This window comes from Microplitis mediator, chromosome 7, assembly GCF_029852145.1.
Source record: "Microplitis mediator isolate UGA2020A chromosome 7, iyMicMedi2.1, whole genome shotgun sequence".
In the NCBI taxonomy this organism is placed as follows: Eukaryota; Metazoa; Arthropoda; class Insecta; order Hymenoptera; family Braconidae; genus Microplitis; species Microplitis mediator.
In genome coordinates, this window is record NC_079975.1 from 7,184,053 (window position 1) to 7,472,410 (window position 288,358).

Sequence of the window (288,358 nt, forward strand, 5' to 3'; positions counted from 1 at the left end):
ACCAAAAAATTCAAAAATCAGCGAGTTATTCACAATTTCCCAAGGCTCAAAAAAAGTCCCCTCGCTGCAGGGATAGCGACCTTCTCGCTACCGGAAAAAACCAAAAAGTTTATTAAACTTGAAGGTATTTTCTGTACCCTGACCCTAGGGCTAAGGAATAAATTTAAATTTAACAAACTGGCGTTTTTTAATAAATTCAAATTTCGCGCGAAAATTTGATGATTTTTGGCCGGCCAAAATTACATTTTCTATCTGATCGTAGAACTGGAGGTTCATAGTACGTAGAAACATAAAAGAAGCTGCAATTCGAATCAAATCAATCAGATGATTTGTCTTCGAGTTATAACTGCAGCAATTTTGAAAAATAAATTTTTGAAAACCGATAAGCGGCTGCTCTTATCGGCGGTAACTCAAAAAAACCTTCTGAGATATGCATTAGAAATTTGACTATGTTATTTTTGAAGCTATAGACTATCGAAATAGGAAAAAAATTGATTTTTTCAAAATTCCACACTAGCGGTCTCCCTTAATAAAAAATTAATTAAATAAATTAACTGGTTGATATATTAGACGAATTGAACGGTTCTAATAGTAACGGCAATCGATCGTTATAACAATTGACCAAAAAAAAAACATTCGTGCGTAGGTTATGTAGGCTGAGATATATATTTAGAAGGGATGTATATAATACGCCAACGCATTTCCTTTTGGGGCAAAAAATGATGGCAAGAGAAACCCGATCGACTGTTGAGTTGTAGTGTAGATATAAAGGAGAGAGACGAATCGAGGTCACGAGGGTAAAATCGAGTGAACTCAATAACATTCGATAGATCGACAAATGAGGGAGGTTCTCATGACCCAGAGCAAAACAAATGTAGAATGAGGCTTTCAATGAATAGATAGCGGATCCTTATACTTACGGATGCTTCCTGTTGATTTTTTTTTTAGTTAAAAAAATTTTTTTTGATGATCTCGGTTACTCCCAAGGTCTCTTTGTGCTGTAAGCGTCTTTGTGGGCGCGACAGATATTAACCGTTATATTAGGATTCGCGTAATGTAGATCAAAGTGTATGCAGACATTTATATTTCTTTGTTCAGTCATTTTTTCCGTTAACATATGCTGCCGGTTTTTTTATTTTTATTCACTTTATGTTCGTATCAATAAAATATAATACTAGCGATAATAAAGGAGTGAATAATAAAAAACCGTTTACTGAGGGTACACAGGGGGGGACAAAAAAATGTTATTGTTATTTTATAGACGATTAAATAACATTGTAATGTCATTAACTTTAAATACAATATATCTTGGCTGAGATGTTGTTAAGTTGATGGTGATTATGATTATTGTTTTCAAAATAATCCGAGCGCCATTTTTTCCGGAAAACATTTTTATCATCTGATGCAATTTGACTGATACTTTGTGATTATTGATTACAAAATGATACACAAGTTATATATATAACGATAAAGTTAGCAGACATTTGAAATTTAAATAAATTTTTTTAAATAGATAAATAATTTAAAAAATATATTTCTAAAAAAATGCACATGTAGAAAATTTAATAAACTATATGTGTAATTTTTCAAAATATTTTTTTTAATATTTATTTTTTTGTTAAAAAGAATCAAAATATTGTTAAATATCTGCTAACTTTATTGTCATGTTATATATTTCATACATATCAAAATATGAGAGCAAGGGCAAGAAAAACGGGAATGAGTGGGCAAAACGGTCGGCCCTAAAATTTGGTAAAAATATTATTTTTTTCAAAATTGCTTTTAATCGTCGGTATAATGACTCCAATTTTTGAGTGTCCGAAAATTAAAAAAAAATATTTTCTTAAAAACTGTTTCTCTCTCTAATTTTTTTTTCAGTAATTTTTCAGTGAATCCAATGTATTGTTGGCAACAAAAAATACATACGATATCTTTTTCGCTAGTGTAAAAAAATTGGGCGGGAATTCGAATTATATTTAAATCCGAATTCCCTTCACTCGAAGTTCCGGAGTTTTAAAAAAAATCACTTCGCATAGGAGTAAATGAGGCGCTTATTTTTTTAGTGGAGTAATTTCGGAGTGATCTAGATTTCAATTAAACGCATTTAATCCGATTCAGAGTTTTAATTTAATTATTATAAAATTTGGCATAGAAATGAAAAAAATTTCAAATTTCATGGTCATAAATTTTTTTAAATTTTTATTAATATTTCAAAATCTTTAGTAATAAAATAAAATTATTTAATGGACATAATTTGTCAAAAAAATTCTATATAAATTAAAATCTTAATCATCAGAATGTTTCTAATTCTGTCACAGATGACGTTAAATCATAAAATGCGTCATCGACGCGACAAGATAGACGGAAAAAAGAAGTAAATGTAAGATATAAATTTAAAAAAAAAAATTCATATGTATATGTTAGACTACGGACATCCTGGAGTCGTTAACCGGCGCCGACTAAATATTAACCGATAATAGAAAAACTTTTTAATTCAACAGTAATTACATCAACATCAACATCAACATCTACATCTGCAGCGAAACGATAGTATTTATATTATAAATAACAAATATCATTATAATTGTAATTAAAGTTATATATGCATATGTATATGTATATATATATATATATATATATATATATATATACATTACCTCACAACGGTCTTGATAGACTTATATGGATTATATTTGATTAAGGAACTATATTATACCTTTCTTACCTAATTAAATGACGTAAATTGTTTTTTTTTTTTTTTAATGGCATAGCTCTTGAATATGAACGCGAGACGATTCGCGACGCGATCGCTGATTGGGGCCAGAGAAAGTGGACGATGAACCCGGGACTCGTGTATCATCGTTACGCTACTTATCTTATTTATTTCCGGTTGCCGTACAAGTCAATTGTTGTGGCGTATCTGTAACTATTTTGGTAGTCGACCTGTCTCTTTAATTATGTTCCCTCGAGATTAATATCAACCATTTTAATTCACTTTGTACCATTTCTATAATTACCATTATCTCTCAGGACATCAAAAAAAAAAAACGGTACCTAAATTACGGCATTTTGGTAACAACCTTCAGTTCCTGGGTTTCCGGGTTTCTGGGCCTTAGACCCGAGGACCCGGGACTCTGAATTACATAATTTACGTTTTACAAATCGACCATAACCTTTCGTAATTTTCCATCGGCAATAACCCATTAGCTAATTCGACTCTTGTCTATTTATTATTTTTTTTTGTAACAGTTATTAAAGAATGTAATAATAATTTGTTTTTATTATGTATATATATATATAAGAATATAATTTAATGATTCATACAGTGATACTGTCACTGGCATAACCAAGCAAGCATCGATTATCCAGCTTAGCTGTAATAGGAGAGTGGCACGCAACTGCGGAAGCCGGAACGTAAGAGAAAGTTGACCACGACCCCCGAGAGTTAACATCAACATGTGACGTATGCTAGTTGATTTGTCTACTATATACTATACTATCCCGTTCCATATATATATATATATATATAATCTCAATACATACATACATACACGTGTGTAACATGTTCTATAAGAATGTCAACGAATTAGTTATGTGATCATTGAACTCGAAAAAAGTCGACATTTAAATTCAAAAATTTTTTTTTTTACCGTTGAATTAGAAAATGACTTTTTAATTTAACGTCTCATATTTTTTTAAAAATATTGTAGACTAGAAGTTTATGTACAGCCAAATAGAGGTCACAGTGATTTCAAGTTTGTTGTTGATTTTTTTTTTTTTAAATAAAGAGAAATTACCGTTGAAATAGAAATTGCAGTTACATTAGTGTTGGAGTTAGAATAAAATAATTTTATTTTTCAAGTACAGCTCAGTTAGATGTAATGTAATGTAATTCATATTTTTTCGTATCAAGAGTATCCTCTTTTCATCAATTTCGTTACGCTTTCTTACCCTTTCGGGACGTAATCCCTTCTATTTGCGTTTTATTATAATAATAATAATAATGAAAATATTATTTGCTATTAAAAAGTGATTTCACTTATACTATTTATTGTCAACTTTTAATTTCTTTTAATTAAATATAAATATAAACTATAGGTTTCGTTCACGGTTTCGTAATTTAATGTCACATGTGTCCTAGATCCGATAAATTTTTAAAAGTAATACGAAACCAATTGTAACGACAATCATTACAATATCTATATACAATTGTTCTCAAAGTTAATTGAATGTATACTAATATATCCCCGTATTAATATATAGATATATTTCATAACTTTTTTTTTTTATCAAGGACATCGACCTCATGTGTATGTTTTCAAACCACGTGAATCTGCTGATTTTACCGGATTTGCCTTCGTAACCGCTGACCACAAGTGTACAGTATACTTTTCTGACAAACATTTCCATAGTTATTATAATTATTATTGCTAACAAACATCAACACTTTTACTTGGCTAAATTACAGCATTTCCCTTATTAATTGTAGCCTACAACGGTCTTACTTTTTTTTATTTTTGTACATGAAACATAAAATACTTAATGTACCTAAAGAAAGTCCATTAAAGTAATTTTATATATTTTATATATAGGGAAAGGGGGGGGGGGGGGTACTTAAGAAAATATTAAGGTTTCGAGGACTCAAATACGCTAAATCTTTTTGTTTTTAATGATATTCAAAGTAAATAAACAAAAATTTCAGTTGTTGAAACAAAAAAATTGTTACTTTTGCGGGCAAAATGGGATATCCCCTTAAAAAGGTGAAAAAAAAATTTCCGCATATTAAATAAAATTGATTAAATAAAATTTTTTTGTAAGTAATTTACATAAAGAAAAATTACATTTTACATAATTATTGGATGCAAAGCAAGAGAAAAAAAATTTTTATTGGTTTTTTATCATAAAACAAAAGCCATTAACATTTTTCGACTGACACTCGATTTTTGAAAAAGTTTAACGAAAAATATTCAAAATAATGCTCAATTATATTTACAAGTGATTTTGGAATGTTTAAAAAACATTTAAAAAATAAAATTTTTTTTATAAAATTTTGGGGGTTACTACGTTATTTTAATGAAAATATTATTTCAATGTTAACAATTACATTAAAAAAAATTGGGAGTGATCACGGATTTTTATTCAATTCGAATTTACTCCATTACTCGAAGTTTAAAAAAAAATCATTAAGCATACGGAGTAAATTGGGAGTTTGTTTTTTTAAAGGAGTGATTTCGGAGTAATCTGGATTTTATTTAAATCCTTATTCACTCCGATTCGAAGTCTAATTTTAAAACGAACCATTTTTAGAAGTGAATTCCACTCCGACCCCGAGTTTTAATTTTAAATTAAACTCCTCTTCGGAGTAAATTTTGCAGTCGTCCGCTCCCCATTCACTCCGGATTTTGATGATTTTTAAAAAAATATTCTTGTATACAGAAAACTGTTAAAAAATATTTTTTCAAAATTTGGTCTAGACTTGAAACATTTCACAGCAGCCCGGGAAATTATAAAAAACAATTCGCTTGAAAAAAAAATGACTACTTGTTGATTAATTATCAATAAGCATCATAGATATATACTTATAATTATCTAAATTATCAACAGCTCAAGTGTCGGCTCGCTCTTCCCTCGTTGTGGAACGTTAACTAGTTATGAAATACACTTACAAGGTAACAAATCTACGGGCATACGTATCTACGTATGAAGGAACGCTTTCGCGAGCGCTCTCTCGCATCTCCGAAGAAAGTTTCCAAGTAAGTGCATTTGTGCATTCGAAAGTACGGGTTTTCTTCTCATACATCCTCGGTATCTATACCCCTCACAATAATTACTTTATTATAACTATTATTAAAGAACTCAATCATATTGTTAAGTAATTTTGAATTATAAATAAAAGCATCAAATTTCGAGCGCCTTTTTTTTTTTTAATTTCATCTGTATGACTCGGTAATAATTATGAACATGGGGTATATATTACATATATGTTGGGTGTATAAATATGATAAACAATTGGCAACATCTTTAACGGATGCGTTCATTTGTTACGTCCTGTCGGATGTTTAAGTAACATATATATATATGTATGTATATTTATATATAAATGTGTACAATAATATAGTAGCGCCCTCTCCCCGGATTACATTATTAGGGGAGAGTATAAATCGACGAATGATATATATATATATGTGTACATATATGTAACAAGCACTCATGCTTTACGTCTTATTACCACAGACTCAGGACATTGGCCTTCTCTATAGTATACAGTAGTTCCGAGTTAAGAGTTTATGTAAGCGAGAGTTTATATATCATATATATTTATACATATATCTATATATATGTAAGTGACCTCTCAATTTCTTTTTTATTTAAATAAAGAAAATATTGTATTTATTAATAATGTATTTATTTGAGAAATAAAAAATAATGATAATAATAATAATAATAATAATAATAATATTGTTGATTAATTATTAATTATCATAAATAGTAATTGGTGTATTAAAGAAATAGCGAGACACTAAATGGGAAAGTAGGTCGCAGAAAGCAAGGCCACTGACACTATGACTTGTTCACACTTATTTACAAGAGAGAACTCGAAACAATATTTTATGTTTTATAAACACTCGAAATTTGTTCATTTTTTTTTTTTATAAAATTTTGTTTGGGAAAAATTACGGGAGTTAATTGGATTATAATGAGGCAGTGAAAGGACTTTATGTACGCATTTTTTACCTTCCCGCCATGGAAATTTAAAATTTTCATGGCGGGAAGTTATTGATTTCAGTCCGATTTTCGAAAATCGAGTTTTCATCAGATCTTGACATTTTAAAGTCCTAGGAAGCTATTCCGACTATTTCCGGATGTGTGTGTGTGTGCGTCTGTCTGTGTGTGTGTGTGTGTGTGTGGATTACTGATTACATTTTAAGGCAATGCGGACAAGTATTTTATGAGTTCTATGAAAAATAATTTTTTTTAGTTCTATTGCTCGTATTACTCGTTAACTATTCGACCGATCGACTTCGAAATCTGATCCAATTTAAATCTTGATGAACCCTTTCGATTGCCGTACGACAAAAATGAATTTTTTTTGGTTGATCAACACAATAAATATTTTTTATTTCGAAAAACTCAAAAAATTTCCGAATCAAAACGTTTTCGAGTTTTTTGAGCTCGAAAAGAGCGGGAAGCTTTTGGGTTGGCCCACTCAAATTTGTAACAACTCTAGCCAACTTCATTTTATTCTCCATTAGTGCTACATCATCGCCATTTTTATTTTATATTTCGAATTTAAAAAAAAAAATTTATTCTTATCACTTTAATTATCAAATTAACTACTTACTGACATCTCTGAATTTATTTACGACCCAGTAAAGAATAAAACACGAACCTTGACTTTATACTGATAGACACTAGCATTTTTCAAAATTTTTTCACTTTTCAAATTCACTTACTTCACTCACGCACTAAAAATAATTTACTTACTTTACTACTATCACACACACAATTTTTACTGAATACTCTAATTAAATGTCTTATTTATTTCGATAACAGTAAATTTAAATAAAGTGACAATGACTGACCCCAAAATGCTTACGCTAGACTGTGAAGTGTGAAACTAACCTCCCTTAATTTTAAATTACCCACAAGACACTGGAGTCCGTTCAAATTTATGATCCTGAAGTTAGCAGACAATTAGCAATTTTCGGATTTTTTTTCAATAAATCAATTACAAAAGAAACAAAAAATAAAAAAATGCACATGCAGAAAATTAAAAAAACTACAGGTGCAATTTTTTCAAATACTTTTTTTATGATACTGAAGTTAGCGGACGTCTAATAATTTTTGGATTTTATTTTAGACGGTAAATTAAAAAAAAAAAAAATTGAAAAAATTGCACCTGTAGTTTTTTGAATTCCCTACAAGTGCATATTTTTAGTTTTGATTTTTTTGTAATTTATTTGCTGGAAAAAAAATCCGAAAATTTTTAATTATCTGCTAACTTCAGGATCATCTTTTTTTTTATAATTGTTTAAAAAAAAATCAAAAAATTATTAGACGTCGGCTAACTTCAGTATCATTCAAATTTAAATAAATTTTTTTATGATACTGAAGTTAGCGGACGTCTGATAATTTTTGAATATTTTTTTCAAAACGATAAATTATAAAAAAAAAAAATTGCACCTATAGTTTTTCTAATTTTCATGTGCATATTTGTTTTTTTTTTTTTTGTAATTAATTTGTTAAAAAAAAATCCGAAAATTTTTAACTGTCTACTGACTTCAGGATTTATGAGAGTGAATGTAGCAGACATCAGATAAATTCAAAATTATAAATAAATTATTTAAAAAATAATATTTTTAAAATATGCACTTACTAATTTCAAAATTTTTTAAATGCGTATTTTTTCAAATTTTATTTTATCAATCATTTACTCGATTTATCAATAATTTTAAATTTGTCTGATGTCTGCTACATCACACTCATGAATTTTTACACCGACACCAACACTCACTATTACCATTTTTTATTTTTTTTTAAATTTTTCACTACCACTCACTTCATTTATGACCCAAAATTACTTAAATCACTTCACTATTATCACAAATAAACTAAACACTTTTCACTTGACACTTTAATGTATTCAAATTACAATGAATTTTAAAAAATTAATAACCGAATTCAAGATATCGACACTGCACCGAACACTGAGTCTGAGTTCTCATCAAAATTTACCTCCCCCTAATTTAAAATTTACCCATACGTCACTGCGCGGTTTTAAATTTTTTAAATTTCATTGGTTTACAAACTAATCGATTTTGAAAAATTTAAACCAATGGGTGACCGTGAAAATGATGAAGCTCGAGCCAACTTCATGTTGATGCCCATTAGTGCTTCATCATTGCCATTGTTGACATCTCCGGTAATTTTACTTGATCTAATTAAATCAATAATTAATTAAATAAATTTGTTAATTAATATTTTGACATTTATTTTAAATTAAAGACATAATTTATTATTATTTAATTATAATCAAGTTATAATATAGTGTTTAAAAAAAATGCTGGGCAACAATGGATCGATCATTGTAAAACAAAAAATAAAATACCGGAATAAAAATAAGTAGAAGTGACAAAATAAATGTGTTAGTGAATGTTTAGTGCAGTGAATAAAAGTAAAAGATGTTTTTTTTTTTTATTTTATTTTCAACGAGTAAATGAAGTCAAGAGTTGATCGATAATTTCGTGGAAAAATGGCGGGCTAGAGTTCTTGGAATTTCTTTGTCTAAAATTTTCTATTGCATTTCTATCTCTGTTATATTTAAATGTCTCAGCCTCAGCTCAATTTATTTTTTGTTATTTTAAACGTCTATTCAAATGATTAATTTTTTTTTGAATTAAAAATATGAGGGTGAATGATGCAGACATCAGACAAATTTAAAATTATAAATAAATAGAAATGCGCATTTAAAAAATTTTCAAATTAATGATTGCATTTTTTATAAATATTATTTTTTTAATTATTTACTCTATTTAATTCGAATTTTAAATTTATCTGATGTCTACTACATTCACACTCGTTTAAAAATTGCAAATATTAATTTTTTTTCTTCTGGTTTAAATTTTATGATACTGAAGTTAGCCGACGTCTAATAATTTTTAAATTTTTTTTTCAACAAATAAATTACAAAAAAAATAAAAAAAAAAATATGCACATGTAGAGAATTCAAAAAACTACAGGTGCAATTTTTTAAAATATTTTTTTTTTAATAATTTATTGTCTAAAAAAAAATCCAAAAATTATTAGACGTCGGCTAACTTCAGTATCATTAAATTTTGTGCCATTATAAAATATTCCGCCATTTTTTCACTTGAAATTTTAAGTTTCGATTCGATATAAAAAATAAAGTGTCGTGATATTTAAATTTGTGTAATCGATAATTAACAATCGCGGAATTCGATTTTATTTTTTTTTTCAGTCAGTTGATTAGTAAGTGAATAATTAAGTGAAGTTTTATTTCAATAGTGAGTGAAGTTTTCTTTTAATAGAAAGTGAAGTTTTATGATTTTGAAGTTAGCTGACAATTTAAAATTTTCGGGTTTATTTTTTTCAACAAATCAATGACAAAAAAAAAAAAGCTATAAAATGCATGTATAGGAAATTCAAAAATGTATAGGTGTAATTTTTTCAAATATTTTTTTTCGTTTACAATTTATTGGTTCAAAGAAAATCCAAAAACTATTAGATCTCGATTAACTTTAGAATCACGAAGTTTTATTGCATTAAAAGCGAAGTTTAATTTTAATCGTGAGTGAAGTTTTATTTAAAAAGTGAAAATAAAAATTTAAAGTAAATGGACAAGTATTTAGTGCCCTTTTGTCTTCGATTCCTTGACGAAATGAATAATTTTCTGCTGTCATCGAAGACATCGTGACAAAAAAAACAGCAAATGGTGAGTCAATTTTAATTAAAATTAAAATTTATTTCAAAATTTATATGAAATTATCCATGAGTGTGAATGTAGCAGACATCACACAAATTTAAAATGATTAATAAATAGACTAAATAATTAATAAAATAAAATTTTTAAAAAATGCGCATTTAAGAAATTTTGAAATTAGTAAGTGCATTTTTTATAAATATTATTTTTTTAATCATTTACTCTATTTATTTACGATCCTGAAGTTAGCAGACAGTTACAAATTTTCGGATTTTTCTTTTCAACAAATAAATTACAAAAAAAAAAAAAATACACACGTAGAAAATTTAACTATAGGTGCAATTTTTCAAAATATTTTTATTTTCTAGTTAATCGTTTTTAAAAAAATTCAAAAATTGTCAGACGTCTGCTAACTTCAGTATCATATTTATTTATAGTTTTAAAATTGTCTGATGTCTGCTATATTCACACTTATGATTTTTCACAGTGATACAATTTATGAATTAAAAAATTATGCATTTTGTGATCATGATAACATATTGTAAATAGAGTCATATATTTTAATATATGATGTTTACATATCGATTTTGAGTATGAGTTTAATAAAAAAATATGTAGTTAAAAGAAAATGTAAATGATATTGGGCCATTGACTGTGCGTTCCTTCGTAACGAATTCTCTCTTGTGGAACACATCAACTAAACTTTCACTCTAAAACTCTATATATATATACATATATATGGTTGTCTTTATTCAGCTCTTGGTTTGTAACCTATTACATCTCATACTTTTACCTCATTCACTGGAACATTCGAATAAAGTACACTTGAGATGATGGTGAACTGTATTACAGAGTATTTCACATTCTTATTATTATTATATATATATGTGTATATACATACGGCCTTTCATTTCTCGTGACTTTATTCTCGAGGCTGCGTGAATCCTCACTGTCAATGCCAAATTCCAAGGGGGGCAATCGACTACTTTCTAGATTGTGGTTCCGGCACGTTTTTTTTCGGCTAAGTACAATGACCTTACGCCAGTGACATAATTTTACAATTGACTTATTTTTTTTTTTATTCTTTAATTTTTTTTTTGAATTAACCGAAATATTATTTGATAACCCAGATATTTAATTATTGTTTATAAAAATTTAATTAAGACAAATTATTTAATTGTTAATTAAATTAATGATAATTATATTTTTTTTTAAATTTACTTTCCAAAATCTGAATACGATTATGTTTTTATTTTTTTAAACTTTCTAAAAAAAATTACTGACGTTAAGAGATAATATTTAATTAATTAAATAATTTTATAGTTCATCATTTTTAATGATAATTTTAAGTTGAGTTATAAATAAAAATATTTTATAAATAATTTTATTTAAACTTGAACTTTATTTTAAGAACAGAGGAATTTTAGTTTAAATAATATCATGAAATTTTAATAGTTAATAAGAAAGTACTAATTAATTATTATTTGAGAATAGTTTAATTTTATACTGATTTACTTAAATATCAAGTAAGGAATCTGTGATATTTTTTGAGTGATTAAATTTTTTTAAATGACCCGCCTTTTTTTCTTAAAAGTCGCCATTTTTTGTACTACTGCCACGCCAATGCTGCTGCTTGTGTGCGGTAGAAAGCAAAAACAGCCAAAAATATAAATATGTCAGCTTAGATTGCAACAAGTCGTCTGTTTTAGACTTGATATATTTATTTTAATTAAACGAAACGGATTACAGTAGTCATGTTGGGTAGAGCTCTCTTCTTCAAAAATCTAAATATAATTTTTAAAAAACCAGGACAATTTATTGAGTCTTTCGGAAGATTCCGTGGCCGCGTACATACGAACGGACTAGTCTTCAATGAAAATAAAAAACAAATTAAAGTTTTCATTATGAATAAACAATCAAACTGACCTTAAATTGTGCGAGACTCGTTTATTAGAATGTCCCCTGTGTAAAAGTGGGTTTGCTGTTCTATATTAGTGTAGTATATAAATAATAAATGAGATTTAATGTCAGTAAATGAGCGAAAAAATTTAAAGCGAAAGTTGCGCTTCGCATTCGCGGTGCGCAAAAAATTTTTTCTTTAATTGATCAAAATTTCTGTTTTATCAATCGCTAATTTACATACGACTATTACAAAATTTTAATTACTTTCTATGGCTTACGCTTCATAAAAAATTAAAACAAAGGTACTAATTACCCACGTGAAACTATCAAATAATTCATTAATTTATAAGTTTAAATTAAGTGACAAGGGTTCGAATATAAATTTTTTACAGGGATCTGCTTTACAATAATCTAGAGCTCACGCAAAAAAATTTGTCAATTCATTAGAAATTCCGGAGTAAATCGTGTTTACATACATACTAATGTAAGAACAAGCCAACAGTTAACACCAAAATTAAAAATTAATTTTATTACTCTTACTTATACTTATAATTATGTCGATTACTGTACATACGTTCCCACAATTTATTAATGTTTTCATAAAAAGTTTATAGAAACAATAATAAAAAATTTGTTTTCTCTGCCCTAATTTTGGACCCGCCAATTATTAATTAAAAAAAGAATTCCACAATTAAATCCACCGTAATTTCGATTCTTTAGAACAAGTTTTATTATTGAGCTGCGCAAACAGAATAATAAAATTACCTATTACTAACAAAATTGCCGTCAATTAATAATTGAAACAAAATATTCATCTAGCGCGTTCGCTATTAAACTAATTAATGAATTTTAAATTATTTAGTCGAGTAAATTTTCAAAGTTTGATCATTAGTAAGTTCAAGACGTAGAAGAGCTTCGATAACTAAGTCATTAATTAAGACATTAATATCATTATTATTATTATTGTTATCATTATTATCACTATTACAGTAGAGAAATAATAACAATGTTATTTGTTTCCGAAGTATCCATATAATGACTCGAACACTGTTTCCGTCAGGCAATAACATAACTGATACTTGGATTTAAGTTTAACTAAACGTGTTTCTCTGTTTTGCTTGACTGATTATGTTCACCTGACTTAATAAATTAGACATTCATCGTGTCAAGTACGTCGCTCGTAATATGTTTGATTAGTGCAACAATAAAATTATCATCAACTCGACTCAAATTAAAATAAAAGGAAATGTAACTTTACTATATTAATATTTTGTCTTTTTTCTTTGTTAATTTATTTAAATGCCATTAAGTAAATAAATTAACTACAGCTTTATGAAAATAATAAATTCAACACTTAACTTTTTCTCAAGATAATATACAAGGCTTTACAACGTCTTTTGATCTTTTATAAACACGATTTAGTGACTCGTAGCATCACAAAAGAGCATTCATTGGTCAAGTATGCAAGTTTTTTTAATTTTTAAATATTCAATTTGCATATTTTCTTTTTTTTCTTTTGTCTTTTACTGTCTCCAGTTGTCTGCAAATATATTTATATTTATTAGGGGCAGGGTGGGTAGAACAGGAGTGTGGGCAAAACGGACAATGACACAAATTTGGTGAAAAATATTTATTTTTTCAAAATTGTTTGTCGAGGTCATTTATGACTTTTACCATCATGTTGATACAATTTTGATGATAATGAAATTAGCCGATGTCTAGTGACGTCTTGGATTTTTTTAAAAACGATAAATCTAAAAAAAAATATATATTTCGGAAAATTGCACCTATAGTTTTTTAAATTTTCTACATGCTCGAGTCGAAATTTTTTTTAACTTATAAGTTTATAAACTCTGTTTCAACCTCGTATAGTTTTTAGTCTGTACATTAGGGTGAAATGGGTTTTAGAAGATAAAGAACTCCATTGAAATTAAACCCTATTTCACTCCAGTAGCGACATACGTTCGTTTTTAGACGAGTTAGGTTGAGCAAGGTTTTAAATTTAAACTCTCTTTTGGCCCTACTCATGTTCGTTTCCAGATGAGTTAGGTTGAGAGAGGGTTTTAATTCAAACCCGGTTAGACCCTAGTTATCGTGACCTACATTTTTTCCACTAAATTTATAAATAATACAAGAAAATTATAAATAAAATTATACTTCTTTTTCGAACTTATTTAAGGCGTACTAGGATGAAACAGAGTTTTAAACTTCAAACTAAACCCTAATTCACTCCTTACCCGAATTTCAGGCGAGTTAGGTTGAAAAAGGTTTTAAAATTGAGGCGGCAAATTCCCACATCAAAAGGAAAATTGTTAATTGTCTGCTAACCAGGATCATAAATTTTGAGTGCCTTAAAATTTTATTTCTTAATTTTTTCAGGTTTTTTTTGGTGGACCTTTTTGATTTCGTTTCTTGTATTTTGATAATTTGAAATTCGATTTAATTTTTTCAAAAACAAGTCAAAAAAAGATTCCCGTATTTCTGTGCAAAAAAAAACCATTATTTTTTTAGCGGTCCTATTTTACCTGTCCCACCCCTAGAGTTTAAATGCCAACAGTTCAAATTTTGATTTTCTTATGAAAAAAGAACTATTTTATCTTATAAAAATTATGTGGTACCATAATGCTAGTAATAAATATATTTTACATTTATATAAATGTATGTATAACATACGTATTTATATTTATATATAAATTGGAGGGGAAAAAGTTATTGGATTCGGGTAAGCAAGAATAATGTTTTATAAAAGATTACAGTGGGTTAAAATACGCATGAGCAAAAAAACGAGATAGCAATACCTAGGACAGGTCAGTGACAAAGCAAGGTCGTCTCCGAACGTCTCGTTATATTTTTCTAAAAAAATTTTGTCTGTAATGCGTCAGCAAAAAAATTATCTTACATATATTTATATCAAAAAAATAATTTATTTCTTGCGTTTAATCTCAATTTTTTTATTGTAAAATATTTAAATTGGATTTTGTTCTTATGAAAACATGTTTATTAGTTGTCTGACTATTTTTATAACCTGCTAATAAATTAGCCAATTTTTTTTATTACCGGCTAAATTACTACATCGAATTATATTTTTCTTATGATATTTGACGGTCGTAAAGTTTCGCTCCTCAATATATTAAAAATTTATAGGAGGGGTCGGATCAAAAAATTAAAAAAAATCAAATTTTATTTTTACAAAATTTCATAAAATTTTGATTACGCGCATAAAAAAATTGAATTTTATAATTTACCATTTTTTCAATTATTAAAATAAATTGCAATTTAAAGTTAAAAAAAAATAACGAGTATCCATCTTACCCCTATAAATATTTAGAAAAAATTATTTTTTAAAATAAAAACTTCTCTTTTCATCTTATCAAGTTTAAAAAATAAAATCAGTAGTCATATCTAGTTATTACGTCACCTATGATAGATAAACGTCACTAACTTATTTATTGTTAACAGCAATGGTCATTTTTTCATATATGACCCGTATGAAAATAACTTATGTGTAAAAATATATGATAAATATCAGAAAATATATGTGGCCAATTTAACTATATTTTCTGATATATTTTTTATTATATTAAAAAATTTAATATTCATCATATACGAGTTCATATATGTTTAGCATATATAAGTATATATATGTCAATTATATACAAAAAATATATTTTTATCATATATGCAAATATTTATTCTCGTCATATACGAAAACTATATTTTTATCATACATCAAAATATATACTTCTATCATATACGAAAAATATATTCTGGTCATATATAAAAACATATATTTATATTGTGTATGGAAAAGAAAACTTTCTTATTCGTATGACCAACTCCAATTAAATTAGATCTAATTTTTCATGTACTCTTTAAATTGCAGTTATAATTTTCAAAATTAGTTAATTTGATGCGAATATATATAACCCATATACATATACATACACCGAATAAAATATATGCTCAAATCTAACAAAAAAAATATATGGTGCCATGTATAATATAAATTATATGCTACCATATATTTCATTTTATATTTTTTGAATATAAAAGGAAATATATCAATACAATGTATTATAAGGTAATTGTAAATGTATATATAGCTTAATATAAAAAACACATGTTACATATATGGAATACATATATTTACTACTGTATATAATTTCATATTAAATCGGCCAAAATCTCTATATGATTTTTTATAATATACAATATAATGTATCACATATTTTTTGTTGCAAACATATATGATTTTATATATTTTAACCATATATTTTTTTTTTCATACGGGGAAAATTTTGCGTAATAAATTATTGATAGACCGGCTCAGTAAATTGTAAATATTCAAAATCGCTTGTTAACTAAATCGAAAAATTTTTTCTGCCGGATCGAATGTAAATTAAACTCCTTGTTCACGTAAAGTTAAAGTCCAAAAAAAAAAAAAGAGTAATATTTGGCATTGAGTTTTAACCAGCGTATATTTCCGACAGCTTATTTTGAAATAGGGTAAAAAGATTGTTAATGACATTATTATTTTTAATAGAATCATGTGGGACGTTCATGGATATGTCGAGAGAAATCACTGAGACGGAAATAACTCCCGGGAAGACATAGGTCATCAACTCTTGCTGTCGTATCCATCTAGCGACTCGTGTCTCATGTCGGGACGTTATGGTTACGCCTCATATTCATGTCTCTGATACACATATATATTACATATGATATGAGTATTATAAGTAACGCAATGACTGCTGTAATCTATTGATAACAAATGGACTCATTGCAACTCTATTACATCGTTTTCAATCTCTCATATTTTTTAACACAGAATAAATATATACTATGATAATAATTAAATAATAAACCATCTGTGTATATATATGTACTGGGAAAAATCGGGAGTAAATCCCTTGTCACTCGGAGTCCTAGAGTTTAAAAAATATATGACCGCATAAGGAGTAAATAGGGAGTTTTTTTTAGAGGAGTAATTTCAGAGTGATGTGACTTTTATTTTAATCCACATCAACTCTGATCCGAAGTTTGAATGTTGAAATGAACTTCCCTACAAAAAGAATTTCACTACGAAAATTTCACTCCGTGTTCACTCTGAAAATTTTTTACAGTATATATATATTTATTGATTATTATATAAATTATCAATTAAATAATTTTTTTTCTTTAGTCATAAATTTGAAAACGGATGTCATGAAAACTCTATCGTACCCCAGTTTAAAAATACACTCATAATAAATAATATTTTAGTATTCATGTTTTACTAATTAACATACCTATTAATTATTCAAACAACTGGAAGCTTAATTATGCAATTGCATTTAAAATATATAATTATTTAAAGACATATATATGTAAAAAGAAAAACGATAATTTATTTATAGGATTTATTGTTTTTTATTTTTATTTATTAAGTAGACAATCATTTCCTGCGACACGTCATTAAATTCCGGCGGTGCATCCGTCTTAAACCCACTTATAAATCTTGATAACGATACAAGATAATCGTAATCAGTTTTTTCAATTTTATATGTATTTTAAGTAACAAAAAAAATGCACATTACGATATGATAGAGTCATCGTGATAATTATTATTGATATGAAGAGAGGGTCGGGAAAGTTAAATTATTATATTCAACCCAGAAAACAAAAAATTTGCAATATAGTCAGTTGTAGAGACGTCAAACTGGGATTGTTACCCAAAATTACGCAGAATCAATAGTGAGATACAAATCTTTAAAAACCGTATTTGGAAAAAAAAATTTCTTTAAGTACACTGTCAAAAAAAAGGGGTAAGTCCAGGCGGTGGAGGTGTTAAAATTTTCGGTGTTAAATTTGAACACCGAAAGCGGTGTTAAAATAACACCGCAAACGGTATAAATATTCTTTACTGCACTGAAAAAAATAATTGGTAGCAGCTACCGATTGGCAATTGGTAGCAACTACCGAAATAATCGGTAGCTGCTACTGATTAATTTTTGGTAACAGCTACCGATTATTTCGGTAGCTGTTAGTGATTGGAATTGGTACCAGCTACCGAAAAAAATCGGTAGCTGTTACCGAAAATTAGGTAACTGGTACCGAAATAATCGGTAGCGGTTACCAAAAAATAATCGGTAGTGGCTACCGTCTGCCAATAGGTAGCTGCTACCGAGTATTTTTTTCAGTGGTGTCAAAAAAATTTCCCAGTGTTAAAATATTTAACTTTGTAAATATTTTTACTTACTCGGTCACTACAGTTAACACAGTATTTTTATTAATTAATTAAATTAAATTAAATGAACAAATCACGGTTTTATTGGATAAAATTATTTTCTTGTTATTATTTAATGTTTGTTTTTAATTTTTGTACTTAATTAAATTATCGGTGATTGAAATGGAGGTCGTAAAATTCTGTAATTTTTAAATAAATTGCGTATAACACCAATAATTATTTAAATAAGTCCACAGCAAAATTGAAATTTCCTCCAGATAATATTCATTAAATGTTTATATTTTTTTCGGTGTAATATTTTTTTTCTAATGTCTATACGTGGAATTTTTTATCACCAATTTAACACCGGTATTTTAACACCGCCTACCCCGATATTTCATTTTAATACCGCTCTTTTTATACTTATATATAAGTATAAAAGTCTCATATAATAAGTATATAAAATAAAATAATGTAATGCAGTGTAATAACAATGTTACATATTTGTGTTTAGATAATAATTTAAATGATAGTATTATTAGAATATAATGGAATGAATAGTACTAGTATGTGATAAAAGCATTTACTGAAGCCTTGATGCATAGTTGGTCGTAAGCTTTGTGATGATCTTGATCTACATCCAATTATTTTTTTTGTTGGTATTATGACAGTATTAATTTTGAATAATGGCTTTTAAATATACGTTAAATTGTTGATGCATTAAATGAGTCGGGATTGTATGCAATGGACACAACGGTATTATGTACAAGAAAACGCGAGGATAAGTGAACAAAGAACTACGACGACGACGGCATCAAGGTTATAAGTTTTGAAATACGCACATATATTATGGATATTTATATATGGATGTATATATAAATCAGAGAGTAGAGTAGAGATGACATGAGGGTAAGCGAGGTGGAGTGTAAGAGTGAGAGTAAAAGTGAGTATACCCTCACTGAAATAATTTGGCCACTGCCACCAAGAGTGTGGGCAACGACCCCGCAAGCTCCGCGAATTTCTAGAGTCACGCCAAGGTCGATGAATCGCTAGCTATATATGTAATAATTTCATTTTCTTTATTCTTATCTTGTTACATTTATATTTTTTTTATTTTGTTTTTATGTAAAAAAAACTTGGGGTAAAATGAGACATCATTAGGGAAGTTTTTTAATTAAAAATTTTTTTTTCTGAACTTGTTCAAATTACCCCGGAGTTTTATTTTTTTGTTAATTGATCATCAAATAAATAGTAGAAAAAATTTTGGCTGCATATCTTGAGGTGGCCAACTTGCCCCATTCTACTGTAATTTCGTAGATAAAAATTTTTTTGAAAAAAAATTGATTTTTTTCACTCCAAATGGTTTTATTTTCCTCTACGATCTCCTATAATAGAAATTAGAGGGTAAAATGGGCCGATCAATTTGTTTTTGTAAAATGGAATTTAAAAAAGACACAATAGATCTTTGAAATTAAAAAAAAAATGTACGGAGAAGCAAAATAAATATCATGGGGTAAATTTGATCAGGTGAAGTTTTAAAAAAAAATTTCAAAATTTATTTCTGCTAATTTAATTAAAATTTTTACTTAAATAATTATCAGTTGATATTTTTGTTCGAAGAATTTAATCTTTGATAAAAAAATATATATTTTAAATCAACGGTTTATATATTGAAGGTTAAAAAATCTTTATCATTAATTTTTAATTTAATTATTTCGTAAAATAAAATTCAAAATAATGAGAAAGATTTTGAGTTGAATTTTTCCCTATACCCGTTTTGCCCCTCGGACCCTATAATAATTTTCAAAATTTAAAAATCTGAAAAACGGTGACTCTCGACCAACCCCGAAACTTCCCGAAGTTTTCGAGCTCACAGACATAAAAAATGTCATAATTTCTAAATTTTTGAGCTTTTCGAGCTCAAAAACACACAAACCCACGGAAATCTAAATATTTTCCTACGATCTCAAAATCTCAAATTCTGATGAAAACTTGAATTTCAAAATTTAACCAAAACCAATAATTCCCTTTATTTAAAAAATTTTTAATTTTCATCGCGGGAAGTTAAAAAAAACGAACATTTAAAAGTAAAGAAATTTTTTTTCATTCAGTAATAAAATTTAGTCTATTTTATAAATCATCAATAAAAAAATAGATAAACAAAAAGGAAAAATTATTAATTAAGACAGTGAAGCTATTAATTATTTATAAATTTTAATGACTCTTTATTAGACTTAAATTAATCATTAATGATTAATATAAATAAAAATAAGAATCGAAATAAAAAATTAATTACATCAATAAAACAAATTTGAATGGAGTGTAAATTTATAAGAACGTCATATTAAATATTAAAGCATTTTTATTTTATCTTTATAAATTTATCAGTTGATTATTTTTATACAGTTTGTAACATAAAATATTTAATTTTAAATGTTAGTTAAAACTTAGTCAACGATGATCATAACCGGCGTTGATCTTTACACACGCAGTTATAGACACAAAGGATCTGCTTATCGTTATTCGCGACTTGCATAATCCTCATTCGTATTATATCTTGATGTTAGTTATTCACTCTCGCTTCTATACTCTCTCTTTCATTTATCCCCAACCTGCCGACTAATAATTCCTCCATTATCCTATAGCACTCGGTCGATTCGAACCAGTCAGCTCAAGAAGCCGAGACGAGTAGAGTAAAATAACAAAACTAAATAAAAAGAAACCAAAAGAAGAATAAAAAAAAATAAAAATAAAAATAAGTATACTGTAGACAAAAAAGTAGCATAAAAAAATGATAAATAAAAGCGAAACTAGCCAAACCTAGCCTAACTAGTTCTTTGTTTCTCCATCACACACATCGCGATTCTCCCTACCACCGTTTAAAAATCTCAAGTTCACGGATTCGCGAGTCGTATTACTGCATCATCACTAAAAAGATGCGCATGACGAAATATTATCAAGAATGAGACAACACTTTTATGCTCCCACTCTTATCTGCCAGCCAAAAAATCACCCGAGTCGTATTGTAATTGGGTGTGTTCTCATCATATGTATCAGTGTTTTGCTTACACACACATCCAATACGTGGGTTGCTGAATTCGTCCTGCATAGGGGGCATCGGGACATTACCCGGGTGACCTTGGCGGGTTTGACTCGCCCGCTGTTTGTTCAACACGTTCAAGTAAAGCCATTGCACCTTGCTCTATCATAATCATAAGCATTTAATAACTGCTTTTTTTCTCACATTTTTTTCCCCCTCTCTGTTTATTTCTCACAATAATGTATGTATGTATTAATGTATGGATGCAATATATACGACGCAATGCAATATAATGTGTAAGATAGAATAATGTAATGCAATGTATATTTAAAAATAATTGCACTACAAATAAAATACGTTCGTCGACACGTACGTCGCTTATGTCAACGTTATGTTAAATAAATTTAACAGGCTACTGTCCTCTCTTTATTCTTATCAATTTATTGTCTCGTTAATAAGTATTTAAATTAATATAAACATATGTTTATACTTGTATACATATTTATTTCCAGTGCATTGAGAAAAAAACTACGGGTATATTTTATATATATACAGAAAAAAATAATTTCTTGGCTTAACAAAATTTTTACTTGACCCAAGAAATTTTTTGTATTATGAGTTCAAAATGAAAAGTTTTTTGAGCCAAGAAATTTTTTATCGTTCTAAGAATATTTTTGTCTTCAATTTATAATACAAAGAATTTCTCACCCCCAGAAATTATTTTTTTCTAATGTGGACCAGGGGTAAAATGAGATATTATTCTGTAGATGAAAAAAAAAAAAAATTGTTTTCTGTCTAAAAAATTTTTATTTATTGTTTCTACATGGAAAAAACAGAATGTTAAAAATGAATAAATAATAGTAAAAAGTGGAGTCTGTTATTAATAATTAGTACTATTATGTACTTAATGCAAATTAGTTTACTAATTTTTGTAGATTCCTAAAAACTACTATCAATTACTTCAAAAAGTAAGTAAATATTATTACATTAAGGTATATAAATACGTGACTTATTAGTGAAAATTAATTGATTTATGGCATACATCTATTAAAAAGTAATGATTGGTCAAATTAACAATTGCTATCTTAGATACTGATTTTTCCAGCCGAAAATTGCAAAAGTTACAAACTTTTATTTTATAAATTCGATATCACTGATCAATAATTAGCTTAAAATATCATTTATTCATCATTAAAAAATTAATTTACAATATACATAAATCGAATAAGTGGTAAATAATAAAATGAAAAATTAGTATACTAGATACTGATTTTTTGCTCATAAAAATACCGAAAATTTTTAACTCTTATTTTATAAATTCTATCCCATTGACTAATAATTAATATAAAATGTTATTTATTCGTTATTATAAATTAATTTATTATACACATAAATCGAATAAGTGCTAAATTTTTTTAATTTTTCTGTTTATTTGAATAGTAATAAATAACTGTAGATACCAATTTATCGATTCGTTTTCATATTAATTTTAATATACGAAATTACAAATTTCGCTCTTCTATATGTATCAAATTTTAATATAAATAATAGCTATTTTGTAATATATAATGATCTTGGTTTGATATTAGTATCGAATATACTAATTTTAAGTCAAAAATAAACTACAAACTATTAAAATTTTGAGCATCATTTTTTTCCGTGTAGAAAAAATGGGGTAAGTTGATCAGCCTGGACAATGTGGGAAATTTAATATTGTAGAGGTAAAATGGCCCATGATCGTAAAAAAAATTTTACACAAATTATTAAACCAAAATAAAATTTTGTTGTCTCTAAATCAGTGAGTCATTTTGCCCCGAGTTCCCGTTAATAAATTACAGTTTTTTATTACAACTTATAACTAAATATGATCAAAGAGAGTTTAAGCAAAACTTGTTTATTTGTTATCTCATATTAACAGGATGTTTTCCGACGTCATGTTTTTTTGATTGGCCGTTGAAATTCTCTTTACATATACTCCAGATTATACATATGTTCACATATATACATCTATATAAATACATACTAGATTAGAGAATTTACTTTGACGCAACATCACGTGCTTACGCTCTTGATATGATAGAAAACGCGCGATAAGTTAAAAAAAGAAGTAATATAATAAATAAAAAAAAAAAAAAAGTAAACCCAAGTAGAGTCGATACACTACAATCAGACGAGCGCGATGCACTTTCGATGAGAAGGCCAAACGTCCGGACCACATTCTTCCTCCGTGAGATCACCAATGCTTTTAAATCCATTGTTTTTATTTTTTACATAAAAAATTTATCCCCCAGATTAAATCCTTAATCATTTCATTGCCTTAATTATCAAAATCTAATAATAAATAACAAATTAAATAGTATCATATACTATATACCATATGGTAATTTTATTGTTATATAGTATAACTTATTATTAGTTAATAATAATAATAAAAAAATTATAGCAGCTGTTAAAAGTTTTAAGTCTTGCAAGGACTTAGTAACATCTCTCTTGACTTCTTCCCCGTGTGCCGGAGGTTATTTATAAATATGCAACGATACAGCCGACGGACCTTCGCCTCGAGTTCGTGTATCGATGTATATATATTTATATACATATATATATTGTGAACAGGGAGGATATATAAGTGTTTAAAAGTGCATTCTAACTTGACGCAACATATATATATGTATGTATACATATACATATATTGTTAGTTATACACTTGTTATAAACATATATATGTATATATATATAATAAGCGATGAATTCAACGACTGGCGCATCGCCCCAGACGCACTCTGCCGCATATACGCAAGGTCACACGGCCACCGCTCCAATGGTATTAACCTTTATATAGTTATCCCCTTATATATATGTATGTATATGTATATGTAGTCGCGCCTAGACGTCCTGAACTATCTTTCTTTCTTTTCACGATCGGTTCTTTCTTTACTTGGTGGTGGGTTATCCATTCCACTCGCCATTCTGGAATGATCTGGAGCTAAACTTTTTTATTTGCTAACCCAAAGTTATACGCCAATAAGATCCTGTTTATTATTATTGTTATTATAGTTTACTGTCTGAGAATCCTGGTCTTTACTTTATTTAACTGATGTATAACATGTTAATATTTGTTTATTTGTAATAAAGTAGTGTAGTTAACTTTTTTTTTTATTAATACTTGGGTTTTATTTGTTATCAGAGGATTGATGGATGGGTATTTGAATAATATGACTTATAGTATAGTATGCTTGATGTTATGCAATGAGTTCGAGATTTGAAAAAGTATTTATTGGCTATTTTTATTAATCATTTATTATTAGATTGAGGGAAGGGTAAATTACTTATGGTAATTATGAATTTTATTTTTATAATGCGGCTTAAGAGCTTTGATTGATATATTTATATGTTATTAGTTTAAACTTTTACATATGAAGATTTAATAAAATAAGGAATGAAAATTTTTTTTTTAATTGATCTCATTAGTTTTAATAATTTCGTTTAATTGTTTATATATTTCGTTGTAAATTTTGTGCAATTCATGATTTTTGTTCAATACTTAGTATAGTTATTATTATTATTATTATTATTATTATTATTGAATTTCGAAAGCGTAAGATAAAAATGTAATAAATCATTTTTATCTATTTATCCTTTCATCCGTTTAATAATCAATAAATCCAATTATTTATGATAAATTTATCTCAACTACATAATTTAATAACCGCATTGTTCTTATATTAATACAATTAAATAAAAAAATATATATATCGACGTTCTGATTAGCAAATTGTCTAACTCCATTACAGAAAATCTTCCCAAAAATAATTTAAAATTTTTTTTTCATCTAAAAATCAATTCTATATCTAGTATATGTATAATATCTGTGTCTATAGGTTACTCAAATAATATTTTTTCTGACAATTAGTATCTGAAAATTGCAAGAATCATCTACTAACATATATTAAGTTAGACAATTTGCTAATTAGAACGTCGATATACAAATCTATTAAAAATTTTTAATAAAATAAAATCCACTATTTCTTCATATAAAAGAGGGCTGAGCGAAATGGAGAGAATACTAAAAATTTTTAACTGTCAAAAAAAATTGTTTTTCTCTTCTGTGGGCAAAATGGGTTAGTCTAAAAGTTTTTTTTCCATATCTTTAACAATTATTGCAATTTACCAATCAAAAAATAATTGCAATCAAATTCATCTACACTCAAAAAGAGCGGTGCTAAAAATGGACTCATTTTAATTCCACCCGGTGTTAAAATGAAATTACACCGGTGTAGGAGGCGTAATTCGGCGGTGTTAAAATACCGGTGTTAAACCGGTGTAAAAGCGGGGTAAACTGCGTCCGCTTGGAGTATTAACTTTAAAGATTATAAAACACAAAAAATGTCAGTTCTTTATAAAAATTAATAAAAAATATCATTTATTAACAAGTAAGTAAAAATATTCACAAGGTAAAATATTTTAACACCGGCAAAGAATATCTACACCGGCGGCGGCGTTATTTTAACACCGATCTAGAACATTTACACCGGTGGCGGCGTTATTTTAACACCGGTACAGAATATTTACACCGGCGGCGGCGTTATCTTCACACCGCTTTCGGTGTTAAAACTTAACACAGCCGATTTTAACACCTACACCGCTTGAACTTACCCCGGTGATTTTTTACAGTGCATAAAAGTATAAAAAAAAATTTTTTTCATAAATTAATCCTGAGGATCTGACAGTATAAAAATTGCAAAACCAGTAAATGAAGACTTTAAGTAATTGATCAAAAAAATTTTTTGTACCCAATTTTTTCCGAACCCCCGCAGATATATACAAAAAAAAAAGTCATATTCATATCCATTGCATTATACGTGATCTATTTATCAACAAAACATGAATGAATCATCTATAACAACTAGAGCAGCGAGTAAGAGAGAAAGAGAAGTTGAAAACAACCGTTGACTTGTTACGCAACGGGCAGTGTGCGTGCAATGTAATGTGTGTACTCTCGGGCAATCGGTCGTACCTCTTTTACCTCTTAAACTTTTTATTCTTATATTCTTTTTTTTATTTCATATATATATATAATCCACTATAATATACTATATCTCAATGCCTAACAAGTATATATATATTGCATGCTATACATTATATACACACATATATATAATACTCATATAAAGCTAAACTCCTGGAATGCTCTTTGTGCTGCTGACCTCCCTCTTTATTCTTCTGGCCGGCTGCAGCCCTTGATGACCTTGATGCTAAACTTGCACGACTTGCATCATGGATGTGCTCATATGCACAAGCTACTACTTCTTCTTCTTCTTCTTCTTCTTCTTATTCATTTACTCCTTCTCCTTGTTATTCTTCTTTATCTAGTTATTTTACTCCTAAACTTCTTAAGACCTGTTTCGCCGTCCACTTGCAACTTTTATTTTATATGTGCGATATTCTACCGTCTGGATATTATAACCACCTACGCATATATAAGAAGCATTGTGCCTCTTGTGTATACATATATATGTACAGATATATACTACATATAAAGCAGTATACATGAGGGGGTGGGAGTGAAAATCCGGATTGGAATAAATATAAATAATACTTAATTTTTAACGATCTAAAAAATATCAATAAAATAATAACTTTTTTTTTTATTTTATTTATTTATCTGTAGTATAGTGAAAGTATAACCGTGAATAAATGTAATAATTAGTATGATAATTATAAAAGTAAAATTTATTCGAATTATCAGCTAAATTATACATGTATTATGATTGAGTTATACATGCATATATATTTATATATAGGGAACTTTACTTAAAAACATGAGTTAAAATTACTTAATTTATATTGTAAACTTAAAACGCTAGAAAAATTGTGTAATTTTTACTATCGTGAGAAATAAAGTTTTATTATTTGAGTATGCCGATAAATATATAAACTGCATTAGTAAACTTGAATATATGTTTAGTAATATTTACTATCTAACATAGTAAAATTTTACTATCCAGTTTAGAAAATATTAATTTTTTATTAGTCTTTAAACTTTTTATTATTATTATTATTATGATTGTTAGTCATATTTATGAAATATATATTGTATTGGCATCAATTTTTATTTTTAAAAATTATTTGACTTGACCGGGATTTGAACCCTGATCTCCCGCGTGTGAATCTTGACATCAGTCTGTCGTTCCGGTGTCTCCTTTGAATGAAAATCTTTGAACTTGTAATACATATTCGTACACTAGCTTTGGAAAAAATACAAACCCTCTAGTAATTTTTAGTTGTCGTATACCGGGTCACAATATCTAGCCTCATCGAACCCAAGTAAGCCTCAATCCAGCCTCACTGAGTAAAAAAAGTATTTTGAGCCTCAAATAATACTAATCGAATTTAAATTACATAGTCGAGTAATAGATTCATTTGAGGCTCATTGAGGCTTCTTGAGGATCTTTGAGAATAATTTGAGGCTTTTTGAACATCATTTGAGTCTCAAAATGCTTTCTTTACTCAGTGAGGCTGGATTAAGACTAGATATTTTGACCCGGGATAACATTTAACACTACGATATTCATCTGATTTACAGAAATTACTAAACAGATTGTAGTTTTGGATACTGTAGAGTATTGAATGCATGTTTTTAGTTAATTTTCATATTATTATTGATCAAAAATCGTATAGCAAAATGTATGACTCAACGTTTAGTAATAATTTAATATACTCTTTATAAAATATTGCTGTTCTGTTAATAAAGAATACGAATGAATTTGAAATAAAAATAATAATACAGCAATTTTTCAAATAAACATTTAGTAATTATTAGCACTTTGATTTTTACAATACATTTATAGTAATAAATAGTAAAAGTAATGCATTTATTGCTATGCATTTTGATTGAAAATTAATGAGTAGTTTTATTATCATAGTCAATATGGATAAGTTATGAGTATAAATATATTTTATGTATTTTTATTATCGTCAGAAATCTGGCGAAAGTTGGATGACCGAACTTCTTAGTATTTATGTTTTAAAATAAACAGGTAACTATTTTTTTTATGATCACTGAAAATCAGTTAGTGATTCTCTAAAAAAAAATTTTAAATAAGAGCCATTAATTTGAATTTCAAAAGGTCATTTATAATTTTTAAATGTGAGCTATAAAAGAAGAAAAGTTTTTTATTCCTAAAACCAACTCAAAATTTTATCATTCGCTCCATAGTGAATAAAATTTTGATACTGCATAAAAAAGTATAAGAACAATTTTGTAAAAAATTTAATGGCCTACAAGAAAGGTCTTATGGAGTAAATAAATTAATTCAAAATTTGCAGTAAAATAATTTTGTTTTTTTTTTTCAAACTTAAAAATTATTTATTCCAAAATTTTTTTGACTGATTTATAAGGCCAGAAATTTTTTTTAGCAAATAATCACTAAAAAAAATATTTGCTTACAGTAATTAAATTATATATATCAATAAATTTGGAGCGATATTTGAAAATTTAAATCAAAGACTAAAATAAATTTTTTTTTAAATTAATAAAAATTTTAAGTGTAAATTTAATGACTAAATTTGAATCGTTTATTTGAGAAACCCATAAGTCGTGTTTTTTTCGAAATTTGGATTTTTGCATTTTGGGTTCTTTGGATGTCCCTCCATAGAAATCAATCAAAACCCCATAAGTCAATGACTTAAATAAACATGCAGTTTTAGTTTTACAGAAATAACTTTTTTTTTTTTAATTTAAAATTCGCGCTTTTTTGGGAAATTAATTACAAATGTTGTTTTATTGTTGACTGTTATATGACTAATTAAAATGTTTAAATTAATTATAATTTTTTGTAATTTCTGAGTTTCAGAGTTCAAATACATATTTAATACTTCATTTTATCAGTGTAATAAATGATTTGAGTGGAAACATTTAAAAAAACAATGATTTTATAACTTTTTTTTTCCGTTTGGTTGAGAAACCCCATAAGTCAATCAACTTTAAATAATTTTTTTAAGTAGTTTCAGTTAAAAAATTAAATTTTTCTTGTTGGAATCTTTTTCAGAGACGCTAACTTTATTGTATTCAATTATTTATTTATCATTTCAATGTCAAGTTTTTCCAAAAAAGTGTTTCTTGTGTTTCCTGAAAAATTTTGTTTTCTTGACTTATGGGGTTTCTCAAATAAACGATTCATTTGTACTTTTGATTTTTATTATTTAAAAATAAAATAAATTTGTTATGTGAATACCGAAGATTTGATGGTATCTATATATGTTTTTATGTATTTCGTAGTTTAATAATAATAATAATAATAATAATAATAATAATAATAATATTAGCAAAAGAGTGCATAAAACGTAGACAAGAAAGAATGATCACAGAGTAGTATATTAGTGTGCAGACGACAAAGAGGCCGAGTAGTGAGGGAGAGTGAAAAAGGAGAAGGAGTAGTAGGAGTATGAAGAGGGGGGGAGCCGATCGAATGTAAGAGTTGAGAAGTAGAGGGAGTAAACAGCGGACGCCCTTGAAGCGACGGGCAATGCACCGTGTGAGGTTCAAGGCAGAGCGACGGTTGCCGTCGCGACTCCCTCTCTCCTTTCCCTATCATATATTTCCTCCCGATCCTCTCCTTCACTCATTCTCATCCTCTCTTTCTCTGGCCTCCCCCTCTCTCACACTTGGCCACCCACCCTCACACACTCCCACATTTATATCCCATCTATATATGTATATATATAAACATTACATACTCATACTCATACTCATACTCATACTCATATTTATATTCACACTCACTTACCTCACATATTTATGTGTCAAGTGATATATTTACATCTGATTCAACACACATCCAACATTACCTACTCTAGTCCTTTCTCTTTCATTAAATATTTTTTTTTCTCTCTCTTCTTAACTATTTAATTGTATTGTATTGAGTTATATAAAGAGTAAAGTCGAGTAGAGTAAGAATTAGTAGCCCAACATCCATAACAAGGGAGACAATATCCTGGGGAGTAAAAGCTCCCATAAATATATAATACTTAACAATACATACATATATGTTATGTGTAATGAAAGTCCATCGCCATGGCATTCTATGGACAGAACATATACGAGATTAAAGTATATGACGATATTGAATCACTCGAAAATGTTTTATCGTATATATATAACGTCACCCACACAGCGAAAAATTCAGCACTGTGGGCAATAGGGTATATATATATATATATATATATATATATATATATATATATATTTGTGTAGAGGATGAGTGTTGATGCCCCGAGTAAACTCTAAATGTTAAAGCTGAAGGTTATTGCTAGGGCAAATATCATTTAAATGCTGCCAGTGAACCCTGTCGCTTTTTTTTTCTTTCCCCAACTTTGTTATTACACTTTAGATAACATTAGTTAATTTAGTGATTATGATAAAAATACGTGACGTCTTTTTTATGAGCATAACTTTTTTTTTTTTATAGAAACTGAGTGAATAAAAAATTAAACGAACTTTAATTATAGACAATGCGATATAGAGGAGGAGGGGGCAAATTGGGCCCCTGGGGGCAAAGAAGGCCCCTTAAAATTTTCAAAACTTCAAAAAATTTGGGGGCAAAGTGGGTCCCTCAAAATTTTCTATACGCCAATAAATTCGGACGGGTAATAAGCTTATCGAAATTTCTTATATAATGAGGGCTAAAATAGACCAGCAAAACTGTTAATTAAATATAATTTATTAAGAAAGTTAAAGATAATAAAATTACGCTTTGAAGTTATATCGCAGCAGACTATTAAAATGACTTTTATGTTATTAAAATACAATTGTCTTATAGTTATTTGCAAATATCACACGTGTAAAGAATAAAAAATATCAAATCCGAAATTTTTTGGACGGCCCACTTTGCCCCTAATTTTTGATTTTTCAATTTTAATGGACGCAGCATAATGAAGTGAAAATGAGTATCAAGGGTCTGAAAAGAAGTAAACGCGTAAAAAAAATTAATGATATTATAATTATTTTCCTTAAGGGACCCACTCTGCCCCCCTCGACCCTATACATTGTAAAAAATTTGCGAAGTGGATGACTGTTTATTTATTTAATCCCCTTGGAGTGAAATTTACTCCGAAGGGGAGTTTTGAAATTAAAACTCCGAATCGGAGTCAATGCGGATTTTAATAAAATCCAGAGTACTCCGAAATTATTCACCTGAACAAAAAACTCCCTATTCGCTTCGTAAGCGGAGTGATGTTTTTTTAAACTTCGAAACTCCGAATGACGGATTGAATTCGAATTTAAAATCCGTAATCACTCCGAATTAACTCCCGATTTTTAACAGTATACTTGTTTAGAAAAATTGGTTCAAAAAATGTTCCAAAAACTTTCATGTCAGTGAACTTGAAAAATTGAAACAATTCTGAACTTTAAGTTGAACATTTTTAGAACTGAAAACTTCTCAACTGGTGTAGGTTTTTCCGGCGCGATTTTTTTAAATTGCTGGCCAAAAATAATTTGATTTGACAATTTTTTGGACTTTTATTAGAATTTTTGGGAAGGTCAGTTTTTTTTTACTTTTTGAGTTCAAAAATAATCAAAAAAATGATTGTTTTGAACTAATTATGAAATTATGAACTCATAAAATTGTCAATTCAAATGATTTCGCTTAAAAAATTTCAAAAAAAAAATAGTAACCCTCAAAAAATGTCTACACTCGTATAAAATTTTCTCACTTCTAATTATTTGAAAGTACCAAAAATCTAAAACTCAAAATTCAGAATTGTCTCAGTTTTGACAGTTCACTGTCAGAAAAATTTTTGCAACGAATTTTATTTACATGGATATATATATTATATATGTATGTATGTATAATGAAGGAATTTTAAAATGCAATAAATTATGTCAGATTTGGGAGTTTAATTTTTTAAATAGATTTGTGATAGATTACTTTCATCGCGTTCTTTATTCTTTACATTAGTTAATTTTTTTTTCTACTGTTGACGTTGTTATGTTAGATCTTCAGTTATGTTTTTATTTGCACGGAGGCTCTTTATTTATTTGTTGGTCGGTTTCTTTCGGCGAGAGCGTCAGCGCCAGAGGGCTTGTGCATGTGTAATCCAGACGCATATTCGTCATCAGGAATTTGTGGAAGCCAGTACAGAGTGTGGAGTAGAGTGGATGAGTTTGAGCGCGTTGGCCGGGCGTCCGGTCTATGACTCAGGAATGACCCTTGTTGAACTGAAAGTTGGCAGGCGCCGAAATGCATCTGTAGAAAAACCGCCCTTTCTCAAAGCAAAAGCATCGGCACCAGCGCTAACTTCTATCTTATTTTCACTTGTGTACGATCGTATGCATTTTTAGCTTTACCCAAAAATAAACTCTTTATGTACTTCCTTTTTTCACAGACTTTATCTTTGTGTTACACTCTACTCTTCATACATCAACGCTCATGATCATGATCATGATTTCCATTTCATTTTTTTATCTCTTTCTACGGATATGTAACGAGACTTTATATCTGACATTAAAGTCAAATAAACGAAAATTTATTTTTAATTTTGGTGTTGACTGTTGGTTTGTTCGTACATTAGTGAGTATGTAAACACGATTTACTCTGGAATTTCTAATGAATTGACAAATTTTTTGCGTGAGCTCTAGATTATTGTAAAGCAAATCCCTGTAAAAAATTTATATTCGAACCCTTGTCACTTAATTTAAACTTATAAAATAATGAATTATTTGATAGTTTCGCGTGGGTAATTAGTACCTTTGTTTTAATTTTTTATGAAGCGTAAGCCATATAAAGTAATTAAAATTTTGTAATAGTCGTATGTCAATTAGCGATTGATAAAACAGAAATTTTGATCAATTAAAGAAAAAATTTTTTGCGCACCGCGAACGCGAAGCGCAACTTTCGCGTTAAAATTTTTCGCTCATTTACTGACATTAAATCTCATTTATTATTTACATACTACACTAATATAGAACAGCAAACCCACTTTTACACAGGGGACATTCTAATAAACGAGTCTCGCACAATTTAAGGTCAGTTTAATTGTTTATTCATAATGAAAACTTTAATTTGTTTTTTATTTTCATTGAAGACTAGTCCGTTCGTATGTATGCGGCCACGGAATCTTCCGAAAGACTCAATAAATCGTCCTGGTTTTTTAAAAATTATATTTAGATTTTTGTAGAAGAGAGCTCTACCCAACATGACTACTGTAATCCGTTTCGTTTAATTAAAATAAATATATCAAGTCTAAAACAGACGACTTGTTGCAATCTAAGCTGACATATTTATTTTTTTTGCTGTTTTTGCTTTCTACCGCACACTAGCAGCAGCATTGGCGTGGCAGTAGTACAAAAAATGGCGGCTTTTAAGAAAAAAAGGCGGGTCATTTAAAAAAATTTAATCACTCAAAAAATATCACAGATTCCTTCCTTGATATTTAAGTAAATCAGTATCAAATTAAACTATTCTCAAATTATAATTAATTAGTACTTTCTTATTAAGTATCGAAGCCTTACATCATTAAAAAAAAAAATTAAAATCCAAAATCCTCATTGTGATCATTCAAAAATTAAAATTTATTTCGGCCAAGGTCCTGTGAGGTCTTTTTAAATTCTATATATTTTATCGTCTGTAGCTATTACAAAGTAAAACATGAGGATTACATATGCTGTAGATATTTATCCTGTATTTCAGTTGTCTATCACTTAGAGCGCGTGATATAAGTGAAGTTAATTTATATCAGCAAATATACATTACGGTCAAAGTATAAGTTTTAGGTCGTAAGTTTTACCATTGACTTATAGTGTAAGCTCGCGAATTTGGATCCTGTCCCAACACGTGACCATTCGCTAGAACCAGTAAATTCATCTTGCCGGACTAAACATTCTTATCTCAAATGTTTTATTCACATGACTTGTATTTTACAATGTAACCCCACATTATCCTCTGCGTTGTTACATGACCCATAATTCCCCTCACTTCCCATCTAATGAATAAATTTTATTTATTCGCACTTTAACTTTGTTAAAATCAACCGAAGATTTACACTCCCATATTTTTTTAATATTTTCTACGTAATAAATTTATATGAAAATGAAAATAAAAATATAAGTGAAATATCATCATAAAATTATATCTGTGTATATCATAATTCATCTTATTTAAGAAATTAATAAAAATTAATTATCAACATTAATCTTTCAATTAAAATTATCTTTTAATATTTAAATTTTTTTAGGACTGGAAAAATTTTTTTCTCGACTCAAAAATTTTTTCTTCCCTCCCCGCATGAAAATACCATATATGATAAATATATATGGAAAAATATATAATCAATATGGGACCATATAAGTGGCCAAAAACGATATATATTTTCTTATATATAATGTAGTAAGTTTTAATATAATTAATTATATACGTAAGTTTATAAGTTAATACATGTATTATATATATTTATAATCTATATTTATCATATATGTAAATTTATAAGTTAGCACATATATGTATTACATATATTGATAATTATATATGTAAATTTGTAAGCCAGCACACATGTATATATATATTCTGAACACAATGTTTGAATCTTATAACAGAGAGAGGAAGACAGAAAAGAATAGATTTTATTTATTCTTACATATATGGGGAGACTTATATGGTTCTATATATCGAAAAATATACAAAAATTTATAAAGGTAAATACATGGTACATATATCGTGTCATATAATGATGAATTATATATGTATATATGTATTCTTATTTGTTTCCATGTATAAATAACATTTATTTTCGAATATATTATAATTATAAGTTTTCAAATATATAAATAATATATTTAAGTTATACGGAAATATATGAAATCATATAAGAGAAAACATATATAGAAATATAATAAAATCAGCCAAAATCTATATATACTTCTAAATAAGATTTCATGTATTGTCACATATATATTTATATCTGTAACATATATTTTTTAATATATGTTTACCATATATGATATTTTCATGCGGGTCACGATAATTTTCATTTTAAATTTATAATGCGAAAAATTTCTTGGGTAAGGAAAAAATTTTCTATTTAATTTATCAATTTATATTGAGCGGTTTAATTTCACTCCCATGGAAAGTGACCGGGTAATGAGTCTTTTACCTCAACAGAAAATAAAAGAAAAATTTTCTTATAATTATTTAAATAGACGTTTAAAATGAATGTGGCGGATGCATTGACGTGTGTTTACGTGTGCATTATGTCGTCGAATGTATATTACACATGCATATATATAATAGAGTATGGGAGTATATGTAGTAATATATAGGGATAGTGGCAGATGGGAGTCAGTGAGGAAAGAGAGCTTTATTGGGAGCGTCTGGCTCCGGTTGTAGTTTGCCCGTCCGTGACTACTACACACTCGAAGGTCCCTGGAACGTTGACCATGCGACTGTTAAAGGATTGCGCTCCTCAAGGTCACCTATTGAGTCGTCCACTGCACATATATACCATCCACTTTGCTACATATCATATCCCACACATTCTCATAACCAGCTTTTAAAACTTTTTATTTCTTTCCGCCCCAAAAAAATAAAGAAATAAAAAAATTTATCCCGCCGACAATCATCTAATCTTTATAAACTCGTAGCTCATAAAGAAATCTCCGTTGCATAATTAAACCCGCAATTATAATAATTAATTACATTTTTAAGTAAAACTTTAATTTTTAAATCTAAATAGCAATTAAATATTTAAAATAATAATAAAATATAATATATGAGGTAGTAAATAAAGACAACTTTAACTAGTTTATAACCAACAAAGTATTGTAAATTTATATATTATATATTTTTAGTCCAAAAATAAATAAAAAAAATAACATTTTTTTTAAGAGGGTGAGTTCAGGGTCTCGGTGACCCCGTAGCCTTCGACCAAACATATAAAGGCTAATACACTAAGAAGGAAAAATAATAATAAAAAATACACTACACTAAGTGAAAAAAAAATTTATATATACATATATATATGTACAAATGAAAGTGAAACAAGAAGTAGGGATCTGAAAGATTGAGGTGGGAGTGAGGATATAATACAGTAAAAATAAATATATACATATGTATGATGGTATAGTAATGAATAATGATAATGATAATGATAATAATGATGGTAGTGATGATGAAGGTAATGGGTGGGGACAAAAGCATTGGAAAGTGCGATGCAGCAGCTACGATGCAATTAGGCGAGTTATGCAGAATGACGTCACACTTTGAGCCTGGGGTAACTGTGCTGAGTCAAGGACAAGAGGCCCCAAGGCCCTAATGCACCACGACTGAAGGTCCAATCTTATTCCCTACTGCTACATATTTTTTTTATTTACTACCCTACTATATAACAACAACTGCAACTATTATGTACGACTACTAGCTATTACTACTTACTACTACTACTGCGGTTGCTGATGTATCTGGTGCTAGGCTATACTACGAAAATTAAAAACCTTTCCCTATATCAAACTATATATGTATATCGCGACTGGTATATGTGTATATATATGTTTTAAAGCAGTCGGTCGGCAGTCTTTCTTTGTTTTCGCGGATTCACGAGGGCTCAAGGTGAGTGGCCCGACGTCTTTAGCTGTCTCTCTCTATGCCGACTGACTTACGTCATGGCCTGCAATGCCAGCCTGCATTTTGTTATTTCTTTTATCTTTCTGAGAATTACACTTTTTTCTATATTGGTTATAATGTCTTAAAGATATCCAGGGTCTCATGTGTACGTTTTGTATGCTGGTTAAATTATTTTAGTTGTCATAACTTTATGGCTGATAAATTTTTTTAAAAATAAAATATGCGCGGCATTAATTTATTGTTTTTTGAGATATAGATACTCGCTTATTAACTCACAATTATTTTTATTTAAATTAAAAATTTGATACGCGGACAAAAGAAGTCACCAGAAAAAATTGATTTGTAAATTTTTTTCGGCCCGAAAATATTTTTTTTTCAATTCGTAATGCAAAAAATTTCTTGGGACGAATAAAAATTTTGGCATTAAGGTAAAAATTCCTATACACGCTCAGTACCATTAGGCGCTCACTTTAACTGTTTAAGGCGTTTTTTTATAATTTTTATAAAAAAAAAGTACAACTAAAAATATTATTATTGATAAATAATTATTTGTGAATCGAAATATATTAAAATATGATGTATCAAATTATTTTATAATAGATTATAAATTTAAATTAAATGACTGTTTTCAAAATCGCGTAAAGCCGGGCATTTTTTACTTTAACGTTCATTCGTTAGATTAAATTTAGGCTACGTCAAATTTTTTAAGAATTGTTATAACTATATCTTATTAAATACATTTTTAAAATTCATGAAATTTTATATTATGAAAAAATAAAGTAGTATAATTTATAAATTATTTGTCCAAATCAATAAACTTATCATAGTTTAATTGATATTGTCTTTGAGCGACTATAGGGCCATGTGTTGGTCGAGTAATGGTACATCACAACTTTTAGTGAGCGACTATGGGTACACTCAAGGACCTTATTTAAAAAATTAATAATAATTAATTATCAAGATTATTCTTCAAACTTAAATTTTATTCTAATACTCGAAACTTCAAAAAATAACTATAAAAAAAAATATGGTTTTTCATTTTATTTATTAATTTATATTGAGTGATTTAATCTTACTCCAATGAAAAGTGAGCGGGTATAGGGACTTTTACCTTATATCAAAAAATCCTTTTTTCCTGTGCGCTTTTTTTTAACTCCGAGTGACAGAATGCGAATTTAGATAAAATTCGTATCTACTCCCGATTTTTTAGTCTAACATTTAAATGGCCCAAATTACCCCAGCTATCAATTTTATTTTCTCACAGAACTTAAAATAAAAACTCAATAAATTTTATTTTATAAAATATTTAACCCCTTACCAATCAACATTTTATAATAAATAAAATTAAAAAAAGTTAATAACCTAAAATGCGTCAATGTATTTTTGAATTGCATCATTTTAAAATTATAAATATTTTTATTATTTCAGTGCATGCGTCAATCGCGAAAAAAATATTTACTTATTAAAATATTACTACGACATTTATTTATTAGTTATAAAACAATTAATAACATCCTTATAATTATTATTTATTATCATTGTCAATATAATCTTTTTTTTGTGAATTTTTTTTTATTATTAAAATGATAATGCACCTCAGTGTGTACAGAGTCGCGGTCATTCGCGTAATATATCGTTCGTTAACCTTTATCATATATTGTTAAAATTTTTTTCTTTCTTCCTTTTCCTTTATTTCATTTATGTATACTATTCAGTATATATTTATCATACATTTATGTATATTTTTCTTTCGCGGAAAATATTTTAGTCACTAAGTAAATTTTATGACAATGGTATATTTTATTTAAAATATGTAAACAAGTTAAAAAATATGACAAAGAAAAATCGAACTGGCCAAGCTAAATGACAGTAGTACACACACGCACACATGCGCACTACACAATAAATTATATGTCATATTTATATTAAAATGTTAATGTTTTTAAAGTTTTTTCACCTCTACGAATTCTGTGATATCAATTGTTTTTTTTTATTTTATTTATTTATTAACCATTATCATTACATGAGTGTATATTACATTTATATTGAGACGCAGTTTTTAAAATGATAAGATATTTACTTAAAAACATCATAAATTTATTTAATCGTTTTATCAAAATTACATTTTTATTTCATAATTAATTCTTTTTTATTAGACGTAATTTAAGGGCATTCGCAGACAGTGCCTCCCACTTTTTTTAATTATTCATGACTTTCAGCTGTCATAATTGTGGTAAAAGTTGATTAATTAATTAATCAAACAAATATTTAAGTGTTAATTTAGTATAGGACGGCGTAGTTAAAATTTCGCGGGAGAGATTTGAAAAAAATTATGATACTGAAGTTAGTCGACGTCTAATAATTTTTAGATTTTTTTTTAAACAATAAGTTATAAAAAAAAAAACATTTGAAAAAATTGCACATGAAGTTTTTTAAATTCTCTACATGTGCATTTTTTTTTTTTGTAATTTATTTGTTGAAAAAAAATCCGAAAATTACTAATTGGCTGCTAACTTTAGGATCTTAAAAAAATGACTGATAGTTGTCATCAATTATTGTCATCAAATTTGGTACATAGATTTAAGCCTACAGGATTAAAAAAAATTTCTTGGCTCAAAAATGATTTCTCGCTCCAAGAATTTTTTTTTTAAATTTATAATGCAAAAATTTTCTTGGGGCAAGTGAAAATTTTTTACGATCTGGAAATTAACAGACAATTCCAAATTTACGAATTTTTTTTTTTACAATTTAATTAGAAAAAATATGCACATATAGAAAATTGAAAAACCTACAAGTGCAATTTTTTAAGATATTTTTTTTTATTAAATTGATCGTTTTTAAAAAAAATCCAAAAATTTTTAAACGTCAGCTGACTTCAGATCATAATTTTTTGTGCCAAGAAATCCTTTTTTTCTGTGTACAAAATTTGACATTTTCACTTTCGATATTGACATGAAGATTCAACTGAAATTTATTTAACAAATTTTGTTTAACTCCGAATCTCAATCTATATCTTGGCAAAAATGTAACCACGTTTTCATTCTTTGAATTAATGTTTAACTTTTTTTTAATCAATTGATAAAACATTGATACGGCTACGGCAGTAAGGTCATTGAATAATTTTTAAAAGTGGGGTGGGGGTGGGGGTACTGTCTGAGAATGACCTTAATATAAATTAAATTTTTTTGACAACTAAAATTTATTAATATTTATAAAATTTTATTAAGGAAATAAATAATTTGTTTTAAGAGTAATAAAGTCTAGATGGACGTGGTATTGAGTTAAACTTACGATGTGGCCAACCCAATTATACATTAACTCTCTGTAATGTCGGGTTGGCCATGATCTGGCTGCTGCATGCAATAACACTCTTTTATAATCGTAAGTTTATGCAATTTAACTACGGTATTATGTTACATTCAAGGATATTCATTTATAAATATTTTATTTTTTGTTTAATATATTATTTTTTTGACTTTATGTGACTGAAATTTGAAGATTTAATTTAAAAAAAAAAAACGACGTAGTCAATTTTTGAAAAATTTTTAAATGGGATATAGATAAAAAAAGATTTTGAATTCAAAGTTAAAAGCTCTATTCAACCCTCGATAATTTAGTTTACTCTATATTTAAATTTTAAAAGTTCAAATTTTCGAATCCACATTTACTCAATTTAAATTTCAAATAAATTTTTTTTCCCAAAATTATTAGCTCGGACTACGCTCGAGCCATCAATTCTCCAAATTTTCTCAAACCCCCAAATTTCAAAAAAAAATTATTGGTATCCTGTATTTTTTTTCTTAATAAAAAATATATCCGGTATAGTGTAGGGGTTATCAATAAAAAATATATTTTTGAGCTCGAGCTTCAAAAACGTCAAGTAAAATATCTATGGTAGAGCGTAAAAGAAAAAAGAAAAAAACTACACACTGTTAAAATTTTTGGACTCGATGCAGGGTACACGGAAAGAAATTTTTGGTAACCGTTCAAAGTACGTTTATGAAATATCATCCCATACCGTTATGGTAATGATTACTTGAAATTATGGGATATAGGCCCATACTTTCTGGGAAAAGTTCCCATAAGTATGGGAACTATTCCCATCATTATGGTAACAGTTCCCATATCACATGTGAAAGAATTATGGTAATGATTACCATAATATTATGATAATGATTACCATAATATTATGGTTATGGTTACCATATATTATGGTAATCATTACCATAACATTATAGAAACCATTACCATAATATTATAGGAACCATTACCATAACATTATAGAAACCATTACCATAATATATGGTCACCATTATCATAATAGATGGTAACCATTACCATAATATTATAGGAACCATTACCATAACATTATAGAAACCATTACCATAACATTATGGTAATGATTACCATAATATATAGTAACCATAACCATAATATATGGTAACCATAACCATAATATTATGGTAATCATTATCATAATGTTATGGTAATGGTTTCTATAACGTTATGGTAACGGTTACCATAATGGCAACCGTTACTATAATATGTATGGGTGACGTACCTCTAATCAACGTTTCAAAAAAACCGGTTACCATGCATTATGGGAACCATTTCCATAATATATTGTAATTGTTACCATAAATTTCTCTCCGTGTCAATGACTCGGTGTTAAAATTTTGATGTGAAAATTACACTGCCGTGTAAAGTTCTCGGGCGATTTTTACACCAAAATTTCTTACATCAGTACCAAGTCAATGTTTAATCTTTTATCATACTTAAATTCGATAAATAAATTAAAGTGAAACGGTAAAAATTGTATTGACGATTCAAAGAAAGTAGTTCAAAGTAATTTAAAAAATTAATTTATTATAAACATATATATGTATACACGTATAACTAGTGTATGTACTTGTATAATACGTATTATTACGGTTGATAATATTTATGACCAAGTATTTGTTAAAATGTAATTACTTATTTCTTCTGGTTAACCACTGTCCCTAATAATCGTTCATCAGTAAAAATCACCGGCAACTATAAACTGTAGTCAAGTATCCATAAAAATTATATATATATAAATTTTTTTTTTTAACTATAAAATAAAAGAAATTTGTTTATTTTAAATAATTGTTTATTGCTTTATTTAACACCGCGAGCTACTCAAGTGCTAAATGTGTTTAGACTCGGATATAATATTTGTAATTTTATTTTTCTGAGATAATTATAACATCTCTGAAGAATTGCATCCGACATAAAGATAACTTACAAATCCTTATTTATTTTTTTTTTTTTATTACAGCACACTGTAGTAAGTAGTAATTACCACAGTGTCTGAGTAGTTTTAAAAGTCATTAGGTCATAAATTTATGGCACCATTATTTTTTTTTAAATTATTTACTTTTGTTTATCCAGTTTGCTCTTAAACTTTTTTTATTTAACCCTGAAACGGAAAAGATTAAAATTTACTTTGAATAAGAATTCAAATTTGTTTCTTTTACAGGTGGAAAAATTTCGCATTCAAAATTATTATTTAATTAAAAAAAAAAAATATGTATGAAGTGATAAGAATGCAAATTTTTTTCTGTACATATTTTACGTAAGATATTGACTTTTACTTAAGTAATTATTTATACAATTATGTGCAGTAATCACACGTATGTATCGCGTAAGAATGTTATCATCTTTTGATTTTGAACAGACATGCTCACAAAAGAGGAATGCGTAGAACATCAGCACGCGATTCTGCTTTCTTTCGTTTTATTGTATTAGTTTTTTTTTCCTAATTAACAATTTTCCTTTCGAGTCATTTATTTTAATATAGACAACTTGTTTAAGCCACTAGTATTTTATCTTATTTTAGTTCATCTTAATAAGCGGGCCGTCATCAGCACAAAAAAAAAAACTCAGGAAATTTAATTTCCATTCCCATGAGGTCTTTTTTTTCTGTTCAAAAGAAGATGAGTTTAAAAAGTAGAAATGTTTTACTTCCAGAAATTTTCTTTATTAATATTTTTGTGAATCATATGTTGGACCTAAATGCCAGCACACAGTTAAAAATTTGTGTATTTGTGTTAAAAATTATTTGGTTAAATTTTTTGTTTATTTCCAAACAGAAATCTGTCAATTTAACACAAACCGTTTGTGTTATTTTACTTTAACAGATTTTTTATGTTAAATGATTAGAAAATCTGTAATGTAACAAATTTCTTGTGTTATTCGAAAATTAACACAAAAATTGTGTTATTTAGCTAAGCAAAACACAAATTCGGATTTGAGGCTTCAAGTTCTCAGCAGTATAGAAAGTTATCCTAGTTTAGTCCTCAAAGTAGTAGTTACGACCAATTTTACCACTTTGAGGACTAAACTGGAATAACCTAATCTAGATTAGAGCCTCAAAATACTCAAAACGTACAGGAATAATTTTATCCACATTTGAACCTCAAAAGTCTCATTTGACGTATTCAAATGATGACGTATTTGACGTATTCTCTCCCCTCCCTTTTCTATCTAAAACTTTTAAAAGTCCGAAATATAACTTTTCATTCGTTGAGGATTTTGAGGTCTTAGTTATAATTCAAAATTTAGACCTCATAGTTCTCATTGAGGATTTTGAGTCCTTAAGTAGAGTTACTTACTGAGCGGCAAATAAAACATCAAAAGAATTGAGGCTTTTAAGGACTAAAATAGAATTTGTTCTTTGACTCGGGTTGTCTGCAAGGAAACTTGGATTATAATTGACTTACAATTAAAAATAATCATAGATGACTTTCATATTTTTATCATCAGGTTCAATGATTTTTAATTCTCATTTTACGGGAGGATTCGTAACTCCGTTTTTTATAAAAATCACAGAAAATCGATCTAATTGTTTGGTAAATTGATATAAGTTGTACTAAGGGTAGATCAGTATACTTGAGTTGGTTACGTTATGTGCTTATATTTATTAGTTAATTTTAACACGAAAAGTCTGTTAAATTTACACAAATTTTCTGTCAAAATTGTGTTCGATTATTTAACATAAAATTTGTGTTAACGATCAACACAAACGCAATGTGTTTAATTAACAAGAAAATCTGTGTAACCCGTTTGCCCCACGATTGGTGTTTAATTTAACACAAAATTTTTAACTGTGCCAAAGTCCTCAAATACAAAAAATTTGATAGATAATAAAAAAAAATTATTTTAAAATTTTGAGGTCATCAAATTTTGATAACAAAATTTTTTTCAAAGATGTCAAATTTATTTTAATTTTCAATAATAAACAAAAAATAAAAAACATTTTCAATGTCTTTGTCAATGATTTAAAAGCGACGAATCATTGAACCTGTGACTCAGTCTCAAGAGTACCCAGAGATCTATTTACGTCTTAACTTACGTCGAAATTTTTTTTTTAAATTTCAAGATTGCAAGTAAGTTGCTAAAGGTATCGAGCAATGCAATGCAATACAATGCAATGTGACTCACTTTTTTCGATTTTGCATTCTATCACTGACTCCATGTCCCACTGGTCCACTCACCAGTTAAAATTCTATTGTTACACACGTTACATTACCCCTCCCTCATTAGATCGTATGCCACACGACATAAAAGGACCTCACGTTATTTTAAATTGTTATCTGCTTTTACGAGCTCGTCTAATTTTATTTTATAACTTTTATTTTATTTATTACCTTCCGATTCTATTTAAAATAAATCATTATACACATTACGTTCTACATATACTCATATATATATTTATATATATATATATAGGGCATTTGAACCTAAATCACTGAGTTAGTGACAAGATGGACATAGGGTAAACTCGGCCAAGAAAAATTTTTAAATCTAAAATAAAAATTATTTTTCACTGTCCATTCTTTCTTACCCCCTCCTCTATATATTTTTATAGATTACAGACTTTAAATAATAAAACATTATCAGTAAAAACGTGTCATATTTAAATAACAATCGTCAATTGAATTTCCTCTAGTGCCAGTTAAAAAAAAAAAAAAATAAATAAAATCTTAATTTAATTTTCATAAAAAAAAAAAAATATGATCAATTCAAGGCCTTTGGATGCATATCATCCATCAAGTCCAGCAAGACGTGTGGACAAGAAACAAATAAAAAAAAATTGAAACAATAATAAATGATATTAAAATTATACACGACACGATAATAGTCCGAGTATGTTTAGCAAAATTGTTTAATCAAATATGAGCGTGAATCAGCTGATAAGTCACGACTCAACTCGTGTTTCAAATAACCATTTTATGTTTTTTATTATTTTTTATTTTGTAAACTACTGATTAATCATCTTTTAATACTAATATAACACATCAGTGTTTTATAATTGATAACTTATTAATTATTGTTATGGTTGATTATTCAATTATTTTTTTTAAATAAATAATATGAATTATTATACATACAAAAAATTATAAATATATATATATATATATATACTGCAAAAAATTTTTGGACTCGATGTTCTGTAAATGGTTCGGTGCAAATTTAAAAATCACATCAAATATTGTGTTAAATTTAGGTGGTGTAAATTAAAAATTTTCACACCGTCAAGCGTGTAAATGTGTGATTTATGATTATTTTCATAAATGTAGTCATTGCTTAAATAATTAAAAATTCTCAATGATCATTTGTTGCTCTTTAATCAAAATTATAACGACTAAACCGGAATGGTGTAAAAGAATTAGATTACACCATGTTAAAATTACACGGATTGATAATTTACACTATGGATTTTTTACACTACCGTGTAAAGTTCTTGGGGACCATTTTTACACCAAAATTTTGTTTACAGTGTATACAAAAGTTATACACTGTACCATATATATAAAAAAAAAGTAGGCGCTGAAACAGGACTTTCATGTTACAGTAATAGTTATCCTGTTGCTCCCACAGGATTTTGTCCTGTTGCAGCACCAATTTTTTTCGTGTACAGTCCAAAGTTGATACACTGTGAAAATCACCGGGGTAAGTCCAAGCGGTGTAGGTGTTAAATTCGGCGGTGTTAAATTTCAACACCGAAAGCGGTGTAAAAATAACGCCGCCGCCGGTGTAAATATTTTGTACCGGTGTTAAAAAAAATCCCCGGTGTTAAAATAACGCCGCCACCGGTGTAAATATTCTAGACTGGTATTACTCCGCTTTTGCACCCGTTACCTCGCTTTAACACCGGTGTAATTTCATTTTAACACCGGGTGGAGTTAAAATGAGTCCATTTTTAACACCGTTCTTTTTACAGTGTAAAGTAACATTTACACCATTGGTGGTGTAATCATTCCATATCACACGGCCAAAAATTTAACACCATGCGTCGTGTAACTTTCACACCAACGGTGTAGAAAATTTTCATACCACCCCGCGGACTCAAAATTTTTTACAGTATATACATACATATATATGTTATAATATTTAAACATAAATTGTAATAGTAGTGAGTTAATTTTATTTAACTGCTCTCACTCACTTAAATGTACATATAAGCGGTTGCATTACGCGATGATTACGCATCAACTGCTTTGTTAATGTGCACGACTCGGAGAATTTTAAATAATGTAATAAAAAAAAAATATATATATATATATTAGGGTGGTCCTTATTTTGGACATTTTCGAATTTTTATGCTCCCAGAGGCTTATGTGGTTCGAAATAAATAAAAAAAAACATCCTCAAAGTTTCAGGTCTCTATCTCAATTTCAACCCGTGCCGCACAGCGATGTAAGTTTCCCATTTAAATAACACGGGGTTTTTGGCATTGAACGATTAAGTTTTTATTCCGGCTAAAGTAATTGTTCAAAAAATTTGAAACTCTGTAGACTTTATCCTCATATTAGCAGCTACGCCTCAGAATTTTTACAGATTTTTAGGTACTATAATTTTGGGGGTAAAGCATGATGAAAAAAAAGAAAAAAATTATTTTTTTTATTTTTAGCTAAAATTTTTTTCAGTTAACATATCAAATCAGTCTGCATCCTTATCAGAAGTTCTTACTTTTTTTCATTATCGCACCTAAGTGGGTGAACGGTATATCTTTGTTGCACTAATACAGTAATCAGGAACTTTGCATTAGTGTGCAGTAAAGTGTTCCTTAAAAGGATTATTCAAATTTATTACGATCACCTCACAAACGGTTTCAATTACGGCAGAAAAAAATTCCCTTAAAGTTTGAGCTCTTAATTCCAACGGGACCACGTGTCGCAAATTTTGTTTTTGTGATTTTTTAAGTTTATTACATTTATTTATAAAAGAGATCTATTTTATTAATAATTTATTATAGTTAGAAAATTGTAAACAAATAATTATTTCGATATTATAATACACAAAACTATCAACCTTTTGTTTATTATTTATTGCTTAAAACAAATAATAAACTTAAAGGTTACCAACTTATTTAAGCAAATATTGAAAGAAATTTAATTTATTGATAATATTTATCAACTGTTAAACTGGGACATAATATGATTAGTGGCATTGATATACCGATCTCAGAAATCAATTGAATGCATTATGTATTTTTGAAAAAGACACAGAGTCAAATAACATAAACAAAAATATTTCTTGAAAAAATCACAAAAAAAATTTTGCGGTAACTCATCCCGTTAGAATTAAGAGCTTAAACTTTAAGGGAATTTTTTCTGTTGTAATTGAAAAAAAATGCTCCTGATTACTGTATTAGTGCAACAAAGATATGCCGTTCACTCACTTAGGTGCGAGAATGAAAAAAAGGAAGAACTTCTGAAAAGGATGCAGAGTGATTTGATATGTTATTTAAAAAAAATTTTAGATAGAAATAAAAAATTTTTTTTTTTCTTTTCTTTTCATCATGCTGTAGCCCCAAAATTATAGTAGCTGAAAATCTGTAAAAATTCTGAGGAGTAGCTGCTAATATAAGGATAAAGTCTACGGAGTTTCAAATTTTTCGAACAATTACTTTAGCCGGAATAAAAACTTAATCTTCAATTCCAAAAACCCCGTGTTATTTAAATGGGTAACTTACATCGCTGTGCGGCACGGGTTAAAATTGAGATAGAGACCTGAAACTTTGAGGATATTTTTTTTTATTTATTTCGAACCACATAAGCCTCTGGGAGCTTAAAAATTCGAAAATGTCCAAAATAAGGACCACCCTAATATATATATATATAAAATTGTTGGACTTGACTTGTAATACCTTGATAATATTGAGGTAGGTCGTGATTTCTTTGAATTAAATTTAAAATAAAATAATAATATTATATATTATATAAAAATATTATTGCTGAGGTTATTGGAAAGTAGGTGTACTGTAGAAAAAACGTTTTTTATTTTTTTATGTATAAATAGATAAATAGATATGAATAATGTTGGGAGAGGCAAACACGATCGTGTTAGTTGATGATAGCTGGACTGATCGTTGCACTTTCTTCTCCGTGGCTGTAATCGGCGAGTAGTCGGTGTACTGCTGTGCGTGCACTTCACCTTTCTCTTTCGCTTCTATTCAATGTAATGGGAATTGTCCCTGACAGCTTCCGACAGGTAATGCTACGTCGATTCGCGGACACGCTCATGACCCTCTACGTGACTGCTATTATACACTGTAACTTTTTATCTTACTTTTTTTTATACCATTGTAATTAAATTTGTTTTTTTTTGTTCTCGTTTTAATCAATGTGTGATCTAGTATACGTTAGAAAAAAACTTTTTTTTATTATTAATAAATTTAAATTGATTTTAATACCAGTATTGACAGGAAATATTTTTTTTACATTTATATTGCAGATAAAAAAAATTAATTGACTTTTTATTGACATAATTTAATTAATTTTTTTGGTTTTAATTTAGATAATAAATTTTTGGTTTTAATTTAGATAATAAAATAAGGAAAGGCAGGAAAAGCAAAAAAAAAAAGTTTATGAAAATATTAAAATTATTTAATGGAATTTTAACGGCTTTTTTTTCTTATCTAACATTTGCTGCACCTGCAGCTAAAGATTTGCATACAGGCAACCAGGTGTCAAGTTTAAACAATAAAACATTAATCAATTTACAAGCTACATATATTTCATTTTCTATGTAAATAAGTCAATTGATATATTTATATATATGTGGGTGGCTAAAAAAAAACTTTTTAGTGTATGGTAAAAAAAATTTCCACTAAATTTGAGCTTTGAAATTTATTTGTAAGAGACCCCCATAACTTTAGTTTCAAAAATAGAAGAAATTTGAGTTAATCTTCAAAATTTTTTCAAATCATCAAATTCATATTTTAAAGTAAAATTTTCAGATCATTTATTTTTTATTTAGTAAAATTTGCTTTAGCATAGAAAATTAAAACAAAAGTTCAAATTCTTGAACATTTTAAACAAATTTTTGAGCAATACTGCATTAAGAAATTGTTAGATCAATAGCACTTTGTTTGCCTGAGTTGAAGTTGAAATGGGTGCCGTCATTATTGAGTGTTTGTTCTATCATTGATCATTGATCCTCTTTTGTCAGTGTTACTAGATCCCCATCTTAAGTTATGCCCGTTGAAATCGCCTGCTACTATGAAAGGGGTTGGTAGTTGAGATATGATCTGTTTGAGATCTTGATTGTTTACTGTTCTGCTGTTAGGGATGTATATGTTACATATAGTGATAAGATGGTTTGAGTTAATTTGAACGGCAGTGGCCTCCAACTCGGATACTAGGTTAATAACTTGAATTGGTATGTTGTCTTTGATGTAAGTTGCGACTCCTCCACTTGCACGACCTGCTGGTAAAATAGAACCAGGTGAACAAACCGGACCACCCCAAAAAATTTTCCAAAATTGTTTGTAATTGTAATCAACGACTTTCATAATAATTTTGGTACAACTTTGTGTATCCCAAAAGTTTTTTTCAAAATTTTCATCCAGAATTTTCCATAGAACTCAATGTATTTTTGACCACAAAAAATAGACACCCTGTCTTCGCTATATTTAAATTTTCAAAATTATTTATCTTCAATAATTTTTTTTTTTTGGCATCTTTATTTACTAACAGTATCAAAAAAATTTTTTTTCACAGATTAGATATAAATTTCATTAGTCACTTTTTTAGTAAAAGAAAAAAAAAATTTTTACCTTCGGGACTATCGGTTTTGTCCGCCCGGAAAAAAATGTTTCAATTTCTTCAAACAGAAGTCAAAAATAAGATCCATCGTATTCGGATGCACAAAAATCCATTATTTCCCTAGTGGTCTATTTTTACCCTTCTTCCCCCATGTATACATAGAAAAAGATGAAAGTTGTGTGTGATGCCTACACAAGCATTAATCGGCGACAGAGATAATGTAATAAAAAAAAAGCATATAGGCGTCTATCTAGAAACTATTCTATAGACATGTTCCTTTTATAGCGACATCCACACAGACCAATGGAAAGCTGAAAGTTTTATGAAAGTGCATCGCGTGTCGACTTTTAACCAAGTAACCAATCTCGCTAAAATACAACAACTTATTATGCATTTTTCCTAAACAAAAAAAAAACAAACATACAAACAAAAAATATATATTAAGACAAGTATGAAATAACTATCAGCCTATTATATTACTACCCCCGCTACTTGACGTCTGTGTTCTTAATTCCCACTGTCTTATTTATTAAACTAATCTTTCATATATTCAATTATTTCCTTTCATGTTTCTCCTCTTATTATTTCTATGCCTAATGAAAAAATTTGCTTTTCACTATCGCACTCTAGATTCTTGTATTATGTTTCGATTACTAGTACACTTATAAAAGTAATGTTAAACTATATATATATATATATGTATATATATACACTATAATTACGATGAAAGTATGAATTATAAACTACTTGGATAATAGCTGAGACAATTTCAAAAAATAATTGCACACAATTGTTATGATTTTTTTATATTAATGTAATGTACATAAGAATTTTATTACTTAATTGTGAAAACTAGAGAATTGAAAATAAAAAAAAATTTCTGTAATGATAATAATGAATATTGTATGTAATTAGCAGTATTAAGTATACTGACAGTGATACAGATTTATTATTTTAATGGAGAAAGTCATGATGTATTAATGATTAAAAATTTTTTTATTTTAACTGACATTTATTTTATTAATTTAAATTAAATATGAAATTTTTTTTTAATTAATTAATTAATTTTAGTTCATTTAATGCAACAAAGTCACAATATGTCCATATGATACTTAATTATTATTAATGAACATAAGATCAAGTAACTTTTTAAATAATTTAGTTAATTATTAAATTAATATTTTTTTAATTTACTGAAATTAAAGTTTGCTCTTTTATATTTTATTTGTGTGAAAATATTTTTTATTTACTTTAGAATCATGATCTCAATTTTTGTAATTTCATTTTTTTTTTTTTTTTGAGAAAGTTTTGTTCTTTCTCTTTACTTATTGTTGTTTTTGCAAAAAAAAAAAATTTGTCGTTAATATTCTTTGTATGGTTGAAAATATTTTTAAAAAATTTTTAAGTTCTTTGTCATTAAAAAATGAAATTTTTTATTGTTGATGTTTTTTTAATTTTTTTTTTTAATGGGGTTTGTAAGGAATGATGAACTTTTTGGAATCTTGTAAAGAAGTCTGAGTTAATTAAATTTATTTACTTATTTTATTAAAATAATAAGAAATTTTAATTTTTGTAATTTAAAAAAAAAATTAAAATTGTTAAGAATTAAAGTTATTAGTACATTGAATTCACTTCTTAAGTAGTTTAAAAAATATTATTAATGAAAGTCGTGCAACAAATGGGCTTGAAAGAGGGTACTATCTAATTTCACTCAACTATGGGACTTGTTAAAAAATTGCAGTTAACCTACGGAAAAAAACTTTCTAATAGATAATTTATCTAAACGTTTACTTGGTTAATTTCAAAATTAACTTATAATTTTAATAGCAGTATTTATGGTGAAAAAATTTTTTTAAAAACGTTTTCTAAAACAAAGTAGATTTGATTGGCTACAAATTTAGTTTACGGTAGCATTCAGAAGATTTTAGAAGTTAAAGCCGCGAAAAACTTTTTAACTTCCCGCTAAGAAAATTGTAAATTTTTTAAAATTCGGGAAGTTATTGGTTTCGGTCCGATTTACGAAAATCGAATTTTCATCAGATGTCGACGTTTTGAGGTCCTAGGAAGCTATTCTGACTAACTTCAAGATGATGTCCGAGTGTATGTATGTATGTATGTACGTACGTACGTATGTAAATACCTGTATCTTTTGAACGGATGAACCGATTTTGAACTTTAAGGTGTCATTCGACGCGGCTTGTCAATACCTTGAAGTTAAAAGAAAATTGAGCTTGATCGGTAGGGCTCGTTCAGAGAGATTCCAAAAATAAAATTTTTTCAAAAATGTTTTTTTCCGATAACTTTTAATGTGCTCGATGGATTAATTCCAAAATGGACTGGGCTTTAGAGCTTTATAAGCCGCGTCGAATGCCACCTCAACCATCAAAATCGGTTCATTCGTTCAAGAGAAACCGTTGTCGAAAGAATTAAAAAAAAATTTTTTTTTTATTTTTTTTTAAATATTTCAAAAACGAGTCGATGAATCGAATTTAAAATTTGATCAGCTTTAGAACTTGATAAAACGCGTCGATTGCCACTTCAAATGTCTCAATCGGCTTATTCGTTTTAGAGATATCGATGGAGAAAAAATGGTGAAAAACGTTTTTTTTTTTAAAACAACAGCATACAAACGTATTTTCGAGCTCGAAGAGCTCGAAAGTGTATTCACATTAATGTTTTCGAGGTTCTTGAGCTCGAAAACAGCGGGAAGTTTTGGGGCCGGCCCGCAGGGTCAACTGACAGACCGATTTTTTTTTATGAATTCTAAGTCATTAAAAGAAATTGATATTTTTCAATGTCAATAAAAATAACGAATTAAAATTTCACAACCACAATTTAATAAAAGTTTTTTTTAATACACTGTAAAAAATCACCGGGGTAAGTCCAAGCGGTGTAGGTGTTAAAATCGGCGGTGTTAAGTTTCAACACCGAAAGCGGTATAAAATAACGCCGTAACCGGTGTAAATATTCTAGGCCGGTGTTAAAATATTTAACTTTGTGAATATTTTTATTTACTCGATCACTATACTTGTTAATAAATAATATTCTTTATTAATTTTCATAAAGAACTGACTTTTTTTGTGTTTTATAATCTTTAAAGTTAATACTCCAAGCGGACGCAGTTTACCCCGCTTTTACACCGGTGTAATTTCATTTTAACGCCGAGCAGAGTTAAAATGTCCATTTTTAACACCGCTCTTTTTACAGTGTATTAATCGAATATAAAAATTCAACTCACTCAATTATCGTTAAAGATAACGGTAAAGAAATTTTTCCTTAAATGGATTATATCTAAATTATTTTTCGTGATTATAAAAAAAAGTATATTAGATATGCGAATATAGATGATATAACTGTTTATACTGTACGTCCATATAAAATGTAAAAAATCACCGGTACGAATAATATTGACAGCTGAGATTACGTATTTATAATTATTTACAATAATTATCGTTATTACAATTTGATAAAATGAGAAAGTTTATTTATTAGATTATTTATTAAAAACGAAATATTAAGGTAATAATGAAAAGAGAAAAAATAATGATATTGATCCTTGTAATTAAATTTCTATTGCATATCGTTGAAAAATAAAAATAATTGCAGATTATAGTCATAAATTATTATAAATATTTAATAGAAATCACATGAAGCAGTTATGTAAAAAAAAATTGTTTTTAGATCGTGAGACAGCTGAGAAGAAAGGTAAAAATTAAAGAGGGTCAAGTAGAGATGGGTGAGCAGTAACAGCTTTAGCAGATCAGAGAGAGTCCTACTTTTAATTCTCATCAGAGCTATAAGTTTCAGTTCAGAGCAATATTACTGGACCTTTCTAATCGCATGGCCTGTTTTTTGTTTAAATATGTCTGAGTAACGACTATCCTCATTTCACTATCCAATCACTATCTCGATTGTCTACAATCACTTTAATAAAAATATCATTTTTAATATAAACTAATTTTTATATATTTTTCGCACCTCAAGCGCGAAGCGAAGAGTGGGCTAGTGTACTATCATTACACTGGAAAAAATTTTCCCAGTGAATGTGGATTAATTGTTATACTGAAGTTAACTGACGTCTAATAATTTTTGAATTTTTTTAAAAACGATAATTAAAAAAAAAAAAATATTTCAAAAAATTGCAACTGAAAATTTATAAATTTTCTACATGTGCATATTTTTACTTATTTTTTTTTTAAATAAAAATGTTGTAAGAAAAATCCGAAAATTTTTGTCTGCTCACTTCAAGATCATGATTAAATCCGGAGTGGAATTAACTTTGGAGGTTAATTGATTTTAATATTTAAATTTGAAATCGGAGTAGACGTTGATTGAAATAAAATCCACATTCACTCCCGATTTTTTCACTGTGTATCGTTATAGTATAATTTTTTTCCACTACTCAATTTAGTGCGCGCGCATGTAATGACGCCATTTTATCAATCAGTTACCTCCATTTTACTTTACTCAAATTTTAAATTCCGGGACAATAATTCCCTTATATTTCTTCGTCAAAGCCATGGTAAAAAATACTTTTTATTTTATAAAATTAATTACACTACTTTTATAAATATAAACTGTTATTTTTTCATACCTCGCTTACTATTAATTTCATATAAAAAGAAATTGCCGGTATGTCAAAAATACAAAATTAAAATTCTCTTAAAACAAAACATTCAAAAAAATTACAGTTCCATTTATAAAATTTGTCTGCATAAATGATAATTTTAAAAATCGTAATTTTTTTTTTATGTAAAAAAAAAATACCTCTCTAACCACAGATAGCAATAAAACCTCTTTAATGAAATAGACAAACATTCAAATCAAATAACCATAAAAAAAAAATAAATAAAATTCGTGTATTTACTGAAAACGATAATTCCATAAGTACTTCCGTTGTTGCATTGGTTAAATTGGATAATGAACAATGGAAAATAAAGTGTAAAACAAGGGGGAAAGTGTACATAATATATATTTAAGCTAGTGTTGTAGTGGTTATTAAATGCATTGTCAGTTATTCGCAATGGTCGAGGTCGCTTTCACCTTGCGTGCACTGATAAGTACTGGAATTACAATGCTAAAAGAATAAGGACACGTTAACGTTCCAGCAACTATCTATAGCTAAACTTGAACAAGCAAACCAGCAATGAGAAAGCCACCGTGAGAATTATCTAATCCCTATAGATATTATTATATATTTTCTCATTAGTCCATGTTTATTTTTATTCTTCATTACAAATATGGAGAGAAAATATATATATATATTTTATAATTACATCTACACTTACTATTTATTGTTAAACGTTATTATTAGACGCGTATATATAATAGGGTAATTAATAAATTTATAAAATATAATAATTATGTATTTATAACAAATTAGTGAGAAGAGTGACGGGAAACGGAAGAAATTATTATAATGTTTACTGGAGAAAGTACATAACTAGTTTCATCTTATTACTTTGATATTCTATACAACATTGTATTACATTGTATATTTATTGTAGTATACTGTTGAATACTTTTTTTTTTTTTTTTTTTCTATAATAGTAGTAGGGAGAGTTCGCCAACGATTTAAACTTTTAGCCTCTCTCTTGATCACGACCTCGAATTTATATTGAGGTTCAATGTCCTGATGTATTTGAAAATAAAAGAAATTTATGTATGTTAACCCAAAATACGTGATCACTGTATTATATATATGTATGTGGATGTATGTATGTAGAATGTATATATTTATTATAACGTTATTTCGTAACTTAAACTTCTAGGTTGAATGATGTGGGAATTATTATCGTATTTGACAGTAATAGGTGGCGTAATTTTTTTTTATAATGCGTCGAATTAAAGACGTGACTCAAATTTCAATGACATTGAAAATTTTTTTTTATCGAGAGTGACAATTAGTAATTACGTTTGATAATTATTTTTTTTTATGAAAATGATGATAACTGTTTATAATAATATGTACACTGTAAAAAGAGCGGTGTTAAAAATGGACTCAATTTAACACCGCGCGGTGTTAAAATAAAATTACACTGGTGTAAGAGGTGTAATTCGGCGGTGTTAAAATACCGGTGTAAAAGCGGGGTAAACTGCGTCTGCTTGGGAATTAACTTTGAAGATTATAAAACACAAAAAATGTCAGTTCTTTATGAAAATTAATTAAAAAAATCATTTATTAACAAGTATAGTGATTGAGTAAGTAAAATTATTCACAAAGTTAAATATTTTAACACCGGTCTAGAATATTTACACCGGCGGTGGCGTTATTTTAACATCGGGGAATTTTTTTTAACACCGGTAAAGAATATTTACACCGGCGGCGGCGTTATTTTCACACCGCTTTCGGTGTTGATATTTAACACCGCCGATTTTAACACCTACACCGCTTGGATTTACCTCGGTGATTGTTTACAATGTAGTAATCTGCACACTGTAAAAATAGCGGTATTAAAAATGGACTCAATTTAACACCGCGCGGTGTTAAAATAAAATAACACCGGTGTAGGTGATTTAATTTAGTGGTGTTAAAATACCGGTGTTAAATCGGTGTAAAAAATTCCACGTATAGAAATTAGAAAATAAATGCATTACACCGAAAAAAATATAAAAATTTAATGAATATTATCTGGAGGAAATTTAAATTTTATTATGTACTTATTTAAATAATCATTAATGTTACACCAAATTTATCTAAAAATTACACTATTTCACGGCCACCATTTTAATCACCAATAATTTAATTAATTAATAAAAATACTGTGTTAACTGTAGTGATCGAGTAAGTAAAAATATTCACAAAGTAAAATATTTTCAACACCGAAAAATATTGTAACACTGTGAAATTTTTTTAATACCGGTAAAGAATATTTACACCTTCGGCGGTGTTATTTTAACACCGAAAATTTTAACATCACCGCCTGGACTTACAACGGTTTTTTTTACAGTGTATTAAAATAAACTCTTTTTAGGAGCGAATTTTACTCCGAACGCGGGTTTCAATGTTAAAATGATCCTTCGGAGTAAATTTTAATTCAAGGGAACTAGATAAATACACAGCCACCCGTTCCGCATTTACTCCGGATTTAATGCGCGATCGAAATAAAAATTAAAAATAATTAATTCAAGTGATAATTAATGATATAATTTTTTTTTGCCCCTAATTACTTAAAATGAACTTCACTAATTAAACAATATAATATTTATCATTAAGAAAAGTCACTGAGAAGTTATCTACAATTAAGGAAAAATTTGATTACACACAAATTTAGTCCATAAATAAGTTTATTAACATCAACGAACAAATAAAATGATAATGATTTAATAATAGTATCAAAAATTAAAAATAAAAAGTTATCAACAAAATTTTAAATAATGTCTCGTCACTCAACTTGATACAGTATTATGACATTAACCATCAGATGTAATTTAAACTAAAATTGTTTGAAATCCTAATAAAAGATCAATGTCTGACATATGTTATAAATATCACTCGTCTGAGTTAAAACTCATATAAACCATTTATACTACCGCAATAAAAAATTTAACTCGCGCGCACTGGGGTACTGAAAATTCATTAATGTTAAATAATTTAACATATGTAATGGCAATGTAATAAATAAAAAAAAAATTATATAACAAATGAAAAAATGAAAAAGTTGACCTGGAAAAATCTTGCCGATTACTCATCAGTAGACTGAAAAAGTCAGCTCACCTCTTTGTATTGTCCTGTGACATAATTTACAGAACAATAAAAGAAGCAAGTGTGCCGGTGAGTTTGTAGGTCAGACGTCGCGATGTCGCCCACCAAGTAGCGGTAAAACCAATTTGTGGGTGTTTAATATATATATATATATATTTTGGACTCATAAATTATTGTAACTATCGGACATTAAATTGAATCGTTTATTTGCGAAACCCCATAAGTCATGTTTTTTACGAAATTTGGGTTTTTTGCTTTTTGGGTTCTTTGGATGTCCCCCCATAGAAATCAATCAAAATATGCATCAAATCAGCGTTTAAAAAAAAATTAACGGGGTGACAGCAATTTCATTTAATTGAGAAACCCCATAAGTCAATGACTCAAATAAACATATACAGTTTTAGTTTTACAGAAATCATTTTTTTTTTTTTTATTTAAAATTCGCGCTTTTTTGGGAAATTAATTTCAAATGTTGTTTTATTGTTGACTGTTATATGACTAATTAAAATGTTTAAATTAATTATAATTTTTTGTAATTTCTGAGTTTCAGAGTTCAAATACATATTTAATACTTCATTTTATCAGTGTAATAAATGATTTGAGTGGAAACATTTAAAACAACAATGATTTTATAACTTTTTTTTCCGTTTGGTTGAGAAACCCCATAAGTCAATCAACTTTAAATAATTTTTTTAAGTAGTTTCAGTTAAAAGATTAAATTTTTCTTGTTGGAATCTTTTTTAGAGACGCTAACATTATTGTATTCAATTATTTATTTATTCTTTTAATGTCAAGTTTTTCAAAAAAAAATGTTTTTCGTATTTCCTGAAAAATTTTGTTTTCTTGACTTATGGGGTTTCTCAAATAAACGATTCAATTAGTATCCTAATTTTTTTTCTTTGGTCCAAAAAAAAGGACCAATAATTTTTCATCAAATTTTAGAAAATCACAAAATAATTTGAATATATTCGGGGAAAATATTTTTAGTTTGAGTCTGATATGAGATCTTAAAAATTTTAAATTAATAAGAATGAATAAAAAAAAATATGAAGTGGATAAAATTTCTCTTGAAGAAATTGATATAATATGAAAGACTATAAAACGTCATATTGTTAGTAGGTCAGAGACATTTTCGATAGTGTATGACGCATGTAGATGGATTCATTGTTATAAAAATATATAGTAAAGTGTATAGCGGTAAAGAGATCGCGATAGGTGGGTGTCATAAGGATACATTACAGTATAGTATTGCTAATATAAGAAAGCGCATGGTGTAAGTCGGTGTCTAAGAGTTAAGTAGAGGATTTAAGTCGGAGGTTGTGGGGTGTATAGATATATGTATATATAGATGTATATTGTGTAGATAGTAATGGTACAAATGTAATGCAAATGAGTAGAGCGGAGGATGGTAGGATAAATGCGGTAACGGAGAAAAGGGCGAGGTAGAGGGTAATGTAGGTCAGTAAATGTATAAGCCAGCACTTTCTCCGGGCGGGGAAAAGAGAGGGATGACGCGCGAGTAAGAGCTAATACTCGAAAACAGGCTCAAGCTTATATTATATTGTATTATATTATATTATATAGTAAACGTTATATTACGGAGTCTGTTCTTATGTTACTGTATATTATACTGTACTTCTTGTCGTAGTAGATATATATATATATATATATATATATATGGATCCACTTGGATACTCATAACGGTATACAATCACCAAATATTTTTCTGCTACATAATTTATATAATAAAAGAAAGATTCAAAGAAAATTTTTTTTGAATTATTTTTATTATTACCATAACTACCCGACAAAAAATAATCAGATATGATCATATATGGTCATGTATGAATACTCAGATATGATCAGATTCGAAAAATTGGTCTATCTGATCATAGTTGTTCATATATGGATATACTTGGCCATATATGCATAGCCATGATCATTTGTAAAGCTCAATGGCATCGTACAAGATCATGGTCATATATGATGTCAGGTATAGTCATATATGTAAATACCGCGTTCTAATCAAATCTCGAAAATTATCTTCTGATCATATCTGCTCATACATATACATATCTGTTCATATATGATCATGTACAGTCATGTTTAAATTTGAACCCGATCAAATATGATCATATACGCTCATATTTGATCAGATTCAAATTTAACCATGACTATACATGATCATATATGAACTGATATGTATATATATGAGCAGATATGGTCAGATAAGACAATTTTCGAGATTTGATTAAATCGCGGTATTTATATTTGACCATATCTGATATCATGTATGACCATGATCATGTATGATGCTATTGAGCTTTATATGTGATCATCCCTATGCATATATGGCCATAATCATGTATAATCACGTTTAAATTTGAACCTGAACAAATATGAGTATATATGATCATAAGTAATATCATATATGATCATGATCGTGCATGACCATATCTGATTATAATTGATCAGATTCAAATTTGAACGTGACTACACATGATCATATATGATCACATCTGAGTACTTTTTCTCAGATACACAGTTAGAAATTTTATGTATTTGTGTTAACAAATTATTTGGTTAAATTTTTTGTGTTGATTTTCAACACAGAAAATTGTTAATTCAACACAAACCGTTTGTGTTATTTTACTTTAATAGATTTTTTATGTTAAATGATTAGAAAATCTGTAATGTAATAAATTTCTTGTGTTATTCGAAAACTAACACAAAATTTGTGTTGTTTGAGTAAACGTTTCCGCGCGATTCTTCATTACTATAACCAAGCAAAGCATTGTAGCAGCATTTTCTGCAGGGAAATTTGGATTATAATTTATTTACAATTAAATATATACATTTTACAATTAAATTTAGATAACTTTCATACCTTTTTGACCTGGTTCGATTGTTCGCTAAATTGACATAAGTTCTACTAAGGGTAGATCAGTATACTTGAGTTGGTTAGGTTATGTGCTTATGTTTATTAGTTGATTTTAACACGAAAAATGTGTTTAATTTACATAAATGTTCTGTCAAAAGAACAGATTTTATGTGTTCAATTTTATTTAACATAAAAGTTGTGTTAAAGATCAACACAAACGCAATGTTTTGAATTAACAAAAAAATTTGTGTAGACCGTTTGCCACAGACGATTTGTGTTTAATTTAACATAAAATTTCTATCTGTGTAATATTTTCGTTACTATATTTATTTATTTATTTATGATTAGTTAAATTAGATGAGATTATAAGAGAGATTATATTAGAAAGATATTAAAGATTATGGCGACTCTGTCACGGTCAAACTTTCGCAAGGGAAATCGCTGTAATAGAAGGCGGGAAAGGTGTATCTACATAGATATATATAATGATAAAATAAAGTAGTAAGTAACTTTCGTAGTATATATGTAACTAAGCAGCTTACAGCGAGCGATGAAATTATTATTGTCGATGAAAGTCACCAAGAAAATAACTTACTGGGAGTAGTGAGTAGTGAGGTAAGATGAGAGAAGTCTCAAATGCACTCAGTAATGAGTCGTTATTATTGCTTAGCTAGTACGAGAAAGTTTTCTTGATTTAAACTTTTCAAGCAAACAAATGTACTGCAGGTAAATAATTATAATAGTTGTTGTAATAAATAATTTATTGCAAGAAAAATAGTCTGAGAAAATTATAAGCAAAAATTAGAGATTGTCTATTAATTTTTTGTATGGATATGTTTTTTTTACATTTGTTTAGTAGGGCAAATTTTGTTGTTGATAAAAATTTTGTGAATGTTTTTTCATATTTACGAATTTTAAATAAATTTATATACATTTACATATTTAAATTCTAATGTATAAATGATCATCTAAAAAATCATTAATTATTTTTTTAATTTAATTAGTCATAAAAAAAATTATATATTTTTTTAAAAATACATAAAATTGAAATTGAAATTCCGGAACCTTGAATTTTAAAAAATTAAATTTAATGATATTAATCTCAAATTTTACACGTCTGCGACTTTCAACATCTGATAATAAACCAATGAAATCACGAGCTCAGTAATGAGTATATTTAGTAGTAAAATCTCTTTAGACTGAAAAAAAAAATTGCGGAGTGAATGCGGATTAAATTTGGAGTAGATTTCGAGTGAATGGAAGTGGATGATTTGAAATGAAATTTACATCACTTCGAAATACCTCCGCTGAAAAAAACTCTCTATTGACTCTGGATGCGGGCTGATTTTTTTTTAAATTCCGGAACTTTAAGTAACGAAGTGAATTCGCACTGAAATAAAAACTCTATTTACTGCTGATTTTTTTCATACAAAGAAACCGTACAAAATTTGCGGAGCGAAATCGGATTAAATTCGGAGTGAATTCGGAGCAAATGACTGAGTATGTATTTAATTCCCTTTGAGTGAAATTCACTTTAGGGGTTTTATTTAAATATTAAAACTCTTAACCGAAGTGAATGCGGATGAAATACAATTCAGATCTCTCCGAAAATACTCCTCTAAAAAAACAAACTCCTTGTTTACTTCGTATGCGGAGTGATTTTTCTTAACTCCAGAACTTCAAGTCCGGATTCACTCCCTCCCCGCATGAAAATACCATATATGATAAATATATGTGGAAAAATATATAATCAATATAGGACCATATAAGTAGCCAAAAGCGATATATATTTTCTTATATATAATATAGTAAGTTTTAATATAATTAATTATATACGTAAGTTTATAAGTTAATACATGTATTATATATATTTATAATCTATATTTATCATATATGTAAACTTATAAGTTAGCACATATATGTATTACATATATTGATGATTATATATGTAAATTTGTAAGCTAGCACATATATATATATATATATATATATATATATATATATATATATATATATATATGTATATATTCTGAACACATTGTTTGAATCTTATAACAGAGAGAGGAAGACAGAAAAGAATAGATTTTATTTATTCTTACATATGTGAGGAGACTTATATGGTTCTATATATCAAAAAATATACAAAAATTTATAAAGTTAAATATACGGTACATATATCGTGCCATATAATGATGAACTATACATGTATTCTTATTTGTTTCCATATATAAATAACATTTATTTTTGAATATATTAAAAATATAAGTTTTCAAATAGGGGAGGGTGGGGCAGAGCGGCCCCCATGGGGCAGAGCGGCCCCCCTGAAATTTTGACCAAAAAAAAATTTTTTTTTTTTCGACTAATTACTATAAATCCGATATGTTTGCGCATTTTTACCCCTACGCATGATATTTGGGGCAAAATGGACAAGCCCAAAATTTTGAAAAAGTGATTTTTTCATATTTTTATCGTCAAATTAAAAAAAAATTATTATAATTCCACATTTCTAGCCCTACGCATAACACCTGGGGCAAAATGGACTAGCCGAAACTTCCGAAAAAATTATTTTTTCATATTTTTCGGCCGTTTCTCTATGTAAGAGGCAAATTTGGTCACTAAAAATTTATAAAAATTAAATTTTTTTTTTTAGTTGATAAAATTTTGAAACAAAGTAAAATTATAGAATTGATTTTTTTTTTTATTAAATAACAATTAGTAATTAAGGTAATCGAGAATGAACGATTTTTTACGCTTTAAAAAATTTTTTTCGAGTAATATAAAACCAAAAATAGTTGTCAAGAGAAAGAAGTACATTCTTAATGATAAAAACAATTAAAAAAAAAAAAAAACGAAAAAAAAAATTTTTTTTATCACTTTTTGAAGGGGGGCCGCTCTGCCCCACAAAAAAAAAAAAATTATTTTCAGAATTTTGGCAAAATGTCCATAAATTTGTTCGAAATAGGACAAAAGTAAAGTGATCTTATGGTTGAAAGCCACAAAAAATAATAATTGGCTTAGGGGGGCCGCTCTGCCCCACCCTCCCCTATATAAATAATATATTGAAGTTATACGGAAATATATGAAATCATATAAGAGAAACCATATATAGAAATATAATAAAATCGGCCAAAATCTACATAGTTCTATATAAGATTTCATGTATTGTCACATATATATTTATATCTGTAACATATATTTTTTAATATATGTTTACCAGATATGATATTTTCATGCAGGGATTTTCCAGTATAAAATTTATCTAAAATTTTACACTGTCAATGTTATCCATAAAAAAAAAATATTAAATAAATTGGAGTTATGCAAGCAATGTCTTGATTAATATTACACTGTATTGAAGTCACGAGACCAAAGAAGTTGACCTTATTACATAAAATCTGAAGTTTATTTTAAATTAATGTGTTATCAGATCGGTAATTGCACCGATGTTATGAATAATTTTTTTTATTACTTACGTAAAAAAATTTAGCATAAAAAAAGCGACTTTTTAATTGAATTATTCTAAGTATCACGAAGACAATAAATATTTAAATTTATTATGCATTTTATGAATGCACATTTGTAATTTTTTTAATTTAACTTAAAAAATCCATTCACTTTAAATTCATTAATTAAATGTTAAAAAATAATCAATCGATAAATTTCTTATCAGTTATATGTAAAAATATCAATTAAAAAAATTTCTTATCAAGTATATGGTTAATTATCGACTAAAAACATTTGTGAAGATTTCGACAGACATTACATTAATTAAGTAATTAACATTTGAATAAAAAGTCTTGCAATTTATAGACACAGGTTCAAAAATAATTGATTGAGTAATAGGGAAGGTTTTATGATTTATTGAACTAAATACATTTTAACGAGTAATATACAGTAACAGTTATGTATTAACACTTGTGTAAATAGTTTTTATAAACATCAAAGTGTATGACAATTTAATAATCACAATATTACACTGTATTAATTAACATAAAAAATAATTAATTAACGTTATTTAAATGTTCAAAAATTTTTAATTTGCTTCTCATGAATTATTTATTTTTTATTTTAATTAGAAAAAAATAACTGTAGTTTTTAAGTTTCATTTTAATTTTACAAAATTTATAGTCTATTTAATTCTAATCTTTTAAATAAAATAAAATAAGGGAGGCTGGGGTACGTCGGTCCCCCTAAGCCGCTAATTATTTTTATGGCTTTTGAAAATCGAGTACGAGTTTCTTGAACGATGTTTAATAAATTCATCATGATTTTTCGTAATTTGAGAAACAAAATTTTTATTCGGGGCACGACGGACCCCCTCCAAAGAATAATTAAAAGAAAATTTGGATAATAGTCCAAAAGTGGGACTTCATCTACTTTTGCCATAAAAATAGGAGAAGGGGGGGGGGCAAAGCGGGGTACTTAAGAAAATACTAGGGTTTCGAGAACTCAAATACGCGAAATCTTTTTGTTATTGACGATATTCGGAGTAAATAAACAAAAATTTTAGTTGCCGTTGAAACAAAAAAATTTTTACTTTTGCGGGCAAAATGGAGTACCCACTTAAAAAGGTGAAAAAAAAATTGCTGCATATTAAATAAAATTGATTAAATTAAATTTTTTTGTAAGTAATTTACATAAAAAAATTACATTTTACACAATTATTGGATGCAAAGGAAGAAAAAAAAATTTTTATTGGTTTTTATCATAAAACAAAAGCCATTAACATTTTTTGACTGACACTCGATTTTTGAAAAAGTTTAAGAAAAAATATTCAAAATAATGCTCAATTATATTTACAAGTGATTTTGGAATGTATAAAAAACATTTTTAAAATAAAATTTTTTTTTATAAAATTTTGGGGGTACCCTGTTTTACCCCCTTCCTCTACTTGTTTAAAGACTTTTCCAAATTTCAAAAAAAAAAAATTTTGATGAAAATCGATCTGCTGAGCATTAGAAAAATTAAAAAAAAAAAGAAGAAAAGGTCAAACAGAAGCGATTTCATACCAAAAAGTAGACGAAGCCCCACTTCTAGACCATTACCAAAATTTGGGAAAACAAAATTTTTTTCTATAACCGCATCCTTTAGTTTTGCTTGTATTAAATAAATAATTGATTATCTATTTGCATTAGTGGGACAAAATAAATTTACATTCCTGCGCAGATGGCTTTACTCTAAAATACAATTTTTTTTTAACCAAAAAATATTTTTGTTGAAGAGTAAACTTGTAAATTAAGATCAGACTCATAAATCTAGATTATGGAAAAAATTCTAGTCTCCCCTATATATATATATATATATATGTTTTTTTTTTCATACAAAAAAACGTGGGTTAAAATGAGACATTAATTTTTCAAAAATTCCAATTTGTTTTTGTTACAAAATTTTTAATTACGACGTCTTCCCCCCCTCCCCCCCATATGTGGGAAAATTTTTATAGAATTCAAATTTACTAATATATATGAATATACAAATTTTTTTTTTCAGTAGCCCATTTTACCTTATTTGCATTGTTTTAATCCTCTCTGATTCCAACAAAATCCTGACCAATTTACCCCCTCCGCCATTAGAACCCAAGCAAAACTGATTTTAAAAAATTTTTTCTCTAAAATTGCGTCTCATCTTACCCCGATTGCCTCTAAATAAAAATCGTATGCTAATCAACCGTAACTGTAGATAAATATTTAAAAACTCTTGGAAAAAAATCTAATTAATTAAAAGATAATCCAGTTACTTAAGTTTTAGTTTTATTTATTGAAATAAAATAATTTTATTTAACGATCATAAACTCATTAAGCATAAAAAAAAATATGTTTATGTATATAAATGGATGTACATAAAAAAACGTTATAAATTGTAACATGTTATTTATTTGTTTGATATAGCAGATCACAAGACGAATCCCGGATACTGTATAAATTGTAATGTAGAGTACAAAACCAGGGCCATTGCCGTGAACAGATAAGTGTGACAGTCAGCGGAGCGTAAGCTGCCGGAGAGAAAATCTAACGGTAAATAGTTGTCGGATTGGCGTATATAACACTGCTACAGATGATGGTGTGTGCGCACACAAACACTCAAACTTCGCCTACATCGCGTTTGTGATATTACGTCCTCTGGTTTCGTAACACATACCCCGTTTCATAACTGAAACTTATAGCGGTTTACTCCAATCTGCCACTATTCATTCTGACGTTTGTCTTGGCCAGCTATTGTATATCACACACACACGGACACACACAAAATTTTTAAGACCACAGATATAACATCTAATGGCTCATATATCGCATTTTACAAAACTTTTTTTTTTTAATTCTTTAATTATCTGCTCACACTAAACTTTTTTCTTATTTATTTTTTCTGATTAATTAGAAAAAAATTAAATTGATAATTTTTTTAAATAAAATTCTTTATTGTGTGATAAGTAATTAAAAAAAAATTCACAATGTTAAATATTTTTACACCGTGAAATTTTTTTAACACCGGTAAAGAATATTAACACCTTTCGGCGGTGTTAAAATTTAACACCTATACCGCCTAGACTTACTCCGTTTTTTTTTCAGTAAACGGAAAAAAATGATGCTCAAAATTTTAATAGTTTGCAGTTTAATTTTGACTTAAAATTAGTATATTTGTATACTAATATCAAACCAGGATCATTATATATTACAAAATGGCTATTATTTATATTGAAAATTGGTACACATAGAAAAGCAAAATTTGTAATTTCGTATATTAAAATTAATATGAAAAAGAATCGATAAATTGGTATCTACAGTTATTTATTACTATTCAAATAAACATAGAAAAATTAAAAAAATTTACCACTCATTCGATTTATGTATATAATAAATTAATTTATAATAACGAATAAATAAAAGTTTATATTAATTATTAGTCAATGGGATAGAATTTATAAAATAAGAGTTAAAAGATTTCGGTATTTTTATGAGCAAAAAATCAGTATCTAGTATTCTAATTTTTCATTTTATTATTTACCACTTATTCGATTTATGTATATTGTAAATTAATTTATAATGATGAATAAATGATATTTTAAGCTAAGAATTGATCAGTGATATCGAATTTATAAAATAAAAGTTGGTAATTTTTGCAATTTTTCGGCTGGAAAAATCAGTATCTAAGATAGCAATTCTTAATTTGACCAATCATTACTTTTTTATAGATGTATGCCATAAATTAATTCATTTTCACTAATAAGTCACGTATTTATATACCTAAAATTAATAATATTTACTTAGTTTTTGAAATAATTGATAGTAGTTTTTAGGAATCTACAAAAATAAGTAAACTACTTTACATTAAGTACATAATAGTACTAATTATTAATAACAGACTCACTTTTTTCTATTATTTATTAATTTTTAATATTCTGTTTTTTCCGTGTATACATATAATGATGTGTAATTTCAATATAATCAATGAATTAATTAGTTAATAAACGTTATATATATATATATTTATATATAACATGTCTCTAATAATTGCCGTTATAAAGTCATGTGCTTAAAGAGATTAAGTTACAATGCCGCGGCTTAGAAACAAAAAATATGTAAGTAAAGACGACGTTAAAAATTCAGGGATAACGTTTAACGTAACACATATTTATATATACATATATATGTATGCATCATAGTAGTCGTATCGGCAGACTTAGAACTTTCACATTGGCATCTTCACGGATTTCTTGTACTCGCGAGCTCCTAAGAAAGTGTATATATGTAATACTTACATATACATGTGTATATATGTTACTGAATACCAGCGATAGCATTAGTGAGTAAACATAATCAGTGGTCTTGTCGAGTGAGTGAGCAGAGTCTAGTCGCGAGTTTAGGTCCCGTATTAATAACATATGAGAATACGATTTATTAAATAAAATATTAAATAAGTAAACTGTTGAGTACGTGACGTCTTAGAGTTTGAGAGAACGAATCGATGGGTAAATTTGCGCAAGTCACAAAACTTGCCATGCTAGAGCTGTGTCAATGTCAATGTCAATTCCAATGCCAATGTCAATGTCTACGGTCACTCGGACATTCAAAAAAAATATTTCGTAATTGAGATAATAAACGATTATTCTTTTTGCTTGTATTTTTTTAGATTAATGGTTTTATTTTTGTTTACTGTAAGTAACTGCTCATTCAATATTTTATTATTGAATTTTTTTTTATCTCACGTTAAACTTATTATCGAAATACCCCAGCTTCATCTGGACCTTGATCTTTAAATAATTGTAAATTATTTTTTTTATCTGTCAAAAATAAAAAAAAAATTTGTTTATCAAATTTTATTTTATTACTCTGTAACAAAAACCGGGGTAATCCATGTAGGAAAAAAGTTATTTACAACGGGGCCTATCTTGGTACAATATTGGGCTGCCCCAATCAATTTCGGCCCAAGGTCTAGCCAATACTCAACTACCAATTCATGGTTTGTGAGCTTTGGCCCAAGATCTAGCCAATATTCAGCTACCAAGTCTTGGTTTGTGAGCCTTGGCCCAAGATCTAGCCAATACTCAAGTACCAAGTCCTGGATTATAAGCCTTGGCCCAAGGTCTAGCCAATACTCAACTACCAATTCATGGTTTGTGAGCTTTGGCCCAAGATCTAGCCAATATTCACCTACCAAGTCTTGGTTTGTGAGCCTTGGCCCAAGATCTAGCCAATACTCAAGTACCAAGTCCTGGATTATAAGCCTTGGCCCAAGGTCTAGCCAATACTCAACTACCAATTCATGGTTTGTGAGCTTTGGCCCAAGATCTAGCCAATATTCACCTACCAGTTCCTGGTTTGTGAGCCTTGGGCCAAGATCTAGCCAATACTCAAGTACCAAGTCCTGGATTATAAGCCTTGGCCCAACGTCTAGCCAATATTCACCTACCAGTTCCTGGTTTGTGAGCCTTGGCCCAAGATCTAGCCAATACTGAACTACCAAGTCCTGGTTTGTGAGATTTGGCCCAAGGTCTAGCTAATACTCAACTACCAAGTCCTGGTTTGTAAACTTATAAGTTCAGGCGGTGTAGGTGTTAAAATATTTGGTATTAAATTTCAACACCGAAAGCGGTGTTCAAATAACACCGCCGAAGGTGTAAATATTTTTACTGGTGTTGAAAACATTTTACTTTGTGAATATTGTTACTTACTCGATCACGAAAGTTAAAAAGTATTTTTATTGATTAATTAAATTATTGGTGATTGAAATGGTGGCCGTAAAATGGTGTAATTTGTAAATAAATTACGTATAACACCAATAATTATTTAAATAAGTACACAGCAAAATTTAAATTTCCCCAGATAATATTCATTAAACTTTTATATTTTTTTTCTAATTTCTATACGTAGAATTTTTTTTTACACCGATTTAACACCGCCAAATTACACCACTTACACTGGTGTTATTTCATTTTAACACCGCGTGGTATTAAATTGAGCCCATTTTTAACACCGCTCTTTTTACAGTGTAGTAAGAAACAATTTTATTTATAACGGTCATTTATTTTATAACAAATGATTACAACATCGTAACAGGAAATAATAATAAAAAAAAATTTAACAACGGTAAATTGTTACCCCTGGCATGGAAAGGACGCAACCAGCAATATCTGACGTAACAATGCCCCAAAAATCTTAAGGCCCAAACCGTTGCGCTGGCCGATTTGGAACGAACCGTTATGGTTTACTTGTATTATGTCTGTTGTATATATATATATATACGTATATAAACGCCGCTATATCTTGTTAACTTATGTCTCTTTGTCACTGCTCTTAACATTTATTACCATAATGGAATACAAACTAAAAAAAAATTATTTCAACGTAATTAGAAAAATTTATAATTTATTACTCGAATTTTGAATATGAGTAGATTTCAATTTTTAGGCTGAGTACCACGACAATATAAATTATTTAAAGTTTCTAAAAAAAAAGTACAAATAAAGATCATAAAAAATAAGTGTTCTACTTTTGTATTTATAATGCGGCCTCTACCTTCTTTTGGTCTACTTTGCAATCCATCCGCCAACTTAAGTATCAACATTATGAGTATGAACTAAACTATGTACTGAGTATTTACAACTACTTGACTTGTATCTTCAATTTTATCTAGGAGATAGTACTTTTACTGGATAATTATTACTATTTATTGGACAAGTTAATTTTTTTTATGATCATCAATAATATAATATATATATTACTGTCTAAAGAATCCAATATCGTGACGCAAAAGATATTTTTCTTATGGAATTGAATCGTTGGTTTATTTGTTTGAAGCTGTGAAATTGAGGATCAGTTATTTTGGTCTGTTCAAAATTTTGATTGTGATAAATGGATTGAAACTATTGTTTTTGGGCACGAATAATTATTTTATGAAGTAATTAGAACAATGTGGGAAAAGATGCAGTGGGGGAAAATTAGATGCCATTTATAGAAACTCAAAAAAAATTATTTTTTGTTTGCGTAGCGTTTGTAGAAAAGTACGGGGCAAGTTAATTAACTCGAGCATGGCGGGTAATTTAAAATTTTCATGAGTTAATTTTAAAGTTCATAAAAGTTAGCTTCTAAATTTGAGACAATTCAGAACAAGAAATCCAGAATAAGAAATTCAAAAGTAAAAAAAAATTCAATTTTCAGACCTTGATCTTGAAAAGTTTTTATAGTCAAAAAAATTCACAAGAGCGCATTTAAAAAGTACTCAGTTAAAGTGTTTTTTTACTCCTGAATGTTTTCAGAGTCGAAATATGATCAACTCAAAGTTCAGAACTGTCCAAAATTTGGAGGTTTATTATGAAAATTTTCATAGCCAACTATTTCTGCATAGACAAGTCAAATTTGACAAATGCCCAGGTAAAAAAAATTTTCGTTCATAATGAATTTAGATCTGAATTTCATGACGAAACTCAGATCGTGACACAAATATGACTTTTATCATAAATTTACTCCAACTTTTCGTCTAGTAAATCAGTATCAATTATAAAATTAATTTATTACGTCTTTTAATTGGACTTGGGATGATTTCGATAGAAACTTGACTGAATTTTTACTGAATTAACCTTTTGTCAAATTTATCGATTCAGAAATTACCAATAAGTTTCTTCTATCAAGTACTTGAGTTACGTAAATTAGTTTCGATTGTAAAATTAATTTAGTGAATGAACTTCGGATCACTTGGATTCAAATTTTACTGAGATTTTGATCATAATTTTTACGTGATTAAAGTTTTTGATACAAATTGATGATGAAAGTCATATTTGTGTCACGATCTGAGATTCGAGATAAAATTTATATCTAAATTCATTATGAACAATAATTTTTTTACACGGGTGGATGCTAAGTAAGTGAATTCATCCAAAAGCAAATTAAAAACACGTGTCATTTTGATTTATTGGTTTTGGTTTAATTGACTTGAATTCAAATTATTTTTTGACCCGGGCGTATTAAAATTAAAAATACATTTTATAGGGTCCTTATATATTTAAAAATGTATTTATAAATTTTATAAATGTCAAAGAAAGTTAAGTAAATAATAAATTAAAATAAAGTCTCAATAATTAGTAGCCCGTCAATAATTGAATCTTAAAAATAAAAAAAAATTAATGCATAATATTTTTTTTATCTGTTTGGTTATTTATTAATTCATTTTTTAACACACACATACACACATATATAAATATATATGTATATATTGTCTTAAAAATTGTTGATTATTCTCTTTCTCAGTCGTTTGCGCTGCACAATCACGTCTTAACGTTTGTAAATATTTACAGTTAACGGTCTGTATTACATAATATATACTTATGCATTTCAAGACCAAATTTACTGTATATTTAGTCATATGTAATTATAAAATTAAACATTAATTAATAAATGTTGATTTTTAAATGTATTTTTAAATTAATAAAATTTATATATTCATACACGGAAAAAACAGAATATTAAAAATTAATAAATAATAGTAAAAAGTGGCATCTGTTATCAATAATTAGTACGATTATGTACTTAATGCAAAGTAGTTTACTAATTTTTGCAGATTCCTAAAAACTGCTATCAATTATTTCAAAAAGTAACTAAATATTATTACTTTTAGGTATATAAATACGTGATGTATTAGTGAAAATGAATTAATTTATGGCATACATCTATTAAAAAGTAATGATTGGTCAAATTAAGAATTGATATCTTAGATACTGATTTTTCCAGCCGAAAATTGCAAAAGTTACAAACTTTTATTTTATAAATTCGATATCACTGATCAATTATTAGCTTAAAATATCATTTATTCATCATTATAAATTAATTTACGATATACATAAATCGAATAAGTGGTAAATAATAAAATGAAAAATTAGTATACTACATACTGATTTTTTGCTCATAAAAATACCGAAAACTTTTAACTCTTATTTTATAAATTCTATCCCATTGACTAATAATTAATAGAAAATTTTATTTATTCGTTATTATAAATTAATTTATTATATACATAAATCGAATAAGTGGTAAATTTTTTAAAATTTTCTGTGTTTATTTGAATAGTAATAAATAACTGTAGATACCAATTTATCGATTCTTTTTCATATTAATTTTAATATACGAAATTACAAATTTAGCTCTTCTATGTGTATCAAATTTTAATATAAATAATAGCCATTTTGTAATATATAATGATCCTGGTTTGATATTAGTATACAAATATACTAATTTTAAGTAAAAAATAATCTACAAACTATTAAAATTTTGAATGCTACTGAAGTTAGCAGACGTCTCATAATTTTTTGATTTTATTTTAGACAGTAAATTATAAAAAAAAAAATTTGAAAAAATTGCACCTGTAGTTTCTTAAATTCTCTACATGTGCACATTTTTATTTTTGTTTTTTTTTCTGATTGATTTGTTGAATAAGAAATCCGAAAATTTCAATCATCTGCTAACTTCAGGATCATAATTTTGAGCATCATTTTTTTCCGTGTAATAAAAATAATTATAATAAGTATTTAATTATAAAAATAAAATAAACAAATAAATTAAAACACGTAATGTGCATCACATGCAAGGAAAATGTCCTTGCCTACCAGCATTTATCGTGTTAAGTATGTAAAGTTTAAAAAATGTAACCATGCCTCACGGCATTTTATATTTATTTAAACCCATTGCCCGGAAGGTCATAAAAGTCCATTCTCAGTATTACTATAGACTGTCAAGGATAGCCGGGCATCTAGAGCACAATATGATTAGAAATCGTCATTACTGTCAACAATTATTTTATTATTTTCCATTGGTCATTAATACGTGAGTAAAATATTTATTTACTCATTAATAACAATAATAATAATTGTTATTACTGTGGTTATAATAATCGTCATTGTAAATGTATTAATTAAAGTACTATACAAAGTATAAGCTGTAATTGATATGCAATGGATATATATAAGTATGACGTTAAGTAATTACACAAACATGCGAATTACGGAAGTAAATAATATAAAAAGTTTGTTAAGGTAAGTTAGCTTTAGTTGTGAGTTAAGACACGGCATATCAGCTTCAGATAATTTATTATTTTGGCCATGAAATTATATATTTATACAATGGAAGTTTTTTTTTCGTTTCCTTAATTTGTTAGCCGTTGGAAATAATCAGTTTGTTTTTAACTTCCCTTCATGGAAATTTGAAATTTTGAAAGTAAAGAAGTTATTTGTTTCGGTCCGATTTTCAAAAATTCAGTTTTCATAAGATCTCGAGGTTTCGAGTTCCTAGGAAACTGTTCTGAGCATTTTCAAATGGACTCCCGTGTGTATGTGCGCTATAGAAAATTTTTGGTGTGAAAATGATCCCTGAGGACTTTACACGGTCTGCAAGGTGTGAATTGATGGTGTGAAATTTTCTTGTAAAATATCAAACTGTGTACTTTTAACACGGTATGAATGTTTTCTTTCACACCATTTGGGGCATTGTATAAAATTTAAGGTGTGAAGATGGTCCCCGAGGACTTTACACCTTCTGCTTGGTGTGAACTGACGGTGTGAAATTTTCATGGTGTGAAATATGAAGCGGTGTACTTTTAACCCGGTATGAATGTTTTCTTTCACACCATTCGGGGTATTGTATAAAATTTTAGGTGTGAAAATGGTCCCCGAGGACTTTACACCCTCTGTTTAGTGTGAACTGACGGTGTGAAATTTTCTTGGTGAGAAATATCAAGCGGTGTACTTCTGACACGGTATGAGTGTTATATTTTACACCGTTTGGTGTTACTAGCTCAAATATAGTCTGGTAATATAATCTGTAGTTAAAAATTATCAAATAATTTATGATTGCAGCAATAATATATCATTATTATTATTGGTGTAGATTATTTTGAAATAAAAATTAATTCTTAGGGTCGAAGTAATCGAGAGTTTTAAACAAATACATTTACACCATTAGTGGTGTAATCGATCTAATTCACACGGTCCAAAATTTAACACCGTTCGGCGTGTATTTTTCACACTGATAGTGTTGAAAATTTTAACACCAAATAATTTACCCCACACCGTGGACTCAAAATTTTTTACAGTGTGTGGAGGGGGGGGGTATGTAAATTTGTTGCCAAATTTAGTTAAATCTAAGTCTTGTCGTTGGACAAAAATTACCTTTTTTCAGTGGGGTGCAAATTTTTTCAGTCCCACCGTTTTTGAGCTCAAAGAGCTCTCAAATTTACAAATGATGTTTTTGAGCTCAGAGAGGGAAGTTTTGGGTTTGGTCTATAGGGTCAATCGTTTTTCATATTTTTTTCATTAAAAACATCCTATCTTTCAAAAAATAGATTTTATTCTTATGCCGATTCTTATAACCAGTTGAATATATAAAAAAATAATGAACTTTTATTCAAATATAGAGACGACCGAATTATCTTACAAGTGTTCCATTACCGGTACATTAATAATTTAAAATTAAATGAAATACATGAGAGCACTCAAATTTTTTAAGTATCAATTATTTCTGTAACCAGATTAAATCACCTAAAATAATTCCAATCCACTGGATGTCAATCTTATTCATAACAGTATATAAATTTTTATTAAATTAATTTGAATTCTCATCAGTAATATAATTACTGCTAATAAATTTATACAAATACTTGCAACGATTTATAAAAAAATTGTCTAATTATACTCGTCATATTCTCCATATACTCGCGTCCATTATTTAAAAAAAAGTGCTCGTATTACGTGATTCCTGAATACCAAAAATAACGTTTTAATGTACGGAGACGTAAGAGAGAAAATGTAGCACACTCGCAGCTGAGTTGGTGATCTAGGGCATTGGGTCATTCGAGTATGAGTTTCCCGTTTGACCCTGCTATTGCGGTTGTGACGTTGTTCTACTCATTGCTGATGTTATTATTATTATTATTATTATTATTATTATTATATTATACTAAGTGTACTTGACTTATAAGCTGTTTGTGTTACATTACATTAGCGAGAGAAGATGTAATGTAACAAGATCTTTGGTATCGATCAGTGCTTTGTCGTGTGACTTGTATTGCGCTGGTTCTCGTTTATATACCAGTTAATTTACCATCACTTAAACACTAAACCGTTGAACGTTACGAATGTTGAGGGAGATAACGGCATGTCCCGGAAGACCTGGGCACATTTCGACTTAACTCTCTTTATACACACTTTCGTGACGGGACTTAAAATTTTTTTATTTTATTTTATTCATTTCATTTATTTTCTTATCCTTATTTTTTCCTGTTTATTTTCTAAGATATTTTGTAGCAAACCCGCAAAAACTTATTGGAGGCTAAAATTAATTAAAAGAAAAGATGTTCGTAATAACCTATTTTTCTCATACTTTTTCTAGAGACTACACTGTAAAAACCGGGGTAAGTCCAGGTGGTGTAGGTGTTAAAATTTTTGGTGTTAAATTTCAACACCGAAAGCGGTGTTAAAATAACACCGCCGAAGTTGTAAACATTCTTTACTGGTGTTAAAAAAAATTCACGGTGTTAAAATATTTTACTTACTCGATCACGAAAGTTAAAAGTATTTTTATTAATTAATTAAATTATTGGTGATTGAAATGGAGGCCGTAAAATTGTGTAATTTTGAAATAAATTACGTAGGGGAGAGGGGGGCAGAGTGGGCCCCTTAAGGAAACTAATTATAATATCATTAATGTTTTTTACGCGTTTACTTCTTTTTAGACCCTTGATACTTATTTTCACTTCATTGTGCTGCGTCCATTAAAATTGAAAAATCGAAAATTAGAGGCAAAGTGGGCCCTCCAAAAAATTTCGGATTTGATATTTTTTATTCTTTACACGTGTGATATTTGCAAATAACTATTGGCTCCGTGCGCTTACGTATACTACTATAGAAGTAAATGTGTATTGTGTATACGTATTATCCTCCAGAAGTTCCGATCCTCCTCTTTGGTGGCGCTGTCATTATGCATGTATATGTCTCACACTGATGATTTAATAGTATTAGTATTTTCGTGCACAGAGCCAATAAGACAATTGTATTTTAATAATATAAAAGTCATTTTAATGGTCCGAATTTATTGGCGTATAGAAAATTTTGAGGGGCCTATTTTGCCCCCTCCTCCCCTATAACATAAATAATTATTTAAATAAGTCCATAGCAAAATTAAAATTTTCTCTAGATGTTATTCATTAAATTTTTATATTTTTTTGGGTGTAATATATTTTTTTTTACACCGATTTAACACCGGCATTTCAGTACCGCGACATTACATCGCCTACACCGGTGTTATTTAATTTTGACACCGCGTGGTGTTAAATTGAGTCCGTTTTTAACACCGCTCTTTTTATGGTGCATAAATGACAACTCACAAAAAAAAATTTTTGGTAAAAAATTGATGTATCATTTTACCCCACTCTTCCCTAAATTGACTATTGAATTGCATTAATCAAACAAAAATAATATTTATTAATATTTATTGCAATATATCTTTGAATAAATTGAGCTGATAGTAAATTTACTTAAAAAATTTCTCCCATTTCCCAAAAATTATCATATCCAACAATGGACAATCCCGAAAATGTTAGCATCTGTCACGCAAGTAAACCGACAATGAAATAATTCCCCCTGGCGAACTAAAGTGAATAATACTTGGATTTCTTAGCAAATAAGTTAATGCAGTTGCCCTGGATACGGTTGATGGCGTTCTACATCCCGACGAACCGTGCAATCTAGAGCAAAGGTCAAGACTCCCACCATCATCGTTGAGCGATGGGTTTTGGTTCATCTTCCTGCAAAACAATTATATACATCCATCCATATATTTTATTCAGTATTCAATAGTTAAATTTTTATCTTCCTTATCACCGGTAGTATCCCGTTAAAGTTATGCACTGATAGTTCAAAAGCCATGACCGTATACCCGCATATTAAAGCTGATGCACACGAACCTTCTGCTTAAATAAATCAATCGGTTGTCATCATTAGGTAATTAAGTAATTACTTAATTATCTAAGAATTCAGGAGTTTAACCAACAGCTATTACATCTTTTTCCTATAAATTATCTATATATATATAAAGAAAAGTAACGTTAGATATTTAGCTAATAATGTTAATGGTACATAATAATGTTAAGCCATCGAAACTGTCCGATAAAATGGTGATGGTGCCAAACGGGACTTGAGTTACTGTTTGAAATGGTACCTTATTCTCTCACCGTCACAAATGTTCAGTGTTTGATTTTCATTTAAATTTAAAGCAAATAACTTTAAGTTATTAAAAAGGACCAATAGTGTCAAATTTTGAAAAATCAATTTTTATTTTTGCATATTTTGATAGGCTTCAAAAAGAACATAGTCAAATTTCTAGTGCATATCTTGAATAGTTTTATTGAGTTACGAGCACCTGAAGAGCAGCCGCTTATCGGTTCTCAAAAATACATTTTTCAAAATTGCTGCAGTTATAACTTGAAGACAAATCATTCGATCGAATAGAAAATGTAATTTCGCCAGGCCAAAAATCATCAAATTTTCGCGGGAAATTTGAATTTTTTTTTATAAACGCCATTTTGTTAAATTTCAATTTTTTTCTTAGCCCGAGGGTCATGGTACGGGAAATACCTTCAAGTTTAATAAACTTTTTGGTTTTTTTGATTTCCGGTACTGGGAAGGTCGCTATCACTGCAGCGAGGGGACTTTTTTTTTAGCCTTGGGAGATTGCGATTAACTCACTGAATTTTGAATTATTTAGTCCAAAAATTTTATCTTGTATTCATTATATATCTACAAATATATCCTTGAAACATTAAAATATTCTATGCAGTAGTTTTGTTTCAAAAAATTCCCAAAAATCATCGTTTTTTCAGGCAGTCACACTAGTGGACCCCCTTGACACCCGTGAAAAAAGTTTGAAAAAATGTTGACTATTCTAAACTGCAAAACGTGACGCAACACGGAAAATTGTTTCAACGATTTTTACACTTTTGGAAAGTTTTTCACAAAGAAAAAACAATTTAGTTGATGCTACAACTGATGGTTTTTTGACTCTTTTGCAAACTTTCTTTGACTCTCTGTTAAAAAGGTTAAATTTTATCATTTTTTTCCGTGTGAATATGGTCAGAAAAAGCTGAACGATTTTTGAGCATATTTTGATATTTATTACAATGTAAATCGACAAGATTCGTAGGTAAAAAATATGAATACAAATTTAGTGTTCAATCAAATAACAGGTTTCATGAATTTTTTTAAATTTGAATTTTAAAATATACACGCGAACTTACTTAATTGCTTTAATTAATACGTCATTATTGAGAAGTTAGTTTACATCATACATGTGATGAAAAATAATAAAACCACGTAATTTAGTATTAATAATTCTCTAATTAGCACATGTGGAGACCAGATTCACATGTGCTGATTCGAAAATCATTACTTCGATAAATTATTTAAAAAATTGTTATTTTTAGTCACATGTATGATGTAAATTAAATAACGAATGATGACTTATTAATTAGAGCATTTAAGTAACTTGGTCTTTGCTTAACAATTAACTTAGATGCTCAGAAGAAGTTCAAATAATTTTATGAAACGTTGGTTAAGCAAAAATAAATTTAGTATTACATGTCGTTCTTTCTGTAAATAATCCAACGAAAATAATTTTTTATAAATAATTATTTTTAATTTTTGTATGTACCATTGACGGTACAAGACCCAAAAATATATGAATCCTGTGTAAAAAAAAAAAAAAATTAATTCCAAAAACGTTCCAAAAAATGTTTTTTTATAATGGATTTCCAAATTTAAGAAAATTATCTGAACTTAAAGTTAATCATTTTTTTAATTTTAAAAAAATTAGAGTAAAAAAATTTTCAATCGTATTGAAATAAAATCCAACTCCCGCCAAAAACACTTCGCAAAAAAGTCAAACTCCCCCTTTACTCTGTATGCGGATTGATTTTTTTTTAACTCCGGAACTTTAAGTAACGGCGAATTCGAATCAAAATAAAATCTCTATTCACTCCTAATTTTTTACAGAGTAAACCGAAGACTATTTTGTCGCTCATTAATTTTTCAAGTTAAAATATTTCCAAAAAATATGAATTATAACAATTAAACAAAACTAACAAAAATTGTTACATTTATTCAAAAAAATCGTCATCAATTTTTCAAATTTTAAAGAACCATTTTCTTTGCCCTAGTTTCCATTGCACTTAAATAAAATTGCTCTACAATATTATCATCTACGTAAATCTGCATTCATTAAACACTCACACATCATCATCATTCACCCATACTAGATACCAGGAACGATGATTCCTGTCACCCAATCGTCTAAATTAGTAATCCTCAGTAGTTTTAAATAAGTCATCCATTTCGGTCAAGTGTCACCTCATCACTCATCAAAAAAATCTCCTTTTACTCCTGCCCAAAATTACTTGGCAAATCAATCGTCGCCTCAGCAAAAAATAAAAAAATCACCAGTCACCAGATAAGAGAGAAGTGGATCAATTTAACTCTCGTGAATTCTTTAGATATAACGGCGATGAAATACTTACCGTTACAAATGACTCGATCAGATTGATTGAAATCATCATTGATCTCACAAACTTATAAAGAACCAATTTTACTGGATTCTGCGCCTACACATTTGCCCTCTATATTTCAATACATACATCCATACATATATACATTCATATATATAAATATATCTGGTATCTTTTTCTTTAAACGTCGAGATTAATGCATATGAGATACATCCAAGATCCACGTGTACGGTACTCAGGATAAATAGAGGCTTTGAGAGTAAATGTGGTCTCCATAATTCCGTTATGCCCACGACCTGATGCCTGATGCCCAGCCAACTAACTCGATTACCATGTACTGTCTGTCTATCATTCTTACTTTATACCGTTAGATAGCTATATATATTTTTTAAATACATACATCCAAACCTACCTGTGTATATACAATAATATATTTATCTTAATGTATATCTATTATTTTATTACGCAACCTAAATTTACACGTGACCTTTCGCTACCACATCATCGGCAAACTGATTAAGATTCCACTTTCATGTGTCATGTCTCTGCATTTCGATTTATGAAAAATAGGTTACACTGTATCATCATCATCGTCATCGTAATCATCATCATCGCATAGTCATCTCTTACTACCAGGATTACGTAGCCTAGGAATCAATCAATTCAACATCAGTCTTCAAGTTCAAATTTATCCATCTCGGATTAATATCACATCGATTAAAAATAGTTATGCTATAACGAGTAACGCTACTAGATTATCATTATTTATTATCTAAGAATCAAGGCTTCATTATTTTTATTATCGTTATTAGTTAACAGTACTATTGAATAATTGATATTTATTTTATTTAAATAATTTATTATTCACTTTGTCCCGTTATTTGATAATTTATAAGGCTCATAATTTTTAATTATGACATTTTAATCAAAGGACGAGGGAAGGGAGAAATTTGTATACATTAAAAATATGAGGGGCAAAATAGGCCAATTTTATTACGAATTGGGCGAAAAAGTAAAACAGTACTGAGGTAATATGGACACCTACAACTACAAAACAATTCTGTTAATAATTTTTGCTGAATTCACTCCTTCAAAAGTTATTCCAAGTTATTGAAGTCGTTTTGACTTAACTTCAACTTTTGAACTTCCGGATACCGATTTTTAGATGAATTACAAAATTCGAAACTTGTAAAATCATACCAATGTTCAAGGCATGATTATAAGGGAACGGTTCATCTGACGAAAAATTTTAATCAGACCTTTTTTGTAGAGCATTCAATTTCCTTCAAGAAATGTATTTGAGAAAATTTCGTTTATCTCGATGGCTTGGAAGTTATGAGACAAAAACGCTCAGTAAAAAATTCAAAAATTGTGATGTTAGACCTCTTAATATTAATGTTAAGGGCTCAAATTTTCACAATTATTGTTTTTGTCGTCCCAAATAATGTTTTCGATATACTTTAAAAAAAAACAGCAGTCGATTTTTTTGAACCAGTCTTATATATGTCATATAATTTTCACATACATATTTTTTTACATTTTAAGTGTGCACGCAGAGAAATATTAGTAAAAATTACCCGAAGAGTTTGATACTGTGAGGACATATGGAAAATATCAAAATTTTTCCCATGCACATTGTAAAATATACTACTCGAAATCACGTAAATGAAGCGCAATTTCTACTAATAACATAGTAAAAATTTAGTTACCCTAGATGTCCTTACAGTACCAAATTTTATGGGTAATTTTTACTCAAAAATTCTCTGCGTGTTCAAAATTAAACATAAAAAATCGGTCTATCAGTTGACCCTACGGGCCAGCCCCAAAACTTCCCGCTGTTTTCAAGCTCCTTGAGCTCGAAAAAATTATTTTGAGTACTCTTCGAGCTCGAAAATACTTTTGTATGCCGTTCTTTTCGAAACAAAACGTTTTTTAGTATTTTTTCTCCAACGATATCTCTCAAACGAATTGACCGATTGAGACGGTTGAGGTGGCAATCGACGTGTTTTATTAAGTTCTAGAGCTGATCAGATTTTAGAATTAATTTATCTAGTCGTTTTTGAGAAAATTCTTTCGACAACGGTTTCTCTTGAACAAATGAACCGATTTTGATGGTTGAGGTGGCATTCGATGCGGCTTATAAAGTTTTGAAGCCCAGTCAATTTTGGAATCAATCCATCGAGCACATTACAAGTTATCCAAAAAAAACATTTTTGAAAAAATTTTATTTTTGGAGTATCTCTGAACGAGCCCTACCGATCAAGCTCAATTACTCACAGCTTCAAGATATTGACAAGCCGCGTCGAATGACACCTTAAAGTTCAAAATCGGTTCATCTGTTCAAAAGATACAGGTATTTACATACGTACGTACGTACATACATACATACATACACACATACATTCAGACATCATCTTGAAATTAGTCAGAATAGCTTCCTAGAACCTCAAAACGTCAAGATCTCTTAGAAATTCGATTTTCGAAAATCGGACCGAAACCAATAACTTCCCGAATTTTGTGAAAATTTTCAATTTTCTTAACGGGAAGTTAAAAATAAAACTTCGTAACATTTTCAAAAATTTTTATTTAGGCTCTTTTTGTCCCTCCTCAAAATTTCACTCTTTTTACAGCTGGATCATATTGACAACGAATACTTATTTGGCGACTCCAAAAAAATTACAACCCGACACAAAAATGCAATATCAAAATTTTTCTACGAAAAATTATTGACCCTTGCCCCCTTTCCCTTCATCTCAAAATAAGTATTATATAATTTCTATTTCAACAATAAGACAAAGAGAATTTATTTCAATAATTTCAAAAAATTATCTGATAAAAAAAATTAATTGTTGCTGATAAAACGCCCACTTTAGCAGGTGATGAAATTTTCTATTGTTAATTTTCGTCATATATATTATTAACTATTACTAAACTACTTACACTTGTATATATGTATACGATACATTGTTATATATGACTATTGTAATTTAAAAAAAAATAAGTAATAATGTCCTAACAATGTGGAGAAAGGTCACCACTAATGTAATATATAATGCAAGTTTATAATCTCTGTATTATAAAAGAGTTATGCATTATATAGTAGAGTATGTAAGGGGATTTGCAGTCATATAAGTACGTATGCGATAAATATATACACACATCCATGTAATATATAAAAGATATTTAGCCATTGAACAGCAAGCAGTGAAAGCCAACAACCTTGATTTAATAATAAAGGTTCCAATGCTAACTCGCCCCTATGTAATGAACAACTCTCGTTATTTTTTATACTTACCGTCGTTTATTATATTTCTGTTCCGAACATGCTCATAAAAACTTTAAAAAAACGTTACTAAAATAACCTCATTGCGTGTATGATTTACATACAACCATCACATCTTAAAACTCTTGCACATGATCGAGTTAATTTTGTGTACTCAGAAGAAGCGTCGGTCGGTCGGTTTTTTTTTATTTTATATTTAACACTTCTACCGACCGTCTAATTTTTTTTTTTTCGAGTGTATGAACAAAGGAATTAAACCGGATATTTAAAATCTCTTCAAAGATATTTATAGAAAAAAATGAAATAGATAACGGGATAAGATATGAGATGTTTAAAAAAAATAAATTAGCTTTCAGCAAAAATTTTTTTTATTAGCGTTAGAAAATATTGTTTGACCCAGTTAAGGTGAGTATTTAAAGTTTGTAAAGTAAACGATTGTTTGTTTGTTGAGTTGTCAACTTGGGATTACGTATTTTTTATTATCGGTTTATTTTTTTTAAAGCTATTGAAATTATAATTGCTGTTAAGAAATATATCATCACGTGTATTATTGTGCTATAGAAAAGTTATGATGTATTAATGTTAAAATAAATTATATGATTTTAGTCCAAAGTGCAGACTATCCACTGTAGAGGGTTGTGTAATACTCACGTTTTAATGTTATCACGTGCGGTACATCAGTCAAATACACGTTTTTCTTATCGATCTAATGCTAAACACGCGTTAAATACAATTATGGACTTATATATTTAATCTATAAATATACGACAAAAAATTACTATTGTTTATTATTTATTGAAAGCAATTGTACATCGATTGGGTTTGGGTTTTTTTAACTCAGATGATTTTTTTCATGAAAAATTAAAAAAAAAATCAGTATGCGCATAACAGTGGAATTTTAAAACAATGAATTATGGCGAAAATTGCCGATAATGTAGAAATTCTTTATTCACTTACAGCACGGAGAAAAAGTGATGGTAACTGATTGTAGTACGGTTATAAAATATAAACCCATCAACTATATAGGAACAATTCCTCATTATGGTAAAAGATATCGTATTGTAATTGAATTATGGTAATGATTACCATACTCATGAGAATAGTTCCCATAATCACATAGGAATGAATTCTATATCTAAACGGAAAGAAAATTATGGGAACTTTTGCTATGCGTTATGGGACTAGTTCTCATAATGGTATAGAAATTGTACCCATACTATTATAGGGATGATTCCTATAATATATGGGAATAGTTTCCATAAAAGTATGGGAATAGTTCCCATACCATTATGGGAACCATTCCGATAATATTATTGGAACTATTCCCATATCATTATAGAAGTAGGAAATTCCCATATTATTATAGGAGTAGGAAATTTCTACACTGTTTTGCAAAAAATTTTTTTTATGATATTATAGGAATGGTTCCCATAACATTATGGGAATAGTTCGCATAATATTATAGGAATGATTCCCATAATATTATGAGTAGAATTCCCATAATTATAGAAACTGTTCCTATAATTATGGGAAACATTTCTATAATTATGGGAAACATTCCTATAATTATAGGAACTGCTCCCATAATTCATGGTAATAATTCCTATGTTGGTATAGGAAAAAATCTTATAGAATTATGAGAACTGTTTCCATAATTTTCTTTCCGTGTACATTGAAACGGTTTCTAGGTGATTATAGGAGAGCCCCTGTATATTATGGTATTCTTTTCAATACTACTATGGTAATCGTTCCCATACTAATATAGTAAAGGTTACCATATATTATGGCAATGATTCCCATAATATGAGGAATTCTTAAATGTTATAGTAATCGTTACCATAATGCTACGGTAACTATTACTATAATATCATGGTAATAATTATTACTGTGACTTTCTCTCCATGAACAGTATTTACGATGCGCATATTAATTTCAACTAAACAAAATATGCATTTTTTTAATGAATTTTTATCAACTGTCGTAGTAAAAATTATGGTAAACCATAATAATTAATAAATATTTGTTTAAGTATAAAGTAAATAACCTATTAGATTAGAATAAACGAGAGGCGCCGAATATTAACGAACAAACTCGAATCATAGATATTTTTTATGAAACTGCCGCGTAAACGAAAAATTCGACCAGTCGAGAAATTGAAAATTTTGACTATTCCTGTGGTTAAAATTTGATTTTGTCTATTCGAGAAAAGTTTTAAAAGATCGACAATTTCGAAAGTCGACTGGTCTTTTAGTTTTCACGAGTTACGATGCTGTGTCGTAGAAATAAAAGTTTTAGAAAATTTGAAATTTTAAGTTGACCAATTTTCCATGCGCGTTATTTTTTTTATCACAAGTTTTTATTGTAAATTGTAATATTTAAACAAAGTAACGGATTTTGTTGATAATCATTTACGTAATACAGTAAAAATACTTATCTTTCAGAGTGTATGTTAATTCAATTTTATTTAAAAATACTTAAACTAGTATAATACTTAGAAATATTGAGTTGTTTCACTGTAACCTAAAATTTTGAATAATAATTTTAAGCATAAAATTATCCGCGCGTAAATAAATAAAGGGCTGGCATTTTGCGCTGAGGTTAGAGATAAATTTAAAGTAAGCCTTCTCAGATATCATTTTTTATTTGATAGTATAACGGGACATAGTTGCGAAGCTATGGACAACGAAATATTTAAAAGCGTGTGAACATATTATATATTAGAGTTTACTAAAAAAAGTAACGCAGGACATCAGCACACACTAAATACCGTTAAGTAACAGTGGATATATCTTTAATGAAATCATTATGAGCAAGTTAACATTCTTTTTATCTAATGCTTCTAAATTATATATGTTTACTGTGCGTAGTTCTATTATAATTTAAAAATAACTAGAATTAGGGAGGTGGGAGGCGGAAATAGACAAAAAAAATGTCACTAGTATGTACAATGTCCATTTTGCCTTCCATGATTTTAGTCTGCATAAATAAGAGACCATATTTTTTCTAAAGGGCTCATCTTACCCTCTTATTACGACTATGATTTTAGAGAGTGGGGGTGGCTTTGAATTATTTATTAAATAAAATTTGTAGAGGCAAAATGAACACCTGGGGCCATTTTCTGTGTTTTAAAAAATTTACTTAAAATTTAAAAAAATACTAAGTATTAATAAAAATTTAACGAATAGAATTTTTAAAAAATTGACCAGATGTTAATAATATAAAATGATACGGATAGAAAAGTATTCAAAATTAAGATTAAAAAAAAATAAAAATACTAATTATTAAAATTTAATTTTAAAAAAATGATTGAATGGTTTTTTATCAATATTTTAAGATGCCCTACTTAGTCTTATAAAAATTTCGTTAACGAAAAATTCTAGAATGATTAAAAAATAATAATTATAATTAAGCAGGCATTTCAAATAAAATACTTTATTAAGTAAATGAATATTAATGAATTAATTTAACGATATTAAAAATGAGGTTCAACAAACTAATTGAATAAAAAATAATTTACGTAAAAAAAAAAAAAAATATGAGTTCTAAAAAAATTTATTATCGAATTTTAGTTCTCTAACTATCTAACTTAGCCCCGTTTTAAAAAACCTTTCGTAATCAATTGAACGTGTATACGTTAAACAAACAATTGGATTTGAGGTCACGAGATATAATTCTAGCAAAATTATTTACAATACTATCTAATCATTAAAACATTCTCACATAATACTTGGACATTTTATTATGTTTGAATTTTTTTACCCACTATTTAAATTATTAGTAATCAGTAATTAGTGATTATCGGAGCAAAACAAATTTTTTAAATTCTTCAGGCTAAAAAATTACCAATAGATCAACATTTTACTTGTCAATGATTTGAAATGAAACACTCATTAAAATTTTTTATTTTTAGCCGAAAACCTTTAACGAGTTCATTTAACCCCACTTACCTTCATTTTTGACTATCAAAATATCCATGGAATTAAATTGAGTAAATATGAAACAAAAGAGCGAGAACGAATACAATTGTATTTATTAAAAACATACGATAATTTTAATAAAATTTATTGAAGGCACTGAATCACGTTTTTATCAACGTGCCTCATTGCTTTATTGTTCATTGAATTTTTTTTGCTTCCTGCAAATAAATATATGCCTCTAAAAAAAATTTTTATTTAATATTTTCCTTAGGGGAGAGATTTTTGGGCTAAAAAAAATTTTCTCTAGCGATTTATTCATGTGAGTAAAATTTGAACACGTGGAAAACCATTAAAAAAATAAGTTACAGCAGTTTAATTTTTTTTTATTAATTTTTAGAGGTCAGTTATCATATTTTACTTTCCCCTATGCCGAAATATAATATGTGCATAAATTTAAAACGAATTTCCAGTTGCCATGGAAAAATTTTTTATTCTCTCGGAAGGTCAAAAAAAAAAACTAGTTAAATTTTTTATATCCGATTTGATTAAAAAATGAAATTTGCAATTGTTAGTAAATAAAGATGTGAAAAAACGAAATTATTGGAGATAAATTACTTATAATACAAAGTTTAAATATAGACAGAAGACACCGTATTGTTTGATGATCCTGAAGTTAGCAGACAATTAACAGTTTTTGGATTTTTTTTAAACAATTTAATTTTAAAAAAAGAAAAACTAAAAATATGCACATGTAGAAAACTGAAAAAACTATAGGTGCATTTTTCTGAAATATTTTTTGTTTTTTAAATTCAGGGTTTAAAAAATATTCAAAAATTTTTAGAAGTCGGCTAACTTTAATATCATATTTTTTGTGATCAACAATACTTTGAGTTCAATGGAAAATTTTGGAAAAAAATTTTGAAATTAACTTTTGGACACTTAAAATTTTGAAAAAAATTTTCATTAAAAAAAAATTTTGAAAAAAGTTTTCTATCAAATTTTTGGGGTGGCCCGTTTTGCCCGCCCTCTTCGTGTATGTTACTTAAGGGGATACGCTATCGGATCTCTTTCTCACACTCAGAAAAATAAACAAGACTATCTTTGTTGCACTCGTAGAGTAAATGAGAATTTTAAAACAATTTTTCTTGGAGACGAATTAGAATTTTTGAAAATACGAAATTTATTGCCTTCTATTAAGGTTTCAAAAAACGCTAAAGACTCTTTATTTTAGGTTTCCAGTCTTTGCCCGTGAATTAAATTTAATTGAAAATTGGTTACCGTTACCCCTTAAGAGGGGTCGGCTCTTTTTCTCTCTCACACTCAAGTCAACGAACGGTACTGTCTTTGTTGCACTTGCGCAGTAACCGGAAAATTTGGCCACCTTTTTCTCTTCAACAAATGATCATTTTTGAAAAATGAAAAGCCGCGTTTCTAATTGTGCGTTTAGAAGTTTTGTTTAAGAGAAAAACGAACAAAAATTACAGAATAAAAAAAAAACCCTCCTTGAGGATCATCAATACACGAAGAAAAAAAGTGGTTTAATTAAATCAATAGTATATAGATGGGTGTTTAATTAAATTACAACAACGTGAGTGGATTATTACCGATGGTATAACAATTCACGTGCTCCCATAGATATACTGTTAATAAATTTTTCGTTATGCAATTATCTCAGAGTCAATTTAAGCAATTGTTTAACTGTGACACCTATTGTTTCAAATACCACACGTTTATCACGTAACAACATAAATGCTATCCGGTAATTTATTTAATTATAGAGAGGAAAGTAGAAGGGGTGCAATAAACCAGTGAAATTTCGCATAAATCGATATTTCAGGCATGTGGAAATCTGTTTTTTTTTTTTCTTAAATTTTATGAAAGAGCAGTACGTGGACTTTAGGGGGTAATTTGGGTCATACAATCTTTTATGATTAAAACAAATAATAAAATTTCGATAAAAATTCAAATAATCTCTATTGCAGTCATTCAGAAAATTTTACTCATTCAAATTTCGAACGCTCACTTTACACAAAAATTGTGGGAAAACAAAATTTTTAATTTTTTAGTTGAGAAATTTGAAAAAAAGAAGAAACTTCCAGAACTAAAAATACAGCAGCAAAAAATAAATATTTCGTAAGTGAAATTTTTTCAATTAATTTTTATCTCATAAATTATTTGTTCATTGATTTCTTCTCTTCAATGAAATTGGCCAATGAACTCCGTCCAGTACAAATAAAATTTATTCAAATCGAAAAATCAAAATTGGAAAAAACAATAATTTAGAAAAAAGTTAATGTTAATTTGCGCTATAGGTCTGACTTACCCAAACTTATTTGTTGCTTCAAAGAACCATTTGGCCCGGGCAAGATACAAAAATCAAAAAATTTAATTTTATTCTCAAATTTTTTTGAGGGAGTCAATACCCCACCCCTTTTAAAACTTTCGAGATCTATCGCATAAATAAAAAACTTATTTAGTCGATCGTGATAAAATGTTCCAGTAAGTTCGATATTAAACTAATAAAATCCTTAAGTGGGCCGTCTTACCCCCACTCTTCTACTTTAATGACGGATATCTCATAAATTAATTACCATACAGACATTTAATGCCACGTTTCAAAATTCATAAAATTCGTTATTTCGATTATATCGAAGGAATTAAATTCTTATTACGTAAGTTACAATTAACTATCAATTAAATTTATTTTTAACACAAATTAACACTTGAAAAAATAGTAAAACCATTCCCTGTTACATTCAATACCAGATATTGAACTTACATAAGCTCATTTTTTTTGTATGATAATTTTAACAAAAAAAAACATAAGATGATTTTTTTTAGACGACCCATTTTGCCCCTACTTTTGATTTTTTCAGCCGGGTAATATTAACATTAATTACTTATTTAATAATTAATATAAAGGAGGAATAATTTAAAAAAATACAATCACCAGATTTTACCCCCCCCCCCGCCTTAAAATTTTATTTGAAAATTTATTAAATTTTTTTTACAGTACATATTATTTTATTTAATTTATTAATGTGTTTTTCAACGGTTCATTTTAACGACCCCGGAAATTTCATTAATTAAATTTATTATAAATCCGATTAATTGCGGAATTTGATAAATTCAATTAAATAATTATTTAAGATAATGAGTAAATATTCAATTTGTTAATATATTTACTTTTTTGAGTTTAATTATTTATTTTATTGTTTTACTTTAATTAATAATTATTACTATTGATTACAAATAATTAATTTAAAAAAAATTTAACTATTTTGAGTTAATTATTTATAATTTTTCTCGATTTTTAAATATTAAAAAAATAATGAAAAAATATTTATTAATTAATAAAAAAAATATTAATAAAATTATATAAATTTAAACAAGTGGAGCTCAATATTTAAATATATATACATTAAATATGGTGAAATTTTTATTGCACCATTCAAAATTTCATCATTCACTAAGTTAATTTATAATTAAATATAAAATATATAAAAACAATCGTTATCTTTAATGAATTATAAATATGACAAATATGACCGAAGAAGCTTCTGGATTAAATTATTATTTGATATATTGATTCACTTGATTTAATATATATTTTATCAACGGAGTCTTTATTTATAAATTTTTATTCTTAATTAAATTTAAATTATTATATTTGTTAAATTTAATTATTAAATTAATTTATTTATATAATTTAATAATGTGTAATTTTAAAATATTTAAAAAACCGTTAATCAAATTTAATAAATAAATATATTAATCATTAATTTTATAAATACCGAATATGCACACCCCACATAAATATGTCTATCATTTTTTTCCTTATATAAAATTTTATTCCAGAAAAATCCGTTAAAAAGTTAACACAAAAAAAATTAATCGATTCATTTTTTTTAGTCAAAAATTACTTTGCCAGCACATACGCACACATAAATTTTTCAATTGACATCACTGATATTTAAAATATAACATTATTATATATTAATATTGCACACCTCGATCGCGAAGCGTTAAGTTGTTTTATTTTCACTTAAAAATTTTTCACATATTCACTGGCATTATCTTATTTTTAGTTTATACATATCACACTTATACGCAAAGAAAGCTCACATTAAAAAAACACTTTATTACACTATTTTAAGTTAATTCCTTTGAATTGTCATTAAAAAAAAAATACTGCGCTCCGTATGTGGGTGCGCACAAAAGATGCCATGAATCGATTTAATTATTTTTGTATTATCTTTTAATATATATAAGAAATTACCCCTTCTTAATATCACTATTGTAATACTGTTCGTTTAAATATAATAAATATATTAAGTAAAAAAAAAAAAAATGAATTTTGATTATAATTTGATCTGCAATGAGGTGACTGTCAGCAACTGAACGTTTAATTATGATAAGAAATTTGGAAAAATAGCAAATATAGTTTTGAAAGTACAAAAAAAAATACAAATATATATGTATGTGTATATGTATGTGTATATATTTTGTAATAATGATGAAAATTAATATATATTTGGGATTGTATGTCCAATTATTGGTACGTTAATTCACTAGACCAATCACCCTATTAAAAACTGTTGCACACCTCAAGCTCGAAGCGTTGGGAGTGATCTGATCTCAGTTAAAATTAATATTTTCTACCGAGTACCCCCAATAGCATTGGCGCGGCAGTGGTATAAAAAAAACAATTCTAACCATGTGGTAAAAAAAAAAAAAAACGTCATATTTGATTTTATACAATTTAAATATTTCTCAATGATTGTTAAATTTATTCCTTTGTAAGCTATCCGTGAATAAATTTCATTCGACGATTCAATATTATAATTATGAATATGTTATCACTTATCATTTATTGCCACATATAGGAATTGCCGTAATAGATCGTTCGATAATTTATCTTACCTTTTTATTTAATTTCTTTTAATTAAAATTCACAATTTTTAATCAAATATATATTAGGGATTTCCATAGTCATATCTTTGATCAAAATTAAAATGCCTGAACTTGGCGCTTAAGATGTGACATTTTGAGACCCTATTTTGACTATTTTCAAAATTATGTTACTGTAAATATATATATAACGGTTGGATACTTTTCGAAGGAATTGAAGGATTTCGTAACAACATTAAAAAAAAAATTTTTTTAAGAACTGGATCTAATCTAAGATCGATTCTAAAATTAATCGGCTGCAGTTTATTGAATACTGGCGATTTCCGGTGATCAATTTTTGAGAGGAACGTCGGTAATAAAAAATAACTTTTCTTCAAAAATTTAATAACTTAATAGTCTAATGATATTCATTCTAAATTTTTTCAACTTGAAATCTCAATAATTTTTTCCGATCGCTGAAAAAAACGATTTTTAAATGAAAATTCATTAAATTATTTACTCTTTACTTCCGTACGAGTTCATGGATTTTTCAAATTAGGTCCGAAATTTTGTACTTATAAAGACTGTAGAATTTCTAGTCTGCCCCCCCCCCCCCCCATGATCAATAATTTTTCAGATTTCTTTACTGCTGTTTCTTTTTAAACTTTACTACAAAACAGTTTTTTACGTAAATACTTATTGACACATGTAAATCGCACATAGTATTCAAGTACCACTAATAAAAATTTCATCAATATCTGAAAAATTATGGGCTCATTGTTTATCTGGATCGCATTGAATTCTTCATTCTTTCGATTCCGAATAAAGCTCCAAGAGAACTTAAAAATTATCTTTAAATTTATTTTTTACCCTTCCACTTCACTAGCTCTTTTTTTTAATTAATTAATTATTGACTTTGATAATAAATGAGACCAATTAATAAAATTTTTGAATACGAATAAAAAACCTCCACGTGCAAGCCACTTCATGTTAATCAGACAGATCGTCGACACCTGAAACATCATAAAACAAGTATTTCGACAAATCAATTCAATGTCAACTTTGAATTTCGACATCGCTGACTGTTTCCCCACTCCTTCTACCTGCGGTTCAAAGTTCTTAAAAAAATATTATTTGGTAAAAAAATAATTTTTAATACACTGTAAAAAATTTGCGAAGAGAACGCAGATTAAATCCGGAGTGAATGCGAATTGAAATAAAGATTGTATTTCATAACTTATAAGTAGGACCAGGATTTTAGCATTTATTCAAAAATAACAATTAATAATTAATGGTGTCAAATTTTGGAATTACAGTAGAAATATTGGCTGTATAGAAAATTTTTTCAAATAAAAGTTGTAGGAAATTTTATTTTCTAGAGAAAATGTCTCTTATGATTTTTTTATACAACCAATATTTTCACCGTAATTTCAAAATTAAGATTTTCATAATTAATAAAAATTTGAATAATTCATTATGAATCTCAATTTTGGAATTACGGCGAAAATATTGGTCATATAAAAAAATCATAAGAGACATTTTTTTTATAAAAATAAATTTCCTACAACTTTTGCTTAAAAAGTTTTTTTATAAGACCAATATTTTCGCCGTAATATTAAACATTTAAACCATGCATTTTGAAGTTAAGGCAAAAATCCTGTCCCTACTTATAAGGAACACTTCTAAATGTCTATAGGAAGTATTTCTATATAAGTATGCACTGAAAAAAAATTAACTTTTGTAAAAACAATATTTTGTCAAGAAATAAATCAATAAAAAATATCAATTCCATATTTAAATTGAAGAATAATTTTCATGACAGAATTTCTAGCTGACCTCGGATTTCTTTGATAAAGAAAATAATTTTATAAAATCTTCAGATTTTTTCACTGAATATATATCAGATCAAAAATTACCAATATCATATTTTCTTGTACCACGAAAATACAAAATTTCTGTCATTTTTTCTCTAAACATGGGTTCGATTCCTATATATGCATTAAAAACTGTTTTCATAACTTTCGTTTCGTGTATTTAGAATAAACTTTATTAACTTGATTTATAAATTAATAAATTTAAATCGCAATATCGTTGTTATTAATATAAATGTCATATAATATACCCTATTAACAAATATCATTAAGATAATATACAAAAACTATGTATACATATTATAAATAAAAATATAATGTAACATTTAAAACGACTATAAAATAGTAATAATAGGCGTGGAAAATAAATTGCAACAACAATAACAACAACAACAACTATGTAGTCTGTAATACACAGACAATATATACTTACATTCGATTAATTTATCTAATTGAAACGTAAAGTCTATTGACTAAAGAGCATCGATCTCTCAGCCATCGAGTTCTAACATTCGTCTATATATATATTTATATGAACGCACACAAAGCTAAATATATATCAACATATTACTGAATTAACTATTTTCCCCTCTCTATTACATACTTCCACTCACACTCGCATACACACTTACACACTTATCTCGAGTCTACGATCCGGGTATGTTGCATAATCTCGTTGATATGCTAAGCCTTGGTACATGAGGTTACAACAAACGTTTAACCGATTCCGTAATATGCCATATTGTTTAAGCAATTTAATAGTTTTATTATATATCTGCTTCTTTGTTTATTTTAATTTTACTTATCATTACTTTTATCTATTAACTTAATAATGTTATACAATAATAATCATTTTTGTGTTGAAGGAATAACGGCTTTACTGATCTGCTTAATTGACAAATGATTTTTTCGAATTTAAACTGCGTATGAGTTATTATATGTGGATTAATAATGCTAAAATGCGTCATTTCAAATGCGCACTGTAATACCATACATTAATTAAATGTATTCTAATTATCGAAGATGTTAATATTATAAATGCGGTTTCACCCCAAATATATTTACTGGGCTCATCAGTAAAGTTGATGCAAATACATTCTACTTTAGACCGTTTCAATGATGTTTAAGTGTTAATCCACATGTAATAACTCATACGCAGTTTAGATTTTGAAAAATAATTTGAGAATTAAGTAGATCAGTAAAGAAAAAAAAAAAATATTATGGTTCATTTCTGTAATCAAATGTTGGGTAAATACGTTATTGAAAATAACAAATTTCGATAACGGCCATATCATGCTGATCAGGCACCAGTTCTCGTCCGATCACTGAAGTTAAGCAGCATTGAGCATGGTCAGTACTTGGATGGGTGACCGCTTGGGAACACCATGTGCTGTTATCATTCTTTTTTTTTTTATCGACAATTATATATTTGTATCCAAGTAAAATATTTTAAAAGACCAAAATTATAGTAAATAAACAAAAAATACTTTTGTTTAATTAAAAATTTTCTAGCAAGTCTCGTCTCTACCATCATTTTAATATCAAATATCATTAGTCTCCAGTAATTATTTCATTTGTCCCTTTCCATAGTTTCAGATGTTTTTTATACGATTATTAGTTCAATATCACGACCTGTAACCTGCAGTCACTACGTGACTGCCCAAATATCACTACTAAATTGATAAAATACGCAGAAAAAAAGGATTTCTTGCCGCAACAAAATTTTAATTTGCACCAAGAAATTTTATGCATTATCAATTAAATACAAAAATTGTTTTGGGGCGAGAAAAGATTTTTTTGGTCAAGAAATAATTCTTTGCATCAAGTAATTTTTTCTAGTTCTAAATAAATTTTTGTTTTCAATTCACAATGCAAAAAATTTATTGGGGTAAGTAAAAATTTTCTTTAGGCGAGTAAAGATTTTTTGTGTCAATGAATCCTTTTTTTTTCTATGCACATTTTTTTGGCTTTGAGAAGCTTCCCAAAACCAAAAGGGAGCATAAAAATCTGTCATTTTGGAATAAGTAACGCGATATAAATAATATAGCTATAAATTCAGTGACATTCAGTCATATTTAGTGACAGAATAATTAAATTATTAATTTATTTAAAGAAAATAAATACGCTCGCGTTTTTTCCCGCGTAATTTAAATGTAATTCGAATGATAGATAAGTCTATTTATCTCAATACTTGGCAATTAAAAAGAGTTTAAACTATGAAAAGGCACAAATTCAAGTCAAGACCTATCTAATGATACCAATTTCAATAACATTAACTAATTCTATCATATAGATATGGCGGGAACAAAATTTTCCTTATTCTCTTAATAATATAGATAATAATAATAATAATAAATGAATAAAAATAAATAATTAAATGTTAATATAAGACGATAATATTTAATCCAATGTCACAATCATTGGATTTAACTTATCACACATTTAAAATCTTGGCATATAAAATTACTTATGTGTGCGAGTATGTACATGTATTATATTATGAATAAGTATATGTATATATATATAAGAGTCTTGCATCATGTAAGCAAGACGACCTTGTCACTTGTAGCGGCCGTCGAACTCACTGCACTGAGGGTCAAAAAATACGTGAGCTGAGTGCAGTACACGCGACAATATCTTAACTATTGTATTTTTGTATTTCATTGTATTGTATTGTATTGCATTGTATAATTGCGTATTAATATGCATGCATTTATTTTACTTCTTTATTGTTATTATTATTATTATTATTATTATGCATTCAAAAATAAATTAACAGAAGTTATTGGTATTTAAATTATTCCGGGTTTTCAAAATTATTACTTATTAATTAGTTTTTTTTTTTGATATTACAAATAGTTAGTGAATAAATTAATGTATGTATGTATATATATCAAAGAGCTTATAATGAAGATTAAATAAACAAGTAAGTGCTTAAGAAGTGCTTGCACAACGAATTGCAACGCCAATTCCACGTGTTTTGTGAATGCGTAGTTTATTGAATAATAACAAAATTTAAACGCAATAACATAAATGCGACTTTGTTTATATTTAAAAATTATTACAATTACACGTGTAAATATTTATCACTTATTTATTTAGTTATTTTTAACTAAAGTAAAAAAAAGTTTAGATCTATGATTCAAATCTAAACAAAGAAAGGTATCAAATTTTTATAGAAAAAATAATTATGATCTGACAAAATTTTCTTAGTATTAAATTTTAGATCTGCATTAATACACTTCGGAGTTAAAATTTTTCTGTTCAATTGAAAGCAAATAACTGGAAATTATTAATGAGTTAAGATCAGTTATAAATATGATTGTAAATTAACTTATTAATATACTTTACTTTTATATAACTTTATATTTTAAAGTCATAAATGTCATAAAAATTAAAATCACAATTTATTTTATTTCGTTTTAATAATTTTTATTTTAGTGTCCATAAGTCAATTAATTATAAATAATATTTAGTTTAGTATAGGTTCCATTACTACACGATATCGAAATAGTTCCCATGATAATTATTGTAACCGTTACTATCTATTTTGATAATGATTTCTATGGCAATGATTCTTATAATCTATGGGAATTATTCCCATAATGTAGGGAAGGGACTCCCATAATGTATGGTAATGATTCTCATAATGCATGGCAATGATTCCCATAACGTATGGTAATGATTTCCATAATTTATAGTAATGATTCCCATAATGTATGGCAATGATATCCATAATCTATGGCAATGATTCCCATAACGTATGGTAATGATTTCCATAATTTATGGTAATGATTCCCATAATGTATGGTAATGACTTCCATAATCCATGGTAATGATTCCCATAATGTATGGTAACATTTATCATATTATTATGGGAATATTACACATACATTATGGGAACGGTTACGATGGTGTACACGATCATTTCTATGGACACCTTAATTATAAAAAACTGATTGAGGTTCAATACTGTGTTTTTAAAATTTTTTAATTAAAATCCAAACATATATTTTCAAATGAACATACATTTTCAAATAGTCATTGTATTTTCAACAAAAATTATACACGGAAAGAAAATTATGGAAACGGTTCCCATAATTTTATAAAATTTTTTCCTATACCAACATAGGAATTATCACCATTAATTATGGGAGCAGTTCCTATAATTATAGGAATGTTTCCCATAATTATAGGAACAGTTCCTATAATTATGGGAATCATTCCCATAATATATTGGAATGAACCCTATATTTTATAGGAGTCATTCCCATAAATTATAGGAACCATTCCCATAACATTATAAGAATGGTTCCTATGATAGTATGGAAACTATTCCCATAATGATATGGGAATAGTTCCCATAATATTATGGGAATGGTTCCCATATTGGTATAGGATCTATTCCCATACCATTATGGGAACTATTTCTATATATTATGTGAACCATCCCTATAATAGTATGGGTACAATTCCTATACTATTATGGGAACTATTTCCATAACGCATAGCAAAAGTTCCCATAATTTTTCTTCCGTGTACTTAAATTTTTTACATTTTATCCATTAAATGGATATTCACGTTAATTAATAAATTTATTTAAATTTCCATGACAAGTGTCCTTGAAAATTAAAAAAATTTTTATCAACGTATAACCGATAACTGGAATTGTATCCATAATTAATTAATTATTTATCAAATGATAATGCAACTTAAATTAAAATTGCGTTATTATTCCGATAAATTATACATATTTATTAATGCAATTTTGGTGTTATTAATAAAGATGAAAGTAAACAGTTGCACAATGTGATGCAATCAATTTATCCGAGTAGCTAACGACTGCACTTTGATTATACATGTCCAAAGTCGCATCGTTTATTAAACTCAGTATCACCATCGTTGTTTGTAAATGCATGCAGCCAAGAATAATATATGAAGGGGTATAGTATATAATAATGCATCAGGTTCAATGTCCTGTTAAGTAAACTGATTATTTAAATAAATTTTTATTTTATAAATTATTCAATTATTACACTTCAATTGAATTTTATTTAATATAATTATTTTCATTTAAATATATATTTATATAAATATTGGCTCTCATTAATTGTAATGACGTTGCTATATTTAATTGATAAATATTTTTTAATCATTTATTTCAATTGTCTTTAACTGATCACCCAAAATTATGCATTTTTTTTTTCTTATGTACGTCAGTGTACTGATTCTTAAAACTAATCCATGAATATATATATATATATATATATATATATATATATATATATATATATATATATTCATACCTACTATAACTTATGCGGCGTCATATTATATAATTATGATCTAAAGCGACTGTCAGATAATTTACGTTGAAATACGTCATCGCCTTCGTCACAAGTAACGATTCTACGAATTTTTTTTTCATAAAAAACTGAAAATTGAACACCGCTTTTGATGTTGAAATTTAACACCTACACCGCCTGGACATACCCTAGTTTGTCAACAGTGTTATTCAAAATATTATTATTGTTTAAAATTCTATGGTGTCATAGTAAAGCCGGACCATGGTGACCCTCTGAAAATATTAGAATAAACGCATGAAAAAATTACTACACAGTAAAAAATATTGTGTATCTGTGTTAAAAACGGTTTGTGTTAAATTTTTTGTGTTGATTATTTTGTGTCAAATCAACACAATGCTCTGGGTTACTTTAAAATTTTAAATCGATCTACTACTCAACACTTTAAAAGTGTTACCTAGTACAAAAATCAATATTATCAACATTTATTAAGTGTTACTTTAAAATCAACACGAAAAAAGTGTTGAAGCGACAGTTGAAGTGTGTTAAAAAAATTTCTTTCTTTTATTCACGCGGGAAGCGCTATTAAGCATCAGTTGTGCTTGGTTAGTTATTATTTTTGTGATATTGATGTTATTTATATTCAATTAGACGTGAAAAAATAAAGTTGACAAAGTTAATGATTCATATAGCTTACAAAAAAAAAAAATTGCATCTGTGGCTTTTTTACTTTTCTACGTGCGCACATTTTTATTTTTTATTTTTTTTCGTAATTGATTTGTTGATAAAAAATTCAAAAATTGTTAACTGTCTGCTAACTTTAGGATCATGTTTACTATCACAAAATAGTTCAATGTTAAATAATAATTGTTGACACTTTTGATAACCTAAAAATAATTCATGGTTCAAAAATAAAATGTAAAAGTTAACATTTTTTTTTGTGTCACCATTAACATTTAAAAAGTGTTGAAGTTACTTCTCATATTACTTGAAGTGTGTGTAGAAATTTTAACACAAAGTTTGTGTTAAAATTCAACACAAACAGTCTGTGTTGAAAAATAACACAACTATTGTGTGGACCGTTTCTAACATACATATTGTGTTGATTTTAACACAATATTTTTTACTGTGTATGGCCACAGTAAAATTAACAATGATTGCATCAAAAATTACTGTAACCACTGGTAATTTGACTACAACCGTAAGAATTTTTGCATGTGTCTATTTCAATTTTTGTCAGGTGGCAAACATGGACCGGCTTTACTATGACACCATAATATTTCAAACAAAAATAATTTCTCCTTGTATTATTTATGCCGAGGCATAGACTGTATGGCAAAATTTGTACATATAAATAAGTTACTAATTTCTCGAAGGCGAGTTACAAAACCCGAGTTCATCTATAAAATTACACTTCTATAAGATTAATTAAATAATCAAAGTCATAGATTCGTCGCAGGCCAAAAATAAAAATATTCAAAAAATAATATATAGTTATATATATATTTGCATATAAATTGTATGTTGCACATTGACTAGACTACTTACTGCAACTTATAATTAGTTAATAAAATACTTAAAGACCTAACACAAATAATTATATAATTTTCGTAATATATGACATTTTTATTTAGCAACATAGTTGCATATAAATTTCTTACATATATTAGTGAATATTAGCATGAAGTGTTAGTATGTTCTTTACAACCTACCGCTTTATAAACTATAAAAAATTGCCTTTTTTTCGACCACGCAATAGAAAAAAAAATCTAGTACGCACATAATGACACAACATTTAATCCCCTGAATGATTTTAATATAAATAGTATAATAGATGATTATAATTTATTTTTAACTATCTTTTTATATATATATTTTAGCTAATAAAGCATAAAATGATAAAATAGTGGTTTTATGCTCACTTTTAACTATTTTAAATCATATTTAATCGATAACTCCACCCTATTACTAAAAATATACACAATGACGTTACAAACATTAAATATATATGTATACATATATAATCTACGTTAATAAAAATATACGCTACCTTTCACCCCAAATGTAATGTATAATTGGTTATTGTTATTATTATTATTATTATTATTATTATTATTATTATTATTCATTTTGTATTTATACAGAATTCAATGGATCATTTCATGCATTATATACGCGGGTATATTTTGCCAGATGAATTTTTAATACAAGTTACAACAAATTATTATTGAAATAACATAAAACTATGTATTTATAAATATATAACAGTTTTATATAATTATTTTAAATTGATTAATAAATAAATCGGATCAAAATAATATGAATTATCATTGTGTTTTTGTTTGGAGTTAAATTCTCATCTGTATATATATGTTTTTTATCTGTTATACGTGATTACATTTTTAATTACGTCACTGCTATTTTGTAATCTCAATGCTTTAATACTTGTCATTTTTTTAATTTATTTTTTATGTTGTTTTTCAATGTCGATATATGACATTGGTAATATTTTATCATTTTTTCATATCTTAATTTTTTTTTTTCAAATTCATTTACACTTTCCTACAAGCAATCAATTCATATATATATTTCTCAATTATAATTTTGGATTGAATGTTAAAATTATTTTGATTAAATTAAAAATTTTTAACATTTGTTCTGAAATTATAATTGAGAAATTTGAATTTTCTTAGAAATCTTAATCATTCATAAATTATTGAAAAAAAAATTAAAATTGATCACTAGCTAAGATCTCATCTCCAAAATTTGAATCCATATCAAATAATTTCGAAAAATCAACTATTTCATTCATTTCAAAATTTTAAGTTTTGAATTCATTAGATTCCAATTCGATTATTCAGTCCAAATTTGCTGTACTCAGTCTTGTCATACATTTGATTAATCAAAAATTTTTCCAAAAATTCACTAATTTTTCAGGTGTTTTTAATTGTTTAAAATTTTATGAATAATTTGAAATTCGTATTGAATATTAACATTTTATTTGACAAAGCAAATAATCTACAAAATTTAATTATTCATACCTTAAAAAAGAACAATATATAGATATATAGATATATAAAAAGTTCATTAATATTCATACTAAAGTTATTTTGTATTCTTCATGGGAATATATTTTTGAACATGTTATCATTACATGCACAAGGCAAAGTTACATAAATAATAAATATATATAAAGATTATTATTTTTTAATTTATTCTGTCTAAATAAAAACAATAAATTACATCATATGTTATTATTATTGTATAAAATAATTGACAAGCCTACCTCACTATCATCGCTGTTATTCTCAACTTAATTTACTAAATAATAATAAAAGTCGTATTGCATACATAATACATGTATTGTTTGCTCGATTATTTATTATATTTTTATATTTGATAAATGAATTAAGAGAAAAAAACACATCACAAACAGATTACATCTGCAATAATATATGTAATATATGTCTGTTTTTTTGTTTTTACTTATTTTTCGTAAGGAAAAATATATATTATACAAGTGTGTAATAAAATTACATAAATTTTGTATTTATCATAATAAAGATGTATATATTTTATATAATGTTATGACATTTTATTTAAACGTTTTAATAAACATGAAAAATTTATCTGTTGATACTGTTTACTCCAATGTTATAAATAATTTATTTTCAAAATTACTTTTAAATTCATAAGATGAAAAACCAAATGTTCTTTTATGATAATCGACTTTATTGATGCAAATAATGTAAATAATTCAGTAATTTACTGTTACCCAATATATGATTTTTTCAAAATTTCAAAATTTTTTGAAAGGATATAAATATATATAGAAGAAAAGGGAAAGCAAAATGGGCCGCTATGAGGAGATAATAGATTTTTGTTCATTTGAATACGATGAATTTTAAACTTCCCGCCAAAAAAATTGAAAATTTTCAAAAAAAAAAGAAGTTATTGAATTTGGTCCGATTTTCGAAAACCGAGTTTAGAACAGATATCGACGTTTTAAGGTCCTAGGAATCTATTTTGACGATTTTTTAGATGATGCTCCAGTGTGTGTATGTGTGTACGTACGTATGAAAATATTCTATAACTTTTGAACGAATAAACAAATTTGGCTTTTTGAGGTGGCTTCTTAATTCCAACTATTTTTATTTTATTGACTTCTATTTCAAGCAATTAAACCAAATTTCCAGTGGCCATAGAAATTTTTTTTTCCCCGGTCAAAACGGACCACCCCAGAAAAAATCAAAAATTTTTTTGACCATACCTGCACCAAAAGTTAAAATTTCTACCCTATTTATAGAGAAGAAAATCGTTCTTTGTTTTATGAGAAAACAAATGATAATAATTAGCGTATGCGCCATTTTTCCCTGAAACAGCTTCAAGAATTGGAACTTTCAGGCGCAGATCTGGTGAAAAATCGTATACACACCACGGAGGAAGGTAGGACGTCCCAATTTACGTGTTTACCACCCCCGCCTTCGGCTAGAGTAGGAAATAACACACACGATTCGGAATGTACTATTTTCCTCCCTTAGTGCGTAAGATACTATTTCTTTCATTTGAAATAAATGACTGTAATAAAATTGTCAAATTTAATCTCAGTGCAAAATGAGATTCGCAGTACTGTTAGTAAGTAAAAATGACGAAAAAACAAAATTATTGAAGATCAATAATATACATGAAATTTAAACATAGCGAAGAAGACATCATATGTATTTTTATGCCCAACAATACATTGAGTCCACTAGAAAATTTCTGAAAAAAAAAAAAACAATTTTTCTAGAAAACTCGGTCCCATTTTGCCCGCCTTTCCCCTCTCTATATATTTATATAATTGGACGCATGCCACTAGAATGAGGTAGACGAACTCTGACACTCAGTTGTCAAAAATAATAAATTAATATAAATTTATTATAATTATTAAAAAATACTGTCTGTTAACACGACTTTTTTCCTGATCAGTTAAAGTACGCCGGGCATTGACTCATTTTAATTGATACCATGCAGGCATGCAAATTAAGCGAAAAATAAACGTACATGTTAAAGATTAATTATATTTGCTCTTAGAATTATTATTGAATGGATGAAACGTATTAACAACGTTTAAAAATGGGGACCAATAACTGGTACAGTTATCAGCAGGCACGTGGCAGTATGCGACCCATATGTTATATTCGCTCTTAAAATTATTTATATATATTTAAATTATAATATTTATATAACGATCAGAATTTTATTAATTTTTGTGTTATTATTAATATTATAATATTTGTACGATATATTTATATTTTTATAAACCATTATTTGATATCTTTAAGAAATATCTTAATATTGTTGTTTGTAAACAAATACCCCGTGTAAAAAAAATTCGTTCCAAAAAGATTCCAAAGGTGTTCCGCATGTGGAACTTCTAAAAATGAGACAGATTAGAACTTCGAATGAAATTTTTTTGGAACGTTAGTGATTTTGATGGTAAAAAAAAAGTTTTTATGAGCAAAATTAGAGTAAAAAAAAGACGTTTTTTGAACTTTTTCGAAATTTTATATGGGTATTCCAAAAAAGTTCCAGAACCATCACTTTTGACTGTTTTGTGGACTAAAAAAGACATTCCAAAATATTCCAAAATCACTACTTTTGCATCCTTTGTAGACTAAAGACATTCTAGACACATGTCAAAATAGTTCCAAAATCACTACTTTTGAATTTTTCATAGAACAAAAAAAAACGTCCATAAAAAATTCCAAAAAAGTTCCAAGAACGTCCCTTTTTGACTTTAAATTTGCTCATTAAAACTTTTTTTTACCATCAAAATTACTAACGTTCCAAAAAAGTTCCATCCGAAGTTCTAATCTGTCTCATGTTAAAAAGTTCCACATACGGAACTTTTTTGGAATCTTTTTGGAACGAATTTTTTTTACACGGGTACATGATAATTGTAATTATTATCTAATTTTAAATGACTTAACTTTTTACGGTCACAAGGGATTCAAAAAACCCCATAAAATTTTAAACTCCAAATATCTCAATAGCTATCAAGTTTAAAAAAAAAGTACAAGATATCTTTTTTGTAGAAAATTTATAGTTCTACAAAAAGGGTCATTTACAATTTTTCAAATAATTCAATATTTACAGAGATATTTGCAAAGAACGAGTCTTACTTTTTTTTTGAAAACTTAAATTTCGGTTCAAAAATTTTTTACTTGATTTACTAAAATTAATAAAGTTCTTAATTTTTTGGAAAAATGTATTTTTTCAGATTTTGTTTTCTGTCAACTATTTTTTCTTAAAATCAAAATTTATAGTAGAAATTGATCTACTAGCATTCGTAGAAATCTTTAAATAATATCTCTATAAAATTTCCCGCTAAAAGAACTCAAAATTAAAAAAAAATAGTCCAATTATTTTCAGTTTGATTTTCAAGATCAAATTTTCGTGAGACGCCGAAATTTTGAAGTTTGAAAAAGAATTTTTAACCATTTTCAGGATGAAATTATCGAAAATATTCCCTCAGACCTCGAAATTATGTAAGAATTAGTGACCGATTGACCAAATATCTGTGGAATGTTTTCCAAAAATGATAAAATTTTTTTGAATAACAAGATATATTCGATTGATTGATTTTACTAATCAGTTCAAAAGCTCAGTAAACTCCTTTGATTATCGCAAGAACCACCTCAATCGATTAATTTATGTGAGATATCAATGACGAAAAATTATAAAAAATAATATACAATAATTAATACTTTCCTTATGTATTTAGTCAAAAACATTTGTCAGTTCTTATCAATGTTAGCAAAATTTTTATTACCGTTGGAATCATGTCAATTCGTTGAGCAAGTAATAAAGGAAATATTGTCAATGAAAAATATAAAAAACAACTGTCTGTTATTTTTTCATTCCATTCAATTCCTTATAAATTATTGATCTGAATGATTTCAAAATCTTATCAATTATTATCTTTGTCAACTCTTTTAATTTAAATATATATGAATCATACGATTTTTTAAAGAGTTATCTTTGTATCGTACCGTTTATAAATATTCATTTTAATTCAAAGAGTTCAAAGATATATTTTAGTAGTAAACACTATCGTCTTCTTTTTTCTGCAAAATCGTAAACAACGGAAAGTTTTGGAACAGTCCAAAAGAAATATATCAATTCTACTTGATTACACTTTGTGACGTGCAAATAGCTGACGCAGTCAAATGTTAATTATCTTAGTCATTAAAAATAAAAAAAAAATTATTCAAACATACGCTGACATAATCCAATTGCGTTCGTATGTTAATTTATTAAATTTTAACATGAAAAAAAAAAAAAATTTCTACGCATTCCTGTGAGAGCAAAAGGACAAAATCCTGTTGTAGCAACAGGATTTTCATGTTTCAGCAACAGAACACATCCTGTGAGAGTAACGGGATAGAATCCTGTTGCATCAACAGGATTTTTATGTTACACCAACAGGAAACATCCTGTGGGAGCAACAGGATTTTTCGAAAAATCAATAAAATGAGGAACAAGTTTCATGTATCAATTTTTTTTGTCAGTATAGTAAAATTTCAAAATTTGAAAAAAAATTAAGTTCGGGAAAAAAATCCACTTTTAAAATTAAAACTTTTTTTTTCAAAATTTGAATTTTTTTCATAATTTGAGTTTTTTCTAAACTGAATTTTTTTTTTAATTTTTAAATTTTACTATACTGACAAAAAAAATTGGTACTTGGAACTTGTTCCTTATTTTATCTATTCCACAGGAAAAATCCTGTTGCTGCGCCTAATTTTTTTATCCGTGCGGCAATTGAAAGAGCTCATCAAAACATAAAAGGGAAATTCATTAAATTTTGAAGTCGACTATCTGAGTATTTGCTAAATTATTCAGGGTAAAAATTAAAAAAAAAGTTGTTTATTTAGGTTTTTATTACATAACTCGTTAACCACTCGATGATTAGCTTCAAAGTTAAGTCTCGAAAAGTACTTAAGATTGGTGAAAATCTCATGGAAATAAGTCGATTTGTTCCAAAGATATTGACGGACAAAAATTACTTTTTTTTAGTAAAATATATTTGTCTTTAGTCCAAGTATTATTTGAACTCGAATAGCTCAGAAGTTTATAGATCATTAATGTTCCAAACTTTCTGAACCCGAAAAAACGGGAAGTTCTTGGTTAGCCCGACGGTTAACCTTTTTTCAGCTTTTCTTTTCTGAAATCCCGGGAAAAAATGTTCAGACCTGATCAGACATGAACAGTTATAGGTCATCAGCCCTGATCAGGCATAAGCAGGCCTGATCAGGTCTGTTCATGTCTGATTAAGCCTGTCCATGTCCGATCATTTTTCATGTCTGATCAGGTCTGATGACCTATGCCTGGTTTATTTATTTTATTGTCAATTATAAACCTGAAGACTCGTGCTTGATTAGATCTGATCAGGTGTAATTATTCTTTCTAGGTCTGAAACAAAATAAATTTCTTATTTTTACCTTTCTGAAAGTTGTAAATATACATTACATTAGAACACCTAAATATTCTATAATGTAAATTGATTATAAAACAGAGTATAAAACATAATATATATCATGCATAAAATATATTCAAAAATTATTTCGAGTTACCATAAATTATTATTTGATGCTTATACTCATAATTGTTTTCTTTATTAGAAAATCATAAAACCAAAATAATTTTTGTTCATTTATATTTTAGTAATATTCCGAATATTAAAAAATACATTAAATTTAAAACATAAATTTAATGATAATCAATTGAATTTCCGCTCATTAAACTTTTTTTTTTTTTTTTTGTAAAAAATAATGGACATCTGTCATTCTATAAATGCGTCAAAGTTTTAAACATTCATAAACACAACATTATATGACAGCCAAAAACTGTTTTCGTCGATTACTTATCAAACTTCTAAACGAACATTAAAAAAATTTTTTAAATTCCCACTAACCTTTAAAAAAAAAAAATACTTCCGGCATAGTGTGATTAATTCCATCCACTCTCATACAAGTATACGCGTAAATCTTAAGCTGATTCAAAAAAAGGCTTTCAAAGTTATGCAAATTTACAACAAATTTTTTTTTATCAAAAAGTTTTGTTTTATTGCGTAACCAAAAAATTTTTTTTTTACGATAAAAAAAAAAATAAAGAGACGTCATAGTAATGGCGCAAAATATAAGCATGTGTGTTTACTTCTTGATAGTAACATTTCATATCCCCTTTACTTAAAGAATTCAAGGCTGGATTGTCGTCATAAATTTAACACTAATCGCTGTACACATTAACGGAGAAAAGTTATTGAGAGGGAGAAACAAAGATAATAATTCACACAATTTATAAAATGATAGTATATATATATATATATATATACATTAACACGTAATAAAAATTTTTAATAAAAATAAAAAAATTACGTACTTTAATTTACTAACAATAAAAAAATTTTTATCGTCAACTGAAAGATAAATTTATTAAATATAAAAAATATAAATTGAATGTCGCGAATTGCTTACAATGTCATATATACCGATGATGTAATGTGCTAAATTCGTAGACTTGACCTAACATAACATGAGTCCATTTTGATTCTTTTATTTATTATCATTTTTTTTTTTTTTTTTTTTTTTTTTTCGTTCAAGTTCGACGTGAATATATTCACTTTTTTTCAAACTTGTTTCTACATATGTTATGTACATATATGTACATACGTGTGTAATATTGTAGTACATCGAGGTATGGATTTATTGATTGACAAATAATAATTATTATAAAAATTTGTTGTTGAATAAATTTTTTGTCACGACCTTACTCAATCATAAATTTCAATTCCTATATCTCTATTGAAATAAAAGTCATATATATATCATTTTTATGGGTTTGATACTGAAAAAAAAAAAAAAAAAAAAAAAAGTGGAAAATTTTTTTTTTTTAATAACACCTGCAAAAACATAAACAAACTCAGACACTAACTGCAATGTCAGAGAAAGGACGCATTGTTTACATGTATATTTTTTTATATTTACATATATATATATATATATTTTTAAATATACAGAAATAATATTTAAAGATTACGAAACTGGTAAAAAAATTTACGCATTATGCTAAAAGTGACTAATAAAAATTTCCATTATTTATTTATTATGAAAAAATGAAATAATATTTTTGAAATTTTCAGTCAAAATTTTTGATATCTTATAACGAAAATTACTTAATTAATGTCATAATCACGAAATGAATTATTTGATTAAGATTATGTAATTATTATTTTATCTCAAGATGCTTAAAAAAAAAAAAAATTATGAAATTTTTTTATCAAAAATTCTGTAATTATTATTTTTTTTTTTTATAGAAATTAATTAACGTGATAAAAGTAATTAATGTTTTTTTTAATGATACATTAATTATATTTTAAAAACTAAAATATATTATCTATCATTAGAGGATTTAATTAAAGATTAATTTTTTAATTACAATAAAAAAATTGAGTGTTATCAATTACCTCATGATTTCTATTTATCAACAATTATTAGATCAATGCCAGTATATTTTTTTTCAATAATTAAGGATAAATGTACGTAAAAAAATTAACTACTACACTGTAAAAAGAGCGGTGTTAAAATGAAATAACATCAGTGTTGGCGGTGTTAAATCGGTGTAGAAAAAAATTTCACGTATAGAAATTAGAAAAAATAATGTATTATATTGAAAAAATATAGGGGAGAGGGGGGGCAAGGTGGGCCCCTTAAGGAAAATAATTATAATATCATTCATTTTTTTACGCGTTTACTTTTTTTTAGACCCTTGATGCTTATTTTCACTTCATTATGCTGCGTCCATTAAAATTGAAAAATCGAAAATTAGGGGCAAAGTGGGCCCTCCAAAAAATTTCGGATTTGATATTTTTTATTCTTTACACGTGTGATATTTGCAAATAACTATAAAACAATTGTATTTTCATAATATAAAAGTCATTTTAATAGTCTGCTGCGATATAACTTTAAAACGTAATTTTATTATCTTTAACTTTCTTAATAAATTATATTTAATGAACAGTTTTGCTGGTCTATTTTAGCCCTCATTATATAAGAAATTTCGATAAGCTATTATCCGTCCGAATTTATTGGCGTATAGAAAATTTTGAGGGACTCCCATATTTTTTAAAGTTTTGAAAATTTTAAGGGGCCTACTTTGCCCCCAGGGGCCCACTTTGCCCTCTCCTACCCTAAAAATTGAATGAATATTATCTGGAAGAAATTTCAATTTTGCACTTACTGAAATAATTATTTATGTCATCCGTAAATTATTTCTGGATTAATAATAAAAATATCATTCAATTAATTAATTAATTAATTAATTATTGTAAAATTTTCGAACTTACGATTATTACAATAAATCAAATTAAAACGATTTATAATAAATATTTCGTCCAACCTTGATCTTTTGAAAAATCGTATTACAAAACGTAAATAAAGTACTCATCCGAACTATTGCTTAATATGTTTAATATACATATATACAAAAATATTATACTATTACTAACACTAATATATGTAATAGTAATACTAGATATCACAAGTATAGTGCAGTGTAGTGTAAAGATCGTTAGTTCATCTTATGGAATAAATTACTCAGTTACGTAATTACTACAAATGTGATGTAACCCTCAGAGTCATTGGTTATAATAAGTGTGTCTACACATGCACAAGCACATACACACACACACACACAAGGCACTTAGGCATTGAGGAGCGATGTATCATGATTAAATAATCGTACACTACAACTGTATCGAGTATGCAATCCGTTAAATTGTCTGAGGGAATTGTTGAAGACAAAAATTGAGAGTACAATTTTAATGTCATTCAAATATTATTCTTATCAAAATTTGAATTTCTACCCTTCTTTTACAATTATTATTACTAATTAATAATCAATTTGATTAATAAATAAGTGCGACGAGCTGTTATTTGAATTCGAATTCCCTCCATCACTCAAAGTTCTGGGGATTAAAAAACAGGCCATTTATGGAGTGAATATGGAGTTTTTTTGTTCAGCGGAGTAATTTCGGAGTGATGTGGATTTCATTTCAATCTGTATTTACTCCAATTTGGGGTTAATAGATAAAAAATCATCCACTTCGCATTCACTCCGGATTTAATCCGCGTTCTGTCCGCCAATTTTTAATGAATATTTAAGTGTTTAATTTTTAACGACATATTTATCAATTATATATTACACTGAGAGAAAAAAAATCTTTTCGAATCAGATACTCTTATATCAAGAAAATTATGATATTAAAAATTTTCAATCTGATATATTTTTGGTGCAAAAATTTGAAGATTTCATTCAAAATAATTTTCTTAATCGAAGAAACCCCAGAATACTCGATCACTCATGTATTTGTATATATATATATTTACTAAGTTTTACTAAATATATCTATACAAATTCATGGAGTGATCGAGTACTAGTTCCTTGATCGGGTAGTGAGTCTCTTACCTTAGTGTAAATAATTTTTGATTTTCTTCTGTTAAAAAAATGATTGTTCGCGCTAGATATAAAATTCATAATGGAATAATTTGTATCGATTTAAGGTAAAAGCCCCTATATACCCGCTCACTTTTCTCTGAAGTGAGATTAAATCACTCGATATAAATTAATAAATAAAGTGAAAAACCATATTTTTTTTTATACTTATTTTTTGAAGTTTCGAGCATTAGAATAAAATTTAAGTTTGAAGAATAATCTTGATAATTAATTATTATCAATTTTTTAAATAAGGACCTTGAGTGTACCCATAGTCGCTCACTAAAAGTTGTGATGTACCATTACGCGATCAACACATGGCCCTATAGTCGCTCAAAGACAATATCAATTAAACTATGATAAGTTTATTGATTTGGACAAATAATTTATAAATTATACTACTTTATTTTTTCATAATATAAAATTTCATGAATTTTAAAAATTTATTTAATAAGATATAGTTATAACAATTCTTAAAAATTTGACGTAGCCTAAATTTAATCTAACGAATGAACGTTAAAGTAAAAAATGCCCGGCTGAGCGTGATTTTGAAAACAGTCATTTAATTTAAATTTATAATCTATTATAAAATAATTTGATACATCATATTTTAATATATTTAGATTCACAAATAATTATTTATCAATACTAATATTTTTAGTTGTAATTTTTTTTTATAAAAATTATAAAAAAACGCCTTAGACAGTTACAGTGAGCGACTAATGGTACTGAGTGGGTATAGGGGCCTTCACCTTACCCGAAAAAATATTGTTTTCACAAAAGTTATTTTTTTTCTCACAGGTGTATTTGTTTATTTATTTATTTATTCAGATTCCGCTAATTACGAAGCCATTAAAAAAATTCTAATAATAGTAAATAAATATTATTATTAATATTATTATTATTATTATTATTATTATTATTATTATTGTAATTACACAACTAATTATTAACATCGATATTACTATTATTACTATAACTAGTACTGCTACTAAAAAAAAATAATAATAATAATCATTATTATTATTATTAAATTATATAGAACTAAAGATTACTTAATACAAAGAGAGCGATTATGTCAAACGAATCTTAAACTCAACATAAACAAGTGCTGAGTAATAGGTTGACTGAGAATTGATAAGTTCAGCTGGTATCATAATAATAATAAATATAATATACATTCTAATGTTACATTACGTTTGATGTCTCAACGCTCCAACGAAATGATTCGTAATAAATTGTGCTCTTGGCCTACTTCAAATTTTTTTTTCTTTATATATTTTTTAAAAATAAAACGCGCAGTAATTTTGCCCTTGTTAGTGCTATCTCTGACCACGAGACAAGCAAATATTCTGTTATATTTTATCGGTTTGCTCTCAACTTGTGTGCTCTCATATATTTTATATATATATGTATATACAAGTTCGATTTTCTGACACAGAGAGGACCTTCGAACGGAATCTTTGCACCACAACCATTGCTCTAGTAACCTACATTTTATTTGTGGCAATGCCACGATTTATTAAGATGCTTCTCAACATCCTCAATGTTTTTATCATTATAAATATATATATGTATATATATTACACATTTTATTTAGCAACAATAAATAATTACACTTTATTATCTAACAATAAAAATATTATTGTTTTATTTTCGTCTGTTCATAAATTGTAATTATTATTGGCAACAGTAATTATCATTCGAAAATATGTCATTGAATTTTTGTAGTCTAACATAAATAAAACATGTTATCTAATTGAGTTTAAGTAAAACGATCAATGAAAACAAACTAAATAAGTAAACAATATCGTCAATGAAACTTATATGTATTATTATTTAAATAAAAAATACGTGAAGTAAAAAAAAAGTGCTTTGTTGCCTCAGTAATCACCTCGATATAGACTCTGACGCAGGTAAAAGCTTTAAACAATTCTTCATATTACGGTTCAATGCCCCAATTACGCAGGTTCTAGTCGCCAATACTTCCGAAAGTACAAAAGTATCTTTTAAATTTCCCGCCATTCTTAAATGTCATGGGTGTTTAGTTGTCAAGGATTTTGGATAACTCGTCTATTTGTGACTGCTGGTGACAAAAGAGGAATTATATAATCGAGTCATAAAACATGTTAATACTACATTTTTTTATCGACGAATATGCATAATAATTTTTGAATTCCGCGTCAGGGGGAGGGGGGGGGGGGGGCATTGAGACACAAAAAAAAAATACAGTCGACTACCCGTCATAAGCCTCTTCCCCTCAATCGGGAGTTACTGAGTCTAAACATCTTCCCCCACTTAACTACTCAAGAGTTCGTACTAGAGAACTCGTTAGAAGCCTCCGTCAAAATTGTCTAAATTATAAACTAACAATAGGAAAAAATATACAAATTAATGATGAAAATTTACTATCTATGTTTCGCGGATATTAATTTAATCATTATCGAGTAAAATATAATTTGTTATTGATAATTGTAATCATGAATTATATCCAAAGCTTCTGTTACAATTGAAAAGTTTTATTGAGCGTTAAGTTGATCAATAAAATTATTATTTTTATTATTACTGTAACCAATGCCGTTATCATTATAATTTTTTGCATTTAAATTATTATTAGTGTAAAAAGATAAGTATTTATTTTAGCGCTACAAGCACCAAGAAAATTGGGACAGTCGTGTATGTAACAAAATGTAAATATGACGTTTAAAATAATATAAAATAAAACAGGCTTACAACGGGTAGTCGAGAACAAAACTAAACGTACGGTAGTGTGAAAGTCTGAAATTTCAAGAAAAATTTCCGCTACGTCCCCTAACAGGCTTTTTTGACTTTTTTTCTTTTTCTACTTTTTTTTTAAAATCAAATTTTTCCAACAGAAAGTCCGACTTACCCCAATAGACTGTAATTTTTTAACGCGTAATTTTTTTTTGTCAAAATAGAAAAAAATTTATTTTTAAAAAATTTTCTGTTTTTTCAAATTTCGTTTGTAAAAAAATTCAAAAATTATCGGACGTCGGCTAACTAAGAGATTGAAGTTAACCGACGTCTACTAATTTGGGAATTTTTTTTTAAACGATAAATTATTAAAAAAAAAAATATTTGAAAAAATTGCACCTATAGTTTTTAAAATGTTCTACATGTTCATTTTTTAGTTTTTTTTTTTTATAAAATTAAATTGTTGAAAAAAAAATCCAAAATTTGCTAATTGTCTGCTAACTTCAGTATCATCAAAATTATTGAAATTTTTTTTTTTTCATCGTGATTATATGTAGGATGCTAACAAAATCCTTGACAGGTCTATCTCCCCCCCCCCCATATCTCTATTCCAACAGCCAACGAATTATTAAAAGAAATTCAAACTAAAAAAAATTTTTCAAAAGGACAATTTTATTAAAAATTAAAAAATTAAATATATTAGTACTAAAAATTACTACGGAGACTTACTAAAAATATCTCACAATGATAATTTTGAATTAATTATCAATCTAAATTTATTTTCTTAGAAAGTCTTTCTCAATTCCTCCTCATTATATTAGGAATGGATTGATTTCATAAAAACAGTTAATTAATCAGAAATACTAACATAAATATAATTTTATCGTCTCTATAATATTTATAATTAAGCAGTCAATCTTATGTCAATTGATAAATTTCTAAAGCTGAGGAAATAATTAAAGCACCCCTTTAATATAATTGTAAAAGTATAAATAGATATATTGTGCCAAGTAATATCCTTTCAAAGGATTAATCAAAATATGAATGTAATTATTCAATTATATTTAAGTAACTCTCGTGCGACTAAATATGCTCACCGTAAAACGTGCTTTTCACCACGTGGTTACTATTTATCGCCAACTTAACTTATTAGCAAGTGACGTAAAAACAAAAACAATAGTATTAAATTTTTTTTTTATTTTTTCGAACGACGTCACGGAAGAATACTATCGCGAAACGTGATTTTAAATATAAACACTTATTACACAAGATTCGTGTATTATACCGGAGACACGTGCTTTTGTATATATTATGAGGTGTATTATAACATATCTATTAATATATATATGTTACCTTATTGTTATTTCATACATTACCAAGCAAAAAAGTTTAGATCACACTAAATCTATTTGATTCTATTTTTTTAATTCGTTGATAAAAGGGAGAGGGGGGAAAACGCGACTAAGTGGGAAAAATGGACCACCCCACAAATTTTATAAAATTCTCTTGGTCTCGATATATCAATTCAGATCTACAAAAATTAATGAGAACTCTGATTAAAAGACTAATAGATTGTAAATACTTAATTTTGAATGTCTTACAAATTTTGATTTTTTGTTTTTTTTTTAAGTAATGGATAAAACAAGACGAAAAACTATTAAAAATATGAATATTATTTGATTATAAAACAATTAATCTCGAAATTTTGCTAAAATTAAAAATTTGAATAACTTTAAGTTCATATAGTTTTCAAAATAATAGTTTTATAGATATAAGTCATCGAACCTTTTTTATAGGAAACTAAATTTCCTATAAAAAAGATTGTCTACTTTTTTTCTCTAAACTCGACCGTTCATGAGTTAACAGCAAAAAACCATCAATTTGATACAAAATTTGACATTAAAGACTCATAGGCGAGCTAGAGTTGAACTCAGAGCTAAGCTGATATTGGCTTTTTTAAAGAGCATACAATTCTCTTTAAGAAAAACTTTGGACCGATACCATACATAAATTTACGGCTGAATTTTATTCATTGAAAATGAAAAAAACTAAATTTACGTGCTTTTAGCATGGAAAAACTTCGACGACGTTGTTCCAGTGGTTAATATTAATATTAAGAGCTCAAAATCGGACTAAATTTTTATTTTAACATAGAAAACAAGATTTTTGATGGGGAATAAAAAAAAATGTTCGTTTCAAACGGAGCATCCTAATAAGTATATTAGAGTAAATAATTTAAGTACTAGCGAAATATTTTGCGATCAAGCGCGCGCGTGTCGTTTTTCACATATTTATTTTAATGTATATTTTTGTGTTGTTTGTATATATTTTTTTCCTTTCAACCAATCACGTTACGAATAGTTTGGCTTCACATATATTTCATCTAAATTTTATTATAGGATAGGGGACGGGGGGCAAAACCGGGTACTCCCAAAATTTTATACAAAATTTTTTTTTATAAAATGTTTCTCAAACATTCCAAAATCACTTTTGTAAATATAATTGAGCATTATTTTGAATTTTTTTTTGTCAAACTTTTTAAAAAATCGAGTATCAGTCCAAAAAACGTCAACGACTTTTGTTTTATGATAAAAACTATCAAAATTTTTTTTCTTCCTTTGCATCCAATAATCATGTAAAATGTAACTTTTCTTTGTGTAAATAATTTACAAAAGATTTTAATTTAATCGAATTTATTTAATATTCAGTAATTTGTTTTTCACCTTTTTTAGGGGTACCCATTTTGCCCGCAAAAATGACATTTTTTTTTTTAACGACAACTGAAAATTTTTCCTATTTACTTTGAATATCATTAGAAAAAAAAAGATTTAGAGTATTTGAGTCCTCAAAAACTTGATACAACCTTGAGTACCTCCACCCCCTCCCCTATTTTTGAATTATTTGATCTCAGATTGTCGACAAGCCACAAAATAAAATTTGTTTCTATTCATTGCAACTGCAGTCATTGAAATTCCGTTTAATTAATTCCATTGTCACATAATAGTAAAAAAAAAAAAAATAAAAAAAAAAAAACAATTTTATATTAATAATTATTTTCCACTTTTATTGAATTAATAAAAAATATTCCATCGTTAATTTATATTTATCAATTGGGTTAAATACTTAGTAATAAAAAAAAAACGTATTAAATTGTTAATTAAATATAAAATAACAATAAAATAAAATTTATTACCGCTCAATGTGAGATCATTGATAACGAAAGACAGTGTATGAAATAAATGATACTTGGATCTGTCAGTCTTTTATATTGGAACCCTGGAAGAAAGTCGACATTAAATCATGAGTAGCATAACGTAAACTCGATAATAAGTGCATTCACGCGTTAAATCGGGGCCGTTTAATGAACAATAAACGCGGACTTCGCTCACCAATACAACAATTTATTGCATATTTAACACGAGTACAATAATTGCAATAAAATTAAAAAAAAATGTAAGCTCGACAAATCATTCGCGGAACGTTTATTACAAAATATACGCGCGCCGCAGCTTCTATGTGAAGTTTAATATAAAAACAATAAATAAATATAAACAATGATAATCATAGGTACGTGTTATATACCGTGTCATAGGCTTAACTCGGCGTAATGATGATAAAGAGACAGACAGACAGACAGACACAGACAGTACGTCGTTATACACGCGTACATTTGCGTGCCATAAATAACAGCCCGAGGGAAGTGTTATTTTTAACTCCCGCCCTATGGTGTAAATGGTAAAGAGCTTTCAAATTGTATCTCTTACATTACTTTATATATGTATGTACCTACTCCATATACAAATTTTTTTTTTCCTTCGTTTCTTGAAACCAAGACATAACACTCGTTTGTCATATTTTATTATTCTTTCGTTGAGAAAAAGTCTAAATGGCAACTGGTAAAATTTTAGTAACAATTTTTTTTTTTTACTAATTAAATATTTTTATGCGAAGGGTAAAATTTTAAAAAATTTTAATTAGGATTTTTATAGAATAGGAAGACGGAGCAATCAGCCTTTAAAATTTTTTTAAATTATACATGGGGTAATATGGATTATAGGGGCGATTTAGGCCACCGAAAACTGATTCCTCTTAAGAAAAAGAAGATTAAATTTAAAAAAAAAATTCATAAGTTTATTTTTTTAGGGGGTCCATTTTGCCCTACATTCAAAAAATTTTATGGCTGGTTCATATTGTCATTAAATATTATTCGCAGACTAACAGAAAAAGTAGAACTACGAAAAAAAAAAAAAAAACAGTTTTCTAGGGGGTCCATTTTACCCCCCTATCCTTATTAATTTTTGTGACCACTCGTTTCACCTCATTTTCTTTTCTGTTCTTTAAATAAATTATTGACAATATAATTTTCTATTGATTTCTATATAATTAAAATTCATTGCCTCGGTTATAAAATATAAAAAAAAAGGCAAATCAAAATTATAGCAGCAACGGAATGTAATTTCCTTATAACGATAAGATTATGTATAGTGTCAGTGAGTGATTGCAATAACGATTGCGTAGATCGTGTCGTGTTGTATGCCACACGTTTCATTAGCGCTCATGATTTTCCCTCTTTTTTTTTTATCTCACTCTATCATTTTAGTTTTTTTATTCAGTTTATTATGCTCATACTGAGGATTGTTATTATTTCAGTCTGCAGTCTAGTGTAGCTAATATGTAATATAATGTAATATAATCTAATGTAAGCGTAGAGTAGTTGAATGTATTGTGTGTATGACTACTGTACTATTATGTCACAACAGTTCTTAGCAAGGTAGAACCAGGCCATGAACCCAACACGTTGCTTTTAACACACGTGACTTTGCTCTACTCTGTAACCATTCTTCAGCATAATTTATACACCAGTCTATTTTTTTTTTTTTTTTTTTCTATTGCTTGCTCATTAACACGTCTTCCGATACTTAATTTATGATAATTGAAATTAATTTATTTAAACAATTTAAGTTATTTAAAATTTAGATTTTGACCTATGGAATTTATTTATTTTTTATAATTTACAATGCGGCTTCTATGGAATTTTTTTTTTTTTTTTTTTCATAATGTTTACTTTGGTTGAGTAGGTCGGGAAGTCAATGCAGCTGTGGGTTTTAGGGGCTTATCTTTTTTAAATTTCAATCTTAAGTTTAGTTTCCTGTTAAAAATACACACGTGTATGTATTACAAATTTTTTTTTTGTTTTGAAAAAAATAACAAATATTTTTCTAAGAATTATCTATATTAATTTATTATTATTATTATTTTATAAATAAATGTGTAATTGTTAAATAATATTGTTATTAATAAAAAAATAATAATAACAACAACAACAACAACAACAACAACAACAACAACAACAACAACAACAACTACAACAATAACTACAATGATAACAACAACTATAACAACAACAACAACAACAACCGCTACAATGACAACCACAACAACAACTATAACAAAAACTACAACAACAACAACTACAGCCACAACTACAACAACAACGACAACCACAATTACAACTATAACACAAACTACAACAACAACAGCTACAACTACTACTATAACAAAAACTACATCACCAACAACAACAACAACAACAATTACAACGACTACAGCTACAACTATGACAAAAACTACACCAACAGCAATAATAATAATAGATTATAATAATTTGTAATCATAAACATTTACATGTAGGAAAATGTTCGTTATCACGCACATGTACTCGTTTATATATTTATAACCAACAGTTACGTGACTTTATAGAACTCTTATATCAACGTATATATATTAATTGTTATTATTAATGTAATTATTATTATTATATTTTAATATATACTTGAAACAAGCAACAATCTAATATCTTTAATTATAATATCAAAAATTATATTTAATTATGTAAACTGATAAAAATTCATAATCAATTTTTTATAAAATCTAAATTATTTGACTAATTAATTTTAAAAAATTTGAAGCTCTATACCTTGTCTCTTTATGGTGATTGATTTTAATAAATTTTTCTATTATGATATTAAATAATACATAAAAAATATTTTTAACTATTTATATAACTTAAGATTGCGTGCTTTGTTTTTATTACCATTCAACCCCAAGTATATAGGATTAGTTTCGTTATTATTACACATTTATTAGTAGTTTTATGAACGACTGTTGATGTTCCGAGGACAGATGTCGAGACATCGTGTATTACGCGTCTGAAATCTACAGAATAACCGTCTTATATTTAAGGCATTAATAAATACTATTAATCATAATTCAAACTTTATCTCACTCCTTATTCTGCTTATGAGTATTATCAAGATTTCAAAGAAAAATACACGAGCACCCTAACAGCCTCCATCAACTTCCAGTGACGAAGATAAGATTCTCTTTATAATGTTATGGAGTAGTCGTTTCATTCTAATTTTACGCGCTGCAGTATGAAATATATATTCTTTACTGAAAGATGTAAAGAAGTTCCAAACTGGCTTAGAAAGTAACATTAATTTTTTTTTTTTAACGACATTTTCATACACGCAGATAATTTTACGGTATTTTTTGCATGAAAAATTTATAGAAAAATTAGTATAGTCATAGTAACATGAGGACAGTATGGAATTATTGTACAAATTACTGATACTGTATAAATTTTAAAAATACATCGGACAGAATTTACAAGGTGCATTGTAATTTGACAAAGCAACAGAAAAAATTGATACCAACTGCATAGTAAAATTTATTAGGTTAGAACAGAATATTAAGTATACAGTTGATATAAATTTAATCTGTTGCTTTGTCAAAATTACAATGCACCTTATAAATTCTGTTCGATGTATTTTTAAAATTTATACAGTATCGGTAATTTGTACAATAATTCCATACTGTCATCATGTTACTATGACTATAGTAATTTATATATAAATTTTTGATGCAAAAAATACCGTAGAATTCTCTGCGTGTATTATAATTTGGCTGCCGACCCCTTTATTGTGCGAATTTACTTCTCTATTAATAAATAATAGAATACCCGAGGTAAAATCGGCCACATTTAAAATTTAAAAATTCAATTTTGAAATTTTGAAATGGTCAAAAGTAGTTGGGGTAAAACGGGTCACCGAACATTTTTTTTTTATTTACGTGGAGAAATAATTTTTTTTCATTAAAAAAAAATGTTCAGTATAAGGTCCGAAAAAAATTGTAATAAAAAACTTTTTTTTTTTGAATCTCGTTGTCAAAAAATTTTTTTTTAAATGATTGTTAAGTGATAAGTTTTGTTACAAAAAAAAAAAGACGTACGCAAAATTTACTTGCTGGTATTCTATCATGCCCCGATTACCCCATCAATTTTAAAAATTTATTTACTACTAAATGATTATTACATATAAAATTATGATACAAAAAATTTATTTAGACTTTTTATTTAAATTACAATTTCCGAGTACATATTTTTAATAAATTATTCATGATTTTATTGACAGACATAAAAATAATTACATGTATTTTTAAACTTTTAACACTTTTCAATATTTGAATTATCAATTACACAAAAAATCTATTTTTTATTAATAGTATATCAATTCATTAACAATTTGTTTTATCTGAAAAAATATGAGTCATCTAATTACTTTGTTATTGTTTATATAAATCTATTTTTAAATAATTTAATTGATTAATTACAGCCTTGAAAATAATTATAACTAGTAAGTCATACATTAAATTAAATTTAAACAAATTATGTATCTAATAAAAAATTTTTTATCGCCAAAAAAATGTCTTCAGACATGGAAAATTTTTTTAAGTAATAATATAAAACCATGAATCCATTTATTTTATAAATTAAATATTTATGTAATTAATGGCCCGCCATTAATAAAAAAAATTAATTACCAGACAATATTATAATTATTATTTTTTACCGAACAAATTTTTAAAAATTACCAAATTTTGGCAGCAACAATTACGTCGGTTTTTCTTCGAACCCGATTAATTATCAACATCGTAACCAGTGGATGAGTCATCGCCTGAATATTCTGTACATAAATAAACATAATATATAAATATATAAATTTTTTTTTTCATATTAATATATATAATATATATAATAAGTAAACAGAATAAAACCTTTGCGATGTGATTTTTTTTTGTGACGTTTACCCTTAGCAGCAATGGCGGCAGCTCGTGCCGCGGCTATTTTTTTTCCCCCACGTTTTCGGTTTGAACAGTTACACTTCCATGATTCTGAATCATCGGACTCGGTATCATCATCATCGGTATCACTATCAGAGTCAGTAGAATCATCTGATGAACTAGTAGTGTCTGAGTCATCATAACTGCTAGTTTCTGTTGAAATTTCTGATGAATTTTTAGTGGTATCTGTTGAAGTATTATCTGATGAAGACCCAGTAAATGAATCATTGCTACTAGAATCTGTAGAGCTTAAATCCTCAGCAGCTGTTCCGCAGCAACATCCTTTTTCTTCAACTTTTTTATTATTAGCTGTCTTAGTTGGTAATTTTTTTTTATTTGCGGTTTGATTTTTGGTCTTTGCTTTAACGTTTTTTGTCTTTGCTGGCGCCATTTTTCTATTAAAAATAAACAATTTAACAATTCTAAATAATTACTCGTTTATATATAATTTATTGCGTCGTAATCATTACTTACCATTCAAAATAATTTCACTCAAAATAATTATCAAAAATTTAATAAAATTGTATTAGTTTATTAATAAACGATAAAAAAAAAATTGCCACGCAAAAAATTTAAATTTTGATGAAATTTTAATAGTAAATATGAGAACAAATATAATAATTGGTAATAATGGCGTCTATTTGGGTTAGACAGAATATTAACACGAGCATTACAGAGTAATGTGCGGTAGTAAATGATATTGATAAGAGGTACAATGTTCGCAAAAGATTGACTTAACTATAACTGAATAGAAGCTTCGTTGTCGATAGACTAGTCACTAATGCCAATGGCTTAATATTTAAAAGTATTTCTAAGTAATATAATAAAATAAGCCGAATGTACTAGAAAAATTTACCGCTTGTTATTCATTGGATTATTATTTTTGGCGCTAATTTATGAATTTCAAATTTAATGGCATTCACTTTTTTGATTGTTATATATAAGGAACTGCACAAGTAGTGCAGAGACAATTTTAAGATGTCTTTTAAAAAGACAAGAAAAATTTTTTTATATAAATAAGACATACAGAAGTTGGCCTTACACAGAAAAAAAAGATGCCTTGACGCAAAAAATATTTTCTCGCTCCAAGAAAATTTTTACTTGACTTAAGTAATTTTTCGCATTATGAATTGAAAACGAAAATTTTCTTGGGGTGACAATGAATTTTTTGAGGTAAGAAAAAATTTTCTTGAGCCAAGAAATTATTTCTAGTCCTAAAAAAATTTTTGTTTTCATTTTTTAATGTAAAATTTTTCTTGCGCCAAGAAATCCTTTTTTTCTGTGTAAGAGCCATAGAAAATTTGGGTTCTTTTTTCCGTGTGAAAAAAGTCACAAATTAACGAATCGATTAGAGGACTTATTGGATCATTATTTGTAATTTTTTGTCATCACTTGTATCATTTTTTAAGCAGATATTTTTTCGATGACAAATTTTTGATCGCTTTGTCAACATTTTGGTGCTTTATCAGTAAATCAAAAAACTGCTATCATATAAATGTCACAAAACCAAGTCTGCTACTTGGAAGAGGAAAGAATTATAAAGTGATTACAGATTTATTTAGTGTATTATAGAATATTTGAGCGAGTATAACTTGATGGTTTTTAACACTGAACATAATTATTTTTTGTACTCCAAATAAATCTCTAATCACTTTATAATTATTGTAATAAAAAGGAATTTATTTTGTTGGCGAGATGAAAAATTTTATTTATATTTTTATTTTCTAAAGTATTTTGAATGTCCCATTATATCCTAAGTATTTAGTATCACTTCAAAAACTATAAAATATTCTCAAAATAAATACAAATTTTTGATTTTTTTTTTTTTCACAAATTTTAGAGTGACCCATTGAACCTTGTTTTTCGTTTCACTCTGAAATTTGTGAATGTCAATAACAAAGAAAAATTTTTCTTCACTTAATTTTTAAAAACAACAATAAAATAAAAAAATTTTTTCGTAATGTTTGAAAATAATTTTGACATTAAATCCGGTACAAAGAAAACGATTTTCAAAAATTGTATTCAACATTTTTTGAAAAAAAATTATCAAAAATTAGATTTGTCTAGTAAAAATAATTGAACGGAAATTATTATTTCTTTTAATTTTTCCCGCGGGAAATTTAAAATACATTTTTTTTACTTTGCTGTTTATAATTAAAATTTAACAATAATTTCAGTAAAAAATTACATTGATAGCCGTGTTCTATGTCAATAAATGATCGCTAGCTCATTAATGAAAAGTTAATTATTTTATTAATTAAAATTAAATAATTTAAATATGAAATAATAACTTCATAATTTATAAATCAAATTTAATTACCACCTAGTCATTAATGAAATTGATTGTTTATTGATAGTGATTTCAATATAAATAAATATTTGCATATCAATAAAATAAAAAAATAAATAATAATAAATAATGACAGTAAGAAAAAAAAAATAAAAATATTTGAATCAATTATTAAACAATCAAGGTGTGATAAAATTTATAAATAATAAATAACAATGATAATAAAAAATAAAACTAATAAAATAGATATTGTTAAATCCATGGTAATTATCATAAATTCATAACATAAATCATTATTGAACTGGAACTGTAGATTCTAATCATTATATATGACATACAGCCTCGATGCTTAAAAAAACCGTTATTTAATTCATGTAATAACATCAACAATACGACATAACTATTTTAATACCGGTAAGCTGACATTGGCTTGATTATAAATTATATGCAAAATTATATAGATATATATATAAATGTAATAAAATTATTACTATGCAAGAGTTAGTTATCAATGTAAATAACTTGCTTATATTACTACATAACGTTGTAATCAGCATTGATTATTTTTTTCTTTATTTTTTTTTTTTTTTTTTTTTTTGGTTACGTAAAGTATTTACACCATACATAATACCTTTTTGTATTCTTTTCAAGCTCATAAATATTTAATGAACGATAGTCATTGATATAAATTTATTATTGATTTTTAAAAGTATTTACAGTAATTTTTTTTTTATTTTTTAGTTGAAAAACAGTTAGAAAATTATCTTAATTATTCAAAACTAAACATTATTAATTAGTCTTCTTACGTTGATATTTAAAAAAAATAAATTTTAGAGTATAAACTGATAAGTCAACCAATTTAGTCACAAGTATTTGATTTTGTATTTTTAGGGCTGCTGTTTAAAGATCTGCTGCATAATTTCAAATCAAAAATTCAAAATATATATTTTTAAGGAGTAAGTATCGAAATTTTGATCAAAGTTAGTTTACGTTTAGACTTAAAACAAAAACATTTTTTTTTAGGAGGGTTGGCACTTTTCGCTATTTCATTCAAGTGGACAAACGGAACTGTCTTTGTTGCACTTGTACAGTAAATGGCTTTGTCCAAATTTCTTACGCAACTGAATAGAAACTTTGACTAAATTGGACCGAGAATCACTAGATTATGGAGTACTGCATCAAGCCGTACAGGGTAGAAGTAGCATTAGTGCCATTGCTACATTTTTGGACATTTACTGCTTTATTTTAATTAATGAAAAGAACAAAATAAAATTCCCGTTTCAATAGAGGGATAAAAGTATCTTTGAACACATTTTTAAAAATAAATAATGTCTGTCCTGCCTTGTTATGACAAAACGACGTATCTCGAGATACAGTGTTTTGTCGTTACAAAGCTAAAAAGGTTTATTTTGTGTCACTTAATAATAGGGTATCATCAAAATTTTACTAATTTAATTAATTATGCTAATAATATTGATCAAATGTGCGTATAAAAGAAATGAAAAAAAAACGTATATTTTTTGCATTGGAAATTACAGCGTTTTGTCATAACAGTTTCATCTATTTATCAAAATAAGCATTAGTTTATTACGATACAAAAAACGTATCTCGAGTTACAACGTTTTGTCATAACAGAAATTAATTTTTCTGTTAAATTTTACTCAAATTCTGTTAAAACTTTAAACGCTATTTTCTCGAAACTATAATTTTTGAGATACGTCGTTTTGTCATGACAGGGCAGGGTATTCTATAAAGTATTGTATTTAAATTTTTTCAATGTCCAAAACCGGCCCTAAGTGGCCAAAAACGGTAACTCTGCTCCATATTTTCACGGAGATATTATTCTTGTTTGAAATCCTATGGTGTCAGAGTAAAGTCTGAGGTGAAAATGGCGCCTGTTATCACTCAAGGGTTAAGTTTCAAATTTCTGTTAAATTTTTGCTCACCTATTTTAAAAAATTTTATTTACGAATGTTAATAAAAATATTTTTACATCACAGGAAATTTAAAAATCGAATTGATAATAAATCACGGGGATCAAATACTCTTACATCATGCAAATGAAGCGAATTTTTTTTTAAATTTATTTTTATTTTCTTTTAAAAAAATTTTTAAATCCTGTCACTAATGCGCATAACAATGCAGGTCACTTTCTAAATATCTCTGGCACCCTGTAGATTAAGGATAAAAAAAAAAATAATCTACGATGAGTCATAAGTAAAAGTTGGATGATGTAAGAAAAGATCTAGTTTTTTTATTATTATTTTTTTTTTTTCTTAAAAATCAACTATTCAACCTGTTGAATATATAAGGGTGTGCCTTTTTGTATATTTGGTAGGTATATGTATATATATATATATAGAAAATAAAATGAATAATTCAAAAAAAAAAGTTTTTTTTAAATAAAAATAAAATTCATTGATATGAATTATATTTTAGTCAAAGTGATTTGTCAGTGTTAAATTAATTTGACTTGTTGATTAAATGTTTTGTATTCATGAGGTGTGTCGTAATAAGTAATAATGTTACAGTGCGATCACTCCTGTTCTCAGGAGCAAGGATCACCGTTAGCGGATCTCTTTCTACGCTCGAGTGGCTGTGTCTTATATTATTTGCTATTACACATACACACACACACACATATATGTATAAAGTTCAATAGCAAATACGTGAGTACATTCAATTGTTTGTGTGCAATGTGCATAGATTTAAATTCCTTATAAATCGATAGGATCTACTAGGCCTTAATTTAATTAGCAGTGACATGATCATTTCGTGACTGGAAATTTGCTCGTTGCCCTTTTTTTTTTTTCTTATGTTTTTTAAACAGAGAGGTGGGAAAAAGTGTTCAAGTTAAATGAATTTTAAAAAATGATTTTTTATTTTAATTTAAAAGTAATTTCAGGTAATTATGAATAAGTACGCGTTCACTTATTTTCAGTACTGTAAAAAAAAAATAAATATTTAAAAAATTTTTTGAAACAATAGTGTATCCTACACAGAGATAAAAATTCTCAACTGAAGAAAGTCGAAGCCTGCTCTGTAAAAAGAGCGGTGTTAAAAATGGACTCATTTTAACTCCGCCCGGTGTTAAAATGAAATTACACCGGTGTTAAAATACCGGTGTAAAAGCGGGGTAAACTGCGTCCGCTTGGAGCATTGACTTTAAAGATTATAAAACACAAAAAATGTCAGTTTTCTATGAAAATTAATAAAGAGTATCATTTATTAACGAGTATAGTGGTCGAATAAGTAAAAATATTCACAAAGTTAAATATTTTAACACCGGTCTAGAATATTTACACCGGCAGTGGCGTTATTTTAACACCGGAGATTTTTTTTTTAACACCGGTATATTAGAATATTTACACCGGCGGCGGCATTATTTCCGCACCGCTTTCGGTGTTGAAATTTAACACCGCCGATTTTAACACCTACACCGCTGGGACTTACCCCGCTGATTTTTTACAGTGTGGTATAAGGGAAGTAGGGGAAATTTTTCTTGAAATTTCAGACTTCCCACTACCGTACGTTTAGTTTTGTTCTCGACTACCCATTATAAGCCTGTTTTATTTTATATCATTTTCAACGTCATATTTACATTTTGTTACATATGTGTATCGCGTATACGCGACTGTCCCGATTTTCCTGGTGCTCATAGCGCTAAAATAAATACTTATCTTTTTACACTAATAATAATTTAAATGCAAAAAATTATAATGATAACGATATTGATTACAGTAATAATAAAAATAATAATTTTATTGATCAACTTAATGCTCAATAAAACTTTTCAATTGTAACAGAAGCTTTGGATGTAATTCATGATTACAATTATCAATAACAAATTATATTTTACTTAATAATGATTAAATTATTATCCGCGAAACATAGATAGTAAATTTTCATCATTAATTTGTCTATTATTTCCTATTTTTAGTTTATAATTTAGACAATTTTGACGGAGGCTTATAACGAATTTTCTAGTACGAAACTCTTTAGAGTGGTTAAGAGGGGGAAGATCTTTAGACTCAGTAACTCCCGATTGAGAGGAAGAGGCTTATGAAGGGCAGGCTTATGACGGGTAGTCAACTGTATTCTTGATTCAAGAAAAATTCTTATAAAACCTCAATTTTGTCAGATAAAATAGAAATTTCCTCTGATCAAGACAAATTTTCTTGGCTCAAGAATTTTTTTCTGGGATCCAAAAGTTCTCATTCGAGTGGAGTCTATGGGAACTTTTGGATATGGATGACCTTTGAAAAATGATTTTGCTGTGAAAAAAACTACTCAGTTATCAAAACCGTTGTTTGATTATTCTCAGGATTTCCTCTCATACCGAGTAATTGATTTTTAATAAGAATTTAATTTTAAGTTGACACAATTTCAGCATAAGTTATTTTTACATCAATGACGTAAATTACTTTACGTGTCAACTACATGAGAAGTAGATAATAAAATCTTTAAGATGCAATGTGACTCAACTATCACGTTCATTCATAATGTTGAATAACAAAGAGGTACACGTGTTGAATCTACTCAGTTCTTAAGAAACAGCAGCGATATGATAACCAAATACGTCAATTGAGGAAAGCAATTGTTGTCATGATTAAATACATTTAAGATTATGGATTGTTTTAAAAATACATTATTTTAAAATTTCCGCACTCGTAATCAGATTCGAGGTGACGTCATTGACTTGTTTGGAAAAATAATTGCATTTGAATTTTAAATTAAGCTGCTCATTTAGCGGACAGTAAATCATAAGCAGTTAATTTTTTTTTACTTCTTCATTAATTATTAATAATTGTTATTAAATTGTTGAATCGCGGGAATTTCCGGTTAAACCGGGACATTGGTATTGAAATTTTTATTTAACCTTTTTTATGAGACATGAAGTGACATCTAGATATAGTGAGGGAAGTTTTAGTGGTTTTATCAACAGTTGGTAAAGTTAATTTCTGTATGTATGAAATTCTTGTTACTTTTTTATTTAAAAAAGAAAAAGAATGTAAATATAATAAGGAATTTCTATTTTAAAATTATTAGTATTTGCATTTTTTACAAATAATTTTATTTTATTACGGGTTCGGCTGCTTGCTCTGAGCCGCTCCGAGCAGAGCCGACTAATACCGAAAGAATCCGATTGTCAATTTGAAAATTAGGAATTATTTTACTCTCAAAATTGGCGAAAACTCAACTCTGCTCAAAATTTTCATCAATGTTAATTTTAATAACGATTTAAAAAGTGAAAATCAATCGCCTGCGTTGAAATAAAAAACCGCAGGGGATTAAACTTCACAAGAAAGGCCGGGTATGGGCGCACCCATGCGATAAAAATGGTTCACAATCACTCGCACCTAAAATGTTCAATTATTGATCAATTGGATCGATCCAATACCAACATTTTTTCTGGGGATCAATTGGCCTTAAATCGTTTCCGTGGGCGCGCAAATGATTAAAATAAACCCAATCAATGGTCAAAAAAATTTTTCAGGTGGCCCGAGATAAGTTACAGCATCTCACAGTAGCTCATAACACAAAAGTGGCCCTCTGAAGGGTCAACCCAGCAGTAAATTATTTTTTCGGGGATCGATCTTTGAATTTAAAATTTCAAATTGGCCATACTGTCCAACCTGATTAACTTCCCATTCTTTTCTACAAACGTAACTACACTGTAAAAAGAGCGGTGTTAAAAATGGACTCATTTTAACTCCGCCCGGAGTTAAAATAAAATTCCACCGGTGTAGGAGGAGTAATTCACCGGTGTTAAAAATACCGGTGTTAAATCAGGGTAACCGGTGTAAAAGCGGAGTAAAATCAGTGTAAAAGCGGGGTAACCGGTGTAAAAGCTGAGTAAATTGCGTCCGCTTGGAGTATTAACTTTAAAGATTATAAAACACAAAAAATGTCAGTTCTTTATGAAAATTTATAAAGAATATTATTTATTAACAAGTATAGTGATCGAGTAAGTAAAAATATTCACAAAGTAATATATTTTAACACCTGTAAAGAATATCTACACTGGCGGCGGCGTTATTTTAACACCGGTACAGAATATTTACACCGGCGGCGGCGTTATTTTCACACCGCTTTCGGTGTTGAAATTTAACACCGCCAATTTTAACACCTACACCGCTTGGACTTACCCCGGTGATTTTTTACAGTGTACGTACTTCTGAACAAAAACGCAACTTTTTTTTATTTGAATAAAAGGTGTTTCAATTTGCACACCCCCTACATAGAAAACTATTATTTTTTAAAGTTCCTAATATTAAAATTAATACGAGCCCTTGAATAAAAAAGCTCTCAATAAAAAAATCGTTTTTCTTCGCAATCAAAATTTTCAAATTTTTCCAATCGCTATCACTCGTAGACAGAAATGACCAAAACATGTCCTGTAAAAAATAAAATTTTCTAAAAACTAAATAATTGTTTTTCTCATACAGACAAACAGAGACCAAGTAATAAAAATTAAATAAGACAATTATCCATATCTATAATTATGAATTACATACATATATAATATGTGCGCATATCACTATGCAGAGCTTATCGACTTTTCGTTATCACGTAATCTGTTTCCGTGACCAGTAAGTACCTTAGCAATCGAAATGTTTTACTAAATTTTTATACTACACTATCATAAATATTAATATTCAATAAAATACTCATATATTTTATTAATCAAATATTTATTTTACTATCTACTCATTGCCTATGGATTAAATTTTTATTTAGAAAAATTCATCAGTATTTTTATTCGAAGTAATTTTTTTTTTTTTACCACAATCGTAATTAAAGTTCAGCATGTAGACTTAAGTATTCCGGTATATTTATTGGGCTGCTTGTACCTGTTAAGAAGGGGGTAGCAACCCTCAGGTAAAACGACGTGCGTGATACAAAAGCGCAAGCGCGTTGACCGCTGTCCACTTTGTCTATACAAAATTATATTCCCAACTATACACTGGAGTACATACGTGTGGATTTATTATTAAATATAAACAGTAATTATTTTTAAACAATTTTTAGTTTTGCAAATCCTTAAAAGTTTTCCAAATTATTTAAACAGTGTTCAGTAAATGTTAATAAATTTATGGAAATTCAAATTTAACAGATAATTTTAACGGTAAGTTATATATACATATATATATATATATATATTAACAAATAATTTATTAATATATTTATAAACTTTTTACTGCTTTGGTTAATTGATAAATCGACTGAAAAGTTTAAAAAGTATTTGAGTAGTTTTAAAAATGAATGAAAGTTAAAAATACAAAACAATATGAGCCTTGACCACTAAAGTATATTTAATGATTAAATATAGTTTTACCGGAAGAATTTAATCGTTGAAACATATTACAGGCATTTGCACTTTACTATTTCATGAAATCAATCAATGAAAGCTTTTACTGCCCACGATGTGGGCTCTAGATATATTTTAGTCAGTAACTATTTGACCGCGATCATAAATTGTTATAAAAATTTATATATTTTCATTTACTTCATTAAGATAATTTAAAAATTTAAGTTGTTAATTAGAAATTTTTTATTTATAATTCTGAAAAAGTTATAGTAAAATAGTAAATATATGATGTTCATACGTATCAGTACGTGTTTCAACAGGTTGTTACCACCAATGGAGAAACCGGGATCTTCAATAGGTCCGGAAAGTGGCGCTGAACTTGAAGATAGAGATCCTAATAATTTAAATCATCATCTACAGGTTTTTTAAAATATTATTTTTATTATTGTTAAAAAAAATTTAGATAGGTAGGGGAGGGAGAGGCAAAAGGGGGTACTTAAGGAAATACCAAGTTTTCGAGGACTCAAAAACGCTAAATCTTTTTTTTTTTAATGATATTCAAAGTAAATAGAAGAAATTTTCAGTTACCGTTGAAAAAAAAATTTTTCATTTCTGCGGGCAAAGTGAGGTACCCCCTAAAAAAGGTAAAAAAAAAAAAATTTCTGGATTTTAAACGAATTTGATTAAGTTGAATTTTTTTTTAAGTAATTTACATGAAGAAAAATGATATTTTACATGTTTATTGGATACAAAAGAAGAAAAAAAAATTTTAATAGTTTTTATCATAAAACAAACATCATTAATATTTTTCAACTGACAATTGATTTTTGAAAAAGTTTATCAAAAAAAATTCAAAGTAACGCTTAATTATATTCACAGAAGTGATTTTGGAATGTTTAAAAACCATTTAAAATATAAAATTTTTTTTTATAAAATTTTGGGGCTACCCCGTTTTGCCTACCCTACCCCCTTTTGCCTCCCTTTCCCCTATAGATTTATTATTATTGATATTATTAATTGGTACACTGTAAATAATTTGGGGGGTGAACGCAGATGAAATCCGGAGTAAATTCGGGTGGATGACTGTATTCATTTAATTCCCGGAGTAAAATTCACTCCGAGGGGGGGTATTTTAATAATGAAACTCCGGTTCGCAGTGGATCTAATTTGACGCAATGAAATCCTACACGCAAAAAAATAAATGATAAATTTTATTCGGATTTTCAATTGATTTTTATTGTTTGAACAATAAACCCGCACCAAAGAAGGTAATTCATAAATAATATAATATTGAAAGCGAAAAAGTATAAGAATGATTCCCTAAAATATATTGATATGAAAAAAAAATAGTCACTCTTAGTCTTTGAATTTTATTGTTTGAAATAATAAAATACGTCATCTTGCCATATAGATATAGCCGCGCATCAGTAATACTTTAGGTTAATTCTTTCACGTACATTAAAAGCTTACAAACACAAGTAAAATTTTATTGTTTCAAACTATAAAAACTGATGCGCTTAAGATATACTTTTTGACAATTTGAAGAAAGTAATAATTATATACCGTTGTACATAAAATCAATTGTTCGACACTGAAAATTTTATTTATCATACTAAATGTTTTTTTACTTTTTTACTATAAACTTAAATGTTCCAAACATCGAATGTTGAAGCTGAAACGTTAAATTATTACAATTTCATTTTTTTATCTACCAAACAGTAATTTCTATTACTTGTAACATGATTTATTTACATATAAACTTTAAATTTCAATATTTAAATTAAGATTATTATAATATATTCAATAAAACCACGAAATTACTGTTTGAAATGATATTAAATTGTGACCACATTCTAAATTTGTAGTTATCAATTACTAATTTTTATAATTCATTTTTTTGCGTGTAAAAGGAGTTTATTTCAGTATTAAAATACGGAATCGGAGTGGATGCGGATTTAAAAAAAATCAAAATCGCTTCGCTAGAAAAAACAAACTCCGTATTCGGAGTAATTTTTTTCTAAAATTCCGGAACCCCGAGTGAATCCGGATTTAAATAACATCCGTAATCACTAAGAATTTATTACCAATTTTTTACAGTGTATAGTTGTCTTGAATATTTTTTTACCCGTTAGAATTCTAATCAATAAATTTATGAGACTTAATATTGACTAAGTTTTATACTTGGCACCTAAATTACAGTTCTGAGGTAATTTTAGAAAATAAATAATTAGTTATTATGAACAGAGTCCCAGAGCTTAATTGAAAAAAAAAAAAAAAAAAAAGAGATAATGATCTTGAAGTAGAGTGGATAGTAAATAAATATTTCATTTTTATTTACATCATTAAATTTTAATTACAATTACATGAGGAAAATAATTAACTGCTGTTTGATTAACTACTTCCAGAACTTAAATTCGAATTTTGTTGAATCCTTGAATATTAAAAATTTCATAATACGATTGTTCATTCACTGGTCAAGCGTTCATTTTCTGGCTCAGTTACCCGAATAAATATGTGAGTTTACAAGCTAAAATATCTTGTCAATAAATTACTTGGGTCACAAAGTGAACTTTTATCGGCATATTTTTAAATTTTTGTAATTTACTAAAAAAAGTTTTCAAAACATAATAGACAGAGCTCTACTTCTAGATCTATATAAGGAAAAAAAAAAGTTTCGTTAGTCAACTAGTGTAATCAATAAATTTTGTTTAAAGAAAGGGTGGAAAAATAAATATATTCTTCCACCCCTTCCCACTATAATAATTCTCATATACTTGAAAGATATAGGACACGTCAATTTCAAAAGTAATAAATAACTATTTGAATTTTACACGGAGAAAAAAATTAAGTAATTTTTAGTAAATTTGAAAAAAAAATTACAATCCGAGAAGTAATCTTGAAATGTTGAAAACAAAATCAAAACTTATACAAAACTCAAAGTAAAAATTACAACATATTATTTAGAATAATAATTTCTATTGATTATAAAAATTACTACATTCAAAATAAAATTTACTAGCGACAAATAAAAATTATAATGTACCAATAATTTGTACTATTGTACTTAATAAATATTAGTTAATGCGCTTTGTGAAAGATGTATTCCAGGGTTGCGTAACAGTTCAACCAGACAAAATAACCGCGACAAAATAACCACGACAAAATAACCGACGACAAAATAACCGACGACAAAATAACCGACTGACAAAATATCCAAATGACAAAATAACCACCCTTTTATCATGGTTTTTGTGTGTTTTGTCGTCGGTTATTTTGTCATACGGTTATTTTGTCATTCGGTTATTTTGTCGTCGGTTATTTTGTCGTGGTAATTTTGTCGCGGTTATTTTGTCTGAGGTTATTTAAGCGTGACACCGTATTCCAGATAGTAATTTTTACAATCTCAAATAGTAATTTCATCTCCCGGAGTAGCAATTTGTCTTACCGACATTCTAAAATGTACAGTAACCTACGTAGAATTACATTGGAGATGTAATATTCATCAACTACGAACAAAAATTGCGACTAATGTACTAACTTTTAATAATTCTGAAAACAATTTCTACTTTTTGTAACATTGAACTATTTTCATATGAACAAGTAAATATTTATTTTTTCCAAGCGAAAAGTTAACGAAGCTGTATTGTAATTAATATGATAAGTGAAAATTACAATTTAGATAGTAATAATTGAAATAAAAAACTAATTTTCTACAAATCATCGTAATTTTTTTTATGGATTGTAATTTTTTATTTGAGATAGCAAATTTTTTATTGTGATTGTAATTATTATTTAATTTTGACTTGCATTTTTCTCCGTGTAGAAAAAATAATTTTTTTTTTTTTACTAAAATTTTAAAGTGTTCCGTTTTACCCAGTATTTAATTTCTTCATACTCAAAGTAACATACAGTCATATATTACTGATCATTGAATAAAAAAATGTATGATTGAAATCAGGTACAGTGGGATGATGTTGTGGGTGAACCAGACGGTATCAGAAGTCCAGAATGTGCATGGAGACTAAGCGGCCATTGTTTCCGTCTCTCTCGAGGATGCTGCTATATCTTCCTTTCAGTTCTCATAGCTCCTATTCTTGGACTATTATTAGGATTTACATTCGCTTGTTTATCATTTCAAGTACGTAAATCAAAACAGTGATTTAGTGATTAGCAAAATTACATGTACAATATTTTAGTACAATTCCCTCGTCAAAAATAAAACTTTATTTAGACTTGGTCGTCTTACATCGTGACTAAGTAAGACGACCAAGTCTAAATCAAGTTTTATTTTTGACCCAGGTTGCCAACAATAATTGATTTTTTTCTTTTTAGCATATCTGGTGTATTGCACCCTGTTTAAGAATCTGGAAAATAACATGTGCAGCAACCCGAACATTTTTTACTGCATACACACATGCTATTATTCGACCATGCACTGAATCACTTGGTTATTTTTTTCATAATTTTCGTATATTTAATCAGCGATTACCCGACGGTCCTCATCACAAAGAAGATGCATTGATAGTTTAAATATGTATATGTTTATAAATATTATATATGTGAGAGTGTGGTGTTAACAATAAGAATAGACAATCAAATTATCTGTCCATGGTGAAGACCGAACTTTAATCGAGTGGTATTTTTAAACATGGGGAATAGAGGAACCGTTTTTGGCCACTTAGGGCCCGTTTTTGATACTTTAAAAATTTGAATAAAATATGTGAAATACGCAATGACATAATTAATTTCTGAAATGTATTCAAAGATACTTTTATCCCTCTATTGCAATGGAAATTTTATTTTGTACTTTTTAATTAATTAAAATGAAATATTAGATGTTCAAAAATGGATACTGAAGTACTACAGTGGCCACAAATGATACTTCTACCCTATGCGCTGTAAACAAATCGGAAGTGAATTCAGAGTGAATGTGGATTTTATTTTCATTTAAATTCACTCCGTCACTCAGCTCTGGAGTTTTAGAAAAATCACTCAGTATAAGTTCTTTTTAGGACACAGTAAAACAAAATTGTGTATCTATGTTAAAAACGGTCCGTGTTAAATTTTTTGTATTGATTATTTTGTGTCAAATCAACAAAATTCTCTGTGTTACTTTAAAATTTTTAATCGATCTACTATTCAACACTTTAAAAGTGTTACCTAGTACAAAAATCAATATTATCAACATTTATTAAGTGTTACTTTAAAATCAACACAGAAAAAGTGTTGAAGCGACAGTTGAATTGTGTTAAAAAAATGTCTTTCTTCTATTCAGGCGGGAAGAGCCATTAAACATCAGTTTTGCTTGGTTAGTTATTATTTTTGTGACATTGATTTTATTTATTTTCAATTAGACGTGAAAAAATAAAGTTGACCAAGTTCATGATTCGAATAGTTAAAAAAAAAAAAAAAATATTAAAAAAATTGCATCTGTGGCTTTTTTACTTTTCTACGTGCGCACATTTTTATTTTTTATTTTTTTTTCGTAATTGATTTGTTGATAAAAAGTTCAAAAATTGTTAACTGTCTGCTAACTTGAGGATCATGTTTACTATCACAAAATAGTTAAATGTTAAATAATAATTGTTGACACTTTTGATAATCTAAAAATAATTCATGGTACAAAAATAAAATGTAAAAGTTAGCATTTTTTTTGTGTCGCCATTAACATTTAAAAAGTGTTGAAGTTACTTCTCATATTACTCGAATTGTGTGTTAAAATTTTAACACAAATTTTGTGTTTAAATTCAATACAAACAGTCTGTGTTGAAAAATAACACAAATATTGTGTGGACCGTTTCTAACATACAGATTGTGTTGATTTTAACACAATATTTTTTACTGTGGAGTGAATTTCAACTGAAATAAATGAAAAATCATCAGCTCGGCCCGGGTCAAAAAACAAATTCGGATTTAAGTCTCAAAGTTCTCTATGCTCTCTAAAAATGAATCAGTGAAGTTCACTTCAAATTAGTGAATATTCACTGAGTACCAACTACTAAACTGGAATAACATAGTCTGGATTAGAACCTCAAAATACTCAAAACATACAGGAATGATTTTATCGACATTTGAACCTCAGAAGTCTCATTCGACGTATTCTCTCCCCTCCCTTTTCTTTCTAAAATCTTCTAAGTCCGAAGTATAACTTTTCATTCGTAGAGGATTTTGAGGTCTTACTTATAATTTAAAATCGATAAATTATTCGCATTTACACCTCATAGTTCTCATTGAGGATTTTGAGTCCTAAAGTAGAGTTACTTTCTGGGCGGCAAATAAAATATCAAAGAAATTGAGGCTTTTGAGGACTAAACTAAAATTTGTGTTTTGACTCGGAGGAATTCACTCTGATTCAATTAACTCCATAAATTTTTTACAGTGTACACGAAGAAATTTTTCTTGTTTGAAATCCTATGGTGTCATAGTAATGCCGGACAACGATGATGTGATAAATTACTGAACCATTGGAAATTTTACTTTATGGTCATAGTAATTGTTACATGTGTTTATTTCAATTTCCATAGGTGGCACAAATGGTCCGGCTTTACTATGACACCATAGCATTTCAAACAAGAATAATATCTCAGTGTACTAATATATGTACTGTAAAGTTTCCATAATTTGTAACATTGCTAAGTAAATCTCATAGTTTCATTCTCGTTAATTTTATAAAATTATGGCGGCAAATGTACCACGTGATATTCCACCAATAATAAAATAATTATTTTATTTTTCAATCTTATTACAGTAGACTCTGGTTATAAGCAATGTTTCTGTCTATACTCTTACTTACAGGAAAAAATGAAATTGACGTGAGAGTGAGTAGAGCGTCCGATGTAACTTATAACCAGAGTCTACTGTATTTTTTTTTTTTAAATTATTATCATCATTTTATAAAAGATAAAACTTCTAAAATATCTTTGCAATATATATATATATATATAAATATATGTCACGCGATAAAATATACGAATAAAAAAAAATGATCGATTCTTATGATTTTTAGTTTATACTGAGTTCTGTATGTGATAACAGCTGATTGTAACATTCATATTAATAATATTAATAATAATAATATTTGTTAGTATGGCAGTACGTGCGCAAAGTTATTTATTTAAAATAGTTAATGGATATTATTCATTAAAATCAATAAAACGTATCCTTTTTAAATCATCATTCAAAATGCATAATTGTCATTGTTCAATTAATTTTAAAAAAATTGATAACTATTTTTCTTAATTGTTTAAATAAATAAATAACCAGATTTTTCTGTTGCGGCGAGTTTTTATAAAAAATGTAAGTCTTTATTTTTGTAACATTCAACCGAATTAATCTTATAATATTATTGTGATCTCAAGTATGTATTGAATTATAACATGTAATACATCTATATTAAGAAGTGCAATGATAAAAAATATTTATATATATTGTCTTGTAATTTGTAGACATTATTTTTACTACTGAGTACTTTTATTTATAAATTATTGATAATAAGGTCAATGATCTATATCTATATTATCCAGCGATGGTTAAAATTTTATTTGAGCGCCGTTTCCAGTAGATGGCGACACATGTTAGAAAAAAGTAGATCTATTTCTGATTCCAGGGGTCCGTTGGGATTGGAAAAAGACGGTTGGACGTGAAAAACGCAATTGATTAAAATTAAAATATTTTGTGATTTAAAGAAGATTTTGATTAAGTCAATTACTGAATTAAAACGTATGCGCACACGGGACACTATTTAGTGTTTCGTTTAAGTTTATATCTTTTAACTTTTTTGTTTTAAATCCAGTTAGAGCATAACCTCAACCTTGACTAGGGCTAAGAGTCAGAGGGGAGGGAATACTCCCTCCCACAAGAATGAGCTAGTGGCGGATAAATTATTTAAAAGATATCTTGAAGCTAGAAGAGCTGGAATTGCAAATTTGAATTTTCGTGAGTTTGCAGAAGTTATGACAGCCAATAAGAAAGGAAAAGATAGAAACGGCGAAGATTTGACAGGGAAGCGCACCAAGAGATATAAAGTCAGCAATGAAATAATAGTTGATGACCCGAATATGGATCTAGAGGAAACGGCAAGTAGCAATAGCAATCAAGATGTTAATTTAGAGAATAATCAGCCAATATCTCAGGAAAGCCAGGTGAAAATATCATCATTAGACAGTCAGTTTAAGTATAACTCTCGGGACAAAGGTCCCTTTGCAGTTTTTATTCGACTGTGTGTAGATGATAAAGAAAAGGTAAAGGAAAAGGAAATTAATTTACTAGAAGTTGCACGTAAGTTAACTCGTGCTTCAGTTCGTTTCGATAATATTTCACGAAGCTCTAGGAATGTTTGGAGGCTTACTTTTAATACAAGAGAAAGCGCTAATGCGTGTTTGTCTAATCAACAGCTTAAACCTAGTGGACTTGATGCATATGTCCCAAGGTTTATTGTTTTCCGCAAAGGGGTTTTACGTGGTGTGCCAACTGATCTCAGTATGGATGAAATTAAAGATACAATCACTAGTGAAAATTCAGGTATGCGGGTAGTAGATGTTTTTCGACTTAAAAAAAGAGCCAAGCAAAATTTGTCTAGCATTCAAGAGAGTGGCACAGGCAGAGAAACAAAGTGGATTGACTCCTCTTCAGTCTGTGTTACATTTGAATCTACGAGTTTGCCGCATCAAGTAAGAATGTGGGGAGTTTTACTGCCAGTTGCTGAGTACGTTCCACCGGTACGAATTTGTTACAAATGTGGTCGTTTGGGACATATCAGCAGCAAGTGTGTTAATGAAGAAGTCTGCCTGCAATGTGGTCAAGTTCATGCTCGTGCTGAGGGAGAGAAATGTGCAAATACTAAGAGGTGCGTAAATTGTGGAGGGGTTCACAGTGCTTTAGACTCTCGATGTCCTAGTAGAGCCAGGGAAGTTGAGATTAAACAAGTTATGGCTCGTGACAATGTCTCTTTTACCGAGGCAAAAAGAACTCTGCGATACATAGAGAATGGGGAGGATAGTAAGAAGAGTACTGAGAAAAGACAAGTTAGTAGATCATTAAAAGACTTTCCACCATTACCAGAAAAGGCGGATATTAGTAATGTCCAGTTCCAAAGTCAGAAAAAAGAACTGAATAGAAAGTCTGATTGGAGTCAGTCTCTTACCCAGAAGTCTAGTAATAACCATCATCAGGAAGAGCATGATAACCAGCACGAGTCAAGTGTTCAGAATCAGAGTACGGGAGCAAATTTGGCTGAAGTTATTGGAGAAGCTTTACAACGGCTGTTTGAAGCTTTGACGATGGCACCGGATGCTGGGCAGCTAATTAAACGTATCATGAGAACAGTTCAACTTCATTGTGATTATGGCAATACCTAAACGTTCTAACCCAAATGTTATTAGTATAGTACAATGGAATGCGAGGAGTATTAAAAATAAGGTGCTAGAATTAGAACGTAATTCAACTAATATTGATATTTTTTTAATTTCAGAGACGTGGCTCAAAAATAACAAAGATACTTTGTATTTGAAGAACTTTGACGTAGTGAGGAAGGACCGATATGGTAATATTGGAGGTGGGGTGGCTATTCTGGTAAGAAATACTCTAAAATATACGGTGGTTCGGGGTCTAGGTGACTGCAATGGCAAGATGGAAGTTTGTGCTATTAGACTGGGTCTTAGTGGTGGCTTTATTACAATTGTTTCCTGTTATAGACCTCCTTTGTCTGAACAGATTGATAAAGATGAATGGCTTGAATTTTTCAACCAGTTTTCTGGTCATTTCTTAGTTGGGGGTGACCTCAATGCGCATCACTACATGTGGGGTAGCTCTCATGATTGTAAGATAGGTAAAGCGTTAGCTGATTGTTTAGAAGAAAATGTTGCTTTCTGTTTGAACGATGGTAGATCGACTCACCTGTGTCCTTCTTCCGGTACTGAGTCAATGATTGATTTAACCTTTGTTGATTATCAATCGTCCTGGTTTTTTAATTGGAGGGTTAATAACGATTTTTGGGGGAGTGATCATTTTCCTATTATAATAGAATATAAGGCGAGGGCTCAAGCTGGTTTAAAGTGTAAATCCTCGAATAGATTATATAATCGGTCAGTGGATTGGTCGATCTTTAGGGACAACTGTCTTAAAAACACTGGAGACATTGCTGATTTGCTACGTTCAAATTGTGAGTTACAAGTTAAATATTCCACGTTCTCAGCGGCGTTAGAGGAATGGGTTCGTTCGGCAACTCCAAATCTCCCGAAAAAGAAAAAGAAAGGAAAAAACCCACTTCTTGCTCCACCTAGAGAGAAAGGACCACCTTGCGTATGGTGGAATCAGGAATGCGATAAGCTGGTAAGATTGAGAAGAGCAAGTCTTGAAAAGTTTAAGTTTAATAGGTCCGCGGAGAATTTTCTAGCTTTCAAAGAAATGCAGGTTCAAGCTTCATTAGGTTTAAAACAGATTAAAGAATCGAGTTTTAAGAAGTTTTGCGAAAGTCTTTCTAAGGATACTAATCCTAAGTTTCTTTGGAGTCGAATCAAAGGGTTTCAGAATAGATGGAATTTCAAAGAAAATATGAATGAGTATAGTGAAATTAAAATTATGGCTGTTCGCAAAATGATTGAAGAGCTATGTCCTCCGTGGGTGAAACCGCAGAAGCCGGATTTTGACTACCAACAAGGGGATTTATTTTTGGACGTACCTTTCAACATGGAAGAATTAAATTACGCTATTGCTAACTTAAACTTAAGCTCAAGTCCTGGACTGGATGGAATAGATTATAATATGGTGCATAATTTGCCTGAAGGTGGTAGGCGGTTGTTGCTTGAATTATACAATCAGGTTTTTGAATCGCAATCTTTTCCGATAGAGTGGAGGAAATATTCGATTTTTTTTATACCTAAAGCAGAAGGAAATAAATATCGTCCTATCTCTCTTGCACCGTGTCTTTCCAAAGTGATGGAAAAAATGGTTAATAACCGGATAATGTGGTGGTTGGAGTATCAGGGTAAATTACCCGAGTCGCAGAATGGTTTTAGGAAAAATAGGTCTTGTGCAGACAATCTTACAATCTTGTGTGCGGGTATTCTTAAAGCATTTAAAGAAGGTTTAGTCACTGCTGCTCTATTTCTGGATATTAAATCTGCGTATGATAATGTCTTGCCAGATGTTCTTGTCGAGAAACTAAAGTGTCTGGGTTTTCCACCCAAAATGGTGTCATTCGTATATAATGTAATCTCAGAACGGTGCCTTAAATTCCAATTCGGAGAGATTGATGAATCTCAATGGGTTTATCGTGGTCTCCCGCAGGGTAGTGTCCTTAGCCCCATTCTTTACGCGATCTATGTAATGGATTTAGACGGGATTGTAAATCGGAATGGAGCTTGTGAAGTTGTTCAGTATGCTGATGATGTTTGTATTTTCTCATGCAATAAATCTACTCAAATAGCCATTAATAACTTAGAAAATATAATGATTGAGATTTGTCGTGAATTAGATCGGTTAGGTTTAGAACTTTCTGTTTTAAAAACTAAGTTTGTCATTTTTAGTAGAAATAACTCGGAAATACAAAAGAAAGAAAACGGGAAAAAGGTTAAAGGTCGCAGAGTGTGGAAAATTAATGTTGCTGGTAGTGAAACCGAAAACTGCGAAAATGTCCGTTTTTTAGGAATGCATCTGCATTCTGCTCTCAAATGGAGTGACCACATTAAGGAGGTTGGTAAGAAATGTTGTAATGCACTAAAAACTATAGGATGTCTACGACGAACTTGGTGGGGAGCAGACCCATCTTTGCTTCTGGGTTTATACCGGGCTTTAATTAGGTCCAGAATAGAATATGGTGGCTTCTTGTTCCATAAACTCACTAAGTCTGATAGTAATCTGTTAGACAGGATCCAGTTCAGAGCATTGAGGGCAGCTTTAGGTTTCTCTTCGACTACGCCTACAAACATCATTCTAGCTGAGGCAAAGGAGCCTACTTTGGATTTAAGATTTAAATACCTAGCCCGTAATTTTTTAACCAGAGCATTTGCAAGGCAGGACCATAAGGCTATAAGGAGTTTATATGACATCATAGACATTGAGGATAATCCAACTGTAGTCAACAGAGAAGGACCCACCAATTTAACTACCTGTTTCCGTGATGTTGAAAAAGTTAGTCATCTTATTAAGACTTCTCGTAGTCCAGAATGCCTTAGTTATGAATTGGAATCGGTTTGGTTTCACCCCATAATCTCGTTTGAAGAAGGCGACGAAATTAAAGGCGCGGCTGACTGTCAAGGGCTCTTCAGAGATATCTTTCACGATTTTTTAAATGGTACGACGTGTTTCTTTACGGATGGATCTAAAGCTCCAAATAAGCCTTTTGGAGGCTTCTCAGTGATTGAATGGGATGAGTCGGTCGAACATTATTTCAGGGCCCCAAAGGATGCGTCAATTTTCACCTTAGAAGCTATGGCTATCGTTGAGACTTTATCTCTAATCGAAAAATCGGAACGTAAGTGTTTTACAATTTTTACGGACTCGAGAAGTGTCCTTCAAGCCTTGATATCAGATCGGAATGTGGGTAATAAATCTTATCTAATTTTTCATTTACGGAGTCGGATACGAAAGCTTACAATTTCGGGTAAACGCATTAGACTTTTTTGGATTCCTGCTCACTGTGGGATCAAGGGGAACGAAATGGCGGATAGAGTTGCGAAAGATGCGATACTCGTAGGCAGAGATACTTCGTTGAGTTTACCAGGGAGTGATTTTAAACGGGAGTGGAAGGAGATGCTAAGAAATGACTTTGAAAAGTGGTGTGTTGATTCCGGGGCCAATAGAGGAAATTATTATTTCCAGAATTATTATTCTAGTTTGAGCAAGCCTTGGTTTAGTCATATTAAATTGAATAGACGTGCTACTGTGTCTATACTTCGTTTAAGAAGTGGTCACAGCTCCCTGAGATCCAGTCTAGCAAGATTTAGTATAGTTCCATCTCCATTGTGTCCATGTGAGGGGTCTGAGGAGACGCCGAACCATGTGTTTTTTCAGTGTCCTCGTTTTGAGGTACAAAGAAAAGAGTTGATGAAATCTCTTTATAAAACTATCGGTCCAGCTCCTCATAGCGTCGAAGTTCTTCTAACTTATATGAGCCACGATATTATAAAAATTTTGAGTAGATTTATTAACGCAATTGATATTTTTATTTAAGCATTTGATAATTTTTGTCTAAGTAAAATTTATTTTATTTTATCAACAATGATGTGCCTTAGATAATATAAGAGCAGTAGTATTACTACTTTATATAATTAGTTAACTGTAAGTGATAGAGTTAAGTAAGGAAATTGATTTGTAATTTGCGCTCCAAAATATGTGATGTTACCAACAATAAGTAAGGTAGTTTACATATGCATAGATTTACTTATGTGAATATAGATATAAGTGATATATTTTGTAAGTTGGCTGTATTGGGAACTCCCAAAGCCATGTATCAGACTTTATACTTTAATAAAAAAAAAAAAAAAAAAAAAAGATCTATTTCTTAGGCCTAGGTCTCTCGAACTTGATCACTGGCCAGACGTGGGTTCTAATCCCAGCGGTCGCCGAAAGAATTTTTTCATACAAAGAATGTGAGGTCTTTCGGTCCTGAGGTGTCCCGTCGCCGATCCATGAATTCGATCTAGTTTCAAAAGTTGAATTTGATTTGGTTGAGGCGTGAATTTGATTCGTATATGAATTCGACTCGATTGGCTAGATTGGGTATGCCCAAGGCCTCATAATATACATATATATACTGAAAAAAAAGTAGATCTATTGCTTTGAATTCGATCTAGTTTAAAGTAAATTGGATTTGATTTAAATTTGAAAAATTTTGATTTGAATTTGAATTCGACTAGGTTGGCCTTGGACTAATATATATACATCTCACGAAAAAAAAAATAGATCTATTTTTTTTTTAAATACCCCAGGTCAAAAAATGTGATCTGTTTTAAATCAAATAAAAATTTTAAGTTATTTCTATTTAATTTTACTTTTTATTTGTAATTAATTAACATCTGAATTTAATCGAGTTTTGCCCATACTAGTCCTTATTTAGACTATTTTCAGACTTGTTTTCGACAATTTTGAGTTTGGTTTTTGTCGCTTCGAGAACTAAACCAAACTTTTTTTTAAAAATATTTTGATTTTATTTAAACCAAAATTAGACTTTTCACCGCTGATTATTTTTAGTGGTCTATTTTTGATCGTCTTTAGATCAAAAAAAGCTTCAAATTTTTATAAAAATTTAAAGACAGACCAATTAGTCTAAATATAATCTGGTTAAGGTAAATTAGATCAAATTTCGCGACCTGGAACCCGAAACATTAAATAGTTTTCTTGAATAAATAAAACTTAAGATACAACTTTTTGATCATGACAAAGAAAATGATTAATAAGGATTTTTTTAGCTACATTTGATTGGCAAGATCCATTCAAAATTGAATCACAATACAATCAAGATGAAATAATGGTACGGGATCAGTTCCACGCTTACTGTCAGGAAAAATTACAACCGCGAGTATTAGAAGCATTTAGAAATGAAAATTTTGACAAACGTATAATAAAAGAATTGGGAGATCTTGGGGTTTTGTGTTGCACTTTAAAAGGCTACGGAGCTTCAGGAGTTTCATCTGTTGCATATGGACTTATTACTAAAGAAATAGAGTCTGTTGACAGTGGATACAGGTCATCATATTCTGTGCAAAATCTCGCGGCGGTCGCTATCGATTCTTGGGGTAATCAAGAGCAGAAAGATAAATATTTGCCAAAATTAGGTGATTTTAATGATATTTTTCTCAAAATATTAATAATTTATGTTAAGATTTGTCCCTGGTGGATCCGAATTACGGATATATTTTTTTTTTAGTTTCGGGTGATTACATAGGATGCTTCGGATTGACAGAACCAAATCATGGCAGTGATCCAGGATCAATGGAAACACGAGCAATTTATGATTCAAATAAAAAAATTTATAAATTACGTGGGAGTAAAACATGGTCTATTTTTATTATCAATTAAATTAAATTGTAAAAAATCGGGAGTGATTTTATTTAAATCTGCATTCACTCAAATTTAGAATTTTAATGCTAAAATAAAATTCAGTTAGAAGTTAATTTAAATTAACTTTGAACCGGAGTTTAAATATTAAAATAAACTCCCCTCTGGAGTGAATTTTACTCCAAGGACATAAAATAAATACACAGTCATCTGCTTCGCATTCACTCTGGATTTAATCCGCGTTCACTCCGCAAATTTTTTACACTGTATCAAATATTTAGTAAAATTAAATGCAATTATTTTTTTTTTAGGATAACAAATTCACCAATCGCAGATTTATGTATCATATGGGCAAAATGTGATGACGATAAAATACGTGGCTTCATAGTTGAACGTAAAGGTAATGAAGATACATTGAGTACACCAAAAATAAACGGCAAAGTATCATTACGTGCATCAACTACGGGAATGATTATTATGGATGACGTAATTATTCCGGAAGCGAACATGCTCCCAAATGTAAACGGCCTTCAGGTAAAAAAATATATAATTAAAAAAATTGAATGTACATTAGGATGGGTTGAAAAAAAACTTTTTTTTTGCTTTTCTTAGCATGGGGGTAGAATTTGTACCTTAAAAAAAAAAAAATTTTTAAGAAAAAAAAAAGTTTTTTACTCAACATTTTGAGGTGGCCCACTCGTTTTTAAAATAAATAATTGATCAAACGGGGTAGTCCCAACGAAAAAAATTACATGGTGTTCTAGAATCTGTAGGGTGTCCCCTTGAAAGCTAATTGAAAGTCAGAAGTTGAAAAAATTTTTTTCCTATTATTTTTGTAATTTAAGTAAAAAATCCAAAATGAAAAGCATTTTCTTTTGAATTAAAATGAAAGTGAAGTGAAAAAAAATCACATTTGACAATTATTAGATGTTTTCCACAATATTAGACAAAAAAAAACTTTGTTCATTGGAACTACTCTGTTTAATCAATTATTTATTTAAAAAATGAGTGGGCCACCTCAAAATGTTGAGTAAAAAAATTTTTTTTTATTGAAAAAATTTTTTTTTTTATAAGGTACAAATTCTATCCCCATGCTAAGAAATACAAAAAAAAAAGTTTTTTTTCAACCCACCCTAATGTACATGTCAATTTAATTCAAAAATTTACTCAGGGACCTTTCGAATGTTTGAATCACGCGCGCTATGGTATAGCATGGGGAGCATTGGGCGCAGCCGAACAGTGTTTGAAAATTGCAAATACTTATGTAATAGACAGGAAACAATTCAAAAGGCCGTTAGCGGCTAATCAGTTGGTGCAAAAAAAACTTGCTGACATGATCACTGAAATAGCTATGGGTTTGCAAGGTTGTTTGAGAGTCGGTAGACTAAAAGATGAAAATAGGTATTTCAATTGAAATAAATTATGTTCACTTACATTAATAGTAAATTGTCTGACAAGGGATGAAACAAGACGATTTCAGACTAGGTGAGTTTGGCTGCCCGAGCCGCAGGCGAGGGCTGACATCACTCGCAGTCTGAAATCGTGTTTTATCCTGAATCACACACCATATTTTTCATGATTACCTGCATCGGAACTTGAAGATTCAGTGTCAGCAGCCAGTAAGAAATATGTTAATTTCAAGCCGATGATAAGGAGAATGTTAGAGAATGAGAAATATGTGATTTACATTCACTTATTAAATAGTTAATAAGACGAAAATATTATTTTCACTTATTTTTTAGTAATTCTATTTAGTTAATTAAAACTGTCACTTAAAAAATAAAATGAGTACACTGAAAGAAAAAAAAACTTTTCCCAAGTATAAATACTTCATTTAAAGAAATATTTACTCGGTACTATACAAACAAATAACATTCTTAATCATAGTAAATATGTACTTCAACCGAGTAATATTTTCTTGATTTAAGAATTTCTATACTTATTTTAAGAAAATATACTTGATCAGAGTACATTTTTACTAAGATTAAACAAATATTTACTCGGTAGGATACAAACATTTATATACTTGAAAAAAGTTTTTTTTTCTCTCAGTGTAAACTGAAGTGACAAGTAAACAAATGAGAGTAAAAAGGCTGCAAATGAACATCAAGTATAACTGATACCGGGCAGAAATAATTGTAGTTCTTCCGTTGGGACGAAACACGCATGTTTCTGCCCGCTGTATGAAGGTATTTTTGAATTACGAATTCGCTAGCAATTGTTTGGAGCATCGGCTTGAAATTAGCTTGTTTCGACGGGCTGTAGAGACACCGAAACTTCAAGTTTCGATGCTGGTGTCATGAAAATTAAATAAAAATTTAAATAGTACATTGTGTGACTGGGAATGAAACAAGACGATTTCAGACCTGGGTGAAGTTGGCTGCTGGTGATGTAGGTGAGGGCTGACATCACTCGCAGTCTGAATTCGTATCAGTTTCAGTTTCAGTGTCAGCAGCCAGTCAGAAATAAGTTAATCGAAGAGCAATAATCTGATCATCTATTAGCGTAATCGTAAATTGTGATTTTTAATTTACGATTATGTTGAAAAAATAAATAATTTTTATTATTTACGATAATTTTTATTAAACTTAATTACAAAGTCAAAACTGTTATTTACGTAAGTAAAATTAATGGTCTGAAATTACTGTTAAATAAATGACAAGTATCATAGTTTAAATGACGAATGCCTTCAGTCAGCGGGCAAAATCATTATTCGTTTCTGATCGCTGACAAGGCATTCACAATTTACGCATACTCTAATATTTACTTGCGGCATTGGGCTGAAATTATCTTGTTTCGACTGGCTGTGTATAATACACTGATAGAAGGATTTATTAGTATTTAAGAAACCATTTCTTAAATACTAAGAAATCCTTCTATCAGTATAGACTAATAAAAATTAGTATATTATACACCAAGGGAGAAAAGTAGGACATTTGCCTACCCGAGCTAGAGGCGAAGGTCGCAAAAATTGAGACGTCATTCTTTCCTTCGTGGTGTGCATACTATTTTTCACCAGATCTGTACTTGAAAGTTTAAATTTTTGCCTCTACATGAAAGAAAAATGGCGCATGCGCTAATTTTTGTCATGTATTTTTTCATAAGAAAAAGTACAACTTTTTTCCCTCTAAACAGGGCAGAAATTTAAACTTTCAGTGCAGGTATGGGGAAAATAATTTTTCTTGGTGTGTAATATAAGTATATTGTAATGAATATTTTATAAAATATTATAATGAGAGTTTGAAGTGCGCAATTTTTCATTATAATCGTGTAGGTTTTTTATAATTACAAATCATTTTGTTCAAAATATAGAGCTACGCCAGAAATGATTTCACTTATTAAACGGAATTCCGCGGCAAAAGCAATCAATATTGCTCGGACTGCCCGAGATATGTTAGGTGGTAATGGAATATCTGATGAATATCATGTTATAAGGCATATGGTTAATCTTGAAGCTGTTATAACTTATGAAGGTAAATTATAATTTATTTGTAATATTGAATTATAAATAAAAATTACTATTTAAAATTTACATTCTACCGTATTGTATTTTAAAATAGTACTGATAATAATAATTTTTGATTCAGGTACGGATGATATTCATGGTTTGGTTCTGGGTCGTGCTATTACTGGAATTCCTGCATTCGCTGGATAAAATGGATATTTTAAATTAAGAACAGTTTGATTTTTTTGCTGACCATTTTTGAAAATGTTAATTTTTGTATGAATTATATGGTTACAAATTTAATAAATGTTTATATTTTTTAATAAAGAAATTATTTTTAAATGACAAATTTTATCAAGATTAAAATTTGCGAGTCAAAAAAAAATATAGATCTTTAAAATTATCTTAATTTTTTTTTCTTTTCGCTAAAACAGCCCCCAGACATTAATATCAAAAAATTTATGATTAATGAATCGTTCAATTGATTATTTTTAACAACAAAAACTTTTCGTTTTTAAATTTTATTTAAAAAAATTTCCGTACACAGAAAAAAAAATTTCTCGGCACAAAAAATTTTTTACTTGTCCCAAGATAATTTTTATTTGCTCCAAAAAATCTTTTGCATCATAAATTAAAAACAACAATTTTGTTGGAGCAAAAAAATTTTGTTGAGGCAAGAAATTTTTTTTAATCCTAAGAAAATTATTTTCTTCATTTTATAATGCAAAATATTTCTTGCGCGATAACATTCTATTTTTCTGCGCATTATTCATAAAAGTTTAATAATAATTATATAACCCAGAGAGGAAAGTACGACGGACCCAGGTTTGGCGCAGGCTTGGCCCAGCCTTGGTAGGACTTTGGAATGATAACATTGGGCCAAACCTGGTTGCTAGACCTGGCCCTGACTTTTTTGCCAGACCTTGCCCATGCCTCGAGGAAACGAATAAATTTAATTTGAAAAAAAATTATCTTATTATTAACCTCGTAGAATTTATGATCATTAACGTTTAAACTATCTAAAGGAGGTAAATGATGTGAAAAAAACTCGATGAAAATTCTGCTGGGCTCCGAGCGTGAACTGCCGTCCTTCTGATTGCTGCTGGGTCCGAACGATAACTATGGGACGAACCTACTAATGTTGAACTGATACATTTATATGATCTACTTATTAAACCATAGGTATAGCCAAACTTGGGGAATTCAACCTTGGCCCAAGTCTGGATTGCCATTGCATGGCCAAGGCTAGGTTACCCAGTCTTGGCCCAAGCCCGGGTAATCATTACAACGGTCAGGACTGAGTATCCAATCTTGAGCCAAGCATGATCCAATATAGATGTGCCAAAGCTAGGTTCCCCAGTGCTGAGCCAAGTAGGGCCCTGTCGTTCAACTCTGGCGGCTCCTGCATGGGAAACACTTTGATTATTAATTTAACACAGAGTCGCGACATATTTAAATATAAAAACTTCCCAAGTGGGCAGAGGCAGCCAAGCGGTTCTCGTATGGCTCGGGCGATCGCCCAAGTTAAGCAGCATCGAGCATGATCGCTAATTGGTTGGGTGACCGCTTAGCCATGTGTTGAGCTCGATCAGAGGTCTCTGACCGTTAGGATGGAAATGGGAATTTTATCAATCACTAGAGCCTCACCCAAACCAAAATGTAGTGGCAATGGTTTTCTCTGTGGTTTCCCTTGCCCCTATACTCCTACAGCCGAGGTGGGGGGTAGGGTATCACCGTAATGGTACAGTACAGTATAAACACAAGTTGGGCCACAGCCGCACAATGAAAGCAGAAAAAGGAAGCAGTTGCGATATTAAGGCAAAAAGTCTAAAAGGCCGTTAATGCGGCTATACACTGGAACAATAAAAAAAAAAAAAAAAAAAAACTTCCTTACCATGCAATACTGAAATTTTTAAATATTTTCCTGTTATCATATATAGTATGCGCATTTATCTCCTGCATTAGTCACACATGCAACGCCGCGTAGTCGAGGTTGTTGAGCCGGTGTTGTACAATAAATATATATAATCTCGTATAAAATGCGTCTACACTTCTGTCTTCTCCATAATATAACTCCAATTAAATACTTTCTATCCATTAAAAATTACAGTGAGTATATTTACAAAATTAGTGTTATTTAAATTCCACTATTATATTTTCCACAGTAATATTATTTCACGCGTATGATTAAAAGTTACTTTTAATCGCTACGTACTTTTAAAATAGTTTTTTATTCATTTTTAACCGGTTCTATGTTGCTTTATACTCGCGCGAATTTAAATACATTCAATATTTATATGTGTCGTCAAGGTCGTTTGCTTAAATATCCTTATATTTAATTTTTTATTGCTAAAAATTTGTGATACTGAACTTAGCCGGCGTCTATTATTTTTTTGATTTTTTTTTAAATAATAAATTTTGAAAAAAAAATATTTTTAAAAATTGCACCTATAATTTTTTTAATTTCTTACATGTGCATATTTTTTTTTTTTTTTTTTTGTAATTCATTAATTAAAAAAAAATTCAAATATCCTTAATTGTCTACTAATTTCAGGATTATCAAAATTGTTATCCATTTTTAATTTAGAAAAAATTATATATAGATATATATTTCCGTGCAATGTTTTTTTTTTTTTTTTAGTAAAAGAAAACTCGCGTTCGAAATGATCAGCAATTAATTATTAGAAAATTGAATTATAAATTTATCATTATTATACCGTTCCAAGTACTTGACATATACAATATCGTATACTTTCACACTCTATAATTGTAAGGTCAATGTTCTTCTAAGCATATCGAAGTCAACAAGTAAATGAATGAAATAAAATAACTAAAATGAATGAAATAAAAAAAATTAAATTAACGAATATGATCGATAATAAATAATCTGTTGAATTATTTTAATAATTCAAAATAAATAATTTCACTAAATTGTTAATGAAAAGTATGTTATGTTATTTGAGTGCGTTTTTGATAATTTCTCCTCATTAATAGCCATTGTTTATTTATTGTATGTATTTTTTAAGTTATAGGTCATGCTGGAGAGAACCAATGTCAGATAAGACGCGAATAATATACTAAGAAATTTATTTTTTTTTCTTGTCGATTGTTTATTATTATCATACTGAAAAATATATAAAATGGCACTATCTGTAAGATCGAAATTATTTAGAATATTAAAAAAAAATCCATCGGCAAGTAGAAGATGTATCCTTTTCTATATTTATAATTTAAAAATATTGTTGATATTATTTTACTTAATTTATCGAAAATTATAAACTAGGTTTCTCGTTGTCTGCGATTTTGTATAAAAAACGTAAGTTTAATTTACACTACTCAAAAAAATTAAGGAATCAAAAATTAAAAAAAAAATTTTGTGATTTTATGAGAAGACTGTTACTAAAATTTTCAATTTTGTATTACTGAAAATTACAAAAAAATTTATAACGAATGTTTAAGTCGGTTTTTTCAAAAGATTTCAAATAAGCCTGAAATTTTATAAACTTTATTATTTTTTTTTATGTTCCGAATTTCGGAGAAATTCTTCATTACAAATAACTCATTACTTCGGAGCTATAAATTTTTTTTTTAAATTAAAAGTCCCACGACTTAAATTACTGATCATTTTTTAAATTAATAATCCGATTAATTTGAATTATCCAAACAAGAAAAAAAACTGTTGCTGCAACAGAACATGACTCTGTGGCAGCTATAGGACATAGTTCTGTTGTAGCTGCAGGACTTGCTCTGTAGCTGCAACAGAAAGGTCACGTAGTATTCACAAGATCCACCCTATTGCAGCGACAGTTCTATTCCTATTGCAGCCACAAGTATATTCTTGTTGTAGTCACAGATCTAATCCTGTGACTGCAACAGGAATTGAGCTGTGGTTGCAACAGGACTGATCTAGTAGCTGTAAAAGGTGGGTCTGTAGCTGCTACAGAACTTTCCTGTTGCAGCAACAGTTTTTTTTTCCGTGCATCAGTAAAATAATTAATAATGCAATTTTTTTTGACTTACTACTTTTGCAACCCAATATTGTTTTGCACTATTTGTTTTTTTTCTTCATCAATATTAAGAGGTTTGCCATATTTTAAAAAAAAATTTTACAGAATTTTTCTTCTTAATTTTTGAAAATTATTGCAAAAATTCTTTACTGTTTTATATTTTTTTCGGCATCTATACCATCAAAAATCACTTGAAATTTAATAAAAATTTATTGATATCTTCAATTTCTGAACTATCCCAAACGGTACCAAAAAATATTAATTTTTTTTTTGTACTTCTTCGTATGAATTTTTATTCATTTAATTTCTAAAATTTACAAGTACTAAATTCTTTTAATAGCATTCAATTATCAAGACCCTTTCAATATTGAATCGCTGTATACTGACGAAGAAATAATGATAAGAGATCAAATGCGTTCTTATTGTCAGGAAAAATTGCAACCTCGTATATTAAAGGCATTTAGAAATGAACACTTTGATAAATCAATAATGAAAGAATTTGGTGAACTTGGTGTACTTTGCTGTACTTTAAAAGGTTATGGTGCTGCCGGTGCTTCTTCGGTCGCTTCCGGTCTTATTAGCAAAGAAATTGAAGCTGTGGACGGAGGATACAGGACATCACATTCTGTGCAAAATCTTGTAGCTGTTGCAATAGATTCTTGGGGTAGTCAAGAACAGAAAGATAAATATTTACCGAAATTAAGTAAGTTTTTATTCATAACTTATTTCTTTTTTTTTTGCTAAATATCGTCTACAAATCAATCACTGCTAATTAAATATTTTATCCCTCATCACTGAGAAAAAATAGTGAAGGTGATTTAAGTTAACGACAACCCTGCTTTTACATTTGACGACAGTAGAGCACTACCTCTCCGCTTCGCGTTCGAGGTGTGCAATAACTTTTTGAAGAGTAGGCATTTTTAAATTATCTTAACAAATTTAAACACTAGCTTGATTTAAATTCAAGTAATTTTTGTTGAAATAAAAAAATTGGTTGGAAATTTGAAGTATACACTTCTCACATACAAGAATTAATTTTTTTGAGTTAAGAAACAGATAATTTTTTGGTCCAAGAAAGTTATTTTCTTTAAAGGAATTTTTTATTGCATATCACTGACTAGAATTTGCAGAAAAAATCTTAATTAGATATTAATTATCACGACTAAGATGACTTGTAAATCAAAACTATTTATATAAAACTTGAATTTTTATATTATTGATATTTTTTAAAAATAATTAATTTGAATATTTCATTTATTAAATAAAGTTTCTGGAGATATAATTGGATGCTTCGGACTGACTGAACCAAACCACGGAAGCGATCCAAGATCAATGGAAACACGAGCGATTTATAATTCAGATAATAAAACTTATAAATTAAGAGGCAACAAAACATGGTATTTAATTTTAATTTTCATTCTATTGTTATAAATTAACAGTAGATTATATGATATGACAAGGGTCGCAAAAGATAATTTCTGATTTTGAAAAAAGTAATGCCATAAAATTTTTACCACAAAAGAGCGTACTACGAGTGTTTTCTGTTTTTACCCCCACTCTGGGTGGTCTATGTACTAAATATTCCCCTACTTTTCTTTACGCATGCGCAGTATATAAATTTTCGGTAGGGGGAGCGATTTCTGAGGTTCATTCTCTCTGAAACGAATTTACTTTCCCAATTCGGATTACGAAAAATGAAGTATATTTTCGGATTAAAAACTTGGATTAAAATTTTGTAATCCGATTCAATCGGAAATTTCAAATTGAATCCGATAGAAAAATTCCTATAGTCGTTCCATAGAAAGTTTGGGATTTTGCCCTATCACAATTATTCCTCCTCTACCACAATATTTGGATTTGCGTATGCGCAGAATATCTTTTTCACAATATTATACTAGAGGGAGAAGGAATAGTGGTGGGAAAAAATCCCAAGCTTTTTTCGGGAAGACTATATAGGATTCAATCGGAGTTTATAATCAGAATTTTCGCCCTTACCTTACAATCTACTATTAATTTAAACAAAAAATCATAATTGAATTTAAAGTAATACAGCATTGAAAATTTTTTTTTAGGATCTCTCATTCTCCGATTGCAGATCTCTTCTTAATTTGGGCACGTTGCGATGACGGGGAAATACGCGGATTTTTAATCGATCGTGAGGGTAATGAAGACCATATGAGTACACCTGAAATAACGGGTAAAATGTCAATGAGAGCTTCTATAACTGGAATGATATTAATGGACGATGTTATAATTCCCGAGACGAATCTTATTCCAAGTGTTACAGGTCTCAAAGTAAATTTATAATAATAATAATTATTTTTATTACTGTCAAGCTCCATTAAGCCGGTTTCCATTAACTCGAAACTTCCTCTCAATCTTGATCCCCACTACGAGCTACGCTCTCCCACCCGTTGCCATACATTTGTATGGCTCTGTGTATATTTATAACTGCATTCATGTGATGTGAGCGCATGCGTGTAGTTTACACCTTAAAGAAGAAGGGGCATTCGATAAGTCGGAATTTTCCGGAAATTTCTGCTTCTCCGTCGACTGACCGTCCGAGTTAATGAAATTCGACTGCATAATTGCAAATAAAGAAAAAATTAAATATGAAAATATGTTGGTTATATAAAAATTTATATGTTTAGGGACCGTTTAGTTGTTTAAATCATGCACGCTATGGTGTTGCATGGGGAACACTTGGAGCAGCTGAATCCTGTTTGAAAATAGCAACGGAATATGTATTAGACAGAAAACAATTTCAAAGGCCTTTGGCTGCTAATCAGCTGATACAGAAAAAACTCGCTGATATGATGATTGATATTGCCATCAGTTTAGAAGTTTGCTTACGTGTTGGCAGACTCAGAGATGAAAAAAAGTATTTACTTAATTACTTGACTAATTGATTATTATTTTATACTTTTATTCATCAATTGTTAATAACTTTATTTCTCTTTCTTTATCTCTAGAGCGACGCCGGAAATGATTTCGATAATAAAGAAAAATTCAGCAGCTAAAGCTATTAATATTGCAAGAATAACGAGAGAAATGTTGGGAGGAAATGGAATTGCAGATGAGTATAAAGTTATGAGACACATGGTTAATCTTGAATCTTCAATTACTTATGAAGGTGATTTTTTTTTTTTTAATATGCACGGAAAAAAAAAAATAGTAGTGGCTACTCTCTGGGATAGTACTGAGTACTTTCTGTAAAAAAAATATTTTAGACAGTACTGTATGCTATCTAGACTGTATCCACTACTCTCTGGAAAGTACTGAGTACTATCCCGGACAGTAGTGGATATAGTCTAGACAGTAGTGGATACAGTCTAGATAGCATACAGTACTGTCTAAAATTTTTTTTTTACAGAAAGTACTCAGTACTATCCCAGAGAGTAGCCACTACTATTTTTTTTTTTCCGTGTGGTGTCTAAATAAATATGAATATTATCTCAGTGATTTTTTTTTTCCGACTTAAATGATGAGTGTTTCGTTTCGGGAAAGTGTTTAATTAAAAAAATTTATTTAAATTGGAGCCAAAAAATTTTCAAACCAAAAATATATTTAAGGAAATAAATTAAAGTCTATCGAAAAATTTTGAAAAGTATTTTTGAACCTTCAAGTATTCATTTTAACTTCAATTACATGTACGAAAGTCCAATTTTGAAACCCAGTAACTAACAAAAATGAAATTTTTCAGAAAATTAATGAAATATATTTTTAACTTCCCGCTGAGAAAATCGACGATTTTCAAAAAATTCGGGAAGTTATTGGTTCCACCCCGATTTTCAAAAACAGGGTTTTTATCATATGTCGACATTTGAAGGTGCTAGGATGCTCTTCTGACATTTTCAGAGCGATGTCTGTATGTATGTATGTATGTATGTATGTATGTGTGTGTGTGTGTGTGTGTGTGTGTGTGTGTGTGTGTGTGTGTGTGTGTGTGTGTGTGGGTGTGTGTGTGTGTGTGTGTGGATGTAAACTTCTCATATCTTTTTGATGAATGAACCGATTTAGATGGTTTTTGCGGCATTCGAAAGATATTTTCTGAACTTAGATTTTCAAAAAAATTTTAGACCATTTAGTCAAATAAACTCTGAGATATTTAAGAAATACGAAAAAAAAAAAAATTTTTTTTTTCGTTTTTTTTGGATATTGTGAAAACTGTTGGATCCATCAATTCCAAAATCTAATCAGCTCTAGAACTCGATAAAAGCTTTCGATTGCCACCAAGAACGTCTCAATCAGATAATCCGTTCAAAAGATATCGTCGACGAAAGAAACAGTAGGAAACGGTTTTTTGCAAATATCGTCGAAACGACAAAACCAATCATTCCCAAAATTTTATCAGCTCAAGACCTCAATAAAACACGTCGATTGCCACCTCAACCGCCTTAATCGGTCAATTCGTTTACGAGATATCGTTGATTAAAAAAATAGTGAAAAACGTTTTTTTCCAGATATCTACAGAAAAATTGAATCATTCGATTTTGAAATCTAATCAGCTCTAGAACTTAATAAAACGCGTCGATTGCCGCCTCAACCATCAAAATCGGTTAATTCGTTCGCGAGATATCGTGGGAGATAGAAATGCTAAAAAATGTTTTTTCAGAAAACAATGGCATACAAAAGTATTTTCGAGCTCGAAGAGCTCGAAAATGTATCCACAATACTGTTTTCGAACTCAACACGGGAAAAAATGCTGGAGTAGAATTTACTACACCAAACTAGTAAAAATTTTACTACACTTTGTGGTCGCCGCAATGACAACTGTAGTAACAAAAGCCACAGTGTGCGTTATATTTTACTACTATGGGAGTTCTGCTTACTACTGTAATGTGGTAAAACTTTGTAGTTTCCACAACTACTCAATGTAGTATAAAATACTTATTTTGTGGTTTTGGGAACCACACAATTTTATATGAATTGGGATCTGTTACTATTTTTGGAGTATACAATACCAGATTACTTGTACAATCTACGCCAATGTGTGGTAAAATGATCGAAAGAAAAAAATAACAGCGCCACCTACAACTTTTTTACTCCATTCTGTGGGTATCCTCAACTTGTGTCAGTGTATTTAATATTATAAATAATATTATAAAACATTATAAATTATAATATATATAATTAAAAATATTTAGGGGAAGGGGGGGCAAAAGGGGGTAGGGTAGGCAAAACGGGGTACGTCTAAAATTTGATAAAAAAAAATTTTATATTTTAAATGGTTTTTAAACATTCCAAAATCACTTCTGTAAATATAATTAAGCGTTATTTTGAATTTTTTTTGATAAACTTTTTCAAAAATCAATTGTCAGTTGAAAAATATTAATGACGTTTGTTTTATGATAAAAACAATTAAAAATTTTTTTTCTTCTTTTGTATCCAATAAACATGTAAAATATAATTTTTCATCATGTAAATTACTTACAAAAAAATTCAACTCAATCAAATTCGTTTAAAATCCAGAAATTTTATTTTTTACCTTTTTTAGGGGGTACCCCATTTTGCCCGCAGAAATGAAAATTTTTTTTTCAACGGTAACTGAAAATTTCTTTTATTTACTTTGAATATCATTAAAAAAAAAAGATTTAGCGTATTTGAGTCCTCGAAAACTTGGTATTTCCTTAAGTACCCCCTTTTGCCCCTCCCTCCCCTATATATATAATTAAAAATCGAGGCGTGCAATTATAATATACACTAATGCAAAAAATTAAAGGAGCAGAAAAATTTTATAAATTTTTTAGTGATTTTTGGAAGGCTGTAACTTGGTGAAAAAAAATCGTATCGAAAATTGAAAAAAAGCATTTTATAGCTTGAAATCTCTAGTTTAGGTGTATTTTTTTCAAAATTTTTTAAAAGCTCCGATTATTGCGCAAACATGAGAAATACCGCGAGCCAAAAAATTTCTAAATTTTTTTTTTTTTTCCGAAGAGCCCACGGACCGCGGAAAAATTCTTTCAACTAAACGAATGCATACATCGTTTAGCAAATTTATTCAGCTTCAATTTGGTTTTTTTTTTAACCTCGTAGGACGATTTGTCGCAGAGATATCAGCCTTCAAACAGAAAATGATCCTTTTGGCTTTGATCTTCGATATTTCAGGTACCAATGATCGCACAGAAAGTTAAAGGGCGGCGTTGAAAACTTGAATAAATTCCCTACAAGTCCCTGTCATCATTTTTTAAAAAAAAAATTTTTTTTATTTTTAACATCCATTAGAAGAAAGTACAAAAAAATGACTTTTTTTGGTTTTTTAGTAAATCAACCGCTACTCTGCAAATATCGATAAAAAAAATAATGTTGCCAGGGACTTTTTTAGCTTGATGTACCTCCAAGACCCCTGTAAATTTTTAAATTGATCTATCGAACCGTTTTTTGGGAATCATCGATCAAAGTTTAGCTACACAATTAAAGGAGCAAGTTTTGTTCCTTTAATTGTGTAATCATAATCGAAATGAAAAAATTTTTTTTTTTCGACTTTTCTCAAATTTTTGCGTTGGTAACTCAGCAAATGCAAGGAAATGACAAAAAAAATAAAAAATTTCCAAAAAATGTCAAAAAAAATCGAAGAAAAAAAAAAATTGAAACTTGTTTTTTGTGTTCTAAATTTTTTGTTTGACATTTTTTGGAAATTTTTTATTTTTCTTGTCATTTCCTTGCATTTTCTGAGTTACCAACGCAAAAATTTGAGAAAAGTCGAAAAAAAAAAATTTTTTCATTTCGATTATGATTACACAATTAAAGGAACAAAACTTGCTCCTTTAATTGTGTAGCTAAACTTTGATCGATGATTCCCAAAAAACGGTTCGATAGATCAATTTAAAAATTTACAGGGGTCTTGGAGGTACATCAAGCTAAAAAAGTCCCTGGCAACATTATTTTTTTTATCGATATTTGCAGAGTAGCGGTTGATTTACTAAAAAACCAAAAAAAGTCATTTTTTTGTACTTTCTTCTAATGGATGTTAAAAATAAAAAAAATTTTTTTTTTAAAAAATGATGACAGGGACTTGTAGGGAATTTATTCAAGTTTTCAACGCCGCCCTTTAACTTTCTGTGCGATCATTGGTACCTGAAATATCGAAGATCAAAGCCAAAAGGATCATTTTCTGTTTGAAGGCTGATATCTCTGCGACAAATCGTCCTACGAGGTTAAAAAAAAAACCAAATTGAAGCTGAATAAATTTGCTAAACGATGTATGCATTCGTTTAGTTGAAAGAATTTTTCCGCGGTCCGTGGGCTCTTCGGAAAAAAAAAAAAAATTTAGAAATTTTTTGGCTCGCGGTATTTCTCATGTTTGCGCAATAATCGGAGCTTTTAAAAAATTTTGAAAAAAATACACCTAAACTAGAGATTTCAAGCTATAAAATGCTTTTTTTCAATTTTCGATACGATTTTTTTTCACCAAGTTACAGCCTTCCAAAAATCACTAAAAAATTTATAAAATTTTTCTGCTCCTTTAATTTTTTGCATTAGTGTATATAATTTAAAATAAATATATATATAAAAAATATAATACAAAAAAATTTGTTTTGTAAAACCTGTCATTCTTCTTTTTGCTTACCTCACCTACAACTTCTTCTATTAAATTTTATTTCTATGCTATTATCAGTGAATCGTGATTTTAATGCAATTTTTAAAATCATTGCTTATTGAGTATTTGTTATTTATTAGAATTATAACTTTTAAAACGATGTTTTTTATATTTTCTATTAATAAAAATTAATACTCAATTATTCTAAGTTTATGCTTATACGAGAATTTATAGATTACAAATATATTTTTAAAATTATCCTTATCAGATATTGATAAAAAGTAAGCTTTTGAAATTTGGGTCCTTATTATTTTAAGTTATTCATTAATAAATTCATTTTTATATCATTTTGATTTGATAAACTGTAAGTCCGAAGAATCTAAAATTAATTTTTATATTTTTAAACGTTTTCAAAATCATAAAAACTATAATGATCGTTAACTAACAGATATTTAATTGATACAGTACGAATAAAATATATTCTATTATGTTGTGGAGTAAAATGAACCACAGTGGTTATTTAATGCTAGTTCTCAGGACTACTTACTGTAGTAAATGGTACTACAGGTTGTGTACCACAGTGTACTAGTAACTGTTACTAAACGTGTAGTTATCCTATATATTACTAGTCAGTGTAGTAAATGGAACTCCATTTGTAGTAAATTTAACTACACATTTTTTTCCGTGAACGAGCTCGAAAACAGCGGGAAGTTTTGGGGCTGGCCCGCAGGGTTAACCGATAGACCGATTTTTGTTTAGCTGCAATAAGTGCACTTATGTGAGTTTCCCAAAATTAATAATTCTACACGGAGAAATTATTCTCGTTTGAAATGATATGGTGTCATAGTAATGCCGGACCATGTTGGCCACTTAATGAAAATTCAAACAAACACATGTAAAAATTACTATGGCCATTAGGGTGGTCGTTAAAAATTAAATTTTCTCAGGCGCCCCATAAAAAGCTTCTCTTAAGTGAAAAAATACGGAGGGAATTTGGTGTTTTCGGTTTAAGTAAAAAGAACACGTGCCTCAGGACGATCAAAGTTCATTTTTCGATATAATCGCGGTTTTTTGTAAATATCTCATGAAATATGCAGAATAAAGGAAAAAGTTATAACAACAATTTTGTAGGAAATTAAATTCTTGACAAAAAAGGTCATGTTAATTTTTTTAATAAAACGTGTATTTATGAAGATATTTTTAAAAAACTTTTTTTAGATCTGATGAATTGAGCGTTTTAAGGATTACAAATTTCGAAAATAACATTTTTCTAAGTATATATAAACTGTAACAAGCATTAATGATTGATATGTTACGAGTTACGAAATTGTCTATATTTAAGAAAAAACGTTATTTTTAACATTCGTTATCCTTAAAATGCCCAATTGATAAGATCTAGAAAAGTTTTTTTAAAATATCTTCATAAATACACGTTTTATAAAAAAAATGAACACGACATTTTTTGTCAAGAATTTAATTTCCTACAAAATTGTTGTCATGACTTTTTCCTTTAATCTGCATATTTCATGAGATATTTACAAAAAACCGCGATTGTATCGAGAAATGAACTTTGATCGTCCTGAGGCACGTGTTCTTTTTACTTAAAAGGAAAAAACCAAATTCCCCCCGTATTTCTTCACTTAAAAGAAGCTTTTTATGGGGCGCCTGAGAAAATTTTATTTTTAACGACCACCCTAATGGCCATAGTAAAGTAGACAACGATTATATAAAGAGTTACTGTAATCATTGTAAATTTTACTATGGGCACAGTAATTTTTACATGTGTTTATTTGAATTTCCATTCGGTGGCCAATATGGTCCGGCTTTACTATGACAGTAATTTTATAAAACAAGTAATGTACTGAGTCATGTAAAAAAACCCCAATTACTGGGTTTCAAAATTTGGCAGTTGTAGGGTTGAGCGGGAGGGGGGGTAGAGTACTGAAGTTGACAAAAATTTGTAATGGAGCATAATATTATAGTAACCCCATTTCGCCCCCCCCCCCCCCCCAATCTATATGTCAACAAAATTTTAAACTCTTAATTTATTTTTATGATACAGGTACTGACGATGTTCATGGTTTGATTCTTGGACGTGCTATCACTGGAATTCCTGCATTCGGTGGATAAATTTTCATTACTTTTTAATTAAATATAATACATATATTTTTAATAAAAAATTGATACTTATTTTGTTTTAACAAATAAAAATTAATAACTACAAGTATTAAATTAAGTAAATAATTGTAAGCAATAGATTATTGCTAGAATATAAAAAATAAATAAGGAATTAATTAAAAAAAAATAAAAACATACATTTTGGACACATGATGAATAAATTTTGCTCAATTCGGAAACGAAATTTGAATAATTTGATAATTATTCATATCAAAATATACTAATTAAAATTATTCACACAAACACTGATATTAATCACTCACTTTGTAACCCACTTAGTGGACCCACACTTTGTAATTTAAAAAAAACACTAAATTTAGGGTGCAAGCAGCTGTAACGTAGCGCATTTCGGAATACGCCCTTATTAATTATTCTTATTATTTGCGCGGTAAATTTAAATATTTAAAAAATAAATTATTAGAAATTGGAGAAAACTGAAAATCGTACGTTAAAATAGAATGGTGGCAGAATATGATAGAAAAATATTTAAAAAATTAAAAGAAAAAACACGCAAGTGTTTGAACAAACCTTGGTGGGAAAATAATATGCAGAAGGGTGTCCTAATACATTTGGAGATTTAATTTAAATTGCTTCAAGTGCATTGCAGCTAAAAAACGTCACTTAACTGCTATTTCCCACCAGACAATGCCAGATGATTTTGCTCAGGAACTTGGAAGTTATCAGCATCAGCAACTCGCAACACTTTACACTAGCACTGAACACTCAACACTTAATGACACCACAGACACTTTGCACAATTTAAATTTTACAAACACTGCACATTTTAATTAAACAACGACTATATAAGCAATCAATTTTATAGATAACTTCGCGAATTAACTACACCTCTGTGTTTCAATTTAAATGTATTGAAGGAACTGGACTACTACTACCATTGTCGATGATACTGACTGCCGCTATTGGGCCGCCAGTTGATACAAAGCAATCGACTTTGCAACGATTCGATTGCCCCCACTTTAGCAAAAATTTAAACCTTGGATACAGAAACGCACATTAACGTTGTCTTGGCGCGAAATTTCAAAATTCAAATTTATTTATTTTATTAAAATTTATTTGTTTTAATAATTATAGTTCGGAACGCACTCTCTATCTTTTTGCGTATTCTATAAATTTAGTAGTGATATTTGGTCAGTCACGTAGTGACTGCAAGTTGCTCGTTTGAAAATTTAAGTTGTTAATTTGAAATTTTTTATTTATAATTCTGAAGTTTACAGTAAAATAGTAAAGATATGATGTTCATACACAGAAAAAAAGGATTTCTTGGAACAAGAATTTTTGACTCGCCCCAGAAAAATTTTTTCCCAGCCCAAAAAATTTTTTGTATTATGAGTTGAAAACAGAAATTTTCTTACGGCGAGAATTAATTTTCTCAGAGCAAGAAAAAACTTTTTGAGTCAATAAATTTTTTCTCCTCCAAGAAAATTATTGTGTTCAATTTATAATACAAAAAAATTCTTGCGCCCAGAAATTCTTTTTTTCTGTGTACGTATCAGTACGTGTTTCAACAGGTTGTTACCACCAATGGAGAAACCGGGATCTTCAGTAGGTCCGGAAAGTGGCGCTGAACTTGAAGATAGAGATCCTAATAATTTAAATCATCATCTACGGGTTTTTTAAAATATTATTTTTATTACATTTATTTTTTACAACAAAAAATTTTCTTTTTTAAATTTTATTTAAAAAATTCTTCGTTCACAAAAAAAAAAATTTCTTGGCACAAAAAATTTTTTACTCGTCCCAAGATAATTTTTATTTGCTCCAAAAAATTTTTTTTTAATCATAATTAAATTAATATCTTCATTTGATAATGCAAAATATTTCTTGCGCCAAGAAATTCTATTTTTCTGCGCATTATTATTCATAACAATTATATAAACACTGATTTTTAATTTCAAACAGAGTCGTGACATACTTAAATATAAAAACTTCCCTACCATGCGATACTGAAATTTTTAAATATTTTCCTGTTATCATATATAGTATGCGCATTTATCTCTTGCATTATTCACACATGCCACGTCGCGTAGTCGAGGTTGTTGAGTCGGTGTTGTTCAATAAATCTATATAATCTCGTATGAAACGTGTCTGCACTTCTGTCTTCTCCATTATATAACACCAATTAAATATTTTCTATCCATTAAAAATTACAGTGAGTACATTTACAAAATTAGTGTTACTTAAATTCCACTATTATATTTTCCACAGTAATATTATTTCACACGTATGATTAAAAGTTACATTTAATCGCTACGTACTTTTAAAATAAATTTTTATTCATTTTCAACCGGTTGTTTGTTGCTTTATATTCGCGCGAATTTAAATACATTTAATATTTAAATGTGTCGTTAAGGTCTTTCGCTCAAATATTCTTATAGCTAATTTTTTATTGTTAAAAATTTGTGATACTGAACTTAGCCGGCGTCTATTATTTTTTTGATTTTTTTTAAAACAATAAATTATGAAAAAAAATATTTAAAAAAATTGCATTTATAGTTTTTTTAATTTCCTACATGTGCATATTTTTGGTTTTTTTCTTTTTGTACACGGAAAGAAAATTATGGAAACGGTTCCCATAATTCTATAAAATTTTTTCCTATACCAACATAGGAAATATCACGATAAATTATGGGAACAGTTCCTATAATTTTAGGAACCATTCCCATAGCATTATAAGAATGGTTCCTACAATAGTATGGGAACTATTTCCATAATATTATAGGAATGGTTCCCATAATGCTATTGGAATAGTTCCAAAACTATTATGGGAACCATTCCCATACTATCATGAAAAAATTAATTTAAAGAAAAGTGTGGTAATAACTTTTACAATACACAGAAATATTATTAAATATCAGAATAAAAATTCAAACATTGAAAAAAAAATTTTTATTTGGCAAAAACATTAAAATTTCAACAAAAATTTTTTTATTTTTAACAAATTTAGCGTCGAAGTAGTTTCATTTTAATCTCTCCATATCATGAGGGAAATTTTTACACTATTTTGCAAAAAAATGTTTTTATGATATTATGGGAATAGTTCCCATACTATTATGGAAATGTTTCCCATATTGGTACACGCTGAGAATTTTATAGTACTCATTATTATCTCATGGTGGTAAAATTAATTTTGTTCTCGCGATAGCTATTAATCTCATAATTATTGTAAGGTTCACAATATGATATGTTAGTAATTAAAGTAAAATTATAAATATTGCTATCTGAGATGTGAGTGATTACTATTGGTAGCACGTAATATTACCACAACGACAAAATATCTGATTGGAATTTTTTTTTTTTGGTTATTTTTTTTGGTTATTTTGTCGTTAGTTATTGTTTTTTAGGTTATTTTGTTATGTTATTATTTCTCAGGTTATTATGTCGTTGGTTATTCCAATCAGATATTTTGTCGTTGTGATAATATTACATGGAACCTTACTATTATAGGTGAGAGTCCCATACGAAAAAAATATATATCCGAATATATCCGGGCCAATCTGCATATAAACGACATATATAAAAATGTATGTCTCATATATGCAGATTGGCCCGGATATATCCGGATATATATTTTTTTCGTATGGGGTGATTATCATTCGGGGATATAATAGTTAGCATCATACACGGAAAATAAAAAATAGTAGTGGCAACTCTCTGAGATAGTACTGAGTACTTTCTGTAAAAAAAAAAATTTCAGAAAGCACTGTATACTATCTAGACTGTATCTACTACTCTCTAGAAAGTACTGAGTACTTTCCCAGACAGAATCCACCAATATCTCATATAGTACACTCTTAGACAGTAGTCAGTGGCATCTGTAAAGTAACGAGTACTTTGCCGGAAAGTATAGGCGCGTTCCTAAGATATTACAAGATACTATATGCAGATAGCACGTGTGTCGATCTGTAGATGGCAGTGGTTACTGCGCAAGACAGGACTGTATACTGTTTGAGATAGTAACCAGTACTTTCTCAAATAGTTTTCAGGAATATCCAAGACAATTAAAGTGAATTACGATTTTGAATTTTATTATTTCATTAAATTAAGCCGAATCAAAATCAATTAACTAAGCAGTTTTTTTTTTTGTAACGCAAATAAGTTTATATTGTTTTAATTTTCAAAGATTTATTCAGCTATTTTTTTTTTATTTTCTACAGGTGAATTTTCTTTTCAAAAAAGAAAAATTTTAAACCTGACAATTTTTCAATCTAAATTACAAAACTTGTAATTAATAAGATAACTATAAAAAAGTATACTTTTTTGAAAAGAAAATTCACCTGTAGAAAATAAAAAAAAAATAGCTGAATACATCTTTGAAAATTAAAACAATATAATATAAGTTGCGTTACAAAAAAAAAACTACATTCATTTAGTTAATTTTTTATTAATACCTTTTTATAAAATTGAACGTGAAAAAAATTTTGTTCGACACAATTAGTTTTTAATTATTTATTGGTATTATTAGCTATTACGACTTCATTCCCTGAATTAAAGTTAATTGATTTTGATTCGGCTTAATTTAATGAAATAATAAAATTCAAAATCGTAATTCACTTTTACTGTCTTGGATATACCTGAAAACTTTTTGAAAAAGCACTGGTTACTATCTCAGACAGTATACAGTCCTGTCTTGCGCAGTAACCACTGCCATCTACAGATCGACACACGTGCTATCTGCAGATAGTATCTTGTAATATCTTAGGAACGCGCCTATACTTTCCGGCAAAGTACTCGTTACTTTACAGATGCCACTGACTACTGTCTAAGAGTGTACTATATGAGATATTGGTGGTTTCTGTTTGGGAAAGTACTCAGTACTATCCAGAGAGTAGTGGATACAGTCTAGATAGTATACAGTGCTTTATGAAATTTTTTTTTTTATAGAAAGTACTCAGTACTATCTCAGAGAGTTGCCACTACTATTTTTTATTTTCCGTGTATGATGGTTTTTAATAGCATTATTGTATAAAATTCTAAAATTACTATACGGTATGGTAACTATAAAAAATCCTCGATGGGAATCATTGCCATAAAATTCTCAGCGTGTATAGGATCTATTTCTATGTATTATGAGAACCATCCCTATAATAGTATGGGTACAATTTCTATGCGAGTATGGGAACTATTCCCATATAGCATAGCAAAAGCTTCCATACTTTTCTTTCCGTGTAATTCATTATTAAAAAAAAAATCCTCAATTGTCTACTAACTTCAGGATTATCAAAATTTTTATTCATTTTTAATTAAAAAAAAATTATTTTTTTGAAAAATTAAATCTAAATTTTAATCTCCCACATATATATATATATATATTAGGGTGAGCCAAAAAAACCAACCTATCGAATTTGTATCTTAAAAAGGACGTATATATCGAAAAAAATTCTCCCATTGGGCAAAATTTTTAGCTCAATTTTAAAAGGTGTCGGTAGCCGTTTGAAATTTCCCATTTAAATAACATGCAAAAAAATTTTTTTTGATCAAAAATATTATAACTTTTGAACCATGTGAGACAAAAATTTGGCTCTCGAATGTTCTTGTAGGGCATTAAATTTCTTAAAAGAAAGTCCTGGGAGTCGAATTTGTAAACTTGATATTTCGTATACTAACAGGCCATTAAAGTCTAGAGTAAACAGAATCATACAAATGTAAGGCTTTATTTGGATTTTCCAAATACTTTTCTTTTATTGTGATCGATAACAAAATATTATTTGTAACAACGTGGATATTGTTGGTGATTTCATTGCACTATATGTAGAACAAATTTTCTCGTAGTATTGATATTTTTAATAATAAAGCCTTAAATTTGTATGATTCTGTTTACTCTAGACTTTGATGGCCTGTTAATATACGAAATATCAAGCTTACAAATTCGACTCCCAGGACTTTCTTTTAAGAAATTTGATGCCCTACAAGAATATTCTAGAGCCAAATTTTTGTCTCACATGGTTCAAAAGTTATAATATTTTTAATCAAAAAAAATTTTTTAGCATGTTATTTAAATGGGAAATTTCAAATGGCTACCGACACCTTTTAAAATTGAGCTAAAAATTTTGCCCAATGGGAGAATTTTTTTTTCGATATATATGTCCTTTTTAAGACACAAATTCGATAGGTTGGTTTTTTTGGCTCACCCTAATTGTACGGATATATATATATATATACTAGCCGTTACCTGCCCGCTTCGCTGGGCGTAAATTACAGTTAAGTGATGATTTTTTTATTTCATGATTAAGAATATTTCTATAACTATGGCTTTGACCGATGACTTCCTCGGCAATTGTATTGATATTATTGTAGTAAGCTATAAAGAACTAATGACAAAATGCAATTAGAAATAATTACACCACAATCATAACGATGAGACGAAAATGTTATTTGCTTTTTTTTTTTTTTGAGTTGAAAACATACGCGTCTCCTTTATCAGATCTCGGATAAAAGACGGAGTTTATAATATTTTGATTGAAATGTAATTATTTTTTGTTTTTTCTTTAACATAGATTCATTGAAGTAATTCAGTTAAAGGGTGTATAAAAAATTAATATCGTACCTTTGAAACCCATTTTACACTGAGAAAAAAAACTTTTTTCAAGTATATAAATGCTTGTATCATACCGAGTGAATATTTGTTTAATCTCAGTAAAAATGTACTCCGATCAAGTATATTTTCTTAAAATAAGTATAGAAATTCTTGAATCAAGAAAATATTACTCGGTTGAAGTACATATTTTCTATGATTAAGAATATTATTTGTTTGTATAGTGCCGAGTAAATATTTTTTTAAATGAAGTATTTATACTTGGGAACATTTTTTTTTTCAGTATAGTACATAAGTAGACGATACAATTAATCGTCATACTTAATTTAAACTCTGTAACACATATATTTAAAAAACGGGAATACACTAACGTTTGACACTCCCCCAAACTCCTTTAGGAGTTGAATCTATTAAATCCGATTTATGAGAGATACTTACACAGAAACTAAAGTTATCTTAAATTAAGAAAATATTTTGGAAGCCAAATGTTTTCGGGAATCAAATCAAGATTTTCTTGAGCCAAGAGAATTTGTCTTGGTTAAAAAAAAATTTGCCTTGGTCGGAGAAGATTTCTACTTTATCTGAGAAAATTTAGGTTTCCAAAAAAATTTTCTTGAATCAAGAATATTTATCTTCAGTCGAGAATTTTTTTTTCTGTGTACATGACAAAGTTAACGTTCATGCCGAATTTAAGCTCTGTACCATATATATTCAATGAACGGAAGCATATTAACCTTTAACGCCCCACGAACCCTCTTAGGAGTTTTGATTTTATTAAAGTCGTTTCATGAGGGATCCCTAAATGACATAATAAACGTTCATGCCGAATTTCAACACTGTAACGTATGTATTTGAAAAACGGAAGCATATTAACGCTTGAAGCCCACGCAAACCCTGTTAGGAGTAAATTTTATTAAAGCCCTTATGAAGAATACCTACATGACATCCCGGGAAAAAATGATTTTGCCTAATTATATATAATTATATATGATTATATATGGTTATATATAGACCTATATATAAGTATATATAGTCTTATATATAATTAGACCTAATTATACCGGGAAAAAAATGATTTCGCCTGATTATATATGATTATATATAGAATATGTATGGTTATATATAGACCTATATATAAGTATATATAGCCTTATATATAATTAGACCTAATTATACCGGGAAAAAAATGATTTTGCCTAATTATATATAATTATATATGATTATATATGGTTATATATAGACCTATATATAAGTATATATAGCCTTATATATCATTAGATCTAATTATATCCCGGGACAAAATTATTTTGCCTAATTATATATGATTGTATATGGAATATATATAATAGTATATATAATAGTATATGCCTATATATAGTTATACATAGGTCTATATATGATTAGATCTGATTAGACCTGACCTATATAGACCCATATATAGTAATTTTTATTATATTTTAGATCTTTAGATCTATATATAATCAAATATAAATTAATTATTTATATATACATATATATATATATATATATATATATATATATATATATATATATATATATATATATATATAAGTTAATATTTTATTTATAGAATATATTTAATTTCTTTAATATATTAGTAAAAATGACTCTAGTAATTTACGTTTGTAAGTACTAATAGTCTAATGACATGATTATATTATCTATCTATAAATACATAATAAAATGTTATATAACAAAAATAAATATATGTAGTAGCACAGTCGTTAATTATACTCTATATTTATATTTTGAGGGAAATATAATTTGTTATGAATAATTGCAAACGTATAATTAAAAAATAAACTTCCCTCTGAATTCTTCAATATTAATCGTACATGAACATACGTAATTGTATATAAATTATACATAATCATATATATGATTAAACCCGCCTAATTTTCGGATCTAATTATATATAAAATATGATATATATATGTATTATACATAATCATATCTAATTATATATGAGTATATATAACTTATATATGATTATATATAATTAGACCTGGCCAATTTTCAGATCTAATTATATATAACGTATTATATATAATCATATATAACCTATATATAATTATATATAAATTATATATAATTAGACCTGGCCAATTTTTAGATCTAATTATATATAAGGTCTTATATATAATTATATATAATTAGGCAAAATCATTTTTTCCCGGGATCACAAACGTTCACGCTGAATTTTAAATCCGTAAGCCTTATAGTTCCAGAGATACTATATTGAATAGATTTACATTCTTACTTAGTTACAAATAAGTCAGATTAGACTCTTTTATTTTGACTGTTTAATAAACTGTGATATACGATTCAGTTGACAGAAACAATTGATAAATGAAACAAAATCTAATCGATAAAAAAAATATAAAAACCAATTAACGCTAATGGAATAAAAACAATTGATGGCTGTAATTTAACTGTTTTTTTCTTATACTTTTAGAAAAATAATTTAAATACCCGAATCCTGAGTAACAATTGATTCAAAAAGTAGCCTATATTTTAAATGACAGCATCTTGTATATGTATAAAAAATTTCATCTCAATCAGATAAGTGGTTAATTAGTAATAAAGGTACAAACCGACAGAGAGACAGACAGACGAAAATTCCAAAATGGGTAGATAATGTATGAGTAGGTCATAAAAATGATATTTGACACATAATTCCAAATAAAAACACCATGTACAGACAGAGCCTATAGATTTATATATTAGTAAAGGTGCACAAAAACGGGTGATAAATAATATAAATGATTATTTATAGGTTATGATCTTCATTTATTTTACATATTGTGTAAGATATGTTATTTTGTCTTTTTAATCCCATATATCATACAACAAATTAAAAAAATTCAAGTAATAAATTAAATAGATTTACATTCTTACTTAGTTACAAATAAGTCAGATGAGACACTCTTATTTTGACGGTTTAATAAAGTTATTTAGTTCTTCAATAAGGCATTGGGATAACCTATCAATTTAATTGACAGAAACAATCGATAAATGAAACAAAATCTAATCTATGAAAAAAAAATATAAAAAACAATTGATATGCGTTATATAGAAACAATTGACGCTGATGGAATAAAAACAATTGATGGCTGTAATTTAACTGTTTTTTTATTGTACTTTTAGAAAAATAATTTATATACCCAAATTCTGATTTATAATTAATTTAAAAAGTAGCCTATATTCTAAGTGACAGCATCTTGTATATGCATAAAAAATTTCATCTCAATCAGATGAGTGGTTGATCAGTTATAAAGGTACAAACAGACAGAGAGACAGACAGACAAAAATTCCGAAAAGGGTAAATACAGTATTAGTAGGTCATAAAAATGATATTTGACGCATAATTCGAAATAAAAACACAATGTACAGACAGAGCCTATAGATTTATATATTAGTATAGATATAGATATAAAATATAAAATTATTAATCACTATAAGTTATATTGAATTGATCAATCTTGGTTAACTTAGCATACAAAAATAAAAAAATTATTCTAAATAACTAAGCAAAATCAAGTACTTATCTTTCAAACCAAATTATTTTTATAAGTTAATGCACAAAAACGGTTGATAAATAATATAAATGATTATTTATAGGTTATGATCTTCATTTATTTTACATATTGTGTAAAATATGTTATTTTGTCTTTTTAATCCTATATATCATACAAAAAAAAAAAAAAAATTCAAGTAATAAATTAAATAGATTTACATTCTTACTTAGTTACAAATAAGTCAGATGAGACACTCTTATTCTGACTGTTTAATAAGGTTAGTTAGTTCTTCAATAAGGCATTGAGATAACCTATCAATTTAATTGACAGAAACAATTGATAAATGAAACAAAATCTAATCTATGAAAAAAAATGTAAAAAACAATTGATATGCGTTATATAGAAACAATTGACGCCAATGGAATAAAAACAATTGACGCTAATGAAATGAAAACAATTGATGGCTGTAATATAACTGTTTTTTTATTGTACTTTTAGAAAAATAATTTATATACCCGAATTCTGATTTATAATTGATTTAAAAAGTAGCCTATATTCTAAGTGACAGCATCTTGTATATGTATAAAAAATTTCATCTCAATCAGATAAGTGGTTGATTAGTTATAAAGGTACAAACAGACAGAGAGACAGACAGACAAAAATTCTAAAAATGGTAGATTATGTATGAGTAGGTCATAAAAATGATATTTGACCCATAATTCGAAATAAAAACACAATGTACAGACAGAGCCTATAGATTTATATATTAGTATAGATTTATATATATATCCGTACAATGTTTTTTTTTCCGTAAAAAAAAAATTCGCGTTCGAAATGTTCAGCAATTAATTATTAGAAAATTAAATTATAAATTGATAATTATTATACCGTTCAAAGTAGTTGACATACAATATCGTATACTGACCGACTCTATAATTGTAGGGTCAATGTTCTTCCAAGCATATCGAAGTCAACAAGTAGAATTAATGAAATAAAAAAATTTAATCAACGAATATGATCGATAGTAAATAATTTGTTGAATTATTTTAATAATTAAAAATAAATAATTTAACTAAATTGCTAATAATAATTATGATCGTATTTGCGTGCTAATTTGATAATTTTTCTTCATTAATGGCCTTTGTTTATATATTGCATGTATTTTTTAAGTTATAGATCAAGCTGGAGAGAAATAGTGTCAGATAAGACGCGAACAAGATACTAAGAGATTTATTCATTATTTCTGTCGTTTGTTTATTACTAATATTATTATAATTATTATTATTATTATACTGAAAAATATATGAAATGGCACTATCTGTAAGATCGAAATTATTTAGAATATTAAAAAGAAATCCATCGGCAAGTGAAAGATGTATCCTTTTATATATTTATAATTTCAAAATATTATTGATATTATTTTTCTTAATTTATCTAAAATTATAAACTAGGTCTCTCTTCTGCTTTCATTTTGACAGGAAAACGTAAGTTTGATTTACACTATTCAAAAAAATTGAGGAATCAAAAATTAATAAAAAAAATTTGGTGATTTTATGAGAAGACTGTTACTAAAATTATTAATTTTGTATTACTGAAAATTAAAAAAAAATAGTAACGAATAATTAAGTCGGTTTTTTTAAAAGATCTCAAATAAGCCTGAAATTTTATCAACTTTATTATTTTTTTTTATGTTCCGAAATTCGGAGGAATTCTTCGTTACAAATAATTCATTACTTTGGAGTTATAAATTTTGTTTTTAAATTAAGAATCCCAAAATTTAAATTACTGATCATTTTTAAAAATTAATAATCCGATTAATTTGAATTATCCACGCGAGAAAAAAAAACTGTCGCTGCAACAGGACATGACCCTGTGGCAGCTATAGGACATAGTTCTGTTGTAGCTGCAGGACTCGCTCTGTAGCTGCAACAGAAAAGTCACGTAGTATTCACAAGATCCACCCTGTTGCAGCGACAGTTCTATTCCTGTTGCAGCCACAGGAACACACATCTTGCAGCTAAAGGACGAGTCCTATTGCAGCCACAAGTATATTCTTGTTGTAGTCACAGATCTAATCCTGTGACTGCAACAGGAATTAAGCTGTGGTTGCAACAGGGCTGATCTAGCAGCTGTAACAAGGCGGGTCTGTAGCTGCTACAGAACTTTCCTGTTGCAGCGACAGTATTTTTTTCCGTGCATCAGTAAAATAATTAATAATGCAATTTTTTTTGACTTACTACTTTTGCAACCCAATATTGTTTTGCACTATTTGATTTTTTTTCTTTATCAATATTAAGATTTTTGACATATTTTTAAAAAAATAAATATCGTACAGAATTTTTCTTCTTAATTTTTGAAATTTATTGCAAAAATTCTTTACTGTTTTACATTTTTTTCGACATCGATATTATCAAAAATCACTTGAAATTTAATGAAAAATTTATTGATATCTTCAATTTCTGAACTATCTCCAGTGCACTGAGAGAAAAAACTAGTTTTTTGAATTATGAAAAACATAGTTCAACGAAGCCTCTACTGTTACCCTCAGTTCAGATAACTAGTATATAGTTGTAAAATGTACGATGATATCATAGTTGTTTCAACTGTGTTATAAATCAATGAACAATGACAACAGCAAACGTAACTAAGTAAGAAATGGTATTCTTATTACAAAAAAATAAAGAAGAAAAATCCTTAATTGTACTCGTCGACGGCTTAAATGATGCTAAATTAATTAAATTATAATCGTACATTTACTGAAATGTTTGTGATTCTGCTCAAGTATAAGTTCTGAGAACTAATATTGAATAGTAACCACAACAAAACAAATGCTTAGTTAAAATTACTACTTTAAAATAGTTTCGGACACTATGATAGGTCAAGAAACTAGAAAAATTAGTTAATATGACTATTTTTTCATTCTCATCCCTATCTAGTTACCACAACCCTGCACTTTTCTCTCAGTGTGGGACAAAAAAATAATGTAGTTTTTTGTACCGTTGGATATAAATTGTTTCATTTAATTTCTAAAATTAATAAGTACTAAATTCTTTTAACAGCATTCAATTATCTAGACCCTTTTAATATTGAATCTCTGTATACTGAAGAAGAAAGAATGATAAGAGATCAAACGCGTGCTTATTGTCAGGAAAAATTACAACCTCGTATATTACTCGGATTTAGAAATGAATACTTTGATAAAGCAATAATAAAAGAATTTGGTGAACTTGGTGTACTTTGCTGTACTTTAAAAGGCTGGGGTGCTGCCGGTATTTCTTCAGTAGCTTCCGGTCTTATTAGCAAAGAAATTGAAGCTGTGGACGGAGGATACAGGACATCACATTCTGTCCAAAATCTTGTTGCTGTTACAATAGAATCTTGGGGTACTCAAGAACAGAAAGATAAATATTTACCGAAATTAAGTAAATTTTTATTCATAACTTACTATTTTTTTTTTTTTGCCAAATATCGTCAACAAATCAATCACTGCTAATTAAGTATTTTTTCCCTCATCATTGACAAAAAATAACTTTTTGAAGTGTAGGCATTTTTAAATTATCTTGACAAATTCAAACACTAGCTTGATATAAATTCAAGTAATTTTGGTTAAAATAAAAAAATTGATTGGCAATTTCAAGTATACACTTCTTACATACAAGAATTAATTTTTTTGAGTTAAGAAACAGGTAATTTTTTGATCCAAGAAAGTTATTTTGTTTGGAGAAACTTTTTTTTGCATATCACTGACTAGAATTTTTAGCAAAAATCTTAAAAACGGTTGACCCTGTGGGCCAACCCCAAAATTTCCTGCTGTTTTTATAGCGGGAAGTTTAAAAAGATCTGTCAGATTTATAATTAGATGTTAATTATCACGACTAAAATGACCTGTAAAAAAAAATATTTGTATAAAACTTGAATTTTTATATTATTGATATTTTTTTAAAATAATTAATTTGAATATTTTATTAATTAAATAAAGTTTCTGGAGATATAATTGGATGCTTCGGACTGTCTGAACCAAACCACGGCAGCAATCCAAGATTAATAGAAACACGAGCTATTTATAATGCAGATAATAAAACTTATAAATTAAGAGGCAACAAAACATGGTATTTATTTTTTAATTTTCATTCTATTGTTATAAATTAATAGTAGATTATATAATATGACAAGGGGCGCAAAAGATAATTTCTGATTTGAAAAAAAGTGAGGTTAGCTCTTGAATCAATGCCATAAAATTATGGCCACAAAAGAGCGTACTTCGGGTGTTTTTGGTTTTTACCCCCACTCTGGGAGGTCTATGTACTAAATATTCCCCTACTTCTCTTTACGCAAGCGCAGTTTATAAATTTTCGATAGGGGAAGCGATTTCCGAGGTTCGTTCTCTCTGAGACGAATTTTCTTTCTCAATTCGTTTTTACAAAAAATGAAGTATGTTTTCGGATTAAAATTTTGTAATCCGATTATATCCGAAATTTCAAATGGAATCTGATAGAAAAATTCCTATAGTCGTTCCATATAAAGTTTGGGATTTTGCCCTATCACAATTATTCCTCCTCTACCACAATATTTGGATTTGCGCATGCGCAGAATATCTTTTTCCGAATATTATACTAGAGGGAGAAGGAATAGTGGTGGGGAAATTTCCCCAGCTTTTTCCGGAAAGACTATATGGGATTCAATCGGAGTTTTTAATTAGAATTCACGCCCTTACCTTACAATCTATTATTAAATTAATCAAAAAATCATAATTGAATTTAAAGTAATACAGCATTGAAAAAAATTTTTTAGGATCACCTCTTCTCCGATTGCAGATCTTTTCCTAATTTGGGCACGTTGCGATGACGGGGAAATACGCGGATTTTTAGTCGATCGTAAGGGTAATGAAGACCATATAAGTACACCTGAAATAAAGGGTAAAATGTCAATGAAAGCTTCTATAACTGGAATGGTATTAATGGACGATGTTATAATTCCCGAAGCAAATCTTATTCCAGGCATTACAGGGCTCAAAGTAAATTTACAATAATAAGAAGTATTTTTATTACTGTCAAACTCCATTAAGCCGGATTTCATTAACTCGAAACTTCCCCTCAATCTTGACCCCCACTACGAGCCACGCTCTCCCACCCGCTGCTATACATTTGTGTGTCCCTGTGTATAGGGGAAGGGGGGGGGGGGGCAAAAGCAGGTAGAGTAGGCAAAACGGGGTACCTCCAAAATTTGATAAAAAAAAATTTTATATTTTAAATGGTTTTTAAACATTCCAAAATCACTTCTGTAAATATAATTAAGCGTTATTTTGAATTTTTTTTGATAAACTTTTTCAAAAATCAATTGTCAGTTGAAAAATACTAATGACGTTTGTTTTATGATAAAAACTATTGAAAATTTTTTTTCTTCTTTTGTATCCAATAAACATGTAAAATATAATTTTTCTTTATGTAAATGACTTAAAAAAAAATTCAACTTAATCAAATTCATTTAAAATCTAGAAATTTTTTTTTTTACCTTTTTTAGGGGGTACCCCATTTTGCCTGCAGAAATGAAAATTTTTTTTTTTCAATAGTAACTGAAAATTTCTTCTATTTACTTTGAATATCATTAAAAAAAAAAAAGATTTAGCGTATTTGAGTCCTCGAAAACGTAGTATTTCCTTAAGTACCCCCTTTTGCCCCTCCCTCCCCTATTTATAACGGCATTCATGTAATGTGAGCGCATGCGTGTAGTTTACACCTTAAAGAAGAAGGAGCATTCGATAAGTCGAAATTTTCAGGAAATTTCTGCTTCTCCGTCAAATGACTGTCCGAGTTAATGAAATTCGTCTGCATAATTGCAAATAAACAAAAAATTAAATATGAAAATATGTTGCTTATATAAAAATTTATATGCTTAGGGACCGTTTGGTTGTGTAAATCATGCGCGTTATGGTGTTGCATGGGGAACACTCGGTGCAGCTGAAACGTGTTTCAAAACAGCACTTCGATATTCATTAGACAGAAAACAATTTCAAAGGCCTTTGGCTGCTAATCAGCTGATACAGAAAAAGCTCGCTGATATGGTGATTGATATTGCCACCAGTTTGGAAGTTTGCGTACGTGTTGGCAGACTCAAAGATGAACATAAGTATTTACTCAATTACTTGACTTATTGATTATTATTTTATACTTTTATTCATCAATTGTTAATAACTTTTTTTCTCTTTCTTTATCTCTAGAGCGACGCCGGAAATGATTTCGATAATAAAAAAAAATTCAGCATCTAAAGCTCTTAATATTGCAAGAAAAACGAGAGAAATTTTAGGAGGAAATGGAATTTCAGATGAGTTTCACGTTATGAGACACATGGTTAATCTTGAATCTTCAATTACTTATGAAGGTAATTTTTTTTTTTTTTAATATGGTGTCTAAATAAACATGAATATTATCTCGGTAATTTTTATTTTTTTCCCGAATTAAATGATGAGTGTTTCGTTTCGGGAAAGTGTTTAGTTAAAAGAATTTATTTAAATTGGAGCCAAAAAATTTTTAAACCAAAAATATATTTAAGGAAATAAATTAAAGTCTATCGAAAAATTTTGAAAAGTATTTTTAAACCTCCTAGTATTTAAATTAATAAAATATATTTTTGTTCAGCTGCGATAAGTGCACTTATGTAAATTTCCCAAAATTAATATTTCTACACGGAGAAATTATTCTTGTTTGAAATGCTATGGTGTCATAGTAATGCCGGACCATTTTGGCCACCTAATGGAAATTCAAATGAACACAGAAAAAAATTACTATGGCCATAGTAAAATAGACAACGATTATATAAAGAGTTACAGTAATTATTGTAACTTTTACTATGGACACAGTAATTTTTACGTGTGTCTATTTAAATTTCCATTCGGTGGCCAATATAGTCCGGCTTTACTATGCCAGTAATTTTATAAAATAAGTAATGTACTGAGTCATGTAAAAAAAAACCCCAATTACTGGGTTTCGAAATAGGGCAGTTGTAGGGTCGAGCGGAGGGGGGGGGGGGTAGAGTACTGAAGTTGACAAAAATTTGTATTTTTGCGGGAAAAATCAGGTACCCCCTAAAAAAAGTGAAAAAAAATCTGGAAAGTAAATAAATTTGACTTTATAATGGGAATCGTTTCCTTGTATGGTAACAAGTTTATTTGAAATATCGATTATGGGAATGGCACCCATGTAAGTTATGGTGAACATTCCTATCTGCATGGGTTTCATTTCTATACGATATCGGTATAGTTCCTATGAAATTGTGATAATCGTTACTCTGTCACTATGGTGACTGTTAATTGTTTCTGTAATAGTATGATAATAATTCCCACAATATTATGTTAATCATTATTTTACTATTATGGTAATGGCTAGCATAATATCATAGTAAACCCATTTTGCCCTCCTACCCATCTCTGAACAAAGTTTTGAAATCTTAATTTTTTTTTCATGATACAGGTACTGATGATGTTCATAGTTTGATTCTTGGACGTGCTATCACTGGCATTGCTGCATTCAAAGGATAAATTGTCATTACTTTTTAATCAAATATAATACGTATATTTTTAATATAAAATTGATACTTATTTTATTCTAACAAATAGAAATTAATAATCACAAGCAATAAATTAAGTAAATAATTGTAAGCAATAGATTATTGCTAGAGTATAAAAAATAAGAAGGAATTATATACATAGTAAATTAATTTTGCTCAATTTGGAAACGAAATTTGAATAATTTGATAATTATTCATATTAAAATATACTAATTAAAATTATTTACACAAACACTGATATTAATCACTCACTTTGTAACCCACTTTCTGGACCCACACTTTGTAATTTAAAAAAAAACGCTAAATTCAGGGTGCGAGCAGCTGTAACGTAGCGCATTTCGGAATGCACCCTTATTAATTATTATTATTACTTGCGCGGTAAATTTAAATATTTGAAAAATAAATTATTAGAAATTGGAGAAAACTAAAAATCGAACGTCAAAATGAAATGGCGGCAGAATATGATAGAAAAATATTAAAAAAATTTAAAAAAAAAACACGCAAGTGTTTGAACAAACCTTTGTGAGGAAATAATATGCAGAAGAGTGTTCTAATATACTTGGAGATTTAATTTAAATTGCTCCAAGTGTATTGCAGCTAAAAAAATCCGTCTATCGGTTGACCCTGCGGGCCAGCCCCAAAACTTCCCGCTGTTTTCGAGCTCCTCGAACTCGAAAACATTGTTGTGGATACATTTTCGACCTCTTCGAGCTCGAAAATACTTTTGTGTGCCATTGTTTTCGAAAAAAACCGATTTTAGCATTTCATTCTCCCACGATATCTCAGGAACGAATTGACCGATTTTGATGGTTGAGGTAGCAATCGGCGTATTTTATTGAGTTCTAGAGCTGATAAAATTTTGAAATTGTTTGGTTCAGTTGTTTCGAAGATATTTGCAAAAAACCGTTTTTTGCCATTTCTTTTGCCCGCGATAACTCTCGAACGAATTATCCAATTGAGATGGCTAAGGCGGCAATCAAGTTTTAGAGTTGATTAGATATTGGAGTTGATCGTATAAGTCGTTTCTGAGAAATCAATAAAAAACTAAAAAAAAAAATTTTTTTTTTCGTAATTCGCCAATACTATCGAGTCTACTTGATCAAATGATCTGAAACTTTCAGAAAAGTTGATGGCCAACAAGCTCTTTCGATTGCCGCCTCACCATCCAAATCGGTTCATTAGTTAAAAAGTTATAGACCGGTCACACACACACACACACACACACACACACACACACACACACACACACACACACACACACACACACACACACACACACACACACACACACACACACACACACACACACACACACACACTACTCGTGTAATAGTACAACTTGGGAAATATATGGACATATGATTAATTAATGAAGAAAAAAATCCAAAAATTATAAGCATACAAATTTATTAAGCAATACTCCAAACATACATTACAATAATATCAATGTCAGTAGTTAATTTTAAAAAACAATGAAATTCGTAGTTATGTCGTAATTTCGATTATTAATCTAGACTAAAAATAATAAAGATAATATTACAATTATTTACAATTATTTACAAATATATATTTGTTATAAATATAAATGAACATAAATACTATTGTATTAATTTTTGTTGAAATGGAGATAATGAGCCTCGTTTACGCTCACGCAAAGGGCGCAAGAACAACTTACGTCGTGATTAAACGGTGAATCCGACGTAGGTGAAGTTGCTGGAAATAGCGAAGCTACTCTTTTAATGAATTCTGCATCAGCGCGACGCTTTATTGTAAAATTTGTCGTCTTCTTTGCTGATGGAGGACAGAAATTACCAGCAGTATTCTTCTTCGTTGACTCCATTTTGACGTTTGAAAAATTCGATATTCTGAAAAAAAAAAAAAAAAAAAAAAAATTATTCCTCATAATTTTTTCGAAGTTTTTTACCCAACCAAAAAAAAGTAACGAATTTTAAAAAAAAAAAATGGCTTTTTTTAATAGCTATAACTATGTCGAAATTCGAGTGATTGGGACGTTTTTTTTTTTAATTTTAATTTTTAAATTTACTTTTCAAAAAAAAATACGAAAAAATTATTGCAACCTACTTATCGTCATTATTTTTTTTTTATCACAAAATAGTTTACAAAAATTACGGACCGTTGTTAGCGCACACAATATTTTCCGAGTGAAATTAAAAAACAAGAGTAATAATTCAAATTACGAATTCTATAATGGTATTTAAAATATCAACTTACCGTTTTGTCACTTGAAGATCTTGTAAAAATCAACTCCTTGGTTAATTTTTGATGTGGAAAAGTCAAAAAATTATCAAAATACGTAAGAATACTGTAGCAAAACACTGATGAGACGACACTTGGACGAAAATAAATTTGACTCGTATTCGGTTTATTACAAGTATTTGCGTTATGCACAATATCTAATTAATTATTGCACCAAAAAATTATAAGAGCAAGTTACTTTTGAACTCAAAGTTTCAGCTTCTTGGACAAACTCAAGAACGAGAATGACTACTAGGTGCAAGTTCAAAAATTATTACAATTCCGTAGAAGGGTAAAAGCCTTAGAATTTTGAAGTAGAGGGAGTAATTAGACAAAAAATGGAGGAGTAGACAAATTGAGGAAAGCCAATTGCTAATTTAAGAATAGAGAAGACCAATCAGGCGGACCCAGATTATGGGTATGACGTCGTACGGACTGGAAATTAGATAAGGGACAGGTCAGGTGCGAACGCAAGAGCCTTAGACAATAGCATCTTACTGACAAAAGGGACTTAAGTAGCAATCACTGGAAATGGAAACTATTTACTAATACTTAACAATTTCACAAGTGCAATATAGCTGAATAATATTTATGGCTATAAACAGATGAAGAAGCGCCAGACACATTAAAAGATCATTTAGAATGTTTGGAAAATCCAAAGCTTTAGACAAATTTGGGGTATGGTTTACTAAATAATAGCTATAATAAAATTAAACAAAGACAAAAAATAACAATAATTATCATTCAATATCTGCAACTGAACAACAATAACTGAGTAAATGGACTATTGGCCAATTGTTCTGTAGTCTATACTTGATGTACTCTTTGCAAAGGGTAACCACAACAAATTTTTCGCAGTCTATATTACTTGTTAATAGTTTAAACAACTACCGGAACCAAGCCCTAGGTGTCAAGCCGACTTGTCCTGTAAACAGTTTATTTGACTAAATTTTTTCGTCTGAATGTGCAAAAATAACACTGGTCATTATACTAAATACACGTGCCTTATGATAGCACATAGTTATATTACACACCATATAAATTATCTATACCGTCAAGTACTATTTAGAATTTTCTAGTATATCTTCACCTGCTCTAATGCATTGGACATTAGACCTGATGAACTTTGGTCGCCTAAGTAACGCCATTATTACCCCGTAAGTAATGTCTATCTCATTAAATGGCACTGCTACAAACATTATATTCATAAAGGCGCCTAAGTTCTGAGATTAAAAATTTCTTTGGATAAATAAGAAAGAAGACAGGTAGTAGAATCTTTCGACGATCCTCATTTATGCCGATTCTTGCAGACAAATGTTTAAATTAAATGTTCATGACAAATATTAGAGTATACACTAGGGTGTTTTATTTTTAAGGAAAGTTTTTTTTTCTATTCTACCTGAAAAACTGATTATTTATAGAAAAAAAAAATATTCCCGCATCAAAAAAATTCAATTCGATTAGGGGCTTAGAGCATCGAAAAATTCGATTTCCCATTTAAATAACATGGGAACTTTTTTTTCGGTTTCAGTGCTCCAAGAAACAAAAAATTTATGGATAAATTATTTAAACTTTTACACCGCCTTTTATGACAACACATACCTTTAAAAAAAATGTTAATTAACAATCGAACAACTTTTTGAAAAATGGTGATGCAACTTTAATTACCGCGGAATCATATTCTTTGAAGTGTCTAGATGACACCAGAATGTTTTCAAATTTTTTAATTGATATTTAATTGCAAAATAAAGTTATTTAAAAACTACGCTCACTAGAGTGGCGGCGCGCGCATTTCGAAACTGCCGCGCAAAAGCCGATTTTCAATGTCAAATTAAAATTATCTATATTGGAGCTACAATTCGAGGAGTCGAGAACTTTTTTACCATAATTTTCTGCTCTTTCAGAACTTTTTTCAATATTTGAGCTATCACTTATACTTTTTGAGACTTTGCCAAAAAAGCTGGACGGCTAATTTTTTTAACGGTTTTTTGTTCATAACAATTGTAATTTTATTTTTCCAAAAAAAAAAACAAAAAACGTCTTTTTCTAGACGCCATTCCGGATTGTTTAAGCCATCAACTATATTTTTAGGAGACTTGTAAATATTTTTCGCAGGTATTCATCTTCTCGAATAGACTATTATTAGTAATGATCGTATCAGAACATTTTCAGGTAATTTGTCTTTTAAAATAATCCCATTTGTCACTACCGTTAAGTATAAAAATACTCATTAGAGTCTAGACTATGGAGATAATGAATTGGGAATTTTCACACATTAGACTGACTACTTAAAATTATCGACAAGGTTGAATTATTTAGAAGTATTGAATGTTAATTAACCTCTTAGAGGACCGGGACAAAATAGAGTATTTCTGAGTCAGAATATTGAGACTACCCCCCATGAAAAAAATTTATAAAAAAAAGAATATGTTAAAATATAGAAAAAAAATAAATTTTTTATATTTCGTTTTCTATATGTTGGTGAAATTAGATTAAAAATATATTACTAAAATATTTTTTTTACATTTTAAATATAAAAGTAAATATTTTTTTTGTATATTTTTATACATGTATTTTTGATATATTCTAAGATATAGGGGAAGGGGGGGGGGGGGCAAAACGGGGTAGGGTGGGCAAAACGGGGTACCCTCAACATTTTATGAAAAAAAAAAATTATTTTTTTTCGTCTAATTAGTACAAATCCGATATATTTGCGCACTTTTAGCCGTACGCACGACATCTGGGGCAAAATGGACCAGCCGAAAATCCTGAAAAAATGATTCTATCAAATTTTTTTTATCCTTAAATTAAAAAAAATTTGATAGAATTCCGCATTTTTAGCCTTACCCTAGCACCTAGGGCAAAATGGACCAGCCGAAAATTTTGAAAAAATGATTCTTTTATATTTTTATCGTCAAACTGAATAAAATATAATACATTAATCCATTTTTCGGCTGCTTTGTTATAGCTGGGGCAAATTTGGCCACTAAAAATATTCGAAAATAATATTTTATTGTTTTATTAATAAAATATTTTAAATAATGCAAAATAATCTGCAATCTAAAAAATCAAAAAACACGTTTTTTGGGTTCAAAATAATGACAAATAAGAAATACAGAATTGTTTTTTTTTTATTAAATAGCAATTAGTAATTAAGCTAATCGAGGGGAAACGATATATTATACTTGAAAAAATTTTTCTTGAGTATTATAAAACCAAAAATAGTTGTCAAGAGAAAGAAATACATTCTTAATAATGAAAACAATTTAAAAAAAAAAAAAAAAAAAAATATCATTTTTTGAAGGAAGGGCTCTCTGCCCCACAAAAATTTTTTTATTGCCTTCGTGTCCACCAATGATGTGAAATGTAATTTTTCTTTATGTATATTACATATAAATGATTCAAGTAATAAAATTTGATCAATTTTCAGAAATTTTTTTTTTTCAACTTTTTTTAAGGGTACCCCGTTTTGCCCGCCAAAAATAAAAATTTTATTTTTTAACGGCAGCTAAAAATTTTGTCTATTTACCTCAAATATCACTAAAAACACAAAGATTTAGCGTATTTTAGTCCTCGAAAACTTATTATTTCCTTAGGTACCCCCTTTTGCCCCCCCCTCCCCTATCTTTAATATATTTAAAATATATAAAATCTATACGAAAATCGGCCAAAAGATAGCTATTTAAAATATATTTTATATATGTTTTACATATTTGTAATACATTTTTTATATTTTGACATAGATTTTTTTTATAAATTATTTTCATGGAGGACATGAGCTTGAATGAAATCGCATGAGCCTACAGAACGATTTTTTAATGTTTTCGTCGATATATACTTACATATGGAGAAAATCTGTCTATCAGTTGATCCTGCGGGCCAGCCCCAAAACTTCCCGACCTCCTTGAGGTCGGAAACATTGTTGTGAATACTTCGAGCTCGAAATGCGGAATTGAATGCGGAATTATATCAAATTTTTTTAAATTTAACGATAAAAATTTGAAAGAATCATTTTTTCAGGATTTTCGGCTGGTCCATTTTGCCCCAGGTGTCATGCGTAGGGCTAAAAGTGCGCAAATATATCAGATTTATACTAATTAGACGAAAAAAAAATTTTTTTTTTTTTTCATAAAATTTTTAGGGTACCCCGTGTTGCCCACCCTTCTCCGTTTTGCCCCTCCCCCCCCCCCCCATAGATAATTTTAATTTGACATTGAAAATCGGCTTTTGCGCGGCAGTTTCGGCATGCGCGCGCCGCCACTCTAGTGAGCGTAGTTTTTAAATAACTTTATTTTGCAATTAAATATCAATTAAAATATTTGAAAACATTCTGGTGTCATCTAGACACTTCAAAGAATATGATTCCGCGGTAATAAAAGTTGCATCACCATATTTCAAAAAGTTATTCGGTTGTTAATTAACATTTTTTTAAAGGGTATGTGTTGTCATAAAAGGCGGTGTAAAAGTTTAAATAATTAATCCATAAATTTTTTGTTTCTTGGAGCCCTGAAACCGAAAAAAAAGTTCCCATGTTATTTAAATGGGAAATCGAGTTTTTCGGTGCTCTAAGCCCCTAATCGAATTGAATTTTTTTGATGCGGGAATATTTTTTTTTCTATAAATAATCAGTTTTTCAGGTAGGATAGCAAAAAAAAACTTCCCTCAAAAATAAAACACCCTAGTGTATACTCTAATATTTGTCATGAACATTTAATTTAAACATTTGTCTGCAAGAATCGGCATAAATGAGGTTCGTCGAAAGATTCTACTACCTGTCTTCTTTCTTATTTATCTAAAGAAATTTTTAATCTCAGAACTTAGGCGCCTTTATGAATATAATGTTTGTAGCAGTGCCATTTAATGAGATAGACATTACTTACGGGGTAATAATGGCGTTACTTAGGCGACCAAAGTTCATCAGGTCTAATGTCCAATGCATTAGAGCAGGTGAAGATATACTAGAAAATTCTAAATAGTACTTGACGGTATAGATAATTTATATGGTGTGTAATATAACTATGTGCTATCATAGGGCACGTGTATTTAGTATAATGACCAGTGTTATTTTTGCATATTCAGACGAAAAAATTTAGTCAAATAAACTGTTTACAGGACAAGTCGGCTTGACACCTAGGGCTTGGTTCCGGTAGTTGTTTAAACTATTTACAAGTAATATAGACTGCGAAAAATTTGTTGTGGTGACCCTTTGCAAAGAGCACATCAAGTATAATAGACTACAGAACAATTGACCTATAGTCCATTTACTCAGTTATTGTTGTTCAGTTGCAGATATTGAATGATAATTATTTTTATTTTTTTTCTTTGTTTAATTTTATTATAGCTATTATTTAGTAAACCATACCCCAAATTTGTCTAAAGCTTTGGATTTTCCAAACATTCTAAATGATCTTTTAATGATCAATTAAGTATTGGTAAATAGTTTTTATTTCCAGTGATTGCTACTTAAGTCCCTTTTGTCAGTAAGATGCTATTGTCTAAGGCTCTTGCGTTCGCACCTGACCTGTCCCTTATCTAATTTCCAGTCCGTACGACGTCATACCCATAATCTGGGTCCGCCTGATTGGTCTTCTCTATTCTTAAATTAGCAATTGGCTTTCCTCAATTTGTCTACTCCTCCATTTTTTGTCTAATTACTCCCTCTACTTCAAAATTCTAAGGCTTTTGCCCTTCTACGGAATTGTAATAATTTTTGAACTTGCACCTAGTAGTCATTCTCGTTCTTGAGTTTGTCCAAGAAGCTGAAACTTTGAGTTCAAAAGTAACTTGCTCTTATAATTTTTTGGTGCAATAATTAATTAGATATTGTGCATAACGCAAATACTTGTAATAAACCGAATACGAGTCAAATTTATTTTCGTCCAAGTGTCGTCTCATCAGTGTTTTGCTACAGTATTCTTACGTATTTTGATAATTTTTTGACTTTTTCACATCAAAAATTAACCAAGGAGTTGATTTTTACAAGATCTTCAAGTGACAAAACGGTAAGTTGATATTTTAAATACCATTATAGAATTCGTAATTTGAATTATTACTCTTGTTTTTCAATTTCACTCGGAAAATATTGTGTGCGCTAACACCGGTCCGTAATTTTTGTAAACTATTTTGTGATAAAAAAAAAATAATGACGATAAGTAGGTTGCAATAATTTTTTCGTATTTTTTTTGAAAAGTAAATTTAAAAATAAAAATTAAAAAAAAAAACGTCCCAATCACTCGAATTTCAAAAAAGTTATAGCTATTAAAAAAAGCCTTTTTTTTTTCCAAAAATTCGTTACTTTTTTTTGGTCGGGTAAAAAACTTCGAAAAAATTATGAGGAATAATTTTTTTTTTTTTTTTTTTTTTTTCAGAATATCGAATTTTTCAAACGTCAAAATGGAGTCAACGAAGAAGAATACTGCTGGTAATTTCTGTCCTCCATCAGCAAAGAAGACGACAAATTTTACAATAAAGCGTCGCGCTGATGCAGAATTCATTAAAAGAGTAGCTTCGCTATTTCCAGCAACTTCACCGTCGTCGGATTCACCGTTTAATCACGACGTAAGTTGTTCTTGCGCCCTTTGCGTGAGCGTAAACGAGGCTCATTATCTTCATTTCTACAAAAATTAATACAAAAGTAATTATGTTCATTTATATTTAAACCAAATATATATTTGTAAATAATTGTAAATAATTGTAATATTATCTTTATTATTTTTAGTCTAGATTAATAATCGAAATTACGACTTAACTACGAATTTCATTGTTTTTTAAAATTAACTACTGACATTGATATTATTGTAATGTATGTTTGGAGTATTGCTTAATAAATTTGTACACGGAAAAAAATGTGTAGTTAAATTTACTACAAATGGAGTTCCATTTACTACACTGACTAGTAATATATAGGATAACTACACGTTTAGTAACAGTTACTAGTACACTGTGGTACACAACCTGTAGTACCATTTACTACAGTAAGTAGTCCTGAGAACTAGCATTAAATAACCACTGTGGTTCATTTTACTCCACAACATAATAGAATATATTTTATTCGTACTGTATCAATTAAATATCTGTTAGTTAACGATCATTATAGTTTTTATGATTTTGAAAACGTTTAAAAATATAAAAATTAATTTTAGATTCTTCGGACTTACAGTTTATCAAATCAAAATGATATAAAAATGAATTTATTAATGAATAACTTAAAATAATAAGGACCCAAATTTCAAAAGCTTACTTTTTATCAATATCTGATAAGGATAATTTTAAAAATATATTTGTAATCTATAAATTCTCGTATAAGCATAAACTTAGAATAATTGAGTATTAATTTTTATTAATAGAAAATATAAAAAACATCGTTTTAAAAGTTATAATTCTAATAAATAACAAATACTCAATAAGCAATGATTTTAAAAATTGCATTAAAATCACGATTCACTGATAATAGCATAGAAATAAAATTTAATAGAAGAAGTTGTAGGTGAGGTAAGCAAAAAGAAGAATGACAGGTTTTACAAAACAAATTTTTTTGTATTATATTTTTTATATATATATTTATTTTAAATTATATACACTAATGCAAAAAATTAAAGGAGCAGAAAAATTTTATAAATTTTTTAGTGATTTTTGGAAGGCTGTAACTTGGTGAAAAAAAATCGTATCGAAAATTGAAAAAAAGCATTTTATAGCTTGAAATCTCTAGTTTAGGTGTATTTTTTTCAAAATTTTTTAAAAGCTCCGATTATTGCGCAAACATGAGAAATACCGCGAGCCAAAAAATTTCTAAATTTTTTTTTTTTTTCCGAAGAGCCCACGGACCGCGGAAAAATTCTTTCAACTAAACGAATGCATACATCGTTTAGCAAATTTATTCAGCTTCAATTTGGTTTTTTTTTTAACCTCGTAGGACGATTTGTCGCAGAGATATCAGCCTTCAAACAGAAAATGATCCTTTTGGCTTTGATCTTCGATATTTCAGGTACCAATGATCGCACAGAAAGTTAAAGGGCGGCGTTGAAAACTTGAATAAATTCCCTACAAGTCCCTGTCATCATTTTTTAAAAAAAAAATTTTTTTTATTTTTAACATCCATTAGAAGAAAGTACAAAAAAATGACTTTTTTTGGTTTTTTAGTAAATCAACCGCTACTCTGCAAATATCGATAAAAAAAATAATGTTGCCAGGGACTTTTTTAGCTTGATGTACCTCCAAGACCCCTGTAAATTTTTAAATTGATCTATCGAACCGTTTTTTGGGAATCATCGATCAAAGTTTAGCTACACAATTAAAGGAGCAAGTTTTGTTCCTTTAATTGTGTAATCATAATCGAAATGAAAAAATTTTTTTTTTTCGACTTTTCTCAAATTTTTGCGTTGGTAACTCAGAAAATGCAAGGAAATGACAAGAAAAATAAAAAATTTCCAAAAAATGTCAAACAAAAAATTTAGAACACAAAAAACAAGTTTCAATTTTTTTTTTTCTTCGATTTTTTTTGACATTTTTTGGAAATTTTTTATTTTTTTTGTCATTTCCTTGCATTTGCTGAGTTACCAACGCAAAAATTTGAGAAAAGTCGAAAAAAAAAAATTTTTTCATTTCGATTATGATTACACAATTAAAGGAACAAAACTTGCTCCTTTAATTGTGTAGCTAAACTTTGATCGATGATTCCCAAAAAACGGTTCGATAGATCAATTTAAAAATTTACAGGGGTCTTGGAGGTACATCAAGCTAAAAAAGTCCCTGGCAACATTATTTTTTTTATCGATATTTGCAGAGTAGCGGTTGATTTACTAAAAAACCAAAAAAAGTCATTTTTTTGTACTTTCTTCTAATGGATGTTAAAAATAAAAAAAATTTTTTTTTTAAAAAATGATGACAGGGACTTGTAGGGAATTTATTCAAGTTTTCAACGCCGCCCTTTAACTTTCTGTGCGATCATTGGTACCTGAAATATCGAAGATCAAAGCCAAAAGGATCATTTTCTGTTTGAAGGCTGATATCTCTGCGACAAATCGTCCTACGAGGTTAAAAAAAAAACCAAATTGAAGCTGAATAAATTTGCTAAACGATGTATGCATTCGTTTAGTTGAAAGAATTTTTCCGCGGTCCGTGGGCTCTTCGGAAAAAAAAAAAAAATTTAGAAATTTTTTGGCTCGCGGTATTTCTCATGTTTGCGCAATAATCGGAGCTTTTAAAAAATTTTGAAAAAAATACACCTAAACTAGAGATTTCAAGCTATAAAATGCTTTTTTTCAATTTTCGATACGATTTTTTTTCACCAAGTTACAGCCTTCCAAAAATCACTAAAAAATTTATAAAATTTTTCTGCTCCTTTAATTTTTTGCATTAGTGTATATTATAATTGCACGCCTCGATTTTTAATTATATATATAGGGGAGGGAGGGGCAAAAGGGGGTACTTAAGGAAATACCAAGTTTTCGAGGACTCAAATACGCTAAATCTTTTTTTTTTAATGATATTCAAAGTAAATAAAAGAAATTTTCAGTTACCGTTGAAAAAAAAATTTTCATTTCTGCGGGCAAAATGGGGTACCCCCTAAAAAAGGTAAAAAATAAAATTTCTGGATTTTAAACGAATTTGATTGAGTTGAATTTTTTTGTAAGTAATTTACATGATGAAAAATTATATTTTACATGTTTATTGGATACAAAAGAAGAAAAAAAATTTTTAATTGTTTTTATCATAAAACAAACGTCATTAATATTTTTCAACTGACAATTGATTTTTGAAAAAGTTTATCAAAAAAAATTCAAAATAACGCTTAATTATATTTACAGAAGTGATTTTGGAATGTTTAAAAACCATTTAAAATATAAAATTTTTTTTTATCAAATTTTAGACGTACCCCGTTTTGCCTACCCTACCCCCTTTTGCCCCCCCTTCCCCTAAATATTTTTAATTATATATATTATAATTTATAATGTTTTATAATATTATTTATAATATTAAATACACTGACACAAGTTGAGGATACCCACAGAATGGAGTAAAAAAGTTGTAGGTGGCGCTGTTATTTTTTTCTTTCGATCATTTTACCACACATTGGCGTAGATTGTACAAGTAATCTGGTATTGTATACTCCAAAAATAGTAACAGATCCCAATTCATATAAAATTGTGTGGTTCCCAAAACCACAAAATAAGTATTTTATACTACATTGAGTAGTTGTGGAAACTACAAAGTTTTACCACATTACAGTAGTAAGCAGAACTCCCATAGTAGTAAAATATAACGCACACTGTGGCTTTTGTTACTACAGTTGTCATTGCGGCGACCACAAAGTGTAGTAAAATTTTTACTAGTTTGGTGTAGTAAATTCTACTCCAGCATTTTTTCCCGTGCATATATTTCCCAAGTTTTACTATTACACGACGAGTATGTCTTTGTAAAATTTAGATAGAAAAACTTTCAATGGCTATTAAGAAAAAAATTAATTTTTGCGGGCAAAATAGAGTATGCCCCAACAAAAGTGAAAAAAAAAATTTCTGGATATTGAGTAAATTTGATTGAGTTACATTTTTTTACAAGTAATTCACATTAAAGAAAATTAAATTTACATAATTATTGGCTACAAATGAAGAAAATTAAAATTTTGATAGTTTCCATCGTAAAAAAAAAGTCATTAACTTTTTTCGACCAACACTCGAAATTTGAAAAAATTTAACAAAAAAATCTGTCTATCGGTTGACCCTGCAGGCCAGCTCAAAAACTTCCCACTGTTTTCGAGCTCCTTGAGCTCAAAGAGCTAGAAAACATTGTTGTAGATATATTTCCGAGCTCTTCGGGCTCGAAAATACTTTTGTATCCCATTGTTTTCGAAAAAAACCGTTTTTAACTTTTCTTTCTCCCACGATATCTAGGGACGAATTGACCGATTTTGATGGTTGAGGCAGCAATCGACGTGTTTCATTGAGTTCTAGAGCTGATCAAATTTTGAAACTGTTTGGTTGAGTCGTTTTAAAGATATTCGCAAAAAACCGTTTTTTGGTATTTCTTTCTCCCGCGATATCTCACGAACGAATCAACCGATTTTGATGGTTGAGGCGGCAATCGACGTGTTTTATTGAGTTTTAGAGCTGATTAGATTGTCGATTTTCTTAGCGGGAAGTTAAAAACGTCACTTAACTGCTATTTCCCACCAGACGATGCCAGATGATTTTGCTCAGGAACTTGGAAGTTATTAGCATCAGCAATTCGCAACACTTTACACTAGCAATGAACACTCAACCCTTAACGACACCACATACACTTTGCACAATTTAAATTAAACAAACACTGCACATTATAATTAAACAATCACTATGAGCAATAAATTTAATGAATAACTTCGTGAATTAACTGCCCCACTGTGTTTCAATTTAAATGTATTGAAGGATCTGGACTACTACTACCATTGTCGATGATACTGACTGCCGCTATTGGGCCGCCAGTTGATACAAAGCAATCGATTTTGCAACGATTCGATTGTCCCCACTTTAGAAAAATTTAAACGTTGAATAGGGGGCCAGAGCCATTGTCCAAAAGACATTCGTTCGATGCGAAATCTCCGAGATGCGACAAGTTGTCGAGTAGACAATCTCGTCGAAAAGAACTATCTATGACTAAACCAAAAGTTTAAAACTTCAAATCTGTAACAGTATAAATTTACGAAACAGAAAATTATCGAAAGAAAATTGTAAAATATAAATCACATCGAAATATGATTTATATAAAATAATTAGTAATAGAATAATAAATACTTGAATTGAAATAAATGAAAACAATCATTGTCATCGAAACATAGAGTATATATAAAGTTTTATTATCTAAAGATCGATTAAGTTCTACATTACCAACTTCCGTGGACAGTCAATAACACCAAAAACTATAATACCGACGACAGTTAATTGTACTCTTTATTGTTAGCAAAAAACGAAATCTGTTTTGAAAACAGATTGCTGTAATTAAAAAATAACTAATTAATTAAACTTGTAAATTAATTGTGTAAGTTTATTTTACATTTATAATTTAAAGATTAACCCTGGTACACTGTAAATAAATTTTTTTTTTGTTTTTTTTTTTAGTTGCGATTTCATGTGTTTTAAAATAATATCATATATGAAACTAATTGATTTGTTTAAATAATGAAAAAATTTAATTAGATTTATGGAGAAAATAATTTTTATTATAACAATTTCTATCGCATAAGAAATGATCAATACAAAATTCTGTAGATATTTTTTATTCTCAATAAATCAGATACATAAAAAAATTGAACATTAAAAAATTATTATAAAAATGCTTTTATGTTAACATTTTTATAATGAATAAATTATCAAATCCCCACCGTTTTCAAGCTGATCTTCGTTTATTGCAATATATGATTCTCCATTCACTGCAACTACAAATCAAATGTGCAATTAATTGAAATACTTTTATTTCTATATTTTTACTAATTGTCACGAATGAATTTTTACCCACTTACTAAATTTTTTTAACGGGATATTGATATAATTATTAACTTCAGCAGCACTATTGATTAAGTTTCCATTTTCCAGTACAGGGACTATATGACTAATACATTGTAGAAAATGTTCAACATCAAGAGCATTGCAGTTATATAATTCCCATGCTTTCAAAATTATATCATTTTTGAATAAAGTATGCGGTCGTTGAGAGCGTCGAACTAGCTGAGAAATTTTCAATGACTCGACTTCATTTTTAGTTATTGTATAGTGGTTAATCAACAATTCTGAAATACGAATATTTATTTGTTATAACTATATATAGCGGAAAAAAAAAATCGGTTCATAACGTACCTGTAAATTGCCATATACGAGGATGAATTCCGAATTTATCTTTTAAACGTCGATTATATGATTCTACAAAGTTATTAGTCCTATTTAAAATATTATAAATAGTGAAGTTTTCAGGTTTAATATTATTTATCCAATAGGATTTATAATAAGTCAAAAATGTTTGAAAGTGTGGGAGGAACACAGCGTACAGATCGTTTAAATAATCGAATGCTTGTTGAATTTGGTTTGCAGGAAGAAAAGCTAAACCAATCAGCTTTCTAAAATATTCTTTTCCATCTTCCCATTCCCTCAATTTTTCTAGCAATCCAATTTTTTTCGCTTTCTTCATCAGTGCCTGAAATTTTATCATACACGTGAAAAAAATGATCTTCAATACCACGGTAACATAATTTATAAATATTAACAGAAATTTTTATGATTAATTTTAACTAATGATTTTGTATATATACTTTAATTTATGTATTATCATTACTGTTATTATTTAACAACAACAAGAATATCAATAATAATTAGAATAATTAACATTATTGACGTAAAAACAAAAATTATAATAGTAATAATGCTGGTAATGATCATATCATATGATAAATTATTACCTGAACATAATGAAAGTAGCAACCATGACTAATGGCATTAGGGTAAAAATCCCTAAATACTTTTAAAAGTCCGATTTCAAAGTCAGACGTTATCGATAATACCCGTAAATGTGGTGTTAACTGAACGAAATGGTTAATTACTGCAGCATAACAAGGTTTACTTTTATTTGACATAAAACTCCAAGCTACTGGAAGCACCTTTAAAATATAAATCAAATAAAAATGTCTGGAGATTAATTGCACTCACGTAATACAAATATATAATCATACTCATTTACCGTATCGTTAAGAGAGGCCATTATAGTGAAAAATTGATAAATTTTTTTACTTGGCTCACGTGGACATACTTTATATGTGGCATCTACATAAAGATCTACAGTTTGAAAATTAAGCAGTAGATTAGAGTCCACAAAGACAACTGCTTGTGATCCGTCTGTTCCATGTACATGAGTAACAGTAATATTGCTGCCGTTGGGTATAAAAAAATTTTTCCAGCGAGCCGAATTTAATAGTAAAACATATTCTTCAAGCGACTTTGGAGATGGAGGACAATTGTTTTTGCGCCAGCTTCGCATTGTTTTTACGATTACAACAAATGGTACCAATATAGATGCACGAGCATGTCTATAAATAAAACATAAAAAATAACTTAGGTTTAACAATTATACAAAGTATTTATTGTGCAGAAGACAAAAATTAGTTGAAAAAATATTTATTTTAAAATATAAATTTTAGTCTTTTATTTTGAATTAATTTAAATTAGTAGTTATTTTTTTTAAATTAAAATCACTCAAACACTTTCATACTTTTATATTGATTCAATAATTAATCAAAATTGCAATCGTAAAAATATTGGGCTTAAAATGTAAAGGTAAAACAACTAATTGTTATAAGTTTGTAGTCATTATAAAATCAGATATTATTATTATCAGATATATATATATATATTCACATAAAATTTTCTATAATGTTGTAATTAAGTTTAAAAATAAAGGGTAGTCCCAAATTTGATTGAGTAGACTACTATAAAATTCTTTGTTGGGAACGTAAATAAATCTATACACAAAGGTAAAAAATTATCACAATAATTTTCTTCACATACCTCACGCTTACATCATCGTAAATTAAACGTAAATTACGAAGGCTCGTAGACACAGTTCTATAGAGCTCAAACATGAAATTGTAAATAAACTGAGTATCATAATTTCTGACATGATTGTGACCTTTAGTTAATGTAACTGGTCCTCCGTTTGTGGATCCTCGAGCTCGACAATTACTCTTCTTTTTTTCGTGGCACTTAACATACCTATACAAATATATATATGTATATAATCATTGAATAAATTAAGTTGATCATGACATAAATAATTTATTTATATAACCTACAATAACTATAATGCAATTCATAAATACATCACTAATAATAAAATCAAAATCAAAGCTTACACGAGGCCATCAGATGAGGAAGAACGTACGTAACAATAACCATCGTCAAATATAGGAGGTGATGATTGATGATTAATAGGTCCGAATTGGAACATTGTAGAGTATTTAAAATCACATGGATACTTCAGCCACAATAAATATACCTAAAATTTTATATAAAAATAACTTTAACTTGTTTAAAATTAAAATATATAAAATATATGAGGAACGTCTTCAGTACTTCATTCATTGACACTGAAATCTCGTAATTTCTATCTAGCCGCTACAGAAGCACTCAAACCATTGAAATTTCCTGTCTTTCCAACAATAGAATCGAGATTCGTTCAATCGATATATCGAAAATGCAAATTTTTTAAATTTGATTCTTCTATAATAATATAGGGGGGTTAACGATTGTCAATTGTTTTTTAATTCACCATTTTGAAAATTAGCTCAGAGCGTTCTTTTATTGTGAGGCGTCACTAAGATCGGTTCGATTTTCAATAATAGTAATAACCCTTTTGTTTGAATAGTAATAACTACTGAATCTTTTAATATTCAAAAATTATATAATAATTGAAAACTCAGAAATTTTTAATTTTATCATAGTTACTTCAAAGTAACACAAATTAAAAAAATGTCAAATGTAATTAGAGAAGGTGGCTTCTCGTATTTCGTCGAAAGAGTGGTCGACGATTTAAGGTAATACTCTTTGATTTAATTCCAAAAAATAAATAAAAATAAAAACATTAATTCAATTATTATCTTGTACGAATTTAATTAAAGCTGAAAAAAAAAAAATTTACTAAATTATTGAAATATTTTTGCAGATACTTAAGATGTCGAGCAATTGTAACTCAACGATGTCGAGCTCGGGGTACAAAATTTTTAGACCACCCAATCATCCTCACCAGAGCACATTGCCACGGCCGTGATGAAGATGAAGAAGATCGCCTGCAATTCCAGCGAGACCTTATTCGTGGTGCTCAGGCTTCATTCCTGCCATTAAAAACAGTTTATAATACTGTTTTGGAACAGTAAGTTAGAAATAAAAAAAATTATTGATATACGTAAGCTATATTTTCTGATTTTAAATATGATTGTAGTCATCCTAATCGAGATGGAAAGCAAACATACCGAATGGTGTGTAGACTGATGTCAAATGCTCGTGACAGAATGGATCTACCTGATCCCCAATCATATTCGGATTTGATAAATGTTATGTACAGTGCAGCGTTTGGTTCATTAAAAAGATACACAAATATGAATTCAATTCAGTTAAACTACGTAGGTAATGATGCATTAATTATCGGAGATCCTGATTTCATTCAGTCAATAAATTTCACTGTCATTCATACAAGCTCAACAGCTTCAGTTGTGCCGGAATTTAACAATGCTCAGTTACTCACTTACATCTTAGCAGAAGTGAATGGTCATGTATGTATAAATATGACGTGTCTTATTTCTACAAATTACTACTTCTTTTCTTCATTTGATTTCATCTCTTTATTAATATAAATTATTTACCTCTATATTATATATATTATACATATTTTTTTGTTGCTTGAACTATCAAAACATCTAATTTTCATTGGAGAATCTTTATTTTAAATTGTTGTCTGCCTAAATTAAAAATGGATTATGTGTAATTTTTATTAGGTATTTCCAATTGTTACCATATTATGGTCTCGAAGGACTCCAGCAGTGTGTGCCGCTGTTTTGAATATTATACATCATCAATATATTAGAAATGCGCCACTTACGATCTTTACTGATTTTGATTTGAAGCTGTACTTTGAGCATGAATTTCCTAATAGCGTAATTCTGGGAACTTATCATAGTTATTGTCGTGTACGTAAACTTAGATATATTATATTTCATAATTTTACATTCATAAGTATTGTTATTTTACGAGATTTTTTTTTTTAATTTTTATAGATTATTTTTCAAAAAGCTTTGAATCTGGAACTTGACACTAATGCCATTGAAGTTCAAGAGTTTCTAAAAAAATGTATGGGACTTATTCTTTTGCCAGAGAATCATACTTCTGCAGCATTGACGAGTTTGACTCAATCTCTTCCACCGAATTGGCTTCACCAGTTACAACCGTTTATTAATTACTTGCAAACTGAATGGATTGACGGTGTCACCCCAAATAGACTGTCATTATTTCAAAGCCTAAAAGGAGTCAACAACATTTCCGTTTTATTCACTCGCGAGTTACAATATCGACTGAGAAATCGAAACCCAACAATCTGGAGTTTTTTAAGTATGTAAAACTAATTAAAGTTGAATTTACATGTGTCTAATTTAGAATAAATATTAAAGTATGTGGTTTTAATTTTTCAGGAAGTTATGTCCAATTTATAAATGCAGCAGCATTAGACGTAATCAAAATTGTACGCCAACCATGTGCTACCATTAAATTTCCTGGTATCAGCGCGCTTTGTGTCCAACGACTTTTATTGCGGAAACAGTGGAGTGCTGTTAATGATAATAGAATTTCACCTTTGGAATTTTTAAACGCTGTAATGCCAATCCAAACAGAATATTTTAACAATTTACTTCACAATGCTGAATTTTTAATAGAACAGCAACTGCTTGTTAATGAAACAAATAATGGTAAGAATTAAAAATTTCACATGTAAGCATTAAATTTATCAAGTCACTAATTACTTTTATCCTTATATTTACAGTAGAACCTATGGTTGAAGCTATTGAAATGATATGTACAATCTGCTATGATGATCCTGTTACTGTTGTCTGCTTACCATGTCTTCACATACAAATGTGCACTGAGTGTGCCAATAACACTCAGGAGCAAGCAAGAATAAATCACAGACCTCTCTTGTGTCCTTTTTGTAACTTGCCGTCAGAGCTTCGTCAAGGGAACTTCAGAGTTGATCCACAAATCAATATTCCATTAATGACATGTGAATTATGTAATATTAACTCAGTAAAAATTGTTTGTTTTCCGTGCATGCACATAAAAATGTGTGTACCTTGCTCTGAAGAAAGAGCAGCAGCTGCTGTTAATGAAGATATCGATGTACACTGTCCATTTTGTGATGAGCCAGCTGTCTTCCAGCGAGGATTTTTTCCGCTTGCTTAAACTTACTTTTATTTAAAGTCAACTAACTATGTTTTCAAATTTAATATTTAATTTACATTTTTTAATTATGTTTAATTATAAGAACGAATTCATTTGGTCTTGAAAAATGTTAACTTAAAAGCATTTTTATAATAATTTTTAATGTTCAATTTTTTTATGTATCTGATTTATTGAGAATAAAAAATATCTACAGAATTTTGTATTGATCATTTCTTATGCGATAGAAATTGTTATAATAAAAATTATTTTCTCCATAAATCTAATTAAATTTTTTCATTATTTAAACAAATCAATTAGTTTCATATATGATATTATTTTAAAACACATGAAATCGCAACTAAAAAAAAAACAAAAAAAAAATTTATTTACAGTGTACCAGGGTTAATCTTTAAATTATAAATGTAAAATAAACTTACACAATTAATTTACAAGTTTAATTAATTAGTTATTTTTTAATTACAGCAATCTGTTTTCAAAACAGATTTCGTTTTTTGCTAACAATAAAGAGTACAATTAACTGTCGTCGGTATTATAGTTTTTGGTGTTATTGACTGTCCACGGAAGTTGGTAATGTAGAACTTAATCGATCTTTAGATAATAAAACTTTATATATACTCTATGTTTCGATGACAATGATTGTTTTCATTTATTTCAATTCAAGTATTTATTATTCTATTACTAATTATTTTATATAAATCATATTTCGATGTGATTTATATTTTACAATTTTCTTTCGATAATTTTCTGTTTCGTAAATTTATACTGTTACAGATTTGAAGTTTTAAACTTTTGGTTTAGTCATAGATAGTTCTTTTCGACGAGATTGTTTACTCGACAACTTGTCGCATCTCGGAGATTTCGCATCGAACGAATATCTTTTGGACAATGGCTCTGGCCCCCGTTGAATACAGCAAGTAGCGTCATCTTGGCGCGAAATTTCGAAATTCAAATTTAATAATTTTATTAAAATTTTTTCTCACCTCCGGGCGGAAAGCGTCAACTTTCGTCCCGCTGTGCAAAACGAAGTTGCCGCTTCCCGCCTCCGTCGAGGAGAAAAATAGTATACACTCCTCGGGAAGTAAATAAGAAAGCCTCAGATCACATGTTTGTTGACCTCGGCTTCGCCTCGGCCAACAATTACATGTGATCTGAGATATTTCTTACTTTACTTCCCTCGGTGTGTAATATACTATTTTGTTTCAATAATTATACTTCGGAACGCACTCTTTATCTTTAAATTTTTTCACAATGGCGGCATTAAAAGTGATGATAAAAAACACCTTCACTCCAATGATTCGATAAAAAAAATTTCACTTATACACAAACACTCACACTTTTTAAACACTTTAGTATATTAACAATAATTAATAAAAGTTATTTACATAGATTTTAATGATCTTGAAGTTTACGTGATCCCGAAGTTCGCAGATAATTAATAATTGTAGGATTATTTTTTAACAATTTAATTAAAAAAAAAAATCTAATGAAATGCAGCTGCAGAAAATTAGAAAAATTATTGATGCAATTTTCTGAAATATTTTTTTTTTAATTTTGTCGTTTTTAAAAAAATCCAAAATTTATTAGACGTCAGCTAATTTCAATATCATAAGTTACCAGACAATTAATAATTTTCGGATTTTTTTTAACAAAAAAACACTAAAGATATGCACACGTAGAAAATCAAAAACACTATAGGTGCATTTTTTAAAAATATTCTTTTTTTAATGTATCGTTTTTTAAAAAAATTCAAATATTATTAGACGTTGGCTAACTTTAGTATCATGGATTTTAAATAAATAAAACAAATGACGGCGGACGCCAGTAATCCAACAATAAAAAAGATGGAACGATTTAATTAGTTGTTATTTTTCGTTTTTTATGTTAAGTACCGATAAAATTATTATCACGAAATGTTCATTGGGTGGTACAGAATATTTAAAGACACGGGTTTTAATTTATTTTAACAAAAAAACACTGAATTTATTTATTTAATCGCGACTTAGATCACGTCCGAGTTAATGCTATGCCGGTAAACTGAAGTTCGACACAACCACTTGCGCAGTTGAAGAAACGGTTGGTACGACCTGCGCAGTAGAGACTCAATAGACACGCGCGTGCGCAGAAACCAGTCAGTCTCCCGCTCGATGCCTGCTCTCAGTGTCGTTAGCATCTTTACTCGGTAAATTAATTTGTTTAATTATTGAATGGCATAATTATGAACAAATAAATATTTTTAAATAATTTTCTGTTTAATAATATATATTTAAATACATAAAACTATGTGTGTCAGTGAACGTGATGTGAATAATAAATTAAATTCAGTGACGATGTAGTTCTTGCGTCGTTTTCCGCCATCTTAATTGTCGGAATTTGAATACACAAATAAATATCTTAGTGATCTAGTTTTATTTAAAACATTAATTTTAAATTATTCAGTGAAGTGGTGATTAATTACTTGTGTAAATTTAATTTTTTGGTGAGTGGTTATATCGTTAATTTATTTCCTTGGACACCGGTGATGTACAAGTACTCGCTGCTGGGGGCCAGAGCCATTGTCCAAAAGATATTCGTTCGATGCGAAATCTCCGAGATGCGACAAGTTGTCGAGTAAACAATCTCGTCGAAAAGAACTATCTATGACTAAACCAAAAGTTTAAAACTTCAAATCTGTAACAGTATAAATTTACGAAACAGAAAATTATCGAAAGAAAATTGTAAAATATAAATCACATCGAAATATGATTTATATAAAATAATTAGTAATAGAATAATAAATACTTGAATTGAAATAAATGAAAACAATCATTGTCATCGAAACATAGAGTATATATAAAGTTTTATTATCTAAAGATCGATTAAGTTCTACATTACCAACTTCCGTGGACAGTCAATAACACCAAAAACTATAATACCGACGACAGTTAATTGTACTCTTTATTGTTAGCAAAAAACGAAATCTGTTTTGAAAACAGATTGCTGTAATTAAAAAATAACTAATTAATTAAACTTGTAAATTAATTGTGTAAGTTTATTTTACATTTATAATTTAAAGATTAACCCTGGTACACTGTAAATAAATTTTTTTTTTGTTTTTTTTTTAGTTGCGATTTCATGTGTTTTAAAATAATATCATATATGAAACTAATTGATTTGTTTAAATAATGAAAAAATTTAATTAGATTTATGGAGAAAATAATTTTTATTATAACAATTTCTATCGCATAAGAAATGATCAATACAAAATTCTGTAGATATTTTTTATTCTCAATAAATCAGATACATAAAAAAATTGAACATTAAAAATTATTATAAAAATGCTTTTAAGTTAACATTTTTCAAGACCAAATGAATTCGTTCTTATAATTAAACATAATTAAAAAATGTAAATTAAATATTAAATTTGAAAACATAGTTAGTTGACTTTAAATAAAAGTAAGTTTAAGCAAGCGGAAAAAATCCTCGCTGGAAGACAGCTGGCTCATCACAAAATGGACAGTGTACATCGATATCTTCATTAACAGCAGCTGCTGCTCTTTCTTCAGAGCAAGGTACACACATTTTTATGTGCATGCACGGAAAACAAACAATTTTTACTGAGTTAATATTACATAATTCACATGTCATTAATGGAATATTGATTTGTGGATCAACTCTGAAGTTCCCTTGACGAAGCTCTGACGGCAAGTTACAAAAAGGACACAAGAGAGGTCTGTGATTTATTCTTGCTTGCTCCTGAGTGTTATTGGCACACTCAGTGCACATTTGTATGTGAAGACATGGTAAGCAGACAACAGTAACAGGATCATCATAGCAGATTGTACATATCATTTCAATAGCTTCAACCATAGGTTCTACTGTAAATATAAGGATAAAAGTAATTAGTGACTTGATAAATTTAATGCTTACATGTGAAATTTTTAATTCTTACCATTATTTGTTTCATTAACAAGCAGTTGCTGTTCTATTAAAAATTCAGCATTGTGAAGTAAATTGTTAAAATATTCTGTTTGGATTGGCATTACAGCGTTTAAAAATTCCAAAGGTGAAATTCTATTATCATTAACAGCACTCCACTGTTTCCGCAATAAAAGTCGTTGGACACAAAGCGCGCTGATACCAGGAAATTTAATGGTAGCACATGGTTGGCGTACAATTTTGATTACGTCTAATGCTGCTGCATTTATAAATTGGACATAACTTCCTGAAAAATTAAAACCACATACTTTAATATTTATTCTAAATTAGACACATGTAAATTCAACTTTAATTAGTTTTACATACTTAAAAAACTCCAGATTGTTGGGTTTCGATTTCTCAGTCGATATTGTAACTCGCGAGTGAATAAAACGGAAATGTTGTTGACTCCTTTTAGGCTTTGAAATAATGACAGTCTATTTGGGGTGACACCGTCAATCCATTCAGTTTGCAAGTAATTAATAAACGGTTGTAACTGGTGAAGCCAATTCGGTGGAAGAGATTGAGTCAAACTCGTCAATGCTGCAGAAGTATGATTCTCTGGCAAAAGAATAAGTCCCATACATTTTTTTAGAAACTCTTGAACTTCAATGGCATTAGTGTCAAGTTCCAGATTCAAAGCTTTTTGAAAAATAATCTATAAAAATTAAAAAAAAAAATCTCGTAAAATAACAATACTTATGAATGTAAAATTATGAAATATAATATATCTAAGTTTACGTACACGACAATAACTATGATAAGTTCCCAGAATTACGCTATTAGGAAATTCATGCTCAAAGTACAGCTTCAAATCAAAATCAGTAAAGATCGTAAGTGGCGCATTTCTAATATATTGATGATGTATAATATTCAAAACAGCGGCACACACTGCTGGAGTCCTTCGAGACCATAATATGGTAACAATTGGAAATACCTAATAAAAATTACACATAATCCATTTTTAATTTAGGCAGACAACAATTTAAAATAAAGATTCTCCAATGAAAATTAGATGTTTTGATAGTTCAAGCAACAAAAAAATATGTATAATATATATAATATAGAGGTAAATAATTTATATTAATAAAGAGATGAAATCAAATGAAGAAAAGAAGTAGTAATTTGTAGAAATAAGACACGTCATATTTATACATACATGACCATTCACTTCTGCTAAGATGTAAGTGAGTAACTGAGCATTGTTAAATTCCGGCACAACTGAAGCTGTTGAGCTTGTATGAATGACAGTGAAATTTATTGACTGAATGAAATCAGGATCTCCGATAATTAATGCATCATTACCTACGTAGTTTAACTGAATTGAATTCATATTTGTGTATCTTTTTAATGAACCAAACGCTGCACTGTACATAACATTTATCAAATCCGAATATGATTGGGGATCAGGTAGATCCATTCTGTCACGAGCATTTGACATCAGTCTACACACCATTCGGTATGTTTGCTTTCCATCTCGATTAGGATGACTACAATCATATTTAAAATCAGAAAATATAGCTTACGTATATCAATAATTTTTTTTATTTCTAACTTACTGTTCCAAAACAGTATTATAAACTGTTTTTAATGGCAGGAATGAAGCCTGAGCACCACGAATAAGGTCTCGCTGGAATTGCAGGCGATCTTCTTCATCTTCATCACGGCCGTGGCAATGTGCTCTGGTGAGGATGATTGGGTGGTCTAAAAATTTTGTACCCCGAGCTCGACATCGTTGAGTTACAATTGCTCGACATCTTAAGTATCTGCAAAAATATTTCAATAATTTAGTAAATTTTTTTTTTTTCAGCTTTAATTAAATTCGTACAAGATAATAATTGAATTAATGTTTTTATTTTTATTTATTTTTTGGAATTAAATCAAAGAGTATTACCTTAAATCGTCGACCACTCTTTCGACGAAATACGAGAAGCCACCTTCTCTAATTACATTTGACATTTTTTTAATTTGTGTTACTTTGAAGTAACTATGATAAAATTAAAAATTTCTGAGTTTTCAATTATTATATAATTTTTGAATATTAAAAGATTCAGTAGTTATTACTATTCAAACAAAAGGGTTATTACTATTATTGAAAATCGAACCGATCTTAGTGACGCCTCACAATAAAAGAACGCTCTGAGCTAATTTTCAAAATGGTGAATTAAAAAACAATTGACAATCGTTAACCCCCCTATATTATTATAGAAGAATCAAATTTAAAAAATTTGCATTTTCGATATATCGATTGAACGAATCTCGATTCTATTGTTGGAAAGACAGGAAATTTCAATGGTTTGAGTGCTTCTGTAGCGGCTAGATAGAAATTACGAGATTTCAGTGTCAATGAATGAAGTACTGAAGACGTTCCTCATATATTTTATATATTTTAATTTTAAACAAGTTAAAGTTATTTTTATATAAAATTTTAGGTATATTTATTGTGGCTGAAGTATCCATGTGATTTTAAATACTCTACAATGTTCCAATTCGGACCTATTAATCATCAATCATCACCTCCTATATTTGACGATGGTTATTGTTACGTACGTTCTTCCTCATCTGATGGCCTCGTGTAAGCTTTGATTTTGATTTTATTATTAGTGATGTATTTATGAATTGCATTATAGTTATTGTAGGTTATATAAATAAATTATTTATGTCATGATCAACTTAATTTATTCAATGATTATATACATATATATATTTGTATAGGTATGTTAAGTGCCACGAAAAAAAGAAGAGTAATTGTCGAGCTCGAGGATCCACAAACGGAGGACCAGTTACATTAACTAAAGGTCACAATCATGTCAGAAATTATGATACTCAGTTTATTTACAATTTCATGTTTGAGCTCTATAGAACTGTGTCTACGAGCCTTCGTAATTTACGTTTAATTTACGATGATGTAAGCGTGAGGTATGTGAAGAAAATTATTGTGATAATTTTTTACCTTTGTGTATAGATTTATTTACGTTCCCAACAAAGAATTTTATAGTAGTCTACTCAATCAAATTTGGGACTACCCTTTATTTTTAAACTTAATTACAACATTATAGAAAATTTTATGTGAATATATATATATATATCTGATAATAATAATATCTGATTTTATAATGACTACAAACTTATAACAATTAGTTGTTTTACCTTTACATTTTAAGCCCAATATTTTTACGATTGCAATTTTGATTAATTATTGAATCAATATAAAAGTATGAAAGTGTTTGAGTGATTTTAATTTAAAAAAAATAACTACTAATTTAAATTAATTCAAAATAAAAGACTAAAATTTATATTTTAAAATAAATATTTTTTCAACTAATTTTTGTCTTCTGCACAATAAATACTTTGTATAATTGTTAAACCTAAGTTATTTTTTATGTTTTATTTATAGACATGCTCGTGCATCTATATTGGTACCATTTGTTGTAATCGTAAAAACAATGCGAAGCTGGCGCAAAAACAATTGTCCTCCATCTCCAAAGTCGCTTGAAGAATATGTTTTACTATTAAATTCGGCTCGCTGGAAAAATTTTTTTATACCCAACGGCAGCAATATTACTGTTACTCATGTACATGGAACAGACGGATCACAAGCAGTTGTCTTTGTGGACTCTAATCTACTGCTTAATTTTCAAACTGTAGATCTTTATGTAGATGCCACATATAAAGTATGTCCACGTGAGCCAAGTAAAAAAATTTATCAATTTTTCACTATAATGGCCTCTCTTAACGATACGGTAAATGAGTATGATTATATATTTGTATTACGTGAGTGCAATTAATCTCCAGACATTTTTATTTGATTTATATTTTAAAGGTGCTTCCAGTAGCTTGGAGTTTTATGTCAAATAAAAGTAAACCTTGTTATGCTGCAGTAATTAACCATTTCGTTCAGTTAACACCACATTTACGGGTATTATCGATAACGTCTGACTTTGAAATCGGACTTTTAAAAGTATTTAGGGATTTTTACCCTAATGCCATTAGTCATGGTTGCTACTTTCATTATGTTCAGGTAATAATTTATCATATGATATGATCATTACCAGCATTATTACTATTATAATTTTTGTTTTTACGTCAATAATGTTAATTATTCTAATTATTATTGATATTCTTGTTGTTGTTAAATAATAACAGTAATGATAATACATAAATTAAAGTATATATACAAAATCATTAGTTAAAATTAATCATAAAAATTTCTGTTAATATTTATAAATTATGTTACCGTGGTATTGAAGATCATTTTTTTCACGTGTATGATAAAATTTCAGGCACTGATGAAGAAAGCGAAAAAAATTGGATTGCTAGAAAAATTGAGGGAATGGGAAGATGGAAAAGAATATTTTAGAAAGCTGATTGGTTTAGCTTTTCTTCCTGCAAACCAAATTCAACAAGCATTCGATTATTTAAACGATCTGTACGCTGTGTTCCTCCCACACTTTCAAACATTTTTGACTTATTATAAATCCTATTGGATAAATAATATTAAACCTGAAAACTTCACTATTTATAATATTTTAAATAGGACTAATAACTTTGTAGAATCATATAATCGACGTTTAAAAGATAAATTCGGAATTCATCCTCGTATATGGCAATTTACAGGTACGTTATGAACCGATTTTTTTTTTCCGCTATATATAGTTATAACAAATAAATATTCGTATTTCAGAATTGTTGATTAACCACTATACAATAACTAAAAATGAAGTCGAGTCATTGAAAATTTCTCAGCTAGTTCGACGCTCTCAACGACCGCATACTTTATTCAAAAATGATATAATTTTGAAAGCATGGGAATTATATAACTGCAATGCTCTTGATGTTGAACATTTTCTACAATGTATTAGTCATATAGTCCCTGTACTGGAAAATGGAAACTTAATCAATAGTGCTGCTGAAGTTAATAATTATATCAATATCCCGTTAAAAAAATTTAGTAAGTGGGTAAAAATTCATTCGTGACAATTAGTAAAAATATAGAAATAAAAGTATTTCAATTAATTGCACATTTGATTTGTAGTTGCAGTGAATGGAGAATCATATATTGCAATAAACGAAGATCAGCTTGAAAACGGTGGGGATTTGATAATTTATTCATTATAAAAATGTTAACATAAAAGCATTTTTATAATAATTTTTTAATGTTCAATTTTTTTATGTATCTGATTTATTGAGAATAAAAAATATCTACAGAATTTTGTATTGATCATTTCTTATGCGATAGAAATTGTTATAATAAAAATTATTTTCTCCATAAATCTAATTAAATTTTTTCATTATTTAAACAAATCAATTAGTTTCATATATGATATTATTTTAAAACACATGAAATCGCAACTAAAAAAAAAAACAAAAAAAAAATTTATTTACAGTGTACCAGGGTTAATCTTTAAATTATAAATGTAAAATAAACTTACACAATTAATTTACAAGTTTAATTAATTAGTTATTTTTTAATTACAGCAATCTGTTTTCAAAACAGATTTCGTTTTTTGCTAACAATAAAGAGTACAATTAACTGTCGTCGGTATTATAGTTTTTGGTGTTATTGACTGTCCACGGAAGTTGGTAATGTAGAACTTAATCGATCTTTAGATAATAAAACTTTATATATACTCTATGTTTCGATGACAATGATTGTTTTCATTTATTTCAATTCAAGTATTTATTATTCTATTACTAATTATTTTATATAAATCATATTTCGATGTGATTTATATTTTACAATTTTCTTTCGATAATTTTCTGTTTCGTAAATTTATACTGTTACAGATTTGAAGTTTTAAACTTTTGGTTTAGTCATAGATAGTTCTTTTCGACGAGATTGTCTACTCGACAACTTGTCGCATCTCGGAGATTTCGCATCGAACGAATGTCTTTTGGACAATGGCTCTGGCCCCCTCGCTGCTGAGAATAAAAATGGCGGGAAGAGTGAGTAAATTCAAAAAAAATTTTTTTTTATTTTTAGCCAGAACATTATTAAGTAATTACGGAATTATTATGATGATTTTTGTTGATTTATTTCATATTTATGTAAGCATTTATTTAATTTACTGAAAGAATTAAATTTGAAATTCTCCCGCGTGTTTTAAAAAGCGCTCGATTTAAAATGGCGGTATTTTAAACAAATTTCACACGATTATTTTATTCATTTTTTCGTTTGAAAATTATATATTTTCTTACAAATATAAATCAATGAAAAGATATAAATATAAATGTTGAAAAATTTCAACACCTGCAACTCCCCACTAAGGATACAATAAAACTAAAGCGTAAATTTTCATAATTTTAATATGATCCTGAAGATAACAGATAATTAACAATTTTTGAATGATTTTTAACTAATTAATTACAAAAAAAAAAAAAAAAAAAAAAATATACACATGTAGAAAATTAAAAAAACTATAAGTGCAATTTTTTAAATATTTTCTTTTCTTATAATTAATCATTTTGAAAAAAATCCAAAAATTATTAGATGTCAGCTAAATTCAGTATCATAAAAAAATGACCCTGACGTTAACAGACAATTAACAATTTTTGAATGATTTTCAACTTAAATGGTACAACAATCAATTTTTATCTTGGTGGTAATCGAAAGGATGCATCAAGATTTAGATCTGATTAGATTTTGAGGCAAATCGGGCAAGTAGTTTATAAGTTATATGGAAAAAACAAAAAAAAAAATTAATTTTTATTGTTCGTTTAACTCGTAAACTACTAGACTGATCAACTTCAAAATCCTATCAGATCTAAGTCTATTTTTATAAACTTTTGGAATATGGAAAGCCTGAGTATCTGCGTGACCTGTTTGAAGAAGAGTCCGATGTTCGACGGTCTGACAGGCTTGCTGCAAAAAGACACTCATCTTTCAAAATACCGAATTTTGTTACATCCTACTTCGAGAAATCCTATATCGTAACAGTGATCAAGCTTTGGGAAGAAATACCGAGTGATATTGTGAGTTCTAGTAGTCTAGAAGTTTTTAAAAGCAAAGTGTTTGATTATTTCTTAAACCTAGACAGTTAGTTTGGACTTCATCTTGTTCAAGATTGAGTCTCGCTATTACTATCTAAAAATTATTAGTTGAATCTAATTAATCTATTCGAGTCGAATCAAGTGTGATCTGTCACACTGTATTCCTTTAAAATATTTTAATTTTTTACGTTATCTTTTATTATTTTTATTGCATCTTAAATATTTACCGTACCATTGAAAGCAATAACCTACTTTTATAAACATGTTATGTACTCACATTTATAACATTATTTACTTTTTCATATGTAATCAATTTGTAATTGACATTGCCATTTGGCCTGTGCCTTGGCATAAAATAAACAAAATCTAAATCTAAATCTAAGTCTTGATGAGCCCTTTCGATTGCTGCCAAAAACGTCTGAATCAGTTGATTAATTCCAAAGATCGTACAACAAAAAATAGTTTTCACACATCCGTACACACACACACACACACACACACACACACACACACACACACACAATCACGGGCATCCATTTGAAAATAGTCAAAGCAGCTTCCCTGGTCCTCAAAAGATCGAAATCTGATGAAAACTCGTTCGAAAAATTGGACCGAAACCAACTTGCCTTTTTTTTTAATTTCAAATTTTCATAGCCGGAAATTCAAAATAAAATAATAAAAAAATAATCGAAAATAATATGACAGGTATAACATAATCTACATCACAGTAATCATAAATAAATTAAGTTTAATTCCTAGATAATAAAGCATTAATTACATTCTCAATTATTTTTTTTTCTTTAATTACAACACACATCTCGTGCAAAAGTGTAAAGAAGTTCCTCATTTGTTGTTTTCTTAATTTTTTTTTTGTTTATGTGCTACAATCAATTATACTTTTACGACTTAAATAGTGTTTAATTATTCTTGACTACAATAAGCTCTTCATAAAACGTAAATAACATTGTAGTTTACAATAGTTTACAATTTGTCACCTTGTGATCATTTAAAAGTGTCTATTATATAGGTACACATTATCATTATTATTATTTTTATTATAATTATAATTTATTTAATAATTTACCATTATCAGTAAATGCTGCAATTGAATTTAAAATAATTAACATGAAAAAAAGTTAAATTATTAATTTTTCATTTTTAAAAATATTACCATTTATTATTTTATTTTTACATACACAATTAACATTATTTATTATTTTATAATTTAATTTCAAATTATTGTGGTCCATATTTTTTTTTTTTTTTCAATTCAATTTCAGCATTTTTTCAAATTCTTTCATTTTTATTTTTTTTTACTACATACAGAATTATTAAAATTTTTTTATTATCAATTTTATTTTTCTTATCATCCCCTCAGATTCATAATCAATATCGTGATTTTTCCACGTAATTAAGGGCATTCTTAGACAGCGCCCCCCAATTTTTAAAAATATGCAATGACTTTCAACTGTCATAACCGTATTAAAATTTTATCAATTAATTAAAAAAAAATTAAAACCTTAATTGAAAAAAGGACAACGTAGTCGTAATTTCATTGAGATGTAGAATTTAAAAAAAATGACTTACAATTGATATCAATTGGGAGATAAACGAAATTTGTTGAATAAATTTTAGCAAACATAATTCCAAAATTCGAATTATAAAATTGAATCGTTTATTTGAGAAACCCCATAAGTCATGTTTTTTACGAAATTGGATTTTTTGCATTTTTGGGTTCTTTGGATGTCCCTCCATAGATATCAATAAAAATCAACGTTTAAAACAAAATTTAACGGGGTGACAGCAATTTCATTTAATTGAGAAACCCTATAAGTCAATGACACAAATAAACATATGCAGTTTTAGTTTTACAGAAATAACTTTTTTTTTTTTTTTTTAAAATTCGCGCTTTTTTGGAAAATTAACTTCAAATATTGTTTTATTGTTGACTGTTATATGACTAATTAAAATGTTTAAATTAATTATAATTTTTGGTAATTTCTGAGTTTCAGAGTTCAAATACATATTTAATATTTCATTTTATCAGTGTAATAAATGATTCGAGTGGAAACATTTAAAAAAACAATGATTTTATAACTTTTTTTTCCGTTTGGTTGAGAAACCCCATAAGTCAATTAACTTTAAATATTTTTTTTAAGTAGTTTCAGTTCAAAAATTGAATTTTTTTTTGTTGAAATCTTTTTCAGAGACGTTAACATTATTGTCGTCAATTATTTATTTATTATTTTAATGTCGTTTTTCAAAAAAAATGTTTTTTGTGTTTCCTGAAAAATTTTGATTTCTTGACTTATGGAGTTTCTCAAATAAATGATTAAATTGACATGACGATTTTACGGAAATTTATTTAACAAATTTTGTTTAACACCTAATTGATATCAAGTGTAAATAATTTTTTTTTAAATCTATATATCGGCGAAATTACGACTTCGTTGACTTTTTTTCAATTAATGCATTAATTTTTTTTTAATTAATTGATAAAAATTTGACACGCTCATGACAGTTGAGTCATTGAAAATTTTTAAAAAGTGGGGGCACTGTCTGAGAATGGCCTTAAAAATTCTAATTATTTAATTTTTTAAAATAAATTAATATTCTTAGTAAATAAATCCTTTGGTTTTTTTTTATAAATAAAATTAAAATTATTTATTTTTGGACACACATTTTTTTAAAATTTCTTCCATTATTTTTATTTTATTTATAAATCTACATGATAATTATTTCACATTCTGTTTATTTTTTTTTTTTTTTTTTCCAATAAACAATAAGTCCATACATTCTTTATCATCATAATTAGTAATATCTCACCCGATTCGTCCGTACAATGATTCGTGTCATATAATAAATATAATAATGTATACTTGGTTTGCATTTTTATATTTTACATTTTTTTCATTTTTATTTTTTATTATATTAATTTTTTTTTTTCAACTATTCAATACCTTATTGTCGTGCGAACTGGTTTATTATTTATCGGTTTAAAATTGTGACGTTGGAAAGGAGACAAAAAATATTTTTAAATAATATTTTATATTAATTTTTATTTTTAAAAAATATTTTTTTTTATTTTTAAATTTTTAAAATAATTTTTGTTACAATTACGCGGCTTCATTTATTTTTTTTTATTGATTTTAGAATTTTTTAAAATACTCAAATTACATTTCCAAAAAATTTTAATTGTAATTCAAATATTTGAATAATTTTCTATAAACTCCAGAGTTTTTGAATTTAAGTTTATGCTCAAAATAATTTTTTTTGAAAAATCAGTTTCTAAAATTTTTTTTCAACTTTAAAATTCAAAACTAAAAATCAAAGTCGATTTAGTACTTTTTGATAACTTTTTTTACAGCACCAAAAAATTACGATAGAGGTAAAAAAATATTTTAGAAAAGTACTACATTAACTTTAGATTTTTTTTTTAATTGAAAACAGAAAAAATTTTTAAGCAAACGAATAAAACCTAAAAAGTTGATAAAAAAAAAAATAACAATGTACGTCATTATATAAATTGCTAAAGCACTTGGATATGTGTATTATTAATATAAATATAACGTATCTTTAGTTGCGATATATTTTTAAATCTTCAATAATGTGCCGATAAATTTATATAAATTATATATACACGGAGAGAAAATTATGGTAACTGCTCCTAGCACATTTATAAAATATCGACCCATAACGTTACGGTAATAATTACTAGGAATTATGGGCTGTATGCCCATAATTTTTAGAAAAAGTTTCCATAACCATGGACACAACTATAATTACGGCAATAGAATAGTTTCTACATCGTCTAGTAACTCGATTATGGTAATGATTACTATTCTCATGACAATAGTTCCCATAGTCATATAGGAATAAATTTTATAGTTACTCTTGAACGGTAACTGAGTGCATAAGGGAATAAACCCTATATGAGATGGTAATTGTTCCCATAATATTATAGTAATCCTTCTTATACTACTGTGGTAATCGTTACCATATTATTATGGTAATGATTCCCATAATGTATTAAAATCATTACAATAATAGTTATCATAACATTTAGAAATTCTTCGTATTATGGGAATCATTGACATAATGTATGGTAACAGTTACTACAATATTATGGTAATGGTTACCATATATTATGATAAATGCTACCATAATATTACAGTAATCATTACCATAATATTAAGGTAGTAATTGCCATAACATTTACAAATCACTTATGTTATGGGAATCACTACCATAATGTATGGTAACAATTACTATAATATTATGGTAATTGTTACTATAATATTATGGTAACGATTACCATAACATTCACAAATTACTCATACTATGGGAATCATTATCATTATGTATGGTAACAATTACTATAATACTATAGTAACGGTTACCATAATGTATGGTATAGTTACCATACTAGTATCGGAACGATTACCATAATGACATAAGAACTATTCCCATATCGTATGGGAATAAAAACCATGTCAATGGGAATGGTTACCATAATTGGCATAGGTGCCATTACTATAATTGATACTTCAAAAAACCGGTTACCATACGTTATGGGAACCATTCCTATAATATATTGTAATTTTTACCATAAATTGCTCTCCGTAAATATATATATTCTGTACGTAAAAAAAATTCTGCATTATACCATAACAATTAGTGGAATGTTTCAGTAAATAACAAATAAAATTATTTAATTTATCACGTTTTTTTTTAATTTTAAATTTAAATATTTATAAGCCTAAATTTTGTAAATAAATAAAAATAAATTTCTCGGCAATTAAATATTTTAAATAATTTATAACGCGTTCAATTTATGTCGTCATAAAATTTATAAATTTTTTATTTCTCATTATTATAATTATTATATTTAGTATTATTATTATTATAGATATTATTATTATTACTATATTTTATAATACCATTTTATATAAAAAACACACGTACACACACGAATCAGAAATAGATTTTTCATTATTATTATTTTTATTTTATCTTAAATAATTATTTAATTTTTTTTATATATTTATAACTGTTGTATTATTTATTAAAAACTTATTTTTTTTTCTTTTATATCTGTATTGAAAAATTAAAAAAAAAGATAAATGATAAATAATTAGAGATGTCATTTAAAATATAACTGAATATATTATTTAAATTATTGACTGTTTTTAATTAATTAGTTAATTACCACAGTAAATTTACTCTGAAATATTAAAATTTTAAATTTATTGGTATTAATTGTGAATTTAAACTGAAAAAATTGGTTGGTTATTACGAGTATTAAAAATGATCCTGAAGTTAGCGGACAATTCAAAATTTTTGAATTTTTTTTTCGACAATTTAATTTTAAAGAAAAAAAAAATAAAAAAATGCACATGTAGAAAATTAAAAAAACTATAGGTGCAATTTTTTTAAATATTCTTTTTTCTTAAATTTATCGTTTTTAAAAAAATTCAAAAATTATTAGACCTCGGCTAATTTCAGTATCATGTATGAAAATCTTATTATTGATTAATTTTTTTTTTAAAAAAGAAAATTTTTAAGGAACAGAAAAATAATTCAATTTAAATATACACAGAAAAAAAAATATTTTTTGGCGCGAAAAATATTTTGCATTAGGAATTGAACAAAAGATTTCTTAAGACTGCACGCAAAAATTTTTTTCTCGCCTCACAAAATTATTTATCGCCCTAAGAAATTTTTGTTTTCAATTTATGCTGCAAAAAATTTCTTAGGTCAAGTAAAAATTTTCTTTAATCGAGTGTGTAGATCTCGAAGATCAAAGAGCGACAAATAAAACCGAGGCGTAAATCTACGCGATCTACAGAGATTTTATTAAATACACTTTGATCTCCATATGTCCCAAATCAGATCTTAGATCTATAGAGATCTATGTAGATCTTACAAAAAATAAGATAAATTTTTTTTCTGGATTATTGGGTCGATTTTAATAAATCAGCCAGTTTTCAAAACTCCCACCACGCAATCAGTGATAGTTCAAAAAAAATTGATAACTGCAATTATTTAAAAAAAAAATGAAAAATTAAATAATTTATAAAATTTAAAATTCACATAAATATTCAGTAAAATTTTTATTTATCAACTCAAAAAAACATATTTTAAGACTTATTATACAAATTTCACAAAATAATTAAAATTACCACTAATGTCACATTAATTTAAATTGACAATTTTCTTTTAAATTATAAATTAAAAATTTTAAATTAGACTTCAATTGGTAATCGCTAATAAATCATTTAAATTTTATCATTACTCAAATTCAATTTATCCCAATTTATTCCTCCCACATAATTCGGATTTCGCTCAACAATTTTCTCTTTCATTAAATCAAAATAAAAATTAAATTCCTTCAATAATTTTTTTTACAAAAATCAAAATTTTCTAAACGAAAAAAAAAAAAAAAAAAAAAAAAAAAGAAATATTTCCAACCAATTCAGTTATTTTAAATTTCACAATAACCATATAAATATCAACTCATATATTTCAGAGTAGTCTTTAAAATTACTCTTAAATAAATAAATAAATAAATTAAAACAAAATATATAAACAAAAAAAAAATGTCCCCTTTCATTAACAAAATAAAATCACTCCATTTTAAATAATAAAAAAAAAATATATTTATTTGGTCAGTTAAAATCCTCCATTTCATTTTTTATTCGCTTGCGTTATATTTTAATCAATTTTATACCCATAGAATATATACTAATATATCATTATTACAATATAGTATATTGTGTGACAAGAGATGAAACAAAACGATTTCAGACCAGGGTGAAGATGGTTGTCATCACCCGCAGTCTGAAATTGTCTTTCATTTTGAGTCACACAATATATTTTTTATGATAACCTGCATTGGAACTTGAAGTTTTAGTGTCAGCAGCCAGTCGGAAACAAGTAAATTTAAGACCAATGGGATCAACTATTAGTTTAAGCGTAAATTGTCATTTGAAATTTATAGTTAAGCAGAAACTATAAATATTATTTATTATTTACACCAATTTTTATAAAAGAATCTTAAAGTCAGAGCTGTAGTTTACGTAAATAAAATCAATGGTCTGAAATTACTATCAAATAAATGAAAAGTATCAGAATTTAAATTACGAATGCCTTCAGTCAGTGGGCAGAAACTTTATCTTTACTTGCTCTGTTTAGAGAAAAGAAAATAGTCCTTTTTTCTAATGAAAATACAGATGACAAAAATTCGCGCATGCGCCATTCGACCCTTAAACAGAGTCAAAAATTTAAACTTTCGATACAGATCTGCTGAAAAATCGCATACACACCTCGGAAAAAAGAAGGACATTCCAAGTTTTGTGTTTGCGACCTTCATCTGGGTCGGCTAGGCAATTATACGGGTTGGAATGTCCTACTTTCCTCCCTTGGTGTGTAATGTACTATTTCTTCATACCTGCACTAAAAGTTTAAACTCCTGCTCTGTTTAGAGGAAAGAAAGTCGTCCATTTCTTTAATGAAAATACAGATGATAAAAATTAGCGCATGCGCTGTTCTTCCCACAGGAAAAAATTTACACTTTCAGGTGCAAGTCTGACACCTACACGGAGAGAAATTTCAAGTAAATATGCCTACGCAGCATAGTAAAGGTTACATAACTCTATAGTTTGTGTCACGCCGCTCTTATGTGACTGCGTACACAAACTATAGAGTAATGTAACCATTACTATGCTGCATAGGCGTATTTACTTGACATTTCTCTCCGCATAGAATGAATGCACACCATGGAAGAAGATAGGACGTCCCTGTGTGTTTAAATTTTAATACATGGGTTATAATGTCCTACTTTCTTCCCTAGGCGTGTAATGTACTAGTTTTTTTCCAAGGGACAAAACCAATTTGTTTCTGTTTACTGACTGAAGACATTCCCCTGATAAAAAACTCCGATTGAAACCGCTGAATTCCGATTGACTTCCAATCAGAATTTATTGGTTTCAATCGGAGTTTTCAACCAGGGTCGCAATTTACGCTTACGCTGATATTTTTCTGCGGCATTAGACTGAAATTATCTTATTTATACTGGCTGTCGAGACACTGAAACTTAGTTTCGATGCTGTATCATGAAAAATATATGACATTTAACTATGAGTTGTTTTATTTATCATTTTTTTTTAAACGTATGCTTTAATACGTCCAGTTTCTAAGTGTGTCCAATTAGTTTTCTTAATTATTTTTTATACATAACACAATTTTTTTTAAAATCTACTGTGTCAACTATAAATTACCTATAAATTACCTGTTATTTCCCTTAACAAAAAAAAACACTTTATATTAATTAATAATTAATAATAATAATTTATTATTTTTCTCAATAATTAATAATGATAATTACTTAATAGCAATAATTATTCGTAATAATAAATTTTTTTTCTTGCAACTAATTATCATATTTACAGTTTTATGGTACAATGGTTAACGTAGTTTTATTATTATTATTATTAATATTATTATTATTATATTTAATTAATTAATATTATTTAATTTAATATTTTAATTTACTACCCTCGATTTAAAATCGTACTTTTAAATATGTATTTTTTTTTTAACAAAACAGTTGTTCATTAATTGAACACTTCACGTTACTTATTTATTTATTTTTTTTCACGTATCGACGCAAGGCAGCGGCCAATATCCCGCGATTCTTATAACTATTTTTTTTTTTTATAATTATTAATATTAATTTTTTTTTTTCACTTTGTGAACACTCTCGGTCTGGTCATCGATATATTGTATATATTTATATGTATATTATATATTTATTGCTCAATTCCTATATAAATAATTTGAGATATATATCTATATATAAATATATATAGATATATAGATATATATAAGTAAATTCGATTTTCGAATGCAATAAATTTTGAAAAATAATAAAAGATAAAATAAAATATATCGATGACTTGACATTTTTATTTATTAAACTTAATAATTTATATTTATAAATAATAATTTATGAATCGCAGGATTATTTATTTGATAGTATCAAGAGACCTTAGACGTAGTAATTCTTATATAAATTTAATTGAACGTGCCATATCCACGAACCGGAGATCCATTTATTTTTTTTTCACTTCTTCTATATTCATTTTTTTTATTTTTTTTTTAAATCACCTTTACAATTTGCAGATAAAAATAGTATTATTATTATAACTATTATTATCATTATCATTATCATTATTTTTATTTTTTAATTTTTATCCGCTTATTGTTGTTATTTTTATTTTTATCCAATATTACAGTTATATATGTTTACTTTGTACTATATATGATCTCAATCGGGCGACCGAAGTCGTATTTTGGTATCATTTTTTTTTTTTTTTTCAATTGGCATTCACTCAAAATTATTACATTTTTATTTCCGCTTTTTTTAAATTTGTTAGTTTTTTTTTTACCTCAATAGTCACCAGATTATTTTTTTTTTAATTAGAGCCACATACTCATTAATTTTATGATCGTGAAGTCAGCAGGCAAGTAGTAATTTTTGGATTTTTATTTCGATGAATAAATTACAAAAAAAAAACTAAAAAAATTCACATGTAGAAAATTTTAAAAACTACAGGTGCAATTTTTTCAAATATTTTTTTTTAAATTTTTTACCGTCTAATTATAAATTCAAAAATTATTAGACCTCGACTAACTTCAGTATCATTGATTTTTTTGTATGAATTCAAACTGGTTTTTTTACCTTACCAATAGTCGATTAAAAAAAAAATTATTTAAAATAAAAATACATATTTTCATAAAAAAAAAAAAAATTACATATTAATTTTTAATAAAATCATGATAAATAAAATTTTATTTTCATTAAAAATTTTGAACTTAAAAATTTTTTTAGGACGCCAGTATTTTTTTAAAAAATCATATCAATTATTTAAAATAATTTGTGATAAAAAAATTAAATGCACTGATTAAGAAAACAGAAATAATTATTATTTATTTTTTTTCAAAAAAAAAAATAATACGAATACTTTAATGCATAAAAATAATTCCAGTAATTATTGATGTAAAAATAATTATTTCTGCATTAACTTTTTTATTTTAATTTTCACTCACACCCACACACATCGAGACATCACATCGATCAGCAATAATTATTTTTCCTTTTAAATTTTAACAATAATGACATTAGTCATTTACATTTTTTTTCATTCATTTTTTAATAAGAAAAGTTTTGCTTTGTATTTTTTCTTTACCTCTTTTTTAATATTATTTTTATTTTTATTTTTACTATGTACAACAAAACAATAACACAGTATTGTTACAGTACAATTGCTGATTAGGTGGCTCGAGTTATTAATCACCGACGCACTCGTGTTATAAATTTTTTTATTCACGTGTTCATTATACATATATATTCATATGTTGATATTGATAAACTATATATCAATATAATTACGTGTTATAATTTTAAAAAATTTATATATGTATATATATATATATATATATTTTTTTATTTCACTAATTCCTCTGACCAACGAGAAATAGACGAGTCAGTTGTTATTTAATATTTCGTTGAATTATTTTTATTCTACTCCGTAACTAGTATAACAAAATAAAATATATATTTGGACATTTTGTTTCTTAAATTTTACCCCAACATTTATATTTTCGAGTTTTTTTTATAATTTATAATTTTAATAAAAAAAATAATTTATTGCGATTAAACAACAACAATTTTCCAATTCATACAATAGTTTTTTTTTTTCATGCATGAATATAAAGAAGTGGGGGCAAGATGGGACCGTCAGAATTTTTATTTGGAAATTTTGTTTTTTATTAAAAAATAATTTTATCCGATTTTTTAATTGTAATAAATTTTTTAATTACATCAATACTCGGGATATTTAAAAATTAGTTTTTTTCTTTTTATATCATATATTTTTTATGTATATGTAACAAAATATGTCGTCAATTAAAATTTGATAAAAAATTTTATGATCCTGAAGTTAACAGACAGTTAAAAATTGTTGGATTTTTTTTTTCAGCAAATAAATGACAAAAAAAAAAAACTAAAAAAATGCACATGTAGAGAATTAAAAAAACTATAGGTGCAATTTTTCCAAATAATTTTTTTTTATAATTTACCATTTAAAAAAAAACCCAAAAATTATTAAACGTCAGCTGACTTATGAGTGTGCCAGATATGAGGCAAATTTTGATTTACAAATAAACGAATTAAACAGTTAAAAATATAAAAATAAAAAAAATACACATACCGATTTTTAAATTCTATATATGTGTATTTTTTTTATTTCATCTGGTTTACATTAAATTCACGTATTTCAAAATTTTTTAAATTTACAATTGTCAGCCACATTCGTACTCGACTAACTTCAGTGTCATAAAATTTTTGGTCCCATTGTACAAAAATATTTTTTAAAAATCCGAACTAAAAAAAAAAAAAAAGTCTTGTTCAATTGCCCCATAGTGCCCCGATCACTTCCACATGTATTCTTATTTTAAAAAATACTCAAGGAATTGGAAAATTGCAACAATTTTTATTAATAAAAAAAAAAAAAGAAAAATTGACTAGACCATGTCTTACCGACTAGAAAAAAATGGTAAAAAAAAAACTAAATTAATAATTAAATTATCAACTATGAACTTATGATGGCAATTAATGGCACCGAGAAATACTAGACATAAAATAATCATAATAATAATAATAATATTATAAGTAGTAGCAGTGACGATTATGTCAGACATTTAAAGTAAGCCTTATATATATATATATATAAGTAAAGTAAAAGAACAAAAGAAATAATCACGTAAAGACTTCATGAATAAATAATAAACAAACACTAAAAGTCTCGGTATGTTGTGATAATAATAATAAATAAAAAAAAAAAAAAAAAGAAATGTAAGCACATAAAGTGTCTTACAAGGTACGGATATCGATCGTAATCGCGTGTTACATATATATATTATCTTTTTGTTATAAAACCAGCAGTGACGTACTGACGGTACTGCAAGTTATAGTAAAAAATAAAAAATATTGTATATACTTATTACGGACAGATGTTGAAAAATATTTATTTATTTATTTATTTAATTAATAAATTAATTAAAATAATTCAACGGAATTTATTTACGAGAAGGGTAAATCCTCCTCTGGTGACTCGTCATGATATTCCTCGTGGTCGGACGTATGTCACAAAACGTCATTCGCTTGACGTGAAGTTAAACCGAGGCTCGGTGATAATTGATCTTCGTCAACTCCTGGATTTTTTGGATCTTCGTCTTTCCACTTGTCCATGGATCGGCGTCTTGCGTTCATAAAGAAATTACCGACGGTCGTGGGTTCGAGACCCAACTGCCGCGCGATTGTCACTTGCATTTCTTTTGATGGCCTTTTTGTTTCCTGTAAATTATTTTATTTATGTATCATTTTTTCATAATTTATATTCATTTTATGTAAGAAAATAGAAGAGAGGAAAGTGGGGCAGAAATTTTTTTACCAAAATAAAATTGCAATTTTTCATGATACTGAAGTTAGCCGACGTCTGTTAACTTTTGGACTTTTTCTCAAGAAAATAAATTATAAAAAAAAAATATTTGAAAAATTGCACCTATAGTTTTTTAAATTTTCTACATGTGCATATTTTTTTTTTTTTTTTGTAATTCATTTGTTGAAAAAAAAAATCCGAAAATTTTTGATCGTCTGTCAATTATGAGTGTGAATGTAACAGACATCAGACAAATTTGAAATTATCAATAAATAGTAAATAATTAATAAAAGGAAATTTTTAAAAAATGCGTATTAAAAAAATTAAAAAATTAATAAGTGCATTTTTTATAATTATTATTTATTTAATTATTTACTCTATTTAATTATAATTTTAAATTTGTCTGATGTCTGCTACATTGTCAATTTCAGGATCGTAATTTTTTTAAATAAAGCCTGGAAAAAATATGGGGTAAAGTTGGTCATCACGAGTGCGACTATTTTAGAATTTTCACAGAGAAAATTTTTAATTTAACGTTCATTTTACCCGTAAGCTTGTTCTGATTTCCAATAAAAAAAAACTTTAAGAACAAACGCGAAAAAATTTTTTTGGATACTGAAGTTAGCCGACGTCTAATAATTTTTGGATTTATTTTTGAACAATAAATTATGAAAAAAAAAATATTTGAAAAAATTGCACCTATAGAGTTTTTAATTTTCTATAAGTGCATTTTTGATTTTTTTTTTTTTGTAATTCATTTGTTGAAATTAAAATTCAAAAATTTTTAATTGTCTGGTAACTTCAGGATCATGATTTTTTTTGGGTCTAATTTCGAAATGTTCGTAGTGAAATTATTTGTAGTAACCAACTTACCCCATATTTTTTTAAGAGACTAGATAAATATTTACAAAAAATAATATTTTCCTAGTGGAATTTATTTATTTTTTTGTTTTTTTACGGGAATATTAATAATAATAATAATCATTATTATTATAATTATAATTATTATGATTATATTTATAAATAAAATGGATAGTGTCGTCATTGTTGAAGAGGGAGGACATTTCATTGGAACAATGCAGACATACAATTGCCAGCTGAAATGTTGGGTGTAGGTAAAAGCTACTCGCGAAATTATTCAACGACCGATCGATACTTGGACTTGTGCTCGACGTACTCAATTCACCTATCGAAAGCTTTGTTCTATTATTTTTTATAAATATTTTTTTTTTACTTTTTTTTTTACCATCGGTATTTTAGATATAAATAAAAAAATTTATATGAATGCAACAGATTTTTTTTTAGTAATTTTTTTTTTTTTTTTTTGATCGAGTAGATGGACAGTAAGATGATATAAGAATGAGTATTTTTATTAAATGTTACTGTTAGTTAGTACTTGAGGGTGAAATTTAAACGGTGGCATTCACAGTTAGAGTTTGTATTGATTTAAATGATATTATTTATAATAACTATAGTCGTGGAATGTATAAATGCTGGTTGGGTTTTAAATTTTCATGTATTTTTAATTTATCATTTTGTTTTTATTACGCGTTAGTGTGGAATAATGCTTGGGTTTATAAATTATAGTGGCATAAATTAAACTGTAATTTTAATTTATAATGAAGTTTATATTTTTGTGACGGATAAAAATTATTTTGTCATGTTATTTTTAATTATTCGAGCCGAGTTGACGCAAATTTTAATGTTGAGTATAAAATAAAAAAATATATATAGGAATTGACAGAATAATAAAGAGAATTAATTAATATATTTAATATAGTTTGTTAATTATCAAGTCACCAAAAAGTTCGACATGTAGAACTTCGAAATTGGAGACTGATTAGAACTCCAAATAGAAGTTTTTTTGAAACTTTATATTTTTAAAAGTAAAAGAAAAGACAGATTTGGAACTTTGTTCAATGGGCGAAGTTTTAGTCAAATAAGAACGTTTTTGAAACATAATTTTGAAAATGTATATTGACTACATTTTTCCCTCGCTCAAAAACAGTTCAAAAATCTCGATATTGGAGGGAAAATGTAGTCGATATACGTTTTCAAAATTATGTTTCAAAAACGTTCTCATTTGAGTAAAAATTTGACAACGCAAAGTTCCAAATCTACTTTTTTATCATTATGTCTTCTTCTACTTTATGTAAATTTACTATTAAAAAATTCTAAAAGTTCCACTTAAAATCCTAATCTGTCTCAAATTTCGAACTTCTACATATCGAAATTTTTGAATGTTTTTGAAACGAATTTTTTTTCACATGAAGAAAATTTTAGAATTTTTTTTGGTCGAAATTTTATAAAGATTTTCTTATAAGCTAGTTCCTATTCTTATCATAAATTTTGATTTTGAGTAAACAAAATCGAAAACTGATTTTTTGGGTTAAAATACGTGTCTTTGTTAATTTTGAATATTTTTAACCAAATTATTGGTAGATTAATGTGCTTTGTCGTGAGGTAGAACCCGTGTGAAAAAAATTGTTGAAAAAAGGTTAAAAAAGTGTTGACTACTCTAAACTTCAAAACGTGACACAACAAAGAACTTTTTTTGAACGTTTTTTAAACTTTTGAAAATTCAGGCGAAAAATCAATAAATATTCTAATATTATTAAGATATGCTAAAACGAAAAACGTTGAGAAGTAGTTCAAAATCGGTTTTTTCTGAACGCATTTTGCACTGAAAAATGTTAATTCGTAGTATTAAGTCGGCTGTCTTTTTCTATGTGTTTTTCAGAAGTTTAAAAATTGTTTTAAAACAGTTTGTGATTGTGTAACGTTTTAAGGTTTACAATAGTCAACACTGTCTTAGCCTTTTTTCAACAATTTTTTTTTACATGGGAAGAAAAAGTTGACTCTCAAAAAGTATTTTTTTTTTTCTAAATCAAGTAAAAGATTTTCGGAAATCTAAAGCTTATAAAAAAAAAGTATGATTGGTTTTTTAAAAATATCTTTGTAAATATTGTGTTATTCGAAAAATTATAAGGTACCTTTTTTGTAGCGCTTTAAATTTTCTACAAAAAAGGTATCCTGTATATTTTTTTAAAACTTGATAGTTATTGAGATATTTTGAATTTGAAATTCCAAGACTTAGATGTAGAAATTTTGAGTCTAAAATTTTCTAAATCTTTCGGATGTTAAGGGTAAATAGTAATCTAATTATAGGTTTGTGACTTCAAAAGTATGTTTACAGTTCTGTCTTAATAGTTTAGAGGTTAGTGTCGGCGGTTCGATTCCCGCTCGCGGCAATTTTTTTAAAAATTCATTAGAATTTCCAATAAAACTGTCAACTGCTAAAAAGTTACTTCGTAAAAACCGTCTCCTACATTAATAATTTTTTGAATTCCGCGAGACTAAGATTATTAATTTTTAATTTATATTCATAATAAATTTATTATTATATATTTAAAAAATATTTAAATAACTTTAACTGTAGAATTGTTTCAACTAAATTATTTATTCAACAAAATATACTTCAAATAATCCAATAATTGTTAATGCATAATGTTGAACAAGTAAGTCAATTAATAATGAACTTTTATGGAACTTGTCTAATAACAGATTCATGTTATATATATTTATAAATAAACTTTCATGACCTCTTTTATTGATTATTATCGTTATCACTTGGATTAATTTACTTCTCTGATATTATTGATTCCATTTAATAATTGATTTATATTAAAGATTAATATTTCATTACAGTTTTGAATTTTCGTTCTCTATAAATTTGTTATAAAACAGAATATAATTTCGTAGAAAATAGTAAGTAAGTGAAAACGAATCAATTAAATATTCAATTTGAATAATTTGTTCAATTATTATTACAGCAAATGTGGGTATTATTTTTGGAAATACACGACTGTCTTGATAGAAATATTTGGAATAGTCCAAAAAAAAAAATATTTACTCGCTATTTTCTTCAAATCAATATTGAACTAAATTTTAATGTAAAAAAAGTTTCAGAAATAATAAAATGATAGTTCTATAAAATAAAACGCAACTGATAAAAAAAATCCCATGTGTCTATAGTCCCATATGTAGTTTTTATAAAAAAGAAATAAATTACTAAGGATTCAGTCGGATAAGGATTCACTACGAATCAAAAAATAAATTATAAATATATATAGATCGTAAGATACCCAATGGCTATAGCCTCCTATCAGTATCACCAAAAAATCAAAAAATTCATCAAATCATTAAAAATTTTGAATCCGCGGTCTGGTGTGAATGATTTGGTGTGAAATCTTTCAACTTTGCCAGTGTGAAAGACACGATGTACGGTGTTAAATTTTTGGCCGTGTAAATTATAACGATCACTCTACCAATGGTGTGAATGTTACTTTGATAGACACACAATTAAAAACTAACACCCGCGGTGGTGAAAATTTTAATACCAAATCATTCACACCACACCGCGGACTCAAAATTTTTTACAGTGTATGAGTTTCGAGCTAATCATACTGAACAGTGTGAAAGATAACACTCACACTGTGTTAAAAGTATACACGGAAAAAACAGAATATTAAAAATTAATAAATAATAGTAAAAAGTGGAATCTGTTATTAATAATTAGTACTATTATGTACTTAATGCAAAGTAGTTTACTAATTTTTGTAGATTCCTAAAAACTACTATCAATTATTTCAAAAAGTAACTAAATATTATTACTTTTAGGTATATAAATACGTGATGTATTAGTGAAAATGAATTAATTTATGGCATACATCTATTAAAAAGTAATGATTGGTCAAATTAAGAATTGATATCTTAGATACTGATTTTTCCAGCCGAAAATTGCAAAAGTTACAAACTTTTATTTTATAAATTCGATGTCACTGATCAATTATTAGCTTAAAATATCATTTATTCATAATTATAAATTAATTTACAATATACATAAATCGAATAAGTGGTAAATAATAAAATGAAAAATTAGTATACTAGATCTTTATATACTAATATGTACGTTTACTAATTTTTCGGTTCCTCATTCTTTAAATTTTTCTATGTTTATTTGAATAGTAATAACTGTAGATACCAATTTATCGATTCTTTTTCATATTAATTTTAATATACGAAATTACAAATTTTGCTCTTCTATGTGTATCAAATTTTAATATAAATAATAGCCATTTTGTAATATATATAATAATCCTGGTTTGATATTAGTATCGAATATACTAATTTTAAGTCAAAAATAAACTACAAACTATTAAAATCCATATTGAGCATCATTTTTTTCCGTGTACACCGCTTGATATTTTACACCGTCAATTCACACCTTGCAGACCGTATTAAGTCCTCGGGGATCATTTTCACACCAAAAATTTTTTATAGTCCACTTACATCAAGTTGATTATTCGCGATTTCAAATGGCATTCAAAGTATGAGACCTAATACCCGATCAGGGAACTAATATTCGATCACTCTATATATTTATATATCTATACTTGGTAAAATTCAGTAAATATATTTGTATATATATACAAATAAATGAGTGTTCGGGTACTGGATCTCTTATTTCATTTACAAAAGAAATAAAGAAAATTTTAAGGGAAAATTCATTGAAAAAATGAATTTAAATACTTAATTAACAAGATAATAAAATAAACACCAAACAATGATAAAATTATTTATCAATTTATATGAATGAGCTTAATGTAAATACCAATGATATTATTAAATTATTATTCAAATTTATAAAATCGTCAGTTAAATATACACTAAATAAAATGAATTAAAAAATAAGTTGATTGCTTGCATGCACGAATAATCCACTTGAGCATTGTTTAGGAGTGTGCAACAGGTGAATGGAATTTCGAGACTTGCGCAAGATAAAAAAACTTTTTAAATCAATAAACTTTTTTTTTATTATTCTGTCTTTCCTATCGGTTAATTAAACTTGAATAAATTTAATTATAACAGTACGTGTTGTAGTTGTAATTATAAATAATAATGATTAATAAGAAAAAAAATATATATACATATATTATTTACCTTAAAAATAGCCTGTAGAGTACGGCGCTGAAGGTCTGTGAAAACCAACCGCGGTTTCTTGGGTGCGGGCTGCTGATGTTCGGCCTGACTCGACATCTCGTCTTTCCTCTTGCATGCTGTAATTAATAAATTTATTTATTACAGTGACAGTTTATATAATAAACATTTTTAGAAGAAAATGAAAATATCCAAGTTGCGATCTTTACAAAATTATACTTTAGTTATTTATTTGATAATTTTTTATCTAATTTACGAAATTCGCTAAGATAGGGCACATTTTTATATTTTATTCGAATGACGGTTGTAATTTGTTTTTCTCTAAAATTTCGGGATGTTCTAAGACTATAAAATTTTTTCAACCATACGTCAAAAAAATATATTTAATTTTTAGCAAAATGGACTCAGTGAAAGAAATAAATTATTTAAAATTTTTGATTTTGTTTTTTTGAAAACTAAATAAGATTTTGAGTTTTTCAAAATTCCTTAGACTTGATTGTGCCCCACCTTTCAAATATTTTTGGTTGCCCAAAAAAAAATTGATAAATTTTCACGAATTGTTTTTCTTTCTACAATTAAAATCAAATATCTTATTTATATATTTATATATGTATATATATAAATATGATTTTTGAATTGCTGACAAAATTCTGCGTTCAATGAGTACCAACATCGATATATTACTAAAATACGATCATTAATTAACATAATTGTTAATTAATAATTTTCACAATTGTCTAAAATTTATATGTTTAAATATATTGATGTGGGTACTCAAACTAAAGGGAATTTCGTCTACCACAATTAAATCCATCTTACATAATTACTTATTATCACCACAATAATTACGTCACAGATCTATTAATTACTAGTATAATTACACTAATTATAATTTCTGATATTCTCTCAATTAACTTGATAGCATCAAATTTTCAGATAATAAACGGTATTGGTGACAACTAATCAATTTGTCAATCAAATTTCATTTTGTCAGCCAATATTTCCACTTCCGTTATTAATAAAAAAAAAAAAAAAAAAAAAAACGTTACAAAATTTACGACCGATTTATTAAACAAGAATTTATTGGAATTTTCGTGACCCCCTCCCCCCATCCTGAAAGATAAAAAAAATTCAAATGCCCGAGTAATAAAAAAATTTACAATAATTCGATTTTTGGAGTAGAAAAAATTAACTACCGCAAATTACATAAAAAATACAAATATATATATATGTTAATTGAAAGTATACTCACTTCCTCGTTGTGGAATCTGTGCAGCTGAAAACAAAAAGAAAAACTAAATTAAATTTATTATTTCTTACGATAATTTATTTAAATAATCAAAATAAATAAATAAATTTGTAATAATGAAATATATTGACATCGGGCATTATTTGCATTAATAAATACAGATACACATTTAGAACATAAACATTTACATTAATTATAAATAATTAGGTTGCATAAATTAATTCCCAACTTGAAACTACAGTCATTAACATTTCACTAATAATGTAAGGGGCTGCGAGCTGAAAGAGTTTTATTTTATGTTTCTGTTGGGTTTTTTTTTTAAATGTTAATGTTAATGTTAATTGTTTATTTGTTTTTGTTGTGTATGAAATATGATGATACTGAAGTCAGCCGACGTCTAATAATTTTTTGATTTTTTTTTAAATTTTCAGTTTTTTATTTTCGTAATTAATTTTTCCAAAAACGAAATTCGAAAATTAGTAATCGTCTGTTAACTTCAGGACCATGAAATATGTGTATATTGTTTTTTTATACACAGAAATAAAAGAATTTATTCGCGTAAAAAATTTTTACTGTCCCTAAGAAAATTATTTGCTTTATGAATTGAAAAAAAAAATTTTCTTCAGGCGAAAAAAAATTTTTTGAGGCGAGTAAAAATTTCTTGTGTCAAAAAATCCTTTTTTTTTTTCTAAGTATTAATTATTTTAAGAAAAAAAAAATTTTTTTTCTCCAATTAAAAGTAAAATTTCGATTTCATTTTTCTTTTTTTTTTCGATATCAAGTTCAATTTTTATCTGGCCGTCTATATTGTGTACAATATTCTCTATACGTAAATTGAGTGTCACACTGATTCACATTGTACGACGATTAGTGACTATAAAGCTTTTTATTTTACTTTTTTTTCATTTATTCGTAACATAGATTCATTTCAATAAAATCGCTTGATAATAAAAGAAAAAAATCCGGACGCCATTTATCCGTTTTTATATTTTTTTAAAAAAATTACTTTTTTTAAATAAAAAATATTAAATTTATGAGATGTTACAAAGAGATAATCGCAACTGACGCGATCGATTTATTAAATGTCTTTAACTATAAATTTAAAATAAAAAAACGAGTAACTTTTTTTTTTTATTCTTTTATATATGAGAATTTAAAATTGGATTTTATTAAAATAAAATTTTAAAAGTAAGTTAAAGAAGGCGAGTGGAAAAAGATATCGAGCTTGCGGTATCACAAATTCTATATTGTATGGTACTTTGTTTAGAATAACTCAAAAACAATAGCGCGGTTTGTTGTCGTCACGGGTTTCTACGGCGTCACGTGCTTATGATAACTATATATGGCTTCGTATATATTTTTTTTTTTACTTTATTTTACTTTACTTGTAAACCGTATGATTACAAAGTTAGATGTCATTCTGATGACAAAAAAATAGTTATGGTTAAAAAAATATAAGAATAAGAAATAAAATTCACAAACATTTCAAAATAAATCTCAAAAATTTTTTTTTAAGTTACTTGAAAATTTGCATTTAATCAATGGAATTCATACCAAATTATAATTATGCAAAATTTTGTTTTTTAAATTTTGACCTTTGCAACATTTCGTACTCAGAAAAAAAAAATTTCTTAGCTTGAGAAAAATTTTGACTAGAAAAAGTTTCTTGACGTAAGAATTTTTCCTCGCCCTCAGAAAATTTCATAATGACCCTGAAGTTATTGGATAATTAAATTTTCAAATTTTTCTTTCAACAAATCGTTTACAAGAACAAAAAAAAAAAAAAAATATGCACATGTAGAAAATTTCAAAAACTATAAGTGCAATTTTTTCAAATATTTCTTCTTAATAATTTTTCGTTTCGAAAAAGAATCCAAAAATTATCAAACGTCAACTAACTTCAGTATAATGTCAATTCATAAGGCAAAAAATTGATTAGGGCAAGTAAAAGTTTTTTGTATCAGAAATCCTTTTTTTTCTGTGTATAAATACCAAATTTTGACGAACCAAAAAAAGCTCAATTATATCTAACAAATATATAAAACATAAATCACCGAATTTTTGACGGCCATTTTACTTCGCGTCCGTTACCGTTTTTTTTTTAAATTTCTTTAAAAATGATCCCGCAATTTAAAAAAAAAACCGGGAAAATTCAAACAAAGAAAAGTATCAATTCTAGCATTAATTACAAATTCGATTACAATTTATATCAAACGATATATGTACATTAATAATTGAACTTACCCTAACCTACTTTCTAGATTTAACTAAAAATTTAAAATATTTATCCGACTGCCTTCACTGACATTTAAATTCCTTCAATTTGATCCTCATATAATATGAATAATAAATAACTATCTCAATTAAACATTTAACAACTAAATTAATCCATTATAGTATTATCGAAATATGAATTTAATTTTAACTAATTTAGTCTATCAACATAAATGTTAAATGCTGATATTTAATATATTTATTATATTAATTCTCTCACTATTTATGTATTCAAAGTTTATTAATTACTTGTACTGTATCGAGTTTAAAAGTGTTAATGAAATATTATTTGAGTTTTAAATGAGTAATCATATATATATAGTGAAGTATATATGTATTGAGATTTAATGATTGTTTATATTATTGTTTACATGCTTGTCATTACATAGGTATCGTCTAAAAGGTTAAGGGTTTCGTCTAATGGGAAAATTCTACCTGCATTATTGCCATATTTAATCGCTTATTAATATTATTATTTAAATATTAACTATTAATATTATTATATATCATATCAAGGGTTTTAAATATGCGAGGTTTGTCTGCCAAGGTGTTTTTTTTTCAATTATTTGTTACCAAAATTCAACCCTTAACGGTCACATGGAGTTCCGAAGGCCCAAGGCAATTTTAAACTCAAAATATCTCAACAGCTATCGCTTTTTTTGAAAATCTATAAGATGACTTTTTTGTAGAATATTTAAAGCTCTACAAAAAAGGTATCATACAATTTTTCCTAAAATTCAATATTTACAGAGATATTTTTAAAAAACCAATAACACTTTTCGGTTGATGTAAAATTATTGATTTCTTTTTTTACAGCTGATCGAAAATTCTTGAGTTTTATAGAGCCCTTGTCGTCATAATTCATAATGGAAATGTGACAGTTGAGGGTTAATATTTTATTTATCGCACCAAGATGCTCACGTTCAATCAGCATTTTATTTGAAATTTTTTTCTCTAAAAATAAATATCTATTACATTTATTTACTTTTAGTAAAAAAAAAATTTTTTTTATCCTGTAACGATATTTTTGCTTACATTATAATTATAAATACAAACGTATATGTATATAAATATAGAAAAAAAAATTTAACTTGAATCAAGAATTTTTTTTCTTCACAATCGACTTCTTGTTTGGAATCTTTCTGGTTTTTCAATTCGAAAAAATGTTCGCTTGCATAAAAAACGATAAACTTCTCCATTTAAGAATTTTAATCTCAGTTCAAGAAAATTTATTCTCCAATCAAAAGTTATAACCCGCTCGGCATGAGTGTCAGAAAAACATCTTATTGGTATCATGAAGTTATTTAAAGAATTATGTCATCTTTCTGATATCAAAAAGATATTTTTCTGACATTCATGATGAGCGGGAATGATTTGAACGATTATTTAATTCTTTGACCAATAGCACTATATTATTGTCCCAAGTATTTCATTCTCTTGATTTAATGAGGCAATTTATCATACTAACACGTATACTTTCTAGCTTCAATTAAAACAATGACTCAAAGTTACTCAATATTTATAAGTTCAAATTTCATTTTTAAAAAACAGTGACTTAGGACGGGTTCGAACTCGCGTCTTTTGAATTACAAGTCTTGTCTGCGATTCACTCGACTGGCATTCGTCCGAGATACTAGAACTTACTCTCTAGACATGAATTAGTGAAAATAAGTGAATGTTCACTAATTCAAAGTGCAAATCGAACCACTAATTCCAAAAAGCGGTTCGATTGGCACTCGAAATTAGTAAATATTCACTTATTTTACTTATTCATGTTTAGAGAGTAAAATTTCAACTATAAATAATTCGAAAACGGTATCGAGCTTTCTATTCTCCATGGTATGAACAGTAAAATGGGGGTATTTGAAAACCAAGAGACTGATTTTCTTGAACTGAGTTCTTATCTCTCTTGCTTTAAGTCGGTAATACAGTCAAAACAAGAATTTAAATTTCAATCGAATAAATTTTTGCTAAAATCAAAGATATCAATTTTAAGAAAAAAATATTCTTGAACCAAAAAATGATTTCATACTAAAATTCTTGGGTAAAGTAAATTCTCCTTGATTCAAGTGACTTTTTTTCTGTTTACATATATTTGAAAAACCCGTATTGTTTATAAAATATATTGTAGATTGCAAAGATTTATCGTTACAGGATATTCAAAAAATGTTTAATTTAGATGGGCCAGTTGATTTACGGCCATGCGTCTACTTGTTTTTAGCCCGGTGGCGTTTTATTGAGAAAAAAAAAATAGTCTCTCCGGCCGTATATGCATGTCATCCCCCCTCTTTTTGCTTTTAATCTCTCAACCGATTCCCAGTTTTCATGTTCATTTATATATTTATTTATATTTTATCTGATTTTTCCAACGTCTCATCCAGACAACAGCACAGCCGATGATTATTAACTCGTCGATGTATTTCAAATTTACTTAACCATAATTTTCCTTATTTTTTACCTCATTATTATTATAATTAGCCTATTAAATCTAAAAAAAAAAAAAAAAAAAAAATAAAGTAGATTGGAAAATTATTTATCTCACTGAAATTTTTTGGATGGCGATCGACAAACGAGGATGAGATCGATCTGAAAACTCGAGTTTTACACACACTTATATATTAATAGTAACAAATTAATGTGATTGGTTTAAAAAAAAAAAAAAGTATTGTTTTTTTTTTTTATTTTCAAAATTTGTTTCTCAAAAATAAAAAAATTATGAGAAATGATTTTTCTTGGGGTGTATATAAGCATGAAGGAGGTGGTTCGTACGACGACACGGAATTTATTCTTAGTTCGTTATTGATTTTCGAGAGCCGATGGCGAATCGAATGTGGGTCGACGTGGCGAGTTTCCACGAGAGGCAAGAAAAAGATAGAAATACTAGTGATATAGATTGAGAAAGAACGAGTGAGAGAGATAGTCATATAGATATAGTTTAAGAGAGTGAATAAAAAGAGACAGAGAAAGAAAGAGAGAGAGAGAAAATTATATGAGAGTAAGAGAGTGAGAAAGTGAGAAAGAGAATACATCAATGACGATATATAAAATCAAGTTGCTCTTGATAAAAGGTAGAGCCAAAGGTATACAAGGTGTTTTATATATATATACATATATATATGTATTTATTATATCTCTTTCTCTAGTCTCCTATCCGCTCTTTCTCTCTTTCCTCACGTTGGATGTTAACGCGAATGTTCACAAAGCGAACGACCCGGACGAATTTTCGGTTGGCTGCCTCCCTCAGGAGGCGCGAAAAAGAGGTGCCGACTGAGGACGCAAGAGTTCGCATGAAATACATCGACATTTTTTTTGCTCCTAATTTTTTTTAAAAAAACTCTTTGTCAGTACTCTGTCTGTCGAAACACATGACGTTAATCGTTGGTCTATTGGCCAATTTAAATTTATAAAAATGGTTTTATAAATTTAAACAGGGACGATTAATCCTGGAACCTGGTGATACTGTTACTAGTCCGGATGCTCTGTAAACTTTACCGGATATGAAATCCTTGAAGTGAGTGTCGATTACAAGGGGAGGTTTTATATGGTTTCTCCAGGGTTAATCGCACCATGTGTGAGCCAGGACAATGACCCGGACATTTATTAATTTTTTTTAATTTTATTGGTAATTTGGAAGACAGACAGAGGAGTCGAGCTCTTGCCCGGATGATCGGCTCGTTTTTTTTTTTTTTAATTATTCATTTTTTTTATTTATAAGAACGTTCTGATTATTAAAATTGTTAATTATTTCCATGGAAGGATATGAAATTTTTTTATTAATAAATTGAAATTTTTTTTGTAATTAAAGTCTAATTTTAATCAAGTAAATAAATAATTATATGATCCTGAATTTAAGACAAAAAAAAAAAAACTAAAAATATGCACATGTAGAAAATTTCAAAAACTATACGTGCAATTTTTTTAAATATTTTTTTTTTGTAATCCATCGTTTTAAAAAAAATCCAAAAATTAATAGACGTCGGCTAACTTCATATAATTTTCGATGAAAAATTCTATCGTTTGAATTTTTTTTTGAGAATTGAAAATAAAATAAATTAATGGCTGTATAATTAATTAAATGTTTATATATTTCTATATTTTTAATGAGCAATAATGATAATAATAATAATAACAATAACAATAGAACGTTCTTAATAATAAAATAGCCCGATAACTATGGACGGTTTCCGTTATCCGAGTTTCCAATTGTTTCGAATTTAGAGTGTCCCTTAGTATTAAAACGGTCCGGAGCTTAATCATTATTATAATAATTATTTTAATTATTCGTTAAAAGTATACACTGAGAAAAAAAATTTTATTTAAAAAAAAACAAAAAAAATTATTTTCTTAAGCCAATCAATTTTTTTAATTATATAAATTTACATATATAATAAAAATTGATTTTGAAAAAAAAATTTGAATTTTTCATCTCAAAAATGAGTAAACATTTTTTTGAAACCTCCGACAAAATATTTAAAAAAAACTTGATTCAAATTAGTGATAAAAAAATATATCAGTCATGATCCTGAAATTAGCCGACGTCTAATAATTTTTGGATTTTTTAAAAAACGATAAATTATGAAAAAATAAATATTTAAAAAAATTGCACTTGTAGTCTTTTAAATTTTCTACATGTGCATATTTTTAGTTTTTTTTTTTATTCAAATTTAATTGTTCAAAAAAAAATCAAAAAATTTGTAATTGTCTGCAAACTTCAGGATCTTATCAAAGTCATGACTCAAAAATTTTCGATAAAAAAATTTCTCAGCTTAAAAAAATAAAATTTTTTTTTTCAGTGTACGGTCTTATGATCACTTACACAAAACATTAAAATTTGATAAAATATCAAAAATTTACAAAAATTTATCATCGGCAATAAAATTAAAAAAAAAAAAGTAATAAAACTTCTCAATAAAATGCCTCCGTATTGATAATTAAGAATTATCAAAATACTCAATCAAAATTTAATAATCTCGATTTATTTATTTATTTATATATTTATTTATTATTTTTACTTAAACGCATATATGAATCTAAAGGCTGTATGTAAGTAAAGCAGCAGCAAATAAATTTAATTACGTATATGCGAGTAAATTATACTAGTATACGAGCCATATACAAGGAATTTTTACAATGAACGTGCATAGGAATTAAAACGTCGCCGATTCGATCATAATTTTAATTAACATTCATATATAAAAATTCATATTTACTTACAATGATTGGATTTAAGTTAAATTTTGTTTTAAAATTTAAAATTGTGATAATTACAAGTGCAGATGAATCAAGACCGAGGCCTGCAGTCATGATACATTTATAACAACAAGTAATAAAACAATTCAAAATATAAATATATAACAAGAGCATAATTAATATATCCGATTATAATACAGCGTACGTCTGTACTATTCTTAGATATTTTTAATTATATCTTAATTATAAATCCAATCATTTATTTTAACTTAAGATCATAATAACAATTAATAGAATATGAGATACTCGATGCACTCGAATTGATAATTATCGAATCAATAAATCTGTTAGATTAATCGAATCTGCGGCGTTTCGTCGATTATCAGGTCTCTATATTTCAATATCGAATAAATTATAAATAAAAACTGACTGACTAAATAATTGTTTATGTATTGAGTAATTTTTTGTCTTATGACATTTGACCCAATTAATTAATAATTTTATTGAATTGATGATAAATAGATGTGATTAATTGATAAGTTATTTTTACAAGACCTGAATCGACGGCGATTGGAAATTTAAATAATTTAATATACTGAGTAATTATATATTTAAATAAATAATAAAGAGCAAAGAGAAATATTTAAGGTTTTATGAAAAATATATGGATGAGCGGGGGGAAAGCCACGAATCGCATATATATATACATATATTTATATATATTGAGAGAACTGAGGTTTAATAAGAAATTTTGGAAAAAAAGAATTTTTTTTTTATTCAAAAATTTAGGTTTTTAAGATCTAGGGTAAAATGGGGCAACTCGGTCATTCTGATTCCAGGCAATTTTTTTTTTTGGTTCTTTGAGTTCTTTTTTGAAATTCGGGAAAATCGAAATAAAATTTGGGGTCAAATTAACCACAGAAAAAATTTTTTTACTCAAAATTTTTGAAATTTTTTTGGAAATTAAAGTCCACTAATAATTTGATTAATTAACTATCGAATATTCGTTTTTAAAAAATTACGTCTTATAAAGATTTCACAAAAATTTGGAAATTTTTTTTTACTCAAAATTTTTTTTTGGCTTATTTTATCCCAAGCTTGTTTTATTTCTATTCCGCTAAAGAACAAAAAAAATTTCAAATAACCAACTGAAAAAAAATCGCACTAGTACCGAATGCCCAACTTACCCCAAGCCCTGAACATAAAGAAAAAAATTTTTTTTTTCCAAAAAAACGTCTCATTTTCCCCCACCCCTCTCTAAATATATAAATATATAATATATAAAATATATATAAATATATGCATAATTCAGCAAGAAAGCTGCGCTCGGGATTTGTTATTTAAAAATATATATATATTACCAGTCACAAATATATATAACGAATCAACATAATATGTACTTATTATATAATATGTATATATATAATAAAATTGTGTGGTAACGTCGTTAGATCGATCCATCCATCAGTAAGTTAATCAAACCATTATAATGAATCAAAATATACAATACAATATATATATATATAAATATAAATATAAATAGAAAAATGTTGTATGTTTGTTTGTTTGTTTAAATATTATATCAAAACTAATAAACGTAAAACAATATAATATATGTATATACATGTCAATAAATATATACATATATATCAAAATAAGTATGCAAAAATTAAAAAATTTTTTTTTAAATACTAAAAAAAAAATGATGTCATTTAGATAAACATGTAATTTCAAAATATATGTATCTATGATTCATTGAGTGTATGTATATATAAAATAAATAGTAATAATAATAATAATAGAGTAATAATAATAATAATAATGTAATAAAAATATTGGTAGTACATGTGGATTATTATTTAACGAACACCGAAACTGAGAGACTCACAAGCAGGAAGAGGAGGGTGTTTTCCTTCTTTTAGAGTTGACTGATCTCACGTTAACATTTCGCATCTGGCAGTCTGCAATGCAAAACACATTGGAAGATTCAACAAACCGACGGCCTAGGGGGGATTATTTAAACGATATACAAATTTTAAAGAATTATTATTACTATTTTTTATAAAATATTTATTATTTTAAACTTCAGTCAACCATCGTTATTTATTTTTATTTCTTCTGCAGGTTGCACTGATGTCCTTTTTAACTTTTGGCCTGAAATACTCTGTCCCAAATACAATATTAACTTTTTTTTCATTTTTTATTACTTTTTTTTTGGACTAACTTCGGGAATTTAAATAAATAATTATATATTTATGTTCTGTCCATAAGTCCTGTTAAATCATGACATGATGCCTTACCGGTTCAGCCAACTACGAGTCCACTCTAAATTCTAAACTTAATATATTTACTGAGCTGTAAAAATAAACGAAATATCACGATACCAAAATTATATATGTATATATATAGGGCTGTGCAAATCGTGTTCGAATCAAATCGCATAATTCAAATTATTCGTAACCGAATTACGCGATTTGAATCGAGAAAATTAAGATCAGCTTTCAAATATTCAATTTTTATTTAATGGAGCGTTTACACGGAGACAATTTTTGATAAAATTTACCCTACAATTAGAGTAAACCTGGGCCAAAAATAAAATAAATACGGAAAGAATGAAAATTGTTTCCTTTTGTTTTACTTTTTACTCTTTTTTATTTAGAAATCACTCGAAATTGGCTTTTTCTACCCCATAATTGAACACTATCTAGAAACGAAAGAGTAATTATTCATCCAGGCCCGATTTTACTCACAATTAACCAGTAAATTTTATTAGACAATCTTGGTTAAAATGCTATGGTGTCATAGTAATGCCTGACCATTTTGGCCATATGTCGAAAATTGAAATAAACACATCCCGGGTCAAAAATAAAACTCGATTCAGGCTCACTTCACCTTATTTTCTTTTGAAGTTATCGATTTGCCGACGATTTTTCGATAAGATCTCGACTTTTTCGACTTAAATTAAATCATTTTCAACTTTTTGAACTTTTTTCATCTTAGATTCAACTTATTTGTATTTTTTGATGTTAGTTTGAACTTATTCGTCTTTACTTCGAGCACGATAGTCATTCACCTTACTTTTGACTTGCTGAACCAAGTCGAAAAAAAGTTATTTATTCGCCTTACTTCCACCTTAATATATAAAAATTATTTCACCCTAGTTTTGACTTTTTCGCCTTATATTTTAAGTCAAATAAGTCTAAACCAAGTTAATTTCGACTTGATCTAGACTTTTTCGTCTTAAAATTTAAGTCGAATAAGTCTAAACCAAGTCAATTTTGACTTAATTTCAACTTTTTCGTCTTAAATCGTGACTAAGTAAGCCAGTTAGGTCTAAACCAAGACGAAAACTCAATGTATTTCATATCTCTGTAACAAAAAGTCCAGTTTGTCATGTGAAAAACGGCTCCAAATTTCGACTTGGTAAACCAAGTCTAAATCAAGTTTTATTTTTGACCCGGGATGCAGAAATAACTATGACCATAATCAAATTTCCAATGGTCACAGTAATTTTTCCATGTGTTTATTTGAATTTCCGACAGGTGGCCAGCATTGTCCGGCATTACTACGACACCATAGCAATCCAAGAATAATTACTCCGTGTAATTATTTCATAGATCCGTGCCTGAGCTCTATTTATTTCTGACAAAAATTTGAATTATTGGAAAAAATATCAAATTTTTTGAATTATCCAAAGCTTTTGAAATTAATTGTAAAGTTTAAAATAATTCGAAAACTTACGAATAATTCGTAAATTCGAACTGATCGCACACCCCTAATATATTTGTATATATAAATATAAATGCATCGTATCACCAAGTTGTAATTAATTTTAAATTTTTATTTGGGGAGATCAATCGTTGCAATAATATATACGTATATATAAATATTTTAAATATAAACATATATATGGCGATATTATTATTAATCAGCGTCATTGGGCAACGATGCATAATTTTCTATTTACCATATAAACAATAAATATATTATCTCGGATGATAAAATTTACAATATATTATAAATTATAAATTCAATCGAGCATCTATGTAATTAATAATTAATAAATTGGAAAAAGAAAACAATGAAAAAATGTTTTTAAGAGAAAATTTGAAAAATGAAATTAATTAAAATGTTATAATCAAGTTAATTGGTTTGATGAATAGACAATGATGACTCATGAGTGGTGGGTGGGTGGGGTGGTGGGTCCTCGGCGGTATATTAAAGTTACGTGTCAATGCTCACTGAGAATACTGTGATTGATTTATCACAAATGTGAGCCAATATTTTAATTATGTTCACCACTCCCTTCACCCCTTTTATCAACTATACTGTTCTCCCTTTCTCTTTTGCTCCCTTGTCCCAACAATTAAATAGTCACACATAAATGCTCGATAGTTTGGTTATTTAGTTAGTTATCTTAAGCTGCAAAAAAAATACGGTTTTATTTCCCAGCGTGCCTTTGTCCCTCTGTGCACATTATTTATTATTGACGAGGAATTTTTTTTATTAGGGTCAAAATCAGGATTCTCTATCAGGCTCGACGTTAAATCAAAATATGCGGTAGTTTTTCGCGCAGCTTAAAGCGCGAAACTGCTACTGCCTAAACAAAACTAGAGACGATAAGAAAATTGAGTAAATTTTTATTTTTTTTATAAAAAATTATCCAGGTCATGGTAAAAATTACTCAGTCTTAGGTAAGACTTTCGAGCTCTGTCATATTTAATTAAAAAGTAATATTTTAATTGTTGGTAAATATGCAGTTAGAAGAAATTTAGTGTTAAATTAAACACAAATTGTGTGAGGCAAAGGGTCTACACAAATTTTAGTGTTAATTCCACACATGAAGTTTGTGTTGATCGTTAACACAAATTTTATGTTAAATAATTGAACACAAAATATGTACCTGAAGATCGGAACGTTTTTCGCGGAACGAAAATAAGAAAAAAGAAATGAAAAGTAAAAAAATCTACAGGATCTGGATTTCGGAAATGTTTCACACGTCACCCGAAAATGACAGGCCACCCCCAACTACCCCTTAAGTCGCCTTTAGACACAAATTTCATGAATTATTTTCATTTTCGATGCATGAAAAACGTTCCGATCTTCAGGTACATCAAAAATCTGTTATTTTGACAGAAAATTTGTGTAGACTTAACAGACTTTTCGTGATAAAATTAACTAATAAATATAAGCACACGACCTAACCGACTCAAATATACTGATCTACACTTGGTACAACTTATGTCAATTTACCAAACAATTATTTCGATTTTCTGTGATTTTTATAAAAAACGGAGTTACGAATTATCCTCCCGTAAAACGAGAATAAAAAATCATTGAACCTGATGATAAAAATATGAAAGTTATCTATGATTATATTTAATTGTAAGTCAATTATAATCCAAGTTTCCTTGCAGACAATGCTGCTAAAATGCTTTGCTTGGTTACAGTAATGAAGAAACGCGCGGGAGTGTTTAGCTAAACAACAAAAATTTTGTGTTAATTTTCGAATAACACAAGAAATTCGTTACATTACAGATATTCTAATCATTTAACATAAAAAATCAGTTAAAGTAAAATAACACAAACGGTTTGTGTTAAATTGACAGATTTCTGTTTGGAAATCAACACAAAAAATAGAACCGAATAATTTTTTAACATAAATTCACAAAATTTCTAACTGTGCGTTAATTATTTTACTAAATTCCGTCATAAAAAATTTTTTTACTGATCATTATTAAACTTTTAGTCTCATTTTTTTCTGTCTTAATTTTATGATAAATTGATCGCACTAATGACAATTTTATAAAATGTCACTCTACCTACTACTTTTTTTCTAATTTTTAATTACTGGCAATTTGATTTAAATTTATTATTTTTTCACAAAAAAAATCGGTAAATCATAAAAAAATCTCGAATACTTTTTTTTTATAAATCTGTTTTTGCGGTATGACAATTCGTAGCCAATCAATTTCATATCATAAATATACATTCAAATTAAAAAGCCATTAATTAAAAGTACTTTAAACAGTAGATAAAAAAAAACTTAAATTGATACTCGAATGAACGCTTCAGAAGAATCGGAAGAGTAAACAAAATAAAAAAAAGGAAGAAGAAGAGAATTGAGAGCCGACTAGTTATGAGCCTTTGATCACGAATTAAAAGCCCAAAGTCGACATCCGTGGTGACGCCATTTCTTTTATAATAAAAGCTACCAGGGTACTGATGTTGAGTCGGACGGTTCGTTAACCTGTCTACTGCATTTATTGGTCTAGCCAAAGGAGTATCGGTAACGTATCGAACAAACCTTTATCCATTTACTTGTTTCATTTTTAAATTTTCATCTGCTATTTACTTATCTCCATTTTTTTTCTATCCATCTATTTATTCATTTTCGTTAAATTTTTTATTTTAAAATCCCTTCACTCTAATTTATCCAATATGAAAAGCCATCGGTTCCCTCGTATCCATCGACGTTGATATTGACTACTATCTATATCACCAATACTATATTACTTAAACCCACACTACTTAAACTTCTACTACTACTGTAACTGCAACTATTTTAGCATCAGTGACTTGTATTTTGTCGGCGGGATTTTTAAGCACGAAAAAAGAATACAAGTAAAGAGTAAGAGAGATAAAATGACGAGATGCACTTGCTTTCATAAATATATAAATATATATATGTATACATATATATTTGTAAAAAAATAATGCCTCGCTCGGTACGAGCTAAAGCTTATAATAAATGTTTGAGAGGCGGCATTTAGATACAGCTTCTAGCCTCTTTCGTTGTTGGGTTCGATTTTGTCCAAATATAACGGTTAGCTATAGAGGGAGGGAAAGAGAGAGAAAGATTGAGAGATAGACAGACAAATAGAGGTAAAAGAGTGAATTTTGAGAAGGATAGAAAAGCTTTTGGGTAGAGACAAGTGAGAGGGAAATATTATCACGTGAGAGAGCAAGAGAAAGTTCGAATATTGGAAAATGCCGAGTCGGAGCACAAGAGACTCGGAGGTTCGATATGCATATAAACACAATACCTTCCCTCCCATCTCGTTGGACGTTACTGGTACTCATATATATATATATATAGAGATAGAGGTAGAGGTAGAGGTAGAGGTAGAGGTGGGTATGTATATAATAGTGGAGTACAGAAAGGTATAGATATATATTAAATAAACGGACTGAACGTTCACTCTCTCATGGTATAAAGTGTAGTAGTGAGTGAGTTTCTCCTACACGGCTGTCGACTGAGTCTAGTCGGAATATCCAACCCCCTGACGGTGAATATTTTATATATGGAAGAGTCGAAGCTAATCCCCTGAACGTTTTCTATCGATGCATGTTACGAAAAAAGAAATATAAAAATATATATATATAAATAAAAATAAAAGCTAGTACACATATTAGACTACCGATTTATCCGCTGAATCATTGTCATTTTTTTTTCTTCTCAAAGTCCTAATGCTGACTTATTTTTTTTTTAATCTTTAAAAAAACGTATAAAATATAGAAGTTTAAAATAAATAAAAATATGAATAATTTATAATTTAATATGGAATATGAGATGACGTTTGTGGGGATCTGGGGATTGATGGATATTTAATTATGAAATAAAAATGCCGCGCCTTGCATCGGGCACGCGGCACTTCAATGCCTGTGGCAAAAACAAATAAACGTTCGTAGTATTTTATATATATGTGGACGTATGATGTGATGTGATGTGTGATATGATATGAGAGTACTTGTGATTATTATTCATTGTAATTGTATTATTAAATGGTGAGGATAATGTATGATATAGAGTTTGCTCTGTATGACGAGAGTATTTTTTCTACTTTTTACGGCTCTTTTATTACTAAATGCCTGCATAAAATATTATTTTTTAAATGAGAATATTTTTTTTATGCATTTTTAAATTAACCTCCTTTTAGATATAAATATTATGATTTTATGATCCTGAAGTTAGCAGACGTCTAATAATTTTTGGATTTTCTTTTAGACGATAAGCCTAAAAAAAAAAATATTTAAAAAAATTGCACCTGTAGTTTTTTAAATTTTCTACATGTGCATATTTTGAGATTTTGTTTTTTTGTAATTAATTTGGTGAAAAAAAAATCCGAAAATTACTAATTGTCTGCTAACTTCAGAATCATAAGTTGGCAGACAATTAAAGATTTTATAATTTTATTTTGAACAATTAAATTTGAAGAAAAAAAGAAACTGAAAAAATGCACACGTACAAAATTAAAAAGACTATAAGTGCAATTTTTTAAAATATTTTTTTTTTTTAATTTATCGTTTTTTAAAAAATCCAAAAATTATTAAACGTCGGCTAACCGGGATCATATAAATATTAATTTTGATTCGAAGAATCGGTTTTGAGTTTAAAGTTACTATTTATAGATATAGTTAATATATATTTTGAGGTATATATATATATGGTATATGGGTTATATAAAAGTATATAGTTGAATTAGTTATTATTTATGTGTAAGTAACATTTCGGTGTAAGTTAATGGTTGCAATGCAATCGATCGTTATTAAATTACATCGAGAGTATATGGGTCAGGTTGTACGTAGGTTATTTTAACGGAAGCTACGGTAAAAAAAAATAAATGATGCCAATGGTGCGTTAAATGGGTAAATAAAATATAGATATGTATTAATTTGTTACAAGAAATTTTCAGATCTGGAAACTATTGATTTTAAATTCTAAATAAAATACGAAAGGGGAATTTTTAATATTTGATATTTGAAAATTAAATATGCAAATGTATTTATAAATAAGTTATAAATAAATAATTACTTTGTTTAATTAACTGAAGGCGGTTACGAGCTACGCGAATAATGTAGTTTTGGTTTCCATTTGGAATTTTTTTCGGTATCTTATTTTAGAATTGGATATTTTTTTGATAAGGCAGTGGAGTCATTGTTTTATTATGCACGTATATAGTAGCTGGTAGTTGAGGTTTGAGGATCGAACCCGGCTCATAGTCAATTAGTAATTTTTTTTAGCACAAGTCAGCGGGTCCCAATTTTCTAGAAAATTTCTATGGATTTTCGATAGAATTCCTTAGACGATGATCTAGCTAAAATCACGGCCTCGATCAAATTTTATTTAGCAGAAGCCAGATCCCGATTTTCTGTGAATTTTTTTAGATAGCGATCTGGCTAAAATCACGGCCTCGATTGAATTTTGTTTCACTAACCCATACAAAAAAAAAGAATCGGCCTTTCATTGGGTCGTGGATGGCTGCCAATTTTCAAGCCTCGGCCGAAGTTCGGCTAAATATCGGATGATAACGGTATGCCAAGCATGGCAGTCGCAAGCATTAGCTAATCGTGGCTATCAATCATCGGCCAAAGCTTGGTATCAAGAGCACTCGATCAAACCGTTGGCCAACGAACGGCGGTTAATTGTACGCCGTTTTTATAAGCAAAAAGACGGCTACCAATGATTCACCATGCCCGGGCCAGTATAGTTAGCCATTTATTGGCCAATCATTGCAAACCAAGCCAGATCTATGGGAAAATTCCGAAGCTCGGCGACTTTGTGTGGGAAAAGCCATTGAGTTCCAATTTTCTATTGATTTTCTATGGATTTTAATTGGACCCAAGTTTACCCTACATAATTTTTAAATGCATACAATATCTACTGGGTATTGTTTATAAATTTTTCCAGATCTTGCTATTGAGTTTTTTATTTTTAAAACTTATTGATTTAAACACGAGCATATTTTCAGGGCAAATGTAATAAATTTCCACGATTACTTTATTTAAACTACTAAATTTTTTAGATGGGTCATCTTAACACCACTTTCTAGATATTTATCATTATTATTGCCCTTGTATTTTTATTCTTTACCAAATTTATTAATATACATAAATTTTGAAAAGAAAAAAAATTCTATTGGAAGAAAATTTTCAGACCATTTTCGCATCCGCGAATTATATTTTCTATACATTTTCAAATCCTTATTATTCTTGTCCTCTTTCATTTATTAAATTTCCCAACAATTTTCCTTACCTGCTTTAATATTTTCCAAATGTGGACTAAAACTATGACGTTTAAAATTAATCAAGTGATGATTAATTTCGTCATAAATATTTCTGATCATTCCCTATTTATTTACGACAATATCTCCTCAAATACATTGGGGTTAACAAAGATTAGAAATGTGAAACTTTTATCCCGCGAACAGTTCTTCAAATTTAAATAATTTATTCCGATACTCGATAGTTAATCTGTACATTCGGGTAATTAAACTTTCAGAACATTTCAAGTCTGAATTTTTTATATGACGAACTCATGGTAATTTTCTCTGAATAATTAAATGCTCGACTAAGATAATTGATATTCTTATTAATTATTAATAAATACAAGATAATATAAATTAAATGGAGATAATATATTATTACTATTATTATTATGTGGAATTACAGAATCGATTTTCCGAGCATTTGGTTCATGTAACATCCCTTGTTTCCCTTCGTATCCCATATATGGGTCATTCCTCTATACACTATGGAATTCCATTGAATTATTCAACGTCAGCATTTGTAACGAATTTAAAATAAACATACATGTGTGTACATATATCTTTAATATTTATCACGATAAGTCTTTCAATTTACTAACATTATTTTTTATTCGAAAATAATTTATTTTAAATAATTCGAAAAATTGTCGTTAAAAATTTTTATAATTTATCGCATGTGAATTGAAAAATTTAATATTCAAAAATTGAATTCGAAAATTTATGAATAATTCAAAAAATTCAAATTATTGTCAGTTTCCAAATTCCATTTTAATTCTAATATTCGGTTTTAATTTTAACTCATATGTGAGTTCGCATTTTCACCCCCTCTCCCTAATATATACTCTGTAAAAACACGGGGTAAGTCTAGGCGGTGTAGGTGTTAGAATTTTCGGTGTTAAATTTTAACACCGCCAGTGTAAATATTCTTTACCAGTGTTAAAACAATTTTACGGTGTTAAAATATTTTACTCTGTGAATATTTTTACTTACCCGATCACGAAAGTTAACACAGTATTTATATTAAATAATTAAATTATTGGCGGTTGAAATGATGGGCGTAAAATGGTGTAATTTGTAAATAAATTACGTATAACACCAATAAGTATTTAAATAAGTACACAGCAAAATTGAAATTTCCTCTAGATCATATTCATTAAATTTTTATATTTTTTTTTTTGTAATTTCTATACGTAGAATTTTTTACACCGATTTAACACCGCCTAGATCGATATTTTATTTTAACACCACGTGGTCCATTTTTGCCACCGCTCTTTTTACAGTGTAATAATAATAATTAATTCAAAATAAATCAACGATACTGAAGTCAGCCGACGTCTAATAATTTTTGGACGTTATTCAAAACGATAAATTATAAAAAAATTGCACCTACAGTTTTTTAAATTTTCTACACGTGCATATTTTTAGTTTTTTTTTTTCTTAATTGGTTCGTAACACCGGTATTTTAACACTGCTAACACCGATGCCATTTCATTTCAACATCACACGGTGTTAAATTGAGTCCATTTTTAACACCACTTTTTTTGCAGTGTAAATACATATAAAATTTACACCTGAGTAATGTTTAATAGTAATAATAATTTTAAAAAAACAAAGAGCCTTGTGTCTTACGTCATATCAATATTAAAAAAAAAAAAAAAAACAATAATAATAATGATGATAAAAAGAAAAAAAAAATAATACAAGCCGATAGAAGGGTGAAATACACCTGTACTGTAGGAGTCAGAGGGTAGTAGAGAGGCAGAAGAGAAGCATCAGCACGTGTGCGTCGTCGAAGCTGCACCCAGATCGTTGAGGGTATGTACAACCCCTAACCGTATGTGTATATTACATACGGATAGCTTACATACTCATGTACTTCAGTACATATATACTAGCTAGCTATATATACATATACATATATACATATCTATATCTATGTATGTGAAAGCATCGTGAGAGCTATACGAGAGATAGCAGAGGCAACAGAGCTTCGAGTGAAATAGAATGAGATAGACAATGCAATGCAACAGAGAGCACGCACCAACACCCGCGTCTTTATACCACCATTCGAAAAGCCACAACGTGAAAATTAATAAAGCTACGATTAATAAAAATTTCACATTTTTCATATATCGGAAACGAGGTGCCGCCTCACACCCATCCAATTCACCCAAACGGTATTTTTTATGTGTAAAAAGAATATAGATATATATATATATATATTATATATAAAAAAAAGTTGTATTGTTTTTTTTTTCACTAGTTTCTTGTTGAGGGATAAAAATTATGAAATTCCGCGAATGAGAAGAATTTTGCGGGCTTTTTATATATTTTTGTTACTGCCGCTTAACCAAACGGTCTATATATGTTTCATGTTGCATATTATTCATATATATACGTGAAATATAAAGTATATAGTGAGAGAAAATTGGGAAGTACACTTTAAACTCGCTTAAGCGTTGCAGCCCTTGTAAAAATACACTCCCTTTGTGTGACGTAGGTCTCTTGTTGGCTGTCCAGCGATACGTAAATGGCTCTAGAGGAGAAAGAGATCTATAGGTATAGATATAGATATATGTATATGTATATATGTGCATCTATAGTCAGGGGCTGAGAGAGTGACAGGGTGTGACCACTTTCAGCCGAAAATTGAGTTACTGATGATATCGGTAGGGAGGTAAAGGGTTCTCACGTTCTCTAGTTACACTACCCCACGCTCATACATATATATATATATATATACGTACATATATATGTATGATGTATAATGCCCACCTTTACATCGTATTGTAAGTACTATAGGCTATCAAGTCTATGTCTATATCTCGCGCAGTAGTAAATATCAACCGCGTAGCAGACTCGGTCTGTACCAAAACGTCTTCATAAATTTCGATTATTTCAGCGAGTTTTATTGTCGATTATTATAGATTTCTTAGCAATGTCATTCATCAATGGTACGATTATTCCAAGGAATAAAATTATTTAAAGTATTTCTTATATTGTAAATGATATTTTTGTCGTGGTATTTATTGAGAATATGAAGCGAGATAAGAAGTTAGGAAATTATTTATACTATTTTATGATATTGAAATCTGAGTTCTTCACGGTCACAACTTATTGACAGATTTAATAATAGTACAGTAAAAAATTTTGAGTTCGCAGTATGGTGTGAATGATTTGGTTTTAAAATTTTCAACACCGCCGGTGTCAAATTTTGAACTACGGATTATATTATTGGACAATATTTGAGCCAATAACACCAAACGGTGTAAAAGAGAACACTGTTACCGTGTTAAAAGTCGACCGCTTAATATTTCACACCAAGCAGACCATGTAGTCCTCAGTGATCATTTTCACACCTAAAATTTTTTACGGTGTATTCAATGCAAAAATTTGGCTTCTCGAGCCAAAGGCTAAGGCTGCCATCATACTTTGAAATCGTGTTCTATTCCTTGTTACGCACAATATTGTTCATAATTTCCTGCATTGAATCTGGGAATTTTAAGATCCCGTGCCAATCACACGGTAAAAAATATTTTGCGGATATCACTATGCCAGTATGGGCGTGAACACCATACTAGATGGTTCGAAGATTTTTATAGGTTATAAAATTGTATGCATAGATGATTCAACCATTGAGGGAATAGTAACATTCGCAATAGTTGTCGCGGACGCCGCAATGTCAGTATGGCCGTCAGGCCCATACTGCGTTGCCGTAACCACATTGCTTCTGGCCAATAAACCTAGTCTAACGACATCTATATAGTTTTGGTGGTAATACGATAGTGTACATTGATTGATACGCCAAAAATTATGGCGGGAAATACTCGTAGCATTTTGCCCTCGGCATAGTAGTATGGGTCTCAGGGCCATGCTGTTTCAACGTGCCCTATGCATACATATGAGCAATACAATAGCTCCAGTACTATACAGTATAGTAAATAACGCCATACTTCTGAGACTTGTTACAATACTGTCTTGGAATATTTTACATACTATTTTGGTATCTGTCTTGAGACCATTCCAGCATGGTGTTGAACGCCATGCATTTCTTACCGTGCAAAGTGTGATTATTCAAGACCATTAGTGTTTATGTACCTGAAGATCGGAACGTTTTTCGCGGAACGCAAATAAGAAAAAAGAAATGAAAAGTAAAAAATCAACTGGATCTAGATTTCGGAAATGTTTAGCACGTCACCCGAAATGACAGGCCATCCTCAACTACCTCTTAAGTCGCCTTTAGACACAAATTTCATGAATTGTTTTCATTTTCGTTGCTTGAAAAACGTATCGATCTTCAGGTACATTAGTGTTTTCTAAATTAAACTGTCAATTTTCAAGCAAATTCTAAAAGAAGCAGTTTATATTCTCTTGTCTGTGACTGATATTTTTTTATTCTCAGTTTGTTTTTACTAATGACGTAAAGTTTCAAATTGAACTTTTACCATACAGACATTCTACCCTAGAGATTAAATTGATTAGTCAACTGCCTAAATTGCATTGATCTGAAATTGGTTTGCTTTGATAGACTACAGGCATCGAAACTTCTAATATCAATGCAAGTGATAAGAAATGATAAATTGCATACCTAGGGAGAAAAGTAGGACATCTTAGCCTACGCGTGTAATTGTCTACCGGAGCCGAAGGCGAGGGTTGCAAACACGCAGATTGAACGTCTTATCTTCGTCCCCGGTTTAAATTACTAACTATTATTTGCTAGAATATTTTATACCTAGATTCAAAATATAACCGTAGTACATCATACCGATACTACTTAAATCGCTTCGATCGTTATTAATTTTAAAATTACAATGAACTATTATTTTTTTCAATTTAAAAAATTAATAATTTCCACGTGTAAGTGTACTTTAAATAATATTTTAATTAATAACTTAAAATTGACGTTGCAATTAATCGGTATTCTTGCACTATATATTTATATATATTTAAAAAAAAAATTAATAGCAATTTAAAGCGCGAGGCGCGATAACGGAAAAAAATATTCGCCTTGCCGGAGTTTCATTTTCGATTGCTTTGGAGGCTCTCGAATGGGTGAGGAAAAAAAAATAATAAAAAAGAAAGCAACGCGACGAAACGCCCTGCGGAAACGGGGAATGAAACCGATGAACGAAGAGGGTAAGAGGGTAAGAGAGAGAAAGAGAATGAGTGTACTGGTATAGAGATCATATAGAAGAGAAGAGATCGGGAAATGGCGAAGAGGGACGAATGGATGGTTAAAAATATTGAAGCCCGATAGCCGCGGTTGCAGGAGGGCTGTATCGAGAGAGAGGAAGATTGTAATAATAGTGAACTAGACTAGAGTAAAAGAGTAAAGGGTAGATACGGGATAGAATAAAAAGAGGGGGTTGGTTGGTTTGGTCGGTCGGTCGGTTGGTTGGAAGGTTCACGTAATTCCGAGCTCTCTTCTCTTCTCTATATATAAATACATATATATATACCGTTCACGACTGCTCTTCTACTGTACCTCTTACACCCCCTGACCAGCCGAACCCTTCATGCCGAACTGGTCTCGTCGTTGGAAAAAATTTAATTACAAAAAAGTTTTGGCATTCCATCAGTTTGGTTTAGCTGACGCTGTATCGTTCACGTTAAATCCCACTATACCTTATATTCGCGTATTTGTGGCTGGATATACACTATGCCATAACCGACCCCCTCCCCCTATTCCACCCCTGGCCCTGGTCCTCGCCGTCAGTAGACCACTTTGACCATTTTTGAACGGTGTAATAACTTTAATAAACTATCTATACAGATTTTATAATAAATATTATTAAAATAAAAGGCAGTATATATACATATATATATAGATATATTTTTTTTATTAGATTAAGTATTAAAGCCCGGTGATTTTAATATTTAGAATGTCATGAGAATTGGAAGCTCTTCCACCCCTTTAGGAATATTTAAATCCGGTTTTGATTCATCGGCGAATGAATTGCCGGTACTTCAAACGAAATATACTCGTCTAACTTTTCTATTCACTTTTTTATTTTATTTACCAATAGTATCACGTTGCTGTGCGGATAAATAAACAGAACGTTCCAACGATTTTTATTAAATTTATTAACGTTTATTCAAGGCTGTTGGAATGGAATTCAATATAAGATTAAATGACATCCTTTTTTTTTAAATAAATATATATATGTATGTATGTATAGATTTAAAGGATTTTTAAAAATATTTTGACGGCTGTAATTTTTAGAAAAATATTTAATTGATTTGTAAAAAAATTTAGTATGGAAGAGTTTGCTCTCAATTTATGATTTTAAAATAAAATGAGTGAAGCCAATTATTCATAAAATTCCATCAATGTCTTGTGAGGTAAGAAAAAAAGTCTGAGAGAAAGAGTAGGAGGTAGAGGAAGAAGAAGACCAAGAAGGAGAGTATAAACTTTTTTTTAACGAGGGTAGATTCTAGTGGAACCACGAATGGCAAATAGAAAGGTCCGAATGAATGCATCGATGAGGAAAAAGAGGCCAGGAAACGTTGACAGGAGGCAGTGGATGATGGCAAAAGAGACAAGAGGCGATACAGAGAGAGCCAAACGAAAGAGAAAAGGTATTGAAGAAGAGACAGAAAACGAACTAGCGAGAAACAGCATTCAAGATAGAAATGAAAAAATAAAAAAAAAAAAATAAAATAGAAAAAAAGTAGAGCTGTAAAGATTGGCGGTCTCTACTCCCTCAACTATCCCCTGACGTCTACCTTCCGACTGAGGACAAAAATCAATATCAACGTGTAGCCATTTCTTTTTAATCTATCGCGTATCTGTTATATTTATTGTAAACTTTCCCATAACTGTGTAACTATTATGGAAAAATGTGTATAGAAAAGTTCGGGGAAGTGAGACGTCATTTTTAAGAAAAAGTTTATTTGGGATCCGGAAGTGGGCAGGTTGACCAAAGCTTTGTTGTTTGAAAAGAAGAGTGCTAATAGTTCGAACTTACGTATTCGTATCGAATTGAATCGGACTTCAAATCGAATAATTCCAAAATTTTCTTTTGATCGACTTAAAATTTTAATATTTTTCCCATTTCTCTATTAAATAAAAATTGCATATTTGAAAGCTGGTCAGAATTTTCAGATTCGAATCGAGTAATTTGAAGTTACGAATGATTCAAATTATTCAAACACCTCAATATTTGAAAATTTTACGAATCCGATAGAATTGAAAAAAATATGACACAGCTAAAATGGGCCACTATAATAATAAAAAAATTATTTTCACTGAAAATTTATAATAAAATAGATTATAAATGTGCGGGTGTAAATGATGATCTAAAATAAATTTGTATTCTTTTTCTTTTATAATTTTCATAATTTTTAATAATAATCGAGTATTAAATTTTAATTAAAATGTTCATGAACTATAATAATTTTTATTCGGATGTTCGCTAATTGATTAAATTTTCAAAATAGAATTTTTAATTGTCAGAAATTTAAAAAATTTTTCGAAAATTGTCTTTTTTTTATAGTGATCCACATTACCCCGAAATTTTTCTTTACTTACATTGCTCATAATTTTCAAAAAATACAAGAACAAGAGCGAAAAAAATTTCACCCATTCCGTAAATGGTCAACTTGTCCCATCTTTCCTTAAATTTATGGATAAAAATTTTCCAAGTTTTTTTTTACAAACATTTTTCATATTACCCCGCACTAAGAACTCACTTTTTCTTAGTCTATATTATTGAGAGAATAAGGAAAATTTTGTTCCCGCCATATATATGTGATAGAATTAGATAATGTTATTGAAATGGGTATCATTAGATGGTTCTTGACTTGAATTTCTGTCTTTTCATAGTTTAAACTCTTTTTGATTGCCAAGTATTGAGATAAATAGATTTATCTATATCACTCGAATTACATTCAAATTACGCGAGGAAATAGACGATCGTATTTATTTTCTTCAAATAAATTAATCCTTTAATTATTCTGTCACTAAATATGACTGAACGTCACTAAATATATAGCTATATTATTTATATCGCGTTACTTATTCCAAAATGACAGATTTTTATGCTCCCTTTTGGTTTTAGGAAGCTTCTCAAAGCCAAAAAAGTGTGCATAGAAAAAAAAGGATTCATTGACACAAAAAATCTTTACTCGCCTAAAGAAAATTTTGACTTACCCCAATAAATTTTTTGCATTGTGAATTGAAAACAAAAATTTATTTCGAACTAGAAAAAATTACTTGGTGCAAGGAATTATTTCTTGACCAAAAAAATCTTTTCTCGCCCCAAGACAATTTTTGAATTTAATTGATAATGCATAAAATTTCTTGGTGCAAATTAAAATTTTGTTGCGGCAAGAAATCCTTTTTCTTGCGTATTTTATAAATTTAGTAGTAATATTTGGACAGTCACGTAGTGACTGCAGGTTGCTCGTTTATATAACTTAACTTAAAATTACGAAAATGAACTAAAATTGGATTATTAAATAATATTTCTGAGGGTAAGCTAGTCAGAGATTATTCAGCTGCAAAAACTGAATCACTCAATGAATCAAATCTCATTAATGGGCAATATATATATAGATATAAATATAGAAATTTAAACGTTACTGATATTAGTAAATGTCTTTATCCTGACGTAATTGCCAATATCGAATACTTGGGCGTTACCGGAAATCAGATAGATTTACTTATTGAATGAACAAAATTAACTCTGATTAATACAAAAACAATAAGAAAACAAAAAAAATTAATCTAATTAATTAATAACTGCAGTACTGATAAATTACATAAAAGGCAAATTAAATTTTGTTGTCATTAAAATTTAAAACTATGAACTACCAGTAGATTAATGATCCACTAGACTAAATAATTAAATGAATAATTATTTTTTCAAGTATTAATTTAATTTATTGTTATTATTTATGGATAAATGTATAATTATAATTGAGATAAAAAGTATTATTAATTATGTAGCAGATTCAATAACAAGTTGATTGGATATAGATATAGAAAAATAAAAAAAATGAAAATGAATATTTAAATAATGAAAATAATGCAGTGTAATAGATACATTATGAAGATAGCTGTTAAATTAACCGTTGCATCTCGAGATACCCAGCTGCGTTATTCAGGCAAGAGCTTACATAGTAGCCCGGTTGGTTATACGGACACCGGTTCACCCCTACGGTCCCGTTAGTACTACATATAGATTATTGATTAGGCAATAACTCAAGGACTACTCGTTGGGGGATTCACATTACCACCATAACCTAGGCTTTCTCGCCCTGACTACTCTACTGACCACTAGTGTACTCATGGATCTTTGAGTCTACGCAATAATTATATGATAATTAATATCAAAATCTACTTTTGATCTTTATCAAAAATTTTAATGCAAATGAAGTTCGGAAGGTTTTTCACTGAATGAAAATAAAATAGTTTTAGAGCTGATTGGATTTTGGAATCAATATATCGAGTACATTACAAGTTATTGGAAAAAAACATTTTTGAAAAGGTTTAATTTTTGGAATATTGCCGAACGACTATGCTCTATTTTTCAAAAATTGTTGGAATTAATGAGTCACTTCAAACACCGCCACAAAAAGCCTAATGTTCATCCGCTTAAAAGTTACAGAATATTTTTATACACGTACACACATACATACACTCGGACATCATTTTGAAATTAGTCAGGATCGCTTCCTAGAATCTCGAAACCTCAAGATCTGTTAGAAATTCGACTCTCAAAAATCGAACCGAAACTAATAACGTTCCTATTTTTGAAAAGTTTAAATTTTCTTAGCGGGAAGTTAAAAATTAAATGAAAAGTAAAAAAATCAAAAATTGCAGGCCATCCCCCACCTGTCCCTTAAGTCACCTTTGAACTCAAATTACATAATTTTTTCATTTTCGGGGATATAAATTAATGCTACTGCACGGAAAAAAAAATCGTGAAAAAAATAAGTGTACATTCAAAACTTATTACAGTTGCAATTATCAGCAAAGTCTCTCTACTATGTACCTGAAGATCAGAACGTTTTTCACGAAATAAAACTGAAAATAATTCATGAAATTTGTGTCTAAAGGCGAATTTCATGGGTAGGTGGGGGTGGGCTGTCATTTTCGGGTGACGTCCGAAACATTTCCGAAATCTAGATCCAGTAGATTTTTTATTTCTCATTTCTTTTTCTTGTTTTTGTTTCGCGAAAAAGGTTCCGATCTCCAGGTACATTCTCTACTTCGAAACTGTAAAAATTTCATTATTTATGACATAGTAATTATTAGACTTTCATTAAAGACTTTTTTGAGTCCTTAATAGTCTTTCATTCATAATACATTTTCGTTCAACTAAAAAGACATTAGAAACTGTAAAATTTGGTACCTATAATTGTAATTACTTTTATTACAAGAAGTAGTCTCAATTAGTACGGTGCAAACTATAATACTTGAAATTTTTTATACGAAGGCCAAGTTTCTGCACTAAAAACTGTAATTTTTCCACTGCTCTTTTTTCCGTATGTTATAGTATATTACATACCTAGGGCAGTAAAATAAGAAAAGTCTCAGATCACATGTATCGTTGACCGAGGTTGACAAACATGTGATCTGAGGCTTTCTTTTTTACTGGCCAAGGTGCGTTTCACCATATCTGCGCTGAAGATACAAATTTCTGCCCTGTTTAGAGGGAAAAAGTCGTTCTTTTCTTTTATGAAGAATCAAATGATAAAAATTAGCGCATGCGCCATTCTTCTCACAACTAGAGGCAAAAATTTTAACTTTCAAGTATAGATCTGGTGAAAAATTTCCCAATCCGCGTGTTTGCTACAAGGCAATTATGCACTCGGATTGAAATGTCCTATTTTTCTTCCTTGGTGTGTAATATACTATTTTTTTTAATTACCTAAACAAACGATATTCATGTAAAATAAATAAATTTTACAGACGTTTAGTTGCTTTTGATAAATTCAGTTTTTCACGTTAAAGTGTAAATATTTACTTATTTATTTTTATATACATTTTTCATTTCACTCTTGAGTATATTTAATATTTTCATATATTATAAACATTAATTGAGAACATAAGCATTATGATTGGCAACTTGATCTGGTGAACTATTTATTTTAAAAAATTTTTTATTAGTTTGATAAATGAAATAATGCAAGCTGACTTGCTGAACGTATCCCATCACAGTAATGAAAAGTTAAAGCCAGTCTTTGTGTGTGAATATAAAACGTCCAGTGGGATCAATTTAGCAATGGGTGGAAAAGTTAAAATCGATTATCACTTTAGAGACTTTAGATACAATTAATGTATCAAGTTTTACTGCTGTCAGATTCAAAATATAATTTTTTTTTACGTAGATTTTAATATACTTGGCACTGAATTCCAAATTAACAGACAAGGATGGGGCAAGTTGAACAGAAATCTCATATTAGTCAACTTGAAATTTTTTTTCGAACCTTTTAGTTGTTTAATTTTTCCAAAACTAGAGGATTCGATTATCTCGAGAAATATAAATTTGAAAGTAATTTAAGTACACGGAAAAAAATAAATAGTAAATGCAACATGATGCAGTCTTGGTAAATAAACATGATGAAATCATGTTGCATTCACATGATTTGTCATGTTTCGGCTGCATGACAATCATGTTGCGGTAGCATGAGAAAATCATGTGGCAGCAACATGATTTGTCATGTAGCCTCAATAGCATAATATTAAGCTGCAGCAACTAAATATTTATGCTTCAGAAAAGTTATTTATTATCAAGCAACAATCAAGCAAAAAATCGATTTTTTGAAAATCCTAACTACCCCTAACCCCTTAAGCAAAAATATCATTTACAAATGATTTAATTTGATAATTTACTCTAATTTTCATCTGCAATATTATAAATCCGAAAAAATCTAGTTGCTTGATAATAAATAATTTTTCTGAAGCATAAATATTTAGTTGTTGCAGCTTAATTTCATGCCATGTGGATGCAACATGATTTCATCATGTTTATTTACCAAGACTGCATCATGTTGCATTTACTATTTATTGTTTTCCGTGTAGGGGAAAATTGACTGATCTGTTGAAACTTTTTTTTTTAAATTATTCACATGGAGAAAAAAATTTTTTAATAGAAGCGAAAAGCAATTACGTATTGCACTTTAATTAGAATTTTTTAAACGGTGAAAATTCTATGAAAAATAACTGCAATTCTCTAAAAGCGAAAAAATTTCTATTTTTTTTTTACATCGACCAGAGAATTCAATGAATTATTTTAAGGAAGTATATGTTTATATTTTTTATAACAGTGTCAATTGGGATAATTGATTGAGTAGGATGATAAAACGTCAGAGACTAAGAATCTGAGGCGATATAATGTTGTAGACTGGTGTTAGACTTTTCTTTACTGATAGAGAGACGAGCAACTCTGCCGAATCGTTGACCGCAATGTTGGGGACACAGCTGAGCCATTATTGGAAACTCGTTACATGCTCGATTCAACGTTACAGAGACCCGCAACAAGCCAAGTGTAACACAAGTGTTTTGGTGAACTGCAGCCACTAAATTGCATTCGTGTCCACCTCAGCCGGACGCAGGAAATACCTGCATCGTAGACTCTACCCTCTAATGAACGTGTCTATGAAAGAGAGTAACTAACTATATACATATATGTGCATATTCAACTACAGCGACATACATTTTACACTTTCTAACATTTTGCGATGATTAAACTTTTTAAGTAATTCATTTTTTTATTGGTTGGTTTTTTATGGCTATTTTTAGACGGCCCGTGAAAAGTGAATCATATATTGTCATATACGGAAATTGACCATGTATAATCAATATATAATCCAAATATGTCCATACATATTTCATCTAGGATCCACGTATGAATCATATATGCATCATATTGTGCATATATGAATCATATATGCTAATAGTTAAATCATATATACCCATATATGATCCATATATGCGTCATATTATCCATATATGAATCATGTATACCAATATATCAGGGTGGCCACGAACCGGGAGTATCGGGAATTATCAGGGAATTTAATGCAACCGGGAAATATCATGGAAATATCAGGGAATTTCGAAAAGTATCCGGCAATTAAATTGTAACAGTTCAAAATTTAAAAAATTTTTAATTATACACTAGTTATAAAAATTAAGGGATATTAGAAAAATTTCAAATTTTAAAGTGATTTTCAACAGATTGTAACTCGAAGGAAAATGGTCATGCGACAAAAACAAAAAAGGCAAATTGTAGCTTCAAATGTCTAGTTTTCTGGTCTGGTCTTAAAATTTTTTTATTATGTGAGGTTCCGGAGTAATCCTAAGAAAACTATCGAAAAAAAAATTTACTAAATTTTTGCTCGTCTTAAAACGGTCTTCGAGCTTCAATAAATTTCTTTCGATAATTATCATTGATTATTGATTGCTCCGGAACCGTGCATAATAAAAAAATTTAAAGACCCAGATCAGAAAACTAGACACTTGAAGCTACAGTTTGACTGTTTCTTTTTATTGTACGACAACTTTCCTTTGAGTTACAAACTGTTGAAAATTACTAAAAAATTTAAAATTTTTTTGATATCCCTTAATTTTTGTAACCAGTGTATATTGAATTTATTTAAATCATAAAACTTCTTATTAAATATTTTAACTTATACATTTTTAACATCGAATAATCAAAAGTAGGCGATATTAATTTTTTTTATTGCCATTTTTTCTGGTTTCTCTTATGATTTAATTATCAAATTTAATTATTAAAAATGAAAATATAATAAAAACTTTGAATATCTAAATGATACGAATAAAATTTCTAAATCAGGGAAAAATGTAAAAAACTTTACTGGAAAACCGGGAAATATCGGGAATTTTGAAATCATTTCTTTGTGGCCACCCTTATGTATATGTATATGATTCATATATCGATCATATATGACCTATTTAGGCTTCATATATGATTTATATGATCCATATATGAAGCAGATGTGCATCATATGACCCATATATGAGCACACATGGCTAATTTTCATGTATGCTCCATTTATGGACATATATGATTCATTTTTTTCTGAGAAATGCCCTTTTCTTTCCACTTTTTTGGAAATATTCAATGACCTTGCACTATCGTAACAATATTGAAATTATATAAGTTAATTAAAATTAAAGTAAATACAAAAGTAACTAAAAGATATTTAATTGAATATTTAAAATTATTCAAACCTTTATATAAACTCATGAAAATTTTCGAGTTTAGTCGTCAATATAAAAATTACAAATTAAAATAAACTCTTTTATTCAAATATTTAAGTAATCGAAATATGATTGCACCAATATGAAATTTCTAGCTATTTAATTAATTAAGTTCATTTAATAAAAAAATAAGTTTCGAGCAAATACATAAATGTTAATACGAAATAACTATATTTAACTAACGATAATAATTATTGTGTGATCTTAAATTAATATAAATTCGAGTTAAAATAACCTTTTATTTCGATCACAGCGATCAGTTTATTTCATCAGTTTCTTTGAATAATAAAAGAATATAAATTTAATTACGTAGTTTTAATATTAAACACCGGAAAGAGCAAAGTGTCATTCAAATACACCAAAGTTACCGTACAACTATATTTAAATTTTACCTGTATATTAATTATTCATCGTTACATAAACCACAAATTGATATTTAGGGATTATAAATTCACTAAATTATTAAATTATGACATTTGATGTGACGGTATCACAAAAATAGACGAACACTTAAATTATCATTCGTTTCTTGGCGCAATTTAATAAACGTATTAATATATCTTCCTTAGTTAAAAATAATTGATGGTTAGTTTTGGTGCCACGGGGGTCGAAATTTAGTACAACAAAAGTTGTTTCATAGTTAAATAATTATGGGGGATACGGGACACCGCGGGATATGTAACCGGCCAATAAATTATTGTAAGTTGTGAGCATCGGATATAATTTGACCTTATATCTATTTCCTATAAATATCATTATTTTACAATCATTTTGATTTAAATATTTCTTTTAACTTCAAAATTTTTCCATTGGCTGATTTCAATTATTATTCATACTTTTATCCTATTGATATTTGACGCATTTAAGATTATCAATCAAAACTATTTAAAAAAAAAATAATTTTTCCAGGGTGGGATGAAAAACAATTTTTTTTAAGGTAGATTTTAAACTGTACTTGATATATTTCATTTCGATTGTCATCGATAATTGAAAATTATTTACGAAAATTAATATTGACGACCGAAAAATGCAAGTAACCGATATGATCTACGGAGTATCTGATTATTTTTTACAATTTATCTATAAACTGTTCATTGCGAAGGTCCTTTTCTTATCCTTCCTAATCCCTTCCTATCCTTATTCTTCTTCCTTAATACAAGAATGTTGGAACGCTCTGCGTATATATTCCCTTCTGTGTGTGTGCATAATTGCATACTTTCCTGCTTCACAGCATTATCTAACATCGTTTCTATTACACAACCCAATTGCGAAGCAATAAGGTGTTCTACTAACGCTTACTCATCCCCAGATAATTCACTCACGTGAAAATTATATTTATACTTCTTCAAATATTCTCAACTAGATCAAAATTCGTACCATTTAAAAGATAATTTATTAATGAATAAAAAGCAAACTCAAGTCGCCTTTTTCAGAAATAATGATCGAAAAAATATGTACGAATAACCTATGATGTCCGTCAACATGTACAGATGTTGGTAAACACACTAACGTAAAAAATACGCAACCGATTGATCTTTTTTATTTTTTATTACACTTGAATTCTTAAATAGAAGAACCCTATTGAAAATCACTGTTCAAATCTTTTTGGTTAAATTATAATTGATGAAAATTCCAAAATGGTAATTCGTAAAAAAATTTGACTGTCATTTTTTTTAATACTTTCTTGCATATAGGAACGCCATCTATCGATCACTTTTTGAATGAGAAAGCGAATTGTGCACGTTTGTATTTTCCAACTTGTTAAGTCTAATCTTTCGCATAATAATAATAATAATAATAATAATAATAATAATAATAATAATAATAATAATAATAATAATAATAATAATAATAATAATAATAATAATAATAAAAATAATAATAATAATAATAATAACGTAAATGAATAAGCTAAGATCGAGTAAGTGTTAGCAGAACACATCTTATTGTTTCGCAATTGAGTTGTGCAATAATAATAATAATAATAATAATAATAATAATCTATATTATTGAGAGAATAAGGAAAATTTTGTTCCCACCATATATATGTGACAGAATTAGATAATGTTATTGAAATGGGTATCATTAGATGGTTCTTGACTTGAATTTCTGCCTTTTCATAGTTTAAACTCTTTTTAATTGCCAAGTATTGAGATAAATAGATTTATCTATATCATTTGAATTACATTTAAATTACGCGAAAAAAAAGACGATCGTATTTATTTTCTTTAAATAAATTAATCCTTTAATTATTCTGTCACTAAATATGACTGAACGTCACTAAATATATAGCTATATTATTTATATCGCGTTACTTATTCGAAAATGACAGATTTTTATACTCCCTTTTGGTTTTAGGAAGCTTCTCAAAGCCAAAAAAGTGTGCATAGAAAAAAAAGGATTCATTGACACAAAAAATCGTTACTCGCCTAAAGAAAATTTTTACTTACCCCAATAAATTTTTTGCATTGTGAATTGAAAACAAAAATTTATTTAGAACTCGAAAAAATTACTTGGTGCAAGGAATTATTTCTTGACCAAAAATATCTTTTCCCGCCCCAAAACAATTTTTGTATTTAATTGATAATGCATAAAATTTCTTGGTGCGAATTAAAATTTTGTTGCGGCAAGAAATCCTTTTTTTCTGCGTATTTTATAAATTTAGTAGTGATATTTGGGCAGTCACGTAGTGACTGCAGGTTGCTCGTAATAATAATAATAATAATAATAATAATAATAATAATAACGTAAATGAATAAGCTAAGACCGAGTTAGTGTAAGCAGAACACATCTTATTTCTTCGCAATTGAGCCGTGCAATAAAAATAATAACAACAATAATAATAATAATGATATTAGTTCGACAATACGTAAAAGTATCAATAAAATAAGCTAATGAAAACCGGAAAGATCCAGTTATCTGTACGTCATCATCTCATCCACAAATAATAAATGAACCTTAATTGTTCTCATTCTATCAAGCAATTATTTTCATCTTTACTGATACAATAATTTCTGATTTGTTAATTTATTCGATTACTCAAATTTCATATACTTCTATACACATATAAATATATGTAATCTGGATATCGATTATCGAAATACCGCACGTTGAATGACAAAATCCGGTGGCTATTTATTCTTCAACTCACATATCAAAAAAACATCAATTATTATTATCATTATTATTATGTTATGATACTGTTGATATTCATTAAATCCTATCAACTTTTAAAATATTTAATTTGGCATATTAAAAAATATATGTCACTTTCAATGCAATAAATTAAAATCCAAGGGATTATTTTAGAATTTAAAAAAGTGATACCTATTTATTGAAAATTCGATTTTTTACCGTCTAGACAAAACCCACAGATACAAATTACTTATCTAAGGCATTAACGACTTGTAAAACATTTTAAAAGTATTTGGGTCGGTGTATATCTGATACAATTTATCCCTTTTACAACCGCTTACAGACTACATTTTTTTTTTTTTTTTTCGGTACCATTTCAAATGTACTTTTAAGAGACTACATGACTTTATTATCGATAAATTGATCTTGTTAAATAGTGTGTTTTTATCCAGGATACTTAAAAACTTTTAAACCCTTATTGAATTTCATTCACTTATCAACTAGACACCAATTTGTAATAAAAATAAAATAAAACCAATAAAAAGGCAACTAATTCGGTAGTAAAACTGATAAACTTTTAGGGGAATCAAATTTTGAGTGATTTGGTTTCGTTGAAATATAACACGATTTTTTATTTCATTTCTTTGATGAATGATAGCCTGGGGGTGGGTATCAAGCCCAGAGAACGACGAATAGAAAATAATGTTACATATATACTAATAAAGGTAACAGCTGAAAACTTAACTAACGCGACATCAAAGACTTCAAAGTAAAGTACCTATTAACTAACTGTGTTAGTCCATGAGTTAATTAGTCTTCTACACAGAACATTCAACTACCCTGGTGTGTATATACATATATGTAGTACCGAAAACACCCGTCATTTACTTGTTAAAGATTCATCAACTTATATGTGTGCCAGCGATAAAATGTGTCACGGTGGACATTTTTTTATTCAATGTCTTCAATTCGATTTTTTTTTCTTTTTTTTTTTTTTTTTTAATAATAATAATAATAATAGTAATACTTTTTTGCGATAAGTGAATATTTTTTTTTAACTCGACAAGGGGCAAAACGCGCCCTTGGAAAAAAATTCAAATGCTATTTTCTCACTAGTTTTCAGTACTTTTTTTTTGCTCAAAATCAGCCGGTATGGAGATGATCCAGTCACAAAAAAATGTTGAAGTAGAGGTAAAATGGACTATTAAAATAATTTTGGATTGATAAATGTAGTTTTTTAGAAATAATTTTATCGAACCGGAATCTATACTTTGGCTCAATCATATCGATTTGAAATTTATGTTTAATAATGAACTGAAAAGTTGAATAAAAATAGTATTTGGATTTTTAAATTTTTTGTAAATTTTGTGTGGTCCAAACTATCCCATTGCGCCCCTTATAATTTGAATTTCTAAAAAATTTCCGAATCCAATTTCGCCCTATCCTTTTCTTTATAACTTTTCGAACTCTGTTTTTATTCAAATTTTTATTCATGACGATGTTACATATATATATATTAATTAGAAATCAATATTCTAATGAAGATCTATTATGATGTTTTAAAAAATTTTAACTCTACACGGAGAAAAATTTATGGTAATAATTGCAATATATTATGGGAATGGTTCCCATAATGCATGGTAACCGGTTTTTTTGAAATGTTGATTATAGGAACGGCACCCATATATATTATAGTTATCATTACTACAATATTGCAGTTATCGTTACCATAACGTTATAGTAACCATGACCATATATATGGTAACCATTACCATAAGTATATAGTAATGGTTACTATATATTATGGTAATGATTACAATAATATTATGGTAATCATTACCATAATTCTTTCACATGCGATATGGGAACTGTTACCATAATGATGGGAATTGTTCCCATACTTATGGGAACGTACTAGAAAGTATGGGCCTATATCCCATACTTCCAAGTAATTACCATAACGGTATGGGAGGATATTTCATAAACGTACTAAGAACGGTTACCGTAAATTTCTCTTCATGTAATTAACATTACGATAAAATGTCACATTTTTTCTATACCACTCTGCTATATTTATTTATATAGTTTATTTTCAATCTGATATTTTTTAAATAGATTCAGATTTCCGCGTCTAATTTTAAACTAGTTCAAAAGTAATATGATAATGATAATAACAATGAATTTTTCCTAAGATTAAATGACTTAATTTTTTTTTCACTCCCTTAAATTCAGGTCATCTCGTCGAAATAAAATTAGAAATTTTATTTAATAACTTGATTGATAATTCAACAGAAGAAATGTACATTTTATATTTTTGGAGCATTACGATAAAAATAATACCATTAAACGCGATTATTTTTTAACAACTGGAATTTCGGTCAGTTATTTTACGATTCAAATTACACTGATATTAAAATTAATATTTAACGATGCTCTCTCATATATCAATATATTTTTAGTATCATTATTCTATACATTTCAATATCTTTATATTTTTAAAACTAATTATATAATTGAGAATTTGTGCAGATGACTTCTATTATTAAAAGACGCTGTCACTTACAAAAATTATAGAAATTTTATCTTGGAATATATTTTTGAAAATATTTTTCAAATTTACAATTTAAATATCAGAAATTATCTTTTCAAAAAAATTCGATTTTGAAAAAAAAATTCAAACTTCCCGCTTTAAAAATATCATTATTTTATTTGAATCCTCATCAATTTAAAAAAATGTAATAATTACCGCGTAAAAGTGAAAAAAAAAACGCAGTTGAAAAAAATGTATATACAGTTTTTGCAGCCGTGCTATAAATTTACTCAATTTACAAAAATTACTATCGATTGATTCACGATTACGATCTTTAAAGTACATACACTATACAATTTAGATTTGAATCAAAAAAAAAAATATTTACATACCGACCGAATCATCATGACTTGTTTTATTTTATCATAAAAAATAAATCTCCTTTTTACGTAATTAAAGTAAAAAAAATGTCACTTAAATAATTAAACAAAATGTATTTTCAGCTGAAGAATTTACCGCGAGTTCTTCAAAATAATCCGTATATTTTATTATATTTTTCTCATGTATTTTCCCAAGTAGTAAAGAATTTTAATACCCGCAAATATCTCAATTGGATAAAAGTAAATTAATAACGGATGTAAAGGGACCGTAGAGAGATGATTGGTCGTGATTTTATTTTTATTTTTATTACGAATGTAAAAAAGCGAGGAAAAGTTATGCAGATGACTGAAGTAAGAGGGTAAGGGGTCAGGCAATAGGGACTAGGTCTGTAAAGACGAATACAAGTCCGAAGAAAAGCGACGTCATATATGAGGTACTCCGGGATGAAAGTCCTCAGAATCTTGTAAGTCCTCGTAGTAAAGAGAGAGAGGGAGAGACTGGATAGTAGTCTAACACACGCGAATGGGCACGATACCAAGTTTAATTAGGTGCGCCTTCATTGGTATATACTCTGCTACACCCCGTCATCCCCCAACCGGGTCTCGTGTATACAAGCCGATATCCATTGCAGAGTATCGGATAGTAGAATGAGTGCCTGAGGAGGGTAGTAGGAGTACAGTAGGAGCATCAGCCAGGATGAGAGATAGGACACTGAGGAAGAGATGAAGCTGCTGGATGAGATGCTTTTCTTCTCTCTATCTCTCTCTATTCGTACCCTTTTTTTCTGCCGTCTCTTTTTCTTTCGTTCTTGCTTTCTTTCTGGTACCAGTGAGAGCAGTAGAGTATAGATGAGTAGGGTTGAGTATTATATAGAGTCATCACAAACGTCGTGGCATTTGAGAGGGGGTAGTTTTAACAGATTATGGGATGAGGAGAGACTTTTGTACACTGCCCGGATTGAAATTTAGCGTGGGATTCTGAACTACCGAGATTACTCTCTTCATGGGGACTTACTCGATACTGTGTTGGGATAACTTCGATTCTAAGCTCCAACTCTTGGCTTTATCATTCTCATTATTATATTCGACAGAATACTTTTGTAATTTTACGATACTAATTCTGTTATTTTTAATTATTTGCTATTGAGTAAACAGACATTATTATTTTTTTTTTCTTTGATGAATAAAATTTTTGAAAAACGGATCAAAATAGGTTAGATAATTTTAGTAGGGAAAATTAAAAAAATTTTTTTTTTCAAAATTCATTAATTTTGATTTTATTTTTGGTTGTAATGAAAATTTTGGAAAAAAAATTTATTTCTTTTTCAGTTCTCTCCTCTAGTGTAGAAAAAAAAATATTTAAAAAATATCCGAAATTTGACACCGCGTAAAAACTTCAAGTTAATGATTTCTTAAATTTTTTGAAATTTAAATCGATTGATTTTAATTTAAATAAAAATGATATCTGATAAATTTGTAAAAATGACATTTTAGTTAACTGATAATATGTTGAATTATAAATGGCGGAAATGATAAATTTTTTGAATGTTAATTGAATAATTATTCATTTGGACAGTAAGGATATTTTCAAAGATATTTTCTATTTAATTGAAGAATTCAATATTCCAATAATTGAAATAAAATAACTTTTTGAAAATTATAAAAACTGAGTTTATTTAATTAATTATAAAAAAGGAAATATTCAAATTTCATTCATAAAGAGTTTATTGTCATAAATTAATTTCATTGTTTAAAACTTTATTCGATGAACTATAAAAGAAATTCAAATAATTAAAACGGATATTGAATTTAATTTTACCAATTACTCGCACTGACAATATTTTATTTTTTTATAAAATATCATTTTGTCCTGATTTTTAAAAATATCCGACATTTTCTTATCATTCAAATTTAATTTTATACAAAATTATTTTTTAAAAATCCGAAATGATAGCGGGAAAAAATGGGTCACCCAAAATTTCGATAAAAAATTTGATTTTACCGAAAATTGTTCTGTAATTTTTCTGTAACTTTTACTCTCAATTTACAAATAATTCTCTGCGCATTAAATTTTCTTAAAATATTTCTATTTTTTTTTAACCTGCGTCATTTTTCCCAAATTCAAAAAAAAAATCAGTGGCAATTTCCCATTATATTTAAATGCAAACTGAAGATCCGGGAAATTCCGAGTAAAAAAATTGACTACTTCTTTAATCATCCCCTCCCCCACCCACTTTAGACATAAAAAATTTCCAATTAAAAAAAAAATATATATTTACATAATTTATGATAATTACGGGGTAAAGTGCAGCAGAGGGTTTTCAATGGCCGCCTAGAGAAATATTCTACATGCTATCAGAGCAGTAGTAAAAAATCCTTGGAATCTACGGTTTCATTAAAAACAAAATAATAAAACAGATCAGTGCTAAATTATTTTCTAATGCTCGTGAAGACGAAACTAAAAATAGGTTATAATTAAGTGCAAAATACCTAATTGCAAAAAAAATAAAAAAGTTAATAATAATTTTTGTACAGTCAAAAAAAATTGCGGATTGTCACGAAGATCACACTCGAGATTTTTTAAATTCTTTTAGTTAAAAAAAAATAATGTAAATTATTTATTAATATTAATTAGTTAGTTAATTAATTAATTAATGAATTATTTATTATTGATTCCGTTAGATGTTAATGATTGAGATGTTGATATTACCATATGAGTTGTGAAACTGTTGATGATGAGTCTCGATTCCTGATCCTGGGTGGTGGATATCCAGCATTCCATCCGGGTCACCTCCGCTCTCAGAGCAGTTGCTCAGGGCTAAAACCAAACCGATAGACACACACCTTGCGTTTTCACTAATATTCATATTATTTATTTAAGACAACACGTTTTCCGTTTTTTTTTTTTTTTTTTTTTTTTATTAATCTATTAAATACTTTTACACACTAAATTTTTTTTATTTATTTATTTTTGCGATAAGTCATTTTCTAAAAAAATTAATTAATTAATCAAAGCAAAAAAATTATAAAGTATTAATTAATGACTTGCCGCAGATTTTTTACGCTAATTAATTATTTGAATTCCGAATTTTTCATAATTGATAAAAAAAATTTGAACGAAATTTAGCGAATCGTTGTCGCTCTATTTCGTAAAAATTGAACTAAATATTGATAATAAAAATAAATAAATAAAAATTATTAAAATAGTTTATATATTAGAGTATGAAAAAATGATAAATAATTATAGTCTATAGTATTTAGTTTAAATTAAGTTTTAGTTAGGAAATAGTTAGGAAAATTAAAACGGAAAAAAGCGGAAATATTTTATTGCAAAGTAGATTTTTTTTTGAAGGATAATAGAGAACCTGTGAAATTAACTGAGGAAAACAAGAGAAACCAACAAAACCTATGTATATTTTTATTTGTTTAATCACAGCAATAGATAATTATATATTTTGAGAAGAGATTTTCCTTCATTTTTTGACAATCCATCAAAAGGCTACAGAATGAAAAAAAATTTTTTTGATTCTTTGAACTGTTGAGTTGCCTTCCAAAATGCATATTATCAAATTTCTTGCGATATTTAAAAATATTTACGTTTAAATTTGCCTACTAAAATTTTGAACACAGAAAAAAAAAAGATTTCTCGGCTCAAAAAAATTTTACACCAAGAAAATGTTTACTTGCCTCAATAAATTGTTGCTTCATAAATTGAAAGAAAATAATTTTCTTAGGGCGAGAAAAATTTTTCTTGAAGTAAGAAAAAATTTTTTAAGGTGAGAATGAAAATTCTTGTGGCAAAAAAATTTTTGTCTTCAATTCCCAGTGCAAAATATTTTTTGCGCCAAGAAATCTTTTTCTCTGCGTACCCAAGTCAAAAAACAAATTCTAGATTAGTCCTCAAAAGCCTCAATTCCTTTGATGTTTTATTTGCCGCTCAAAAAGTAACTCCATACTAAAAATCCTCAATGAGAACTATGAGGTCTACATGCGAGTAATTAATCGATTTTAAATTGTAACTAGGATTTTTAAAAATTTTAGATGGAAAAGGGAGGGGAGAGAATACGTCGAATGAGACTTTTGAGGTTCAAATGTGGATAAAATCCTGTATGTTTTGAGTATTTTGAGGCTCTTCCCGGGTCACGATATCTAGCCTCAATCTAGCCTTATCGAATCCAAGGAAGCCTTAATCCAGCCTCACTGAGTAAAGAAAGCATTTTGAGCCTCAAATGATGTTCAAAAGGCTTCAATGAGCCTCAAATGGTGATCAAGGAGCCTCAAATAATACTAATCGAATTTAAATTACATAGTCGAGTAGTAGGTTCATTTGAGGCTCATCGAGGCTTCTTGAGGTTCTTTGAGAATCATTTGAGGCTCAAAATGCTTTCTTTACTCAGTGAGGCTAGATTAAGGCTAGATATTGTGACCTGGGTCATCCAGATTATGTTATTCCAATTTAGTCCTCAAAGTGGTAAAATGGGTCGGAAGTACCCATACGAAAAAAATATATATCCGGAATATATCCGGGCAAAATTGAATATATGTCTCATACATGCAACATATATTCAGATTTGCCCGGATATATATTTTTTTCGTATGAGTACTACTTTGAGGACTAAACCAGGATAACTTTCTATACTATTGTCAATCTTGAACTTCTAAAATGATCCTCAAAAACGTCATTGAGAACTTTGAGACTTAAATCCGAATTTGTTTTTTGACTCGGGATAGATAAAATAAATATCAAAAAATAAATTTGAATCTATGATATTTTTTTTCTATTTCTACCCAACACAGCAATAAATTGCATTGATAATTAAATCTCTACGCACTTGAAATTTTCGGCAAAACAACTAAACAGTAATTTTCAATATTTGTATTCTTTAAAACAAAAAAAATTTATAAGTACGCAGCACTCGCTTAAATATTCCAAAGAAACTAAATATCAGGCAAAAAAATATCAAAAATTTGACCCTTCTCTATATTTTTAACATCAAGATATTCGTAAAATTTAAAAACAAAGCTGACAATTTAAAAAAAATGAAATTTTAAATAACAGCAAAAATGCGGTGCTCATGTCTATCCATTTGGTTTTAATTAAAATCCCGAATTACAAAAAAACAAAAACAAAAAAAAAAGTTAAACAAACAACCGGGCAATTAACAGCATGTTGATAAAAAATTTCTACCAATATAATTATTTTAAAATTTGAAAAAATTGTTTTTACTCCGCAGGTCGACATCCACATATTTTGTGTAATCTTCCGTGTAGATATTGTTGGTTTCGCTATTTCATCTTCTAGGTCGCTGTATATATTAATGTATACATATATATTTTAATATATATACATATACATATATAATATTATTATTTAGTTGTCGTGCGCACAGAAGTTTATATTGTGAATTTTTTTTATTTCTGTCCGTGAATAAATCCCGAGTTTCACGGTAAAGAGTAATAAAATATACCCTCGTCGAATGAAGGTATATAGAAGTAAGTAGAGGGATAAGTTCCTATCAAATTGCTGTAAGGGGTTTGCGTGCGACAAAAGAACACGCAAATAACGCGAATAATAATCAGAGGGTTTACTGCAAAGAAAGACGCGAAAATGTTTTTTTTTTCAATCTATACAACGAAGAATAAATGAGAAAATTATGAAATGATGATGATGTTGTTGTTGTTAATGTTGGAGTAAATGTTGTACATATGTGACATGTAACAGGAATATTTTTTTTTTTTTATTCAGGTATAGAGTAACGATGTAGATACACCCAATTGTTATTTTGTTGTATATATATATATATATATATATATATATATATATATATATATATATATATATATATATATTTATTGTAATGCAATTTATCTATAGAAAAATACCTAACAAGTATCGTCTTGCATTTATCAGAGTTAGCAGTCGTTTAATTTGATCTGACTCGAGGTATGACAACAAAATATATTAGTATATGTATATATTTATTGTGTGTCAGGTGTATCAGAAAAAATTAAAATTTTTTTAATGTACTTGAAGTTTGGAACGTTTTTGCGCAACGAACGAAAAAAATTGCACAGTAAGAAATCTATTGGATGACTAGATTTCCAAAATATTTTGCATATAGATGCTGATACGTCAGCCAAAAATCTTATGCCACCTCCGACCGGAACTACGCCTTAAGCACGGCTGCCCGATTTCAAAACACAGTAACTGACAAAAATAAAATTTTTGAAATATGCATCGAATCATGTTCATAAGACTCCACTGGAATTAACAATACTAAAAAATCGATTTCGAAAAATTTGTCACTTGCTGTGTTTTGAAATGGGGCAGCCGTGCAGCAGTCGAATCACATAAATTTTTTTTCATTTTCGTTCCGCGGAAAACGTTCCGATCTTTTGGTACATGCTTTTTACACAGTTAGAAATTTAGTGTTAAATTAAAGACAAATCGTGTGGGCAAAGGGTCTACACAAATTTTAGTGTTAATTAAACACATAAAGTTTGTGTTGATCGTTAACACAAATTTTATGTTAAATAGTTGAACATAAAATCTGTTATTTTGACAGAAAATTTGTGGAAATTTAACAGACTTTTTGTGTTAAAATTAACTAATAAATATAAGCACGTGACCTAACCGACTCAAGTATACTGATCTACCCTTAGCACAACTTATGTCAATTTACCAAACAATTAGTTCGATTTTCAATGATTTTTATAAAAAACGGAGCTACGAATTATCCTCCCGTAAAATGAGAATAAAAAATCATGGAACCTGATGATAAAAATATGAAAGTTATCTATGATTATATTTTATTGTAAGTCAATTATAATCCAAGTTTCCTTGTAGACAATGCTGCCAAAATGCTTTGCTTGGTTACAGTAATGAAGAAACGCGCGGGAGTATTTAGCTAAACACAAATTTTGTGTTAATTTTCGAATAACACAAGAAATTTGTTACATTACAGATTTTCTAATCATTTAACATAAAAAAATCTGTTAAAGTAAAATAACACAAACGGTTTGTGTTGAATTAACAGATGTCTGTTTGGAAATCAACACAAATAATTTTTTAACACAAATACACTAAATTTCTAACTGTGTATAACACAAAATATCAAGATGTAAAATGTTTTTTTTTAAAGATAAAATAATAAAAAGTAATTATTAGCGGGTAAAAAAGTTGCTGCTGAATATTTTAATGGCAGGTATATTTTTTTAGCAGGATTAAAAGATAGTAAAAAAAAGTAGGACATGAGTTGACTTGGACTTTTCAAGTACTTTGAAGTTGTTAAGGTAACTTTACTTTGCTATTTTATTTTTGTTAAAAGACACTAAAGGGACCTACCATCGGGGCTTTTATAAATCTCAGTATGGTATTTTGTAGTTCACTTAAGTTGGTTAATAATAAATTTAATTTAACGACTGACTATTCATTAATTATTTATAGATGTTTGGTCCGGGCGTAAGTGAGATAAAGTGCAATCGTTTAGAAAATTATAAAATATTATTTAACAGAGACCGGGTCATGACGAGATGTAATTAAAAAATTCATAATTATTTTTTTTATGGTCCATTTTACCCCCCTTTTTTCACTTTCAATAATCAGAAAATAACTACAAATTCCTAATAAAAATTTATATTTTTCATGCCCATTATCCCCCGCGTATCCATAAATTTTAACCTTGACGATAAAAAAAAACCTCGCGTATCCCATCATGCCCCAGTTTCTCTCAATAATAAAAAATTTTAATTTAAAAAAAAAATATTTTCTATTGGACGTCACTTTATTCATTTTTCTCCCTTACCAGAAGACAACAGACGAAGTAAAAAATGAATGACTGTACAGCTGATTGCTTTCACCTGATTCTTTTTAAATTGAACATACATACGGTATATGACATGAGGAACATAGACAGAGCAATAGTGTATATCAGAACTAAATTATTGAGGTACAGTACTGGCGAGGAAGACTGGTGCATTATACAATCTAACCTGTTTCTACGAAGACGGATGTTATAGCATTCAGCAATAGCACCTAGTAGTCGACTTGAGTTTTACCCCCTATCCTCTTACCCTCCTCATGCGATTGTCAAGCCTTTTCACCTCACAAAAGCCAAGGTAGCAGTAGTAGCAGTAGCAGTAGCAGTAGCAGTAGCAGTACCACCAGGAGAAACAAGAAGAGAAAGAGGAGTAGAGGTAGAGGTAGAAGTACTGGAGGATGACGTGGAGTTGGAGAATGAGGAGCTAGAGGAAGTGTAGAGGTGGAGGAGTTGTTGTAGGTGGAGGTAAAGCACAACTTGGCTACAAACTCTTAACCGAGACAAAACAGGGTTCGTATTGATTTTTACGCCAGTCCTGTGCACGTAACGTCCATCGCTGACACAGGGTAGCACCAGGTTTAGTCATGCCAGTTGGAGACCATAAATGTCACTTTAGACACATTAACAATTGTATATATATATATATATATATATAACTACGGGCAAAAGTTTGATAAAACTTGTTGTTGAATTTTTTATGGTGATTCAGCAGCAACCGATTGCTTACCAAAGACCAAAAAATATGACAGTAATTTTTTCAGTCTTGTTCAATTGAACATGATAATAGATAAGAAATGTTTAATGAATTAATATTTTAAAAGCTGTATGTATGTATGTGAGTGTGTGTGTGTTTGTTGAGGGTAAGACCACATGCAATAAGACCAGCGTTGTTTTCAAGCCTTGGGGAAAGTAAGAGTTGTCTAGTCCCTGACTTGCTAACTGGTGCATTCGACCCCTCGAGCCGATCAATACTATACTGCACACGCGACTACTTGACTATATTCTATAACCAATATGTGTGAGTATGAGACACCTGATTACTTGTTAATTAATCTACGAACCCATAACTATTGTCATCTAAGCGCTGGACGAATAAATGAGAAAATCACGGGTGAATGATATATAGTTGAGTAAATTAGTAATTAATAAGATGATACTTTGGATGAACATTTGAGGTGGAGAAAAAGTCGCGAATTATAGTAGAGAGTAATGACGAGGTTTTTGTCATCATTATATGGGGTAGGTAAGGAAGACTTTAATCAGCGTAAACAACCGTGTCCTTCAATCCCCTCGTGATTTTTTCCCGCTCAGAAAAAAATCAACGCGGTACCATGAGACTCTCGTATTGGAGCGGACTAACTAGAATGTCCTTGAGGAAAAAAGTTACCTTCTAGCAACTAATAATAATAATTATTATTATTATTGTTATTATACACTGTAAAAAAAGGGGTAAGTCCAGGCGGTGTAGGTGTTAAAATTGGCGGTGTTAAATTCTAACACCGAAAGCAGTGTTAAAATAAAACCGCCGAAGGTGTAAATATTATTTACCGGTGTAAAATATTCTTCGGTGTTGAAAATATTTGAGAAACCCCATAAGTCATGTTTTTTACGAAATTGGGTTTTTTTAATTTTTGAGTTCTTTGGATGTCCCTCCATATAAATCAATCAAAATTTGCATCAAAGCGTTAAAAAAAAATTAACGGGGTGACAGCAATTTCATTTAATTGAAAAACCCCATAAGTCAATGACTCAAATAAACATATGCAGTTTTAGTTTTACAGAAATACTTTTTTTTTTTTTATTTAAAATTCGCGCTTTTTTGGGAAATTAATTTCAAATGTTATTTTATTGTTGACTGTTACGTGACTAATTATAATGTTTAAATTAATTCTAATTTTTTGTAATTTCTAAGTTTTAGAGTTCAAATACATATTTAATACTTCATTTTATCAGTGTAATAAATGATTTGAAAGGGAACATTTAAAAAAACAATGATTTTATAAATTTTTTTTCCGTTTGGTTGAGAAACCCCATGAGTCAATCAACTTTAAATAATTTTTTTAAGTAGTTTCAGTTAAAAAATTAAATTTTTCCTGTTGGAATCTTTTTCAGAGACGCTAACATTATTGTATCCAATTATTTATTTATTATTTTGATGTCAAGTTTTTCCAAAAAAATATTTTTTGTGTTTTCTGAAAAATTTTGTTTTCTTGACTTATGGGGTTTCTTAAATAAACGAATCTTTTACTTTGAGAATATTTTTGCTTACTCGATTACTGCAGTTAAAAAGTGTTTTTATTAATTAATTAAATTATTGGTGGTTAAAATGGTAGCCGTAAAATTGTGTAATTTTTAAATAAATTACGTATAAAATAAATAATTATTTAAGTAAGTACACAGCAAAATTGAAATTTTCCCAGATAATATTCATTAAATTTTTATATTTTTTTCGATGTAATATTTTTTTTTCTAATTTCTATACGTGGAATTTTTTTACACCGATTTAACACCGCTTAGATCGATATTTCATTTTGCCACCGCTCTTTTTACAGTGTCATAATAATAATTAATTCAAAATAAATCAACCATACTAAAGTTAGCCGATAATAGTTTTTGGACTTTATTCAAAATAATAAATTATAAAAAAAAAAATATTTAAAAAAATTGCACCTACAGTTTTTTTAATTTTCTACACGTGCATATTTTTAGTTTTTTTTTTTTCTTAATTGGTTTGTTGGAAAAAAAATCCAAAAATTGTTAATTGTCTGCTAACTTATAAATCATAATAGATCAACTGAATTTTATAATTGTCAAAATTTAAATTGACTCAACTACTCTATAAATTATTAATGTAAACTGAAGTTGTTTCAAAACATAATTATTATATCAGTCATAAATAATAATAATAATTATTATTATTGTTATTACAGAAATCTCGGAAAAGTTGTACTACAAAACACCCTTTTGAATTTATATATGTTGACGTACAGTTTGTACCTAGTGCAAGTTATATGTATATATACATATCTATATATATATATATATATATATATATATATATACATATAGATAAGGCTTAGACAGGTTTTGAGCAAGTGAGAAACCGGATAAGGGGATGACGGGTGGGTAAAAAGCAGCGTGGCGGCAGCATGGCGATGGCGTTGTCTATACGTAGAGGTCGCGCTTGCGTTTTAATCTAAAACACCACGTGACCGCGATCAATACTGCGTGAATATTGTTGGTTGTATTAACGTGTGTGTGTGTGTAAGTACAAGTACAAGTGTACATAAATGTGTGTGTGTATGAGCAATAGATAGACAACAGAGCAGAGAAGAGAAGGGGGTTGGCAAACCCGAAGGCCCGAAGGATGTTGAATTCGAAAAGTGTTATTCCGCGCGTCTATCTCTGAATGATATGGAGGAAGGGAACGCCTCTCCACGTGGGTACCACGTGTGCGCAAATGTTTTTCTGTATTTGTAGTTTTTTTTTTTTTACCGATACCTTCACTTTTATTCCTCAAGTCAATCAGCCCCAGAATTAAATCTATCCTCAGTATCTAATTGACAACAAACCCTCGAAACTTTTTCCTTCTCTTTTACTATCGTACATTTGATAAATTAATATATTCCTCTATTGGTTTACTTAAAGACTTTTTTTTAACGGCTCAAGTTCTTGTAATCAAGTCCGCATTTTACGTAATCGAGTCGAGCCTGATCGAGAATTTCGTGCGGGTGATTTATAAATATAAATAAAGAAAAAATATTCAAAAAGTAGAATAGGAAAAGCGACTAACGGGTGCGTGATATGTGGCCATAAAAAAAAATAATAATAGAAAGGTTTTATATTTTTTTTCTTACTATAGGTTTTGCGGAAAAAGAAGAAATAGAGGGTGTATATTTAAATATATATTATTAGTAATTTTTTTTTATATATATATTGAGGAAAAATATATGAGGGAACTCACCTGCGATCCGTAATGCAGACATTCTCTGAAACTCTGGTTCCTGCAACCACTTCCACATTCTTCGGAACGTTTCCCGTCCGCTTTTGAGTTTGGACCAGGGCTTAGGGTTACGCAGAAGGTCGCTGAGTGTGCCCTGGCTGCGACACAGTACCCTCTGTGCAAAAATAGCCTGGGGTATGCTGTATCTCTTTAACTCGGCACTGATCCTCTGGGCGAGTTCCTTAGTGTTGATTTCTTCAACTTCACTAGCACCGTTGCCCGCCGACGATACGGTTTTCATAACAACCGACGTGTGCTGCACATGCTGAGTGTGTGATATCGTCTGTTGTATCGTTTGCTGCTGCTGCTGTTGTTGCTGTTGCTGCTGCTGTTGTTGCTGCAATTGGGTCTGCAGCGGAGGCGGTGAAGCTGCCGGTACCGTAAGCGTCGGAGGTGAATGATGCGAGGGTGCGAAACTGGTGGCCGCAGATACCGGAGGTGAGGGTGGACTGAGTGCCGCTGGACTCTGCTGTAATCTCGGCAAAAATGCCGGCTCGTAATGTGGACTTGCTGATTTATGAGGCGAATTAAGACCACTTTGACTGTAAGCACTTTGGGGTGAGAGTGGACTTGGCTGCAGACCAGCTCCTGGTGATGGATAATTGTGCGGCGGTGACATACCCATCGGTGGCAATTTGTCATACGTGTAGGGCGAACTTCCCATACCCAAACCAATATTACCAAGACCATTGTTCTGCATAACAGCAAAACTACCCGACACACCACTCGCGGCATGTCCGCCGTACACAAATTTATCACTCATTGTCGATATAGGCGGCAATGGTTGAAGCGGCGTCAACGTCGCGTAGGACGAACCAGGTGAAAAACCTGGCGGTGACATTCTCTCAGCAACCGACGTTAGTGTTTGATATGTCGGCTCTGGTTGCATTGATCTAAAATCCGTCGCGTCAATCATACTTGCAACAGATACACTTATACCGGAGGTTGGCGATAATTTACCCGGACTTAATAACTCCGAGTCAGCGTCACGTGAATCACAGTCCACGTCCTGCGGTGGCACAATCACCGACAGGGACTCCCTCGCGCTCGCCCTACCCGGTGGTTCCTGCGACGAAGACAAATCCTCAGCGCCGGCGAGGTCTCGTTCCTCCTTGACGCCGAGCGCGCCGGCCGCGAGTAATTCCAACGGGATGCTCGCGCACCCGATGTCGGGACTTTGTGATGCCGAGGACGACATACCCTCGCCGCCAGTATCGCCACCCCCACCACCGCGAATTGTATTGTTACCACCGCCGCCGCCACGAGTCGCCTCGTGGTGGTGGTGATTGTGCTGCTGCTGCTGCTGTTGCTGGTGGTGTTGACTATGATGATGTTGGCTGTGATGATTATGAGGATGATGATGATGATGATGCCTGTTTCTGCTGCTTCCACTCTCACCATCACCAATCCCACCGCAATTGCCATTCGAGCCTCCACGCCCGTGAGTCGATAGTCCAGTCGGCGAGTCTACAGAGTCCAGCAATTGCTCGCTATGCGACCGATGATGATCGGCAATGTCCCCTATCCCTTCCATTTACGTACATTTAGTTAACCTTTTCTCTACCGCTCTCTACCCCCACCTTATTACTACAAATATTTATAAAAATAAAATCCCGCGTTTTATTTTACCCCGGGTTTTAGTCACCAGCGCCGTCTTGTCACTGTTATCACAACCAGCAGCCTCAGATCGTGCCGCCACCGTCAAACCCCCGGCGGTCTTTTTTACCTCAACCCTTTTAGTAACAACAACAACCACCACCACCACTACCACCAGCACTATCACCACGCGACTTCTGTTTATTATAAAACAGTATTTTATCCCAATCACTCAATCACAAATTACCGACAAATAAATAAACACCCACACCCGCCACTGTCAACAAACTTCCCGCACAGTTAATAAATATCCGCAGTTATCAATAAAATACTCAATGTTTCTATCAACTAAAAAACAACAGCGACACTGTTCGTCACTTGTAAAACTGTCTCTGTGAAATGATGCTCGGGTATTCAGTGCGCGAGCGATAGTATCAGGTCGGATCGGCATAGAGATCCGACACCGCAGCGGTGTCCAACGTGCGCCCATGACACACGCGATACGAGTGAATACCACACGTTTCGGGTATCACACACACACTGTACCCATATGTATACAGACGTAGCACACACACAGACCCACACAAAGTATAATACAATGAAACTAAAAAAGAGAGAGAGAGGAGAGACAGGGGCGGGGAGTACAAAGGGGAGCAGACGATAGTGGCGATGGTAATTTACAACAACAATAACAAGACACACATACGCACACAATGTTAAGGTTTAAGTTAAAGCTGTTGCGACACCCGAGCTGACGTGAGAGTCAGAGCCCGGCGTTTTCTGTTTTCTCGTTGCCCTTAACCCCTCTTTCACTGGCCAGTCTTCCTGCTGCTGCTGCTGCTGCTGCTACTTCCCTCCGCCCTCCTCCATTTCTGTCGCCACCACCACTACCATCCGGAACCGTCACACACCTCCACCCTTAAAAGGCACCCCTACAAACAACGTGGGACGCGTGCGGCTGGTCCAGGTGTTCTTCCTACTATTGTTTCTTCTTTCTTTATATATTCAAAGTCTTTTCTCATTCTCAGTACGCGTACAATTCTACCGACAAACTACCCCTTCATACATATAAATACAGACATATATATATGAATTTTACGGAGCAACCCCGTCCGCGCACTTTTCTCTTTCTAATTTTTTTGTTTTTTTTTTTTTCTTTTACTTAAACTTTTTTTACTCAGTCCTCAATTGACGACCGTTGCCAAGGGAATAAACCAAATGCTGCACTACTTGGTTATTTTATTACCACTAAAACGTCACTAAATAAAAATATTTTTTTGTAAAAATTTTAATTTTGTCCACAGATATGAATTATCATAAAAAAAATTTTAATTCCGTATTTTTAAATTATCGCGGTAATTAAATCTCCACTTGTACTTAAATATTATTCGTCTTATTTTATTTTACACCCACCACCACGACCTTCTCCACCATCACCACCACCACCGCGTCAGTCAGGTTTCTATCGATTTTCCGATACCTCGTGACCACTAGCTCGATGCGCCGATATTCCCTAACCATATAAACACCGATCTTACAACACCTATGTAATTAATTTACTGTCATTATAATCATTTTTTTAATCACTAAAATTACCGACAATTAATTTTTTCACTTGTCAAAAAATCAACTGTTACTTTCCACAAAAACTCTTTAGCAAACCGCGGAATCGTCTGTTTACTTGACCAGTAAATTTAAAAAAATGAAAGATAATTTATAAGCAAATTATTTATATTTAAATACCACGTGGATTTAACCGGCTTACGATAATAATCGAACGTCAATGAAGAATCAATGAAGTCGCGAGCACTCACGTCACGTCGCCATTATTGACATTGTAGCGCTGCCAACTACTAAGACTTTCATCCCTTATATCAATTAATCAATAATAATATCCACTCATATTTATTATATATATAAATATATATATTTATATTATCAATAATAATTATCAATTGTTAATTAAATTCACAGTCCGCGGGTGAGTAAAATGAATCACTTGTTAAATGAAAAAAATATAAGTATATATGTGTATATATTTATATATATATATAGTCACAGCGAGAGGGTTGACGGTAACTGACTTGTCGACGGAATGAGCAAATCAATGGGTTTAAAGTACCGAGTAATGGAATACTATACGCGAAGTATGAACTCGAAGCGTCAATAAATAAAATCAATGGCTGCTTGGCGCTGCGTCACTTCCAATACCGCGACAATTAAGGATACGGTCCAGCCGTTATTTATTATTGTTATTGATAAATACTTATAGGGATGACGATTCAATAAATTAGGGATTACACGTTTTTTTATGGATATTAAACACAATTAAACACAGTTTTATTTTTTTTTAAATTGAGAGATTCACGGTCACTATGAAAATGAAGAGAAGACGAATCCGTATAGCGCGAAAAGGAATTTACCCTGCGCCAAGTCTTACTCTCTTCTCTGCACGCGCGACGCTTTACACCCCTCTATCCATTTTGCCTATTACTTGTATATATATTTATATATATGTATATATATATATATATATAATGTATGTGTACAAGATAGTGTGCGTTATTCTTCTGTCTTCCTTCCGTTGTCTGTGCGTGGCGCAATCAACGAGCGCACGCGCCCGTGTTCAAAGTAAAACTAAATTTTTCCCGGCAATTTTATTACGTCGATTTAAATTTTTTTTGAAAAATATTTGAAAAAATACTGGCCGATTTTTGAGGGAAAATTGTCGAGTAATTGAGGGATGTTTGATATATTTTATTTATTTAGTAGAAATTCGGGTGATAAATTTTTTAAGTTGACGCGTATCTGGTATCATGATATGACGGAGTTGCGCAAATCGTGCCGACGTTGCGATGACGTTGGTAGAAAGAGAGAGTATGAGTAAGGGCGAGGGGGGTTGGTAAGTACAGGGGAGGTAGGGATGGCGATCTTGCAACGGGGATCTGTAACGAACTCAATATACAGGGGGTTGGAGGGACAAGGTGGTGGGGTGGACACGAGGGGTGGAAATTTATATGAAACTAGGGGCTGAATCAGGAGCGACTGTATACTTACAGAACCCCTTTCTCAAAATAATATTTTATATTTTATTATTTAGACAAAATTTTATATAAAATTATCAGTATAAATAAATCACTCATATTTTTTTTTGATTTTCAAATATTCCCGCGGCAAAAGATAAAAATACTCCAGCAAAATACTCATGTCATTTAAA

The 288,358-nt window shown here is 28.4% G+C and overlaps 10 protein-coding genes, 1 long non-coding RNA gene and 1 other non-coding gene across 26 annotated transcripts; 8 read left to right on the forward strand and 4 right to left on the reverse strand.

Moving 5' to 3' along the window:
• Window positions 1-5,673: 5,673 nt before the first annotated feature.
• Window positions 5,674-128,087, forward strand: LOC130671785 (uncharacterized). Of its 3 annotated transcripts, none has more exons than XR_008990574.1 (3): window positions 5,674-5,753; window positions 126,774-126,838; window positions 126,906-128,087. It is a non-coding gene; the product is annotated as an uncharacterized LOC130671785 (long non-coding RNA). The 3 variants fall into 3 exon arrangements; XR_008990573.1 differs by lacking the exon at window positions 5,674-5,753 and adding an exon at window positions 10,353-10,453; XR_008990575.1 differs by lacking the exon at window positions 5,674-5,753 and adding an exon at window positions 68,783-69,016.
• On the forward strand, window positions 96,138-96,258 carry LOC130672539 (5S ribosomal RNA). The gene has a single exon (XR_008990720.1). It is a non-coding gene; the product is annotated as a 5S ribosomal RNA (ribosomal RNA).
• On the reverse strand, window positions 122,936-124,384 carry LOC130671784 (uncharacterized). The gene is made up of 3 exons (XM_057475862.1): window positions 124,067-124,384; window positions 123,527-123,987; window positions 122,936-123,435 (listed from the first exon to the last, which is right to left on the reverse strand). Exons 2-3 carry the CDS (start codon window positions 123,981-123,983, stop codon window positions 123,389-123,391), a joined length of 504 nt encoding a protein of 167 aa, XP_057331845.1. The 5' UTR covers window positions 123,984-123,987; window positions 124,067-124,384; the 3' UTR covers window positions 122,936-123,388.
• A 4,741-nt stretch (window positions 128,088-132,828) lies between the features above and the next one.
• Window positions 132,829-138,696, forward strand: LOC130671491 (caveolin-3-like). Of its 3 annotated transcripts, none has more exons than XM_057475412.1 (4): window positions 132,829-133,011; window positions 133,500-133,614; window positions 137,153-137,332; window positions 137,527-138,696. In XM_057475412.1, the coding sequence occupies exons 2-4, from the start codon at window positions 133,528-133,530 to the stop codon at window positions 137,722-137,724; spliced, it is 465 nt and encodes a 154-aa protein (XP_057331395.1). In that variant the 5' UTR covers window positions 132,829-133,011; window positions 133,500-133,527; the 3' UTR covers window positions 137,725-138,696. The 3 variants fall into 3 exon arrangements, with proteins under 3 accessions (XP_057331395.1, XP_057331394.1, XP_057331393.1); XM_057475411.1 differs by having other exon boundaries at window positions 133,515-133,614; XM_057475410.1 differs by lacking the exon at window positions 132,829-133,011 and having other exon boundaries at window positions 133,356-133,614.
• Window positions 138,697-140,139: 1,443 nt separating this feature from the next.
• On the forward strand, window positions 140,140-151,967 carry LOC130671490 (glutaryl-CoA dehydrogenase, mitochondrial-like). The gene is made up of 8 exons (XM_057475409.1): window positions 140,140-140,350; window positions 140,458-140,490; window positions 147,603-147,968; window positions 148,061-148,190; window positions 148,503-148,725; window positions 149,363-149,592; window positions 151,504-151,664; window positions 151,779-151,967. Exons 1-8 carry the CDS (start codon window positions 140,281-140,283, stop codon window positions 151,844-151,846), a joined length of 1,281 nt encoding a protein of 426 aa, XP_057331392.1. The 5' UTR covers window positions 140,140-140,280; the 3' UTR covers window positions 151,847-151,967.
• A 1,619-nt stretch (window positions 151,968-153,586) lies between these two features.
• Window positions 153,587-165,531, forward strand: LOC130671381 (glutaryl-CoA dehydrogenase, mitochondrial-like). 4 transcript variants are annotated; one of them, XM_057475237.1, is made up of 9 exons: window positions 153,587-153,745; window positions 154,663-154,843; window positions 154,920-154,952; window positions 155,984-156,346; window positions 156,911-157,040; window positions 157,716-157,938; window positions 158,295-158,524; window positions 158,616-158,776; window positions 165,246-165,531. In XM_057475237.1, exons 2-9 carry the CDS (start codon window positions 154,777-154,779, stop codon window positions 165,311-165,313), a joined length of 1,275 nt encoding a protein of 424 aa, XP_057331220.1. In that variant the 5' UTR covers window positions 153,587-153,745; window positions 154,663-154,776; the 3' UTR covers window positions 165,314-165,531. The 4 variants fall into 4 exon arrangements, with proteins under 4 accessions (XP_057331220.1, XP_057331224.1, XP_057331221.1 ...); XM_057475241.1 differs by having other exon boundaries at window positions 156,179-156,346; window positions 165,246-165,530; XM_057475238.1 differs by having other exon boundaries at window positions 153,612-153,745; window positions 154,669-154,843.
• A 1,841-nt stretch (window positions 165,532-167,372) lies between these two features.
• On the forward strand, window positions 167,373-184,326 carry LOC130671380 (glutaryl-CoA dehydrogenase, mitochondrial-like). Of its 2 annotated transcripts, none has more exons than XM_057475235.1 (9): window positions 167,373-167,531; window positions 176,624-176,828; window positions 176,905-176,937; window positions 178,513-178,875; window positions 179,433-179,562; window positions 180,245-180,467; window positions 181,350-181,579; window positions 181,671-181,831; window positions 182,920-184,326. In XM_057475235.1, exons 2-9 carry the CDS (start codon window positions 176,762-176,764, stop codon window positions 182,985-182,987), a joined length of 1,275 nt encoding a protein of 424 aa, XP_057331218.1. In that variant the 5' UTR covers window positions 167,373-167,531; window positions 176,624-176,761; the 3' UTR covers window positions 182,988-184,326. The 2 variants fall into 2 exon arrangements, with proteins under 2 accessions (XP_057331218.1, XP_057331219.1); XM_057475236.1 differs by having other exon boundaries at window positions 167,384-167,531; window positions 176,630-176,828.
• Window positions 184,327-197,456: 13,130 nt separating this feature from the next.
• Window positions 197,457-200,592, reverse strand: LOC130671115 (uncharacterized). 3 transcript variants are annotated; one of them, XM_057474824.1, is made up of 8 exons: window positions 200,362-200,592; window positions 200,142-200,284; window positions 199,798-200,001; window positions 198,974-199,319; window positions 198,696-198,893; window positions 198,100-198,433; window positions 197,762-198,032; window positions 197,457-197,681 (listed from the first exon to the last, which is right to left on the reverse strand). In XM_057474824.1, the coding sequence occupies exons 1-8, from the start codon at window positions 200,368-200,370 to the stop codon at window positions 197,633-197,635; spliced, it is 1,554 nt and encodes a 517-aa protein (XP_057330807.1). In that variant the 5' UTR covers window positions 200,371-200,592; the 3' UTR covers window positions 197,457-197,632. The 3 variants fall into 3 exon arrangements, with proteins under 3 accessions (XP_057330807.1, XP_057330806.1, XP_057330808.1); XM_057474823.1 differs by having other exon boundaries at window positions 197,766-198,032; window positions 200,362-200,591; XM_057474825.1 differs by having other exon boundaries at window positions 197,621-197,681; window positions 197,758-198,032.
• Window positions 200,593-200,757: 165 nt separating this feature from the next.
• On the forward strand, window positions 200,758-203,410 carry LOC130671076 (uncharacterized). Its single transcript, XM_057474767.1, has 7 exons — window positions 200,758-200,822; window positions 200,951-201,157; window positions 201,227-201,557; window positions 201,780-201,971; window positions 202,059-202,389; window positions 202,470-202,742; window positions 202,817-203,410. The coding sequence occupies exons 1-7, from the start codon at window positions 200,758-200,760 to the stop codon at window positions 203,230-203,232; spliced, it is 1,815 nt and encodes a 604-aa protein (XP_057330750.1). The 3' UTR covers window positions 203,233-203,410.
• A 3,083-nt stretch (window positions 203,411-206,493) lies between these two features.
• Window positions 206,494-209,145, reverse strand: LOC130671077 (uncharacterized). The gene is made up of 7 exons (XM_057474768.1): window positions 209,081-209,145; window positions 208,746-208,952; window positions 208,346-208,676; window positions 207,932-208,123; window positions 207,514-207,844; window positions 207,161-207,433; window positions 206,494-207,086 (listed from the first exon to the last, which is right to left on the reverse strand). Exons 1-7 carry the CDS (start codon window positions 209,143-209,145, stop codon window positions 206,671-206,673), a joined length of 1,815 nt encoding a protein of 604 aa, XP_057330751.1. The 3' UTR covers window positions 206,494-206,670.
• A 165-nt stretch (window positions 209,146-209,310) lies between these two features.
• Window positions 209,311-212,446, forward strand: LOC130671101 (uncharacterized). 3 transcript variants are annotated; one of them, XM_057474802.1, is made up of 8 exons: window positions 209,311-209,541; window positions 209,619-209,761; window positions 209,902-210,105; window positions 210,584-210,929; window positions 211,010-211,207; window positions 211,470-211,803; window positions 211,871-212,141; window positions 212,222-212,446. In XM_057474802.1, exons 1-8 carry the CDS (start codon window positions 209,533-209,535, stop codon window positions 212,268-212,270), a joined length of 1,554 nt encoding a protein of 517 aa, XP_057330785.1. In that variant the 5' UTR covers window positions 209,311-209,532; the 3' UTR covers window positions 212,271-212,446. The 3 variants fall into 3 exon arrangements, with proteins under 3 accessions (XP_057330785.1, XP_057330784.1, XP_057330786.1); XM_057474801.1 differs by having other exon boundaries at window positions 211,871-212,137; XM_057474803.1 differs by having other exon boundaries at window positions 211,871-212,145; window positions 212,222-212,282.
• Window positions 212,447-224,439: 11,993 nt separating this feature from the next.
• Window positions 224,440-286,700, reverse strand: LOC130671478 (hepatocyte nuclear factor 6-like). 3 transcript variants are annotated; one of them, XM_057475395.1, is made up of 6 exons: window positions 283,507-286,700; window positions 274,433-274,540; window positions 243,281-243,353; window positions 233,932-233,955; window positions 232,683-232,798; window positions 226,457-226,594 (listed from the first exon to the last, which is right to left on the reverse strand). In XM_057475395.1, exons 1-5 carry the CDS (start codon window positions 285,077-285,079, stop codon window positions 232,684-232,686), a joined length of 1,893 nt encoding a protein of 630 aa, XP_057331378.1. In that variant the 5' UTR covers window positions 285,080-286,700; the 3' UTR covers window positions 226,457-226,594; window position 232,683. The 3 variants fall into 3 exon arrangements, with proteins under 3 accessions (XP_057331376.1, XP_057331377.1, XP_057331378.1); XM_057475393.1 differs by lacking the exon at window positions 243,281-243,353 and having other exon boundaries at window positions 224,440-226,594; XM_057475394.1 differs by lacking the exons at window positions 243,281-243,353; window positions 274,433-274,540 and having other exon boundaries at window positions 224,440-226,594.
• Between the last annotated feature and the right edge of the window lie 1,658 nt (window positions 286,701-288,358).

Coding starts and splice junctions, on each gene's coding strand:
- LOC130671784 (XM_057475862.1), bottom strand. CDS start 123,983: ATGGCGCCAGCAAAGACAAAAAACGTTAAAGCAAAGACCAAAAATCAA. Junction 123,436..123,526: donor AAAAAAATCACATCGCAAAG/GTTTTATTCTGT, acceptor ATTTATGTACAG/AATATTCAGGCGATGACTCA.
- LOC130671491 (XM_057475410.1), top strand. CDS start 133,480: ATGATGTTCATACGTATCAGTACGTGTTTCAACAGGTTGTTACCACCA. Junction 133,615..137,152: donor ATTTAAATCATCATCTACAG/GTTTTTTAAAAT, acceptor GATTGAAATCAG/GTACAGTGGGATGATGTTGT. Junction 137,333..137,526: donor TCGCTTGTTTATCATTTCAA/GTACGTAAATCA, acceptor TTTTCTTTTTAG/CATATCTGGTGTATTGCACC.
- LOC130671490 (XM_057475409.1), top strand. CDS start 140,281: ATGGCAGTACGTGCGCAAAGTTATTTATTTAAAATAGTTAATGGATAT. Junction 140,351..140,457: donor TTCATTAAAATCAATAAAAC/GTATCCTTTTTA, acceptor ATAAATAACCAG/ATTTTTCTGTTGCGGCGAGT. Junction 149,593..151,503: donor AGACTAAAAGATGAAAATAG/GTATTTCAATTG, acceptor TTCAAAATATAG/AGCTACGCCAGAAATGATTT.
- LOC130671381 (XM_057475237.1), top strand. CDS start 154,777: ATGGCACTATCTGTAAGATCGAAATTATTTAGAATATTAAAAAAAAAT. Junction 158,525..158,615: donor AGACTCAGAGATGAAAAAAA/GTATTTACTTAA, acceptor CTTTATCTCTAG/AGCGACGCCGGAAATGATTT. Junction 158,777..165,245: donor ATCTTCAATTACTTATGAAG/GTGATTTTTTTT, acceptor TTTATGATACAG/GTACTGACGATGTTCATGGT.
- LOC130671380 (XM_057475235.1), top strand. CDS start 176,762: ATGGCACTATCTGTAAGATCGAAATTATTTAGAATATTAAAAAGAAAT. Junction 176,829..176,904: donor TCCATCGGCAAGTGAAAGAT/GTATCCTTTTAT, acceptor ATTATAAACTAG/GTCTCTCTTCTGCTTTCATT. Junction 179,563..180,244: donor TTAAGAGGCAACAAAACATG/GTATTTATTTTT, acceptor AAAATTTTTTAG/GATCACCTCTTCTCCGATTG.
- LOC130671115 (XM_057474823.1), bottom strand. Junction 198,894..198,973: donor TGGCCTCTCTTAACGATACG/GTAAATGAGTAT, acceptor TATATTTTAAAG/GTGCTTCCAGTAGCTTGGAG. Junction 198,033..198,099: donor TCGTATATGGCAATTTACAG/GTACGTTATGAA, acceptor TTCGTATTTCAG/AATTGTTGATTAACCACTAT.
- LOC130671076 (XM_057474767.1), top strand. CDS start 200,758: ATGTCAAATGTAATTAGAGAAGGTGGCTTCTCGTATTTCGTCGAAAGA. Junction 200,823..200,950: donor AGAGTGGTCGACGATTTAAG/GTAATACTCTTT, acceptor ATATTTTTGCAG/ATACTTAAGATGTCGAGCAA. Junction 202,743..202,816: donor TGTTAATGAAACAAATAATG/GTAAGAATTAAA, acceptor TTATATTTACAG/TAGAACCTATGGTTGAAGCT.
- LOC130671077 (XM_057474768.1), bottom strand. CDS start 209,145: ATGTCAAATGTAATTAGAGAAGGTGGCTTCTCGTATTTCGTCGAAAGA. Junction 208,677..208,745: donor TATAATACTGTTTTGGAACA/GTAAGTTAGAAA, acceptor ATATGATTGTAG/TCATCCTAATCGAGATGGAA. Junction 208,124..208,345: donor TAGCAGAAGTGAATGGTCAT/GTATGTATAAAT, acceptor AATTTTTATTAG/GTATTTCCAATTGTTACCAT.
- LOC130671101 (XM_057474801.1), top strand. Junction 209,762..209,901: donor TCCTCATCTGATGGCCTCGT/GTAAGCTTTGAT, acceptor ATATTTGTATAG/GTATGTTAAGTGCCACGAAA. Junction 210,930..211,009: donor TGGCCTCTCTTAACGATACG/GTAAATGAGTAT, acceptor TATATTTTAAAG/GTGCTTCCAGTAGCTTGGAG.
- LOC130671478 (XM_057475393.1), bottom strand. CDS start 285,079: ATGGAAGGGATAGGGGACATTGCCGATCATCATCGGTCGCATAGCGAG. Junction 274,541..283,506: donor GTCTGCATTACGGATCGCAG/GTGAGTTCCCTC, acceptor GTTTGGTTTTAG/CCCTGAGCAACTGCTCTGAG. Junction 232,799..233,931: donor ACAGATTCCACAACGAGGAA/GTGAGTATACTT, acceptor TATTAATTACAG/CATGCAAGAGGAAAGACGAG.